General features: G+C 38.6%; 1 protein-coding gene and 1 long non-coding RNA gene across 5 annotated transcripts in view; one reads left to right on the top strand and one right to left on the bottom strand.

Moving 5' to 3' along the window:
• The window catches only part of STXBP5 (syntaxin binding protein 5), a 153,293-nt gene extending 111,538 nt beyond the window's left edge, over positions 1–41,755 (bottom strand). For 3 of the 4 annotated variants that reach the window (XM_043456790.1, XM_043456791.1, XM_043456792.1), the window contains exons 1-4: positions 41,461–41,755; positions 40,137–40,234; positions 21,379–21,460; positions 17,417–17,517 (exon numbers count right to left, since the gene is read on the bottom strand). In XM_043456790.1, coding sequence (XP_043312725.1) covers positions 17,417–17,517; positions 21,379–21,460; positions 40,137–40,234; positions 41,461–41,610 — 431 coding nt within the window. In that variant the 5' untranslated portion in view covers positions 41,611–41,755. Of the gene's footprint in view, positions 1–17,416; positions 17,518–21,378; positions 21,501–22,235; positions 22,285–40,136; positions 40,235–41,460 lie in introns of those variants that run through there. The other variant, XM_043456793.1, reaches the window with a different exon arrangement.
• Positions 41,756–98,311: 56,556 nt separating this feature from the next.
• On the top strand, positions 98,312–252,848 carry LOC122434123. Its single transcript, XR_006267254.1, has 3 exons — positions 98,312–98,420; positions 116,221–116,347; positions 252,745–252,848. It is a non-coding gene; the product is annotated as an uncharacterized LOC122434123 (long non-coding RNA).
• The last annotated feature ends 35,510 nt before the right edge of the window (positions 252,849–288,358 follow it).

The following is a 288,358-nucleotide window of genomic DNA, read 5'->3' as shown; positions in this document are numbered from 1 at the left end:
TAAATATGCAGGGTGACAATATACAGCCTTAACATACTCCTTTTCCTATTTGGAACCAGTCTGTTGTTCCATGTCCAGTTCTAACTGTTGCTTCCTGACCTGCATACAGGTTTCTCAAGAGGCAGGTCAGGTGGTCTGGTATTCCCATCTCTTTCAGAATTTTCCATAGTTTATTGTGATTCACACAATCAAATGCTTTGGCATAGTCAACATAACAGAAATAGATGTTTTTCTGTAACTCTCTTGTTTTTTCAACGATCCAGCAGATGTTGGCAATTTGATCTCTGGTTCCTCTGCCTTTTCTAAAACCAGCTTGAACATCTTGAAGTTACCAGTTCACATATTGCTGAAGCCTGGCTTGGGGCTAGTGTCCTTTAAATTTGTTATACAAACATGACCTTATTTCCTTGTTACAAAGTAAGAATCTTAGTCTTCTCTGCTGGAAATTAAGATATATAGCTAAGGAAGCTTTTTTTCAAATAATTAAATTGGTGAAAAATTATATTAATTGGTTACTTAAGAATAACATGTACTGGCATACTGAAAACTATACACACATATTATGTACTTGTCTGATATGTACATTTAGAGAGAGATTTTTGTTATTTAATGAATCTAAGAAAGCAATGAAAAAGGTCAGTTTTCATTCCAATCCCAAAGAAAGGCAATGCCAAAGAATGCTAACTACTGCACAATTATACTCATCTTGCACACTAGCAAAGTAAACCTCAAAATTCTCCAAGCCAGGCTTCAACATGAATTTCCAGATGTTCAAGCTGGATTTAGAAAAGGCAGGGGAACAAGAGATCAAACTGCCAACACCCACTGGATCATCGAAAAAGCAAGGAAATTTCAGAAAAACATCTGCTACTGCTTTATTGATTACGCCAAAGCCTTTGACTGTGTAGGTCACAACAAACTGGAAAATTCTTTAAGAGATGGGAATACCAGACCACCTTACCTGCCTCCTAGAAACCTGTATGCAGGTCAAGAAGCAACAGTTAGAACTGGACATGGAACAACAGACTGGTTCCAAATAGGAAAAGGAGTACATCAACACTGTTTGTTGTCACCCTGCTTATATAATATGCTGAGTACATCATGCAAAATGCTGGGCTGGATGAAGCACAAACTGGAATCAAGATTGCCAGGAGAAATATCAATAACCTCAGATATGCAGACGACACCACCCTTATGGCAGAAAGAGAAGAGGAACTAAAGAGCCTCTTGATGAAAGTGAAAGGAGAGTGAAAAAGTTGGCTTAAAGCTCAACATTCAGAAAACTAAGATCATGGCATCTGGTCCCATCACTTCATGGGAAATAATAGATGGGGAAACAGTGGAAACAGTGACAGACTTTATTTTCTTGGGCTCCAAAATCACTGCACATGGTTGACTGCAGTCATGAAATTAAAAGACGCTCACTCCTTGGAAGGAAAGCTATGACTAACCTAGATAGAGTATATTAAAAAGCAGAGACATTACTTTGCCAACAAAGGTCCATCTAGTCAAAGCTATGGTTTTTCCAGTAGTCATGTTTGGATGTGAGCACTGGACCATGAAGAAAGTTGAGTGCTAAAAAATTGATGCTTTTGAACTGTGGTGTTGGAGAAGACTCTTGAGAGTCCTGTGGACTGCAAGGAGATCCAAAAGGAATCCATTCTAAAGGAAATCAGCCCTGAATATTCACTGGAAGGACTGATGCTGAAGCTCCAATACTTTGGCCACCTGAAGTGAAGAAATGACTCACTGGAAAAGACCTTGATGCTGGGAAAGATTGAAGGGGGAGGAGAAGTGGATGACAGAGGATGAGATGACTGGATGGCATCACCGATTCGATGGACATGAGTTTGAGCAACTGCCAGGAGTTGGTGATGGATAGGGAAGCGTGGCGTGGTGCAGTCCATGGAGTTGCAAAGAGTTGGACACGACTGAGTGACTGGACTGAAGAAAGCAATCCATGATGGAAATCTAATTTTTTTCAGTAGAAGTAGTCATGAAACAAAGGGGACTGAACAATCATTTCAAAAGAGTTCAGATCAAAGATGTGAAAAATGCTGGAAATAAGGTTTCAACAATGAACCAAATATCACATATGGAAAATACGACAGAGATAGCTCCAGAAGATCTCATCTCCACCCACCATTCGCTCTCTTGCATAGTCTCCCCAACACTAACGCTAGGATTGGTAATGTGACTTGCAGTGCGCAATGGAACATTAGCTGTTGTGCCACAAACGGAGATGGAAAAGCACTTGCACATTAGGGCTTCCCTCTTCCTTACACTTTTGGAACCCAGATGCCATGTGATTAAATCCAGAAGAACCTTTTGGAGACAATGGCCCAGTCCATAGCAAGCATCAACCATCAGACATGTGAATAAGGCAAGCCTAGATCACCCACGTCAGTAGAGCAACCACATGAGTGTGGTACATCGACTGCAGGAGAAAACGACTCCTGCTAAGACCAACACAAGTGGCTGATGCAGAGAATGGTACGCAAACAAAATGAGCATTATTTTAGGCTCTTAAATTTTGGGATGTTTTGATACGCAGGAATAGATAATTGGTCTATTACATAATATAATCTATTCAACTAAAATTTTTAGTTGAAAATGAAGTCATAAAACATGGGCAAACCAATTCTTAAAGCTCTACAGTTATGTTAAAAAGGCCTCAGGAAAACTTTTTACGAATGTAAGTGTATTTATCATGAAGCTAAAACATTACCTGTGATTAAAATCAAATTCATAACTATTGCTTTTCATGTACTTTTATCATAAAGGTTTTTTATTTTCAGGTGATAAAGATTGTAATAAATGACAGTGACTTCAATTCTTACTAATACCAGGAGACCAAGTTAGGTTTATGTGCTGACATTATTAAGGGAAAAGGTTATACCAAAAACAATTTATAATAATACATATAGTTGAGACTACATGGAAAACATTAAAACTCAGTAAATACTAATAAGGTTATATAAGAATGGCATATTGACTTGAGGCTGAAAAGAAACTTTAAAACGAACAAGTTGAGCCAAAAAAATAAAAAGTGTGAATGAAACTAATACATTAGAAATACACAGATAATAAAGTTGAATTCCTGCAGTGTGTCACTAAATGGAGCTGTATTCTAACTCCCTATACTGAACTTACACATAAATATATTTAATGCACACAAAGCATTACTGGGAACACAACAATTTTTATATTTGCTTGAAGAACTTTAAAAAAATGTGCAATATGTTAACTGTTAGGGAGTGATACAAATATTCTAGTCACTATTCCTAGCAGCAATCTGTCAAATACTATGTAGTCAATAAGCACTGTAAGGAAGATTTACTATTACCAGTTTTCTTTAACAGGAGAACACACACAGCCTCCTATATTGAAATTAACCACCCATAAAGAAGGGCATAATACACAGATAATTACAACTTTACAATTTAATCCATAGAAAGAAATATGAGCCAATAAGCTCCTCTACATGCTTAGACCACCATTCCATCAGCCCAACATGACAAGAAATATGTCATCACTTTTACAGTCTTTGCAAATATTACACTGTCATGTACCTAATACTCAGCAAATATTCATTAAATGGACAAATGAACTATAAAAAGTTGTGAGAATTTATTAAGTTAGTTAACAAAACAATCAGATATTCTTGACTTACTCTTTCTCTAGCCTTGTGGCCTGGGCCTAATTTAAACCATTACCACTGACTGTTAAATCAATTCCAAGCTGCCCCAAGAGTTATCTTTTCAAAGCGAAGAGAGGTCACAGACACCATTATCTTGCTTGAAAGACTCTAATGGCTTCCTATCTCCTACCATTATGCTTCTTAGGCAATATTTACTGACACTTTGTGGTATAAATGTCCGAGAAAGGAGGTTATAGTCTGGATTTGGTCAACTGCTACTCAGCATTCTCTTCATATCCTCCTATAGGCCTTCTTGTCTTCGAAATGCTAGAAAGCTAAAACTTATATTTGCCAGACTGTCCTGCAGCTGGAATTCTAGATGATATTATGTTTCTACTAACTGAATGTGCTTAAGATTTGTGGGTAGAAGTGAGGCGAAGACCACTTTTCTGCTGCTGTTTCTGCTGACAAGAATGTTCACGGAAACCTGAGGTCTAAGAGGCACTAAGAGGGTTAAGAGTGGCGGAGACCAGGGGACTTCCCTGCTGGTCCAGTGGTTGACACTTTGCCTTCCAACGCGGAGGGTGCAGGTTTGATCCCTGATCGGGGAGCAAAGAGCCCATATGCCCCATGGCCAAGAAACCAGGACATAAACAACATACCTGAGATTTACATGGCAAGAGGCAGCTGTACGGCAGTAATAGTAAGTTCTAAAACTTAACAGTGTCAGCACACTTTCAAACATATTATGAACAGTTATATCCTTAAATTCCCTTATGCTAAAAATATCTACAGTGCTTTCTGTTCCTATGCTGAACCCTGGCTAATACAGCAAAGAGATGTACCTAATCAGCTACTTATCTATACGATAGTATAAAGTGACTAAAAGATACCTACTTAATAACATATCTTGTTCAGACAACATTATTCATTTAATGATTTAAAAGTTGGAAAAAGGTTGAAAATAACTTTCTTATAATTGCATACACGGCTTTTCAGGAAGTAGACTGTTCATCTTCCCAAAATTATCCTCTATGGACTATACACCTAACAATGTCTAACAAGATATAGTTCCTAAAACATGTGAAATTGCTTTATAAATCAGAACATCTGAACATAATGGAAATTCCCTTTCCCCTCTGTCATTGTAGAAAATTCCTAATAACCCTACAAATCTGTTCATATGGGCTCCTTTGTAATGCTTTATCTAAAATTCCCCAAACATGATGATACACCCCTTTTCTGGTTAATTTTAATCTTTATAATTTCATAAGAAAATTTCACTACATTTATATCACATTTTCCACTGCATTGTAATTAGGTATTCCATCTCCCTTAGACAATTATAACTTCCATGTCTCTCCAGAATTTATTATAGTATTTGCATGAGTCAGAATCTTAACCATTGTTTATCAAGTGAATTGATGCAAAAGAAAATAAAAAAGCAAATGTTATTTGATTCCTCTTAAATCAATTGTCCCTTATACTGTCCTGTTATTAGATGAAAATTTAAGTTTGCATTAATGAACATGGAAATGTTCAAATATTCTCAAAACAGCAGAGTCAGCTGAAAGCAATTTATAACTCTGTCCAAAGGACTTCTTTTCTATTTGTAGTCCCACATATCTTTTCTGATAAACTGTCACAGCTACTTTAAAAAAAATCTTCATCATATCTGTAACACAGAAGTAAAATGTAATAAAAGTTTTGAAAAATAAGCCTCAGAGATCTTTGAAGGTCACTTTACATTTGTATTGATTTACTATATTCTTTATCAATTACATCTCAATTTTTACAAAACATTTAAGAACTTGGAAATATGTCCAAATAAATCATGCTATTAATAACCCTTCCTGTGAAATGAGATCTTAACATCATCAATGGATGTCAAAAAACTGAGCATCAGTAAGTAAAACAGTGACTATCAAATAGAAAACAGTATATGTCAACTACAGAAATAACAAACAACATCTGAAAAAAACTGTTCCTTGTTGTATGGAGGGTTTCTGGGTTTCTTATAGTTCTGTTTTTAATAGTATTACTCACCTTTAGGAATGAAGGTGTCAAAGTATTATTATATAACGAACGGTATGATAAACAAAAGCTATCTGGTACTCATGAGAAGAACCGGCTCATTGGAGAAGACCCTGATGCTGGGAAAGATTGAGGGCAGGAGGAGAAGGAGGTGACAGAGGATGAGATGGTTGGACGGCATCACCAACTCAATGGACAAGACTTTTAGGAAACTCTGGGAGATAGTGAAGGACAGGAAAGCATGGCATGCTGTAGCCCTTGGGGAAGCAAAAAGTTGGACACAACTTAATGAATGAACAACTCATGTGCAACTGTTAACTATACTTTTCCATTTCCATATTAGATTACTTAAACAGTAAAGGGCATACTCTAAATATCTTCCAGTCTATGGCTTGATTACTGAAGAAGTTTCTTTCTCTATATATATATACACACACAAAAGTGCATAAATATTATATAAATATATATATCTGCATACACACGTGCATAAATACTACTCTATTTGTACATTTATGTACTTATCTCAAATCATTTAATAGTTTTTTATTATGTTCATCTTCTCTAAAATGTACTCTCTCCGTAAGTCATAGTAATAGCCTGGAACAGCATATTGTTCCATATTTTTGCTCCATGTTCATAAAATACACACAAGACAACATGAATTTGGAGTGGGGAGGGAGTCATTGTTTTAAAAAAGAGTACTGTACAAATTGTTCTGAATTTCCCGTTCTTATCCATCAGTACCTGGTGAATGAGGTTTGACTTTTAACTTTATGGTAAGTGTGTTGTACAGAACTTTTAATCCTTTCATTTTTAGCTTGTGTTTTTTATTTATGCTATTTAAGGACACCTTGCTCAGGTCTTACAGATATTTCCTGTCATTCTCTTTCACGTTTTACATTTTCTTTGTTCATTTTGCATTTAGGTTTTTAACTGGCATGCAATTTATTTTAGTCATGAAGTAGGGACCACTTTTCCCCATTCAGATAAAAGCCATCACAGCATCTTTTGCTTACTGCAGCACCCTTTTTTTTTTTTGCAATGACACCTTTGTCATATATCAAGCATGTGTGTATCTTTCTTTCTCTTCACATACAAATTTCTGGAGTCCATTTACTGTGTTTTGATTCATCTGTCTTCCCCTTGTAATTACTGAACCATTGTAATCTTTACTTTTATGATTTTTGATATTTAATAAATAAATCCCATTATCTCATTATTTCTTTTTCAAAACTGTCTTGGTTGCTCTGAGACTTTTTTTCCAAATGTACTGCAGATCACCCTAAGTCCAATGAGCAACACTGCTAAAATTCTGATTCAAACAGTACTGAATTTATAGACATGGAGATGAGTGGCATTTTAAAACTTGAGTATTCCTTAGTGTGAAGCTTTCCATTTGTTAAAACTTTTCTTTTATTCCTGGAATAAAGTTTTTATTTTTGCTAGTGGTATTTCTATAAACATTGTAACCTTTGTTGCATGATCTGTGCTTTTTTTTCCCTTTTTCCTTCCATTTACTTTCAAATTTTGTGTAATTATGTTTTAGGTTTATCTTTTATAAACAGTTTAACGGCTATATTTTGCTGTTTTTAAATCCAGTCTCAAAACCCCCGAATTTCAGTAGTTGACTTAGTTGAATACTAAATGATTCTGATTAGTGATTTAGTTGAACCAATTTTTTTTCTTAAACATCTTTTTTCCTAAACATTTTATCTCTTTTCCTGACCCCTATTTATTTTCTTCATTTCCTTCTCTAATGGTTTTAATACTATATATTTTCTATTTTAGCAGTAACTCTTACACATTTAAGACACATTTAACTTCACAGCTTTCCAACAGTCTTAAAGATTGAGACTGGTGCGGGCTTAGTGTCAGATAAGCATTAAATTTTTTGAGTGCATTCTGAGCTGACAGTGTTACAACACAGCTCATTAAGGTATTTCTAATTCTACTAGTTAGGCTGAACGGACTAACTCCTGACACAGATATTTTAACTCCACAAAATTTTTTTCACTTATGCCTCTGGATCACTACTTCTCTTCCCATTGTTCTGTTTTCTCCTGTCTTCTCCACCAAAAAACTCCAAAACTTAGTGTTAGGAAATTTATTAATGTCACAGATTAAATCCACAGGGAGAAGGTGAAAAGTCACAGTCATCTAAAAATGTTATAAAGGTATTAAATTAAAAGGCAACTTCCATAAAAGTGTTAGTTGCTCAGTCGTATCCAAAACTTTGGGATCCCGTGGACTGTAGTCCACCAGGCTCCTCTGTCCAAGGGATTTTCCAGGCAAGAATACTGGAGTGGGTTGCCATTCCCTTCTCCAGAGGATCTTCCCGACTCATGGACTAAACCCATGTCTCCTGCAATGCAGGTGGATTCTTTAACTTAACAATTCTTAAGGGGAAAAACTCTTATCTTAAATCAACATCCTCCCTTATGCTAACAATAAAACTCTAGAAGCAGTACTATTATAATTATTAACAAGAAAAAGCCACCTGCTGTCACCAATATCATTGAACACTGTCCTTAAATACAATAAGGCAGAAAAATGAAAAATAAAACCATCTTCATCTTGAAAATCACTGCCAGATTATTACAGATTGAAGTGTGCTTAAACTCCCACGCATGCTGGTTTAGGAAAAAGAAATATCCCATTTCACTCTTTTTACAAAAAAAGAAAAAAAATGTAAAAGCTTTGCTATGGACCTATGGACCAAATAGCATTTGAAAGATAATCAAACAACCTAGCAAGTTTTGGATTAGTGGGAGGAATAAAGATTATATCAAGTTAGCCTGGAGCAAACACTCCTGTTTTTTTTTTCATTTGAAGATTCTCCCTGTTGGAACCTATCTCCCACACAGTAACTGTATGGAAGGTCATGCCTTCAAGAGAAAAGAGATTCCCCTGTTTCTATCTGCCCCCAACACCTCAAGCATTCATGGTTTAACAGGCATAGCATAACAATTGTAGGAATTCCTGTCCAAAATGGGGGGAAGGGGAAGGTGAAAATGAGTCCATAACCTTTCTGAAGTCCAACTGGCCAAATGCTGGATTTTTCTTAGGCTTCAAGGCCTGGGAATAAGCCTCCATGTACCCCAGTTCTGCCCTCATAATCATCCTTTCTCATGAAAGGTAGCACTTGTTTACAGCCAAGTACTTTTGCTGTAGCCTCCTTTCATTCTGTACTTTCTTTAGGTTCAAGCTGGGAATATTTCTTTTATACAATTTTCTCAAGAAAGTTGTGGACTTGAATACCTTTCACTGGGTTTTCTGCATTAGAAAAAGTCATAACCACAAATCTTCTGGAGGCAATACCTTCTCTATCTAGGCTCCTGCTGAGAGGGCCCAAGAATGATACTCAAACTTCCCACAGGCTGTCTAGATTGGTTGAGAAGGTCTATTAAGGCATACTTTCAATCTCTTAAAAGAGCTCTTTATGTAATTAATACTGTGACCTTTTGTTCTACAGAAGATTTTTAGTGGAAAGTTGTTCAGCCGCATCCTCAGGTTTTTCCCTATGCCACACTTTCAGAAGCAGTCTTGTGCCAAATAGATCAGGGTTAAGAATTTCTCAAATCAAGTCCTAGTTCATTTAAAAACTCTTTCTCTCAATTTATTCCTTTCCTCTTGCATTTTACTATAAAGCAGCAAGAAAAAGTCAGATCACACTTCTAAGCCTTTCCTTGGAAATCTCTTCAGCTAAATATACAAGTTAATATTTAAACATTGTACAAAGAGATACTTCTGTTAAGCTTTCTGCTGCTATATAACAAGGAACTTCTTCCTTCAGTTTCCGAAATCATGTTCCTCTCTTCCTTCTGAGCTCTCTCTGGCAGCAGTCTCTGAGTCCAGAGTCCTACAAACAGCCGGTGAAAGCAGTTTAGGCTTTTCTATCATGTTTCCCCAAATACTTCCAACCTCTACCTACTGCTTGATTCCAAAGTGATTTCTACATTTTTAGGAATTTGTTACAGGGATCCTCTCCTTCTATATCTTTTTTGCAACTGCGTGCAAGCATGCTCAGTCGTGTCTGACTTTTTTGCAACCCTATGGACTGCAGCCTGCCAGGCATCTCTGTCCATGGCATTTCCCAGGCAAGAATACTAGAGAGGGTTGCTATTTCCTTCTCCAGGGAATCTTCCTGACCCAAGGATTGAACCTGAGTCTCTTGTGTCTCCTGCATTGGCAAGTGGATTCTTTACCATGTCACCTGAGTACATTATAAACCCCTGGTGCAAGTAGATCAGTCTCTTTGGCTGACTCAATTTCTTTGTCAGAATTCCTTAGTTATAAATTTACTCTAGGAAGTTATCCAACACTTCCTGACTTTTACAGTCTCAAGGTCAGCAGTCCACAACTGTTTTTTTCTCTGAACACTGAGAATGTCTGTTTCCTTTTTAAATTTTGTCTCAGTGTGTGGTTCTCTACATTGAGAATTCCCAAGGTGACTCATCATTTCCATATGAGCAAGCAATTCTCTCTGTGGACTAGAATTGGGTCCAGAGTGGTAGGTCTCTCTGCCTGCCTTCCTAACAGATCTGGCTTTCATTCCATTCCTTTGTTCTAGTTCTGAATTTCCTCTCACGAAATTGCTCTCAAATCTAATGCATGTATACTTTTCATTAAGCTGTTTTCAAAGGAAAATGTTTTGCTGATATTTTGCAATTACCACAAAAACTGTAATTCCAGGTATAGAATCAGTTCCGATATTATGATATTTTTCTCATTAAATATGTGCAAGGAATTAATTTAAAGTATTTGCAAGACTTCTACCAGAGACTTTGAGGGCTGATATCCAGCCAAATTTTCTTTTATAGCTATGCCTTGTTCTCGTGCAAACTAAGCAAAGTTTAAGCCTCGTAAATATGCAAGAACAGTATTTAGGTAATACTATAATAAGAATATAATGAGACAAGTTGTTGTCACTACATTATTTTATTGATGCTACTAAGAAAATCCGACGCTATGGCAGCAGTCAGCTCCTAAAGTATTACAGGCATCGACTCTCTCTACTGCTATGTTGGTATCTGAATGGGTTACTTTATTATTGGTTACTTTTTTCTTTTCTTTAGAGGACTTTGGTCACTGATGCTCCACTGATAACTGCTAAGATGAAATTTTGATTAATGGATTATCAATCCATATATTATTATATTTTCCTAACTATTAGTTTAGAATGCATGCTTATTTTATTCTCTAAAAATATATATCTATCATCAAATGGAAAAGCTTTAAGTCAGAGAGTAAACTGTAAATCAGAGTGTTAGGATAAAAGAAAACGTATCTTTAAGACAAATATTTTAGTTTCAATATAAAGACTTGGCTATTGAGGTGTCTAATATATTTATGGAGAAAAATTCTAGCCTTTGAAATTTCACTAAGAGAATAACCGATCCAACACAAGAAAGCATAGATATATAAATTTATTCTTTAATCTTGAAATGTTTCATATATTGCTACTTCAAAACCATTATGAAAAAATGTAATGTAGTTAAGAATATTGGTCACGCTCATACATACACTATCATGTGTAAAACAGACAGTGGGAACCTGCTCTATAGCAGAGGGAACTCAACTTGGTGCCCTGTGATGACCTAGAGGCATGGGGTAGGGGACAAATGGGAGGGAGGTTTTAGAAGGAGGGATGTAAGTAGACAGAGAAGCTGTTGTGCAGCAGAAACTAAGATAATGCTGCAAATCAATCACACTCCAATAAAAACTTTTTAAAAAAGGAATCCTGGTCATCATAGTTCAAGGTAATGAAAAAAGATTAGCAGATAGTTGTAGTTAATTATAAACGCACAACTTTCTCCCCATTAAACTTTAAGGGAAAAAAAAATAGAAGCTAAATTGAACATAGTCTGATAAGGCAACTGCCAGATAGAATTTTACTTGTCAAATTCAAAGTTTCTACCAAAACCAACAAACAAAGCAGTGATGTAATGTCTAAATTCATAAAGTTAAACCAAAATTTGAGACTTCAATTTCTACATTTTTTTCTTAATCATAAAAGGGAAATCTTATCAAAATATCCACATCATGTGATTGCTTAACACAAGTGAACTGTGCACCTCAAGATGGTTAAGATAGTAAGTTTTATGTTATGTATATTATAGCACAGTCCATGGGGTTGCAAAAGACCCAGACACAACTTAGCGGTCAAACATTATAGCATAATTTCAAAAAGTTAAAACCAGAAAAAATCCACATTATGAAAAATTATAACTAAACCATTGTAATTCCTATGAAATATTCTTATTTTAGTAGAAATTTAAATTATTTATTAAAATAAGACTATATTACAATAACACATTTGAAGCATTTAACAATTGTTCAGAATGTAATAAAATAGATCTACAAAATTTTCATACTTTTGCTGCCTTTCCTAGTTTCAGAATAAAAATACATAGCATAAAGATGAAATAGAGTAACTTAACTATTAAGTTAGCCCAAATCCATTGTGGAATAAGGGGAAAATTAACTAGGTTACTGCTTATTGTACTTCAATGTCAATAATAAAAATCAGCAGCATGATAGTTATAAGTATTCATAAATATTCCAGCTCTTCTTCTTCTAGTTTAGATGAGTAAAACTAGGGATGGCCATGTGCCTTGCTCTGGCCCAAGAAATGAGAATAGAAGAGATATATATATCACGTCCAGGCAGAAGTTTTAAGAGCCAAGTATGCTTCTCTATATTCTTCTTCCCTTCACTACACTGACTGGCAATGCTGTAAAGACTGGCTGTTCCTCAGCCAAGATTCTGGAATAAAAATGATAATGATAATAAAGAGTGTTCCAGCAAATCCACAAAGAACATATAGCCTAAGTAAAAATAAACTGTTGTTCCTTTAACTCTAAGATTTTGAGAGTATTTTATAACACCAGACTACTTCGATTGATATGGATATAAAAACAGAACATGAAGCAGTTATATAAGGAAAAGAACCAATATCTGCAAATGAGGGAGATGGAAGGATGGGCAGGAAATCATAGGATTCCATCCCTCCTCCTGCCTGGGGCAGCTGCTCCTACAGAAGGCTTCCACCAGAGCAGAGATTACAGGGGAAACAGTGTCAGACTTTATTTTTTGGGCTACAAAATCACTGCAGATGGTGATTGCAGCCATGAAATTAAAAGATGCTTACTCCTTGGGAGGAAAGTTATGACCAACCTAGATAGCATATTTAAAAGCAGAGACATTACTTTGCCAAAAAAGGTCCGTCTAGTCAAGGGTATGGTCTTTCCAGTGGTCATGTATGGATGTGAGCACTGGACTATAAAGAAAGCTGAGTGCCGAAGAATTGATGCTTTTGAACTGTGGTGTTGGAGAAGACTCTTGAGAGTCCCTTGGACTGCAAGGAGATCCAACCAGTCCATCCTAAAGAAGATCAGCCCTGGGTGTTCACTGGAAGGACTGATGCTGAAGCTCCAATACTTTGGCCACCTCATGTGAAGAGTTGACTCACTGGAAAAGACCCTGATGCTGGGAGGGATTGGAGGCAGGAGGAGAAGGGGACGACAGAGGATGAGATGGCTAGATGGCATCACCGACTCGATGGACATGAGTTTGAGTAAACTCCGGGAGTTGACAGGTGATAGAAAGGGAGGCATGGCGTGCTGCGATTCATGGGGTCGCAAAGAGTCGGACACGACTGACTGAACTGAACTGAACTGATGAAAAGTCAAAAGTCGTAAATGACAGAGTTCAGGGTGGGGGCAGAATAAGTCTTACCACCACGGGCAGGTTCCTATAGCTGTAGTAGGCATAGTAGTATGCTTTCCCCTCCCCACCTGGAACCAGATGCTGCAGAAGAGTAGACTCCCAAATGCCACCTCGCCCCTTCTTACCATTTGAGGAAATCTGAACTTTACTCTCAAGAAGGAGAATTGAAGTCACTCAGTCATGTCCGACTCTTTGCGACCCGGTGGACTGTAGCCCACGAGGCTCCTCTGTCCATGGGATTCTCTAGGCAAGAATATTGGAGTGGGTTGCCATTTCCTTCTCCAGGAGATCTTTCCAACCCAGGGATCGAACCTGGGTCTCCCGCATTGGAGGCAGACGCTTTAACCTCTGAGCCATCAGGGAAGCCTTACTCTCAAGAGAACACAACAAAGTTCTACCATGAGGCCTTGGGCCCATTTCTCAGCACTGAGGTACAACAGCTGCTATAGAAGCCTGTGGCCATCCTAGAGGATTTCATCCAAAGAGAATATTCAAGAACCAAGTTACCCATGCTACAGTGTCTTGCTTTTTGTTGTCCTAATAAAGGCCCTGGGTCAGGAAGATTCCCTGGAGAAGAGCATGGTGACCCACTCCAGTATTCTTGCCTGGAGAATCCCACAGACAGAGGAGCCTGGCCGGCTACCGTCCACGGGGTCGCAGAGTCAGACACGACTGAGCGACTAAGCACAGCACAATAAAGGCTGAGGGGAAGCTGAACTTTGATCAGAACCAACCAGTTTCTACTGGTGAGGTGGGCAGAGTGTATTACAGAACTGAAAATGTGAACTTCATCAGTTGGTTTGATTTGTAAATTTTAGTCTGCCTGCAATTTGGGAGACCTGGGTTCAATCTCTGAGTTGGGAAGATTCCCTGGAGAAAGAAATGGCAACCCACTCCAGTATTCTTGCCTGGAGAATTCCACAGACGGAGGAGCCTGGTGGGCTACAGTCCACGGGGTCGCAAAGAGTTGGACATGACTGAGCGATTATCACTTCACTATACAATTGTATCGGCTGCACCCTGCACAATGGCACCCACTGAAGAATTGATGCTTTTGAACTATGGTGTTGGAGAAGACTCTTGAGAGTCCCTTGGACTGCAAGGAGATCCAACCAGTCCATCCTAAAGGAGATCAGTCCTGGGTGTTCACTGGAAGGACTGATTTTGAAGCTGAAACTCCAATACTTTGGCCACCTGATGCGAAGAGCTGACTCATTGGAAAAGGCCCTGATGCTGGAAAAGACTAAGGGCAGGAGGAGAAGGGGACGACAGAGGATGAGATGGCTGGATGGCATCACTGACTCGATGGACATGAGTTTGAGTAAACTCCGGGAGTTGGCGATGGACAGGGAGGCCTGGCGTAGTGTGGTTCATGGGGTCGCAAAGGTCGGACACAACTGAGCCACTGAACTGAAGGAGAGGAATGGTGAACTCTGAAGTTGTAACCACCAAAAAGGGCTACTTTTTCAAATTTCACACAAAGGTGCCACCCGTTTGTCAATATATGTGCCTATAGGACCTCATCGACTAGCTTATGGTTCCTTATCCATATTTAAAAGAATTTTTTGGAGACCAACCTTAGGGGTACTACAGAGGAGACTTTACTACATACCAGACAATCACGGGACTCTGACCACTTTGGGACTCCTTGAGGCCTGATCCTTCCTGCATGAAGATTACCATGATAACCTGCAGTGTACGTTTGTGAACTTGGATGACATACTGCCACATTCCTGTGTCCCAGCGAGCAATATGGGCATGCCACTGGTAAATGAACTATCAGAGGTATTCTTCTACTAGAATTCTAATCCTGGAAGAATCCCTTCAGTGGGTAGTGGATTAACAGAACCTGTAGAGCACCCCACAGTGATCAAATGATATCACTTTTATGTGCTAGAGTGCAGGCTTTTGTGAACTTTGACACTACTGACGTTCTGGACCAGATAATTCTCTGTTGTGGGGGACTGTCTTGTGCATTTTAATATGTTTGACAGTAACCGTGGTTTTATCCACTAAGTAACAGTAGTGCTGCTCACCCAACACAATTCAGGTGTACAAAAAATGTCTCCAGACAGTGTCAAATGCCCTCTGGAGGGTACAAATGCACCAGGTTGACAACAACTCTGATATACCTACACTGCCATTGCCAGTAGGTGCTTTGAGACCGACACCAAGAAGATGAGTACTGAGATGCCCACCACTACTTTCACCAGCCCAATGGCATCTGAGGTTGTTGGAGAGCCTCTTCTGAGATCCCGCTGGCAAACAGACTAAGAAACTGCCCAGCAAGTTGACAGGCTGGCTCTACTCCCATTGGATGGAGAGAACTGAACTTGACTTTTGCCTTGCTCTTTCTCCCTTATCTCATCGCTCCCTCCTTCCATAAATGCGTCTACCGCGTTTGCCCCTGCCCTAGCAGTAGAACCACGACTCCAAGCCATTTGCGGATTTGTCTTCCCAGACAAGATGTAGCCAGGTAGCTGACTATGCTACTGACCACCTGACAGCTCTGGTCTGGCATACAGTGCAGACATGCTCTGGTGTTGGCTAGAAAAGTCTATGCTATATTCCCAGCAGCCTCTTTAGCTTGTCTACTTTGGAAGGCCACTGTGGGCAGAAGCCCAAATTCACAAACAGACTGATCAGTTTATATAACCTGAATGGATTGATATTTATCAAGGCAGAGGCATGGCCTGATTCTTGGACATGGATTGTGGAGTCTAATGCCTACCTTCTCACAGACATGGCCTGACACTAACTCCACTGCATTCAGACGCTAGCTCGATTCAGATTTCTTAACCTTAATACATAAGCACATATACACACATACACATATATACACACACACACATACGGGCTTCCCTGGTAGCTCAAATGGTAAAGAGTCCACCTGCAATGCAGGAGACCCTAGTTCAATTCCTGGGTCAGGAAGATCCCCTGGAAAAGGGACAGGCTACCCACTCCTGTATTCTTGGGCTTCCCTAGTGGCTCAGATGGTAAAGAATCCTCCTGCAATGTGGGAGACCTGGGTTCAATCCCTGGGTTGAGAGGGTCCCCTGGAGAAGGGAAAGGCTTACCCACTCCAGTATGCTTGCCTGGAGAATCCCCATGGACAGAGGAGCCTGGTGGGCTACAGTCCCTGGATCACAAAGAGTCTGACACAACTGAGTGACTAAGCACAGCATAGCAAATATACATATACACACCAAAATATACACCTCATAAACAATGGGGAAGGGAGACTGCACTCCTTATGCACAGTTCATGCCAAAGTAAGTTCCACATGAATCAAAGTTTAAGCACAAAAATGCAGCTTTAAGAGAACTTTAAAAAAATATGGGAGAATGTTTAACAAAATTGGAGTGAAAAGCCCTTTCAATCACCCACAAAATTCACAAGTCATGTGAGATTTCTATAACCAAGTCATTTCACTTCTACAAATTTATATTACAGATATACTTTGCCTAAGTGGACACAGAAATATGTAACATCACAGAGCATAATTAACAACAAACTGAAAATGATAGAAATGTCCATTCATATTAAACCCAGTCTTAGATATATCAAACTTCCAGCTAATTCATGAAGACAGTCTGAATAAATTATGGCGATTCCATACAATGAAGTATTATGCAGTTTTAAGAATGACTAAAGAAGATTTAAATATAGCAACATGAAAAAAAATCAATCAGCTTTGTTAAATGAACACAAGTTACACAGAGAATATGTAATGCCTTACCTTTATGCAAATAAAAAAGTTATATAGAGAGATTTTTGCTTATATAAGTATTTATATAGTTCTAGAGGGACACAAAAGAAATTTCTGTGGGTACCTCTGTAGAAGATGGGTATGAAAAGGAAGGAAACTTGCTTTTTACTGTATAGCAGCTTAAGTTTTTGAATTATTTTTTAGATTGTACACAAAATCCATCACAAAAAATTAAATAATAATATTCAAAAAATTTCAAGAAGTATAAAATAGCATATACATAAAATAACTGAGGAAATTCTTACCTTTCCCTGCAAAATTTAAGTGAATGTAGTATGGCAGGTCTCTTTTGACGTAAATTCCATAAATGTAAGGTGTCATCAGCCAAGGCACTCACAAGAGCTCCCTTAAAAATAAAGTGTAATATATTTTATGTAGAATATATTTACAAACATTAATGCTACTAAAAGAGCTGCCAAAAAATCTCCTTCTCAAATTTCAAAGCTTTTTGCCAATATTAGCTTTAGTTCTGAGAAACATTTGCCTCACCCAAATTCTAAGCAGCAGATGTAGAAGTGTATTATGTGTATACAGATGTATAAAAATTATGTTTAAACTTCAGCAATTTAATTAAAGTGCAATTTAATATCTTATAAACTAAAAGTATACTAGGATCTTTATTGACAAAGGTCCATCTAGTCAAAGCTACGGTTCTTCCAGTAGTCATGTATGGATGTGAGAGTTGGACTATAAAGAAAGCTGAGCACCAAAGAATTGATGCTTTTGAACTGTGGTGTTGGAGAAGACTCTTGAGAGTCCCTTGGACTGCAAGGAGATCAAACCAGTCAACCCTAAAGGAAATCAATCCTGAATACTCATTGGGATGGACTGATGCTGAAGTTGAAGCTCCAATACTTTGGCCACTTGATGCAAATGGCTGGCTCGTTAGAAAAGACCCTGATGCTGGAAAAGATTGAAGGCAGGAGGAGAAGGGGATGACAGAGGATGAGACAGTTGGATGGCATCACTGACTCGATGGACATGAGTTTGAGCAAATTCTGGAAGTTGGTGATGGACAGGAAGCCTGGCGTGCTAAAGTCTATGGGGTCACAAAGAATCAGACATGACTAAGAGACTGAACTGAACTGATACTAGGATCTAGTTGGATATAGTTATCAACAACTAGTTATGTAAAACTAGAAGTCAGACCATAAGTTACTTTGTCCTTATCGTACATACTCCCTTGACTAAAAGATAAATATATGGTATGAAGTAACTTTGATTTGGCTTAAGACAAATGAACGTACTCTGCTTATATCATAATTCTACTAGAATGATGTGGAAAACAAAAATAGCATTCAGCTCTCTATGATTTCAGAGTCCAAGGGTTGAAGAATCTGACTAATTTAGAAAGTTAAAATAGTCAAAACTATTAAACAATATCAGGTCTGAAAAAGAAAACCTTTGGCACCATGTGAGAATCATGCAGGGGACTCAGTCTCACCTCCGACCTGACAAATCAGAATTTTTAGAGCAAGAACCATTGCAGATTTATTTTTTTAAATAGCCAGCAGTGATTTTGATGTGTGAATTGGATTAAAAAATCTATAGACTAAGATTGATTTATTAAGACATATGAATGTTTTTCCTCAAAAGAGGAAGAAGATAGTCTTCATCTAACAGAGCATAAGATAATAGATGCAACATGAAGAACTTATTTTAATTTCAAAAAAGATTTGCAATTCCAATCCTTCAGGTTACGATGAGAAATCTTAAAATCTCTCTTTTAAAATAGGAAGTTTCTCATTTATCCAAGAGAACTAAAATAGCTCTGAAGACGATTTACATTCAATGATCTCACGAAGTTCTTTCCACCTCTGAAATTCGATGAGGGCTACTCTATTGGGTAACTACTCCTGTTGCCCCAATATTACTTAAAAGTCCACATACTCTCCTTTTCACTAGAAAGCATCTTCATCACTCTGAAGCAGAAAATCAAAGGATTCAGAGTTTTGAACATTTGTACTCTTCCTTCTTACTTCCACCATAGTTTCAGACCAGGCCATCTTCTTTCCCAAGATGTTTGTCCCATCTTAGTATCTCAAGGAAGAAAAGAAGATGTAGAGACAAAATACAGCTGCCTGCCTATGGTGGCTCATTTATCTACATAATGGTTTTCCAAAACTGAAAATAAACAGCTACTCCCAATTTTCACATTTCCATAGCCATTCCCATTTAAACAGTCATATTTTGCTAGGCATGGTTTAAAACTGTCATTTTGAAGTACTTAAAGTGTAACATTTAAACATGTAAAATATCAAAGAACTTTATGATAAATTCTACAGAAAGCAATCCTGCATTATGAATAATGACTATTTAAGATCAATTAAGATTTATAATCAACTAATAAGAGTATAAGATTTTTAATCGACTAGTTAAGATTTCCAAAATTTAGGCGTGCTGTGTTTAGTTGCTCACTCGTGTCTCTCTGCAATCCCAGGGACTGTAGCCCACCAGGCTCCTCTGTCCATGGGAATTTTCCTGCCAAGAATACTGGAGTGGGTTGCCATGCCCTCCTCCACGGGATCTTCCTCATCCAGGGATCAAACCCAGGTCTCCCGTATTGCAGGCAGATTCTTTACCAGCTGAGCCACAGGGGAAGCCGAGTACGGGAGTGGGTAGCCTGTCCCTTCTCCAGGGGATCTGCCTGATTTAGGACTTGAACCGGGGTCTCCTGCATTGCAGGTGGATTCTTTACCAACTGAGCTACCGGGGGAGAACAAATTTAGGTGCATAGTTAATCAATTTGCAATGTTGTTTATATTGCTTGGAAAAAAAAAAAGATCTTAACACAAATATAAAGATGGAGAATAGGTTAGCGGTTGCCAAGTATTAGGGACTGAGACCAGTAAGGGCTGCGAGTATAAAGAGGTAGCCTGAGAGCACTCCTTTATGTGCTGGTACTGATCTGTACCTTGTTCCTGTTGGCCATTTCATAAAATGTACGTATGCAATAAAACTGCTCGAAACTACACACATACACACAATCAGAGTGTAGAAACTGGTGGTGAAATTGAAATAAGGCTTGTAGTCTAGCTAATAGTATTGATATCATTCTCCTGGCTTAATATTTTACTACTGTTACGTAAAACATTACTACGGGGGAAAGGGGAGAGGGTACATAGGGTCTCTATCTTGAAGCTAGTGGCCATTCTAATTATTTCATAATAATTTTTTTTAAAAAAGGAAAAAAACTCACACGGATTCAACAACTTTTTACAGTGATTTTTTATGTGTATCTTAACATTTTATAAAGCCTATTATTCAACCTTACACAGAATACTGAATTGAATACTGAAGTTTTTCCCTCTGACCCTGAAACACCTACACAATTGTGTATCATTTGGATCACAGTTTTGCTAAGATATATTACCCTTTTTAGTTTTACTAAAATCTCTATATCACCCTCTTTAGCTCTGTATATCCCCTACTGCCTCACTTAAATCCTCTGATATGAAGAAAAGTATTTTCTTTCTCTTATTTACATCTAAACATTCATTCCATGGAACCCAAGGATCCAGGGGCAAAAAGAATGCCCACAAACTATCCTATATCCAAGTATAGCAGAATCTTTTCTGGAATAATCTGCTTTTCTCCTATGACCAACTTTTCCTGCTTGTCCCTACATCTGAAAACATCTATGTCAGAGCTGCTCAAACTTGTTTAAAACCTGCAGACACATTGTTTACTCTGCTAATAAAATGATGTATCTCTAATTCCCTCCCAACTTTACACTGTATTGCAAAGAAAGGCATCAATTACTTCACCCAATAAGTGATACAGCAAGAACTCTGGACAATAACCAGTGTCTAATGGATTTTGGTTTCCTGGTTGTATTTCAAAACAACTCACTGGCAAGAAGTACATTTTGTTATTTATAATAAGATCAATCTTTGAAAAAAATTAATGCAGATTTTTATATGTTATGTAACTTTCAATATCTGTGGAATAAAATTTAAATGCAGCACATTGTACCAAAAAGATCTTACCTTATGCCATTCTATTTTCAATACTGTTTTCAGAAACATCTTACATTATTTATGTAACTGTCCATGATGATGCCTTAAAATGAATAACTATTGGCGCTGGCCTACAAGAAATTTGGTGTTGCTCAAATATTAAAATGTAATTGCATGCAAGAACTCTGAAAGATGGGGTATGGCCCTATTTCACAGGTAAGCAGGAGAGATCAGAGCAGCTCACTAACCTCGTTTATCAGGAACTGGAGCTGGATCACCGCAGCCCCACTGTCGTGCTGGCAGTAGCATTCTACCCCGGGACGACCGAAGCTGTCACGGATTTCATTAAGGAGCTTATGGTACGTGTGGGCTGTTTATAGCAACTGATAAAGTTATACAACAGACAAGTATTTCGATGGCCTGATATTCAATACAGGCTATTTACTAAGGCTGAGATTTAGAGTTAGATTACACATCAATCTAATCAGCTACTTTCTGTTGACAGTCAGAAATCTCAGAGATTTAGGGTCTAAAAGAAATAAGACAGCTATCTCTTCTAGAAAAAAAAAAGTTAAAAACAGCAATGTACAGAACCAAACTACATGTATTTAATATACTTTATTCTGGCCCTAGTCTTTTTCTTTCATTTAAAGTAAAAGAAAAGGCAGTTAATCTATAGAGCACCCAATTTTTTCCAAGTCAGTAAACAAATCCGAGAAGTAGACACATGTCATCTGGAATACTGCTTTTAGAAACAACTATCTTTTCACTAGTATTTTTCATTCCTGTAGTGTCATTTTTAAATACCGTAGGCTAAAAATATAACGAAGAACCACATAAATATGTTTGTAACTGTGGCAAGTTATGTCACCAATGAATGTTACCAGTCTCTTACAATATACTAGAATACAGATTAAAATGTAAATATCTATTAATTTCCATATAATAACAGGAAACAGACAGCATTTTCTGTACTTTGGGCATTATATTAAACTTAGTATACATATTAATTCATTCAATCCTCACAACCATGAAGAATATAAAACATCCCTCATATAAACATATAAGGGGGCTTCCCAGGTGACGCTAGTGGTCAAGAACCCACCTGCCAATGCAAGAGACATGAGATGTGGGTTCGATCCCTGGACTGGAAGATCCCCTGGAGGAAGGCATGGCAACTTAATCCAGTATTCTTGCCTGGAGAATCCCACGGACAGAGGAGCCTGGCGGGCTAGAGTCCATAGGGTCTCACACAGTCAGACACAACGGAAGTGACAGCATGCACACACATAAATAGATAAGGAAACTGAAGCACAGAGAAAATGACTTCTCTCAAGTCACACAACTAGAAAGTACAGCCGAGATAAGGCTACATTGATATTTCTTTGTGTCAATTTATCTTACCTTCTAATTCTGAACTCCAATGTATTCTTTTTAAAATGTTGCAATCTTCCTACCTTAGATACCTTTAGTCTCAATTTTTCTACAGCTTACCTATCAAAGGCTTTAATATCTACCTAATCCTACCAGTCATCTTTGTTTCTGGATTAAACCAACAGTATACCTGACCCATGACATATGCCAGACACTTCCTGCACAGCAGCACTCGTGGTTCTTGTCCAGACAAGCACCAACCAGCACGACTCCTGAAGAGGAACTGCAGAAGATGAGGCTGTCTGATGGGGAGCAGGGTCTCTGAATACAGACACGATCTCTGAATTTAGACATGACCCTCAAGGTGAGTAGACACTGAGTCCTGTCTCAAATGACCATTAAGACACTGGGTCCACACCATAAGGTTCCTGAAATTGGGTCCTGTCCATAACCATTTTGCATAGATCAAGTATGCTCATGGACATTTTAGACAGGACCAAATGCAAGAAGCTTTTGGCATGGACCAAATATCTTATGAATGTTTTAGATAGGACCAGATGTCCTGCAGGGAATCCTCTAAGAAAGCAATTGGGGGGGGGGGGGGCGGGGAAGAAATATTTACAGGAGTAAGTAATATAATAAAACTAGCTATTAATGAAGAATAATCAGGAAGACATACGTAAGAACAGAGGACAGATAAGCAGAAACAATGACTAGATCTAGTAGAATCTTTTATACTACCGTACCAAATTTAAATTCAAAATAAGCATTCATTCAGTTGCCTAAACGGTTTTATACACACACACACACACACACACACACACACACACAGACATATATATTTGGTTGGAAATAGAGGGAGTAAAGAGGTAAGTACATCATAATTATCATCACAGTAGCTAACATTTGTTGAAAACAATGTGTCAAGCACTATATATGTATTACCTTACAAAGAGTACCCTCTATTATAAGCACCATTTTTACAAATGAGGAAACTTATACACAAGGTTAAATAAGTTACCAAAAGCCATATAGCTAGTTAGTAAGGAAGCTGGGGTTTGAACTTAGGCAGTCTATTAATAACTCCAGGACATACAGAGACACACAGACACAAACACACCATCATCAAACCTCACTTCCCAAAAAGAAAGGACCAATTTTCACATCTAAACATCACCTGACTTATTTCAAGTCATTTTAAAACTGAGAATATAGAGGAAACACTTACAGTTGAGACCAGGAAAGTCAGACTAGTCTGAAACAATAAAACCAGACCAAATGTAACTTTTAGTAGCAAGCAAATACCATAAAACCAATAAAGTCTTGAAAGCCTTCCTTACAGCCTACCTAGACTTTTAAGAGTTTCAGGTAATACGAATATGGTGATCTTATCTCTGCACTCCCAGAACCTGCAGTAGTGTTTGGCACACAGCAGGTGTTTAATAAATATCTATGAATGAATGACTTTATAAAATCTAAGAAACCTGTTTACATCCTGTCATATCTTCTTAGGTAAAATTAAGCTCATTTTTCAGAAAGTCAACCAAAAGTATAGGATACTAGAAACACGTTCAAAGTTCTTATTTCTATCAGGAGACTAGACTAGATTGTCTTTAGGGTCGATTATAGCTCTCAAAATTCCAGGAAATCTGTATTTCCAGCCTATTCATTTGACCTTCCAGTCATTTGTTAGGTCGGTATTACAATCATAGCAATAGCTCCTCTTATTGCTTCTTCTTTCTTCTGGGATTTTTCCACTGTACTGTCAGCAAAATAGAATAAAAAACAGTAAAAGAAGCAGGCAATGGGACCTCAGCCAGTCTACACGTTCTGAAAGAATAATTCCTCGGCAAACTTGACTGCCATCATTGCCACTGTGTGCTATACACACGCTTTGACAACCTCTACTTTTATGAAGAATGTGGTAATGATCAGTGCTACATACTGTACTTAGTAAACTATTAAGATCTTTTAAATTATTTATCTTCTTAGAGAATCTGTTCATCAATTCTTGTCAACAAAGAAAAAGTCAAAGAAAGTATCAGTATTGTTCCAACAGCAACAGAAGGGACATATTCAATTTTGCAATCAGAAACAGAAGACTGGCATATTAATACAGTGGAAAGCAACTGGAGGACTTTGATATCCCGTGCAGTATCTGAAAATACATTTATATGCTGCAAACATATGCTTAAAACAAGGATGTGGATAACCGTCTTTTCCATGAACTCATAAATCAGTCACTAATAAATTATCCCATGTTTAATTATGTAACATTCTGTGAGTGTAACTTTGAGCAGATATTCTGCCAACAAACCAAGAAAGACTTTTAAGAGTAAACGTTCTTCCCTGACGCTGTTAAAAACACGAAGCCCAGGAGCAGCATTTGAATCCTTCAGAATCCCAGAAGATTTCCACTGACTTCTGTTACCACTTCTTTTAGTACATCCTTAGACTTTCAGCAAACAGGGTAATTCATACCTCTTTAAGTATTCCAGTAAGCCTTCAAGGCGTCTACTCTGAACCAGCATACTATTCTGTGAATAAAAGGTCGGTGGATGATTTTTACTTTTAATGGCCTAAGTCTTAAACTGTAATGTGATTATTTTTCAATAACAAAGATAAATTCCAAATACCGCCATAGTGTGGTCAAAGAATATTGACAAAAGGATTCTGAAAATGAAAAGAGGATGAACTTTAGCCTACTATTTATTTACTCTGTGTGAACATAAATCACGCTGCACGTGAAAGCTTTCAATTCTTTGTTATTCTGTACTGTTATGAGGAATAAATGGGGGCAACAAATAAAAGGGCAAACAATAAATACAATCTGTTCTCAAAGAAAGTTCTAAAGGTAGCAGATGACCAGAAAAAAAATGGGAAATATGTAAACTGAGCCGTGATAACTAAGACAACCTGTGTGTGCTGCAGCATCCTCACCTGGGAACTGCGCCCCTGCCTCCCTCACTGATCGGTTTAAGGATCACCGGCAAGTCTAAGACCAGGCTTTTCAACCTCTTCATCAGACTCCACGGTCTTTAACTACTGCTTCTCATGTCCAGTGATCCACTGCTAGGAAGATGAGTAAGGCACACCCAGAATTCCAGTCCCTTTTCATCTTCATAAAGACGTCAGACATCAGTTTCACAGCACCGTTTCCAACGGCAATGACAGAACCAAAGTGTCAGCTTGTGTCCTCACGGTTATACCACAAATCTCAAGATGCTATGACGGCTTTAAAATGACATCCTCTCTACATACACTGTATTGAATGTGTTTCTTATCTACCATTTGCCTCACTAAGAATACTACTACCCTGTCTACCAAACATTTAACCAGTCCTTCTTAATTCTGGCTCTACATCATAAGCAGCCATGGACAACTGAAACAAAAAAGAAATTACAAATGTCAGACTCCATGCCAGACTCACTGAATCAGAATTTTCTATCTAGAGAGGAAATCTAAGCACATGTTTGGGCATTGTTTTATTTCATTTTTTTCCCCCAGTTCCACAAATCATTTCAATGTGTATCCATGGCTGAGAAAAACTGGAAAACCTTGTGGCAAAAGCATAATTAAGCATTATCTTCTATGAAATTCATATAGATATACACACACACATACACACAAGGTGCATATTTACAAATGAATAACTACTCTGGCCATCTGATGCGAAGAGCTGACTCATTGGAAAAGACCCTCATGCTGGGAAACATTTAAGCCAAAAGGAGAAGGGCATGGCAGAGAATGAGATGGTTAGCATCACCAATTCAATAGATAGGATCTGAGCAAACCCCAGGAAAGGGTGGAGGACAGAGGAGCCTGGCCTGCTGCAGTCCACAGGGTCACAAAGAGTGAGACACGACTTAGTGATTAAAGAACAACAAATTAAATTGGTCCATTTGAAGAAAGAAAATCTGAAAAATTATCATGAATCCCCTTAATCTCATCATAGGTCTTACTTTTCAAAACTTCTAAAAATTTGCTACCTCCATCTGAACTAGTTCTAATCCACGTGATAGGCATATGCTCAAAAGAAGAACTTAAGTCTTTACCAAGGTTTAAGATAGTGAAGAACATTTCATTTTATATTTAATGAACTTTGAATGTATTTACAATACTACAATTTTTGTCAAATAGCAATTATTTTCACTTTTATAGTACAGTACCCCTAACTTTATAGTTTCATCGACTTGACAAACATCAATTTAAACATCTTTTTAAAAATAAAGATCATGTATTTTTCACCTATAAAAATTAATACAGACTTGATTTCTGGTCCAGCACATAAGACACTTGCAAGCTGTCATTTCATGCTAACAACAAATAAAAAGCTGAACAAACTAAAGATCAACAACTTTGCTTAGACTTAAAAGAATTCATAGGGCAAATGACTGCTCCCAAAACTGCAGAGACAGGCCAATACAGAGAATGACAATATAGCAAAATGAACCAGCCGGCAGACGTGTTTGCAGGAAGGAGTGCTGGGGCACGAAAACCTAGACTGCACCTGATGATGAACTGCTGGAGGCTTACCGTAGACAAGTTTGTGAGAAACCCCAGGTGGACCCAGTCATGGGGAGGGGCGATTTCCCATGCTTCTGTGAGTTTTACCTCCAAGAGCTCTACCATGTTCTATCTGAGAAAAATGCCCTCTTGGAAAGGGAAAAGCAACCATTTTTAAATATACTGGAGTGTTCTGTTCATAACACGGTCTACCCTCAGGAGCAATAAACAGAGCCTAAACCGCTGGGGGTTTATCAGAGCCTAACTGGCCTGAAGGAAGGGAAATCAACTTCAACCCTCTTCAGCCACCCTAACTCCTCTGGCGGAGATGGAAGGAGCAGGGAATTGAGAACAGTTGAGAAGTTCACAGTCCCGAAGCACAAGCTCACAAAAAGACTACAACCTATATACACAGGCCTACAGAACTCTTCCCCTCCCCTTACCACCCAAAATTAATCTAGACATAGACCTTACATCCTTCATGAAAACGAACTCAAAATGGATGGCAGACCTAAATGTAAAATGCCAAACTATCAAATTCTTATAGGAGAAAAACCTATATGACTTTGTATCTGGCAATGACTTTTTAGATACATCAAAGGCACCATCCATGAAAGGAAAAAAAAATGATAAACTAGACTTAATTTAAAACTTCTGCTCTGTGAAACACAGTATCAGAGAATAATAAGACAAACACAGACTTAAAGAAAAGATTTGCAAAAGACAACTGATAAAGGACCATCACCCAAAATATATAAAGAACTCCTAAAACTTGACAGTAAGAAAACAAACAACCCAATTAAAAGCGAGCCAAAGACCTGAACAGACACTTCACCAAAGAAGATATACAGATGGCGTTTAAGCATATGAAAAGATGCCCCACATAGGTCATTGGAGGAAATGCAAATTAGAACAAGGAGGTATCACTACAAATGTATCAGAAGAGCCAAGATTCAGAACCAACAACACTGAATGATGATGATCACATGCAGCCAAATAGTGCTTGCGCGCTGCTGGGTGGGAACACAAAATGGTACAGCCGCTGCGGAAGGCAGTTCTGCAGTTTCTTACAAAACTAAACATACTCATACAGTCTGGTCGTCCGATTCCTTGGTATTTACCCAAAGGAGGCGAAAATTTATATCCACACATAAACCCATGCATGGATGTGTATACTTACTTTTTCCAAACTTGGAAGCAACTAAAGATGTCCTTCAGTAGGTGAATGGATAAACAAACCACAGTACATTCAGCCAATGGAATATTATTTCACACAAAAAAGAAACGAGTTATCAACTATTCAGAGATACTGCTGCTGCTACTGCTGCGTCACTTCAGTCGTGTCCGACTCTGTGTGACCCCACAGACGGCAGCCCACCAGGCTCTGCCGTCCCTGGGATTCTCCAGGCAAGAACACTAGAGTGGGTTGCCATTTCCTTCTCCATTAACAGATAAGGAAAACTCAAATGCATATTACTGAGTGAACGACGATCTAAAAAGGCTGCTGACTGTATGACTCCAACTATGTAACATTTTGAAAAAAAGGCAAAATTATGGAGAGAGTAAAAAGATCACTGTTTACCAAGAGGTAGGGGAAGGAGAGAGATGAATAGGTACAGCACAGAAAACGTTTAGGGCAGTGAACCTATTCTGTATGATACTAAAGGTGGATACGTGTCAATATCCGGTTGTCAAAACCCACTGTGTGTATAATACCAAGAACAAACCCTTACATAACTATGGGCTGTGAGTGACGATGCGTCAGTGTAGGTTCATCAACTGTAACAAATGTATTGCTCTGGGGGGGATGCTGATAATGGGGAAGTCTGTGCCAAGTGAAAACAGGGATATATAGGAAATCTCTGTACTGTCTGTTCAATTTTGCTGTGAAGCCAAAACTGCTCTGAAGAGTAAAGTCTACCAAAAAAATTAATACGTTAAGAAGGGAAACTAGCCACACTCTCATAAGGGTGGACCTAATTTTTGCTTCTTACTCACAATTCTAACATTCTGCTAGTCTGCTACCTAAGCAAAACTATACTGTGCACTATTTCTACAGTAAAACAAAGTGCTAAAATTAACCATGAAAGATGCACAGGTCAACATTTAACACTTTCTTGACACAGTTTTTAGTAACTTACAGTAAATGTCCAATGCTATCTGACTGCTTTTCCTGTGAGTGGCACATTCACACACAGGGACGGCAGCATTGAGACTGAAGTATAATCACAGTACGGGGCTTGTGCTCAGTCACATCTGACTGTGACCCCATGGACTGCAGTCCGCCAGGCTCCGCTAACCGTGGAATCTTCCAGGCAAGAATGCTGGAGTGGGTTTCCATTTCCTACTTCAGGGGATCTTCCTGACCCAGGGATTGAACCCGTGTCTCACGTCTCTTGCATTGGCAGGTGGATTCTTTCCCACTAGCGCCACCTGGGAAGCCCCAATTATAGCATTAACTGGTTGAAATAGGTCTCGAGCTACATCGTCCACTATTATTTTGAAAAAGAGTTTATTATTTTTGAATAGAGTGGTTGAAAATTATCCAATCTTCTTATTTACTGCTTTGGAGTTAGGACTATCTCTAAAGGGGTCAAAATGAATTATATTTACTATCACAGGCAGTTCTTTAGAATGGCTTTTGATACATAAATATACTTTCAAATGAACCACTTGCTCAGTCATCTGTGAAATACAGTCATAAATAATCGTGGTCTTGGTTAAAGAAACAAGAAGGAACATATATTTTCATGTATCAAGTAACAATCTTTTATCCCAGCATCCATTCTCAGATGCTTAACGGCTAAGTTCTTAAGTATGCATGGCCAAGTGAATTTTAGAAGAAAAATAAAACACATTATGAAAAATATAGTACAAAGACTGCAAGTATGGAAAATCTACTTCAATACTTTTTGTCCCTTTCAAAAGACAAAATATATATATATATATATCAATATATACATATTATACACACACATGCACAAAAAGAAAGCAATTTGGCACAGAGTACTGCAATAGTTGATGCCACTAGATTTAGTCACGTTTGGCAGAGTACTGCTGTGAAAAAGCCGAGGTACTGCGATTACAACAAAAGATTATGTACTTTCAAGAAAGGGTAGGATTAGTCACTCTTCAAAAGACAACCTCACCAGGAAAAGCTCAAAAGTTCTAGACAGTCCTTATTGAAAGGGAAACACAACCAAAATGTGTTATAAAAACATCCCCAATTAAAAAAATAAAACATTATTCAATAATAACTACTGTATAATTTCTAAGTCTACACCATTTTGCAAATAGTATCATGTGCTTAGCAAGCTCTAATTCCCCAATGAAGACTGTACTAAAGTCAAAAGCATTAGCTAATTTTTTTTCTTTGTATTCATGCCCAGATTAAGGGAATGTTATTCTAGATCAATGTTCATTTTTAAATCATTAGCACCAGTAAAAATACATATGTTCAGTATGTCATCATTTCATTTGTCTTTACATAATAACCTTTAGAAGGATTAACATCAGTTGGAAAAGTGAAACTAAGTAGAAATTAGCTTTATTTACTGAATAAAGTTTGTAGTTACTGCTAGTGAAAAGTTATATAGACAGTGAACAACGATAAAAATTTTTCCAAGTAAATTTAATTTTTCAATTTAAGTACCACATATATTCATTCCAAGAAAAGGCGAGCAACCTATCTGACTCTTAAAGAAGGTAACCACGCACATAAATTTACTTCTAAGAGCTTTGAGTTTTTGTTGTTGTTAGTACATTTTTTCAGGTTTTCTTCCACAAATGAAAATGATTTATTTTTCATCAAAATTTGCAGACATCTAAGAAATCACAATACTTTAACAAAATGTTTACATTCATTTTTACTTTTAAAAGTATCTAAATGCTTCTACTTATCTCAATGTAACATTAATGAAAATATTAAGAAAAAACTACAAATATCAATATGTTTTAAATTAAAATTAGGAAGAAAAAAGGTCTCAAACAAGCTGAATACTTCAATAATAGAACTGATGACTGAACTGTCCCCAAAGGATGCCTGATAAGTCATCTTCATTATCATAGTAATTATAATTCACCAGAAAAATAATGCATCTTTCACAGGGTCAAAAAAATACTTATGAAAATAAATTAACTTGGTATATAATGGTACCAAGTATCATTGGTTCTTTACAGTATTTTTCTATTTATGACTAAAAGATTAAATTTAAATTGAGTGTGCAAGTGTAATTTACAAAACTATAAAAATCTCTGTAGTCATTCCTTCCTGAACATTCCTCCATAATTTAAAAGCAAGGAAGCTGAATAAACTGGAGTGGATTTATTCCCTTCTCCAGGGGATCTTCCCAACCCAGGGACTGAACCTGGATCTCCTGCATCGCAGGCAGATTCTTTACTGTCTGAGCCATCCGGGAAGCCCAATAATTCCTTCCTGAGCATTCCTCCCTAATTTAAAAGCAGCGAAGCCTAATAAACTAGAGCAAGGATTGGCAAACTTCAGCTTGCGGGCTGAATCTAGCCCGCTGCCTGATTTTTAAAAGAAAGTTATATACTGAAGTATCTACATTCTTTCCTGCACATACTGTCTATGGCTGCTTTTGTGCTATACTAGGAGAGTTGAATTGCTGGGTCAGAGATGATAAAGGCAAAATATTTACTACCTAGCACTTCACAGAAAAAAATTTGCTGACTCCTGAATTAAAGATTTAGATCATTATTTCATTTGTATGCACACATACACTCATCTTTTATATGATCTTTAGTAGAGACCATACTAAGCTAATCATTTAAGAATCTGCATGTTCCTCCTGTTTTGATTTTATAATTGTATACTGACCACTGTCCAAATTTCTGAACTTTTTATAAGGCAGAGGATACTGGTTGATTCTAATCTGCACTGCTTTGAAGTCTACTGCATCTTCTCATAACATTTCTGACAGTTAATAAATTCCTAAAGGTCTATTTTTAGATACTTAATGACTACACGATACTACATATAAAAGGACAGTAATACAGAAATTTAGATTTTCAATGGTGAATTAAGAAAAAGATGGCTACATGAGTGGAAGTAGGGATGAAATTAAAACCAGAAACACATCACAAAAACAAAAAGCATTCAGCTTTAAAGAATTATTTTAACAGGAAAAAAAAGGATTCTAGATCAAAGCAATCATTAAACACATGGACAACTGTGGAGCGCTAGTAGTAAGGAGTCACTGTGTCAGTGATTCTTTCCCCTAACCCTCCTTCCACCCAAGCACTCCCCCTCACCAAAAAAAAAAAAAAACCCAAAAAACAAAAGTAACACATTGAACGGAGCAATTAACAGAATTCAAAATTTCTTTAAAATGAATGCAAAAGAGAGATTAAAGCAACTGGGATCACCAAATCCAGAAGTAGATGACTACTCTTTAAATTCTTCAAAAATGTTAAAAGTTGTAATAATGATATATGGAAAGATAACTAACTTGTCTTTCTTCTTTGATGTTACAAATAAAAATCAGAAATGGGTTCAAATTAAAAGTACAAGACATTATACAGAAGCCTGAACATCTTCATAGTAAGAAGTCTGAGTATTTAAATCTGAAGGTACTATTTTCTTCTTAAGAGTGATTTATCCCACAAGTGACTAAGGCAAGGGAGATATATCAAGTACCTTTTGGTAGTCTTTGACGATGACAGTTTTATGAATTCTTTGCTTATTTAATAGAAATCAAGTCAGTTACTCTGTTCTACTTCTTCCAAAGTTTTATAGTACTATATTATGTTTAACAAAAGGCATTCAAATATTAAAGGTATGCTTAGCTGCTCAGTCGTGTCCCTCTCTTTGGCACCCCATGGACTATAGCCCACCAGGCTCCTTTGTCCGTGGGGATTCTCCAGGCCAAGAATCTTCCTCCAGGAGATCTTCCCAACCCAGGGGTAGAACCCAGGTCTCCCACACTGCAGGCAGATTCTTTACCGTCTGAGCCACAGGGAAGCTCATGAATACTGGAGTGGGTAGCCAATCCCTTCTCCAGGGGACCTTCCTGACCCAGGAATCGAACCAGCGCTTCCCGCATTGTAGGTGGATTATTTACCAGCTGAATTACCAGGGAAGCCCCAAATTTAAAAGATAGTATATAGGCAAAGGTCCTTTTCTCGGTATAATTTTGCTATATCCTTAAACAGACATCTGTTTAGTTCAAACCAAAGACATTTCATTAATCTTCAATCTTAAAATACCGAATATACCTTCCAATGATGATAATGCACCAAATCAGGACAGGATATTCTCATTTAAACATTACAAATCAATGCTGACACTCTAATTATTAATTTCCGCCTTGTAAATAAGGTGTCACTTCCAGTGCATGAAGTTAAAGTCAAAGAAAGACAACCAAAGCTTATCTTTTTTTTAAGTATAATCACCCCTATAGTTCACTTATTTACATGTACATTGCTAGCTATTACTATTCCAATTACTACACAACTACCAGATTTGCTATTCAAATTACATGCTAGCAAGTCAATGAAATTAGTCTCTATTAAATTTCTTATATAAAATTTAATAAAATCATACAATTAGGAACCCAGTATTATTTTTAAGTAATCTCATTTTAATTTTACAACCTGACCACCAACACTCAAGAAAGGAAAGTAAACTTTGTTAACAATATTTAAAAATTCCCTAACTTTCCTATGTCATATTGAGGACTTACTGATTATACAAGGAAAAGCAACAATTCACCATCTTATTCAATGTGAGCTGCTGTTTCAACAACAACAAAAAAATGTTTTTCACATGTTATTCCCTGCTCCCTTTTGTAAACAAAAGATTACAACTCTGTATCTGCTGATTTATGAATGCAGTCAATGGGTAAAAAGTAAAGGAACCCACTATGGAAGTGAGTCCAACACTTCACCCTCTGTAACAGGTACTCAGAACAACCAATCAGAAGATACTCTAGACAGATATGGTCCACAGCATTCCCAAATCCTCCGCAGAAATTCAAGATGATAGAGCTGGAAGAACTCTTAGAAATCACAGATCCCTATTTTCTAGTTTTACAGAAAAGGAAACTAAAAGCCTAGAGATTTTAGTTGGTTTATCCAAAATTAGTCTGAAGACTAGAACATAAACTTTTAATAAGGTAATTCCTCCAACATTCCTTTACCTTTCTTTGCCAGAATGGCAAAGTCAGGTTATAATTTTAAAAGCAAGTTATACTAAAAAAACAAATGGAAAACAAAGAGAATACCTAACAAAAAAACAAACCTATCTTACTTAAAGACAAAAGTGTTCACCAACCACAAATTTGATTCACCAGTAACTAACATACTCCTTTTCAGTTCCATTCACATTCTATCATACTTTTTTCCCCTCCACAAGAAATTCATTGTTAAAAAAAAAAAAAAGAAAGAAATTCATTGTAAAATAACTGCTTTCAGGCAGACAGCTTTTCTGGTAGTTTCTAAAGTCAATGTGTCTTTTTTTCCTGCTGCCATAATCCATGCTGAGAATCACAACCTACAGCTGACACAGTACTCATTCTTCCTTTTACACAAAGTCCTCTTTAATGAGTTAAGAGGTGAGGAATAAAAGTGTTTCAAAGTCCTTGTTTCTCCTCCACAGCTAGAATTTCAAATGACTAGAATTCCTTTATGAACAAAAAGGATGGTGGGGAAGAAGAGTAATAAAAATGTGGTTTTTAAAAAACAGTTTCTAGCTAAACCGTTTCACTTTTAACTACTTTGAACAAACATCTATTTGCAAATTTTTCCAACATTGTGATTAAGTTTTGTAAAATAAAATTAATAAGCAGCAAGTCAAACATTGCAATGTTAACTTATAGTACAAAATCATTAAGCAGTCATTTATCAACTACTGTGTGTAACAAATCTTCACATATTATCTTATCACACCTAAATAACAATTTTGCAAACCTGTAGTGGAAAGAAACACAACCATTTTAAAAAAGACAAAAATAGTACTTTAAGATCTTTTCTTCGAAGACTGTGTCAGCTATCAAAGTAAATGAAATTAAGGCCTTCCTACACAGTGCCTGGCACTGAGCTGCCTCTCAGCAAGCATTTGCTGAAATAAATGAAAGAAGTGAAAATTAAAACCACAGGAAAAACCCATATTTGTAATAATATCGTACTGAACAATCACTGAAACAGTCCTGGCATGCTCTTAAAAACTATACATTTACACTATTGCATTTAATTCTGATTCTCACTTCATGAGCTAGGAGGGTTACTCCAACTTAACTAGTGGAAGACCTAAGACAGAGTGCAGTGGTTCTCAACCAGGAGCATCTGGAAGTTGCTCTGGAGCATCTGGAAGTGAGGGCATCTGGGTCGCCACACGGACAGCAGAGGTAACCTAGCATTTAGTAAGTGGGAACCATGGATACCAAACAGACCACAACATGCTGGACAAACCCAGAGAATCATCCAGCCCCAAGTGTTAGCATTACTGAGACACTGACAGAGAATAAAGGGACAAAGCCAAACAGCTCACAGTGATTTAACCCTGGCTCAAAGACAAAATCCAAGAAATCACTGGGGACCAACCTAAAGGCAACCAAATATAAAACTGTACCAACTTCTTAAGCTAAAATAGGTCTAGGCTACCTTCTCAAAATGGCAAGAGGAATAAACTAAAAGATGATATAACTTCAAACTCAATACTACTCTGCTACCTTCTTTTACCAAGTTTTCCATTTCTGTCTTGTAATTGCCTCAGGGCAGTATTTGAGACCTTTATCTGCAGCTACTCCCTCTAAGATCTGATAGAAAGAAGTTGTCAAGTCTTGCCCAGTTCCCATTCTACTTCCACTGCTTGGGTTCCACTTTGCTACCCATATGGATTAATAGTTACATACTAAGGTTGCCTTGGTTCTATTCTTTTCATCCATGACACACTGCCCTGTTAATCACCCGAAACGTCGAAGTCTACCTGACAGCCTATCTCTCACATAGTTACAGTGATTCCTTACTGAACAACACCCAGGTAACTCAGGTTGACACTCAAGTTTTTCCACCAACTGGTTCCTTATTTCTCCCAACTCAATTAGGATCACAATTTCAACCAGTCTCTTTAGTATCCCTCCAAACTACCATAACTCTCCTTTCTCTACTTTTGACCTCAGTTAGCCTAGAATAATTTTCCAACTTCTTCTTTCCTACCATTCTGAATCTCATCTACTGATGTGCAGAAATGTCAAATGCAATAAATTCAACTGTAGTTTCACTTTGTGTTATGTCAGTAGCTGCTGCTGCAGCTAAAACACTTGTCATGTCTTTGCAAACCTATGGACCACAGCCCACCAGGCTCCTCCGTCCATGGGATTCTCCAGGCAAGGATGCTGGAGTGGGTTGTCATGTCCTCCTCCAGGGGATATTCCCCACCCAGGGAACAACCTGCATCTCTTATGTCTTCTACACTGGCAAGGATGTTCTTTCACTAGCTCCACCTGGGAAGTAGACCCCTAAATAATTCTAATTTCAACTATGTGTAGTTCTACTTAGAATCAAAAAGTTATTTCTTGAAGAAACCATTTAATACAGCATCTTCATTTTAAAAGAAAGAACAAAAACCAAACTCAAGGACACATAATTCTTTAGTGGCAAGACATGAACAAGAGATAAGGGCACAATTCATAATCAAATGTTAACCCTTAATAAGTGCTTATTAAATGAACTCCAATGTACAGAAAGCCTTTTGTAACTCTGCATTCAATAACCTTACACTGAAAGACAGGACTATATCTTATCAAAGCAAAGACTGCCGACCATGTTTTCCACAAGTCAGGAAGACAAAAATGAGGTTCTTTGATAATTCTGATACTTAAAAAACTCATGAATTTTTATAAAACTTCAATAAATTTGAAATTCCATTTTTGGGCACAGTCCTTGAAAATGTCATATGTAAAATGACCTCATTGTGTTTAGAAAAAAATACCTTAAAAATAAGATCAGGGTAGACCATAGTTACAACAGACTATGATGTAATTCAAAATTATACTAGTAAACCAGGAGTCTAGATAAGGATAAGAGCAGCATTCCTAGCAACGCCTTCATTCTTCAGTTAGAACCATTTTTCTCCCTTTTACGTATTCCATTTGGGGACAAATGATTATTTTATCCCAACAGTTCTGATGCCTAGATTACTTGGAAGAATCAAACTGCATCCACTTCTACATGGCAAGAGAATTAAATCACTAGTACATGACTTGGCATATAAAATTATGCTCTCCTGCTTCCTACCAGCAAGTTCACTCCAACTTCATATTCACTCCAGAAACCAAGAAGGCTGAACAAAAAGCATGTTTATATAATTAGATCAGTCATTTGCTATACATTAATGCAGCAAATACATTCAATTTATCTTGCCTCATTATTGGTTAGATACTATTTAAGGATTCAGATTTCCACAGTTCTTATCTACAGACATTAGATATCAGATGTAAATTCCCTATTTTTTTCCTAATCTCAAAACAGAACTTAATATAGTCCTTTAACATTTAGGAAGATATTCTATTAGTTAAATTAGATATGTAATTCAAATTCTAATAGCCCAATCCCACTTTTAAAAATCTCCTACTCTGCTCCACAGTTAAATGAAATAAAAGACTTTGATTTACAAGTATATTTCTGTCCTAAAGACACCTTTTAGAACAAATGTATTATAGGCTACCAAGGACTGAAAGAAACTGAATAAAACAGTGAAAAACATAAAAGAGCTAGGGCAAAAGAACAAACTTAGAATAACTCTGCACATTAAATCAGGAAGGGGCTTGGAAATAAACTATAGCTGCCCAGCTTTCAGAACAAAGAATGGAGAAATGAACAAATTTTAAACGACATATGGTAGAAATTATATAAGAATAAAAAGATCTTAGTCATTTTCTACAAATCAAAGCCATAATAAAGCTCATGAGCTTATCTTCTACCTAAACTTAACAGGAAGAACGACTAGGTGGTATTACAGGTAGGCAAACCAATTTATCACTCTGGAATGTTCACATAAATCTCATAAAAGGGAAAGCAGAAATATATTTGGTAAACTCCTTTCTTAATTTCATTCTAAATATAGTAAGAAAGGTTTTAAAAAAATTAAGTATAAATGTAAATTATAGGTTTACTTTTCATATAGCATTTAACTATTAAACACGTACAAAAGCAAAAGACTGGTATAAGTGATGATTTTGTACACCTGATCCCTGCTGTCATGTGGCAATTAGCATTAGGCCTAACACTTTAACCTCTCCCTTTGTGTATTAATAATATGCTAATTACTCAAATGCATTAGGGATAAAAAGTCTTGTTTAAGAAAAATATTTGGTTTTATAAAGTCAGCCTTGCTTGCAGTACTTATTATATTAAGTTATAAAAGGAGCAGACTGGCTGTTAAAACAGTTATGTACATAAAAAAATTGAGACCACATTGAGTCTCAATTGGGAAAATAGTAAAAATTAAACCCACTGAAAAGAAAACCAAAATAATCTAAAAATAACTAATTTAGTTCCACATTTTTCCCCCTTTGAGTCCAGGTGATACTCTTTTTGGGAACAAAAAAATTTGCTTTTCATTCTAAACAGTCTATCTAGATCCAACCACACACCACTTTTGTCACTCCCCAGAGTTGTGCTCAACAACTAGTACTCACACTGCCCAAATTTAAATCCCATTTTCACAAGACTAAAATAGGAACCCTAGACTAGAAAGGTATTGATCACTGGATATAGGAATATCTAAACGAATGAAGCAAAAACTATTTCAGTATCAACTAGATATTTGGGCAAGAACCATTTAGACATACTGTCTTAGAAACTCACAAATTGAGATCTAGCCTGGTCAGATATTACCATTTTACTAGGTATGAGTGTACTATTGATATTTACTATGAATGAGAGTCTTTACTTAGTAACACAATTCAATGAAAACTTTTATCAGTATTTTGAACATGGCACTTCAATCACAAAGGAAACGAGGCATATCCTGATACCATATATAGCCCTACCTTGAAATGAGGGCTTTGAAAGGTAAGGAAATGCAAGATACTTGTTAAATCAAATGCAGGCTTCCCACCCCCTTCCCTTCTCAGGAGGCAGATAAATTGAAAATGTGGAGAGCACAGTTCCTTGCTTCTCTGTTTATTATCTGGTGTTTTCGTTTTTTCCTATTTATCACCAACATATTACTTCACTAATATATAGGAAGCAGATACCCTGCTGATGGTGAACAAAGCATTTTCTTTTTAAAATCTCAGGCTTAAGTTTAAAAATAAGGGCAATGTAGGTAAATGCCACAGTAAAAGTAAACACAATTTTACTTCAAGTTTAAATAGTTTGAGAGGAATTGTGAAATATTCTCCATTGTTCAGACTGAAAAAATGATCTTGAAGAATGAGTAGATATTTGGAAAAATATGCTATGATAAAATTATAGTTCATGCATAACCAGGAAAAATATTCTCTATACTAATACTTCAGAGTATAGTAAACCTCACAGTATTTACATATACATCACAAATGTAGACCATGATGGGAAAACATATCAAGACAGTATAATGCAAATAGAGAAGTATACTAAGAAAATGCTCTAAAACTTCTAGAAAACAGCAACACTTTGTAACTATATAAAATTTACATTTGTTTTCTAATTTTTCTAGATGATCAAGTCAGAAACAAATTCAATCTCTAATTCAATAGAATAATAAATAGGTCATAATTGGAACATCTACCATGAACAATATTTTTAAAAAGCAAATAAAATGTGCCTTGTGCAACTGTCTTTAAGCTTCATCCTCAACAGTCTGTCCAACAGATCACTACTATAAGCAGATATATTTCCCCTTAGGAACTTCTACCTCTCGCAAAGACAGTAATTATTATAGCAAACCTTTAGAACTCTTTTGTGGATACATGTTTTTAGCTATGTATAAATTGAGAGTCAAGAAACAACACGGCAACACACAACCTGAATGTATGTATCATCACCGGGAGAAACACGACCGCAGGATTTCACATTAATACCTCATCATACCATTTCCTTGGAATTACACAGGAAAAGCAACTAATCAGCAATAGAGAATGACTGGGGAAAAGTTCAATTAAATTAAATGAAAGGATACAGCCTTAAAGCACCAGTCTGAGTTCCCACTGCCAGGATCTTCTGCACGGGATCAAAGGCCAGGGCCGAGGGTTGATAGGGAAATCCATGGCGAACAGTCTAGGCATGAGCAAGTGACATCACAGCAGCCAGGGCAGGAAGCAAAGTTTTAAAACAGAAAAGCCAACAGAGACATTAGAACCTAGAACCAATTAAGACCCAATTATAACGGAAACAAAACACACATAAATGCACTGCTATTTTAAAAAAACTATGAAAACTATGAATTCTACATCACATAAAAACTTATGCAAGTAAAACCTGAAACAACAACAAAAAAATCGATCTCAGTGTTACATTTCTACTTTCTCATCACAGTGGTACTCTTTAGAAGAAAATTTAACATTCTTTTTACTATTATGTCTGAGAACAAATGATTATAGTTGGCAGTGGTCAAAATTCTATATTCATTCGAAACTGCAACTCATGCTTATTTCAAGTGTGATAACTTCATCCTTACTTTATTTCTATGCTAAATGCAAGTACGTTTAGGGAAACGCTTCATAATTAATTAAGGATTCAGCAAAGGAATTAGCAAAAATCTATCTCATCACGTTGCAACCATAACAGAATGAAAATAAATCCAGCATCTATTTTTGCATTTTGGTATTAAATCCTTACTTTTAGAACACTGAAGCAAAAAGTATATACACACTTAAACTCTGACTTACGAACGCCTGGTATTTATGAAGAAGGCAGGTATTAATACCGACACAAGTTTGTATTTCTCATTGAGCAGCTGGTGAATTAATTCGCTGCATCATTCTTTCTGAATTACACATCACTATGGCAATTGCCGTACCATTAACAGGCAAAAATTCCACTTCTAACTTTTTCACCAAACACAAGGCTAGCAAGACCCTGTGATTTCATATGTAGGTCTCCTACCACATTTTAAGGTAAAAATGAGCCAACATCTAGTTGAACACGTCTAGCTTTTTCATAAACAACATTCGTTAGACACTGTTCCCAAAGGAAACTTGGAAGTCGGTGAAAGATCTATCAAAATGCTTGAATATAAAAGTCGTTAAGATTAAGAATACGAATTAAAGGTCAGTATGTTGGAAGCAATCCTGAAATGATTGCCGCATGTGAAAATCAACGAAAAGAGGAGTAAGATGATGTCAATCTCCAAAATAGCCCACCAAGCAAATGTGTGCTGGGGGAGCGAGCCCTTGATTCGCGGTATTGAGTATTACTGGCGTTCTAGCCCTGTCACTCGGGCGCAAAGCCCGAGGTGCCCCTAGAACGACCCCAATTTTCGCGGGGCTGCGCGCTCCGTTCACCTTGCAGAGCTGAAAGTGCTCGGACTGGAGCGTTTCCTGGATCTCGGGCTCCCGGTTCCCAGGTGGGTGCTGCTGCTGCTGCTGCTGCGAGGCCGAGGACGAGCCGGCGGTCAGGCCGTCCAGCACCTTCCTGATGTTGAATTTCCTCATGGTCGCGGCGGGGCTCCCCCGCACACCGGGAGCCGAGGTAAGGGGCGTCCCCAGGCGGAGGGGAACCGGCCCGGGCCGAGAGCAGCTTCGACCGAGGACGCGGAGGAACAGGCGCGAGTGGGAGTGTGAGGGGAAGGAGGCAGCTGGGGAGAAGCGAGAGATAATCCGAACAGGAAATGCTGCGACGACGAGAGAGCAGCGGCGACCAGAAGCCCCGCCGGCGACCCCTCTCGCTCCGAGGCCGCCGCTTCAGCCGCCGCCGCCGCCGCCTCGCTCCGCGGCCCGGCGGCACAGCAGTGGCGGCGGCGCCCCGAGCCCGCGCCGCCCAGCCTCACCTGGCGGCGGGCTGACTCTGCGCCGTGCCGCCGCCCCGGCTCGCCCCCGCCGCCGCCGCCGCCGCGTCCATGGCCCGCGGCCCCGCCGCTCGTCGTCCGCCCGGGCCCCCGCAGTCCCTCAGCGCTTCCTCCCGCTCCGGATCCGCCTCCTCCTCTTCCTCCCGGGGGTCGCCGGCTCTCCGTCCGCGCTCGCCGCTCGGCCTCCTTGCCGCTCAGCGCCGCTGCCCGCCGGGCATCGCACGCAGGGCGCCCGGGGTGGGTCCCCGCGCTCTCCGCCTCGCTTCAACGCGGCTGGGTCGGCCCGCCCTCGTTCCTTCAGAGCCCCGGCTGCCCTCCTCAGGCACCGCCGTCGCCGCCGCCCGCGGTCCCGCCCGGCCGCTCCGTCTCGCCTCACAGGGCGCCTCGGCACAGGACACCAACGCCCGCTCCGAGCAGCAGCGGCGGCCGCAGTTACAGCGCTGGCCGCGGCGGTGGCGGCAGCTGGGCCTCGGCGGAGCCGAGCTGCTGAGCATGCGCACCGCGCGTACCCACCCCCTCCGCCGCCGGAGTGGAGCTGGGGCTTAAATTATCCTCTGCGAAAATCCCAGACCGTGGCTAAATTTCTCCCATCTCAATCGCCCTGCCAGAGGATGCAGCTGCTTCTCCTGCAGCTGGGGTAGTAAAAATGTTGATGACTACGAAGCAGCAGGAAACCTTTATTTCAAAATCGGTCATTAAAGCGAGGGTTTATATTCTCACCCTTTAACGAGGCACACACTCCCGGCTGCTGGCTGCAAAGTGATTGTTGCCGCTTTATTGATGGTCTTTGTTTTGAACTAATTTGGATTTGGATTTTGGAAAGAGAGCGTCTAGACAACGGTTATTTCTGATGCAAGAATATGAACAGACTTAGAAAGGTACTAGGAAAGAAGATGAACCTAGTGGGAGGGAAATGAATTCTTTCCTGAAGCTCTTACTGTTGGTAGGATGAAAGCGTGGACCTGGCAGGTAGCTGCTAGAAGGGGATAGGCTGCCAAAGGGAACCGGCTCCAGGGCTGGATGTCTGCCCCAACCAGTGACACACCAGCCCTGGATTCAGTCCGCACGCTAAGGTGGTGGAGATGAGGGCGGGAGCGAGGGTAGAAGTAAACAGCGCGGGCACTCATTTCAGAATCTTCAATCCGTCCTGTAATGCTGTTGTCCACTAAGCAATCTCCAGTAGCTTCTTCACTCTTGCATGGAGAAAAGGGGAAAGAAGGAAGTTTTCTCTCGAATCTTTCCATTGCTTCACTGTCACAATCTCACTTGGATGCTCACAGACAAATGCCTAGCTCAAGTTTGAAAAGATAGATTCACGCTGCGGTTATCTTTTCCGGAGAGTGAGTTTAACACGGAAAGGCGGATGGGAAGCAGAGGTACTTGATTAGGGAGGAGTGGGAACTAGGAAAAACGTAAAGAAAAGCTTGGAAACCATAAAGACGAATTCTAATTCGTGAGGTGGGAGTGGGAAGAAGCACACTTTCCCAAAGCTAGCAACTGCCAGCCCCTGACGCTTGTGAGTTACTGAGGGTTTTCTGAACCATCAGAAGTGCCCGCCCTCTTCCTTGTGATTGGTCGCCTCCCGCTCGGTGCAGGGAAATTCTCGTCAGGGTATTGGTTGATGTGACAGGCTGTCAAGAACAGTCAACAAACCAGTGGCTAGTGAGCCTCGGGAATTTCGGGAAATGTAGTACTCTGGAACTTCCGCATCCAAGAAGGATGTCTTACACTTGAAATCTATAAAAATTGTTTTAATATTTATTGAATTTAACATTTATTGAATATTTATTGAATTACCTAGTTAATTCACTAGGTGTAACCAGCGATAAAAACAAATTTTAAGATTTTTTCAGGCTATTTCTAAGTGGCTCTGAAATTTTTGTTTACTGATTTAGTTCTGTGAAACACATTTTTTGAGTGTCGAACACTTTGCTAGGTACTGGAGACTCAAAGCTTTCTACAAGCTCCGCAGTGAAATGGGAGCAAACCTGAACTAAATAAATAACTGTGAAAAAATGTGATGAGTTCATTGAGGGAATCATGCAAGAGAGGGACTGAAGAGGGTTAGCAGAAGGCAGGAGAAGACCTGCAGGTGGGGAACTCATCATAGTTGAGTCCAGGTGAGGAGGAGTTGGCTAGGTGAAGAGGAGGGAGAAAAGCATTAGAAGCCAGCTGAAAGATGGTCAGAATTACCTGGAGAGCTTTTAAAAAATAGGTATATCTCCATAGGAGTAAATTGCAAAACAGAGAGATCACCTCCCCACAGAATTTTATGATCCACCTTTTCACCTAGTTTGAAAATATATCTGTTGGATGATTTGTCATCACTGGATTATGAAACTCTTTGGAGAAGGGACAATTTCTTGCTGAGAGGCTTTGTGGAGTAGTGGAAAAATCCTAGACTCGGTTGTCTGCCAGACATGGATTTCAATCCAGACGTTGGTAATATGGGCAACCTTGGACAAATTCCTTACTTTTCCTAAGGGTCAGATTCCTCATGTGTAAAATGAGATTAATACTACCTTCTTCTTTGGGTTTTGGAGGATAAACTGGGGAAGAAAAATGTAAAGTTTGCACTAATTTAGGTACACATAGTAAAATGGAAAAACTACTATCAGGGTCCTTGGGGAGAAAGGGACTTCAGCAGATCACCAGTTTAGGCCAGTACCCCACCAATTTAAGGGGTGGGGACTTTTGGAATTTTGTTTTGATTTTTACACTTATTCCCTCTCATCAGATTATGAACTCATCCTGACATTCTCAAAACTTTGGTTCCTAGAGGACATGTAAACTTTAAACAATTTAAGATGAATATTGACATATCTGCTACTGTAGGTTAGCTTTGTACACTTGCAATCCATCTTCTCCTCTTTCAGAGACATATCTAGAATTCTGTTAGGTAAAAAGCAACAACACTCCCAAATATCTACTTTTGTGATGGCAAAGATAAAATAAGGGATCCTCAAACTCATGATACTTCTTATCAGTTTCAACTAATCAATTGGTTTTAAATTAGGATTTTATTTTAAAATTAAAATTAATTAGAAATTTAAAGTTTACAATAAAAATGACTAAAAAATTATTTATTTAATAATTTATATTATTTGTTAAAAAATTTAGCACATAGGTTAGTTTTACCCATAGTAATCTCACAACAAAATTTTATTTATTTATTCTTGTTTTGTTTGCTTGAATGAGTCAGTGTATCGATTCCAAACAATTGAATAGCTTTCTGCCTTTGGGAGAATTCAATGGCTTTCTGTGATATTCTCCCAAATGGAATTCTTTCTTACTTGCTTATTGAAGAATGGACCAGGAGATGATGACGTAATACTACATACCACTGACAAATTATAAATAGCTGTATTATTAATACATTTAGCTGAGTCAGGACAGCTCTAAGCAATATTCAGTTAATTCAATAGAAATTAAAAGGTAAAAAAAAAAATGATACATAGGAAGACAGGCAGCTTATTCAATTATTTGGCATGAAAGGTCAAAGACCAAGAATTCATAACATTGCTGAATCTGCCCATCTTCATTATCTTGTTTAAAGGCTACCAGGCTAACAAAGGCTCTGTTACTGGTCTCACAGGGGCAGCTGGATGCTGATTGGGAAGAATAAAGTAGAAACTGAAAATAAATATTTTAAAAAGAAATTATGTTACTGGCAAAAGCTTTCTGGAAGGTAGACAAAGTCTACCTCACCTGCTAAGCATTCATTTGTATTGACTTAATTTTCATTTATTGAGTCCCAAAGGATGTGTGCATGACAATAATTGATTCACTACACCATTTAACAGAATATTGAATTTAAATTATCCGTAAATTGCAGTAGAGATGTTAATTAGTTAGTTTGCCCGGTTCATGCCCCCTTTTCTGAATGGGTCCCCTAGGCCCTGCTGAAATGCTAGAACTGGACACCTCTGTTTTGATCCCATGACCATGTGTCTTGGTCTAAACTGATTGGTTCAAAGGCAGACACCTGAAGTAAGCCAAGCCAAGAGATCACCTTCTTCTGGGAATCTGGAATTGAGTCATAAAGATGCTGCTGCTAAGTCACTTCAGTCGTGTCCAACTCTGTGCGACCGCATAGATGGCAGCCCACCAGGCTCCTCTGTCCATTAGCCTCAAACTAAGAAGTCATGTAGAGCTGGGATTAAAGCTGAAAGTGCCCAGACATCTATGGAACCTAGGAGAACCGAGCAGACACACAAACTATACCAGAGAAGTAACTCTAGTGAGGTGGAAAGTCTCCATTCCTGACTTTCCAGTTCCCAATCCTTATTCCTTGGGAAATCTGGCAATATTTTCTTTCTTTGTGTTCATGAGTTATAATAGGTTTCTGGTTCTTGCAATCAAATATTCTGGTCAGAAATTTAGGTACAACCTGCCCCAAATAGGAATGTAGAGATATTGTAGCCATTTTTCACTGCCCTTTTTACTTTATACTCACAATTCTCCCTACAGTTAACAGGCTACTGCAGTAGCCCAGCAAGCAAATGGTGGCTTGGAACGGTTAAAAGTAGTGGTTACTGTGAGAAAGGGTCTGACTCTGAATTATGTGTTAATGGTAGAGCCAAGATTTGCTGACAGAAATGAGGGAGGGTATCAAAGAAAGAGAAGAGGGAAGGATAATGCCCCCATTTTCAGCCTGAGCACTTAGAAGAGTGGTGTTGCAATTTAATTTCCACATTTATGACTTCTGGAGAAATTCCAGTTACCATTTGTACCTGCGTGAACTGGACAAATATCATCAGCTAAATAAACAAGCCTTGTCTGGGAACAAGCAGAATCCACGATGTTGTGATCTTCTTTGTCAACCTCTGGCCTTTCTAGAAAAATAGATTAGGCAGATATTAAGGAGCCTTCATTATTCCATGGATTACCTCTATTACTATTTAATATTATTTGTAAGATTATCATTAAACTAAATACAAAAGTGCCTAGACAAAGATCAGTAAGTTCAAGGGAAAGAAAATTGATCAGTAATTAATCAGGATTTGATTTAGGTCATACCTGAATGGTCTAGTGGTTTTCCGTATGTTCTTCAATTTAAGTCTCAATTTTGCAGTAAGAGTTCATGATCTGAGCCACAGTCAACTGCTGGTCTTGTTTTTGCTGATGGTATGGAGCTTCTCCAGCTTCGGCTACAAAGAATATAATCAATCTGATTTCGGTGTTGACCATCTGGTGATGTCCATGTGTAGAGTCTTCTCTTGTGTTGTTGGGAAGAGGGTGTTTACTATGACCAGTGCATTCTCTTGGCAAAACTCTGTTAGCCTTTGCCTTGCTTCATTTTGTACTCCAAGGCCAAACTTACCTGTTACTCTAGGTATCTCTTGGCTTCCTACTTTTGCATTCCAGTCCCCTGTGATGAAAAGGACATCTTTTGGGGGTGTTAGTTCTAGAAGGCCTTGTAGGTCTTCATAGAACCGTTCAACTTTTTTGGCATTAGTGGTTGGGGCATAGACTTGGATTACTGTGATATTGAATGGTTTGCCTTGGAAATGAACAGAGATCATTCTGTTGTTTTTGAGATTGCATGCAAATACTGCATTTCAGACTTCCGTTGACTATGTGGGCTACTCCATTTATTTGAGGGGAGGCTTGCCCACAGTAGTGCTTTTGAACTGTGGTGTTGGAGAAGACTCTTGAGAGTCCCTTGGATCACAAGGAGATCCAACCAGTCAGTCCTAAAGAAAATCTGTCCTGACTATTCATTGAAAGGACTGATGCTGAAGCTGAAGTTCCAATACTTTGGCTAACTGATGCAAAGAACTGACTCACTGCAAAAGACCCTGATGCTGGGAAAGACTGAAGGCAGAAGGAGAAGGAGACAGAGGATGAGATGGTTGGATGGCATCACTGACTCAATGGACATGAGTTTGAGCAAGCTCCGAGAGTTGATGATGGACAGGGAAGCCTGGTGTGCTGCAGTTCATGGGGTCACAAAGAGCTGGACACAACTGAGCCACTGAACTGAACTGAAGTTCAAGGGAAAGTTCAAGGGAAGTGCAAAACAATACAAATTGAACCAAGTGAGCACTTAAACAGAAAATGTGAGGCATTCAGAACTATAAGAGAGAAATACTGTCAGATTCTTAAAAATTAGACACTGAGCAATCAGGTCCTCAATAAATTCTGATATATTTCAAATTATCTTTCTACAGTGGGAATGATAGTCCTTCAATGGGGCCATATTTGAGGTGAGAAATAATGCTTCTGGAATTTTTAATTACAGTATCTTATTTTAGGATTTAAATCTTATTGTAAATAACTTCTCATATTGTGATTTGTGGACTGAAGAGCTAACCATAAAGTTTGTACTTTATGCAATTAATCACATTTAATATGTTATAGAAACTGAGTAAGCTTTGAAAAGCAGTTAAAGTTAATATTTTTTTCCACCCCCAACCCCACTGCTTTGTTCTCTACCTTACCTGTCCCCTGTCTCCAACTATGTCCCCCCACCGCCAACATGCACACAAATGACCTCCCGGGAATCCCCATTAAATAACCTACTAACACGTCAGTACACCAAAATGTTACAAAATGTTACATATCCCTAGCTCTTGAAGCCTTGGAATTTGATCTTTCCTGAATGATTTCTTAAGACAAACTTTGATGGAGGGTAAAACACTCAGCACAAGACATTCTCTTCACCTATTTATACATGCCCCGCTGCTCTTCCCCACCTCATGGCAGTTTTTCCAATACCCCAGATCCCTCTCTCCTTAGAAATCCTAGCCTTTGCTCGATAGCTTACTTACTGTCTCCAAATCCCCCTTCCTCAATCCACTTAGACATGTTCTTGTATGCAGCATCTACTCCCTTCTCTCTGACACTCACCTAATCCTCTCAGTTAATCAGGAAAAAAAAAAAAAAAAGTGAACAGGCTGGAAGCACAAAGAATACTTTTCACAGGGAAGGAACAAGAAACATGATTATGTACACTGTAGTGGTTTAGTTCTGTTTGTTCCTGGCTCATAAATACATCCAGAGAGATAATAATCATGATGTTGAGGACAGAAAATGTCTAAAGTCTATAGAGCAAGGGAGAGACAGAAGAGTGCTGCCCTGGTGCGGTTTCCAGAAGACAGGATCAGGAGTCTGAATCCTGGTGCTTCTGTTTATCTGCCAGCAGGGTGATGACTGGTGTTCATTTCACAAAGATTTGCTCTGTACCCAGTTGGTGACAGGTACTTTGCTGAGCGTTATGGGAAATACGAACATGACAGACTTGCTTATGGCACTCAATAAGACGGCAGCTCAGTGATAAGCAAAATCCGTAAAAGGAATGACAGACATCAATGCCAAATGCATATTTTGACTCCTGAGGATTATTACTGTATATCATTTCAAACTCCTCCATACTAATAATGCCCTCCCATTGGGTATGCACTTATCGCTATGGTACCTTGTCCCAGAGGATAGGTTTCTGTGGAAGCAACACCTGGGGTTGGAAAACATGAAGGGTGGAGGAGGAAAGACACTGGAATCACTCAGTTCCCTATTATTCATCCAAAACCTCTGACTAGGTTTCATCCAGACCAGCATGACCTAAATATTTTTGCCAAGACAATCTTGTTCAGCAGGCCCCAAAACACAACATCCCTTCCTTGGTTTCCTCATAACCATAAAGAGGGTGTAACCTCAAGGTGTGGCTTCCTAACTAGGGTAAGTGGAAGCCCTTGCACACATAGGTTAGTTCCTGTTCACCCTTCAAAATGGAGAGGTGAACCTCTTTTGATTTCTGTAGGGGTAAAATAAGTGATTACTTTCAGCCCAGGCCTGTAGGAAGACAGAGGCATGATGCTCCATGTTAAGTTGAATGACTGCACTTCCGTGAGGCCAGTGGAAGCAAGATCAAGTTTGAGACTACCGGTCAACCAAGAAACTTTTTCTTTGTGAGGATTAAAACGATGCTATAAGGATTTCAGTAACATCATGGGTCAGATCTATTGTTGAGTAATAGCCTCTGTCTCTGTGCTGTTTTAAATGGTTCATATTCAGTTTTCAGTCATGAGGTTTCTTTCCTGTGACTTAATGAAGGATTTGTCCAGTGTTCTGCAAGAACATCTAACCTTAGTAACCCACAGCTTGCCTATGATGCAGTGCATGACATTGATGCATGCATTCCTCTGCAGTGTCAGCCTCTTAATCTGTCTTAAACGAGAAATTTTCTGCTTCTTCATGATGCGAGAGTTTGTTAAATTCAGGAAGTTGAGAAGGAAGTTCCATGATAGCGTTATCGTGGTTCACCAGCCTAGTGGTTTCCTTTAAGAAGGCTCTCACTGCAGTTGAAACTTAGAGCGGAGGTGCCCATCTGGTGATAATTTTGTGTTACTGGGTAGCCTACTTGGGAAACTCTATGCCTCCTTTAGTATTCAGATATGCAGAGCTGATGCTCACTCTTGTCTTCCTGTTCCTTATGTCCTGGCAGAGCAGAGAGGACTCTATCACAGAGACAGGCATACCTGGCTTGTGTCACTAACTAGGTCATGTCAGACTGCTCACTTAAGTGTTCATTTCCTCATATGTAAAAGAAAACCCAAGTAGAGGGTTGTAAGATGAGAGAAAAAATATACAAAGTTCTTAGCTCAAAACCTGTCACATATGTTGAAATTGTTGTTGTTCAGTCATTAAATCATGTCTGACTCTTTGCAACCCCATGGACTGCAGCATGCCAGGCTTCCCTGTCACTCACTATCTCCTGGAGTTTGCTCAAACTCACGTCCGTTGAGTCAGTGATATAATCCAAATATCTCATCCTCTGTCTCCCCCTTCTCCTCCTGCCCTCAATCTTTCCCAGAATCAGCCTTTTCCAATGAGTCAGCTCTTGGCATCAGTTGGCCAAAGTATTGGAGCTTCAGCTTCAGCATCAGTCCTTCCAATGAATATTCAGTACTGATTTCCTTTAGGATTGACTGGTATGATCTCCTTGCTGTCCAAGGGACTCTCAAGAGGCTTCTCTAGCACCACAATTCAAAAGCATTGACTCTTCGGTGCTCAGCCTTCTTTATGGTCCAACTCTCACATCCATACATGACTACTGGAAAAATCATAGCTTTGATTAGGTGGACCTTTGTCAGCAAACTGATGTCTCTGCTTCTTAATACACTACGTTCTTCATAACTTCTTCCAAGAAGCAAGTGGCTGCAGTCACAGTCTACAGTGATTTTGGAGCCCAAGAAAATAAAATCTGTCACTGTTTCCACTTTTTCCCCATCTCTTTGCCATGAAGTGATGGGACCAGATGCCATGATCTTAGTTTGTTGAATGTTGAGTTTTAAGTTAGTTTTTTTTTTTACTCTTCTCTTTTACCCTCATCAAGAGGCTCTTTAATTTCTCTTCACTTTCTGCCATTAGGGTGGTATCATCTGCATATCTGAGGTTACTGATATTTCTTCAGGCAATCTTGATTCCAGCTTGTGCTTCATCCAGTCTGGCATTTTGCATGATGTACTCTGCATATAAATTAAATATGCAGGGTAATACATAGCCTTGACATAGTACTTTCTCAATTTTGAGCCAATCCATTGTTTCATGTCCAGTTCTAACTATTGCTTCTTGACCTGCATACATATTTCTCAGGAGGCAGGTAAGGTGGTCTGGTATTCCCATCTCTTTAAGAAATCTCTACAGTTGTGATCCACATACTTAAAGGCTTTAACATAGTTAATGAAACAGGGGTAGGTGTTTTTATGGAATTCCCTTGCTTTTTCTATGATCCAGTGGATGTTGGCAATTTGATCTCTGGTTCCTCTGCCTTTTCTACATCCAAATTATATATCTGGAAGTTCTTGTTTCATATACTGTTGAAGTCTAGCTTGAAGGATTTTTAGTATTACCTTGCTAACATGTGAAATGAGTGCAATTGTGCAGTAGTTTGAACATTCTTTGGCATTGCCTTCTTTGGGATGGGAATGAAAACTAACCTTTTCCAATCCTGTAGCCATTGCTGTATTTTCCAGATTTGCCGCCATATAGAGTGCAGCACTTTAACAGCATCATCCTTTAGGATTTTATTCAAATAAATTTCTGTGGATGTCTGTAGGTACTGTCTAGGTGATCTTATTCTGTTCCTGTGACTTCACCTTTATTTAAACATTGATAACTCCCAGATTTGTATGTCTGTTTCAAACCTTTCTCCTGAACTCCAGATGTGATTCATATATGCCTCTTGACATTGCTACTTGAATATTCAAAAGACATCTAAAATGTTACTGTCCAAACTGAATTCTTCACTTCCAGCCACAATCTACAGTTTATATCCCTCATAATTGTCTCTTTGTAACGGGTGACTGTCCACCCAGATGTACAGGCCCACATAAGTTTTCTTGGATCATCTGCTTCCCTACCTACCCTCCTCCCCCGCCACACACCCATACAGACCACACACCTCTGTTTCAAGTTTACCAAAAAAAATCCCATCAAAACTTTCTTGACAGTATATTCATGTATTAGGAATTTGACCAGTTCTCACAATTTCCAACTTCATGCTTTAGTCCAGGCCAGAATAATTTTTCACCTGGATTTTTTCAGTATATACCAAATTCACCCCCTTTCATCTATTCTTTAAAAAGTGATCAATTTAAAATGTAAGTCGGAGTATGTCTGTGGGTACTCATCCTCCTCCCGTAGTTTCCCACCTCACTCTGAATAAAGGTCAGAGTTCCATGCAGTGGCCCAGAAAGGCCCTGCAGGGTCCAAGCTGGCTCTGTCCTTATCTCATCTCATGCTTCCCTGGTTCACTCACCTTCGCCCCACTTGGTTTCTTACTAATCCTTGAACCCAACAAACACACTTTGTGCCTTACGGGCTTTGCGCCTGTTATTCCTTCTGCTTGAACCAGGAGTTAGCAAATGTTTTCTTTAATGGGCCAGAGAGTAAATGTTTTCAGTTCTATGGGTCACATACAGCCTCAGTCACAATGACTCAACATTTCCAATATAGTGCAGAAACCCATAGACACTGAACGAATGAGTGTGGCTGTGTTCCAATAAAACTTTATTTACATGAGCAGGTGGTGAGCTGAATTTAGCCGACCTTTGGCCAATATTTCTCTTTCCTCAGATATTTATGTGATCCATTCCCATGTTTCACCCCTCCCTCCCTCCCAAACACACATGTGCTTGTGTGCATGCATACACGTGTGTGTGCACACGCGCGCACACACACACACACACACACACAACCATACACACTGGTACTTCCCATGTCTGCTCCAGACTCCTTATTTTTTTCCCTTTTTGGAAGCGACTTTTAGTTTCTTGGGAATTAATTCTAATTAATTGCTCTATTTAATTCTAATTAATTGTGAATTCTAATATTTGCTCTTATTAATTCTAAAATAATCAAGTTTGAAAGAAACAAAAAGCTCTGTCCCGCTGCCAACCATCATTTTCTCCCACAGAAAGCCTTGGCCTCTCCAGGTATTATGGAATGGGTGTTTCTTATACCTGCGTGGAGAACTGGGAATTCTGGAGGATTCACCAGAAAAGTAGCTCTAGGGGTCGGAGAATTTGGAATGAGGGAGTGGGACTAACTCAAAAATGGAAGCCAAAGTAATCCTGGCAAAGTCAAGCCTACTCATTACCTTACACACTATGCATTTATTTGTAAGGGACTTTGTTTTCATCTCTGCTGTGTCCCTGGGGCATTCAACAGTTGACTGAGACAGAATGAATCAATGGGCTCTGGGCCAGAAGGCAGGACTTCCTTCTTGTTTCTAGTACAAGCCAAATAACCCTTTAGCTTGTCACTTAACCCCTCATATTATAAATGTCCCTTTGTGAAGTGGGAAAAAGATGAGACATACTATAGAGATCAAATTAGATAGTAAATACTAACAAACAAAAACCAAAAAATAAAAAATAATAGAAATGTGAGTTTTGTTTGTCAGTATACTGCACACTAATCTCTTTTAGGAAAAATCTACTATTCTTAAAATCAAAGAACTTTGACTTATTTGGAGTTCTACAAGACTGAAGGTCTTTAGGTCACTTTCTCTGCTTCAAATTTTGTATACAGAGGAAAAAATTGAAATCTTCAAGAATCCTTTGAAGACTCAATCTGATTTTCTTTTTTCCCCCAATACTCTTTTATAACCTAAGCATCTACTACAGAGACCAGGCAGAGCTGATTATTTGGACCTCTGTTTTGTAACTGAAGAACTGAAAGTTTTCAAATTTTAATGAATTAAACCTTAAGTTATATCATTGACCTATTTGTTTCTCAGTAATTTGATCTACAAGCTATGATTTATGTTTATAGGATATTTAAAAGGAAAGATCATATGCCAGAATACTATTGTCATCTGTTTATAACCTCTAGTTCCTGGTGAATTAATTCTCATACTTGGTCTTATTAATTCCAAAGTGATCACGTTTCAGAGAAGCACAAAGATCTACCCAGCTACAAATCCTCATCTTCTCCCACAGAAAGTTCTGGTCTCTCCAGATATAGCAGAATGAGTGTTTCTTATACTTGGGTAGATAACTGGGTGCTACTTGCCAAGAAAGTAGCTTTAGGGATCAAAAAACTTGGAATGAGCTATTGATGCTAACCAAAAAATGGGAGCCGAAACAATTCTGGCAGAGTAAGTCTCATTTTGCCTGATGCCCCCGAGCATGAATTGTTATGTCCAATTAGCAAACATAGGATCTGAGATTTTCTTGGCCACCATGCAGCTCTGATTGTTGCTTTGGTGGCAGCCAGATAATTATCCAGGAGCAGATTTGGGAAAGGGACAGAGATCCGTGAAAGAGGATCTTTTGAAACGTGATTATTATAGCAGCAGACACAAAGTTCACGGTGTATGAGAGAGTGAAATGTTCTTCATCTTCAAATGATAAAATTATTTTCTGACTTGAAGCTCACCCACCATTTTTTTGAAGCTGATGTGGAAAATTAGTCTCAGGAGCTCAGGTAAACTAAGGGCTTTTTCAACCATAAGTTTGTAAACTCAGTCATTCCAAGGTGTTTGCTTTTTGTCCCCTTTCTCGATGCTGCCCTGGTGGAGAAAGAGAAATGTTGACTTGTCAGCCTTGGTTTGACTCACCAGGTCTTCAACACAGGAAATAAATCACAGTCTTTCAAAGGACAAAGAGATGGTCTTAGGAGCCTAACTCTACTCCCTGCATCTGCTGAGATGTAGCCATGTATCAACAGATTTCTAGGGAGCAGCGCCCATGCTATACCCATCTAATATGACATCCTTTGTCCAGTTGTGAGCCTCAAACCAGGGAACCTTTCTCAGCCTTCCCATGCCTACATCCTGATATGTTTGTTTTCCTGGCTTCACCAACTGGATGGGGGTGGATGCTTTCTTTTCTGGGAAGCTTGTAGTTTCTCTGGACCTCACCTGGAACGGAATGTTATTGAACTCAGTTTCGGCTGCTCACCACTCAAAAGCCAATACTTGAGAAGCAAGTGTTGGTTGGAAAAGGAAAATTTGCTTTATTCAGGAGGTCAGCAACCTGGGGAGAAGGCAGGCTTGTGTCCCAGAACCAACTCTGAAGATTCTGTACAGCCATGAAAGTTTTTAAAGGAAAAAGGGGAAAATAATCTCAGTGAATTGTTAAAATAGAGCATCAGATTCTCTGCCATCTGCCATTGCATGCAAGTGCTGACTCCTCGTGAGCCTTCTTTCGATGCTATCTTGTTCCCAGAGTCTGCTCTCCAGATTACTAAGAGGAAGCTGGGGAAAAGTTGTAGTCATCTGTTAAGCATTTATTCTTCATTTCTACCTCTTTGATCTAAGAAAAGAATTAGCAGGTTATGTGAGGCATTGTGTGTGCAAAATATTTGAAAGGTGTGCTTGGGCCAGAAGTTAGTTAAGCATGGGGACATCTCATATGAAAGTTAGTTAAAATATAGCTTTAGTGATGTGACAAGACAGCCTTCTGCAAAGAGCTGCTTACAAATCCCCAGAGTCAAACATGACTACATTTGTATGGGATTATGGGTGAAGGTCTATCTTCTATAACTTCATGCTGACATAGGACATCATATTCTTAGAGTGGAAGATGCTGACAGGGGTCTGCAGCATTTCTTTGCTGGCAGTTTTAGTGTTTGCTTACATATACAGGCAGTACAAGCCACAGTTATTTTGATGCCCGCAAAAATACAGATTACTGTTAATCCCATTCTCTTAAGGCCATTTCTTGGAATTGTGCTAGCCACAGATTCAGAAGGAGCAGCTATGTCATAGCTATAGTCTGGTCATCATGCAGTTAGTTCTTTCCTTCTGGTGGCAGTTATGGTATCTGTGAAACAACTCAAGAATGTGCATCAAACATGGAAGGATTCTGTGACTCTCTTGTTCTAATCATTAACTGCTTGAGTTCGCTCTTTGGTGACTCAGAGGAGACCTGGGAGACCTCAGCTTTTCTACATGTAAGAGGGGGAGGACATGGAGGGACCTTTGAACTTGGAGGGGCCCCACAGGGTTTTGCTCAATTTCAAGAAGCACAGGTTCTTCACTTGTGGATCATCAAACTTAAAGAGAGCCAAAGGACAAAGAAGATACTCAGAAAGATATTGAATAGTTACATTTGTGTGGTGCCTTTCACCAATTCTGCACTCCATCTGAGGGTGTGGGAGGAGTAGGGTTCCCCATGCTTATATATAACTCTTCAACCCTTCCTTTCTGATTAGAATTTAGGGATATACCTCATCAGTGAAAACTTTAAGATTCAAAATCAAAGTTTTAACCAGCATCATAGCAAATATTCTGTTAACTCACCTTGACTTTGACTTTCCTCCCAGGTTTAATTGACCATTCTCCAGCAGTCAGTTATCTTTTTTCTCAGATTTTCACTTCACTTGTCAAAGTTTTTAGTTGATTTTCTACCCAAGTACTGGAATAAACACCATTCCTCCTAATATTTTACTATCTCTGCCTTTGTGATTTTTTCCTTTGTTAGCACTGACTTTTTATTTACTTTTTGTGATTAATGAATTTTCTAAATCAGTAATTTGGAAAATGTTGCATGGACTCTTGATTGCTCACAATCCAAACAACTAGAAAACTCAAAAGACGGTAACAATCCTAAGGTTCAGCATCACAGTTGGTGGTCTGAGTGATGTTGCTGTGATGGTGCCTGATGCTGGTGTTATTTATGCATTATCAATAATCCATAATTAATTATTTACTGAAATGTTTTATGTATGGAGATATTGATTCAACACATTAGGAAAAAACCAAAAACCAAATGAAAGCAACACCAATAAATATGCACACATATATTATACTCTAGTTATATGCTTTCTTTTGAAAAACTTTTTATTTTCATTATTTTAACATTTTATTTATTTATTTATTTTGACCATACTTTGCAGGATGTGGGATCTTGGTTCCCCAACCAGGGATTGAACCAGTGTTCCTACATTGGAAGCTTGGAGTCTTAGCCACCGGACCACCATACTCTTTAGCTGTACCTTCTCTCAGTAAAGCTACACTGCGTGTCGGCACAACAAATCATAATTCTGTTAGGCTGGATTCCCACCTTGCAGACTCAGTTGCTCTGTCCTGTTTTATTCCAGATCTTGGCTCGGCCTTTTGTTCTGCCCCAGTGGACACATTACATGGTTTTCTGCCATTACCTCTGACTCTGGGGTAACGGCACTCCTTTGAGCACAACATATGATATTTTCCCACTGATTCCAGCCATCACCACTGTAACTCTGAGGCAGACTGTCTACCTCTGCTTCCCCTATGCACTGTTGTGCTATATCAAACCTCAGGATACTGTTATAGCTCAGTTCATCAGGACAGGGTAGTAAGGAAAAGGGTTAGAGCTTGCTGGTGGCTCAAACGGTAAAGAATCTGCCTGCAATGTAGCAGACCTAGGTTCAATCCCTGGGTCGGGAAGATCTCCTGGAGGAAGAGTTGGCAACCCACTCCAGTACTCTTGCCTGGAAAATTCCAGAGAAGCCTGGCAGGCTACAGTTCATGAGATAGCAAAGAGTCAGACACCACTGAGTGAGTAACTTTCACTTTTCACTTTTTAAAGTATATACAGTAAGCTTCTATTAACCTAAACTGCTCCAAGAGGTATATACTATGATCAGAAAATAAACTATATCTTACCACAACATAGACTTGTTCAGCTGGTCATTTGTACTACCTATTGTTTAATTATGTCTGATTCCAAATTCAGGCTTATCCCTTGCCTGGAGCCATCCACCAAGAATAGATTCCCTGATGGGTGATGGACTGGGTTGGCCGAAGAATTCTATTGACTTGAGACTTGTTGACCTGAGTCAAGGGGTTGTTGAAGTGTGGGCTCAGGAATTTAGTCCTGTTCCAGCTCAGAAATGCTTTTGCGTTCTGTCATCTAACTGCCTTTCTACTTAAGAATTTCAAAAGCTTAGCATAACGGAATACTAAGCTGATGCCAAGATACTTTGTTACGCCAACAAGAAAAGAAGGATCAAGAAAAGAAAGAATTATGTTCAGTAACTGAACCTGAAAATAATGTAAAGAATATCCTTCATTTGTATAGCATTTTACACTTTTAAAAGCATATTATCTGTTTAATATTCACAATACCTACACAACATTGCCCCTAATTTAGGAGTTAGGAAATAAAGCTCAGAGAAGAGTGACTTGTAAAGTGTCACACAGTCAATAAATGACAGAGTAAAGATGAAAACCCAGTTTCTTGGATGCTCTGTCTAGAACCCTTTCTTCTACCCACACTGTGCCTAGCCCAAGTTATAGAATGACAAAAAAAAAACCAAACGAAACAAACGAGAAGCCAGGATTATGGGGTAACATGTGTTGCTTCAGCTTTATTTGCAAGATTAGTCCCTATCTTTTACCAGATTTTCCCCATTTCTTTCAATATCCTTTTCCTTGTGAATTCTTCTTCAAGGTCAAATCTGACTCAGCTGTAAAATTTCTTCACTCTTCATCTGCTAAATTTTCTTCTCTCCATTAAAAATCTTTAAAGTACAATTACCATGGCTTTCCTGTAGTACATTCTTTTAAAAAGCCTTGATTAATGTGTTTAGCTTCTCTGGGTCTTAGTTGCAGCATGCGGGATCTTTTAGTTGTGGCATGTGGAATCCAGATTCCTGAACAGAGACTGAACTCAGGCCCCGTGCATTGGGAGTGCAGATTCTTTGCCCACTGGGCCACCAGGGAAATCCCTTCAGAAACATTCTTATGTTTCTGAGTTTCTTAACTTAATACTCCAAACACGTAGCTCAAATGGTAAAGAACCAGCCTGCAATGCAGGAGACCTGGGTTCTATCCCTGGGTTGGGAAGATCCCCTGAAGGAGGGCATGACAACCCACTCCAGTATTCTTGCCTGGAGAATTCCATGGATAGAGGAACCTGATGGGCTACAGTCCATGCAGTGGCAAAGAGTCAGACAAGACTGAGTGACTAACAGTTTCACTTTCAAACATATTAATTAGCCTTTATAAAGGGGCCTCCTAGGTGGCCCAGTGGTAAAGAATTCGCCTGCTAATGCAGGAGGTGTAGACTAGGGCTCCATTTCTGGGTGGGAAAATCCCCTGGAGAAGGAAATGGCAACCCACTTCAGTAGTCTAGCCCTGGAAATCCCATGGACAGAGGAACCTGGTGGGCTACAGTCCATGGGGTTGTAAAAGAGCGGGACATGACTGAGCGACTGAGCAACCTTTATAAAAATGTTTCAGGGCCTAAAGCCTTAGATAGTCCATACTTTTACCATCATGTAAGGTACCTCCTCACTGGGACTTTGACGCTTAGATTACTCCACTCATGAAACACATTTAGAACAATGCCTTGTACACAGTACATGCTCAATAAAAACAATTTTGTTACTGCTAGTATTTTTATTTAGCATATGGTTATAGTACGAGAAGTGAATCCCTCTCAGGTCAGATTGAGGAAGATTTAAAAATGTATTCAATTCTAAAGGTCAAGCGTATGTTGTTCTTCTGACTTGTAAGTTTACAAAGTTAAGTCGCTTTTAAGTCCTTCTTAAAATAAATATTATCACTAACGTCTGCAAGGAATAAAAGAATTCTAGCCTGGTAAATTTCTGATTACAAGCTATGCTTTGCAAAACCTGTTCTGCATTGATAGTTCAGTTCAGTGACTCAGTCGTGTCCGACTCTTTGCAACACCGTGGAATGCAGCACGGCAGGCCTTCCTGTCCATTGCCAACTCCTGGAGTCTACTCAAACTCACGTTCTTTGACTCGGTGATGCCATCCAACCATCTCATCCTCTGTCATCCTCTTCTCTGTCTGCCTTCAATCTTTCCCAGTATCAGGATCTTTTCAAATGAGTCAGTTCTTCGCATGACGTAGCCAAAGGATTGGAATTTCAGCTTCAGCATCAGTCCTTCCAATGAATATTCAGGACTGATTTCCTTTAGGATGGAGTGGTTGGATCGTCTTGCTGTCCAAGGGACTCTCAAGAGGCTTCTCCGACACCATTGTTCAAAAGCACCAATTCTTCAGTGCTCAGCTTTCTTTATAGTCCAACTGTCACATCCATACATGACTACTGGCAAAACCATAGCTTTGACTAGATGGACCTTTGTTGGCAAAGTAATATCTCTGCTCTTTAATATGCTGTCTAGGTTGGTCATAACTTTTCTTCCAAGGAGCAAGCGTCTTTTAATTTCATGGCTGCAGTCACCATCTGCAGTGATTTTGGAGCCCAAAAATAGTCAGCCACTGTTTCCACTGTTTCCCCATCTATTTGCCATGAAGTAATGGAACCAGATACCATGATCTTAGTTTTCTGAATATTGAGTTTTAAGCCAATTTTTTCACTCTCCTCTTTCACTTTCATCAGGAGGCTTTTTAGTTCCTCTTCGCTTTCTGCCATAAAGGTGGTGTCATCTGCCTATCTGAGGTTATTGATATTTCTGCCAGCAATCTTGATTCCAGCTTGTGCTTCATCCAGTTCAGCATTTCTCATGATGTACTCTGCATATAAGTTAAATAAGCAGGGTGACAAATACAGCCTTGGTGTACTACTTTCCTTATTTGGAAAGTTGTTGTTCCATGTCCAGTTCTAACAGTTGTTTTTTGACCTGCATACAGATTTCTCAGGAGGCAGGTAAGGTGGTCTGGTATCCTCATCTCTTTCAGAATTTTCCACAGTTTATTGTGATCCACACAGTCAAAGGCTTTGGCATAGTCAATAAAGCAGAAGTATATGTTTTTCTGGAACTCTCTTGCTTTTTCAATGATCCAACGGATGTTGGCAATTTAGTCTCTGGTTCCTCTGGCTTTTCTAAATCCAGCTTGAACATCTGGAAGTTCACAGTTCATGTACTGTAGAAGCCTGACTTGGAGAATTTTGAGCATTACTTTGCTAGTGTGTGAGATGAGTGCAATTGTGCAGTAGTTTGAGAATTCTTTGGCATTGCCTTTCTTTGGGATTGGAATGAAAACTGACCTTTTCCAGTCTTGGGGCCACTGCTGAGTTTTCCAAATTTGCTGGCATATTGAGTGCAGCACTTTCACAGTATCATTTTTAGAATTTGAAATAGCTCAACTGGAATTCCATCACCTCCACTAGCTTTGTTCATAGTGATGCTTCCTAAGGCCAACTTGACTTTGCATTCCAGGATGTGTGGCTCTAGGTGAGTGATCACACCATCATGGTTATCTGGGTTGTGAAGATCTTTTTTGTATAGTTCTTCTATGTATTCTTGCCACCTCTTCTTAATATCTTCTGCTTCTGTTATGTCCATACCATTTCTGTCCTTTATTGTGCCCATCTTGGCATGAAAATTTCCCTTGTTATCTCTAATTTTCTTGAAGAGATCTCTAGTCTTTCCCATTCTGTTGTTTTCCTCTATTTCTTTGCATTGATCACTGAGGAAGGCTTTCTTATCTCTCCTTGCTATTCTTTGGAACTCTGCATTCAAATGGGTATCTTTCCTTTTCTCCTTTGCCTTTTTGCTTTCTCTTTTGCTTCTCTTCTTTTCATAGCTGTTTTTCAGGCCTTCTCAGACAACAATTTTGCCTTTTTGCATTTCTTTTTCTTGGGGATGGTCTTGATCACTGCCTCCTGTACAGTGTCTTGAACCTCCATCCATAGTTCTTCAAGCACTCTATCAGATCTAATCCCTTGAATCTATTTGTTACTTCCACTGTATATTTGTAAAGGGTTTGATTTAGGTCATACCTGAATGGTCTAGTGGTTTTCCCCACTTTCTTCAATTTAAGTCTGAATTTGGCAATAAGGAGTTCATGATCTGAGCCACAGTTAGCTCCTGGTCTTGTTTTTGCTGACTGTATAGAGCTTCTCTGTCTTTGGCTGCAAAGAATATAGGCAGGGGCTCTGGGATATGGCATATCCCTTGTTGGAGGAGGTCACCATTAACCCACCATACTTCTGCCAGAACGTATACAGGACTGGGAAACAGACCCTGGGAGGGCTAAAACAGAACCTGTGTGCCCCAGGATCCAGGAGAAAGGAGTAGTGGCCCCACAAGAGACTGACCCAGACTTGCCGTGAGTGTCCAGGAGTCTCTGGCTGAAGTGTGGGTTGGCGGTGGCCTGCTACAGGGTTGGGGGCACTGAATGTAGCATTGCATGCATGGGACCTTTTGAAGGAGGCTGCCATTATCTTCATTACCTCCACCATGGTTTGGCCTCAGGTCAACTAACAGGGAGGGAACACAGCCCCGCCCTTCAACAGAAAATTGCATTAAAGATTTACTGAGCACGGCCCCACCCATCAGAACAAGACCCAGTTTCTCCCTCAGTCAGTCTCTCCCATCAGGAAGCTTCCATAAGCCTCTTATCCTTCAACATCAGAGGGCAGACAGACTGAACACAAAAATCACAGAAAACTAACCAATCTGATGACACGGACCACAGCCTTGTCTAACTCAATGAAACTGTGAGCCATGCCTTGTAGAGCCACCCAAGACGGACAGGTCATGGTGGAAAGTTCTGACTAAATGTGGCCCACCGGAGAAGGGAATGGCAAACCACTTCAGTATTCTTGTGTTTGAGAACCCCATGAACAGTATGAAAAGGCAAAAAGATAGGACAATGAAAGATGAACTCCCCAGGTCGGTAGGTGCCCAGTATGCTATTGGAGATCAGTGGAGAAATAACTCTAGAAAGAATGAAGAGACGGAGTCAAAGCAAAAACAACACCCAGTTGTGGATGTGACTGGTGGTGGAAGCAAAGTCCGGTGCTGTAAACAGCAATATTGCATAGGAACCTGGAATGTTAGGTCCAGGCAATGTGAATCAAGGCTAATTGGAAGTGGTCAAAGAGGAGATGGCAAGAGTGAATGTCAACATTTTAGGAATCAGCAAACTAAAATGGACTGGAATGGGTGAATTTAACTCAGATGACCATTATATCCACTACTGTGGGCAAGAATCCCTTAGAAGAAATGGAGTAGCCATCATAGTCAACAGGAGTCCAAAATGCAGTACTTGGATGCAATCTCAAAAATGACAGAATGATCTCTGTTCGTTTCTAAGGCAAACCATTCGATATCACAGTCATCCAAGGCTATGCCCCGACCAGTAATGCTGAAGAAGCTGAAGTTGAACCGTTCTATGAAGATGTACAAGACCTTCTAAAAATAACACCCCCAAAAAATGTCCTTTTCATCATAGGGGACTGGAATGCAAAAGTAGGAAGTCAAGAAATATCCAGAGTAACAGGTGAATTTGGCCTTGGAGTACAAAATGAAGCAGGGCAAAGGCTAATAAAGTTTTGCCAAGAGAAAGCACTGGTCATAACAAACAACACAAGAGAAGACCCCAATAGTTCCCAGTGGTGAAAGTTCTTTGGTTGCAGTTATAAAAATGCTCATTGTACCAATATTTTGTGGCAGAAATATAGTACAGAACATGTTATGAATTCTTTTAGTCTCTTTTTACTTTTTAATTACTAAGGATATTTGAATGAAAATAATTTCCTTGTTGTTCAAGAGTCCCTCTTGTCAGCTTATTTTTCTCACCTAAAATAGAAGTGTATTTTTAATTGCTAAAATATGCACTTTTAAGCACATTGTCATTATACTTGAAAACTGGAAACTTGCAACAATAGAGGTAACAACACTCAAATTAACCCTGGGAAAAAATGCATAAGAAAACTGATGTAATTTGAATTTTACTTCTATCAAATAAGCCACAATATAGGGTAACTTTTATACACTCTCATAACTTATATAGATCAATTTAACAAATACTATTAAGTGCAGGCATTATGTCAGTAACAGTAATCAAAATGGTTTACCATTGAAAGTTTAAACTTGGATCCCCACTCTCTGCCTCTGAAATCCAACATATTATCTCTCCCCAAGAAAACTGACATGATTCTCCTTTTATCAGATTATCCCACCCCTTCCTATAAACCCTTCCAGGAGATTTCTTTTATATTGCTAGTTCTCCTAGTCCCAGAAATCCAAACTCATCATTCTACGTAAAAGTTTTGTGTCCTTACTGAAGTTTTTCTTAGTAGTTTGGAAGGGAGGTGGCTGTTTCTCTCTGTTTAATTTTGCCTACAACTCCGAGGTCCCCATTCTTCAAACTGCATACTTACACATTTATGTATTTGTTCATGTTTAACTCTAAGGTTAACTTTAAAAACTGAGGGTTGCGTTTCTGTTTGCCATTTTTATATTTGAAGTGCTATTCTCTGGAATCTCTGGGATGATGGACAGTGTTTAATAATTTTATGGAATGCCTACCAGAGGGCTTCATTCAGTAGTATTATTGATAATAAATGTGTGTCTTGATGCTCATATAGCAAGATAGATGAACAAGTGGTTTATTTGTTTTTCTTCATTGGATGTTTTAAAATCTCACTGTGTGTGTACTCAGCTTCATTAGGATCATTTGCACGAATGAAGACACTAGCTAATCACCCCTCTGAGCTGAGAGGTGACGCGTGCTCTATCCTGCCAGCATGCTCCAGAACAGCAGCCCCGCAGCAAAGGAAGGATGCCTTATAAGAGGGGAAGTTGTTGACCTTGGTTCAGGGCCAGCATCAGTCTTTCCCTGCTCCCGGGGTGAACGTCGTCTCGGAGCTGACAGGACCACCTCCCTCTGCACGTTGCGTGGTCCTCTCGTGTGTGTCCACGTAGCAAATAGAGAGGGTCCTGAAGGCAATGGTTTTTCCATGTCAGCGCAATGGAAATTATCCAAATACCCAGTTGTCAGCAGAACATTTCTATGTGGATACCACACAGGCATTCTTTTTTTAAAATTAATTAATTATTTTAATTGTAGGCTAATTACTTTACAATATTGTAGTGGTTTTTGCCATACATTGACATGAATCAGCCATGGGTGTACCTGTGTCCCCATCTTGAACCCCTTCCCACCTCCCTCCCCATCCAGTCCCTTGGGGTTGTCCTAGTGCACCGGCTTTGAGTGCCCTGTTTCATGCATTGAACTTAGACTGGTCATCTATTTCACATATGGTATTATTCATATTTTAAGGTTATTCTCTCAAATCATCCCACCCTCGCCTTCTCCCACAGAGTCCAAAAGTCTGTTCTTTATATCTGTGTCTCTTTTGCTGCCTCGCATATAGGGTCATCATTAACATCTTTCTAAATTCCATATGTATGCATTAATATACTGTATTGGTGTTTTCCTTTCTGACTTACTTCACTCTGTATAACAGGCTCCAGTTTCATCCACCTCATTAGAACTGATTCAAATGTGTTCTTTATGTTAGCTGAGTAACATTCCATAGTGTATATGTACCACCGCTTTCTTATCCATTTGTCTGCCAATGGACATCTAGGTTGCTTCTATGTTCTAGTTATTGTAAACAGTTGCGATGACCATTGGGGTACAAGTGTCTCTTTCAGTTCTGGTTTCCTCGGTGTGTATGCCCAGCAGTGGGATTGCTGGGTCATATGGCAGTTCTATTTCCGGTTTTTTAAGGAATCTCCACACTGTTCTCCATAGTGGCTGTACTAGTTTGCATTCTCACCAACGGTGTAAGGGGGTTCCCTTTTCTCCACACCCTCTCCAGCATTTATTGTTTATAGACTTTTTGATAGCAGCCATTCTGACTGGCGTGTAATGGTACCTCACTGAGGTTGTGATTTGCATTTCTCTGATAATGAGTGATGTTGAGCATCTTTTCATGTGTTTCTTAGCCATCTGTATGTCTTCTTTGGAGAAATGCCTGTTTAGTTCTTTGTCCCATTTTTTGACTGGGTCGTTTATTTTTCTGGTATTGAGCTGCATGAGCTGCTTGTATATTTTTGAGATTAATTCTTTGCCAGTTGTTGTGTTTGCTGTTATTTTTTCCTACTCTGGAGGCTATCTTTTCACCTTGCTTATCGTTTCCTTCATTGTGCAAAAGCTTTTAAGTTTAATTAGGTCCCATTTGTTTATTTTTTATTTCCATTACTCTGGAAGGTGGGTCATAGAATTAACATTCTCATTTCTTCCCTCGATCATGATTCCTTCCTTATGTTCTTCTCCTCAGAAAAGACTATCATTGCCCATCCAGTGACCAAGCCAGGTGGCCAGGGCAGTCATTTGAGAGTTTGTCTTCATTTTTTTTTTTTTTTGCTATTTATTGTTTTAATTAACTTTTAGTGGAGTATAGTTGCTTTATAGGGCTTGCCTGGTGGCTCAGCAGTAAAGAATTTGCCTGCAATGTGGGAGACCCCGGTTCGATCCCTGGGTTGGGAAGATCCCTTGGAGAAGGTAATGGCAACCCACTCCAGTATTCTTGTCTGGGGAATCCCCTGGACAGAGGATCCTGGTGGGCTACAGTCCATGGGGTCTTAAAAGAGTTGGACACAACTTTGAGACTAAACAATAGCTTCTTTACAATGTGGAGTTAGTTTCCACTGTACAGCAAAGTGAATCAGATATGTTTACATATATCCCCTCTTTTTAAAATTTCCTTCCCATTTAGGTCACTGCAGAGCATTGTATAGAGTTGCCTATGCAATACAGTAGGTTCTCGTTAGTTATCTATTTTATAGGTAATAGTGTATATATGTCAATCCCAATCTCCCAGTTCATCTCACCGCTCCCCTCTTCCACTTGGTATCCATGCATCTGTTTTCCACATCTGTGTCTTTACTGCTTTTCAAATAAAACCATCTATACCATTTTCTAGATTTCACATATGTGCATTAATATATGAAATTTGTTTTTCTCTTTCTGACTTACTTCACTCTGTATAATGATCTCTAGGTCTATCCATATCTCTGCAAACAGCACAATTCTGTTCCTTTTTATGACTGAGTAATATTCCATTGTACATACATATACCACACCTTGTTTATCCATTCCTCTGTTAACAGACATTTAGATCGCTTCCACGTCCTGACTGTTGTAGATAGTGCTTCGGTGAATGTTGGGGTGTCGGTATCTTTTTGAATTATGGTCCTCTCCGGACACATGGCCAGGAGAGTGTATCTTCTCTTTCACCACCACCTTCAGTTAGATACCCAGGATTCTGCCTTCTCAGTAGCCCTTTGTCTGTTTCCTCCTCTCCTCCCTGTCACACCACTCACCCTACTTTGGATCTTCATTATTTGCCCTTATTTTATTGTAGTGTTGAGTTCACTGGCTTCCTGCTTTTAGTATGGAACCCTTTCTTGCCAGGAAAGATTATTTTCTAAAATAAAAACCTAATCTTATCATGTCCTTATTCAAAGCTCTTCATATCTCTTCACTCCCTGCCTCCAGTGTAAAATTTTCACTCTTCGCCATGTTGTCCCTTACTAATTCTCCAATATATCTTGTTTCTACTCATCTTTCATTTTACTTTCCAGAAACATGGAACACTGTATTCTCTTGCCCCATTTTGCTTTGGCTTATGCTTGGAAGGTTCCCTCCATCTTTCATCATATTAGTCTCAAGTCCTACGTCACTTGGCCTGTAAAGCCTCCACCACTGCCTCCAAGAAATGGGTGCCTAGTCACAGAGGCCCCCATGGCCCATCTTTCTTTTTGTTTTGTAACTTTATGTGGGACAAACAAGCAATTCCAAGTTATAATAGTCATTTCCCTGTCAGCTCTGTGGATAGCCCCTGGAGTTAATGCAATACACAGCATGTTTATCAGTAGAGGTGGCCCTGACTACATGTCTGCCTCTCTGCTAGACTCCACACCTTCTTAAAGGGCAAACATTTGCCTTGAAACTTTGTTATCTCTAGTAGCTAGTTCTATCATTTATGTATCCACATGTGAGCCCACACACTTGCACATGCACACATGTACACACTCACCCAAAAAATAATTTTCCTACTTCCTAAGGAATGTAGATATAAAATATAGAGGCACATATTATAATTAAATTCAATTCAATGCAACAAGATTAAATCAATTCAAATTAAATCAATCTAATTAAATCTCCTTCAGTGGTTTCATAGAAAGGTGGATTTTATAAGAAAATTCCATTTTTTAAATTTTATTTTTTACTTAGTAAACTTTATTTCTTAGACTAGCTTTGGGTTCACAGTAAAATTAAGTGGAAAATACAGAGAGTTCCCGTATATGCTGTCTCCACACATACATCTTCCTTATCGACGTTAGAGTGACTCATTTGTCATGATTGATAAACTTAAGTTAACACATCATTATGCCCCAGAGTCCACAATTTACATTAAGGGTTATTGTGATGTTGTACATTCTATGGGTTTTGGCAAATGCAAAATGCCATGTATCCACCATTACAGTATTGTACAGAATAACCTCAGGGCTCTATTTTCATTTCTTTTTAATTTCTGAATTCAAAGACTTATTAGTTTTGATTTTTTTTCTCTGAATGTTTTTATAAACAGTGGATACACTACACTTTTCTTGACTTTTTTTGCTATCCCTTACTTAGAAGATGGTACCAGTGTCATTGGAAGCCTACGTGAGGGTGGTTGTGAGACTGAAATTCTCTCATACTCTTTGCTCTCTCTTTTGGTCAGTGACTCACCAAATCTCTTCTTTAAAGAGCCCACAATTGGTTAGGACTCAACTGGTTAGGTTTCACTTCCTGGCCTATTTGATGAACGTAGACTCAGTCTCCCAGAAATCTTAGGTTTTCTTGTCTATTATTGATTGTCCTTCTTATCTTCTCAAAAACTACATTGAAAATTTTTAGTGTTGGTTATTGGCTTTTTAAAAATTATAAAATAATAGAAACAACTATTAGAAAGCTTTGAAAAAATGATAAGGTACACAAATATATACAAATGTTTCCCTGGTGGCTCAGAGGATAAAGAATCTGCCTGCAATGGGGAGACCCAGGTTCAATCCCTAGGTTGGGAAGATCCCTGGAGAAGGGAATGGCTACCCACTCCAGTATTCTTGTCTGGAGGATTCCATGGACAGAGGATCCTGGTGGGCCACAGTTCATGGGTTTGCAGTCAGACATAACTGAGCGACTAACACTTTCTTACACAAATGTAAACCTCTGAAACCTGCAATAATCATGATAAACATTTATTTCCTTCTAGCCTTTTTCCTATGTATGTGTACACACACACACACACACACACACACACACATATACAAAATATTAGGTCTGTATATGTGAATCATACTATTCAAATAATTCTGTATACTTCTCTTTTTTAATGATCACTCTATGGCATTCATTTTCTTATGATCATTAGCATTCTCTGAAAATGTTATATTTCATTGTAACTACTGTGATTCATTTAAGCAATTTCTATTGTTGGACATTTAGCTTGCTTCGAATGTATTTTTGCCAGTATGAATAACGTTTTTGGACACTCTTGGGTGAGAGGATAGCTGTGCTGACTCTATATAGCTTTTCTTCTACTTACCATGCCTGAACAAAATCTCTCTTAGAACATGTGTGTCTTTAGAGCCTTTTTTTCTCTTAAAGGTGAAGTTTAACAATCTTTTTCATCTCTCATGGCATTTTTTATTTTCTCTCTTCTTGCATCAGTTTTGCTCATTTATATTTTGACAGACAGTCATTCATATTGGTTTTAAATTTTGGCTGTACCTTGAGGGATGTGGGATCTTAGAGCTCTGACCAGGTGTGGAACCCACTCCTCCTGCTTTCAAAGGTGGAGTCTTAACCACTGGACCAATAGGAAGTCCCTTTGGAGTCTTTCTATGTCAGTTACGTAGAGGTAGAGAGGAGAAAGAAGAAATGGTAACATCTTTTGTGGTGCTACAGTGTTTGAGTCCCAGGTCAAGTTCTTGCAGACCAGGTGAACTTTGGAAAGCTAGTCAACATCTCTTTGCTTAAGTTTCTTTATTTGTAAAAGTGGGATAATAGTATTTTATTCATAGCATCCTCGTTAGGAATACAAATATACTAAAATATGTAAGTGGTATCTTTTAAAATTCATCCAGTAACTAGTGACATTGAATTATAACAGAGAAAAGCACTCTGTTGAGAATTCTCTTTTGAGCATTCAGTGTTGTTTCTAGCAGACACATGCTGAAGGTGAAAATGCCCAAATGTGACACCTTTGGCATATTTTTACATTGAGATCTCTTAGTCCTAAAACAGTCTTTTACATCTAGTTTTATACTTTTCTTAGTTTTTGAAATTCCATTATTGAAAGCTGACTATTCCGATGATTGCTGGATAATGATATGATTTCCCTGGTACAGGGTATGTTTTAATAGGCATATTGAACAACAGGGTTAATGTAAACCAAAGGCTTTATATACTTTTCCATTTTTTTTTCTTTGTACATAGCAGATGGAATCTCCCTCCTAGATTGCATTGGAAATATTTATCACAGTTAGAAAACAATCTATTGCTAATAACTTGGGTCAGATTCAGAAGTTTACGTTTTTAGTTTCTAATTTTGAGACAGTTCCTTACTCACTGAAAGTTGGAAAGCATATTACAAAGAACTCTTATTATATCCTCTACCCAGATTCAACAATTCTTAATATTTTGCCACATTTACTTCAGTTTTGTTCTTTTCATCTATCTTCTTTTTATGCACAAATACTTTAATATGTGTTTCCTAAGGACTTTCTCTTACATAACCAAAGTACCTCTATCAGAATCAGGAAATGTAACATTTGTCCAATGTTCTATCTAATTCTTACTTTTTTGTTCAAAGTTCACAACTTATTCAAATAATGTAGCTTTTTTTTCTCACCCAGGATACAATCCAGGATCACTTGTTGTATTAATTGTCATGTTTCTTTCCTTTTCTTTAATCCTAAACAGTTCCTCAACCTTTCTTTTTCTTTCATGGTCTTAATGTGTTTTGAGTTTTGTTTTGTTTTTTTTTTTTCATTTTTTTGGCCACACGTGGCTTGTAGGCTTTTAGTTCCTCCTCTGCAGTTTCAATCCTGCACCCTTGGTAGTGAAAGCGCCCAGTCCTAACCACTGGACCACCAAGGAATTCCCATAGTCTTAATGGTTTCAAAAAGTAAAGCCAATAACTTTGCAGAATATTCTAAGTTTGGGTTTTTTTGATATTTCCTGATATCAGCTTCAGATTTCATATTTTTTATTGTAATAGCATAGCAGTTATGTTGTGTCTTTCTCAGGGTATCACATCAGGAAGCACATAATATCATTTTTGCCTTTGTTATGAGTGACATTAATCTTGATAACTTTAATAAATTTGTGTTTTTAGGTTAATTTACTATAAAGTTACTGTTTTTTTCTCTTTGTCATTAATAAGTAACTTGTGGCAATTACTCTCAAACTGTGTATTTTCATGCTTGTCAAACTTTCATCCCTTCTTTTTAATATTCATTAGGCTGGATCCTCTGTCTTTTTTGACATGTCCCTATTTTAATAGTTTCGTACTTTCTGGTACAATGAAAAGTTCTAGACTTATTTTATGGTTTTCCTGCCCTAGCCTGTTTATTTATACCTCTTCCTGTAAAATTATATACTATGCATTATGTGTATACATGTCTGTATTTATAGAAATGAGTTCAGACTCATTATCGCCAATTCCAATTCAATATCCTAATGGTCAAAAAATATTTAAAATGTTGAATAGGTGGGACCTGATATTAATTGACCCTGATGCTGGGAAAGATTGAAGGTGGGAGGAGAAGGGGATGACAGAAGATGAGATGGTTGGATGGCATCACTGACTCTATGGGCATGAGTTTGAGTAACCTCCAGGAGTTGGTGATGGACAGGGAAGCCTGGCGTGCTGCAGTCCATGGGGTCACAAAGAGTTGGACACGACTGAGCGACTGAACTAAACTGAACTGATGTTAATTGAATATAAGTGGAAGGGAGAGGAGGAATTCAAGGTGAATATACATTGTAATTGCTAGCATGGCACTCCCAGTTGTGCAGTGTAAAATGTTTTATGTACCAACATTTTTTGTTGTGTGTGCCAAACCAGCTACTAAAGCCTAAGATTGCTTTACTTTTTTAGCGTCTGTAGCCCAGTGTTCCTGCATATTGATCTTGTAGTCAAATAAAGCTTGAGGTCTTTATGTTAACTGTTGCCAAGCAAGATCCGATACCTCTTTTCTTATAAACTTAGTTTTTTGAAACTGTGTTGTATGTTTGCCTGTGAAATTTCATCTGATCATCAGATAAATTTCATTTGACCATCATTCATTCCCTTTATGCCCCTTTAACCCTGGCGTAGGTAATATATTAATTGTCCTACAAATTATCTGTTATACAAATGTTTTATAATATGCTTTCTATATGCTTTGGTTGATCTCCACAGATAAAGCAGATGGTTGAGATTACAGCATACTGTTGGTGGTGAGGGTGATAAACCTGAAATTGTAACAGAATATGGGGTCATTTCTTGCCATAGTATTTTATGTTATGAAATAAATAAGAGTCAGGTAATCAAGTGCTCAAAAAGCAGGGGGCCAAGATATAAGAAATGTGACTCAAGATCTACAAAAAGACAAGGAAATCTCTCTGATGGCTCTTGAATAGACTGAAAAGGATTATTAATCTGTCCATCCCATTCTTGGCCTTCTTTTCCTCTCACTGTAAACATTCTTCCTAAGTAATCTAACTCACTTCCATGGTGCTAAACTCTCCAACCACTTCTATAGCTGTTCTTTCTTCCACAATTGTAGAATTTTAACTGCTTTGTGTCCACTAAACTAAAGATTGCATTTCCTAGCCCTATTGCAATAGGTATGGGCATGTCATGGTTCTAGCATTGGGGAAGATGATTAAAAGTTACATATTCAACTTCTTCCTTGCTTAAGAGGAAATATCTGGCCTCAAACTTCCACTATTTTCTCTAAGCAGAGCGACTAGAGAAACCACAAGTTGAACACGGAACAGCTACCATCAGCCAGGGCCCCTGTATAGCTGCATGAGGAAGAGCCAGCCACCAGCCCGAAATACTTGTCCTAGAATTTCATGTGAGTGAGAAATATTTTCCAATTGCTTGAGCAATTACCTTTTTTTGGGTGCCTCTCCTGAGCACCCTTCTTGTGTATTCAAGTGCTCACTAGATATTTCTACCTTAGTATCTCACAGGTGTCTCAAGCCTAACGTGTTTCTTTGCAAATTTGCTTCTTTCTGGCGTCATTGCCATCCCAGATGACTTATCCATTACGCGTGGAGTTCTTATCCACTACTTTCTTTTCCTTTTGCCCACATGGAATCTGAATGACTTCTTGGTTCTGACTCTCTTATCACTCTCCCCTCCAGCCCTTCTTCTCCTTAACTTCTCTGTTGCTTTGGATTAAGTCCCAGTCATCTAAGGTTAGGATTCATGCAGCAACCCTATACCTTCTTTATCTATCTCTAATCTTGCTCCCCTCAAATTCATTCTAGGCTATGATTTTATTGAGCTAGTAAGTACTATCTCAACGGTTTCATCTGAAAAATGCAGATACTCATAATATCCTTATGGAATTCTTATGATAATTAGTTGATATGGTACATCCCAAGCATTTAGCATGGTTCCTGAAATATATCAGTACTCAAAAAAGTTAGCCATTGTTAACATTATTATTAGCATTTCCATATCATAACTCTTCTTAAAATTCCTTAAAGGATTATTATTCCTTTAATAATCCTGTAATTCCTTAAAGGATCCCTTAAAAGAGTATTACTGCTTCTTGGATAAAATCACTCCCCTTAATGAGCCTGACTAATATTCTCTAATCTGGTCCCTATTAAACCCTCCAGATTTATTTCTTGTTATTGTCCCCTTCCAACCCTCTGCTTTATTCATATTGCAATACCTACAGTTCCTTAAGATGTCAAAGTCTATGATACATCTTATTTTTGTACGTGTTGATTCTATTGCTTTAAACACACAATTTCCTTATCTTTTCTGAACTCTTATTGACCATTCATCCTTCAAATCTCAGCTCATATATTACCCCTCTAGGAACTTTCCGTTATGCTTTCTGGTCTAGTTTAAGTGTTGTTTCATGTACATCCATAATGCTGTATGTTTTCCTTTATTGTAGCAACAAGGATAATGTTCTATAAACGTTTATTAACATATAGTAGACGTGTTTTGCATGTTTGCCTGGCCCGTCCGCTATCCTGACTTGGTGGGCTTCGGTGGTATTACATATATATATATTTATTATTTTATATATTATATTATATATATGTAATACATATTAACATATTAATATATATTACATATATATATATGTATGTATGTATGTATTTATATATTTTTACTTATATATTAACCCTATTTATCATTATCTGATTGAAACATGCCCAAAGACAGGACTGAGTATATTTGTCATACCTACTGAGAATTTGGATTAAAAGACAAAACTATGGGTGGTTAATATCAATGCTAGAATTGTAAAATATGAAAATTTAGGACCTTAGAAAGGAAAAAAGAAATAGATACAAAACCACAGACAGAACACAGAAAAACAAGGATTTTAATAAGCAAAAAAAAAAAAAACTACATCTTCAGAGAGTAGAATAAATTTTTTGACAGCTCAAATCCAATATTCCAGAAAATATTTTTATAACTGTTTATGATAGGTTTGGAATTTATTACATCTTTGTTTTGTACTGCCATGCCTTTTTTTTTGTTCAGCTTAATTTTGTATTCTTTATAAAGTTGTTTATTTCTGGAAAAATTATCAAATCCCTAAAGGTTGTGAGCTATAAAGGCTGAATAGTCAGAGAGTTAAATGTTATTTGAGGGACATTCTACTGGAAAAACATTGAATGAGTCATGAAGGCCAAGGTTCTAGAAAAAACTCTGCCATTATTTAACTATATAATCTTGAGTAAATCAGTTGACTAGAGAGCCCCTCCTTTCAGTTATCTCCTCTCTAAAGTAAAGATCATAATCTCTTTGCTGCTTACCTTGGAATTGGAATTATCAAATGTCCACTTGGAGAACGTTAAGGATTTATAGACAACAAGCTGTTACTAATGTTCTGCAGTAGAGGAATACTCGCTAGGATTGACTGGAATGCTTTCTCAGTCCAAAGGTATCACACTCCTAGTCACTAGTGTTGTTTACATAAGAAAAGATGCTGGGAAAGGGTGAGGGCAGGAGGAGAAGGGGGTGACAGAGGATGAGTTGGTTGGATGGCATCATTGACTCAGTAGGCATGAGTCTGACCAAACTCCGGGAGATAGTGAAGGACAGGGAAGTCTGGCATGCTGCAGTCCATGGTGTTGCAAAGAGTCAGACTCAATTTAGCAACTGAACAACAACGACAAGAAAGCATACTTTCCATTCCTAGAGAGATACAGATGTTTACATTTGGAACCTAAGAGAGATATATCACATTATTTATCTGCAATATGGTAGCATATATTTATGTCCATTCACCTAGGTAATATTTTTAGCAAAAGAAAAGGAATTGTAACCAAATATAAATGGATAAAAAATAAAACATTTACAAAAATAGATGCTTCCAATTATGTGCTACAGTTATTAAGGGCACAGACTCTTAGTTTTCTCAACTGTAAAATGGGATTTATAATTAAACAAGCTAATAGGATTGTAAAGACTTTAGTACAACTCCTGAAACAAAATAAGGGCCCACAGAATGGTATGTGTAGAAGTAAATGTTAGCTTTGATCTCTAATCTGGAATGAACTTTGGAGAGATTACTGATTAGAAGTGTGAGGCTGACCAGGTGCAGAAATGTGGTCCCAGGTGTAGAATTTCACAGCAAGTCATCTCTTTGCATTAATGTAACAATTCAGATATGGAAGGGTTTGGATCCTTGCATTTTGATTTATTATTGGTCTTAATTCTTCTAAATGTCAGCCAATCAGATAGAATTCCTCTGCCCCTCATTTCCCAATAAAATTTTAGATATGCATGTGTGCACACTCAGTCACGTCTGACTCTGTGCAACTCCATGGACAATAGCTTGCCAGGCTTCTCTGTCCTTCACTATCTCCTGGAGTTTGCTCAAATTCATGCCCATTGAGTCAGTAATATCATCCAACCATCTCATCCTTGTCGCCCCCTTCTCCTCTTGCCCTCAGTCCTTCCCAGTATATCAGGGTCTTTTCCAATGAGTCAGCTCTTCATATTAGGTGGCCAAAGTATTGGAGCTTCAGCATCAGTCTTTCCAATGAATAGTCAGGGTTGATTTCCTCTAAGGTTGACTGGCTTTATCTCCTTGTTGTCCAAGGGACTTTCAAGAGTCTTCTCCAGCACCACAATTGGAAGGCATTAATTCTTTGGCACCCAACCCTCTTTATGGTCCAACTCTCACATCCATACATGACTACTAGAAAATCCATAACTTTGACTAGATGGCCTTTGGTTGGCAAAGTGATGTCTCTGCTTTTTAATACACCATTTAGGTTTGCCACAGCTTTCCTTTCAAGGAGCAATCCCCTTTTAATTTTGTGGCTGCAGTCACCATCTGCAGTGATTTTGGAGCCCAAGAAAATAAACTGTCACTGTTCCTACTTTTTCCCTATCTCTTTGCCATGAAGTGATGAGACTGGATGCCATGACCTTAGTTTTTTGAACGTTGAGCTGTAAGCCAACTTTTTCACTGTCCTCTTTACCCCTCAATCAAGAGGCTCTTTAGTTCCTCTTTGGTTTCTGCCATTAAAGTGGTATCATCTGCATATCTGAGGTTTTTGATGTTTCTCCAGGCAATCTTGATTCCAGCTTGTGAGTTTTCTAGCCTGGCATTTTGCATGATGTACTCTGCATAGAAGTTAAATAAACAATGTGACAATATACAGCCTTGACATACTCCTTTCCCAATTTGGAACCAGTCTGTTGTTCCATGTCCGGTTCTAACTGTCACAGTATTACAGATGGCTGTAGCTTTATATGACAACATAAAGCAATGCATGGAAAAAGTGATGAAAATTGCACACAATGAACCCTACTTTATAGATATTCATCATCTTAAATGGACTGGTGATAGTAGTTCAGAAAGATACTTTTCACTTCCTTCATTTTTCTAGATGGTTGTTAAATTAGTTTTGACTATTGTTTTGAATATCTTTGTTTCCTAAAAGATATAAATATCAGGGGTATAAGAGTGCCGAGTATCTAGTTGTCTAAATGGAATAGCTGTCATCAAGAAAACAGCTCTAGTTTAATGTGGAAATAATAAAAATGAACTATGCATCCTGGAAATGTAACAAATAGAGAGATTTTACCATAATATGAATAGCAAAACAATGTAATATTATATTCATTTTCAGAAAACAAGGAAAAATAGCTCCTTTATAATGAAACACTGAGCGTACATCCTTGGGATTTACCAGTCATTATTGTTTTAAATTAAAACAAAATTTGTTTATTTTTGGTCTTAAATTAGAATGTCAAAAAACCCCCCACCCTAATTCACCCATAGAGTGCCAAATCTCTTCTGAATGATATTGATGGGAAATAGTGGCTGAGGGACAAAGAAGAGAGCCAAATTTAAGTTCGAATTCTAAAAGTTGGTCTGTGGATCTTCTGTATTTGAAATGCCACTTGCTGGTTTAATGTGTTTTAAAAGTTGTCATGTTTCTAAATTTGATATACAATTTAAACTCTAACCTGTGTAAATGTTCAATTTTAATTACGGTGTTTCTTTTTACATGAAGGACTGAATTAAAAGGAAACGTGGGCTTTCCTGGTGGCTCATTCAGTAAAGAATCTGAGTGCAATGCAGGAGACCCAGGTTCAATCCCTGGTTCGGGAAGATCCCCTGGAGAAGGGAATGGCTACCCACTGCAGTATTCTCACCTGGGGAATTCCATGGACACAGGAGCCTGGCGGGCTACAGTCTATGGAGTTGCAAAGCGTTGGACACGACTGAGCAACTAACACTTCTACTTACAAAGAAAAGCAGTGTGTTACAGAAGCATTATCTTTAGATTATAGTTCCTATGCCATTCTTTGGGTTTGAAATGCCCTGGCCTGTATGTACGCTCTACTTTCAGAAACAGTATTAAATTTGAGCTGTAGGTCTGTTTTAAGTGCAGGAAAATACAACTCCTTAACCTAATATAGGGCTTCCCAGATGGCGCAACAGTAAAGAACCTGCCGCAGGAGTTTGATCCCTGAGTCAGGAAGATTTCCCTGGAAGAGGAAATGGCAACCCACTCCAGTATGCTGGCCTGGAAAATCCCATGGACAGAGGAGCCGGGCTGGCTATAGTCCATGGGGTCTCAAAGAGTTGGACACAGCTGAGCACCCCGGCATGCAACCTAATATGAGCCAACTGCTTTCATTGACTTTTGAGTAAGAAGACTCATTTTGGGTCCCTCCCCAGAATTCAAAGCCAGGTGAGCAAGTGACTATGAAAAATCACTAAGTACACATAGGCGAGAACACATTTAGAATTTATAAAACAGCTCTTCCTTAAATAAGTTTAACCACTCAAGTTTGAGATTTTAAAGTGTATCAATTTTTGAATAAATTAAGTAGGAATGTTTTTCCTTATTCTGACCATCCCACCTGGATTATGTACATTGCAGATCACAGACATCAATGATTCTCAAACTTTATTTTTTATAACAGTTCCCTGAGTTGTGTACTGAAAGTGCACGTAGCCAATCTCCTCCTCACCCAGTAGATCTGGAGTGAGCTGGGGGATCTGGCATTTCTATAGACATCAGGTGATTTGCATACAGGTGATCCAGCCATCATATTTGAGAAAAACTGATAATTTTCAAATAGTTTTGAGAGGAAAAACAGTTAATGTTGTTATACATTATACATCTCTAATTTTAATACACTTCTAGAAACATGTAGACACAGTATAGGATAGAAAAAATATTTTAATCAATTGGCAATATTAGGTTTGTCTGCCAGCCCCCAGATGTCTAGCTGCACATTTGTAAATTGCATCTCTCTTTGGGCATTGGAACTTCATTGTTAAGTGCAGGGTTAGGTGGTGTGTGGAGTCTATTATTTCTAATGTGCCTTCCCATCTTATAATGTGGCTCTGTGCTTCAGCACATCTGCTTTTCTTGGCTCCTGGGTTGGGTTTCACATGAGCATCAGGCCACTGCCTAGCAGCACTTGAGAAGATCAGAGTGGAAATAGATGTTCTCAGTCTTGATAAATTTGGCCAGCATCGTTTCTGAGAGTTCACACTTCTCTCTCCTGCCTTTGGAAGAAAGAATTTGATAGCATGAAAAACATGGTGGACCTGGCAATTTTAATTTCTTTGCAGGAATATAGGAAATAAAAAGCAAAGTTATGCAATCTTTAAAGGGTAGTGTACCTTCAATTTCTTTGGTGAGCAAATGTGCTTGTGCCACAGAAAATGAGTTTTGTGTCATCATTCGCTATTCAAAAACATATGATTAGGACTTCCCTGGTGGTCCAGTGGCTGAGACTCCATGCTCCCAATGCAGAGGCTTGGGGTTCAATCCCTGGTCAGGAAACTAGATTCCACATGCCACAGCTGAGAGCTCACATACGCAACTGAAGATCCAGCATGCTGCAACTAAGACCTGGTGCAGCCAAATAAATGAAAGAAATTAAAAAAAATATGCTTGATTCAGTAACATGGATAAGATATCATGTGACCTTCTGTTTTCTCTATTTCTAGGCATTCCAAAAAATTGGGAGGGGGGTGCACTTTAAAAAGACAAAAACCTTCAGAATGTGAAAACAGTCTTGAATGAATTAGCATGGTAACTTCTATCCAACTCAAGCATCTGTCATAAGTTTCATGCTTCAATCACCTGAAAAAGGAAAATAAAGTCCTTTGATTTTTCTGCCTTTCAACTCTGGAACAGAATAGAATGCCTCTGACTTTAAAATGGGTGATCTCCAAAAAAAAAAAAAGGGAAAAGTGAAAAGATAACATATTATTAACTGCTAGTGTTTTTGGTGTTTCAAAAGTTTTCTTCCTCTCATTGAAATATGCAGTTATGACATTTCCAAGAAGTGGTGGCATCTGGTGTTAAGGACAAAATAGTGGGAATTTACCACAAGCAGCCTGATTCTCACACCTGTTCTGTCTGAGGAAGAAACTTTCCTGAGGCCACTTGTGGAGTAAGCAGTTGTCTAATGCGACATAGACCTGTAAACATTTGTTACTTTTCAACAGTGCTATGATTTGTGATTCATAAATAATAGCAAATAAGTAGATAGCACTGACTTAGATTTTGGGCTTCCAGGTGGAGCTGGTGGTAAAGAACCCACCCGCCAATGCAGGAGATCCCTGGGTAGGAAGGCCCCCTGGAGGAGGTCATGGCAACCCGTTCCAGCGTTCTTGCCTGGAGATTCCCATGGACAGAGGAGCCTGCTGGGCTACAGTCCAGAGGGTCACAAAGAATTGGACACAACTGAAGTGACTGAGCACGCATTCTCGCAACTTAGATTTTGAGTACTGTGTGTGTGTATTCATGTAACTGTCATGATAACTGTCATTATGTCCATCTTAGAGATGAGAAACTGAGCCATGCAGAAATTACATCTCTTGCCCAAGGTTTCATGGCTGGTAAGTCAAAGATCCCAGAGAGCTGGATCCAGAGCTAATCTACTTAACTAGCACACAACACTACCTCTCAACTTCAAATGTGTTTTCCTGCTGTGTATTCATCCTGGGAGACTGTACAAGTCCATCTATGTTGGCATTACTGAATACATTCCTGTGCTTTCCTTAATTTAATTTATTGCCAATAAATTAGAAGCCAATCTAAACCAAAAGCAAAATACCCCCAGCAGCTCAATCTGGCAATATAAAAAGGAAGCGAGCTGTCCCTCTAGCTAGATGCAGCCCACAGACATGCTTAGTTTGGTCTGCGGTTTTGGCCTGGACAGTGTTTTACATTTTAATTAGTTCCCCAAATAAACACAATGAAACTGAAAAGCCTTGTACACAAATCTGAATTTCTGCCCTCTCTTAGAAAATTGGATCCTCAACGTTGGGTTTGAATCTCCAGCTTCTCAGAGTTCTCATCATCTTCATCTCCCAGAAACCAGGGCTTAGGGTCGCTTACCACTGGTCACATCACTTCATTTATGTGTTTTACCTGCCTGGCCCCTGTATACATTTGATTTTGTCATGCTTGAAACAGCGTTATTTTCCAGGAGTGGAAATAAAATAATTAATGAAGCTTATAAAAGGATATTTCAGAAAGGTGGCTTTTAGATTAGATGGGTATTTATTCCTCAGAATTAAAGGATTTAGTGCTGAGCATTATTCTGAGCAAAAGAATTTAGGGTCAGATTAAAATCTTGGGACACATAATTTTGTCCTGTCTGTACTCTTCTGTGTATCTTCAAGCAAGTTCCTCAACTTTCACGTAGAATAGCATATTTTCCAAATTCTAGGTACCATTCACACCATAAAATGATGAAAAATATTTCCATGCTATGTTTGGAGTTGGTGATGGACAGGGAAGCCTGGTGTGCTACAGTTTATGGGATCTCAGAGTCAGACATGACTGAGCGACTGAACTGAACTGATGCTTGATGTGTGTTATTCCAAAGAAGATCAAAATGTTACCCAAATGAAGAGAAGAAAGATTCCATAGCAATATCCAAATCCCTTTCTTTCCAAGGAGAAATCATTGATTTTTTTTTAATACACAGGATCTATCAAACAGTAATGATTAGAACAGACACTAATTTGGTAAAGTCTACTGGATGAGAAATAAATGAATGTTTCTCTCTAATGTGCTGCTGATATTTTTATCACAATTAGAAATGTGTTCACCGAGAACTCTCCCATATAGAATACTACAAGCAAATCTGCTTGGACCTCATCTTTAAAATATTTACCTTTATCTGTGATAACTCTTTTAGGCTTTGTTTTATCTGCACTGACAGGATTTATGCAGCCATATACTGAGACCTCCAGTTATTTAGCTAGTAGTTCATCCATACATTTGTTGGAAAGATATTTACCAAGTGCCTAGCACATGCCAAGTTCTCAGCTTCATTATTGTAATTTATAGCCTAGACATGGTTCAAATAATGAGGGATATTCAGTTGTTATGAAGATGGAGGATGCTCAATGTATCCATTGTTATAATCTGTGTTTTGAGTGGGATTACTGAGCCAACTGAAGAAGTATTTCCTTACATCTGAGTTCCAAAATTAGTAGCAAAGTGCCAAACATCTTGGATCTATGTCATCCTCTGTTTGTGAGTCAAGCTAGGAGAACTGTCTCCAAAGCAGTTTGGCATCTCTGCATCGTCAGTCGGCTGGCATTATGGGGGAAGAGATGATGAGAGTTTAATCTTTATTATAATTTCTGAAAAATTGCCAGTTTGTTTTTCTGGCCTATCACTCCTTAAAGTCTGTCTCAGAGCCTTAGGCGTTCTGTTGTGTTCCGTTTGTCAAATCCTTCAGCCCATGTAGCACATTTTGTTTCCATTTCTTCCAACTTTACTCTTACTTGGTCACATTAGAGAAATATATTAGCATCAAATATACCAGGCCTTCCTATATACAGTATATAGCTGATGTCTTTGAGGAAAGTTTGAGAAGGTCTTCAGTGATCTTGTCTTAGACTAGAAAGGTGTGTAACCTATGATTCTGTTTTGATCCCTTAAGGTTCCAGAATTTCCATTCAGACAGACACTTTCAGCAATCATTTATAAGCCTGCATCTCTTCCTTCCCAATGTTAAACTACAGTTAACAGCATCCTGACCACTTGTGTACTGAACTCCTACAACAGGTTCCATTTGAGACTACAGCCAGAAGCCTGTTAATGCCCTAATGAAAGCAATTTGTATCAACTAAGTCACAATGAAGACACAAAAGGGAAAAGGTTAACCCTGCCAAATGGGTGTCTTATTGAATTAAATGAAAACTGCAGCTCACTCTTTCCTCAGAATCCTGGGTGAAATTCAGAGACACAAGCCTGAAATATTTTTGGATTTTGTTTTCTTTTCACTCCACATCTTAGTGCATGCTCATTTTAAAGCTCCTCTACTTTCATTTCACTGTCAAAAAGTTTTCTCTCTGACTTCGAATACAGTAGGATGGAATGATTGAAGAGTGTGTGTGTGCGTCTTAGGGGGCGGCTGGAGTCCCAAAGAAAGGAAATCAACACAGAGCTTCAAGGTCTCTTTTCATCAACTCTTCAGCCAAAGAACACATGTTCTATTGGATACTTTCCAAATTCCCAGACTGTGCTATTCATCTGAAAGTTTCAGCTCCATCAAAGTCTGTCTTGTTGGAATTCTTATAATTGGAAATATATTTTTTGTAGGATTTATTTTCTTTCCTATGAGAAAAAAGTACAAGTAACGTCCAGGAGATCATTATCACCTTCAACATTCATGAGCATGGTAAATAAGAACCTCATTCCAGGTCTTAGAAATATAAGAAAATGAAAGAGGGTAGAGCAGTTTCCCTTAAAAAAAACAAAAAACACCAGAAGCTTTACAGTTAGTTCGAAAAACTGGTCCTTTGCATGTAAATATGCAACAGTTAGAACTGGACCTGGAACAAGATTGGTTCCAAATAGGGAAAGGAATACGTCAAGGCTGTATATTGTCACCCTGCTTATTTAACTTATATGCAGAGTACATCATGGGAAACGCTGGGCTGGATGAAGCACAAGCTGGAATCAGGATTGCCGGGAGAAATATCAATAACCTCAGATATGCAGATGGCGTCACACTTATGGCAGAAAGCGAAGAAGAGCTAAAGAACCTCTTGATGACAGTGAAAGAGGAGAGTGAAAAAATTGGCATAAAACTCAGCATTCAGAAAACTAAGATCATGGCATCTGGTCCCATCACTTCATGGCAAATAGATGGGGAAACAGTGACAGACTTTTTTTGGGGGGGCTCCAAAATCACTGTGGATGGTGACTGCAGTCATGAAATTAAAAGACGCTTACTCCTTGGAAGGAAAGTTATGACCAACCTAGACAGCATATTGAAAAGCAGAGATATTACTTTGCCAACAAAGTCCATCTAGTTAAAGCTGTGGTTTTTCCAGTAGTCATGTGTGGATATGAGAGTTGGACTATAAAGAAAGCTGAGCACCGAAAATTGCTTTTGAACCGTGGTGTTGGAGAAGACTCTTGAGTCTCTTGGACTGCAAGGAGATCCAACCAGTCCATCCTAAAGGAAATCAGCCCTGAATATTCATTTGAAGGACTGATGCTGGAGCTGAAACTCCAATCTTTTGGCCACCTGATGCAAAGAGCTGACTCATTTGAAAAGACCCTGATGCTGGGAAAGATAGACGGCGGGAGGAGAAGGGGATGGCAGAGGATGAGATGGTTGGATGGCATCCCTGACTCGATGCCCTTGGACATGAGTTTGAGCAAGTGCTGGGAGTTGGTGATGGACAGGGAAGGATGGCATGCTGCAGTCTATGGGGTCGCAGAGTTGGCCATGACTGAGTGACTGAGCTGAACTGATGCAGATAATTAAAGATATATTGGTAAGTAGTATAGACAGTAATGATATGGGGAGCTCAAATGGAGAGTTCCATGGAGAAATATTAATGATTTAAATTTGCTCAGGGTTAATGCTGTGTGGTGCTGGAGAAGACTCCTGAGAGTCCCTTGGATAGTTAAGGAGATCAAACCAGGCAATCCTAAGGGAAATCAACCCTGAGTACTCATTGGAAGGACTGATGCTGAAGCTGAAGCTCCAGCGTTTTGGTCAACTGATGCGAACAGCCAACTTACTGGAAAAGTCCCTGATGCTGGGAAAGATTGAGGGCAGAAGGAGAAAAGGGCATCAGAGGATGATGTGACTGGATGGCATCACTGATGCAATGGACATGAACTTGGGCAAACTTCAGGAGATGGTGAGGGGCAGGGAGGCCTGGCCTGCTGCAGTCTATGGGGTCACAAAGAGTCGGACATGACTGGGCGACTGAACAACAACAATGCTCTGTGACTTAACATTAACCAGAAGAATGATGACTACTAGAAATCATTGAAGAAAAAACTTGAGGCAGAAAACAAGTTTAATTTATTTCCTCCCAGTTTCTCTACTACTGATCTATTTTCTTTATCCAGATAACCTGCGCTTAATCCTCATACCTGAGGCTCTTTACATTGCTCCAACTAATTGTTCAAGGAAAAGGGTCAGTAAATATTTTTTTCTGTAAAGAGAGTCAGGTAGGACATAGCTGAGGCTTTGTAAGCCATGCAGTTTTTGTCACAACTACTCAGATACACAGTTGTAACATAACAGGCGCCACAGATAATATGTAAAAATTGAACACTGCAATATTTCGATAAAACTTGGCAAACGATAAAATTACGTTAAAGAATGCTAACGTTCATATAATTTTTCTGCATCATGAAATAGTATTCCCTGATGGCTCAGAGGGTGAAGTGTCTGCTTGCAATGTGGGAGACCTGGGTTTGATCCCTGGGTGGGGAAGATCTCCTGGAGAAGTAAATGGCAACCTACTCTAGTATTCTTGCCTGGAGAATCCCATGGACAGAGGAGCCTGGTAGGCTACAGTCCACAGGGTCTCAAAGAATCAGATGTGACTGAGCGACTTCACTTTTTTCTTTCTTTCTTTGAATTTTTTTGAACAACTTACAAAATATAAGCCATTCTTAGCTTGTGAACTGTAGAAAAGTGAGTGCTGAAGCAGATTTGGCCTATGGACCATAGATTACTGACATCTGCATTAGAAGACTTCAGCATTTCCCAATCTGCACTCTTACTGCAGTTCTATTCAGTTTCCTCATCTGTCTCATAGAAACTAGGTACAGTTGCTATATATAATTTAGGTAACTTATAATCTTCAAAGTATAAAGCTAAAACTAATGTAATAATTTATTTGATAGCAAGTAATTGGCATAACTTAAGATTAAAGGAAGTCTTCTGGTCATGTTAAGCATCAGAAACTGCTGTCCAGAGAAAAGTCAAGTATGTAGAACATAAGATGAATGAGTCAGAGCCTGTGTAACTAACAGTCAAGCGTGGTTCCCCTTCCTCCTTTGGGCAGGCGACCAGAAAAACCTCTCCTTGCAGAAGAGATCAGCTGAAAAAAATAGACTCAGTGATACTGATATTTGTAATTTCACAGATATTTGTTATTTCACAGTGAAATTTCTTCAATGCTCCATCTTACATTGAAATATGGTTGCAAATTCTAGGAGTAGCACCTTTAAATAAGAAAGGTAGGACATGTGGATGGAGAGGGATGGAATAGAGAACATACTGATTTTATTTTAAGCCTTGTGATAATATATGACTTTTAAACTCCTACATATATATTTTTCATAAATATAATAAGTTGATTACAAAGAAAATGGAGTTCTCTGGTGACTTTCAATGCCTACAGAACAAATCCAAACTGTTGGGCATGTCAAATAAGACACTATAACTTGGGCAAGGCTCACCTTTATGGCTATACCACAATCACTCCCTAGCATGTACTAGAAAAAAGAACTATTCTATATAAACTTTTATGTCACTTTTTTATATCACTGTGTTCTTGCTCCCGTTTTTCTCTCTTGAATGGGCTTTTCTCACTCTCTGCCTACTTATCTTTCATAAAAGAAACGTTTCCCCCTTTTTAGACCTTTCACAGACCCCAAAGGGATCGTTTTGGCATGTTTACACCATAGCACTTAGCATAGGGAGCTTTCCAGGTGGAGCTAGCAGTAAAGAACCCATCCACCAATGCAGGAGACATAAGAGATGCAGGTTCGATCCCTGGGTCAGGAAGATCCCCTGGAGGGCATGGCAACCCATTCCAGTATTCTTGCCTAGAGAGTCCTGTGGACAGAGGAGCCCGGTAGGCTACAGTCCATGGGGTCGCAAAGAGTCAGACACAACTGAACCAACTTAGCATACACACACGCACTCAGCACAGAGAATTATTTATTTGTTGGATTCTCATGCTAGTTCAATTGTAAGCATATCAAGGCAAGGATCAGGTTTTATTTTGTTTTGTTTTTGTTGCTAAGTCATGTCCAGCTCTATGTAGTCGTGTTGACTGTAGCCCACCAGGTTCCTCTGTCCATGGGATTTCCTAGCCAAGAATATTGGAGTGGGTTGCCATTTCCTCCTCAAGGATCAGGTCTGATCCTTTATATCACCACTTCCTAGCATATAGTAGGGGCTCAGGTAATAGCAATTGACTTAAAGATAAAATCTGGCTATAATCAGATGTTTAATGAAAGAAGAAGATACATGATTGGTGACAAATTTGATTTATAGTGTGAGGACAAAGGCCAAAGATGATTTTTTTTTTAAAATACTTTTTGGGCCATACTGAATGACAGGTGGGACCTCAGATCCTCAACCAGGAATTGAACTCATGCCCCTTGGATTGGAAGTACAGAATCTTAATCACTGGACTGTCGGGGGTGTCCTAAGGTGACTCTTATTTTTAAGTGTTTAAATAGTTGGTAACTAGGAGACTGATAAAAAGAAGCTGAGGAGATTCTTTTGTGGAAAATACGACAAATTTGGTTTCATTTTTCTTTAGCTGAAATATTGCTTATCAGAAGTTAGAGAAACAAACAATTTCAAAAATGAGTCTAAGGTTTATATATATATATGTATATTATATATATATTATGTTAATATATATTTAATGAGATTTGATGAGACTTCTGAGGTAGACATTGCTTTAAACAGTAACCCCTACTCCAGATGTGCAATGGGATAACCTGGTGAACGTGCAAGTTGCCCAGCCATGTCCGAGTCTTTGTCACCTCATGGACTATACTGTCTGCGGAATTCTCCAGGCCAGAATACTGGAGTGGGGAGCCTTATCCGTTCTCCAGGGGATCTTCCCAACGCACCTGGAGAGCTGGTGAAAATGCACGTTTTTCAGCCCCTACTCCCTCGGACTCTGATTCGGTTGGTCTGGGGTGGAGCCCAGGAATCTTTATTTTGACAGGCCCCTTCTGATGATTCTGATGGAAAATCTCACATCCTCACCTTGAGAAATTACTGGATACTGGGAGAAGGAAAAGTTTGAAGAAATTACTTTGGGAGTGTTTTGGGAGACTGGAGAAAGATGTGTACTCAGTGAAGGGGAGAAGAATAGATGGTTGCAATTTGGAAATGCTTTGCTACTATCTGCAGAAAACAGAAAAACTGGAATTAGAGTTTACCAGTTCCTTTTCTGTCTTCAAAATGACTACTTCTGATTTATGGTCTGAATTTTAAAATAGCTTCATGTCACAGACCTCATAAACAGCTTACTATAAGAAGATATCTGGGAACTTTAATTTTCAACCTGTGATGAGTTGGAATTCTACCACTCTAAATATCACACTGTTTTCTTCCATTTACCAAATGCTTTTGCAATAACAAAATCAATTATATATTCAGATTTAACATCCTTTTTTAAAGCAAATTATGTAAAAAGTCTTTATAGATATAAGCATTGTTTTTCACTATATGATACATCCTTTGGTGATGACTCATCCGTATGTGCAGAACTCAAAGAATCTGTCATTCACTGGGTAAATTACTGTTGAGAAGTTTGCTTTTATTGCTAACTCTGGAAATGAATAAAACCTTGTGAATATTTTCCTTAAGCCATCTAAATTCCATTTTTACTAGAGCCACAGCTAGCTCTATAAAGGAAACAAATCCAACTGAAATTTTAGTGGTAAAACATGAAATAATTATTTGTTAAATTCTTTACTTAATTCAGTAAATTAAAAATAAATAAATATTAACTAACATGTGTTAGAGTTAAATTTGCCAACTGCTTCATTACAATAAATAATATTAAGCATGAAAGCTATCATTGCCTGCTATGTGTGGGAATAAAGACTAACCAAATGAGAACAAGCAAAGATTATTTATTCAGAGCTTGTTATAGCAAAGGAGTTGGCTACCAGTACTTGTGTTTGGCAGAGAATCAAAGACAAGCAGAGGAGCCAGAAAGATTTATACTGAATAAGAGGGAAGACTTCAGGTGTGCTCTGATGGAAGACTGTTGGTATAGGAAAGCTGTAGATGGGTTGAGAAGATTGGGGAATCCTATGCCATTGGCTGTGCTGTGCTTAGTCGTTCAGTCGTGTCTGACTCTTTGCAACCCCATGGACTGTACCCCACCAGGCTCCTCTGTCCATGCGGATTCTCCAGGCAAGAATACTAAACGGGGTTGCCATACCCTCCTCCAGAGGATCTTCCCAACCCAGGGACCGAACCCAGGTCTCCCACACTGCAGGCAGATTCTTTACCATCTGAGCCCACCAGTAAGGCCCAAGAATACTGGAGTGGATAGCCTATCCCTTCTCCAGGGAGACTTGCTGAACCAGGAATACAACTGAGGTCCCCTGCATTGCAGTAGATTCTTTCCTCTCTGAGCTACCGGGGAAGCCCAGAGTAGCTGGGAAGCACCCAGATTGTTTAAGAGTGCCTATTTGCTTCCTCTAGTCAGCCCTAAGTTGGAAACCAGGATAACAGGGAAGCTGTCAGTTATGAATCAAGTTCTTGCCATTTGGGGCTGTTTTAGAGATTGTTTTTTGACTCCCTGGGTCAGCTGATTGCTGGTTCCTACAAGTCTGACTTCCTTGGAGAAGGGAATGGCTACCCACTCCAGTATTCTTACCTGGGAAATCCCGTGGACTGAAGAGTCTGATGGGTTACTGTCCATGGAATGGCAAAATAGTCAGACACGACTTAGCAGCTCAACAACAAGTAACAACAAACAAGGTTGACTTACAGATAGCAGGCTGGCTTTCTGGACTGGTTACTCTAGCTAAGGGGTTGGTTTCCTGAGCTGGGTGCTTCAGATTGTGCGTCAGAGTTCCATTTATATGGTCTGTTGTACATTCAATCTGACATAAACAATAATATCTATGGTTTTTTAGGACAAAATCACAGTAAAGTTGGATAGATCTCCAAAACTTATTCTAGAGCAACGAAACAAATTCAAGATCGACATATGTTATTATTTATGTTACATAAAAAGAAAGGAAATAAAATCCTACATAACCAAAGCTATCGGTGCGTGAGTGCTCAGTCATGTCCGACTCTTTGCAGCCCATGCATGGTAGCCTGCCAGGCTCCTCTGTCCATGAAATTTTCCAGGCAACAACAGTGGAGTGGGTTGCCATTTCCTACTCCAGGGGATCTTCCCGACCCAGGGATTGAACCCGTGTCTCCTGTGTCTCCTGCGTTGGCAGGTGGAGTCTTTACCACGGGCACCACCTGAGAAGCTAAAACAAAACCAAAGATGTTTAGTAAACAATGTTTAGCAAATATTAGATGTGAAGGTATATGTTCATCAAAAAATCCTGGAATGTTATAAGACATCAGGTGATGGAAATCTGAAGAAAATTGCTGAGAGACTGAGGAATTCTGCAGTTTATTCCTAGACCTCAGGGTTGGCAGCCGAGGGAGGAGCTGTTTGTGGAAATGCCCACGTATGTGCGAGGAGCAGCCTGTGCATGTGTGTGGGACCCTGAGGTGGGAAGAGAATGGGTGTGTGTCATTCTGCCTTGAACTAGGTATTCTAGTGAGGAATTCTAAGAAGTTGCAATTCTGAATTTTTATTTATAAATTCTAAACATACCTTCTTGATGTCTATGAAAGTATACTGAGAAGAACAAAAATGTCTTTTTTAAAAAATGGATTGTGAGTCTTAAACTTTCTAGTGACATTTCACTGAACTCCATACATTTAACTGAGAAACTGCAAATACTAACTCACAGCAAATAGGAAGAGAATTTGATTTATTCAACTCTTGAGAATATAGAAGGGCTAATTTCATTCTTACAGTGTTTGTGGTCATTGGGTGTATAATAAGAGGCTCTTCTCTGGTATAAAGATATATCTAGATGGATGTAGAATTTGTACTTAAAGTATCTAATAATCCTTTGAAGAAGACTAAATTATAGAACCTGTGAGAATGCATCTATTGATGAGTTTTGTAAATAAAGTACTTGTTTTCAATCTTATAAAACAAGTTGCAAGTTGCCAAGTTGGAAAAGAGCTTTTCCACTCTACCCCCAAAGATGAAAGAGGTGAGCCACTAGTTTCCACTGTGTTATACAGTCATCACAATATAGTCACAAAGACTCTCAGTGCTCATACACAATTCTTTTTTAGCTAAATCTTGTGTACTTCTTCACTTTGGCTGACACTCCTAATTGACTACTAAAATTGAAGCATAAGTGTTAAGTATGTTTTATACAAATATGCCTTGAAAAGTGGTCTTCTCTATTTTTTCCTCCACAGAAATAAACTGAGTCCATTTAGTGCAATGAACATGTACTAGTGTATAATGTGAGCCATATATAATTTTTTAAAATTTAACCAGCCTAATTAAAGTAAGTTTAAGAAGGTGAAATTAATTTTAATAATGTATTTTATTCATTCTACTATATTTCAGATGTTATCATTTCAACATGTAATGAATGAAAAAAATCATTGAGATAGTTTACATTCTTTTTTTCTGGAGGAAGGAGGAGGAAGTTGGGTATGGTTCCTTCAAAGCAGTAACAATATTTTTTCAGAGGTAAAAAGTAGGCATTATTATAATTAAAGGCTCAAAGCAAAAAGGAACTGTATAAACTTTGGTTTCCTACCAGCATCTTGGGTGTCTCCAAAAGAACATGAAGTGCTTAAGGACAGGAACTTTTCTTATTCATCTCATTATCATTATCAGCAACTTTTTAAAAAGTTGGCCCTCAGGTAGAATTCCATCATTTCACTTAACCTCAGAGGATCATAGCCAACTCTTCAAACTAAAACACTTGGTTAAATCCTTCATAACGAAAATTTTTATTGAAAGGAATACTTTAAAAATTATATGTAACTGTATCTCTAGTTCATATATTATTTTTACAATTTCTTTTTCTCCTTCCCTTTCTTTTCAGTTAGTGTATCACTTAAATTCTGGAAAGGATTGAATTCCCCAAAGTGGGAAAGTGTTAGGTGCTCAGTCGTGTCCAGCTTTTTGCAACCCCATAAACTATGGCTTGCCAGGCTGTTCTGTCCTTGGGATTTTCCAGTTGAGAATACAGGAGTGGGTAGCTATTCCCTTCCGGGGATCTTCCCAACCCAGGGATCAAACCCAGGGCTCCTGCATTGCAGGCAAATTACTGTCTGAGCCAGCAGGGAAGCCACAAGGAGAAGTCAAATCCGTAGCGTCTCAAAGAATCAAATGGCTTAAGTTTCAAGGACAAGTGAAGTATGTATTAATATTTCACATTTAAAGGAAAACTTGCTTTCTGTAACTCTAACTAATCAGATATTACTTTAATATAAAAACAATTTTACTGAGTATGACCCTGAGTCATCTTTAAATATGTTATATTTTTTCCTGATATGAAAAATATTCTTCTTCATATGATAAAATATCTTCTGAAGACTCTAAAAGGGAAAGTAATAATCACATACAATTTCACTGTCCAAATACTTTACATATTTTATTGTATTTTTCTGTTTTTTTAAGGCTATAAATGTATCTAACTTTTATATAAATTATCATATCACATATATATCCTTATGCCTCATTTATCATATCATAAGCATTTTGTATTCATAAATGTTATTTGAAAATAAGATCTTATTGACTGCATAAGATCCCTAAGAAGTTATTTGCAATGACATGAAAATATGATATTCAAATTTTAATTTAAGTAGAAGAAAACATTGACAATTATTGGTAGAAAGTCAGTCTCCACAACTCTCCCCTCAATCTATATATATCCAGATGCTTAATTATTGCTGGTGCAGAGGTTTCAGAGGCATTGCTAAGATCAAACAGGAAGACAGGAAAATAGATTTTATGTTTAAGTCCTGAAAAGAAAGAGCAGATAAGATGGAATGAGGCCAGTAAAATGCAGAAATAATGTGAAGTGGATTTCTATCTCTTCATTTGTTCTCCTGTCAGTCATCCCTGTTGGTTTAGATCATCACTAGATTTCTACTCAACTCAGAAATATTCAAAGTGAGTGTCATTTTTTATGAAAATTGATGATAATGCTTGATCCTGAGGGCTCCAGATTAAGTTGACATGGGGTAAATAGTTTGAGTAGATGCAGGGGCTGGGGACAAAGAATCATGAGAAGGTCAACTCCTGGGAATCTGAAGATATGCTAAGAAGTGTTTGGCCGTGTAGTAGATGGGACCATTGTCTTTGGTCCCAGGAATTTCTCTTTGGAATGGACATATTTACCTCTTTTTTTCCCACTATTTAAAAATATTTACTTCAAACTTTATTTCTGTTCTATTTTTGAGAAAAATAAAATATTTTAATATCAAAGTTGATATTATATTCTATTTATAATTTTATTCTTTCTTTTTAATGTTATGCCACAATAATTCCTGAGGTCATTGAAATACTCTATGCAGACATTAAACATCTTAAATATTCCATCTTGTTAGTGTTTCATAATTGACTTGATATTTCCCTTCTTTGTATAAGATTGTTTTCTGTTTTTTTATTAAAGTAACTTATGAATTAATTCAAAGTTAACAGTATTCCTTTATTATATACTCTTAGAAACACAATTACCATGTCAAAGTATCTATTCTTAAAACTCTTGAAGTACGTTAAAATGAACATATTTCTCTGATTTTCTTCTATCTTCTTATTCTCTCTCACACCCTCTTTGTATTACTGTCTCTTATACCCATCATCTTTGAATTTTCTAGTTTAGTTGTTTCTTGTACTCTTTTCTTCTTGCACCAGTACTTTCAAAACTCGGAAAAAAAACCTTCCTCTGGATGTTTTTGGTCCATACCTGTCTGGTCAAAAGCTTTTAACTTGCCCAGTTTCTGACTGTAACATGATAACTTGTTTCCTCCCTGGCCTTATAGCATATAGCACATCCACTTAAACAAATTAAAAATAGACAAACAATGCTTTCCAGACCTTGTGTCTATATTATCATTTTAATTCAGATTTGTCATTTGTATCTACTATGTCCCCTAAAGTTATAATGATGTTCAAGTTGAAAATTCTTCTTGGGTTATAGCACTTTGTAGGGAGATGGGAAGAAAATGACAGAATTTCAGTGTCATTGGACGAATCAGTTCCACAATCAGTATAGATTCTTAGTCTCTACGTTTTGTTTAGAAAATGAAATACAAGGGTTTATTGTTCAGTGCTTATGTTGAAGAGTTGGAGAGCAATTAGAAAGTGTCTCTTATACAAACACTAACAGAATATAAAATAACTTGCTTTGAGAAATGGTTGCATGTTCACTTTATTCTTCCTTGGTGACTGTTGACTCCTGCAAACCATGTTGTAAGAAGCAGTTGTATACAGAGTGGTCTGGGGTAAGAGACTATTGTGCAGGCTCAGGTTACTTCATATCCTTTTCAGAAGCTGTGGTCTGTCTTATCAACATGCTTTCTAACCACCGTGAACAGGGACTTTTTCTATGCATCCTTTTAAAGACACTTATAGTTACTTGGAAATTTGCTGTAAGGGAGTTGCTGGTGTGACTTACCTATAAAGAATTCACTTTTGGCTTCTAGAAAGGAAGGAAAAGCATAGCAAAGAGGAAAACTTACCATAATCTTTATTTCCAGCTATTTTCTCTGGCTATTTCTATTTTACCAGACTATGTTAAACAGATATTTTATTGAATGGTTACTAGGATCAGACTCTGTGCTAGAAGCTAGAAATAAATAAGACAAATAGCCTCCTTATGGTAAAAATCACAGTAGTTGTGTTTATAATATTTGCCTGGTGACTGGGTGCGACAAGCTCAGCATTTAATTTTTTTTAAACTGCATTTTCATTGCTGTACATGCCAGCTCAGTTCAGTTTAGTCACTCAGCTGTGTCCGACTCTTTGTGACCCCATGAACCGCAGCACGCCAGGCCTCCCTGTCCATCACCAACTCCCGGAGTCCATCCAAACCCATGTCCATCGAGTTGGTGATGCCATCCAGCCATCTCATCCTCTGTCATCCCCTTCTCCTCCTGCCCTCAATCTTTCCCAGCATCAAGGGTCTTTTCCAATGAGTCAGCTCTTTGCATCAGGTGGCCAAAGTATTGCAGTTTCAGCTTCAACATCAGTCCTTCCAATGAACACCCAGGACTGATCTTTAGAATGGACTGGTTGGATCTCCTTGCAGTCCAAGGAACTCTCAAGAGTCTTCTCCAACACCACAGTTCAAAAGCATCAATTCTTCTGCACTCAGCTTTCTTTATAGTCCAATTCTCACATCCATACATGACCACTGGAAAAACCATAGCCTTGACTAGACGAATCTACCAGTGATCAAATCACTCATAATATGATGTGACTTGGTGGAGTATTTATCTGTTTTCTTGGGCAGTCTGCAAAGAACATATGAAAGAAATTTTTAGAAAACGCGTCCACTCTATACTACCTTATTGAACTTGTCTTCAATATATAGACCAAAAAAAAGTTTTCAATCTTTTTTACTTTTGTAAAAATATGCTACAAAATAAGTAGTTCTGTCTGAGAATATAAGCATCACATTTAAAAAATAGCAACATAGAATAAAGGGTGTTATATGGTGGTTTTTTGATAATAAATGTAAGGGTTTGCTGTATGAGATTAAAGGATATATTGATGAGAGGTAAGACTTACATGGTTATGCTGTGATGCAGGAACAAAGTCCTAAGCACTTGAGTAAGAATCTTATTCTCTTGTGAGTGACTTCAGTGCTGTGAAATTCTGAGGTATGAACTAAGCTCTGTGCACAGAAAAAAATGAATAGAGTCTACCTTCTCATATCCACTCTGAGCCCAAGTTATTCAATCAATTATGTTTCCTACATTGATGTAGGATGTAAGTCTGTTAGTCATAGCCAGTTGGTCTTTTGGTTATGTCATACCTTACTTCTAAATAGTTCTAAGAAATAATTGATCAAATTGTCTGGAGAGAAGAGTTTCACTTCAATTTTTGATTTGGACATTTATGCCAAGTAATGAAAACCACGGGCTTCCCAGGTGGCTGAGTCGCTAAAGAATCTGCCTACAATGCAAGAGACCCCAGTTCTATCTCTGGGTTGGGAAGATCCTCTGCAGAAGGAAATGGCAACCCACTCCAGTCTTCTTGCCAGGAAATCCCATGGACAGAAGAGCCTGGCGGGCTATAGTCTATGGGGTCACAAAGTGTCGGACACAGCTGAGTGATTAAACCACCACCACCACCAAAGAACATAGTCTAGCACCTACTGGGTTAAATTTGCTTATAAATGCAATCCAAATGCCACACGGTAGCAGAGGACTTTTATCTCTTTTTGCTGTGCTTAGGCTCTCAGTCACATCCGACTCTTTGCAACCCCATGGATTGTAGCCTGTCAGGCTCCTCTGTGCATGGGGATTCTCCAGGCAAGAATACCAGGGTGGGTTGCCAGGCTCTCCTCCAGGGGTTCCTACCAACCCGGGAATCGAACCCAGGTCTCTCACATTGCAGGCAGATTCTTTATTGTGTGAGCCCCAGGGAAGCCCTTTAGATCTCTTAAAGAAGCACTTAATATTCAGAAACTCTCCCCTACTCCAAAAGTCTTTTAAAGTATTTAGCGAAAATAGGCAATTCTAAGCAAAAAGAAGTCTCATGTGTTTTTTTTTTTTTCATATAGGCTTTGCATTTATCTTCTTGTTTTAGTAACTTCTTTAAATATGACACCTTATTTTTACACCACATATTATATTTTGTCAACCTACTTTTACATATCATCTAATAGGCTCCTCAGGACAACCTCATGAGAGAGACAGGTCACTGTTTCCCAAAATTTGCACAGCAAGTAGTTTATTAATAGAGTAAGGATTGGAGCCTTGGCTCTAAATTTGAGGTTCCTGAAATAGTTATACAGGCTGGTCCTTTAGTTTGTTTTAATTCTATACATTTCTCCTAGAAAAGCAAGGTAAATAAAGGAATAACTGATAAGCTGTGGGGAATGTACCACTAAAATACAGTAGGTGAGATTTTCTTTCCCAACTTAACAAACCAAACACTTTAAGTCTCTCAAAATAGCCCAAAATAACAGAATCAAGTGTTTAAAACAGCTGAGGAAAGATTCTAATGGACCATAGAAAAACCCTGGCTCAGAAACTATATAAAGGCTTTTCTCAGGAGTGCCTGAGGTGATGCCCAGAAACTTCTGAAGAAGGCAAATGTAAGTCCTTGATCAACTCCTTCTCCATCTGATTCATTGAAAATGATTTCTCGGAAGTTTATTAACTATTTCCTGGTGTTGTCCTTCTGGGGGTGGGACATTCCTCCAGAATGGAGAACTAGTCTGTGGTTACGTGGGGATCTGGGGTTGATGTTAGTAGAAGTCAAGGGGGAAGGAGAGGTACACTTCTGATGAATCAAAATTTGATGTTGCGTGAATATTCCCAGTTTTCACCTTCTTCCTGGTTTCATCTCTGTGTCTCTCTCCTTTTCTTTTATGCCTTTCTCTAAGGAGGGTTCATTTAGCTTTTGTGAGGTAAGAAGAGTGAGAAGCGCTCAGGCAGTTCAGTCAGTTGGGAAAGTCATACAAGTAACTCTCATGTGTGGTGAAAGTGGGTAAAGAGAAAGGAAGATTCAAGAACTGAGAATCAAAAAAAAAAAAAAAAGAACTGAGAATCACTGAGAGTTTGCAGATGAATTTGGAAAGATGAGACATAGTTGTATCATCATTTTTTCCACCTAGTCCCAATATCCAGCCCATCCATCCATCCTGCTCAGAGCTATAGTTGGCACTGGGACAAGCAGGTGGCCATGTACTGGGGGACTCCAGGCTCTTGAGGTGGCTTGACAGGAAGTACAGAGGAGTCTTTCTTCTTGCACCTGACCATGGCTTGGGGTCCAGCACTGGAGGGTGCTGAGATAAGGAATATGGAGGGTTCTGAGAAGATATCAATTCAGAGATCCGTAGGTCCCCAGGAAGAAGATCAACATCAACTTGAGTGAGCCTGCTCTCCTGCGCTATGATACTGAAAAGGACCTGAGCAGGTGGCCTGATACTTCTGTTGCATAGGACAGAAGACTAGGCATTCGAGAGGCTCTTATCTATTCTCCAAGAGTGGAAGTTGAAGAAATGAACTCGGGTTAGGAGCGCAAAAAGCTGTGGTGGAAGAGAGGAGTCTTTAACCTTCCCTTCTTTGTCTGTTTTTGTCATCACCAGTTTCTTTTTACTTGTCCCCTGCATTCCTAGGCCCAGACTTATTCATCCTGAGAGAAGCAAAGAGAGCCGGGAGGAATCCTTCTAATGCAGGTGTGTCCATGTGCGTGATCACACTTCATCCTGTCTCCAGACTCGGCGGTGAGTGTGCATGTCCTGGACTTATACATGTGGAAATACACTCAGGGAAGTAAGGAAAACTGCTGTCTCCACAAAGTACATCTCCCTGGCCCCTGAAAAATGAACTTTCCCAAACAAGGGAAGTGAAATTTGCCTGTTTGTGGAGTGGGGTTGCTGGGAGAGAGTGGCATTCTGTTACAAGTCAGTGGAGAGAGAAGGTGAGATGAAAAATTCCGAATCTTGTAGTGTGAGGGAGAGAAAGGGACTTTGTACATGTTTTGTCTGTATTAAAGAGTTCAGTCATGTTGATCATCTCCCTATTCTAAACTACAAGCATCTTGAGGAACTGTATTCCTCTCACCACCTAGCACACTCCACAATTTTGCAGTAAACTTGAGTTGTCCATGAATCTATTATCACAGTGTTATTGGTAGATATGCAAAGAGCTATTGAGAAAGTGGCAGGTGTTAAGATTCCCAAATTGTTATACTAGGTAAGGTTTGTGGTTGCTGCTCTTAGAGTGGGCAGGAAATACTTCTTAATGGTGGGGGGACAGTGGGAAGGGTGGGATTTGTACTTGTGGTCTCATTTAAAAATTGTGTGTGTGCTCAATCATGTCTAACTCTTTGTTATCCTGTGGACTGCAGCCTGGCAGGCTCCTCTGTCCATAGCACTTTCCTGGAGAGAATATTGGAATGAGTTGTCATTTCCGCCTCCAGGGAATCTTCCCAACTCAGGGACTGAACCTAGCCCTCTTGAGTCTCCTGCATTGGCAGGTGGATTCTTGACTACTGAGCCCCCTGAGAAGCACATTTAACAATTAGCCATACTCAAAAAAAAAATTAGTTTGCGTTAATCTGAGAGATAATAATGAACTGTTTTGGAGATGAATTAGTTAGAGATGATGTCCTCAAGATGGTGAATCATTTACCTTTTATTTTATTTAAGAATATTTATTTATTTATTTGGCTGCACTGGGTCTTAGTTGCAGCCCGTGGAATCTTTAGTTGCAGCATGAGAACTCTTAGTTGTGGTATGTGGGATGTAGTTCCCTGACAAGGGATTGAACCCAGACCCCCTGCATTGGGAGAGTGGAGTCTTAGCCACTCGACTGCCTGAGAAGTCCCTCATTTACTTTTTAAAATTAAATTAGAATAAATTAAAAACCAGTATTAGAATAATGTGAAGCCACCAAGAAAGCCCCCTGCTCCTTTAATGGAGGAGAATGGAGTGGAATTGGATCCAGCTCACAGTGACTTGGGTCTCAACCTCCATAAAGTTTGAAGAAGGAGTATTAGGATCAATGTTATTGGTGGAGAAAAGAGCAAGAACCATTGTTCTTGTGTGATATTTGGTCCTTGTGGAATTGTGTTTTGTATTTTCCGTCATCTTACATGCATCTGATATCTGTCCTGTTAGGCTGTAAGCAACCTGGGACAATTTTTGTCCTTTTTATTCTGCACCTCACCATTTTTTTGCATATGGTAGATGCACAAGATAACCATAATACAACCATCAAAATCAGGACATTAACAATGATACATTACCTCCCTCTAATCTTCATACTGCACTCAAAATTTTGCCAAATGTCCTGCTAATGTCCTTTTTGGTAAAAATGAAGGCTCTAGAAGGACACTCATGATCTTGCATCTGTCAGTCTCATTTAACTACCTCTTTCTCGATTGCTATTCTATGTGAAAACTAAACACTCTCCACAAAATAAACAGCAGCTTCTAACCAGGTGTTAGTCTTTATAAAGAGGGTGTCTACAATATGTTTAACCAGGCACACCCTAAAAAATCAGCCCTGTTTACGTTTGCAATGAACAAAGAAGGTTGAGTCACTACCCATTAAGGCGAATTTCAGTAATGTAGGGCAAACAACCTTCAGGATATTCTTTTCTCAGGAACTTTAATTTTGAGGCTCTGAGTCTGCTCATTATAGTGCTGACTAGAAAAAAATTCATCAGTGTCAAGAATAGATTGTTCCAGTAGGCTGCCAGGCATCTGCGCGCTATTTCTCCGGGGCAGCCGCTGCCTGGCTAAGGAACCAGGAGTGTTGGCAGGCCGGCCCTGGGGTCTGTCCTTCACCTTGCCCTTCCTGCTGCTCTATCGTATGTGGCCTTGTCACCAGAGAATGTTGAATGGGGTCAAGATGCCTGCCTGTGCAGAAAATGAGAGGCTGCATGCAGGCTGCCCCAGGGCGAAGAAAGTGGATTGAGGCATAAGAGAGGGCTACTGCAGGGTCAGAGGGGCCACGCGTGGTAGCAAAATGAAGTTTGGCTGGACTATGGGCAGGGTGACAGTTATGTAAATCTCTCTGCCTCAAGAGAATTGGAGGTGACAGAATCGAGGACAACTTAACTTTTCATTTCAATTCTGAAATACTAGCACTAACATCTGGTCAGACAGATTAAAACTCAAGTTCAAAATTATGCAACCAAATTTCTCTTTAAAACTATCTTGCTGAGACGGAAGAGACCTTTGATGAAAACATTGGATTATATGCACAACAGCTTTCTCATTTTTTTTTTTTTTGAGTACCATTATGTCAGTAACTGTTCTCAGTGATGGGCATCCAGGGATGAAAAACAGTCCTTGCACTCAAGAGTTCACAGAATTTGTCATAAGCCATAGAGCCAGACAGATTAGCCACTGAAGTGTGTGCTATTGTTAGGAGTGGCCTGGAGATGGGCTTTATGAAGAGCTGGATTTTTCATTTTTGTATTTCAGAATATTTTTTTGTTTTTCCATTAGCATTATTAATTTATTAAGCCTAAAAAGTCTGTCAACACTTATTTTTCCTCTTAGAACCTAGAGTTTTCAGAGTTTGGATTGGGCATACGACTTAAATACTTGAAAGGATGGCCCTTTCTCTCCAATATATGCCCAGTCTTACCTGTGTAGTGAAAAGGATCACTGGCCAGTCATTCCCCAGAAAGTGGTGAAGAGCTACCTGGGTGAACTGGGAATGGGACCAGTGACAGGTTTTGCACCCATCTGGCAAACTGCAATTAAGCCTCTTCTCACAGGCCACTGGACATGTGGTGTGGGTATGCTGCTGGGGGTGGGGAGATGGTTGACAATAGAAGAATTGAAATCTCTGGTAAGGGAGGTGGGGAAGAGGTGGAGAAGGGGTGATTTTCTAGAAGAAAATCAGGCATCGTCATACCGTTACCAGAAGAAGGAGGAATGGAGGGGGAATTCTAGGATTAGATTCCTTTTGGGTCCAAATTGTGCTTTTTCATTGCTCACTGCCTCCTGGAGTGAATTGCTTTGTGTCTTTGAACCTAATTTTCCTTATGGGAAAATATGGCAGGTAGAACATTAAATATGTAAGGCCCTTAGCTTACTTTCTGTTTGCCAGATGAGGAGAAGGAAAATGACATGATGAAGATGATGAAGAAGATGAGAATGAGGATAATGACAATGTGGTCCTAAGCATTATGTGAGGGATTATGAGGCAGATGAGATAGACATGGTCCCTGATCTCTAAAAATGTGCTGATGAGATAGGTCACCACAAGGCAATAAAAAAACATGCTGTCGGAGGGGAAGCAAAGAGTGTTGTGTGAGCTTGCGGGAGGTGTCTCAGACCCACACTTGGGAGATCATGGGAAAATTTTTTGAGAAAGACATATCTGAACACAACCTTTAATTCAAAATAAATAAGTGCAATGCAAATAGAGAAGGGCCCAGGGTGGAGGAGAATAGAAGCGCCTATGAAAGGTACAGAGGAATCAAGAGCACAGTGAACTCAAGACTCTGTGGAACTAGAGACATTCTGGAAAGCTGTTGTGGGCAAGTGTAAGAAGCAGAGTGACCAGGAGTGAGACTGTGGAATGTGGGGCCAGGACTGGAAGGCCTGGGAAGCCTCTGTGAAGCTTTCAGCAAATGAGACATGACAAAATTTGCATTTTTGAAAACTTCCCCTGATGGTGGTGAACTGTAAAAGGGGACAGAGTGGTGGGACTAGAGGCTAGTTGAAGTACTGCCCTAATCCAAAAGAGGGATGATAATGGCTTGAACTAGAAAACAATGTTCACCATGGTGGGAAGCCTGCAAATATGGGAAATATTTAGAAAGTAAAATGAATAACATTTTGGGATAGATTGTTTGTGTGGAGAAAAGAGAGCTTAGAATGAGACACAGGGTTCTGATTTTGACAGTGAAGTGCATAGCTTTATCCATTAAACTGTGTTTGGCTGCATATGGTCGGAAACGTGGGTCAGTGATTTTAACTCAGTGGTTCTTAAAGTGCATTTCTTGAACAAACAGCACTAGCATCAGCTGGGAGCATGTTAGAGATGTGAATTCCTGAGTCCCACTTGTATACCTACTTAATGAAAATCTCTGGAATTGGAATTGAGCAGTATCTATTTCAGAAGTTTTTGCAGGTTAAGTTTGAGAACCACTGATTTGAATCACCAAAACCACTGATTTGAATCACCATTCGAGAGAAAAGCAACCTTAATGGTATGTGGCAGCCTGGATGGGAAGAGAGTTTGGGGGAGAATGGATACGTGTACATGGCCGAGTCACTTTGCTGTGTACCTTAAACTGTCACAACATTATCCATCAGCTATACTCTAATATAAAAGAAAAAGTTTAAAAAAAGAGAGAGAAGAACAGTCTGAGGAATGGGACTCTAGTTCTGCTTCTTTGCCATTCTTTTGATTCTGTCTTCTGTTGTATCATGTGTTTGTCCTCAGGCAAATTCTTAGGCAAATTCTGGCTGGGAACACAGGATGCCTAACAGTTTCAGGTAACAATCCATGGCAACACAGTTTAAACGCAACCAAGGGGGGAGTTTCTTCCTGTGTCTTGTATTAAATGAGAACCCTTTTCCAGAAACAACTCAGTGCATTTCAGTTCTTGTCTCATTGGCCAGAATTTTATCACATGCTCACGCAAACCTACTTATTGGCGAGGGAAATTCTATCATTATTGATTTGAAGTCATTTTAACCAATCAAGACACACCAGGGCTAGAGCCCAGGGGTCTAGTGGAGGAGGGTGAAAATCTGGAACAAACTTGTGGTTTTATTGAGAAGGAGGGAAAGGGCAAGGATGGACTCGGGGAGGCATCCAGTTACATTTGCTGTCCAGTGGCAGCATTCACTGGGATACAGACAGCGAGAGGGGAAGTAGAAATGATGGGACTAAAAGTGAGTTCAGTTTTCAGTGGGTTACATTTTGGATCTTATCAAACATAGAAATGGAGACATTCGGAAGGCAGTTGATTATGGAGATGTGAAGCCGTAGAGACAATTCCTGGCTAAAGATTACTTGGGAATCATGAATTTGAAGCTAGAAATTTTTGCCAAGGGAGAGATGAAATCACCCATTAAGAGTATATACAATAAAAACAGAAGAGACTTTAGGAGATCAGAGACGAAAACAAGCACTGAGCATATGAGGTGGGTCTGAGGAGGAGGCTGAGAAAAATTAAGACAATTTAGTATCATGGAAGCCAAAGGGGGAAAAAAATGTTTAATAAAGCGAGTGTGGTCAGTTTCAAGTGCTACAGCAATTTCCCGTTAGATGAAGTCTTTAAAGTGTGAATTGTTGCAGTGGCATAGTTGAGATAGAACCTGTATTTCAGTGAGGGATGGGGACGGTAAAACAGGCAACCCTCTCTTGACACACGGCTGGACAATGAGTTTTTGAAAATGAGGAATAAAATAGGAGGCAGTCTCAAAATCATATTTAGACAGGATAGAAACATTGTAAAACTGAAATGTTTCTTTCAGTTAATTAGGTAAGATTGTAGGGTTTCAAAACTGTTTGAATGAATTGCTCTATTTGAGAGAAACATCGAGGCACTTTTTGCCCAGCAAAGAGCTGGCATGGAATGGAATAAGGAGACCTCATGAGTGAAAGAAGAGAGAAGAGGAGGAAAGAGAAGGTGACATAGAAATGTAAGAACTCCTGGAACATATTATCTAAATATGAAGACAATGTTGAAACACAGAAAACTATTAATAATGGACAATAAATTGTTCATGTTGTAGAAGTGACTGTAATTGCCATGGGAGGTCAGACAAGTGAGATTAAAATTAATCCACTCTCATGAGACAAGTCAAACTCTCAGAGGGACGTTCACTCTTTAAAGCCAAGTGATACAATTTGAAGGATGATCGCAGTCCTCTTGGTTAAGCTAGGTGTTTGGGATGACTTTATAGGTAAGATTTAGCTCTGTATACACTTCTAAATTGTCTTCTATAATGATGCACAGTCATTAACTAAGTGTCTTTGTTGTCTGTACCCCCAAAGGTATCAAATTAAAGTGGCCTCTTAAATACTGATCCAACTGAAAGAGCACTTAGTCCGTGTCATTTTAAGACCTATTTTATCATTTAATTTAGAATTCTGTGTCTCCCAGAATAGTTCTATTTATCTCATCTACTTCATCAATTGCTGTGAGGACAAATGTGAAATATATGATTTTTAAAAAACCTCATTTCAATCAGGGGAGATTAAATTTAAAAATAAACCTCTAGCTGAAATAAAATGCAAAATTGCCAATATGATGATTAGCAAACAACTTTGTTTTCATGTAGAGCATTTTCTGAGTTGGTTTTTGACTTAGTACAGTAGACAGTCAAATTTAGATGCTTCAGTGTTTTTCCATTCTGAACTCATTCTTTGTGTAGTAAAGATTTGGTTTTTCTGTAGTGTCAGCAAATAGAAGTACAGTCACCAAAATATGTTTCTTCTTGGTTTTTTCTTCTATCATCAATCATCCTTGATGAGAGTTTAAGTACAATGTGAGTTTAATGTTCTTATGCATGCAGTTTCTAATAAAGAGCCTTTATTTTCATCTTGTTAACTCTACAAGTAGAATTTACTCTGAATTTATTAACTGCTCCTTATAATTTGTTGTCCTAATTTTAAAAATTCTGACTTATTCTTAAAGGTCCTGGAGCTGCCCTTGGATAGTGATTTTTCTTAAGTAGTCACCCAAGTAGCTTATATTTAATTGTTCTTCATGTTTGCAGAAGATATTCCTATGTCACTATCTGCAGTCATGTTTCACAGTTTAGACCCTGGTTCCTCCATAAATGCAACAATAGCAACAACAACAGACTGATGAAATAGAATCAATTTTTTTTTTTTAAGAACTCTGGAAATTAACCAAAGGCTTGTAGCAAGCTATGAAGCATTTATTCAAGAAAAATTGCCGAATATTGGTAAGGATAGCAACTCTAACCTCCCACTCCCCAACTCAGCAGTAGCCTTGAAGAAGAAGAGCTTGCATGCTCGATAGTTGAGGAAGCAGGACAGAGCTGGGGCTCTTTCAAAGCTGCATTTCCAAAGAGTTGATCTTATTTGATGTGTTGAATGGTTTTCTGACTGGAAAAGCTTGTTCGTATTTGATCTGACTCAAGCTTGCCCAGTGCTAAAAGCCTCTCCTCAAGGGGCATTTATGGAAAATATTTACAGGCAAATGTTTCAAAACCGTAGTGCCTGAGGGGACAGTTAACAGTTGACACAAACAACAGATTAACCAGAAAAGCTTGAAAAGAAAATGAGGTGTCCACAGGGGCTTTGGAAAGTTTGGATGTATTCCTGGGAATCTAAAAGTTCATGCACTTGTGTAGAGCTGTGTGCATTCTCAGAAAGAACCTGAGAAAGTCCTAAGCTCTCACCTCTGGCTGACCTTGAAGCAGCCAACCAGGAAGTAGAAGCTAAGACATCTCTAAACTGAATGTTGGAGGTTATTTTAACGTGTGTACAAAGTTCCTCAGTAAAGAATAGTAGATTTATTGGTTCCAGGAATTTAAAAAATTGCTCAATCATAACTGATTCCTAAAATAAATGAACAGAGACTTCAGTAGCCATACATGACAAAGAACAGAGCCTTTACAAAATTAGCTCAGTAATATCAAGCAAACTGGTGAATTCTACCAAACATCTAAAATATTGCTTACACCAATTATTTACATAATCCCCCCTCAAAAAAAGCAAAAGAAGAAGAGAGATACTTTCCAGCTCATTCTATGAGACCAGTATTACACAGATACCAAAACCAGACAAAATATCACAGAAAAGCAAGCTACAGACCAATGACCTTTATGAATAAATATACCATCATCTTCAACAGAAACCTACAAATTAGTCCAAAATATATAAAAAGTGAACACCATGGCCATGTGAAATTTATCCCAAGAATGCAAGTTTGTTTCAGCATATGAAAATCAGTGTAATATGCCATATTAAGAGAATAAAGAAAAAAATGATCATCACAGTAGATAAAAATTCAAGACGAACATCTGACAAAACAGACATTTGACAAAATCCTACACTATTTCAGGGTCAAGCTTTCAGCAAACTAGAAATTGAAGGGAACTTCCTCAGTCTTATTAAGGGCATCTACAAAACCCTACCACTAGTACCATGGTTAAGGGGAAAGAGAAAGAATAGGGCAAGGATGTCTACTCTTATCCATTCTATCCAACGTTGTACTAGATGTGTGAACCTGGGCAGCTAGCCAGGCAACAGAAACAAAAAGCCTCCTGATTGGAAGGAAAGAAGTGAAAGATACAGCTAGTATCATAGTTAAGGTGAAAGATAAAAAACAGGACAAGGATGTCTACTCTTATCCATTCTATCCAACATTGTACTAGATGTATGAACCTGGGCAGCTAGCCAGGAAAAAACAACAAAAAGCCTCCTGATTGGAAAGAAAGAAGTGTCATCTCCATTTGCAGATGACATTATCATAAATATATAAGATAATATATATCATATAAAATACTAAGTATACACATACACACACACAAATACACAAAGTATTAGAACAAATAAGAGTTTAGTGAAGTTGAAACTTACAATAAAAGATGAATATACAAAATTTAATTGTATTTTTGTACACTAGCAATAAAAAAACTAAATGAAATTAAGAAAATTATTCTATTTACAATTGCATCAGGAAGAATAAAATACTTATGAATAAATTTGTCAAAGAAGTGCAGGACTTACACACTGAAAACCACAAATTATTGTTGAAAGAAATTAAAGAAGCCCTAATAAATAGAAAGACATCCCACGCTCATGTTGGGAAGACTTACTATTGTTAAACGGGCAGTATTCCTTAGAGTGATCTGCTGCTGCTGCTGCTGCTAAGTCGCTTCAGTCGTGTCCAACTCTCTGTGACCCCATAGATGGCAGCCCACCAGGCTCCCCCGCCCCTGGGATTCTCCAGGCAAGAACCCTGGAGTGGGTTGCCAGTTGCCCTCTCCATAGAGTGATCTACATAATCCCTATTAAATTCAAACTCCCTTTTCTACAGTAATGCACAAGCAAATCCTAAAATTTGCATAGGAATGTGAAGGACCTAGAATAGCCCAAACAATCTTGAAAGAATAAAACAATGTTGGAAGACTCACACTTCCTGATTTCAGAATTTACTATAATCCTACAGTAAAAAACACAGTTGTGGTATTTGCATAAGGATAGACACATAGATCATGTAGCATTTAACCTGAGAGTCCAGAGGTAAACCCACACATCTGTGGTCAATTGACTTTTGACAAGAAAATTAATGAGGGAAAGCATAGTGTTCTCAACATATGAAGCTGGTACATCTTCATATTCACATGCAAAAGAATGAGATTGGACTGTGCTTCACACTATCTCCAAACATTAACTCAAAATGAATAAAACCTTTAAGAGCTAAAGTAATAGAATTCTTAGAAGAAAACATCAGAGTAAATGTTCATGATCTTAGTTTAAGCAATAGTTTAAAAAATGTAACACAAAAAGCATGAACAACATGAAAAATAGATTGGAATTCCTCAACATTAAAAATATTTGTGCTTCAAAAAAATCAGGAAAATGAAAAAATGATTCATAGTATGGAATAAAGCATAGGATGTCCCTGTTGCTCAGATGGTAAAGAATCTGCCTGCAATGCGGGAGACCAGGGTTCGATCCCTGGGTTAGGAAGATCCTCTGGAGAAGGGAATGGCAATCCACTCCAGTATTCTTGCCTGGAGAATTCCATGGACAGAGGAGCCTGGTGGGCTACAGTCCGTGAGGTCACAAAGAGTTGGACATGACTGACTGACTAACACACACACACACATGGCATAAAACATTCACACACTGTGTATCTGATAAGAATGCTGCATCTAGTATATATAAGAAACTCTTGCAACTCTAGAATAAAAACAAAAATATCCTAATTAAAATATGAGCAAATAATTTGAATAGCTATTTCTCTAATGAGGACATGCAGATGGAAGATTAGCATATAAATGATGTTTAACATCATTAGTTATCAGGGGATAGGAACTCAAAATCAAAATGAGATATAATTTCACATCAACTAGGATGGTTATAATAAAAATATAGAAAGGAAAATAACAAATGTTAAGGATGAAGAAACACAAGAACCCTCATACATTCTTGACCAGAATAAAAAATAGTGCAAACACTGTGGAAAGCAGTTTGGAAGTTCTTCAATATATTGAAAATACAGTTGACATATGATCCAGCATTTTCACCTCTAGGTTTATATTCAAGAGACTTGACAATATATATATTTATATTAAAAGTTGTGTACAAATGTTTATAGCAATATCATTCATAATACTAAAAAATGGAAATGACCTAATGCCCATAAACTGATGAATGGATAAGCAAAATATGGCATATCCGTATAGTAGAATAGTATTTGGCAATAAAAAGAAATAAAGTACTGATAAAGGCTACAGTATGGATGAACTTAAACACAAGGCTAAGTGAAAGAAGCTAGATATAAAAGGCCACATAATAGTAGGATTCCATTTATGTAAAATGTCCAAAATATGCAAATCTGTAGAGAAAGAAAGTAGATTAGTAGTTGCCAGGGACTCGGGGAGAAGAGGACAATGTCTACTAACCGGTACAGGGTTTCTCTTTGGGGTGACATATTATGGTGTTTAGGAGTAGCAATGGTTGCACAACTTTAATATTTTAGAATCCACTGAATGGTACATTCTAGTGAATTTTATAGAATATGAGTTATATCACAAAATCTTTTACTATTTGATATTGAATGTGCCTAAAGTTAATGTTTATGTCATTATTTTAGAACTGAAATGGTATTTCCAGTATTTTTAATACTCACATGAAATTTAACTTGCTTCTTGCCATTTTTTGTAACTTAATCTTGGCATTCATTTTATATGTCTACTCAACTATGATTTTTTAAAACTTTGATCTTTTATTTTAAAAAACTGTATAAATCTTTTGATGCTAATAACAAACAATGGAAGTAGCTTTACATATTTCAAATGTTCTGTGTCCAAGCAGTAAGTATAGATTAGAATTTTCTTAGACTGAAATTTATTAAGCATAGATTAAAATATGGCCTTGGTTTTAAGTGTGACATCAGCTTTTATTAATAAAATTGTGTCCACTTAGCAAATTGATTTGCTTTTGTTGTATAAAAAGCTATCTCAAGACCTAATAGTTTAAATTTCAAGCAATTATTGTTTGTCATGTTTGTGCGGGCCAGTCTGCTTTGGTTTAGTTGAGGGGGATCTCATTCATGTACCTGGGATGTCAGCTGAGACAGGTAGCCTTGCAGTCCCTTCGTGTGGTCCCTCAGCCTCCGGCAGGCTTACCTGGGTTTGTTTACCTGATGGAGAAAGAGTCCAGCAGCAAAAGAGGGTGAGCTCTCTGATGAACACTGATGGTTAGCTTTATGTGTCAACATAATGGGGTCACGGGTGCCCAGATATTTGGTTAAACATTATTGTAGGTGTGTCTGTGAGGGTATTTGAGATGAGACTGACCTTTGAATTGTTAATCTGAGTAAAGAAGATTACCCTCGCCAGTGTGGATGGGCCTCATCCAATTCCTTGGAGGCCTGACTAGAACAAAAGGTAGCATAAGAACGCATTTGCTCTCTTTGCCTGACTGGTTTCAAGTCAGGATATCAGTCTTCTGTACTCAAACTGGGACTTGCACCACCAGCCCTTCTGGGTATTTAGTTTTCATGTGGCAGATCATGAAATATCTCAGCCTCCATAATCACATGAGCCAATTCCTTAGAATAAATAAATCTCTCTCTCTTTCCTTCTCTCTCTATATTTATCTGTACAGAGATAGAGTGTGAGAGAAATGTGATGCAGTCAGAGGAGTGAAAGATTCTTGTATTAGTTAGGGTTCCCCCAATTAACAGAACTAATAGATTTTATATATACAAATAATATATATTTGTATTATATATATTACAAATATTGGGCTCTATATTATATATATTACAAACATTGGGCTTCCCACGTGGTGTTAGCAGTAAAGAACTGCCTGCTAATGAGGAGACGTAAGACACATGGGTTTCATCTCTGGATTGGGAAGATCCCCTGGAGGAGGGCACAGCAATGCACTCCAGCATTCTTGAGACTCCCATGGACAGAGGAGCCTGGCGGGCTACAGTCCTTTGGGTTTCAAAGAGCTGGACATGACTGAAGTGACTTAGCACACACATATTATAAACATTATCATTATGGTATATATAATGATATATATATATTATTGAATTATATAAACCTATATATTATTGGATATTATGCTTTAATATGATAATGTATTTTAGTATAATAATATAATATTAATATTGTCTATAAAATGAAAGTTTGTTAATTCTTTTTTTTCTTGAGTTCAGTTCAGTTCAGTCACTCACTTGTGTCCGACTCTTTGTGACCCCATGAACCACAGCACTCCAGGCCTCCCTGTCCATCACCAACTCCCGGAGTCCACCCAAACCCATGTCCATTGAGTCGGTGATACCATCTAGCCATCTCATCCTCTGTCATCCCCTTCTCCTCCTGCCCTCAATCTTTCCCAGCATCAGGGTCTTTTCAAATGAGTCAGCTCTTTGCATCAGGTGGCCAAAGTATTGCAGTTTCAGCTTCAACATCAGTCCCTCCAATGAACACCAGGACCAATCTCCTTTAGGATGGACTGGTTGGATCTCCTTGCAGTCCAAGGGACTCTCAAGAGTCTTCTCCAACACCACAGTTCAAAAGCATCAATTCTTCAGTGCTCAGCTTTCTTTGTAGTCCAACTCTCACATCCATACATGACCACTGGAAAAACCATAGCCTTGACTAGACAGACCTTTGTTGACAAAGTAATGTCTCTGCTTTTTAATATGCTGTCTAGGTTGGTCATAACTTTCCTTCCAAGGAGCAAGCGTCTTTTAATTTCATGTCTGCAATCACCATCCGCAGTGGTTTTGGAGCCCCCAAAATAAAGTCAGCTACTGTTTCCACTGTTTCCCCATCTATTTGCCATGAAGTGATGGGACCGGATGCCATGATCTTAGTTTTCTGAATGTTGAGTTTAAGCCAACTTTTTCACTCTCTTCTTTCACTTTCATCAAGAGGCTCTTTAGTTCTTTGAGAGCCTTGATTAATACAAGCACCTTTCACTCTGTGGCTTGTACCACATTTGCTGTTATTCTGTTGGCCAAAGCAGGTCTCATAACCAGACCCAAAGTCATCATAGGAGGGGACTCTCCATGGTACAGAGAGTGATATTAACTCAGCCATTTTTGCAAACACTTTACCAAAATGTGCAAAGTAAGTCCTCCTTAATCTGTTCTATGTGATCAAGTCCATAGTTTCCAAATGACTCTCCTACAGATGATAATGGTCTCTTATGTTGGTTGTTTCCCTGAAAACTAGGAGCAAAATTTGAATTTGATTTCTCTATTCCTTAAAACATTTTCAAGCATAGTTTCCTAAAATATAAATAAAGTTAGATTTATAAGACTTTCTAGGTAATTAGAAAGATGAGTTTAATTATGAAAGATGTCTGACAAGGATCTTAGAAAAAGACAGTAAACTTGGATGTTTCTAGCATCTAGGCTGCATATATATTTCTGATTTACAAATTCTTTTAAGTCCCACAACTACACAAGTACTACTATATCTGCATTTCATACTATTAACTACCACAATAACAGCAACAGTGGCAGCAAGGATAATAGTTACCATTAATTGAATGATAAATATGTTTCAGGTAAGATTCTAAGTGTTTTAACTGAATTAACTAACTCAATCCCCATAACAACACTATGGGATTTATCCTATTCTCATTTTCAAACTGAGAAAAAGGAAGCAAAGAGCAATTATGTCAGAAGAGTGAAGTGGAAAAGACTTAATAGGTATTTTGCTTGAGAACATGATGAAAAACTCTTTTGTTTGACACTTCAGTCTGTCCTAGATGATTGATGTTCGGTGCAGATTGACGCAAACCCCGAGTAGAAGATGCTCCACGTCTCTGCCTCATCCCTGGGCTCCAAAGGTGCTCATGTCTCACTATGGCCCTCACACTATAGTTTCCTCTTTGGAATATTTTGCTTTCTGGAAGATGGGTCTGCCTTTCTTTAAAAGCAGAAGACAAAAATATAATCCCATTTTGTAAATTTGAGTAAAAAATTCCTGTTTAAGCTGTGAGGCCAGACTATAACCTCCCCAGGCCAAAGCTGGCAGCAAGATGGGTCACTGTGTGAGCATTGGCCTGGGAACAATGTCAGCGATAATAGAATCTTCTAAATATGGACGAGTTTCATCAGTTCGAGGATTTGTCTTATTACTGGATATTTTACCAGATAAACATACAGTTTTTACCAGATTTCCTTAACATTAAAAAAATATTTTTAATTTAATTAAAAAAAATTTTTGGCTCTGCCACACAGCTTACAAGATCTTAGTTCCCTGACCAAGGATTGAACTAGGGTCCTGGCAGTGAGTTGAGTCCCAACCACTGGACCACCAAGGAATCCCCAGTGTTTAGCATATTTCTGAAATGAGAATGTAATGGGGATGAACTATCTTTAGAGTGTGTCCTATTCAACATTGTTTAAATGATTATGTCTTTGTGCTGTCTTATCTTTACCTAGTCTTATTCAAGTCTTTTTTTTTTTTTTGGCTTTGTGGATAGCTTAAAATTTATAGTTTCATTCAAACAAATTACAACAAAAATTAGAAATAACCTACCAGAATGTGTTACTTTAATGTATGTATTAATTTGTAAAACATACTTCAATTTTATTAGAGTTAAATTAACACAAAACAATTCCATGCAGAGTTCCTTTCTAAGAGAAAGTACATTTTTTATGAGGCTGTAGCTGAAAATAAATATTTGCAGTGTGTCTTATTATGGATACATTAAGCCTTCCCAGTTTTAATAAAAGTTCTGTTAAGATGACTTTTATAATAAGTATAGATAATTGCATACTTTTATTGTGGAGAAAATCATTGAAACACATCGATGGGATTGCAGTTAAAAGCATAAAACTGGAGCACATACTTCCTCCAAATATAAAATATAGCGCTGTGTTTTGAAATTTACATGTATTCAGGAGAATTAAAATGATCAAAAAATTTCAAATATTTACATGTTGTTGACCTGGGATAACACTTCATATCTAATTTTACTTTTTTCCTAGTAGAGGGCACAGAAGGAGAACTCAAGAGTCAAAAGAAGTTAAAAAAGACATAACTACTTTAGAGAAACCACTGTAAGACATGTTTGTTAAATTCCACAAGAAATACAAAGAGTTTGGCTTGTGTCTGTTTTAACAGTAAGTAGAGTAAGAAGGAAGATGTTAGAACAGAAATTCAGGTGGCCCCAGTGGGCCAGATGGACACGTTTTTTAAGAAGCAAGGAAAACCTTTCAGAGAGAGCACAATGAGCTTGATGGGAAGAGGTAGGAAGAAGGCAAAAGAGGAGATATAGGGAAAAAGCGGAAGAGGAGAGGGGAAAAAAAAGGAGCATGATCCATAGGTATAAAGGTAGAAAGAGAGGAAGGTTAGATTGGGAAACAGGGAAAAAGACAAAACAAAAAAAAGAAGAAGAATGATGCCTTGATAGAAATATGAATGTAAGGCCCATATCCAGAAAACTCCATTTCAAATTTACCCTGTAGGAAAGTCAGTTTCAGAACTACATTTATAAAGACATGATCACAGATGTATATGACTTTAACAGGTCTCAGTTCAAATGCCATCTCATAAGTGACTTTTTCCAGACCACCTAGCTCAAGCAACACCCCCAGTTAATACTTCTTTATTTTCTTCCTAGCACTTATTATCTCCTCAATAATCTTGTGTTTTTACAAGTTTATCCTCTATCTTTCTTCTTCTGAATGTAAGAGCTGCTGTTGAGAACAGGGACATTGCCTTGTTTCCACTACATCCTTAGTGCCTAGAAATTTCCTGGCATGTAGTAGATACTCAATAAACATATTTTAACAGTTGACTAAGAGAAAATCTATTATGTAATTTTTTGTGAGCTCAAGACTACATGTAAAATTTATATATATAATGTTTGGAAGATTTCTCCTTCTTAGAGAGGCCTTCAAAATTCACTCCTTCTTAAAATATTTCTTCTGAGGCTAAGAACTGCCACTTGCTAAAATTTTGTCACTAAATATCAAGGTAATGCCCTGCTTCTGTTCAGTAACAGAGCAGGAGATTTGACTCTGTCATTTTGTAGTAGACATGACTCTGTCATTTATTAGTTTACTGAATTTCTACTAGTCTAAAATTTTATAAAGACACCGATGAGTAGGGAAATGATTCTCTAAAACCAAGTCTTCTCCTGAGCATATTTATAAAAAGTAAAAGTTACAATAACTAGGATTTATATAGGGGAGTGGGACATAAATGGGAAAAGCGACAAGAGGTCATTTTTGGGGAAAGACTAAATAAGACCTTATTCATGACTAGATATTAGGAAGTGTTGTTTATTCCTACTACTCCCAGAGCCTGACACCCCTGGTCCATTGTCATCATGCTGCCTTCTAGCCAATGAATGAAGCCACAGCTGTTCAGAAACTGACAGTCTGCAGATTTCTTCCTGTGATAAAGCAAAGACTCTCAAGCTCTATAAAAGCAGAGGCTGTTTCCTTATAAATTTAGTACACATGATACAATCTTGAATAAAAAAGCAGAAACCCAATTTGACTTAGTAGCCCTTCACAGTGGGATGAGCCGTTTTCAGTTTGTTTTAGCTTGGGCTTTAAAAATGAGATTCTACGTCTCAATGTCACCTTTATTTTTTATGTTTCCTCTTTTTGGAGACGCTTGCTCATTTCTATAATCACTTATTCATTCCTAATACCACTTTGCTGAGCAATAGCATGACAGGAAAAACAGTGTGTTAGATGAATAATAATTTTTAAAGTTTAAAGGGTTTAGACTGAACGACACTGACAATGTTGCAGGTCCTGGACTGTCCAAATGGTTAGTACAAGAATCGAATCTGTGGTGGGGAAAGGGTAAAGCATCACTTACCAAAACTATATCTATTTGTAGGGTGAAAACTAGCAGACATATAGTTTTTTGGCTATTCTATTTAATAATGAAAAAAAAGGAGTTCAATTGAAACTGCAAAGGCCTACTTTGGTGAACTAAATAAAATTACTCTGGCTGGGAACTGAACAAAATACAACAATTAATCGTGTGATTGTGACCTAAAGTTGCAATACATTTTTATGAACACATTTCTGAGCCTCTGTTTTGAATTGTGCATTCAGTAGACCAATCTAGAATGACCACAGAAGTGGGCTCTAGTAGAGAAAAGAAGGGTTGTGAGTGCCCAGAATAGTTCAGTCTTACACCTTCTCTTAGACAAGTCTTTTAAAAGTCCTATATTCGGCCACCAGATTTGAGTCACTTTTATGGAAGGGTTAATTTTAGGTTAGCTCTGGTCTGGTTGGGAAAGTTAAGTTGTTAAATGGATTGCTTGGTTTGCCCCAAGGCAGACATGTTTCTGAGGTTTGACTCTAACGTAATCTGGCTTCCTTTCGGCATTATAGAATGAAGAGGACCAGGGACAAGTCAGATTCCCAGGGAGGGCCTCTGTGGAGCAGAACAAGATCGCTTTGGCCAGACACAATCAGGATTGGTTATGGAATTAAGCCAGCTCCCAGAACTGGAGGTGAGGTAAGGTGTAAATAGCTATATTGTCTTCTGTATCATGTTGTCTCATGGTTCCATGGGAATCTACCATGTCCAATATATATAACCTTGTCTGTACATTTAATTTGAAAGAGACCCTACAGTTTAAAAATGTGTTAACTCATTTTAAGTCTATATGACATTTGATAAAACATGCAGTAGCAGTTATCACAAGTACTATGGCTGAAAGAATTTGTGTATCACAAGATAGCTTAGCTTTCTTTTGTAATTGACTTTCATGCACATAAAAAAGCAACATAACTCAACACTTAGACACACAAACAACCATAGACACCAAGCTTTCAGTTGCATAAGGTTTTGTAAGATTTGTGAATTACCAAATATATTAAAGAAGTATAGAGCATAGAAATTGGTTCCACTTGCTTTTTCCATTTCACTCAGAAGCCATATAGGAATTTGGGCAGGCTGGAATTTTGGTGGGGAGGGATTTTCAAGTTAGAGTTTCAATCTGGGTACCAGGTTGGTTCCCTTTACCAGTCAACAGAGGAAGTTTCTTCTTTCCAGTGAACAAAACAGGCTCACTGAGCTGATCACCAAATTACCGCATGACTTTATACTTCACCAAGAAGCAAAAAGGAGATACTCGCACTGAATAGAATAATGGCTCACATCTTCCAAATGTAGATTAAAGTTTGTTCAGTGTGGTATGTTCATGGAGATATGTAATGTTGGGGGAAGGTCCACTGGACTGGGGAATAAATAAGATGGTTTGTGGTACTTGAGAAGTGGTAAAAATTTTCAGTCTCTCTGCTTTAATCTGCATTTCTGCTTGCCTCATCTAAGTCAAGGGCCATTGTTTCTAGGTGTTTTAGGACCTTGTGAAGAATCAGAAAGTTCTAACTTATGCTTATCTTATACTCCTATCAGATTCTACAGGTGCAAGACCTAAGAACACTGATAGGGAAATTATAGGGTGTAACCTTGAGTGTGCAGATGAGAGATAAATGGAATGAATAAACATAGGCAAACAGCTCCTTCAAAAACTGTATGGTGGGGGAGCTCAGTTCTCTGTCTCTACTGTTTCTTCTCATCTCTCTCTTCATAGTTACCTTCAAGATCCCAAAGCACAGGCTTCACAAAAGTCTTCAATTCAGAGAGGTACATTTCTATCAACAGTAGCGAGGGAGCGAACGACTTTCTGGGAGTATATAGAAAACTGTTAGTGATTGTTTTGCACTTCCACATTTTTAAAGGAAAATAGTACAACAGAAAGTCTATTGTGGATGGGGAAGTTTGTTAGATGAGGAGTTACTTGAGAAAAAGCTGAATATGTAAATTCTGACTTCAGAAGCCAAGAACTAAACCCAGGAGGCATAAGTGATATGAAACCTAATTAATATTGGGAAAAATCACCATGTTTGCATTTGTGTTACTAGTTAGCTAATGTAATTTGTGACTGATCTATTACTTTTTAAATAATTTTTCACTGGATTATAAAGGGCAAATTGTGCTTTGAGCTATAAATCAAGGAGTGCTAAGTAATGGCATATTTAGAGTGTTAGGAACTGCAGATTGAATGTAAAAGTCACTGACATCTGTAAGATTTCCTTGTAGGCAAATTAAAATGGGTGATAAAGGTTTTAAATATAACAGGTCAACTTCAAGGGGAGGTCTAATTTTTAGAAGAGATTCAACCTGAATTGAATTGAGTATAAGAATTAGACCAGGATTAGTTGGAGTGATGATTAAAACATTCAAGTTCATAAGACCTTGTAATTGCTAGTTATTTCTTGTACTAATAGTCAACCAAATTAAAAAAATAATACTTGTAATGCTGGTTAATGTTTTTGTTTTTAGGTTGAATATAATAATCTGTCTTTAAGTTTTTTCTTCTTAAAAGCAAATTTTAAATTTTAAAACAGTTTAAGACAGTACAGAGTTTCTGTATAGCCCATACCATTTTTTCCTTGTTAATAACATCATATATTTGTACGGGCTATTTGTTGCACTTTTGAATCAGTCTTGATGTATTATTTTAACTGTAGTCTATAATTTATTCTAATTTCCTTAGTTTTCACCTAATGTCCTTTTCCTCTTTGGGGATCTCATCCAGGTTACCACATTGTATTTAGTCCTCATGAGTCCCGAGGCACCTCTTGGCTGTGATTGTCTGTCAAATTTACCGTGTTTTCAGTGACTTTGAGAGTTTTGAGGACTCAACTATTTTGTACAGTGTTCCTCCATTGGGAGTTGTCTGATGTTTTTTCTCAATGATTAGACTGGGGTTGTGGGTTTTATGGAGGAAACCACAGAGGTAAAGGGGCATTGTCATCACATCATGTCGAGGGTACGTACTTCAACATGACTTATCATTGTCTCCATTTACCTTGGTCAACTGCGTGAGTTAGTGTTTGCCAGGTTTCTCTACTGTAACATTACTATAAAGTTATCTGCTTTTCTATACTGTACTTTTGCGAAGAAAGTCACTATGAACAGCTCACATCCAGTGTGTGAGAATTTATGCTTCACACCTTGAGGACAAAGTACTGACACTAACTATTTGTAAATTTTCTGTCTAGGAGATTTGTCTGTTCTCCCTTATTTATTTTTAAATCATTTATCTATATCTGTATGGACTCACTGATTTATTTTTTGTTTTGGATTATAAGCTAATACCACTTATTTTGTTGATAAAAATTTCCAGCTTGACCACTGGGGACTTTTTCAGTTCTCTGCTTGGTCCCTTTGCATGTTCCATTATTTCTTTAAAAAGCATTTCTTTTACTTTCTGGTACTAAAAGATGCTCTAGGATCATCTTGTGTATTTTTTGTCTCAGTCCTAGAATCTGTCTATCTCCAAGGGGCCCTGTTTTTATTTTTATTTTTAGTTGGAAAATGGTATTAGAAAGCAAGATCTGAGTAGTAGGTGTTCTTGTTGCTACTGAGGTGTCATTACTTCTACTGACTGAGCAAGGAGTTATATGTGTGTGTAGTAACCTATCAGTTCAGTTCAGTTCAGTTGCTCAGTTGTGTCCTACTCTTTACGACCCCGTGAACCACACCACCAGGCCTCCCTGTCCATCACCAACTCCGGGAGTCCACCCAAACCCATGTCCATTGAGTCGGTGATACCATCTAACCATCTCATCCTCTGTCATCCCCTTCTCCTCCTGCCCTCAATCTTCCCCAGCAGCAGGGACTTTTCAAATGAGTCAGCTCTTCGCATCAGGTGGCCAAAGTATTGCAGTTTCAGCTTCAGCATCTGTCCTTCCAATGAACACCCAGGACTGATCCCCTTTAGAATGGACTGGTTGGATCTCCTTGCAGTCCAAGGGACTCTCAAGAGTCTTCTCCAACACCACAGTTCAAAAGCATCAATTCTTTGGTGCTCAGCTTTCTTTATAGTCCAACTCTCACATCCATACATGAGCACTGGAAAAACCATAGCCTTGACTAGACAGACCTTTGTTGACAAAGTAATGTCTCTGCTTTTTAATATGCTGTCTAGGTTGGTCATGCTTTCCTTCCAAGGAGCAAGCATCTTTTAATTTCATGTCTGCAATCACCATCCGCAGTGGTTTTGGAGCCCCAAAAATAAAGTCAGCTACTGTTTCCACTGTTTCCCCATCTATTTGCCATGAAGTGATGGGACCAGATGCCATGATCTTAGTTTTCTGAATGTTGAGCTTTAAGCTAACTTTTTCAGTCTCCTCTTTCACTTTCATCAAGAGGCACTTTAGTTCTTCTTCACTTTCTGCCATAAGGGTGGTGTCATCTGCATACCTGAGGTTATTGATATTTCTCCCGGCAATCTGGATTCCAGTTTGTACTTCCTCCAGCCCAGTGTTTCTCATGATGTACTCTGCATATAAGTTAAATAAGCAGGGTGACAATATACAGCTTTGAGGTATTCCTTTTCCTATTTGGAACCAGTCTGTTCTTCCATGTCCAGTTCTAACTGTTGCTTCCTGACCTGCATATAGGTTTCTCAAGAGGCAGGTCAGGTGGTCTGGCATTCCCATCTCTTTCAGAATTTTCCACAGTTTATTGTGACCCACATAGTCAATGGCTTTGGCATAGTCAATAAAGCAGAAATAGATGTTTTTTCTGGAACTCTCTTGCTTTTTCGATGATCCAGCGGATGTTGGCAATTTGATCTCTGGTTCCTCTGACTTTTCTAAAACCAGCTTGAACATCTGGAAGTTCATGGTTCACATATTGCTGAAGCCTGGCTTGGAGAATTTTAAGCATTACTTACTAGTGTGTGAGATGAGTGCAATTGTGCGGTAGTTTGAACTTTCTTTGGCATTGCCTTTCTTTGGGATTGGAATGAAAACTGACCTTTTCCAGTCCTGTGGGCACTGCTGAGTTTTCCAAATTTGCTGGCATATTGAGCGCAGCACTTTCACAGCATCATCTTTCAGGATTTGAAATAACTCAATTGGAATTCCATCATGTCCACTAGCTTTGTTTGTAGTGATGCTTCCTAAGGCCAACTTGACTTTGCATTCCAGGATGTCTGGCTCTAGGTGAGTGATCACACCATCGTGATTATCTGGGTTGTGAAGATCTTTTCTGTACAGTTCTTCTGTGTATTCTTGACGCCTCTTCTTAATATCTTCTGCTTCTGTTAGGTCCCTATCATTTCAGTAAGGACAGAAATGAGCCCATCTTTGCATGAAATGTTCCCTTGGTATCTCTAATTTTCTTGAAGAGATCTCTAGTCTTTCCCATTCTATTGTTTTCCTCTATTTCTTTCCATTGATCGCTGAGGAAGGCTTTCTTATCTCTCCTTGCTATTCTTTGGAACTCCGCATTCAGATAGGAATATCTTTCCCATCTTTCTCCTTTGCTTTTCACTTCCCTTCTTTTCACAGCTACTTGTAAGGCCTCCTCAGACAGCCATTTTGCTTTTTTGCATTTCTTTTTCTTGGGGATGGTCTTGATCCCTGTCTCCTATACAATATTACAAACTTGCATCCATAGTTGATCAGTCACTCTGTCTATCAGATCTAGTCTCTTAAACCTATTTTTCACTTCCACTGTATAGTCATAAGGGATTTGATCTAGGTCATACCTGAATGGTCTAGTGGTTTTCTCCACTTTCTTCAATTTCAGTCTGAATTTGGCAATAAGTAGTTCATGATCTGAGCCACAGTCAGCTACCAGTCTCTTTTTTGCTGACTGTATAGAGCTTCTCCATCTTTGGCTGCAAAGAATATAATCAATCTGATTTCGGTGTTGACCATCTGGTGATGTCCATGTGTAGAGTCTTCTCTTGCGTTGTTGGAAGAGGGTGTTTGCCATGATCAGTGTGTTCTCTTGGCAGAACTCAGCCTTTGCCCTGCTTCATTCTTGCTCCAAGGCCAAGTTTGCCTGTTACTCCAGGTGTTTCTTGACTTCCTACTTTCTACATGCCACCCAGGGATACTCAGACATCTGATACAGGTTTGTTTTTTTTTAATGTGCATACAGTGAGGTTCACTGTTTATGTTACAAAGTTTGATATATTTTGACAAATGTGTACTATCATATATCTGCCATTATAGTAACATACAGAATAGGTGTATCACCTTAAAACGGTGCTTCATGTGTTTGTCTTCAGCTAACATTCTCCCTGCCTCAAATGCCTGGAAACCATTAACCATTTTACCACTGCTATAGTTTTGACTTCTCCAGACTGTCATATAACTGGTGTTTTTTGTAAGCATAACTATTAGCTTACATGTATTAAGTATTCACCAGGTGTTTGTCCCTATGTTATGTGCTCTTCAGGTAGAATCTTCTTTTGGTTCACAGACCACATGATGGAGGGACAACAGTTTTCATTCTTTATTACAAATGAGGAAGCACAGAACGGCTAAGTACTAGTCCCTAAGTAAATAAGAAAACTTGTTAACTGAAGGCAAGGGCTATTTGGCTCTGAAACATGTACTCAACCAATACGTTATGCTTCTAAATTCATACTCAGATTTGAGAAAATAAGAAACAGGATGCCTGCTTCAAAATGCTCTTCATTTGGGTAATTCTGTGCATAAAACAATGGGGCTTCTTTAAAACTTCAAACATGCATTACTTTAATAGAAAATGTGTTTATATTAAAAAGGAAAGAAAGACAGTAGATGGAAGGGAGGAAGAAAGGAAAGAAAGCGTATCAAATCCAGCAACAGGATCAGTGACTCTGTTAAATTCTACTAAAAGCCAGACATTTCCCCCTGAGGGCGCATAGGAGTGACTGTTCTTCTGGCTCAGAACATCCCTCAAGCCCCACCAGTCTGGAAAATGTAAGTTTTGAGGAGCGTATTTATTCATGCCTTTTCCCCTAAAGGGAACTGCAGTGTTCAACATTAATACATTTTATTCACATTCTCAGTTTTCTCAAGAATATAGCAAATGTTTAACTTTTCAGTTCTGTATATTCCTTGCTAATGTGGTAATTAATCTAGAGCCCAACTATGACTCACGTCATGTTTTTGTCTTCTTCCAGAACCTTGGTAAGAATCTTCCACTGTGCTTCCCATCAGACTCCTTAAAGTTAGACATTAGATAAATTATTAATTGTTGTTAAAATAAAACACTTTCTTGGTATTTGAGAATGTTTTCATGTGAACCTAACTATGTGGTATGGGTAAACAATCCATTCTGAGTATTTAGATGTGTCTTAGAATCCCAGAATAATAATAAAAAAAAAATGTAATGATCTTTTAGGAATCAGGTGTCAGTCCTCTGGCAGAAAGGGACACATTCTTTCCAGAAAAAAAGATTCACCTTCTTTTAGCAACATGTTAGGAAACACCAGATATATCTGTGCAAAATTATTTGTAAATTTCCCCTGTGAGGCTATAAAATCACAGGTAGAGGTTTGATCTAGCTATTTTTATTGTGAACTGGCTCTATCAATATGGATCCCAATGGAAGAAAGTGTTGGGAATTGCTTTACTCATTAAGCAAGAAGTTCAGATTTGTTCTCGGATTTCTTGAAGATACTCATACTATTTTTTAGGGCTGTAACAAAGTACCACAAACTGGGAGGGCTTTGCTGAAACAAGAGAAATTTATTGTCTCACAGTTCTGGAGGGTAAACATTAAGATCAAGGTGTCAGTATAGTCGGTTCCTTCTGAGGGTTCTTGAATAGAATATTCCAGGCCTCTCCCTTAGGATCTGGTGATCTGCTGACAATTTTTGACATTCCTTGCATTGTAGATGCATTACCCTAATCTCTGCCTTTATCTTCACATGGCATTTTTCCTTCATTTAGTCTTTGCTCTGTGAAATGTCTCTCTCTCCAGGTTTCCTCTTGGTAAAAAGGATGGCAATTGTTAATATGTTGATTTAGAGTCCATCCAGTGACCTTATTTTAACTTGATTACCTCTGTAAAGACCCTACTTCCAAATAAGGTTGCAATTCAGAGGTACTGGAGGTAAAAACTTTACCATATCTATTTTGTTGTTGTTTAGTAACTAAGTCATGCCTGATACTTTTGTGACCCCATGGACTGTAGCCCGCCAGACTCCTCTGTCCATGGGGTTTTCCAGGCAAGAATACTGAAGTGGGTTGCCATTTCCTTTTCCAATATCTATTTTGAGGTGACACAATTCAACCCTTAATAGTGCCGCTGAGTTTATTTTGCTATTACAAAGCCAAAAGCCTCTACTGTGCTAGAACCATGCTTTTTCTCTAGTCCTTTCCATTCGCTTTCCTCTCAAACAGACTTCCTGGATGACTTTTGCCTCTGGATACATTCATGGAGGGAAAGAGGTTAGACTTCCATCATGTAAGAAGCTGAGATTGTGTGAGGTTAACTAAAAACTCAACACAAATTTCCAGGTAATTTATACTGAATCTATTGCTTGACCCACAGAAGAAAATATAACCTCTGAAATTGTTAACTGCAACATAGTGATTAAGAGGTGACACTCTGCCTCAACAAAATATTATCAAATCAAATCGAGCAATACTTCAAAAAGATCATACACCAGGGTCAGTGGGACTTATTCTAGGTATGCAAGAAATGATTAAGCTTGCTTAAATCACTCACCATGATACACCAATTACCAAAATGAAGGATAAAAATCATATGATCATCTTATTTTTATATACAAAAATGAAAGAAAATGTAAGAAGTGGATTTTACAAATATAGGTGATGCTGAAGAACCAAATAAAGATCATTCAGTTAGTTCATAAGGCTGATTATGTGGTCAAAACACAGACTTCATGCAGTTGATTTAGAAGATTTAGTTTCATTCCAGGTACATGTCAATAGCCAAGGGTTAGAAGATGAAAACCACATAATCTGTAACCATATGGTTCTTTGTGGGAAAGACATCCATTAAAACACTTTGTACTATCTGGTAAATCATAAGAAAAAGTTCAGGCCAGAAGGAGAAAAAGATGAGGTGATTTTTGGAAGATAAGAATTATCTAGTTAAATGAGAAATGGATGTCAAGGTAGAAGTATTATCAGGAAAGGCCCAGAGGTGAGAAATGTAAGGTATGTCCATGGAAATGCCACAGTTCAATATTATTACTAAAATGTAAAATAAGAAGTAGAGAATAATAGATCCAAAAGGCCAATTAATGGTTGAGTTTGGAAGAAGAAGAGGGATATAGGCTTTTATTACATTTGCTAGATTTTGTACTTTATTTAGAACTTTTGCATTTATGTTCATGGGAGATATTCTTTATTTTTCTTTTCTTATACTGCTCTTGTTGAGTTTTTTAGTTTAATCAAGTTATATTAATACTAAATTCATAAAATAATTCATTTGAATACTTCCCTCTTTTAAAAATTATTTAGAAGACTTTGTAAGATTGGAATTATCTATTCTTAAATTTTGATAACATTACCTGTAACACCATCCATGCTTTTGATCTGGAAAGTCTTTATATTTCTAATTCAGTTTCTTTGGTGTTTCTCAGTCTATTAAAGTTTCTTCTTGATCATTTTGTTTGTCCCCCTTATCTATGCTTGCAAATGTATTGACATAAGGTTCATGGTATCTTGTTTCCTTCTTAATCTCTGTTGTATCTCTAATTGTGTTCCCTTTGTCATTTCAAATGTTGTTTACTTTTGCCTTGCCTCTCTTTTCTTGATCAACCTTGCCAGAGGTTTGTCAATTTTATTTATCTTTTCAAAGAACCAAGTTGGCTGTTTGACGTTCCTGTCATATGTTGCATTACATTTCCCTAGGTTCTCTTTTTCTTTTTATAGTTTTCTTCCTTCTTCTTTGTGTTTCCTCTGTTCTCTTTACACTACTCAAGGTTGAATGCTTAAATTATCTATTTCAGCCTTTCTTATTTTCTACTGTCTGGACACAATCCTTATTTTACATTTCTTATGTTGTTCTTTGATCAATGACTCTCTCATTTTATATCATGTGCTTCTTTAATTTGCAGACCACTTCATTTTTCTGTTGTAGTTTCATATCTAATATTTCGCACAGTGCCTGACTCATAATAGTGGTTCAATGAATATGTGCTGAATGGGTGAATGTTTAGTATGATTTGTAAACAGCTTCACACTCTACACATTATTAATATATTTATCTGAGCTGAAAAAAGTCCAGTAGCTTGGAGTATATGAGAATATCAATGCAGCTGTCTAAGAAAACTTATAGACCAATCTTTTTGAGAGATATTTTCATTTATAACCTAAGGGAATAAAAATGTCTTCAGACAAACACTTTCTGAACTGCTGAGTGTTACAAAAACAGAAAAGTCAGTCATCAAAAGTATTTATGAAGCCAATCTGAAGACTATCATTGCCTTTCTTCTTCAGTGAAGTATATGTGTAGGAATTCTTTCTCAGTAGGATTATGATGCAATTTTTAATTTTACCACAGTAACAAGAAATTTCCTTAATTTCTGTCAAAAGATCGTTAACACTTGGACTCAGATCTAAGTCCAAATGCCAGCGTTGTTCCCTGACTATGTCTGTGACTTCAGGCAGGGGACTATTTCCCTGAGCTTCAATTCTCGAATGCGTAAAAATGGGGATAGTAGTAACTCCTCCTCTTCCTGATTGTTGTAAAGATTAAATGAGCAGATGGATATAAAGTGCTTAGGACGGTGTCTGGCACATGGCAGGTACCCAGTAAATATTATTAGAGTTGTTGCTGTTACTATAAGTATGAACTTTTCATGGAAGGAACTGTCTCATGCTTTTTATACCTCATGCCTGACACGTTGCAACCCCTCTGCTGTGCTTGAGCGTAATTGCAGACTTGAAGGAAAATCCTCATGTTGATGATGATAGGTGATCAAGAAAAGGAGCTATGGAAGAAAGGAGTGCTGGCTTTGCAACCATCAGCCATGTGCTTCAAATTCAGGTAAAAAGAATGTAATGGAGAAAGAATATTTTCCAATGTCTCCTACACAGGGAGATGGATTTAACCATTAAAACTGAGGCGTTAGCAAAGATATTCTGGGGGAAATAAGGATGAACATGTGCAATAAAAAGGTGATTTTTTTTCTATTGTTTGGTTAAAAATAGGCACATTCATTGGGAAAACTTATCTAAAATTGCTTTCATACAAACAGCTCTGTGGGACCTTCTTATAATGTCTGTAATGAGAAAACTGGATTGGAACCATGCAGTTATGAGTGTATTCATAACAGATAGTGTATAACATTACTTGACTTCTGGAATGACACAATGCATGGAATAATTAGCCATGTTCCTGTAGTACTCTCTTCTGCCTGGATCATGTGGATTTCTTCTATCAGAAGGTCAGTGGCAATGTTATTTCTTTTGAAGAATTTTCATTGCTTTAAAAAAAATTAGAAAATGACTTTCAATAATGACATAAAACAAGTATAAAAACCTGCATTTACTATAGCTAGTGTAAGACATTTTTTTTGCATCAATTACTATTGTAATTTAGGCTGAATAATACTGGCTATTTTGCTACTCTGCTGAAGTCCTCTTTTTTGAGCCTACAATGAACCTGTAATACTTATGGAAAGAGTTACCATAGCAACCTACATTGATGTCACAAGCTCAGGCTTCTGACTTCATTGCATAATGCAGTAGTAACTGGATTTGCAGCAGAAACACCCTGCTAAAGAACAAGTATCTTGGTTTACAGCAAAGAGGACAAAGGAAAACAGCAAGTTCTAGGGGGTTGAATGCTGGATTGTGAGTTAGAATGTCTGAGTTCTTATTTTAATCCTGCTTCTCACTTGTTGCCTTGTTTTGAGTAATTGTGTTTACATGTGTGCACTGAGGTTTGAAACAAGAAATGTCCTATATATGGAGTAGGCATAGAAGAGAAAGCTCATTATTTAATGTTTTAGCATTTGGTAGACATCTTAATAAAGCTAAAGCAGTCTAAAAATAACCTGGCAAGAAAGGAATTATTAATGCCTTGTAGTTGATACCTAGCTAGCTCACAAAGATAAAGAAGACACTTTGAAATAAAAAAGCATGTAGCTAGGATTTTTTTACTTTTTTGAAATAGTAATGGATAAAGGTCAAGATTGATGCCCTAATCTTAATAAGAATGTAAAGAACTCTTATATAAATATATCATATTATTTAGCTATCTATTTAAAGATGTTTTAAATAGTCTATATTCAGAGTAAGAGGAATCTGTATCTATTAGTGAGTATGATGTTTCTCATGTTTATATTGTATACATTAAATCATAGATGTTTCTTAATTTTATCATGCAAATATTTATCCTCATTAGAAAACTACTGAATATGTGAAATAGTTTTGCTGATTTAAAATGAGATTTCAAAAAATCCTAATGATATCTTTTTTTACAATGGCCTAATGTTTTCATTGAAGCCTGTAACCTGTTCATTATGTCAACTGGTCTAACTTTCCTTTTTGTACACTATATTTCAGAATTGAGATAAAAATAGTTGGGGATTTGAAAAGGCATTTAAACTAATAAACTTTGTTGCCAGAAACTAAGCTGAAAGTATGGTATAGCTTTTTATTTGCTCTAAGGTGATGAGCTAGAACATTTTGATAGAACTAAGGCCCTTTCCACCCCCTCTATCCATATGCTTCAAAATCATTCCAAAATATCAGGAGAAATTTAACTTGCTATAAAACTTCATCATCTAAATTCCATGTTAAAAACCAACTATGTTGGTTGTTAAAAACCACGTTAAAAAAAAACAATAATTTTCCCTTGTGGCTCAGATGGTAAAGCTTCTGCCTGCAATGCGGGAGACCTGGGTTCGATCCCTGGGTCAGAAAGATCCCCTGGAGAAGGAAATGGCAACCCACTCCAGTACTCTTGCCTGGAAAATTCCATGGACGGAGGAGCCAGTAGGCTATAGTTCATGGGGTCGCAAAGAGTTGGACATGACTGAGCAACTTCACTTTCCTTCACTTTTTACACAACTTTTAAGTTAATGTTGAAAATGAAGTGCCAAGTATAATAAAAGTTGTGGCCATATTTTCATTAAGCACTTAAATGCACCTGAGTTCCATGTCATATTGTAGCATTAGTCATTTGTAGCAGTCTCAAAGTCTTGCAAAATCTTTAAAAAAGCCAGAATTTAGTATACAATGTTTGTACAGAATATATAAGGATAAAAACTAGTTCTTTCTTCATAAGCTATGCCTATCAAACTAGCTAACGTGATACTTCTTTTATTTTAGGGAATAAACTTCTGTGTGTTCATGTGAATTTAATATAACATGTTTATTGACTTATTAACACAAAAAGAACTTGCATAGACATAGTGAAATTCTGTAAAAAGAAAAAAAAAGAAAAGGCAGGTTAGTCTCCAAAATTTTTCCCCTGTTTAAGCAAAGAGGACAAGTAGTATTGGTTACCTCCAGAACTGAACTTACTTACTCCTTACTCTAAATTCATCATTTCTTAAGTACAGCCCCTATAAAGAGCAGAGAATAAATTTATTAGGAAAAAATCACAATGTCAAAGAATTAAAATTATGGAAAGAACTTTTTAGTCTGTTTTTACCAAACTGAGGTCTGAAAGTGAAAGTGAAAGTCACTTAGTCATGTCCCACTCTTTGTGACCCCATGGACTATACAGTCCATGGAATTCTCCAGGCCAGAATACTAGAGTGGGTAGCCTTTCCCTTCTCCAGGGGATCTTCCCAATCCAGAGATCAAACCCAGGTCTCCTGCACTGCAGGCGGATTCTTTACCAACTGAGCTATTAGGGAAGCCCAAACTGAGGTCTAATAGATTTAAATAACTTTCCCAAAGTTATTTAGTGGAAGAATCCAAACCTCAAACAACTATTTGTTCTACCATATCACATTATCTTAATCCTGCCTCAAGGCTTTAATCCAGAGTCACCTCCTTGGAATATAATCTGATATATAGTCTTTTTATCAATTGGTATAATTGATATATTAGTTTCTTGTGTACAACATGATGATTCGATATTTGTATATGTTGCAAAATGAACCCCATGATATGTCTAGTTAGCAACCAAGCCCTTTGTATCTTGTTTTTTTTTTAAATGTTTTATTCTTTTTTCCCTTTGACAAATATCATTAGAGATTAGAGACAAATTTTTTTAGTCTTTTCAAGGAACCAACTTATGACTTTGTTTATTACTCTCATCGTCTTTTGCTATATAACAACCTTCGAAACTTATTGCGGGTCAGGGATTCAGGAAGAGTCTTCCTGGCTCATTCTCTTGCATCATGTGGTACTGACTGGGTTTACTTGGTAGTATTCAGTTGGCTCTTCATCTGGTCTGGAGAGTCCAAGATAGCTTCACTCACATGCCTGATGCCTCGGCAAGGAAAACTAGAGGGATGAACTCAGTTGGATTTCTCCCTCTATTTACATAGCACAGGACTCCTCCACAAGGCCTCTCCAATCTGCACTCCTTACACTGTAGCTTGGAACACTAAGAATGTTCTATAGGAAGTGGAAATTACATATTCTCTTGAAGGCTAGACCTAGAGCTGGCAAAGCATCACTTCTACCCTACTCTTGGTCAAAGCAGTTGCAGAACAAAGATTTAAGGGGAAGAGAAATAGACCTCTCCTATCAATGGGATGAGTGTCAAAGAACTGGGGCTATCTTTATTCCATCAAGGGCTTCCCTGGTGGCTCAGATGGTAAAGCGTCTGCCTGCAATGCAGCAGGGATCTCTGGGAAGGTTGGGAAGATCCCCTGGAGAAGGAAATGGCAATCCACTCCAGTACTCTTGCCTGGAAAATTCCATGGACGGAGGAGCTGGTAGGCTACAGTCCATGGGGTTGCAAAGAGTCAGACACGACTGAGCGACTTCACTTTCACTTTATTCCATCACCTTGATCTTGTGTTGTATTTTAGTTTCCTATTTCAGTGTCCATTCTTTCTTTAAATTCTTTTCTGTTTTCTTTGCTTATAGTCTGTCATTCTGCCTTCGCACCGAAATTCTTAAGTTGGATATTTAAATAATTAATTTCCACCATTTATTCTTCTAATAAAAGCACTAAAGTGTAAAGTTTTCCTCAAATGATTGCTTTCATTGCATATCAAAGTAAAACTATGCTAGCATTTTGCTCTTTGTTCAGTTACAAGTATTTTCAGTGTTCCAATTTTATTTCTTTTATGATCTATGAGTTATTTGGAAGTGTGTTTTTAGAATTTCAGTCATATGGATTCTTAATAATAAGTATCTACTTGAGACTTAACATATATATAAAATGCAATGTATGATCCTTATTTGGATCCTGATTTGAATAAACTAAGAAAAAATGTAACATAAGGAAATATGAACACTGGACATTTTAGGAATTTTATGTATTTTAAAAAATATATAATTGTATTATGGTTATGTTAAAGAAAAAAGTCCTTCCTTTATAGAGTTACAAGTATTTATGGATGAATTTGCTTTAGAAAAATTCAGATGGGAGTGGATATATAGATGATAAAAGATTGACTATGAGTTGAATAACCACTGAAGCTTGATTCATGGTACATGAGCATTCTGTGTTATTTCATTTGCTCTTGTGTGTGTTGGAAATTTTTCATTTCATTTTTCATGAGATGATATTAGAAACTCATCTCCTTAAATATGATTTCTGATTTAATTTCATTGTGGCTAGAGACTGTAACACATATATAAGCACACAAAAACATACACCACATAGACCAAATTCTCTCTGTATAATGTGAAGCATATGTATGTTCACACAAGGATATGTATTATGTATGTAAGATAAGTTTTGCTTTATAGATTAATGTATTCAATTTTGAAAAGTGTATCATGTGTGCTAAGAAATCTATCACCTATCAACATTAAATCAAGATTGGTAGTCCAAAATATTCATATTTTATAAACTTTTTTTCTGCTTGAACTATCAGTAATTGAAAAAGATATGTTTCATTTTCATTTTTATATTATTATGATGATTGTCATTTTTTTCTGGAGTTCTTGACTGTTTTGCTTTGTGTAATTTGAGATAGGGCCATTACCCCATATCTAGTTGCTCAATCTTACTGATAATTTGAAACCAGATAGTATCACTTTTCTTCCTAATTTATGTTTTTTATCTTAAAGACTATTATTATTATATTAATATAATTCTTCCCAGCTTTCTTTGAGCTATTTGTTGGACATATCTTTCAACCCTTTCCTCTTTATATTTTTAGGTGTGTCTGATATAGAATTATGTTTATCTGGCCTTAAAATTCTGTTTTTAAGTGGCAGGTTTGGAGTATAATATAAATATTGTGATTAGTCATATATTTACATATTTCTATAATCATAATTTCTACTATATTTCTTTTTCTTCCTCTATTTTTTTCTTTTTCTTTCAAATTTGCTTGTTTTATTATTCGATTTTCTCACTTTACTGACTAGAAATGATATATTCGAACTTATTTTAAAATTTTGACATTTTAAGGGGTGTCCACTAACTTAACAATAACTAAGTTTAATTAACCATTTATACTCTCCCCTTTCGGAACAATACCAGGGTTTTGAACCAATTTTTCTAATCATCTATTCTGACATCGCTGCTATTACTCTTTAAGTTCTATCATTTAATTTCCTTAGACATTTTATTTATCATTTTGTAAGACAAAGTTTATATAGAGTTATCTATATGTTTACCAATTTCTTCTCACTCTCTTAGGTCTTCCTTCTGGGATCATTTTTTTTTTTTTCCAGCAGTATATCTTCTAAAAATTTCTTATGAAAGTGCACTGTTTTTCCTCTCAGATTTTGCTCATATAAACTGCTTGAAATATATTTAATCAACTATTTAATTCACTCAATCTTGAAGAAATTTTGATGGAATCAAAATAGGTTGACAGTTATTTTCTTGAAATAACTTCTTGAAAATAATTCTATTGCTACTGGCTTTCACTGTGGCTATTCAAAGTCTGCTTCTAGACTAATTATCATTTCTTTGCAGAAGAAATTACAATTTTTTAGATCTCTTAAGCTGTGATGTTCTGAACTTTTACTATAATATGTGTAGGAATGGATATCTTTCACATATATCTCCAGAATCTTTTATCAGTTCTGGGAAATTCTCAAACATTATTTCTTTGACTATTTCCTCTCCTACAATCTTTCTATTATTACTTTATGAGACATTTTCATTCATTTCTTTAAGTCTGATTATCTACCTCCCTCCCCCCCCCACCCCCACCTCCGATATATTGCATTGTCTTTTCTCTGTCTGCTTCATTCCTTGTAATTCCTTTAGGGTAATCTTTTAATTACCTAATTCTATCTTCAGCTTTATCTAAGCTGTTGATTTACTGACTGAGGAACTTTATGATGTCAATGATTATGTTTTTATTCTAAAAACTGTATTTTTGAAAGTTACTTGATCTTTTGAAAATAATCCCATCTTTGCTGCTTCCTTTTTTTTTCAATTCTCTCTTTCTTTTAATATTTTTTTTGAAATTATTTCATATTTTATAGTTGATAATTCTACAATTTGAAGTTATGAGGGATTAAATATGTTGTTTTTCTTTTTCTGCTGATTCATTCCTGAGGCAGGCTATCTCCTTTCTTATGATTTCATGATCTATGGAAATTCTTGGGGTTATAATTGAAATGCTTTCCTCTAGACAAGACTGGCTTCCCAAGTGGCTCAGTGGTAAAGAATCCGCCTGCCAATGCAGAAGACAGAGGAGACGTGGGTTTGATCCCTGGGTCAGGAAGATTCTGTGGAGGAGGAAGTGGCAACCCACTTCAGTATTCTTGCCTGGGAAATCCCACGGATGGAGGAGCCTGGTGAGCTACAGTTCACAGGGTTGCAAAGAGTTGGACACGACTTAATGACTGAGCACGTACACAAAAGAAGACTGAGTTTAGTACACCTGGATTCTCTGGTTGCTACTAACCTAGGTCCGTCTTGTTCACCATCAGGGATCTCATTCTAATGTTGGAGTTTAAGATTCTGTTCACCCAATCCTGAGGCAGGCTTAGTATCTCAGTATCAGGTTTCCTTTATAATAACTCTAGATTTTAATTTTTCTTACTCCTCTCCAGCTTCAACTCATGGTGTGCTTTCTCTGTCTGGTAATGTAAACCTGAGGTTTTTTCTTTACTTTCTTGTGGGTCCAGAAGAATATTTTCCAGATAAGGGGCTGTAGTTTATCAAATAACCAGATATATTTTAGTTTTAGTATCTTATCAACCAGATTATCTTGACATACTACTTTCTCCAGTCCCTTTGTTGGCTGATTTGAATTGTAGTCATTTCTTCCCTTTATCTGATCAGGCATGCACCGTGGTTTATAAAAGCTGTCAAATTTTTCTACTTTTAAGGGAAATGTTCCATATTTTCTAACATAGATACATATTTTACCCTTAAAACTTTTTTCTTGGGTCATTTCAATAGTTTTAGGAATATAGAGTTGTTGAACGAATAAGACAGACTAGTGTTCTTTGAATTGGAAGTCCATAAATTGTGTTTTAAGAATAAGGCTTGAGGGTGAAATCCTAGTGAAAAGAGCATAAAAGATGAAACTGAGTTTAATATTGATGGATTGATGGAGGAGGGGAGTCACTTAATGTTACATTTATCAAAAAAGGAAAAGTTATTAACTTTTCTCATAGAAGAGAAAATGATATGATGAAACTGTTCAAGAAGGATAGCAATTATGAATAATATGAATTGAGTTAGGAAGATACTGAGATCAGGGAATACAGATTAGAAGCCCTTTTCTTTCAATTAATCAGACATGATGGCAAAGGGCTGAATTAAAATAATGACTAGGAGCTGGAAAGGAAAGCTATTCTCTGAGAGACTTCATAAATGTTGGTAGCATTTAAGGAGTTGGAGAGAGAAGGAAGCAACATGCCAGTAATACTAATACTAATACTATGGGTTATCCAAGGATGTAATCCTGAAAGCTTAATATTATTTTGATACCATTGAGAATAAAAAAAAAAATGCTAAGCATCTTTATATTATAGTAGTCCTGAAAGAACATCCTTTGGGATAAGAAAGCTTGGGTTTCATAGTAACTCCGCCACTGATTAACTGTGTGACCTACGGAAATTTACTTAACCTTCTTTGGACCTTAGTTTCCTCATATGGAAACTGTGATGAGAACCTTATGGAGTTATTTTTAAGGTTAAACACATATGAAAAGTTTGTAACACAGTGAGTAGGGAAGGTCACTGACTTACTTGACAAGGAGTCTTGGTTGGGTCATAGCCGAGGCTTGGATATGCTAGTGGATGGAGTTAGATGGATGCCTAGCATCTAGCCACATCCCCTGATTTTCAGGGTATCCGTGAGTCCATTGGGAAAGAACATGAAAAAGCTCTCTGTTTATGAACTCATAGAGAATCGTGAAAAAGACTTGAGGTCTTGTTGTTTACCAGGTATGGACTACAGAAGGCGAAATTATTGAAGTAGTATGAACACGATCATGGGATACAAGGGAAAACACTTGTAATTTCATTTGTGTGGAAGGTGTAACTGAAGTTACCTGTGATGTTTTCTAGTTGTGCTTATTATATCAGGAACAGGGGAAAACAGACAGTGTAGTCTGTTAATGTTGGAACTGTTATTTTTATGCCTGTATGTGTATTATAAAAGGATTAGTTAAACACAGAAATAGAAGTATTTATTATAATAATTAACCACAGGGGTACTGACTGGATGGAGAGGCATGAAGTAAGGAAGGCCAGGAAAGCAAAGAAGGACTGTGATGAAGGAGGATTGATGAGGTTTTCCTCATCATGCCCAGAAGTGAGGGGACCGGTGAGATGACAGAGACTACAACATGTGATAATCAGGGAGAGGCATTTCAGGAGGCTTCTGAAGGGGATGCAGTTAAGAGACCTGGTGAGGTTTAAGGTGTGGTTTACTGTTTGCTATGTGGAATGGAAGTAAAGTAGTGGAGTGTTGATGGGATTGAGGAAATGCTAGGCGATTCTTGTCTCTTCAGGGAAGGACTGGGTGCAGAGTGTTAAACTCAAGGAGAAAAGTGGGAGAAAAATGTCATTTTTCATTTACCAAAAAAAAATATATTCAACTCCTATGTATGGAAGGCCCTATGCCAGGTACTGGCTTACAATGATGAATGAATACAGTTCCTCCTCTTTCCCCACTGAAATGGAGCCCTTAGACCCTCGTGGCTGCTCTGTACCTTCTCTCTTTACAATCTGCTAACTAGCTTCACCTATCATTTTGTATCTCCCAGTTCCCTAGTGAAAGTGAAAGTGAAGTCACTCAGTTGTGTCCGACTCTTTGTGACCCCATGGACTGTAGCCTATCAGGTTCCTCCATCCATGGGATTTTCCAGGCAAGAATACTGGAGGGGGTTGCCATTTCCTTCTCCAGGAGATCTTCCCAACCCAGGGATCGGACCCGGGTCTCCTGCATTGCAGGCAGACGCCTTACCATCTGAGCCACCAGCTTCCCTAGAGAAGAATTCAATTTGTTTACTTCATCTTTTCATATGACGTCTAGAGCCTTGCTTATTAGCTTAGGGCGTGGATTGACAGCCTTTGTGTTAGATGTTTACCCCTGTTCAGTCTTCTCCTGAAAAGTGGGAGCGTTACATGGTTCAGGCATGGTTGTGTCCCCTTAATAAGGGCCCATGATGCAGGCAAGTGGTTTAGCTTGAGTACCCCAGAAAGCAGAGTCTGATATAAGAATTTAGGCTACTGTTTTTCTGAAGGGAGACCAGAGTGAGTGAAAAGGAATCAACATAGGGAAGGAGGAAAAGCTGATCGGAAGGTGTGTTGCTGAACTAGTAGCACTAATGTAGACTGCTTCATGCTGTTGGACTGTCCTATGAAAGGATGTCTCAGGACCACATATAGTTGAGAAAGGGGATATATTTATCTATTTTTCTTATCAGCCATTGGTTTAAGCTTTGCTCTACTGGGATGGGACATCCCTGAAATTCCAGACTGTATTTGTGGGTACTAAGTAAGACCATCCACACATCAGTGTCAACAAGAAAGCCTGGGGTTGATGAGAGGCATAAGGACATGGCCTTAAAATAAGTTCTGCCAAGTCTTACCTGGATCAAATCATTCCACACTCATGCAGAATTGGTTGCTGCAGCAGTAGGTGAGACAAAGACATGTGAGGCCAAGAGATGATGGCTGGTCTATAAGAAAGCAATGAGGAATATGGTTAGTTAAGGACATGAGGAATTAGCCAATGATGGAGACAGCAGAGTCTGGAGTTTTGAGACATGAGAAGGTTTACACTCAAAGGAGTAAATGTTGGAATGGCTTAAGAAGAAAGGGATGTGTCATATTGAGTCAATGTTCCCAGGGATCCCTCAGCCTTACTTTCCCAGCAGTAGGAGAGGTGGGCAGATCTACTAATATGGGAAGGCACCATAGATGTTTGAGGACCCAAAACATTTAAGTGGAGGAATTCCTCATTTCTGTAGCCTAGATCTTTTCAGATCTCATCTTTTGGTCCAGGTGAGAGCATTTGGCACCAGTCATGTTCTAGGTATTGGGTGAAGGGCTTTACATAGATTACCTCATTAAAAATGTATAACATTGTAAAGAATTATTATCCCTAACGTACAGATGAGGAAACTGAGACCCTGGCATCTAGGTGATTTACTCAGCTAATAAATGAAGGAGCAAAGATTGGATTGAGAAGTCTAACTATAAACAAAACTTTTCCTCTTTCCAGCCTGTAATCGTTGTTCAGTCACTAGGTCGTGCCTGACTGTTTGCGACCCCATGGACTCCAGAACACCAGGCTTCTCTGTCCTTCACTAACTCCCGGAGTTTGCTCAAACTCGTGTCCATTAAGTTAGTGATGCTATCCAACCATCTCATCCTCTGTCGTCCCCTTCTCCTGCCCTCAACCCAGCCTACAATATCTGTCCTTTAATTTTCAGATGACCTGGTTTTATCAGTGTTTCTTGAAGTTGACTTAGGTGTCCTTTGAAGGACTAAGGGAGGTCATTTCTTTCTACTTTTATATGAGAAGTCTTTCCTGAGAGCCCATGAATTCTAAGGCTGAACTCATCCTCACAGCATGAAATGAAGTGGTTGTATGAGAAAAGAGGCTATGCGCTGCAGTAGTGGCTGAGCCACACTTTCACTGGTATCTATTTGGACTTCATAAAAGTCTCGTCATATAATTTTGGTGGCATTTAGGTAAAGACTATATGTGAAAGAGAGTGGTTTTGTTTTCCTGATGGAAAGTTTAATTTAGCTCTCCAGCATGTTGCTTTTAGCTTGTTTGTAGATATAATCGTTTACTTAATGAGGATGCATCCTCCTTTACAGAGTACAGACTTGAAAATGAATTTCCATAGATTTACATAAATTCCCCAGGGATCACTATAATGTGAGCAAGGAAAGAATTGCCCAGCTGTGCACTGATTTAATGGAATTATGAAGCTTTAGGGTGTGGGCTCTGAAAAAGATATCTAGGGGAAATAGTCACTCAAACTGTTGGAGAAATAAACTGTTAAATGAATTTGTTCTCAGTCTGATAGAAGATCACTTTAGAAACAAGCATCAGCCAAGGTTTTGAAAAATCCATCATAGGGAGAGCTTGTGAAAATGCTGTACTTTTCAGAAACCACCTGTTATTTCTGAGAATGGATGTTAATATTTTATTATAGCATTTTTAGGAGGGAAAGAATTTTATTTTAAAATAGTTTTGTTTGAAATAGATAGAATTAGCAAATGCCCTGTATCTCCTGGGTTTCCCAGGTGGCACTAGTGGTAAAAAACCCACCTGCCAATGCAGAAGATAGGAGACGCAGGTTTGATCCCTGGGTCGGGAAATCCTCTAAAGGAGGGCATGTATTCTTGCCACTCCGGTGTCTTCCTTGGAAAATCCCATGGACAGAGGAGCCTGGTGGGCTGCAGGCCATAGGGTCACAAAGAGCTGGACATGACTGAAGAGACTTAGTATGCATGCCTTTATCACCTGCTATCAACTTGAAACCAATACTATCCTCAGATACACTTGCCTTTAAATGTAATAGAGGTCTTTAACCTCAGCTGGGCCAGAGTTTACTAACAGTGGTCTGAATGTCCTTCATACCTCAAATCACTGTCAGTGATGTGGAAAGATTTAAGATATCAGCTTCTGGGGCTCAGGGATGTTACCATCTATTTAACTTACTTTGACTCTTTAAGTGATGGTGTCCCAACCAATTATGTGGTTTTGTATTCTGTGGCTAGTTCTATAGGTTGTTCAGAATAACATAGCAGCAAGGGGAAGACCTCATGTTTCCCCTGGCCTTGCAACATAGCTGTGTGAATTATGTCCTTTTCAAGATAATACCTCCACTTAAGCCAGCTGTCTAAATGAATATCTTTGGTTCAAAGAGGCTTATTCAAGAATTTGAATGGATCAATATTAATTTATATTCTCTGTTGGAGAAACAACCACTGATAGTCAATAGGTTCATCTTTGTGTATAAATGTATACATCAGTCAATAAGTATTTAGAAGTATATACACTATGCTCTATGGGGGATGCAGAAAAGGAAGAAATATTTGTCCGTGGCATCAAAGAGTTTTTATCATATATATCAAAGAAATAATTACAACAGCTAACATGTTTTATGCACTCAATATGTGTCAGAATTTTCTTTTTTATCATCTCTTAGATACTTCATAATGACTTAGGCACTCTGATTATCCCATTTGGCAAATGAGAAAAATGGGAGTCACAGAAAGGCTAAATTGTTTGCCCCACAGCTAGTGTGAGGGTAACTAGGGTATCAGTCATGGCACTTTGATTCCAGTCTTTATGCCCTTTCTTTTCTTAATTTTTATATTTTTATTGGAAAATGTACATCTTACAAAATTCACATTTTAGCCATTTAAAAATGTACAGTTCAATGTCATTGTGTCCACATTGTTATGCAACCATCACCAACATTTGTCTACAAAACATTTTCATGTTTCTAAACTGAAACTCCACACCCATTAAGTCATAGCTCTCCATTCCTCCCTCCTCCCAGACTCTGATAATCGCTATTCTTTTTTCCTGTCTGAGTTTGGCCACTCTAGGCACCTCATGTAAGTGAAATCATAAACACGTTTCTGTGTCTGGATTATTTCACTTAGCAAAAGATCTTCAGGTTTCATTCATGTGGTAGCACGTGTCTCAACGTTCTTCCTTTTTAAGGTTGAATAATATCCCATTGTTTATAGTACATTTTGCTTATCCATTCAACCATTGGTGGATCCTTGGCTAATGTGAGTAATGGTGCTGTGAACATAAGGGTTCAAATATATGTTTGAGTTACTGCTTTCATTTTTTGGGGGTATATATCAGTGGAATTGTAATTCTATATTTAATTTTTAAAATTTCCATATTATTTTCCATAGTGGATACGCTATTTTACGTTTCGACAGCAATGCACCAGGGTTCCAGGTTATTCAAGTTTTTGTCAATATTTTTTCCTAACAGCCATCCTATGGCATCTTATTATGGTTTTGATTTGCAATTCTCTAATGGCTCAGCTGGTAAAGAATCTGCCTGCAATGTGGGAGACCTGGGTTCTATCCCTGGGTTGGGAAGATCCCCTGGAAAAGGAAAAGACTACCCACTCCAGTATTCTGGCCTGGAGAATTCCATGGACTATATAGTACATGGGGTTGCAAAGAGTCGGACAGGACTGAGTGACTTTCACTTTCACTGATTAGTAACGTTGAGGATATTTCATGGGCTTATTGGCCATTCATAAATCTTTGGAGAAATTTCTATTCAAGTCTTTTGCCCATTTTTAAAGAAGGTTGTTTTGTTGTTATGAAGTTGCAGGAATTCTTTATAGATCCTGGATGTTAATCCTTTATCAGATATATAGTTTGCAAATATTTTCTGTCATCCTGAGGGGTGCCTTTCACTGTGTTGAATATGTCCTTTGGTGCACAAATGTTTTTAATTTTAGTGAAGTCCAATTCACCTCTTTTTCATTTTGTTGCATGTGCTCAGACCCATTCTCTCAACAACTCCCCTGAAGCACAGAGCCAAGACTGCAATGTGCTAAACTGTTTGGTACTAACCGTGTCTCCTGGTGATGAGAATCTGTGTTGTCAGGGAATGCATGAATGAAGCGGTGAGATGTAGCTCATTATAGATGTGTTTAGTGCATAGTCCTCTTTTTTTAAATGGTTTTTTTATTGTGGTAAAAGTCACATAAGACATACTGTTTTAACCATATTTAACTGTACAGTTCAATGGCACTAAATACACTCACATTGTTGTACAACTCTCACCATTATCCAGCTCCTGGATTTTTCACCTTCCTAAATTGAAACCCTGTTCCTATTAAACACCAACTCCCTGACTGTCAAACCGAGTGAAGTAAGTTAGAAAGAGGAAAACAAATATTGTGTATTAATGCATATATATGGAATCTAGAAAAACAGTACAGATAAACCTATTTGCAAAGCAGAAATAGAGACACAGACCTAGAGAACAAATGTGTGGACACCAAGGGGAAAAGGGGGAATGGGATTGACATATATAGTGCATATTTCTTGATGAGATTGTTTTTACAGCCAGTTGATTGAAAAAAAAATAATTTTGAGTCAACATGGTGGCATCTCTCTGTTCTTTCCCACATATTCTGGGCATTCAACAGGAGAGGGGAGGGATGGGAAAGGCTTGTAGCTGCTTGACTGTGAATGTAGATAGATCTTCCAATCTCTTAGCTGTAGATACATTGTGAGGAGGTTTTCTGGGAGGAGTTTTATTCAACCTAGTTTAAAGAGGTGAAATAAAACCTGTCTGCAGCCTTATTCATTGTCAGCCACTGGGAGCTCACTTTGCCTTGGAGATTAACCAAGAGAGAAAGTAAAAGAGAAAAACAATCCTCTCTCTTGGCTTTTCTTCTCTGCCCAAGGCCTGCTAAACTCTGTCCTCCTGGGTATTCCTGGGGCAAAGGGATGAGCAGAGAACTGAGCCGTGTTGTGCTTCTTCGTGGAAGAGTGTGTTGTGAGTGACTCATGTTTCAGTGAGAGTTCTTTGCTTCTAACTGCATACCCTTCGTTTCTCTTTTAGCTCTTGAACTTGAGAGGCATGTGAAACAGTTCTTTGTCTCTCTGTTTGTGAATGATGAATGTGATGCTTCAGTCTCAGAGGGTGGGCACAGCTACTGTAATAACAATCTGGAAAGGAAATGAGAACAAGTCCTTCTCTTTCCATCCAAGTTTGTGAATAAGCCTTAGGTGCGCATGCTGGAGGCACATGCTTGCTCCAGGCTTGTAAGTTTCTGTATGTTTAAAGGAATCATCAAAAGGACTGCAAGCAGAATGGTGATTGCTAGAGAGCTGTCAGGAAGCTTGCAGTAAGAAGAGCCTATTTGTAAGCCTCTCCGGAAGCCTCCACAGCCATAGCATTGGTGCAATCATTTCCTTTTGCAATGTTTATACAAGTGAGAGCATATTGTAATGAAGAGAGGAGAGTACAAATTTAAAAAATAAAAATAAAGACAGGAGAGCCTAAGAAGGGACTTCTGGGCCCTTGTGACTGCCTCACATGTGACAATCTCATTCCCATTCAAGCGGCTGTTGTCCAGGTCTCAAACCTCCCGTAAGGGTCACGGTGTCCGGGTCATCTCCAGACTCCAGATGATTTCATTTCATCTTCCAAGGGCTACTCCAGTTTGACGTCAATCCTTTTACACAAAGGAGCCCTGAGGTCTCTGCTACATGTGGAAGGCCAAGGAAAAAAGAGTCATTTTGCCAGATAATTTTGATAATAGTATCTATTATTCATTGTGTTTATACTGTGTGCCAAGTGCTTACCAGGGTTTCCCTGGTAGCTCAACTGGTGAAAAATCCGCCTACAATGCAGGAGACCCCGGTTGGATTCCTGGGTTGAAAAGATCTCCTGGAGAAGGGATAGGCTACCCATTCCAGTATTCATGGGCTTCCCTGGTGGCTCAGACGGTTAAGCATCTGCTTGCAATCCAGGAGACCCAGGTTCCATTCCTGGGTTGGGAACATCCCCTGGAGGAGGGCATGGCAACCCACTCCAGTATTCTTGCCTGGAGAATTCCACAGACAGAGGAGCCTGGTGGGCTACAATCCATGGGATCACGAAGAGTTGGACATGACTGAGCACCTAAGCACAAGTGCTTACATATTTTGTTAAATTGTGATAACCCCCCCCAGACAGATTGTACTTTTGCTGAGGAAATTGAGGCCCCGGAGGGGCAGTGAATTTTCTCCTATAACTCAAATGTGTGGAAATCAAAGCCCGCCGTCTGAATAGGGCTCCCTGGCTAGATCGCGCAGCCTCCTTCCTTTCTTCCCTGGCAGGGGCCTCTTGGGACTCTTCCCCTGACCTGGGATGCTCTTATTATAGATTCCCGGAAACAAAAAGGGGGGTGGGGGGAAAGGATGCTTTATCTGAAATGTGTTAACTGAAATTAGCAACAATTAACACCTTTCAGAGGAGAGAGCTGCTGTTCCTTCAGCATTTTAGAATGACTATGAGGCCAGATAGAACCCAAACGTGAGTCATTGGTCCGGTCCGCACGATAAAGGCATCTAGCGCCGACTCCGTTTGATGCAAATGTGACCTCGTCCACTCCCGCTGTTTACTAAGGAGATGGTGGATGCAGTTTTCACATTGCTTCTGGAAACCGTTGGCGGAAAGAATTGCTGCACAGGTGGAGATAATATCATTCGGCTGCAATGAGGGCAATTTGCAAAAGACAACTGCTCCTGCTCACGCCGAGGCCATTGGCAGAAGCTGCGCTTCTCATCTTGTGGCGGAAACTACTTCCTGGCATATTTTTTCTTTCTGCAGCTCAGTTGTTGGCTTCTTCTTACTTGCTTTTATTGGCATAATGATTTTTTTTTTTTTTTGAGTGTCAGTTTCATGACACAATTATTCTCCTGCCAAAACCAGTCATCAAGCGAATTAAAAGCATTATTTATTGATTTTTAGAGAGAATAGGTTTATTGTGCCTTCTTTACTTCTGAATACTCTAATTTGATACCAAAACCCCATTAGTGCCACTAGTAAATATAATTTACCCAGTAATTTAGAAAACGTTGTTATTTTCTTAAATAAAGCACACATGCCACAGTTTTGATCATGTTTGGATGTTGCTCACAAAACAGCAAGAAAAGACTTGATTTTGCCCATTGAAACCATAGCAGAGGCATTTGGCAGTTTCTTTTTCTGTGGGGCAGAAACTGCAGTGAGGTAAGGTATTCTACTTGGTAGCTTAGTCCTCACAATCTATTAGGACTTTAAAAGGGCAACCATCTTAGTTTCTTAGAGGATCAGTAGACACCAGATGTGGCAGAGAACGTGTTCTGATGCTATGAGGTATTTCTAAAGTTAGTGTGGGGGCGGGGGGCAGCATAATTATCAAAATCATCATAACTATAGTAACAGCAAACATAGAGCATCCTGAGGTGTTAGGCACTATTCTGAGAAATGTACCTATAATTTATTTAAAATCCTCATGGTAAACCTAGGAAGCACAGAAAGTTTGAGTAATTTGCTCAATGTGACACAGCTAATAAGTGGGAGAACCAGAATACTTACCCTAACAGACTGGTTCCAGAGTTTGTGTTGTTAACCACTACCCCCTATATGGCAACATTATTGAGGTCATATTATATGTTTTGCACTGCGTTAGTCATTGAGACCAGAGAGAGAAAGATTCCTCAAGGAGTTTACAGTCTAGCGCACAGAGATACAAATCAGGATTATTGCCATTTGTTAGATGTGGTGTTACTTGCTCAGTCGTCTGACTCTTTGCGACCCTATAGACTGTAGCCTCCAGGCTCCTCTGTCCATAGGATTCTCCAGGCAAGAACACTGGAGTGGGCTGCCATTTGTTAGGTGGGAAGACTCTTAAAAAGTGAGCAACCTTTGGAAGCTTATCTAAAATAGGAATTAAATATTGAAACTGAACCCCCAAAAGCTTTAAAAGTTTGCCTATTGTTGCCCCTTCTGGTTCTAGCAGCTAGAACTGTGAGATGTTGAATGGAACAGCACAGGGCTATGAATATCCATGATTCCAATTTGAACAGTTTCAAGATTTCATAAGACAGTTGGTTCAGTTAGAGCCTATGTGAGATGAGGGTGAAAAATATCCTAGTTCAGAAGGCTCCCACATCTGTAAAGATCCATCTTTAGCTGTCATAAAATTTCCATCTTAGAATTTGATAACATGGGCAATAAAGTATGAAGAATGTTTTTTTTCCCTCTCTGTGTCGTTTCTCTGTACATAAACATGTACACAAATAGATACGGATGTAAAGAATATATGAAGGACAGAATTAAAAGAGAGTAGATAATGTGATATATTCATATTTTAATTATACTTTTGTATATTGAAATTAAAAAATAAATACATATTTCTTTTTGAATTTTATCAATACTTTTGCAATAAAGAAGTACATAGTTCTAGAGTACTCAAGATAAAGAACTTACACTTCCTTTATTGAGAATAAAGAATATTCGCAAGGGATATTAGCCATTACCTCTCAGAGGCTTAACCTTCTCTTGAACAAATGCCTACATTTGCATAATGGGGTACTAAAATAATTCTCACATTAAAACAACCATTATTTACCTGCCTTACTACATGACAAAATAGTTTTTGAGTGATTTTATAATTATACTTTTTTGGTACTGTGTCTTTGGCTGCCAAAAGACAGACCTGCCAGTCTCATGCACATTTTTACATTATTTTATGTGTAAGCAAGAACTAAAAATAGGTGATTTCTTTTTAAAAGCTTTCCATTTCATTGGGTCATCCTTAGTAAAATTATAACTCCACAATGGATATTATAAAAGCATCTTTGATAAGACAGTTTTCTGTCAAAGTAGCATGTTCTTTTATGCAAATTATCACAAGGATCTGGATCATTGACAGAATGTAAAAGAGAAAAAGGAGCCTAAATCCTTTGGAATTTTTTAATCAGATTTTTTTTTCACAATTACCCAGATGTAAGGACATATATGATTTTGTTTTTAAATAAAAGCAGTTTTTTAATCTAGAAAAAGTTCCTAGTTTCCCCCCTTCCAGTCCCGTGCTTAGTCGCTCAGTCGTGTCCAATTCTTTGCAGCCCCATGGACTGCAGCCCTCCAGGCGCCTCTGTCCGTGGGGATTCTCCAGGCAAGAGCATTGGAGTGGGTTGCCATGCCCTCCTCCAGGGGATCTTCCCAACCCTGGGATGGAATCCAGGTCTCCTGGACTGCAGGAGGATTCTTTACCAGCTGAGCCACCAGGATTGCCAGTGCTGGAGACAGTGTTAGCTGGGAAGAAAGTGAACTTTGTCTTTATAGCATCTGTTTACCTTTGTTTTCCCTTTGGATTGTTACTCTTTATGGTTTTTAATATTTATGAATCCATGCTTTTTTTTGGAATGCCTCTGATAACCTCATTTACACTTAGATGTTCATTCTGATAGCACATTGTCTTCCTTCTAGGGAATATGTTTTTCAGTCAAAGGACTAACTCTCTTGTGGCTGAATATCGAAACCAAGAAACAGGAGACAGTTTGGGAAATAGTATCCCAGTGACACAGAAATAGTAAAATGAATATGTATTAGAATGTGCCTTTACCTATAATCCTCCCGTAAAAACGCATCTTGCTAGTACTGTTAGAGAAAGAAAATATGAGTTGGATGTATCCTCTACGTATTGCATTCTGGTAGTAAAATATTTTGATGTTCTTTTTTGGTTATGTTTTATTTTTACTAATATCATACCCCTTTTAAAGTTCAGATTTTAGCCTGTGATAATTTAGAATTAATTTGAATTAAAAACAAAGTAGCTCAAATATTTTACTTCAGTATCCTAGTATTTAAAACCTACAAAAACTTAGAATCACTAAGGCATCTCTCTGAAACATTAACTAGTTATTAACAAAAGTTCTTATTGAGTACTTACAATGGGCTAGACACAGTGTGTTAGCACTGCAATGTGTTAAGTTCTGCTTATGGATTATATTTCTTTTTTTTTGGATTATATTTCTTAATGTTTGTAAGAATAGGCTTCCCTGGTAGCTCAGACGGTAAAGCTGTCTGCCTATAATGTGGGAGACCGGGGTTCAATCCCTGGGTCGGGAAGATCCCCTGGAGAAGTAAATGGCAACCCACTCCAGTGTTCATGCCTGGAAAATCCCATGGACGGAGGAGCCTGGGGGGCTACAGTCCATGGGGTCGCAAAGAGTCGGACACGACTGAGCGACTTCACTTTCACTTTGTGGGGTGGGAACTGATGTTTCTCCTTTAGAGGAGGAGGAAACTGAGGCTGAGAGGGTCCCCTGGATGGGTTCAGTCAAAGCTGGTGAGTGGCAGAATTAGATTTGGAGCCTGGTTCTCTTTCATGTCTCAACACTTCACTCCTAATTGTTAAATGCTTTAGATCTAATGATATGCCATGTCTGTTCCTGTTAAGTGCCAACTGAATACCAGGCACTGCCCTTACATAGCTTTCCTCTCTCATTTAATCCTGTTTAAGTGGCATGTCCAATTTTGCACAGCTTAGAAGTAGCAGAGCCAGGGCTCAAATCTAGGTCTTATGATTTCAAGTTGAGTAGGGTTTCTAAAAAATGCAGCTGATCTCTCAGTCCAGCCAAATATGATATCATGTAGGGAGAATTCTAGCGGTGGGACCTTCGGTGACAATTCACTTTAGAAAATCCTTAATCTGAAAACTCTTTAGGAAAAAGAAGTATGTATATATAGATAATTCACTATTTTGCATTTATTGAGTGAGGTATTAATTTAAAATCACAGTGAAAATTTATAGTTGTCATGAAAAGTTTCTAGATTAAATGGCATTTTGCCTATATTTTATAGCACTTTTGGAAAGGTTATTTTGGTTTATTTGCCTGTTAGAACTCGTAAACGAAATCATTCATTGATTAAAGTGATTTACTCAACATTAAAGTTTAGCTGTTTAGGGTGTTCTGAATAATGAATGAGGAGCAGGACTGTTCTTGTGTAATGACAGTGAGTGAGAAGTTGTGGTGCAATGAAAGAGGAAGGATTTAAGAGAGGGAATATAATTTTCTTGACTAGAAAATTAGGTGAGTATAGCTGTAGAGAGAGTTGACATATAACAAGAGCATATTGGTCTCACTAAAAAGACACTCTTTTTCAAACTGGAAGACTGATGGCAATGCCAGGTCACCAGGGTTTCACATAATGCTGTTTTAAAGTTCCATATTTTCTTTACATTTGCCTTTTTTGTCTGTAACTCTTCACTATCACTTCCCTAGTGGGTTTAGAAACAGCCCTCCCATTCACCCCAATCTTTTCCAAGTAAGAATCTCCATACTATGCACCCCTACAAACACTCTACCCAAAATCTGAAACTGAATTAAATCATGCTTCTAGATCTACCTACAATTTATAGGAACATGTCAAATGATGTGATATAAAGGCAATCAGCAAATCTTAGGAATAAATTACCTGGTTTCTTTAGCTAATGAATTGCCAGTAGAAAATTGAGGGAGGAGGGACTCATCAATTAAAAGAGATAAAGAACCTATCAAACAAATATAAGAACTGTGCATCTTGTTTGGATTCATTTCCAAACCAACTCAGTGGTAAAAATAAACACAGAGTAAGAGAAATGCAAACAGTCTGGATACGTGATGACATCAGAGAATATTCCTTTCTTTGGCGGGGCTGGGGCAAGAGAATAATGACATTTTGATTATGTTTTAAAAAGAGTTCTTATCACTTTGAGATGTGTACTGAAATATTTATGGATGAAATAACATCATAGCAAATATTTGCCTTGAAAGATTCCCATTGTCGTGAGGAAGGGAAGAAGCAGATGGTGAATAGATGAAAGAAGCAGAATCCCGAGTTGAAGGGTTTGTAGCTGGGTGACAGGTACACGGGAAAATCATATTCCACTTTTTTTTTTTTTTGGTGTTCTTTAGTTTTGTCAATGAAACAGAAAAGGAGGGGGGAAAATGGGAAATAGAGCACTCTTTTTTGAATTCCAGCTTCTCTTCTGTGTCATCCTAAGTGTTTCTGTGCTCTGCTCTGGGCAGGGCTCACCTCCTCTGCAGTGGTTGGTGACCATTCTGTTGTGTCTCCAGGCAGGGAACGTGGTACAGTGATGAGGGCAGGATCCCTTGAAGTCTTTTAAGTGCTGAATCACCAAGTACCACAGGAAGCTGTGAAAGAAGATGGACACCACAGGAAACTGTGAAAAAAGCTGTGTACCCATTTCCATTTTTTTAAAAAAACCTACTTACATGCTTTCTAAAGGAAGGATAAACCCAGAAAAGGATGTTCCCTGACATACTTAATTAACAGTGGAGAACATATTTCTTTTTTCGGTGAATATAGCAAAGCTAAGCTAAAAACTAACTCAACAATTTGAACAATGACTACTTGATTTTAAAGATGCATATTATGTACACACCACCTTTGAATGAACAATGGATGTTTTCTTTAGAATATAGCTTATATCATTTTTTTGTTGTTGGTAGTGGTGCTGAACAAAACCTGGCCATGAATGCTTATATCATTTTGAGTGATCATTTTTCTTCCTGAACTTATTTTCTATTTGAAACTTTAGTCAAGTTAGAGTTGATTTATTTGTACTTAAATCACTCAAGTTCCTTTCACATTGTATGATGACTCTATAAGAAGTTAGATTTGTTGGCATTTTAGAGTCTATCAGAAATATCTTTTTGGTTAAAAATATTTTCTCATGGTTTATATACCTTCTAAAGGCAAAAAAGACAGTGAAAATATCAATATCTCCTCAATTAGTGTGTTGTATTAAGCACATTTGGCAATTGTAAATAAAATCATAACCTTTTTACTCAAAATATACTATCAATAAGTATGCCTTAATAAAATACAACTCATGAAAGGAAATCAGTCAGGAAACTAAAAAATGCTGACAACACTCAAATTTATTTCCAGCTTTAACCTTTCTCTCCAGCTCTAAAATGACAAATTGACTTCTGGACATTTCCACCTGGATGACCTTCCCACAAACAACTAAAAATCTATAAGCTTAATTGAGTTCAATTCAACATTTATTTATTGAATCCCTTTCAGGAGGTGTGTTAGAGGCTGGGGACACAAAGATAACTAAAATCCAGCCTGTCATCCAAAGAGGTCACCAAAAGCCCCACAATTATTTTTTCCCCCAAATTTTCAGTTTCTTCTGAGTTCCATATCTTAGTTGATGGCAACATACTGTCCCCAAATCTTGAAACATTTGAATCATCTTTGACACATTTTCCCTCACAACTGGCCTTCAACCCAATTCCAAGTCTTTACTTCTAAAAATTCTCCAAGTCTGTGCCCTCCCCTGCTGTCTTGCTGTTGCTGATTGGGTTTGCACTTTGTCATCTTCTGAACTGTTATGGCAAGAGCCTCCTAATTGTTTTCTCTGCTTTGAAATCATCCCCTCTTTTCCCTACCCACCCAGGGCCTTTCGTTTCCAGAGTTGCTTCATGAAAACAAAGATTGTATCATATCACTTTCCTATTTTCAAACCTTTTCTAAATGTATTGTGTACCTTTGAAGTTGCCAAGACTTCTGCAGGGGCCACCCACAAGCAGGTCATACAAGGAAGAGAAGAGCAGCAGGTGGAGGAGGATGGGGACCTCTGTTAAAAACTTGCGGAACTACTCAGCTTCAGTCCTGTGGGAGCAAACTTTTATGTTTTGCCAAAACTTTTACTTGTTTTTCTCCCATCAGAAGCTGGAAATCCTCGTTTTTATTGAAGTCTCTTGTTTTTAAAATATTGGCTCATGTTCTGAAACCATTTTGCGAGACAAATTGTCCCTGTGGGGCAGTTTGACCCCTGCTGTTTTGTTTTAAACCTCCCATCCTTTGTTAGTATGACAAACTCCTATTCATCTACTAGGACACAGATCGAATGTCCTTTAATCTGTAAAACCTTCTCTAATCCTAGTCAGAATTAATAGCTCACTGTCTAAACGTCCATAAACCTTGACTTAATAAAAAGGGATAACAAGCTTGATACACACAATAGGTTCTTAATGAACATAATCATGTTAATTAATTATTAACATAATGAGAGTTTACTAGGGGAAAAAATCAGTGTCAATGCCAGAAGAGAAATTTTTTATCATCCTATTCAGAATTTATAATCTAACAAACAGAAACTCCAGGATATGTAACTTTTCATGGAAAGCAAGAGTTTGAAAATGGGGGAAAGAGTGAATCCATTTCCATCAGCCCCTTTCCACCAAACGCACTGCAGTGAAAGATAATACATAAAAGCAGAAAGCAAAGACACATAGCTGGATTTATAAACAAGATGGATATCTCCATCAAGCAGAATTGGATGGAGCATAAAGTACAGGCAGGGTGGAAGGACAAGCAGCCCGGTCTCCTGTTCCCAGTGGGGATTAACTCTCTTGTGGAGTATAGGCAGCCAAATGCATTCAATTCAATGTGGAGAAACACAACCAGGCTCTCTCCTCTGGTGGGTGAAGGAAGAGCAGATACAAATATTTCAGACATACAAAGATTAAGACCGTTTATTCTGCCAATGACAACAAAAATTAGCAAACCCTTTGTATGTTAAATAGAAGTCAATCCAGAAGTTATGCATGGGCAATAGAAAACAATGAACACGCAGCTGATGAAAATATGTTCATTGACTTAACATTTAATATAAACATAAGTATTTTTTAAATGGATAAAACTAATACCCTTAAAGAAAGATGGTGGTGAATGCTTTGGTTTCCTTTGGATAACTAAGGATTTGTCAGAATGAAAACACTAAATAATTGTTGATTTTGTTTAAAAAATGTATAACTTTGAATGATAAAACTTAAAGGTTAGCAATTAAAATAAAGATGGTTCATAGCTTCTATGATAATGGAAGAAAAATGAGGAAATAAAAATGTTACACATGCAATGGAAGGCAGGAAAGAAGAGAAAGTTAAGGAAAAAGATGATAAATAGAAAACAAAATAAAATGATATATGTAAGTTCAGATACATTAGTATTTATAAAACATACAAATAGACCATATTCTCCTGTTAAAATGCAGTTCCCCAGAATGAATTTTTTAAAGGTTAACTATTTGCTATTTATGAGATGTTGTGTTTTTGTTTAGTTGCTAAGCCATGCCTAACTCTTTTATGACCCCATAAACTGTGGCCTGCCAGGCTTTTCTGCCCATGGGATTTCCCAGGCAAAGATACTGGAGTGGGTGGCCATTTTCTTCTCCGGGGGGGCTTCAGACCCAGGGATTGAACCTGCGTCTCCTGCATTGGCAGGTAAATTCTTTGCCACTGAGCCACCTGGGAAACCCTATTTATGAGATATACCTAAAACAAAACTATATAAAAAGAGATATATCATGAAATGCCAACATAAAGAAAACTGATATAACAATAATACCAGACAAAACAGAATTTAAGGTAAATCAATGAAAAGTTAAAGAGAATGACTCAAAGTGATTTTTTAACAAATGAACATTACGCCAAGGAAGGTAGAATAATGAACCTATATACATCTAACATAAGAGCCTCGGGCCACACAAAGTGCAAATTGATTTAAAAGGAGATATTGAGTTTGGACCAATATAGAGACTCCCATAATCAACATGGCAATCAAGATACAGAACATGTCCACTACTCCTCAGAGTTCCTGTGTTCCAGTTCCAAAGTTCCTCTTCCCGTCAGTCCCTACCCTCTGCTTCCTATAGACAACAACTATTTTGATTTCTGTCACCACAGATTTTTTTCTTAATCTTTAATTTTATATAAGTGGAATTATACTGTATTTATTATTTTGCTTATGGCTTTTTTTGCTGAACATGTTTCTGAGAGTCATTCATTTTTTTTTATATCAACAGTTATTGTTTATTGCTGATTGGTGTACCATTGATGGCTATACCACAGTATATTTAGCTGTTTGTCTGTTGATGAGCATTTGAGTTGTTTCCAGATTTGGGCTATTATAAATAAAGCTGCTATAAACATTTCATATGAAAAATAAATTAATAATAGAGGATATTGACAAATCTACATTATGCTGGATTATTTATGTATATATTCCTCAGATGGAAACAAAGCATGCCAAAAATTAATGAGGGTTAAAAAATCTGTATAACACAATTGACAAGGCTGATTCATATACTCAATTTTAAAGAACATACAGTCATTTCATTGACTGTGCATTAAACATTTACAAAAACTGACCATGAATCAAGACATTCTGTAAAGGAATCTCTACAAAGTTTAAAAAATTGATATCACAGAGGGTAGAATCTCTTAGATTAGAACTAAGGAAAGATAGCTTTAAAATTTTATCTGGAAACTTTAAAAATTCACTTTAAAATTACCCAAAGATTAGAAAGGAAATTATAATACAAATTTCATATATGTAGGAAAAACACAGCTACATTTTATGATTTTTTTTCTGGCTGTTAAATTTTTTAAAGTTTTGAACAACCTGGAAGTAATAGAACATAAAGGTTGGGGGTCCAGCTTTTAATTATTTTTCAAATGATAAATTCTCAAATTGTACCAACATGATTTATTGATTATAAATGTAACCTTTTAAATGTACTACTCCCACCTGTACTTAGATCTTTTACCAAACTCTGTATTATTACTCTGTTGGTAAAACAGTACCCAATTACTTTAGCTTTAAAGCTCTGTAATATGTTTTAATGAGCTAGTTTTACCTTTGTATTCTTCATAAGAATTTTCTGGAATTCTTATTTTTCCTGTTTAACTTTAATATTATTTTATAAAGCTTCAAAGAAAAGTTTAATTGAATTTAAATTTTCTTGGAATTTTTAGATCAGTGTGGGGATAATTGATATTTTTATAATAATACAGTTTCCAAACTAGAACAAGAGCTTTATTTTGATGACTTTGAGTCTTTTTTTATGTTCCTCAGTAGCATTTTATTGTTTTCCTTATATAGACTTATATAGTTCTTGTTAACTGATTCCTAGACATTTTCTTCTTTTGGTTGCTGTTATTACTATCATCCTTCCTCTTATTATATATTCTCCCTTTTTCTTTGCCTTGATACAAACTATAGATCTATTGTATATTGATTTTGAAACTAGGCACATTATTGAATTCTCTATTTGTTGCTAATCTTTTTCAGTTGATTCTCTTGGATTTTCCAGAATTATTATATTGCTATGTGAAAATATTGAAAAAGTTTCCTCCTTCTGTCATATATTTAGCTTTTATTTCTTGCTCTTCCTTTACTACATTGACTGGTTATTTCCAGGAAATAATGTTACATAAAATTAAATAGAAGTGGTGGTGTTGGACTCCTTCTCTTTCTCCTGATTTTAGTGAGAATGTTTCTATTTTTTCACCATTAAACATCTATCACAGAGAATAACCACAGAGAGTAAAGAAATTAGAAAATAGAAAACACATAGTGAAACAGATCACCAGCCCAGGTTGGATGCATGAGACAAGTGCTCAGGCCTGGTGTACTGGGAAGACCCAGAGGAATCAGGTGGAGAGGGAGGTGGGAGGGGGGATCGGGATGGGGCATACATGTAAATCCATGGCTGATTCATGTCAATGTATGGCAAAAACCACTACAATATTGTAAAGTAATTAGCCTCCAACTAATAAAAATAAATGGAAAAAAAAACCACAATGAAAAGATTGGCTAAATTTATCTATTACCTAAATACATGTAAATAATAAAAGTAACATAAACTTACTGGTCATAAATTGGTTTTCAGGTTGGATGTAAGATCAAACTAAGTGCTCAATGCCAAGGATATATTTTTTAAAAAGTAATTCTGAAAGATATAAAAGGCAGACAAGGAAATAGAAGGTAAATGATAAGCAAAAAACGATGTAGTTTTGACATTAACATCAGCCCATGCAGTGTTAAATGAGACAAGGAAGTGTGATTTAAGAATAATATGAAGAGTAAAAATCACAAATGGATGTGACTATTTTAAACTTTATGCAGTAAATATGAAAATGAGGAACCAGAATTGATGCTGGGCCAGGCCATCACAGTGAGATGTGTATATTCCATACCACCATCCAAGGCAAAAACCTTTCTGAGATAAAGGACACACACACATACACAATCAAAAAACAAAGCAAGAATTCTTGAGCCTCCTCTGGAAACAAAGCCTCAAAGCCCTTTTCTGTAAAAGCTGCTGATTCCAGGAGAGAGCAGTGCTATCTCTGACATCTGAAGATCTGCAGCAGTTCTTGCAGACAGGATAATCATGGGAGGGAAATGGCCTTTTACCACCAATGGGAATAATGAATAAGTAAACTACAACTTTATATTTAATCCTTTCAATATTGGCTACATCCTTTACTTAAGAAAACTGGTCCTCTGGAAAGCTTTGCAGATAGAATACTTTTCTTAATGCTCATGTTTTCTGTGAATTTTCCTTTACTCCGACATCAAGACTATCTCTTGCATAAAAATCAGGAAATATAGCAGAAACACATTTGGACAGAAATGGACAAATATGTTCAAAAATGGACAGAAACCCAGTGATGGTAACATTAAGTCATCTTCTTTTAACCCATGAACAAATTAGGAAAACAAAAATTTTAAAATAAGATGTATAAGCATTTGAAAAAAAAATTGAAAAATATGACTAATAAAAGTACAGAAATTACAGAAAAATTTTATTTCTTACATCAACTTTATCACTGTTGACTGCTCACAAAAAAAGATGAAAATGTTCATGTCCTTAAACAACCTTTTGCCACTAACTCCACATTTTCTTTGTACTACTGTTGTTAAATTGATCATATCATAGCATTTTCCTCCATAACCATTTCCCATACATTTATTTGTTACTCATCACCAATCTTTTTGTCGTGGATTCTCTTGTTATCTCATTTTTCTAACTCTTTTTCAAGAAGCTGGTGAGCTCTCGTTCCTAAATGCTTCAGTGTTTGGTAGCGTCTGCCTGAGGATGTTTAGTGCAGTTGCTGAGAGTTTAAGCTCTGTGTGAAGGTCTTCCTAGGATTGAATTCTAGCTTTGCCACTCACCATGTGACCTTGAACAAGAAACTGTGCTCACGTTTCCTTATCCTTAAAAGAAAGTGTTAGTCACTCAGTTGTGTCCAACTCTTTGTGACCCCATGGACTGTAGCCCACCAGGCTTCTCTGTCCATGGAATTCTCCAGGCAAGAATACTGGAGTGGGTTGCCATTTCCTTCTCCAGGGGATCTTCCCAACCCAGGGATCGAACCCAGGTCTCCTGCATTGCAGGCAGATTCTTTACCATCTGAGCCACCAGGGAAGCTGAGAGGGGACCCTTATCTTCCAGTTTATTCCATTTGTTGGCCCCACCATGCACCTGCCCCGGATTTACTCTAGGCTCTGCTCTGCCTCTTTCGGTACCCCAGGAGGCTGACCTCTGCTCTCTGCATCATCTGGGCTCCGTGGCTGGCTGGCTTCCAGCTGGATTAGGCCAATGGAAAGTTAGGCTTGCAGGAAATCAGGTGGGAGTGGGAGTGGGAGAAATGGTTTTTTTTTTTTTTTCTTGCTTGCTCCCTCTGCACTCCTTATGAGGACAGTCCCTGTCTGTGGCCACTCCTCTCCAGCTCCAGTTCTCACCAGACGGTCTCCTCTCCTTCCTCGTCCAGCAGGCACTAAAGATATGCCACTGCACTTGTCTTCAAATTGTTCCTTTAACCCTGACTACCTTTCGAAGTAGTTCCTTTATTCAAGTCTCTTCATTTGAAATATCTGGGGTGAACCATGTTCCCTGCCAGGATCCTGAAAGATACAGTCTATAGCAGTGGCACCCAACCTCCAGGGTCTAATTCCTGCTGATCTGAGGTGGAGCTGATGTAATAATAATAGACATGAAGTACACAATAAATGTAATGTGCTTGAATCATCCCCAAACCATTTCCCACCTCCAATCTGTGGAAAAAATGTCTTCCACAAAACCAGTCTCTGGGGCCAAAAAGGTCAGGGACCACTGGTCTATAGGACCAGAGATAGCCCTAGTGATAGAATTCTCAGACTGGGTTGCTAATATAGCAAGCAGGTTCATGGATGACCTCCATGCCTGGGAACATAGGACACAAGCAATAGGTGACATGCCGTGACATTAAAGATCACTTCAGTTGCTCTCATGGTGATGTAGAAAGGAGAGCCAGTGAGGGTGAGGCTTTGGAAGATCATCAGGTGGTTGTACTCTCTAATGTTATGATGATAACAAACATTATAGGGAAGGTTACCTGCTTCTGTCTGTGCCAGGGAAGCTTGTGTAACAACAAATATATTGCTTTACCTTCAATTCAAGACAAAAGCAGAGAATCAGAAAGCTCCTGTGGAGGCCTTAAGAAAATCCCTAATTGCCTATAGCCGCAGAGCAGACATAAATAAGGATCAGACCTAACATCGAATTGCTCAGTTGCAGAATTACGACTCTAGTTAAGTATGCAACCTTTGAAGGTCTCTTGTGCTAAGGTTAGACCATTGATTGAGAAGGAAGGATCTTCTGAGACTTCAGAAAAGGACATTTGTGCAGACACGATTGGAATCTCCAAATCACCTAGCCTCCTCTGCAGCAGCAAACAGTCCCTCCTCCCCTGTCTCAGGAGATCACCCTCCTCTTTCACTGAGATCTTTCAATGATACTCCCCGAGGCAGTTGCCTTTCGGGGGGAATGCCTGTTTTTCTAGCACCCACAAGACTTCTATGCTCATAAGTAGAGTTAAATCACATCACGGCACAGGGGACAACTGTAAATTCATTTCCAGGGGGAGACAGTAAATAAATCAAAGTGCTTTTCAGTTCTTTTAGACATGCTTAGACTCTAGGGAGTCCATAAGAGAATGAATTCTAAGGGTTTAGAACCATATTTTATGTCACATAAAAATTACATAAAATTCAAGTATCAGTGTCCATAAATAAAGCTTTGTTAAAACACAGCCATGCTTATTTGCTTATGGTTACTTCTGTGCTACCAGATGAGCAGTCGTGAGAGATGGGCTCTCGACGCTGTAATTGTTTACAATTTGTCCCTTTACAGAAACAGTTTGCTGACCTCCGCTCCAGAACCTGGAGATGATGGTTGGAAGTGCCGCCATTGAATTGGGATCCCACCTTTTTTTTTTTTAATTCTTTTTTGGCTGTACTGAGTCTTTGTTGTTGTGCACAGTGTTCCTCTAGCTGCAGCGCGTGGGGGCTACCACCTTTTGCGGTGATGTCCAGGCTCCTCTTTGCAGTGGCTTTTCTTGTTGCAGAGCAGGGGCTTTAGGGCACATGGGCATCAGTAGCCGCGATTACCGAGCTCTAGCGTGCGGGCTCAGTAGTTGTGGCACACAGCCTTAGCTGCCCCATGGCATGTGGGATCTTCCTGGATAAGGGATGAACTCAAGTCCCTTGCATTGCATGCAGATTCTTAACCTCTGGACTGCCAGGGAAGACCTGGGATCCCAATTTTAACCAGGATAATGAAATCCCGGTTAGGCAGAGGACAGGTGGGGGTGCTTAGAGAGACAAAGTGCACACAGCTTCTGTAACAACACGAAGGATCAAAGGGACCAGCTGTTTTGACACATTGGGATCTGTGGTGGTGGTCAGTTTCTCACAGAGCTATTGCAATGAAATGGATGTGTAATCTACTAAGATATTGATTGGACTGTTTAATCTCATGTTTACAGTAAAAGTCTTCCTCTAAGCATTCCCCACAGGGCATTTATAGGGTAACTGTGCATTGGGCAGAGGAAAATCATCAGACCTTTCATATGTTATAAAATACTGACCCTGGATTGAGGTTGATCACTAAATACCTAATACACCATTGTGACTTACCAGTCAATGCAGGAACTTATGGAGGATAGATAGATAGACAGACAGATAGATAGATGGAATCATTTTTAAACAAGTTACTATTTTGAAAAAATTTCAAACACATATAGAAATGGAGCGGTGATAATGAGCCCCATGCACTCATTCTCCAGCTTCAACAAATATCAGTATTTCGCTTATATTTTTTGCCTAACCACATTAACTCTTGTCCCCCACCCCCATCCCTTGGAGGTTTCTAAAAGATCCCAGGCATCACATTATCTTGACATGTCCAATAGTTGAAGACTTTTTCCTTTTAATGTAGCCAGCATATCTTTATCACATCTAAACAATTACCCGTGAATCCAAAATCCAAAATGCTCTGAAAACCCTATGTTTTTGTAGGTTTGACACAAACTCATTTTAGTGGCAAAACTTGGTCTGATTTGAATTGATATGAGTTATTTACACAATTTTTTTTTCTGACTTAGTGGGACTATTCATAGATTTCACTGCAAAATATTTACATTTTGAATACAAAGTGCTTCTTTGAGACCTGTGAGTTTTATATCTTATAGGCACATACACTTTATTCCATTTCTAAAATCTAAGGGAAAATAAACAGAACAAAAAACAAATTTCAAGACATGTTTGACTCCAGAATTTTCGAATATGAATGGTGTACCAATAACAGTAGCTATCTTATTGGGCTGTTGTTGGGTTCAATGCATAAACATATATACAGTGCCTAGTGCCTGCCTCACAGTAAACAAGAAATGTTAGCTGTCATTGGTATTACAAGACCTTCAGCCGTCTCTGATAGCTTATTTCCCATCATATGTGAAACCCGTTCATATGTTTTAGAGGGGGTCATGGAGCCTGTGAAGTGTATTTTGTGCCTGTTTTCTGTTGTGGGAGGGACAGAGTGAAGGAGGACAGCTCGTTTGGATTGTGGAAAGCTATGTTTCATGAATCTGGTCTCTGCACGCGCTACTCCAGTTTGACTCAAAGTCCTGCCTAGACTTTACTAAAACCTTGTGATGACATGTCCAAGGCCTGGGGATACCCGACTTAGGGGGGATCCTCAACGCTGATCTTTGCATAAAGACAAGCTTCACCTTCTTCAATACCTCCTCCATCCCAACTGTTCGTTCTTTCTACACCTGTTACCTTCTACAAGAAGAAGAGTTGGGATTATTCTTTTTATTTTTTAAATTTAAATTGAAGTACAGTTGATTTGGGAGTATTTATATACATACATACACATGTATGTGTGTGTGTATATGTATACATATTATTCTACTGATTTTACCTTCTTTCTTTCTCTCTCTTTTTCATTCACTATTAGTAGCAGTACTAGTTCCTGGAATAATCTCTCACTCTCCTTTTCAGCTTAGCTTTTTCACAACATAAGGATAAATCTGTGTCTCTTCTTATGTTTGGTTGCTACTGGTTTATTTTTATGTCTGTTTTACTTAAAGTGTATACAGTTCCTTAGTTGTGGTGGGAGAGAATCTGATAGTTTCACTCTGCCAACTTTCTCTGAAAACTTCATCTACTATGTTATCATGTAGTGTATAAAGGTAGGTGCTCCATAGGGCAATTCATAGGGACTAATGGGCAAGGGTAACTAGACATAGAGTGGTTAGACTTTTGTTGCAGAAGGGAGTCAGAAAAAGCCCATAGAATTGAGCCCACAGTGACAGACCTCTATCAATTAAGGGGCACCCATCATTCGATCCATATGCTTATTTATTCTTTTTTGAGCACGTCCAGTGATCTGGGGACCTGTAGATAGAGCAGAACAAAGAAGAGACTGAAAATCCTGCCTTTCTGGAACTTACACTTTTTTGGAGAGAAACAGATAACAAACAAAATAAATAAGTACATTACACAGCCTATTCCCTGGAGGAGGAAATGGCAGCCCACTCCAATATTCTTGCCTGAGAAATCCCATGGACAGAGGAGCCTGGGGGGCTACAGTCCATGGGGCTGCAAAGAGTCAGACACGACTGAGCGATTGAGTGTGTATACAGCTTATTAGAAGACATAAGAGTTATGGAGAGAAATAAATCAAGGAAGGCTCAAAGAGCTGGAGGTAGGGGGAGGTTTACAGTTCCCCTTATGGAGGAAGGCCTCACTGAGAAGGTGACATTTGAGAAAAGATTTGAGGAAGCAAGTCATGCTTATTTATGGGAGGAAGAACTTTCCAGGCAGAGGAATGGCAAAATAACATTTTTACTCCATTTTTTTTCCTTCTCTTTTCTGCTGAATATAGCTGATAAAATTCCCTTATGATCTAGGCTGCTCAGAAAATTGTTTTGATTCTTCACTTGAGTATTCATGTATAATAAAGCCCAAGGGGCTGCATACTTTAAAACAATTATTAATATTTGTAATAAAAAGTGAGTATTCCTTTTGGCTATGTGATAATGACTATGCATAAATTGTGTGTGTGTGTGTGTGAGTTGCTCAGTTGTGTCCAACTCTTTACGACCCCATAGACTCAAGCTTGCCAGGCTCCTCCGTCCATGGAATTCTCTAGGCAAGAATACTGGAGTGGGTTGCCATTCCCTTCTCCAGGGGATCTTCCTCATGCAGGGATTGAACTCATGTCTCCTGCATTGCAGGCAGATTCTTTACTGTCTGAGCCGCCAGGGAAGCATAAATTAGCAACTGTCAGTAAATATATGTTCTAAGAAATTTCACTTGGTGCTTGTTCTTCTTTAGCACATATAGGTATCTGGTTAGAAACCCAAGCAGAGGGCCTGAGTTGTCATTCAGATAAGCATCCTTGAGTTACAAAAGATTCACCAGATTCAGAGAAAAATTTCTTCCTCTTTTCTGTTTGTATCTTGTTTCCTCTTTTAACGGTCAAAAGGTGGTCTGGATTTGAATTGTGATTACCTCCCTCGTCTCTGCATTGATCTTCATGATCTAAAAGGGAACAAACTTCTGCTTCACTTGAGCTGGATGGTTTTATCAGGTGATTTCAATCTGAAAGCAAATTGTTCTCTGGAGGATATATGCTTATTGCTAGTTTTTTTTTTTTTTTTGAGAAAGGATTTAACAAATAGCTTTCAACAGACGCCTAGTTCTATTTGAAAGAAACATAATAAAACAGTATTTGGGATTTAGAACAATGATCTAAAAATATCTAAGACTGTACTCCCATTTGGAAAAAAAGTAGCTATAAAATGATTTTTTTTCTTACTTCTCGTTCTGAGTGTGGCATAAAGCAAACCTAGTTCTCAGCCAATAAAGGATATTCTCAAAGAGAAATCTCAAGTCATTTTCAGCTCAGGGCCCTGGAGACCTCATTATACTGCCATTACAAACAGACCTGCAGCAAGTTGTTTATGCCTTGCTGCTAGTGAGTTAAGCAAATGGCACAGGGATTGTTATGCAGATACATTAACCAGTTGCTTGCACTTAGACAAATATGCCCAGTGTACCTCATTTTATGGAATTAATGCATTTTTGAAAAATTGAGTTCTAATTTAATTGTATCTTTAAAGTTTTACACCAGTGATTCTCAAAGGGTACATTCCCCAAGCAGGTTTATCAGAATCACTGATGTTTACAAGTCTTTTTGAAAATCGCCATGTTCCTCCCTGCTTCTATTCTGCTCCATCTTTTAAGGGGAAAGGGAAATTCTCCCTGATTTGCTCCCATGGAGGGCAAGAATCTCTGCTATGGAGAGTTCTTGATCTTATTTGGAGACTAGAAAGGATTCAGAAACGCTGGCGCAGAGACAAGGTTGAAACTATGAGAAGACGTCCCTTTCTGGGGTTCCACAGAATAAAGTCTGCACGTTAGTCTTGTATAACTTTCCAAAGTGCATTGTTATCCTTTGTTCTTATGTGTAAACCACCTCCTAGGAGCATCTTGAGGGTAAGAGCAGTGATTGTTTATTTTAAAACACCTGTTACATAACAACTCCTCAATAAATATTTATTGAATGGATGAAGGAATGGTTTTGAAGATGCTATATTTTGAGGAATCAAAGCATATAGGTTATCTTAGTCCTTAGGGACTTAAAAATCTAATTAGCAGAATAAAACATATGTATATAAAGAGGAAAAACAAATCTTGGGTTAAAACGTAACAGTGTTTTAAGGAGAATAAATTCCATTAATATTAGAAACCATTTTATTTGGTGGTATATCTCGCTGAATTTGCATATGCAAATATAGGCCTGATGCTGATTTTGAGAGTAAGGACTAAAGGGAATTGAATTGTTCTGTCTAACAGAATGAAAAAAATTACAGAAAAAAATTTCTTGAAGGTGTTCCAGAATGGATAGGGGAGGAACTGAAGGTGACAGAGTGGGTAGGTGAAAGGAGAAAGAGAGAAACCAATGAAGTGAAGTAAATCTGAGATGCTACATGAGTCAAATGGCCACGGAAACCCTCAGTGTGATTCCCTAGGTTTTAATTAATTATGTTGCCTTTTTTTAAAGGAATGTAGACCCCTGCTCCATCTCCTCAGTGATTCAGTAATGACTGTACACACACACACACACACACACACACACACACACACATACATTTCTGAATGAGTATGGTGCCAGACACCAACTAGATATTTCTTTAATTGTGATATAAATTTGAAACTTGTGGTTTAGTCTGTCACTTATATGAAATCTTGTATGACTCAGGTTTATCTGCTTATCATTGGTTGATTTTGTTTTATCACATCAGGGAAATGGGCTGACTTTAACTTCCACATTGACCAAGGACAGAATAGGAAAGCAAGTTCAGGAGAGGAAGATGAGCTGCTCGCTGAACTAAGTGCACGCAGGGAAGGGTTCAGAGCTAGAGATAACTGTCAACACCAGAGACCTCCCTCCCCAGGAATTCACCAGAATCTTGTGGTGTGTCAAGGACTGGCAGGGGTGGGGTTTGAAACACACTTAGATAGATCTTAGTGGGTAGAGGGGCTCAAGCTGACATCTGAGTTACAGATACTTAAAAAAGAAATAGAAGTCTCAATGCAATGTATTATACATGTCAGATTAATGACAGATTAAAAAAACAGTAGAGAAGTTCAGAGTGAGGGAAGTCATTTGCGCTGAGAAAGATGGAAGGAATTTTTTGAAGGAATTAGAATTCAGGTTGAATCTTGTGAAAAAGAAAAGTGAAGTTTCTGATAAGTGACTATTATTCACTCAACAAATGCCTACTCACTTATTTTGCACCTAGAGTTTACCAGGCACTAGATTAGACTATCCAGAAATAAAGACCATTAGGGCATGATCCTTGTCTTCAAGGGACAGAAACCTAAGGGTGAAAATATTTTCTTAAGCAAGTAATGATAATAGAATATGTTGAGTCCTACACTGATGAAGAAAATTCCATGGAAGAGGTCACATGGGAATGGTTCTTTCTGCTTGGGTTGTTTCAGGGAAGATTTCATGAAGAACTTGTCATTTGATCTGGGTCTTGAAGGGAACATAGACTAGAACTAAGTAAAGAATAAGATAGAATAGTTTAATCAGAGCAAATAATGCGAGTAAAGATAGAAGACCAGAAATATATGGATTTATAAAGTATCACAAATCCTGCTGTGGCCGAAGCACAGGAAGTGTGTTGGAATAAGGCTGGAACATTACCTTCAGGCAATGAGGTGAAAGGCTTGAATGGTGCTATTTATAGACAGAAGGAGACTTCACAGCTTTCCAAGCTGAGAAGTGTGATCATACTTCTTTTGGAAAGATAATTGAATTTGGGAGGAGGATGACAACAAAAGAGAGTCCAATGGCTTTGTTCTTGGGTACATTCTAAGGGTTTGACATACATTAACTACATAAAATAATGCTAAGAGGTAGGTCCTATTATTAACCACATTTTATAGATGAGAGAGTTATACAGGCTCTGTAGAAAACAGGTAGTGGAACCCGTTGGTCTGATGGCAGAGTCCAGGCTCTTAAGTGCTACAAAACCAAAGCAAAGTCTAAGATAGAGATCATGAGATCTTAAAATAGGGCAATGTGTACAGAATGGTAAAATGGAATATACAACTACTACAGAATGTGTGGGAAAAAGAGGTGGCAACAGTGAATGTTTCTTGTTTGGATGGCCTGATAAATGGTGAAGATATGAACCAAAAGAGACATACCCATTTATTCAGAAAATAAGAAAACTGCAGCTTTTCAGTAGATCATGATCTTTATGCCCTCAACAAGTGTCTAACCAAATGGTGACACTGACATATACTACTATCTCTGTATATATGGACAAGCTACAATTCATGGGAATGCTGATATTGCAATTGTTAGATTAAGTTTAAATTAGTGATACACAATGCCAAAAATTTAAATACAATGGGGAGGTTCAGTTAATCACTCAATCACTCCATTGTTTGGTGTCATGTAACGAGAACATCTGGATGACTGAATAAGTTTCACTTTTTATACAGATTCTTTGCCATTCGGTAACTGCCATGTTTAAGAAATGAGGCCAACCTGAGAGATATGTATGCAAAAAAGCAGGCAGTTATAGCATCTATGGCTGTTTCTGGATTGTAAAAAGTCTCAGCCCCTGGCATGTGCATATAGATTGCTGAATTTCATGAAATAATAAAAATAATAGGGCTTTGTATTGGCATAATGCTTTACATCATTTTCAACATTTTCCCAGAAAAAAAAAAAAAGATATGAAAACCAACACGCATTCCCAAATGATCAGTGATAGAGCAATATGCCCAACTCTTTAAAATTTCTTTGTGTTTCTTGAATGCCCATGATGTATTCAGAGCTGAAATATAAGGATTAAAGGGAGTTCAGTAGAGTCAAACCACACATGTTTTGTTCCTTGTATATTTTCTTGAGCAGCGAAGGGGATGTTGAGTTGTTTTGTTTCCTACAAGGTGACCTGTGGAGAAGATCGTGTCCCTGTGCTGAGTGTTGCTAACACGTGGCTAACGTGCTTTCTCCTTATTTAGCTTTTACATTTGTTCCTTCACTCAGGGTTTGTTCCGCTGTTTCTGTGTGTGGTAGTGTGGTGTTGGGCAGTTTTCGTTTGAAGCCCCTGGAGGACAGAGATCCATCTGTTTGCATGGCACTGAGAGACAGACTGAGGTGTGCCGGTTGAATGACTTTGCTTAATGACAATATGATGAATAATGATTTCTGAACACCTTTGGGGATACTGAGATAATTATTTGGAATATGAGCCCATCCCTTTTAGCTGTAGTATATGGTATGTGTGCGTGCTCAGTCGCTAGTCGTGACTGACTCTTCCACGACCCCATGGACTGTAGCCCACCAGGCTCCTCTGTCCATGGGATTTCCCAGGGAAGAATACTGGAGTCGGTTGCCATTTCCTTTTCCAGGGGATCTTCCTGACCCAGGGATCGAACCCACATCTCCTGTATTGGTAGGCAGGTTCTTTACCACAGAGCCACTGGGGAAGCCTCAGAATATGTGTAGATGTATATAAAATAAGATATATAATGGAGGAAAACTTGCCTTTGTTTCACATCAAATACTCAAGAAAAGACCAGTAAAACCTTCATCCCTGAGACATTAAAAAATGGCACCTGATCATTGTATTCTGATGTAATAATGTCATGAAAAGCTATCAGCTACTGAATGTCTTTCCTCCTGTGCACATTACAGATGAAACAAAGCACTAAGCATTAAATTTTTTTAATCTAGTTTGATATCTACAGCAACCTGAGATGGTAATATTATTTCTGTTTTATAAATAATGACCCCAAAGCTCAAGAGATTGAGGGACTTTCTGAAGGTCATCCTATAGGGAAGTAAGCCTTGAATACAGGGACTCTGAAGGTTGTGTTCATTTTGCCTCATATAACAACCATGCCTGAAGGTTAACATCTCAGGATGCTCAGCAAGAATTGAGAGGATCAAGGACTAAAAGGAATTCAAGGAATTCCTCCAGTTAGAAAACAGAAGCCATTTATAGACTATTAGGAGTCAAGCAAAGCCCCCTGCAACACTGAGGTTATGATCCATGTTTATTCAAGCTTACCCCCCCCCCCCCCCACATTTCTGGACTTGGCCATTTACTTATCTGATGAGCTTGTGGTGTGGTTAGTCACCTAGTTGTGTCTGATTCTTTGTGACCCCATGGACAGTATCCCACCAAGCTCCTCTGTCCATGGAATCCTCCAGGCAAGAATACTGGAGTGGGTTTGCCATTCCCTTCTCCAGGGGACTTTCCCAACCCAGAGATCGAAGCCTGGTCTCCTGCATTGCAGGTGGATTCTTTACCCTCTTAGCCACTAGGGAAGCCCCATTTGATGAGTTTGGGAAAAGTAAATTACCTGCAAGTACAATTTATATCTGTATGACAAAATACAGGAAACTGTGAAAACAAGCCATATTTGCACAAATTTATTTAAATTTTCTTTCAATCCAGTTCTACAGATAGCTATTAATTGCACATCTATAATGTACAATTTTATTGTGCTAAGCACTACAGCAAGGTTTAAAAAACAACAGGAAAAGAAACATGGTTAGTCCTCTCCTCCAGCTTGCCTGGGGAGGACTAGGCCAGCTGTTCCCTACCCTCTTTTTTTGCTTATCCACAAAGCATATTTGTTCAGATATCTTGTAGCATCTTTACTCAGAAAATTCCAACCCCCGATTGCAAAGTATTGGATAACTCTTTTAATTTGGCGGGCTACAGTCCATGGGGTCACAAAGAGTTGGACACGACCGAGCAACTGACACTTTGACTTTTAGTATCATAAAACTTAATGACTGAAATCACCACATGGTGCTTATGTTTAGGGGAATATTCGGGGAAGTAAACCAAGAGACTGCAAGTATGATTACGAGTGTGGGAATACACAAAATGCTGAACAAAATAATCTGAGAATAAGCTCGGGACTGAAATTTAATTGGGACTGGAAATCACATGTTGTTGGTGGAAACTTCACAGGAAAAAAACTTGGATTTGTGAAATTCAAGTTCCAATTTGTTACTTAATTTTTCCATAAAATCAGAGTGTTTTTTTTTCCCCTTATTCCATTAGATAGCAGAACATGAAATTTGTTCCTATTGGACAAACTTGGTCAAATAATGACTATTCTGATCATATACTCAATCAAGTCAGGGTTTTTCTTGCTTTTCTTTATTGGATTGTGTTTAAGTTCCAGGAGGTTTACGCTAGGACCACAGCATTGCAGAAGAGAGGGGATCCACTCTGTGAGCATTCTCTGTCTACTTGGCCAGGTCATAATGGTCTTTGTTGAGTTTTGGCATCTACTCCTGCTATTTATTCACTGCTATTCACGGACTTCCCTGATAGCTCAGGTGGTAAAGAATCCACCTGCATGCAGGAAACCCCGGTTAGATTCCTAAGTTGGGAAGATCTGCTGGAGAAAGGATAGGCTACCAACTCCAGTATTCTTGGTCTTCCCTTGTGGCTCAGCTGGTAAAGAATCCACCTGCAATGCAGGAGACCTGGGTTCAATCCCTGGGTTGGGAAGATCCCCTGGAGAAGGGAAAGGCTACCGACTCCAGTATTCTGGCCTGGAGAATTCCCTGAACTGTACAGTCCATGGGATTGAAAAGATTTGGACATGACTGAGAGACTTTTACTTTCTTTTCACTTCATGCTATGCACAGTTACTGAATTCTAGGTCCAAGTGCTCTGAAGCTGACTCTCTCAAACTGCAAGACCCACTCTCAACCTTACCTACTTCCTCCTTGGGGTCTTGGGAACCACTTTCCTAAGCCCTTAGCGTTAGTCACTCAGTCGTGTCTGACTCTTTGTGACCCCATGGACTGTAGCCCGCCAGGCTCTTCCAAAAGAATACTGGAGTGGGTTACCATTCCCTTCTCCAGGGGACCTTTCTGACCCAGGGACTGATCCAGTCTCCTGCATTGCAGGTGGATTCTTTACCATCTGAGCCACTAGGGAAGCTCTTAAACACTGTGGGTGTCCAAGATTTTGCCAGGTGTCCACGATTTTGTCTTGTGGGTTCATCTGTCTAGATGGCTTAGTCAGCAGAGGCCATTTGACTATTCTGGTGCCATTGTCCTTCACCAAGTCTGAAGCTTCTCTAGAGTACATTCTTGGGAAGGGAGGCATGTATCTTCTCTATTCTGGGATACCAACATATTTAACCGGTTTTTCTGTTATTTCCACAACCTAGGCTCAGCTCTTATATGGGGACTGCAGGGAATGGTCCTCTCTCTCAGAGACCATGCCAGAGTTCAGTTCAGTTCAGTTCAGTCGCTCAGTCCTGTCTGACTCTTTGCAACCCCATGAATCGCAGCATGCCAGGCCTCCTTGTCCATCACCAACTCCCAGAGTTTACTCAAACTCATGCCCATCGAGTTGGTGATGCCATCCAGCCATCTCATCCTCTGTTGTCCCCTTCTCCTCTTGCCCCCAATCCCTCCCAGCATCAGGGTCTTTTCCAGTGAGTCAACTCTTTGCATGAGGTGGCCAAAGTATTGGAGTTTCAGCTTCAGTATCAGTCCTTGCAATGAACACCCATTTCTGAACATTCTCCTCCACGAGTCCAGAAATCTTATCCCTTGGAAGTTGGAAAAACTGAAGAGGCAACTGTTCTTTCAGTCTCTGTTTATGTTCAGTCTTCAGTATTGGGGCTCTTTATGTTTGAAGCCAAGCTTTTGGCACTTAAAAACCTTATTCTTTAACAATAAAAGCTTGATTCTTGCAATCAAGAACACCTTGGCTTTCAAAACTATTTTTTTTTTTTTTTTGCTAAGAGTTCCAAAATCTGTAAATTCAGTTGACTCATGTTCACAGCTCTGTCTACCTGTCCACTGAGGAAACACATCCCAAGAGATTCAGTGGATAAGAGGTTGCAGGGCAGTCAGCAAAATGCTGAGAAGAAAATGTTTGATTTTCACAGAATTTTATTTCTCCACATTTAACTCCATGGTGATTATTTCTCACCCTGCAGAGAGCACTCCCCTTCGACCTATTCTAGTCATTACTTTCCCGAGAAAATGGCATCAGGGTGCCTGTGCAGAATGTTTCTCCAGATGTGTCCTCTCATACATGAGGCAGTGCATGGCCGTGGAATCATCTTCTGCCCTCAGCTTTAGTGTCATGTGAGAAACCTATCGAGTGAAGTTCTTACCTCCCTCAGCTAGGAATACTATTTCATGAAGGATTTCCTATGATGCTGTGTTTTTCCTGGGTGGCTCAGACATGAAAGTAGGAAGAGCTTCTCTGAGTGGAAGAAAAAAGAGAGGAACAGCATCCTCTTTAGAAAGGTAGCCCATCCTTCTCGTGGTCCTCTCACCTAGCGCCTTCCTCTCTGCAGAGTCAGGGCCCCAGATTTGAGCCCCAGTTGTCAAGGGTCAAGTTGGAAATGAGTTCCAGTTGAGCTCTGGATCCCTTCCCCCAGTTCCTAAAAACCACAGTCTACTTTCTGTCCCTGTGAATTTGCCTATTTTTTATGTTTTTTTTTTTAACTTTTTATTTTATATTGCAGTATAGCTGATTAACAGTGTTATAATTTCAGGTGAACTATTCTTGATTTTTCATTTCAGTGGAATCAAACAATATTTGTCCCTCTGTATCTGGTTAATTTCACTAAGCACAATGTTTTCAAGTTCATCCATGTTGTAGTGTGTAACAGAACTTCATCCATTTTTATTCCTGACTAAAGTTCCCTCGTCCATATATACTATATTTTGTTTATCTGTTCTTCTGTTGATGCACATTTGCATTGTTTCCACCTTTTGGCTATTGTGAATAATGCTATAGTGAATCTTGGCATACAAGTATCTGTTCAAGTCTCTATTTTCAATTCTTGGGTTATATACTTGTGATTGGAATTGGTGGGTTTTATGGTAACTACAACTCTACCTTTAGCTTCCTGAAGAACTACCAAGCTGCTTTTCACTGAGCGTTCCCAGTGTATGGAGGGTTTCAGTATCTCTGCATCCTCACTGGAACTTGTTTTGTAATTTTAAAAATATTTTGGCCATACCGCATGGCTTCTAGAATCTCAATTCCCAGATTGGGGATTGAACCCATGCCACAGTAGTGAAAGCACCGAATCCTAACTACCAGCCCACCAGAGAACTCCCGTTTTATTTTTTTATTATAGCCATCTTAGTACATAGAAAGAGGTATCTGGAGCTTTGATTTCATTTCCTTAGCATCTAAAGATGTTGAATATACTTTCATGTACTTATTGGCCACTTAAGTATCTTATTCAGAGAAATATTGATTTTAGTCTTTTGCCCACTTTTTAATTGGATTGTTTATCTTTTTTTGTTGTTGAGTTTAAAAAATATATTCAGGATATTAAATCTTTATCAGATATGTGATTTAAAATATATCCTTTCATTCTGCTGGTTGTTTTCTTCACTTTCCTGATAATGTCATTTGATACACAAATGTTCTTTTAATTTTCATGAAGTTCAGTTTATCTATTTTTGTTGTTATTGTTGCTTGTGCTTTTGGTATCATATCTAAGAATATTTTGCCAAATCTAAGGTAATCAGATTTATATTTATGCTTTCTTCTTCTATGTTGGTATTATTTTAGCTCTTATATTTAATCATTGATCCAACTGAGTTAATTTTTGTATACAGTATGAAGTCGAGACCCAGCTTTATTCTTTTACAAGTGAAAATGTAGTTGTTTTTACACTATTTCTTGAAGAGACTGGTTTTTTTTTTTTTTCTAATGTAACTGGCACACCTGTCAAACATCAATTGGCCATGGATATATGAGTTTATTTCTGGACCCTTCATCATATTCCATTGGTCTCCATATCTATCCTTATGCCATGTCCTCCTGATTTTATCTTATTTTGGACGGGGAAATTGCTGTTAAATATACCTGTTTTGTTTTCAACTCTATTGTATAGCTTTAACACTGGTGACTTAGATTTTTGTTCCTGGATTTTCAACAAATGCTCCTTTCTCACTCCCAAAAAAAAAGCGGGGGGGATGGAAAAAAAGTCTCTTTCAAATTGTATATACGTGACTTTCAAGACTATGCTCTCCATTGGGATTGTTTAAAAGCCTATCTAGAATCTAACCGGTTATAAAACATTAGTAGATTTTAGAATCTCTGTATTTGTTTGTGTCCTTTCTTTGTGGCAAAAGGATACCCTGTGAGAGACTAGGAAAGGAGGGCCTCTTCAAAGGGTAGAAGAAGCCTCAAGAAACTTTTGGGGGGTCAGGGAGAAATCTTAGTAATTATTGTGAATTTTGGCCTGTCACCATATCATTTGTGTTGCTTTGGAGAAAGACCATGTGAAAAAAAAAGAGAGAATCTTCTAAGAACAGAGGATTTTCAGAAGAAGAATGGGAATGAGGAAGGAGAAAGAAAAATAGCAACAACAAAGGAAAATAGAATATATAATTGAAGGCTGAATATTTTCTAGAGCACCTCATAAACAACAGCGTCGAGGTTTTTAATATAAACCTCAAAGCTTAGTATTGCATGTCATGTGAAATTTAATAGAGGTGAAACACAACACAGTCAAGACTTTAGTAATGAGCACTCATATTTGAGCCACTTGGGCAAAGTTTACATTCTAATAATATAATACTAATACAAACTACTTATCTATAGAATCTCGGCTTGCATGTTAGCCTATAAATTACCAATGTATTAATTAGCACCTCTGTATCGAGGACAAGGTCTGAGGTCTTATGAAAGTCTCAAGACGGAAACAGTTGAGTTTTCTTACAGCCCTTGTGATACTTTTAAATGGTAAATCTGTATCTAGGATAACACTCACTTTGCATTTTTAAAGAAACAAAGTTGAATAGCATTTTAAACAACAACAATGAAAACTAAGGTCTTTGATATCCCTGAGAGGTATTTACCTGGTCATTTACAATTGTCAGCCTAATACCACAAACATGCTATGTTGTCCACCCACAGAGTTTCCTCCACCCCGATGAGATTCCGTAGGAGATGCTTCAGAGAATATCAAGGCTAAGATACGCCTACCTACTTTTGGAGAATTTGACTCATTCTTTGGCTAGTCACCACTTAGAAAGAAACTGGTGTAATCTTAAATGTTGAGACAAATATGTTTATTTAGGAGGGAAAGAGGAAGGGAGAAGGGGAAGAGGAACTTGAGGACAAAAGTGAGAAATCAAGTACTATTGTCCTGACACAGACTTTCTATTATTTCCTGAATTTCCTTAGAAAATACTGGTCTAGGGTAGAAGTTATTCCCATGAGTCAGTGGATCTGAAGAAGATTAACAGATAAACTTTGGGAGTGCCAAAAAAAACCTGAAGTAGTATGAAAATAGTTTTTTGTCTATGTAAATTTTTCTGGGTAGAGGATTCATGGTTTTCTTGAATTTTCACAAATATTTCTGATTCATAAAAGGCTGTGAACTGGTCTAGATTGAAGGTGGCAAATGGGTTTTATCTTAAATACCAAGATAAACTTTTAAATAGTGGTTTCATGGAGTAAATTGATGAGAAGGATGCTAAGAGAACCAGTCTTCAGAAAAGGCTGGTATGCAATAGCTGTCAAATGTGTGTGTGGTGGAAGTGCTTGCTCTTGTTAATCTAGAGTGAGTTTCTCTAGAAGACTCAGCAGGTCCTGTGTTCTTAACAGGATTATTTAAGAAACATTATCCAGGACCTAAGGAGAATAAAAAACAAAATGGATATTCAGCTTAGTCTGTGACTGACTTGTCAATTTGTTTAAAAAATACTTGACCATGGGCTTAGGTTTTTAGTTTCCCTTTCATTATATATTTTTTTATATTAGAAGCATTTATACTCCTTGAATAAAGCTTAAAACATGTAGAAATGTAGCCCTAAGTCAAGAATATTCCATGGTAGCAAATGCAGTTGCCAAATGCATGAACACAGCTCCTGATTAATTTAATAGCAACTGTGAGTGTGCATTAAAGCCCAGAATTTGGCCCTCAGTGTCTATGATTATGAGGAAACAGAATGGATAAAATATGAAATTCTATTTTCAGTAGATTCATAATAGAAATGAAATGAGCTCTGTACTTAATATTGTCTAAGCCACTGTCTGCTAATCATTTAGGTCTTCTGGGAAATGTATAAACATCCTCCTTTGTTCACTCAGTGTTCCTGGCTGTCCTGATGTCAGGGTAACACAGATCTTGAGGAGAAGAGAACTTCTTATCCTCACTCTCTCTTCACAAGAGAAAGGAGAAGTTGAGAGTGGACGAACACAGTCACAACTTGCCTTTATCTAATGATCATACGTGCATGCTCAGATGATAAGTTGTGTCCGATTCTTTGCAACACCATGGCCTATAGCTCACCAGGATCCTCTGTCCATGGAATTTCCCAGGCAAGGATATTGGAGCGGGTTGCCATTTCCTTCTCCAGGGGATCTTCCCGACCCAGGGATTGAACCCATGTCTCCTTCATTGGCAAGCGGATTCTTCACCACTTAGCCACCAGGGAAACCTGTAATGATAGTGCATCTTTCATTAATAAGGGTTCTTGCAAATGATATAGCACCCCAGAGACATTCATTCTTCCCACTTTCCATGGATGAGGTGAGCAGCCAGGAGAGGCCCTGCAAGAGAAAATCCAAGACCTTGGATCTTGGATATGAGGCTTGAAGCTTGGATATGAGGCATCAGTTGGCTAACAAATGCCTATTGATCACACACTGGGCAAGGCTTTGGGTTTGGTGTGCGGACACAGATTTGAGTCACTCATGGTCCTGCTGTGAATGCTCCTAATATCTAGTAGGAGACCAAAATGTGTTTACCAATCACTCCAATAAAAGGTGGAAAGCCAATGTGCCGTAGGAGGGTGAAAGTAAGGAACTACACGAGTTCAGATGGAGGATGATCTCAAGTACACTCAGGTCCAGCCAGTCCTCCCAGTTTGCTAATGACTTCACTCCATCAAGCCTATGCTTGTGCGGTTATGGGGCAACTCCTCTTCTGGTCAGTAATCTGCTGAAGTGCTCAGCTTCCTGAGTAGCCAGACTGTATCAGCCCTGTCCTCCTTGAGTCTAACATGTTTTCAGGTATTACAGGTATTTTATACAATTTGGCCCTTTCTCTAAGCACTCGTGTTTGTCTTCATGGCAGGACATTTGAAGGCTTCATTGTCTTAGTAAAGTGCCATGTTAATTTTATTTCCAGTGGAGCCAGGACTTGTCTTGCTGCTTCAGCAATAAATAAGCCTACCCTAAATGTATTAATAAGTCAAAAGATAAAAAGCACCAAAGAATATTGTGATATTGTAAGCCCTGGCAGGTAAAATATATTTGATGCTGTTGAAAATATTACATATGTGATACAGTCAAACTGTACTATTTGGAGGATGGTAAGGTCGAATCAGAGAAGTGTCAAATACTTGCTACATACCTTAAAATTAAAATGTATGTGGAGGTCATCTGTTACTTTAATTTAAAAAAACTGGAGATAAAAAAACATAAAAAATACATGCAGACATTATTAACATTGAAAAGTAACCTCTAGCAAGAAAAATCAGATGAATATAATTTTCAATGAAAGTCAAATAATATTAAAAAATAGTTCTGAAACCTATCACAATTTATTGCTGGACTCAAAAATTGAAACCCAAAGCCTACTGAAGGAATTCTGCATTTCTTGGGCTGTTGAGAGGCTCACTCCAGGAAGGAATTGCGTATACTGTGTTCCCAGGAGTGAACCAACAACCATTATCTTTTAGTTCTGGGACAGGAAAAGAAAACTGGAAATTGGGGAGTTAACACCCACTCCAGTCTCACGTATTCCATCATGTCACCCTCCTCCTTGTCCCTCTTCCGGATGCTGACTCCACCACAGACTCCGTGTTCATGGGAGCTGTCATTTTTGAGGAATACAAACAAACCAGTTTGTTGAGTGAGCTGGATTGCTGAGTGTGATTCCCGCTTGGCATGACCTTTATTTATGCTGGAAAATTACTAAAATTAACAGAGTCACCAGTCTGCAAACAATGCAGTCTAATTTGGTTCGGTTATCTTTGACCTTCTGTGTATGCCATGTTTCATTATTCAGCTGCTTTTGTACACAGACTCCAGTCAACCATTCATGCATGTTTATGGCAAGAGATAGGTTTGCAGGATGTTTGACAGCTCAGGGAAAGTGATGAAGCAATGTTGTCAAACAGCTGCACGGAAGGCCCGAGATGTACTAAGTGAACCGTCAATAAGTGATAACGTTGCTGTAGAACAACAGATCAAAACATTTTTGATATGAAAACACTAAGACCTTAAATTCCTAGACTTCTTAGAAATCAGTCACCTGGAATCCTACGGATTTATTTAAAAATCAAAGGTCCAGAGATAAAGTGGGAAATATTCCCATGACGGATTTGAATTCTCATTCTGTTGCTTACAGGTTCCGTGGTGTTGGATTGGATCTCTTTTCATTTCCCTTCCCTGTAAAAGTTCACCCATAATACCTGCCCTACCTTTCAGGGTTGCCCTGCAGGTCAAAAGGGAAAATGTGTGGGGAAGGATTTTGCAAACTCTAAACTGCTGTGCAAATAATAACTCTTCTCTCAAGCCTTCCATACCGGGAATAGGGGCTCAAGAAATGCTTAAAGAGAAAATGAACTGTGATCTTAACACACTTGAAGCATTGAAACTGTTACAAATCAGGTTGATCTCAATAACCACCATGATAAATTAGAAAACTAGTTTACTGTATTTTAGGAAAAATGAGCAAGAGTGGCAAAAGCACTCATAGCATACTTTGGTTTCTCCAAAAGATCAGAATGCCATTCTGACATGCAGATTTGGCATAAAAAATATCATCTTGATTTAGGAATGTTTTAACCTAAATCCAAAAGCTTTTGCTTCCTTTATAATCTGAATTTCATTTTCTTACAGTTTAGACAAACCAAAAAGGCAATTAGACCTCTACTAGTCAACCCACTTTTCTAACAAAGGCTACATATAAATTATTTTACTAGATCCTTTGGAAAGCATGACTCCTGCTCTTAGATACCAAGAGTGTTCTAATCAAGGCAGGGCATATATATCATTTTAAAAAATAATTAATTCAAACAATTAGATATGTTACAGGAGGTCATGAAGGGAACATAAGTGGGATTCCAGCGAAGTATAAAGAAGCTGGGCCTACAGATGGTTAAGTGGAGTTTTGACTGCTTCACTTATGTAGTAGTTATTTTCTGATGAAAAAATTTCAAAATTATTAGGAAAATTGCATTTTAAGAAAATGATGATGTTTCTATTAGTAACTATGATTTTTTTTGTATTTTTCATTTCTGTTGCCATAGCTTATTTGGTTTTTATTATTTGAACAATTGATAGACTTGTCAGTTCTTGACTTAAGTGTTGCACTGTGATTTTAAAATCTTATTGATAACACCATTTAACCTCTAATTGGTGATTATATTGAGACACATATATTCAACCTTAAAACAAGTCCTAAATTCATCTATCCATGGTTAACTTTTGCCACATTTTTCTGTGAGCATGAATTGATTGTTTAACATTCAGCATGACCTCAGGCAGAATTCTCTACGTTCTTACTAAAAATTAATCATAGCAGCCCCTGTCCCTGCCCTGCCCCAGATGTTCTTCTGAGGTTCAGTAGGTTCTGCTACATTTTCAAAGTATTGATGGAATTTGAAGCCATAAATGTCCAGTTGTGTATTCGTTAGCTCTCTCTGGAAAAGTTAGTACAATATGATCTGATTCTATTTCATGGGTGTAATTTTGAATTTGGAGAAGGCAATGGCAACCCACTCCAGTACTCTTGCCTGGAAAATCCCATGGACGGAGAAGCCTGGTAGGCTGCAGTCCATGGAGTCTCTAGGAGTTGGACATGACTGAGCGACTTCACTTTCACTTTTCACTTTCATGCATTGGAGAAGGAAATGGCAACGCACTCCAGTATTCTTGCCTGGAGAATCCCAGGGATGGGGGAGCCTGGTGGGCTACCGTCTGTGGGGTCTCGCAGAGTTGGACACGACTGAAGCGACTTAGCAGCAGCAGCAGCAGCAACTTTGAATTTGTGCAGATTTATTCCAATTTTGAGTTGTTTTACTGTGATAAAAATGGCTCTCCTGATTTTTCACTGACAACTCAAAGCAAGTGCTATTTTTCTCAAGAGGTTCATGGTAATCCGCCCTCTTCCCACCTCACTGTGCTCCACTGGCCTGGGCGGTTGCAAATGGCAACTCTCTACAGGGACTCCTTGCCTTACTACTCCAGCAATCAGGACTCACTTCTCTAGTAATTCTAATAATCGACTGTTCCTTATATTCTCAATGACATAGCACATAAACACCTTTTATTGCCAGTTTTAGGTAAACCACTAAAATCAAGCACCAGGGATTCAGATAGTTGAGTAGTAAGCAGGCACTAAAATGGAAAAATACAGAGACGTTAAAGAGATTGAATCTGAAAGGGCCAGAGGCCCCCTGCCAAATCAACTTCACGTTGAGAAGGTTTCTTCCTGTGTTTCTTAGCTTCTAGTTTGTCTCTTTTTCTCCCCGGTGTTTTTGTATGTTTCTCAAGTTTTATCTCCAGTCTTTCTTTACTCTCTTCATATTTTGCTTCTCGGAGGTTCCTATACAGCCGTGTTTAACCTGTGAAGAGAACTCTTTAATAAGCTGACTTCCTTTATTGACAAAAAAACTGGCTCAAAATTTTAAACTGTGACAATTTTTACTCGACCAAGAGGTATAAGGTTATCTGTGATAAAATGAGGGCTTCCCTGATAGCTCAGGTGGTAAAGAAGCCACCTGCAATGCAGGAGACCCTGGTTCAATTCCTGGGTCAGGAAGCTCCCCTGGAGAAGAGATAGGCTACCCACTCCAGTATTTCTGGGCTTCCCTTGTGGCTCAGCTGGTAAAGAATCCACCTGCAGTGCGGGAGACCTGGGTTTGATCCCTGGGTTGGGAAGATCCCCAAGAGAAAGGAAAGGCTACCAACTTCAGTATTCTGGCCTGGAGAATTTCATGGACTGAATAGTGCATGGGGTTGAAAAAGTTGGACATGACTGAGCGACTTTCACTTTCACAAGATGAAGCTTTGGTCTGAGTTCTGGCCCAAGGTAGATGAATTAGGACCTCTCTAGTTTTAATCTGGAAAGTGGAACTAGAAACAACTGGCATTAGAGGATTAAGCATCCTAATATTTGTGAAAGTGGTTCGTATGCTATAAAGTGCTAAGTAATTAATTAAGTAAAACATAATTCTATTTAACAGTTAAAAGGAGACAGGCTTAGCAGTTACATGTGGTCTTTGCTTGAAAAGAGGAAGAGAGCAGGAGGTTCTCCTGGGTTTTATTATTTGCACGAGATGTAAGGTTAAGGACTTGCTGGAAACATATTTTAAATAGGACAGAACATACTGGTTCAAATGGAACATTTCTCTGAGATATCTCCCTGGGGCAAGCTGTTTCTCTTGCTAAGAAAACATTGCCTACACAGGTTTCTCCTGTCACAGCTGGTCAAAATACAGAAAGAATTTACAGTAGTTTATCTCTCATTGATCTGGTTTCCTGAGTACACTTGTTCAGTTCCCATTTACAAGCATTCTCTGTAAAAGCTTTGGGCAACTGCAGTCTGTGCAGCATATGTGCCCTATTTCCTTATTCTTGGATTTATCCCTGGCTGTTCCTGCCACAGTGTTCCATTACCAAGTGTGTGCTGGGCACATTGGTGGCTCCAACAATGGAGGCACGAGGCCAGCCCTTCTGAGCACCTGACCTGCTTTGACTTGGCTTCTGTGCCAGCATTTACCTGTCTGCTAGTGGCATCTCAAGTAATAATGTCTTTGAATCTGCTGCTTTCCCCTTAAAGAAGTCATACAATTTGAAAACAAACAAAAAAATCAAACAACCTGATTAAAAAATGAGCAGAGGATCAGAATAGACATTTTTCCAAAGAAGACAGACAGGTGGCCAACAGGCACATGAGAAAATGTTCAACAACACTGATTGTTGTTGTTTTTGGTTGCTAAGTTGTGTCTGTCTCTTTTGCAACCCCATAGACTCTAGCCTGCCAGGCTTCTCTGTCCATGGGATTTCCCAGGCAAGCATACTGGCGTGGGTTGCCATTTCCTACTCCTTCAATAATTATTAGGGAAATGCAAATCAAAAGCACAATGAGATACCACCTCATGACCCTTAGAATGGCCGTTATCAGAAAAGCAAGAATAACAAGTGCTGGAGAGGACTTGGAGAAAAGGGAACTCTCATACGTGGTTAGTGTGAATGTGAATTGATTCAGCCACTAAGAAAACCAGCAAGAAGATTCCCTGTTCAGTATTTCTTTTTTTTAATGAATTTTTATTGGAGTTTAGTTGCTTTATGCTTTTGTGTTACTTTCTATTGTATAGCAAAGTGAATCAGCCATACATACATACATATGCCCTCTTTTTCGGATTTCCTTCCCATTTGAGTCACCACAGAGAGTGGAGTAGAGTTCCCTGTACTATATAGTAGGTTCTCCTAAGTTACCCATTTTATAGTTTGGGTCATTTGTACAGACATGGATGGAGCAATAGATTGTCATACAGAGGGAAATAAGTCAGAAAGAAAAAAACAGCTATTGTATATTACTACACATATGTAGAATTTAGAAAAATGGTATAGATGATCTTATTTGCAAAACTTCTGTATTTCTTAATAGGTTTATCAATTAAGACATTTGCCTTTTTAGCTAATCAATGTCTTTCTAATGTCTACACAGTATCACTTAGTCTAAGATGTACAGAGGATTTTACTGCTAATACTCTCACCTGTATTCCACTTACTGACACAATCCATTGATTTGGGGGGCAGAGCTTTTTGAGGAGTTAATTGATTGACTTGGGCTGTAAGTTTTTGCACTAGGCTCCCTCAGATGCCTTGTTTCCTATGCTTCCTTGACTAAGCTTGTTTTCAAGTTGTGCTTTGAGTAGTATTCCTGGAACCTGACTCCCTGGGTTGGAATTGCAGTTCCATTTGTTTTGAACCCATCTAAATTATGTCCTGGGCTTTGCAGGTGGCTCAGTGGTAAAGAATCCACTTGCCAATGCAGGAGATGCGGCTTCGATGTCCTATTTCAATATTATCTGTAAAATGTGTGTAAGAGTAATATCAAACACATATTTTGGTTAGTGAGGTTCAATGAAAACAATCCATAAAACATGCATGTCAGAGTGCATGTCTGTGTGTGCATGCTCAGTCGCTCAGTCGTGTCTGACTCTTTGCAACCCCATAGACTATAGCCCACCAGGCTCCTCTGTCCATGGGATTCTCCAGGCAAGAATACTGGAGTGGGTTGCCATGCCCTTCACCAGGGAATCTTCCCAACCCAGGGATCGAACCGAAGTCTCCTGCATTGCAGGCAGATTCTTTACCATCTGAGCCACATTTGGGATGCCTCAAAGGTGTCTCCGCTGTCGTTAATTAAAATTGTATTCCAAAAATTTTAGTGTTTGGTGGGCCAGGAGATCCTGAGGAAGTTTATGATTTGAATTGGGTTTATGAAATTAATAAATCCAATCATCCAGTAAACATGGATTGAAGGCTGCTATGTACCTGGGCAAGCCACTTTGGCTCTGATATGACTAACACTGGATCTCGCCTTAAAAAACTTCTTGCTCAACCTTTACCTCTGAGATTTGTCTTATTCAAGGAAAGAGCATTGGGCCTGTGTACTCATTTGTCAACCTGTCATTGGATAAGTTCTGTCCCAGAGAGAGGCTGTATAACCTAAAAAAAGATAGCGATTTTTGGCCAAGAGCCACTCAGATGTGAGTTCTGAGGAACCAACACTCTTGGCAACTGAAGGGATAAATATCTCACTCCCCAAAAACGAACTTCAGTGGCATATATAGCATCCTTTACATCTACGGGGTTACATGGGTGTGATAAATTTGCCACAATTCGTTGACTGTATTCTTAATGCTTTTAAAATTTTATACATGTACATTTTTATTAAAAGTTGTTTATATCAGAAAAAAAAAACTTTCCTGCTCACCTTTGAGAGGCATACTTTTCTGATCTCCATTCCTCTTATGGGAACACTCATTCTGCTGTGTCTTTATGAACCTACCAGGTGGTTTTGGCTCTGTACACTGGTGACTGAGGAGTCACTGATGATTGCCACATTTACAGCTCCCCTTAACCTTTTTTAAAGACAGTTTTTAAAGCCACTTAATGCTCAAAGCAAAATTAAGAGGAAAGTACAGAGATGTGCTATAAACTCCTAAGCTCACTCATATCTCACCTCCCCCATTAACAACACTCCCCACCAGACTGGTACATTTGTTACAGTTGATGAACCTCCATGCACATCATAACCACCCCAAATCTAGACTTCACAACACTCACTGTTGGTGTTGCACAGTCTATGGGTTTGGACAAATGTATGATGTATCCATCATTAGAGCATTTCACTACTCTGAAAAATCCTCTGTACTCCACCTATTTATTTCTTCTCTCCCTCCAACCCCTGGAAATCACTGATATTTTTTACTGTCTCCATAGTTTTGCCTTTTCTAGAATGTCATGCAGTTGGAATCATATAGTATGTTGCTTTCTCAAACTATCATCTTTCACTTAGTAATGTGCATTTAAGTTTCCTCCCTATTTTTTCATGGCTTGAGAGCTTATTTCTTTTTAGTGCTGGATAATATTCCATTATTTGGATGTACTAAAGTTTATTTATTCATTTGCCTACTAAACAACATCTTGATTGCCTACAAATTTCTTCAATTATGAATAAAGGTTCTATAAACATCCATGTGCTGGGTTTTGTGTGGCTATAGGTTTGCAACTCCTTTGGGTAAATATCAAGGAACATGACTTCTGAATTGTTTGATAAGGGTATGTTTAATTTTGTAAGAAACCACCAGACTGTCTTCTAAAGTGGCTGTACTATTTTTTCATTTCCCCTTAATCTTCAGACTTTTCCTCATCGATATGATATACGATAATTCACTTATTTGCCATGGGATTGTATCTTCTCTTATCTAGAACGTAGGTGCCATGAAGGCAGAGGTGTTTGTCTACTACTGCTTGCTACCTAGATAAACTGTGTTCTGTATGATAAACCCTCAGTAAATATTTTCTTAATGAAAGAATTTCTTCATTCAGTGCTTTGCAGTGTGAAGTCAGATGCTATGCCATCACCATTTCTATATGTGCTCTCCATTCCCTGGCTACATTCTTTTTCTTAACCTGAAACTATCTTCTCAGATGTTTCTCTGGTGTATTCTGCGAATAAGACCAGACATGTAGTGGGTGCACCGAGGCAGTTGGTTTTCTTTTATCTTGTGGGTCGGAGCCCCGGGTTTGCTTAATCCTGTTAGGAAATCACGTTCACTCAGAAGGTTTCCTCTTCTGATTTACGAAATCATTTGCAATCAGGAATGAAGTCTCCATGCTGGGCCATCTGGTCTCGGCGCTGGGTTGTGAAGTGCACACTTCCAGACGGAAGCTGTGTATGTGGATGCTGGCCCAAGAGCACACGGGGAGGGTTCAATGGAAGAAAAACGGACTTTGGTGGATTTCTCTTTTTATGAGGAACCTTCCTGTCCCTTGGGCAGCTCTTCCATTTTGATTTTTTGTTTTGTTTTGGTTTTGATTTCCCATATTTTTTCCTCTTTCTGAATGCTTGTAAATAATTTTTTGGTTGGAATTTCATTAGATAAAATCTTCTATTCCGCTTCTCATCCTCTCAAGTTTTCCTGGCGCATAGAAGAGACAGCCTTTAGGGGACAGGAAGTGAGAAATGAACATTTGGGGAAAAGTAACAGTGAACCTCCTACATTAAAAATCTTCATTTCCTCTGAATTTAATCCTCTATTTGATACCAAAATAGTTTTTAGATATCATCCCTACAATTATATTAATTACTAACATATACATGCATTTATTCCGTGCTAGTCACTGGTAGGTGTCTTACATGTAGTATCTCAGTTGATTGCCACAATAATTCTATGAGGCAGGTTTTATTTCTGTCTCCACCTTAGAGATGGGGAAGCTACAGTGGCACCAGGAGGTTGTGACTTCCCATGGTTATCCAGCCAGTAAGCGGGTTTGCTGGGTCCTGAACTCAGATGCTCTGGCTCCAGGTCTCTGTTCCCAGCAATGATGCTGTACAATGATTTCTGTGGAACCAACTGGTATTCTTAGGGATTTTAGGTGAGATGTTGTCATATGAACTTTTCTGGCTTTCTTGAATATAAGCACATATTTTATGCGAAAGTTTGTTTAAAAGCCTTTTTAAAAAGCTCCCTCACTTCCTGTTAAATTAAGACACAGTGCCTTAACCTGACATCTGTTGTCCACTAAAGGTCATTCTTGTCTTCCTTATTATTTTCTCATTACTTCATCTGTCACTTCTATCTCCTTTATCTAAAAAAAAGCAACTGAAGAATTTTAGAAAGTACAATGTATTGGAAATACAATTTAAAAATTACATATCATAATTTTTAAAATGCTCTTCATTTATTTTTAAAAATTTTTAATTGGAAGATAATTGCTTTACAATGTTGTGTTGGTTTCTGCTGTGTAACAGTGCAAATTAGCCATGTTAGCCAATTATAATTAGCCATATTATATTTATGTGTAAAGCCTCCTCCTCTAAAGCCTCTCCTCATCCCTTTCCACCCATCTTGGTCATCACAGAGCAGCAGGCTGGGCTCCCTGTGTTATGTAGCAGCTTCCCACTAGCTATCTATCTTACACATAGTAGTTTCATGCTACTTTCTCAATTTGTCCTACCCCTCTCCTTCAAGTCAGTTGTTGTGAGGTGGATGAACCTAGTCTGTCATATAGAGCTAAGAAAGTCAGAAAGAGTGAAACAAATATCGTATATTAATGCACATATATGGGATCTAAGGGCTTCCCAGGTGGTGCTAGTGGTATAGAACCCGCCTACCAATGCAGGAGACATTAGAGACCTGGGTTTGATCCCTGGGTTGGAAAGATCCCCTGAAGGAGGGCAAGGCAACCCACTCCAGTGTTCCTGCCTGGAGAATCCCATGGACAGAGAAGCCTGGAGGGCTACAGTCCATGGGATCGCAGAGTTGGACACAACTGAAGCAACCTAGCACACACACGTGGAATCTAGAAAAATAATACTCATGAAACTATTAGTAGGGCGGGAATGGCGACATATCCATATTGTAATTAACTTACTGTAATTTCTAGATGTGGTATGAGTTGTGAGATGATCAAAATAAGTATTATTTGAGAGTGTATTAGAAGCAGATACTCTTTACATGGGAAGCAATTCAATACACCATTTATAAAAAGAAGAATTTATATTTATTTCAGTTTAATGCTGCTATTAATGAATTTATGAAGCACTTGTTCTGTGATGATCATCGTGCTTAGAATGCTGGGAATATCCAATAATCTGTGATGTGGTCTAAGATATAAAGAACCTTAAAATTTTATTAGATAAAAACGTTTATAGATCATTATAAATTACAAATTTGTAGTTACAAAATACAAAGCAATTAAACTATAAAAATAGAAAGCAAAGATGTTTTATGTGTTTATTCGTTTACTTTTTTTGATATTATTTTTTTTCATTTATTTTTATTAGTTGGAGGCTAATTACTTTATGCCTTTACTTTTTTTGAAGAGTTTTGAAGCGCCTAAGACCCAATATACTAATTTTCACATAACCTATATATTTCATTCATTCATTCATTTGTTCAGTCACTCATTTATTCAGTATTTACTTAGCAAGTACAGGTAAAAGACCATAAATTCTTCCAAGGAATCCTGAAGACTCTGAGTGGAATAGAATTTGACAGACATTTTGACAGGTTATAAAGATAATTAAATATTTGGAATATCAAAAGACATTATGGCTTTTTCTTCCATTAAGATGCTTTTAGGCTGGTATTATAGATAAAATTGTTTAAAATCAAACAGTAGTCACTTTTAAACACCTCTTATTTGAGAAACGAATCAGTCATCGAGAATTGCAAAACTAAGCTTCTTCCCCTGAACTCAACGAAGGGGAGAAACAGACAGTACACAGTTCATGGCAACGTAATGATGAGTGCTAAAATGAGAAATTAGGAGAGAGACCAGGGGAGGTACAAGAATGCATGTAAAACAGCCTGGGAGAGGTCAGGAGAGATTCCAGGAGATGCAACCTTAAAGGAGGGGAGGGATGTGGATAGAAAGGATTCCAAGTCATGGGGTTGAGAGAAAGTGTGGCTTATTTGGGCTTCCCAGTGGCTCAGTGGTAAAGATTCCACCTGCCAATGCAGGAGATGCAGAAGACAGGGGTTCAGTCCCTGGGTCAGGAAGATCCTCTGGAGGAGGAAATGGCAACCCACTCCAGTATTCTTGCTGGAAAAACCCCATGGACAGAGGAGTCTGGCTGGCTACAGTCCATGGGGTCACAAAGAGTAGCTTATTTAGGTTTAGGTTGATTGTAATAAAGCAGGGGCAGGGGGTGGAGAGAGGGAGAGGGATTGTATGTTTGGGGACCACTATTACAGAAAATTATTTTTTTAGGTTGAATTCTTCATTGGAATCACAGAAACAGAAAACTACTTGAATCATCATTTTCTTGGTTCTCCCAAGGATGTATGTGACTAGTGTTCCAGATGCTGGAGAAAAATTAATCCTCTCGTTATATACTCTAAGATGCCCTAAGGTACTAAGCCTTAAATCTTCCTGGAGCTTCAAGTGAGAAAGGTCTGGGGATGACTAAGATGAATAAGGGCAGCTGTTGAATGTGATTCTTTGGTAGAAAGCTTTTAAATTAAAATTACCTTTACTTTAAATTTTGTTCTTATTTCTTCTAGATTTGGAGATATTGCTCTTTTGATTGGCTGTCCCATCCTTTCTTCCCATCCTTTTGGCCTTTCTTCTTATTACTTTGAAGGAGTCCCCAAATAATTAGCTGATTAGGGTTTTCTCTTCCTGCAGGGGACCAGAGTTTTTGTTCAAAGCTTTAAGTGTGAGTGAGTGATAGTCACTTAGTTGTGTCTGACTCTTTGCAACCCAATGGCCTGTATAGCCTGCCAGGCTCCTCTGTCCATGGAACTCTCCAGGCGAGAATATTGGAGTGAGTTGCCATTTCCTTCTCCAGTCAAAGCTTTAAACCTTAGTATAAATCCTATACTGTTGTGCCCATTCATATCCTCTGCATTAGTTTTTAAGCAAACTTTTCACAGCCAGCATCAAAGTCATGGTTTCAGTCACGGTAAAGATGAAGTATAAATTGGCCCCAGAGAAGGTGGTATTTAGGCCAATTTGAAAAAGAACTGTCTTTTCAAAGTGACTGATTTGCTAAGGGTAAATTTCTGTGACAATTTTCCAGGCCCTTAACAGTGAAGAAATCTTTTCTTTCTTTCTTCTTTTTTCTTTTTTTTTCCTTTTTGTAAAGGTTAATGTCTTCAAATGTCCTCCAAACAATGTGTCTCTTTATACATTTTTGCAGTTCTGGTTCACTTACATTGCTGGGTAGGGAGTTAATCGGTGTCTCGCATAAATAAGTCACTCCTTTTGAGAGCAGACGAAGATGCAGTATCTGCCCTTTGACTCTGCCAGCAAGCTTTCTGCCAGTCGAGGCACAGTCTCCATTTAGAAGGCTTCCATCTCTTTGTTTCAGGGGCTCCCTGTCATGAATTAGGAATAAGCAGGACTTAAGTTCACGAAGGTTGGCCCACAAGTCGGCATCTTCTCATAATGTTGCATGTGGGACAGGAAAAGCAACTTTTGTGACCTCTTTTCAATTTGTGCTGCATTGGCATAGAGAGGAAGGATGCACTTCTTTCATCTTCGACCAGAAGAAATGCCTGTTTCCTCATCTAAGTCTGGAATCTAAATTCTGTACAATGCACAACATTATCTAGGGAACTGAGAGCTTAATGAATTTTTTTTTTTTTTTGAAAAGCAGGCTAAAGGTACTAAATTTCATGCCCTAGATAGTGGGTATTGTGTTCCAAGGAGGATGGTCAACTCAATTGAATAGGGTCCAAATCCAGAACAGTTGTGGCTTATTTTCATGACTGTTGTGTGGACCAGACCACTTGTTCCTTTCATATCATTACTCTGGTTATTTGTCATTGTTCTTCAGTCGCTAAGTCATGTCTGACTATTTGCGACCCCATGGACTACAGCACACCAGGCTTCCCTGTCTTCCACTATCTTTCAGCATTTGCTCAAGTTCATGTCCACCGAGTCGGTTATGCTATGATTAAAAAACAACAACAACAACAAAAACCGTATGCCAATTGAATAAAGCCACTGTTGGAGTAGTGAATACAAAATCTTTTCCTCTTAATGATGGAGAAGCAAGCTGTCTTCTCACATAGATTATCAATTGACATATGATTTGATGGAAAAGGCTGAGTTTGATGGACCCTGGCTGACCCATCATGAAAAGTCACATGTTCCTAAATATAACTGGTCTGTTCTCATGGGCCTCTTGCAGTGTGGTGATGGCATGCCTTGATGTGAAATGCATCCCACATCGCTTTGTTTTGATCTTGACAGTTTCTGGTGCCACCATTGCTTTTTTGGTAAATCTTAGGTGATCTAAGCATCTAAATGAAAGTTTCCCTTCTGCCGGCATGCCACATAAATGGTGTTACTGCTTCTGGAATCCTTATGAGCACCTCTGTACATCCAACAACTGCATCAACTTTATTGGAAGTGAGCTGGTTCCTGGGCTGGTGTTTCTCAGGGAAGGGCATGTTGCATACGGCAAGGCTAACTATGAAATCACTTTGATGAGCAATACAGAAAACTTCATGGCAGCACATTTTTCCTAAGGTTTCCCTTCTTTCTAAAGCAAGTTAGTACAGATCCCAATTTTCTAGATATTTATGGTAGTAAATTATGTTTTTCACTTTTTGAAATGTCATGCTGCACAATTCTCCTGCCATTACTGGGACCAAGCCTCATTTTCCTATTTCAATTAAACTTTCAAGTTATCAGGAGTTTCATGTAGAAATTGAAATGGGAATCAAGGCTTTTGTTGTTCAGTAATTCTTTTGTGACCCTACCTGATATTTAGATATGGAGGGCATTCTAAATGAAACGTGATATTCAAACATTTTAGTGAGTGTGGCACTGTTACTTTCTGTTATGTTATTGGCACAAAAAATATTTTATAGCATGTTTTCCTTCAACATACTGGCTTAAAAATGTTAAAATGATAACCTAAGGGAGAATTATTATGATTGAATTTATTATGATTGTATAATAAAGAGCTGTATGTTTTTGTTTCTAGGGCTAAGAAAATGTACAACTCCATGGTCTCATCAGAAGCCTATTACTTTCACATTTTCATGTTCATAATTTCCTCCCTTTGTGTGAGTCTAGCTAATATTTATAAGCAGCAAGAATCTTGTACTTAAAAGCACTGAATCATCTTTATGTACAAAAGAACCCTATTAAAGGGTGTAATAAGATTTTGAAAATTAAGAAAAGAAACGCTCAGACCATTGACTTCTGATCCTTCATATAACAGATCACATTCAATGAGGCATGTTTGATCTTACTTTTCAGTTGCTAGGCTGTTATTTCTTCTACCTGATTTTAGAGAGGCGAAGTAAGATGACATGAAAGGGAGAGGGGAGGGACCTGGGGAGGGCCTGTAGAGATTACAGCGTTCCAATTTCAAAGGGCACTGTTACTCCCAAGACGGCGTTCCCCATGGGGCCATGGCTGCCTCTGGGGGAACCATCGGTGGAAGCTCTGCCTTAATCCAGCACAGAGGCACCCAGCCAGCTGGGTCCCTTGCTGCCTTCCCACTGGGTTTGCAGCCTCAATCCCTGGCCCAGGTATTTTAATTCTTTGGTCTGCATGTAGCCATTGGTGTCTGAAAAAACATCAGAACCCTGACCTGACCTCATGATTTCTCTTACCCTTCACTCACCACTTTCAGTAGCCACATCTTTTTGTTGTTGATGGTGTTACTTTTTATTGAAGTATAATTGATTTACAATGTGGGGTTAGTTTCAGGTATATAGCAAAGTGAATCATATATATATATATACATATATACACCCTATTTTAGATTCTTCTTTGGATTCTATTTTAGATTCTTTTCCCATCTAGGTCATTACAGAGTATTGAGTAGAGGTCCCTGTGCTATATGATAGGGCCTCCGTGGTGGTGGTGGTTGTCACTGTCGTGTCTGACCCTTGCAACCCCACAGACTGTAGCCCACCAGGCTCCTCTGTCCATGAGATGTTCCAGGCAATCATACTGGAGTGGATTGTCATTTCCTTCTCCGGGGATGGTCAGTCCATATTAGCTCTCTAGTTTATATATAGTTGTGTGTATATGTCAATCTCTCAATGTCAGTGGCCACATTTGGTGGCTTCTGATGAAGGAGAAAAGAGCAGTTGTTTTGTACATCCTCGCTCTGTTTTCTTTGGTCTTGCAGTGCATTTTAGTATGCAGGTGGAACTGGGAGTTCAGAGAGTTCTGCTGGCCTGCTTTTCTGGGTGGCTCTGGGTGCCTTGTGGACCTCTGCGGAAGTGAAATGGGCACAAGGTCATGTGAGAGTGCTGACTGAGCATTGTACTGCAGTTTGAGAGTAGACTAAGTCAAGACTTGGTTTCTCTTAGCTTTTCCTGTTAGGTGGGGCAATAATATTCTTAGCTACTTATATGCCATGTGGTTTGGATAACAACATGGGATAATACATAAAAGAAGTTTTTAAAGGTCATAATCAAATGGAATGCTATCATTTTTAGTATCATTATTATAATAGAAGCCATATTTCCTTCCTCAGGGGAATCTTCCTGACCCGAGGATCCAACCCACATCTGCATTGCAGGCAGGTTCTTTACCACTGAGCCAGCAGGGAAGCCCTACTATTTATCATACGTTGTCCTGTATGCTTTTTCTGCTTCATCTTTTAATTCTTAAGAGATTCCTATGATAGCAGCTGCTATTATTATCCTCATTTTAGAAATAAGGAGATGAAGTAGGAAAGAGATTAATTAACATCTTTAGTATCCCAGAGCTAGCAGATAGTTACCTTAGAAAGAAAGTCTGCATTGTGTTGGAGGTCACATTTTATATTCTCCTTCCATTTGTTCCTGAAATTGTGTGAAAGTAAACTAGAGCATGACTTAGTGCTGGTATAGAAGGAGCCGAAATGAGACCACAGCATTTGGTTAGCGGATAACTGAACACAGCTGTTGGAGGTGTGATGTCACAAAACACAGACACATCCAGGAAAGATGGACGAATTAATCAATAATGACTGAGACATTGGACAGTTCCTCGGGAGTATTAACCAGCTGGGAGGAGCTGATGGACCAAGGTCATTAACTACAGGTCATTAACTACAACAGTCATTATTCCTAGGAAATGTCTTATTTTGAAGTTAATACTCTGGCTTGAATATGCATATTTAAAGCCATCTGCTTGAATTCTTTTGTACTGGATGGACTGAATGAGCTGTGATAAAGTTTACAAAGGGCGCTGACTGTAGTTCTCTAGAGCAAAATAGAAGAGAAAACTTGTGTACATGTGGAAAGGGAAGCATATCTAAATCCTTGGACTCCGTTTTTTGGTCATAGACATTGGGACTTATATACATCCCTTTTCCCCCCACCATAATGAAAAGTGTAACATCCTGCCAATAAGATCAAATACGCCATCGTTTACCTACAGAGCTAGCAAAGCAATGCTCTCGGGAATATTGAGCTAAGATAAAGGCTAAAGGTGATGCAGAGTGGGGAAGATAGGAAGGAAGAGGCAAGGAAGAAGGGCAGAATTTCAAAGTCAGCATAAAGAATTGGCAAAATGGGAGACATTAAAGAAAAGGAAGAGAAACATACATGGCCTTCTAGAGAATTCTAGTCACTTGGTCTTTCCCTTTTCTCTCATTCTATCAGCCCCTTGCACAGTTTCTATCTTCCCTGCCTGTTGGTTTCACATTTCTCACAGACTCTATCATCACTTCCACCATTCTTCAAATTCCCTAACCTCCTCCTCATCACCCGGATTCTCACTAGATTATTTCCATTCCTAACCAAGGCCGAGATGTGAGTGCCTCATGGAGACTGATGACATGGAGGCTTTCAAACCAGTGTTGTTTAGACTGGTGAAGGAGGAGGGAAGGACTGATGTGGAGCTCAGGTCCTCTCTGTTATTCCTTGCAATTCCTGATGGCCTCAGCCTTGCACACCCCCCTAGGCCGAGCAACCCCTCTGCATGTCATCAGAAACTCCCCTTTATAGAAAGTAGTTTAGTCACCTTTTGTTGTGAGCACTTCTGCATGAGCCTTGCTAGCTGCGAAAACTTGCTGTCTCACTTTTCCCCACCTCAAGGAGCGATCAAAGTTGCCTCCTTGTCATGTAGAATACTGCAGTCTCTTTTTGCGAGAAGGTCAGGTAAAAATAATGTTCTCCAGTGACGTTTTCATTCCTCCTATAGATTGGTCCCTTGGGAAGTGTTAACCCAACTTTCTCCATAATTTTACTAACTGGATGGAACGCCCTCATCTTCCGTTATCTTTTTCCTCTTTTTGATTCTTCTCCCACACCATGGCTCTCTCATACATACACACTTGTAGACAGTTCTTTAAAAGTCGACTCTAATTTGTCATTTGTATTTTTGATTTCGTTCTTTTATATCCTCCAGGACTGTACTTGATCAATTACAAGCTCTATTTCTACAAACATCAAGTTGATAGTCTATAAACATGCTTAATTTTCAAAGTTGAAAACATTGTTTTTCTCTTGATCTTGCCCATTAGTAGTTATAATCATGTCTTATAAGCCTGCAAGTTTGATGTACTAGTACTAGTAATTTATATTGATTATTAAATATTTGCTATCTATTAAGCACCTTACTATCATTTTATGAATGCTTCATAATAGTTACATATAATTGGTATCATTTCCATTTTACAGATGGGAAACTGCCATCTAGAAAAATTAATTAAGTCACATCAAAAATAAAGGACTGAGCCAGGATTCAAAGCCAGAGCCATCTAAATATACAGCCTTTTTAATGATTATAATATAATTCTCTGACAAGCCTCTACTTTCTCTCTGCACTTCCCTACTTTCTAGACTCTGGGAGGCAGGTGGCAATATTCTGTTGATACCATCTAGTAACCAATGCAATATACACTTCTCAGTTTTTATTGGTTGTGATTATTCTGCTGCACCTTTTTCTCGTGTCTATCATGAGACATCATTTTATTCTGGTTATTTCTTATTGCAATCACTCCTTAGTCTTTTTCAATGGCAACTTAATTCTCTTGCCCCATGAGTGTTCCTTAGGTTCCCACCTTGAGCACAAAGATCTTACCTACCCTTACAGTGCCAACTCAGTCATTCAAAACTCTGTCTCTGATGTAGTTCTGTCATCTGAATTTCATAATATTATTTCTAACTGTCTTCAAGATATTAACATATGAAAGTTATGTAAGAATGCAATAACTAAAAGGCTGAACTTTTAATCTTCCCACACCACTTTTCTGTGAGTGTGAACAGTGTCGTTCATGATCTTACTACATTCCCAAGCTTCCTTGGCTTCCTAGACTCCTTGGTCCCACAACTAATAAATATCTTTCGTATATGCTGTGGACTGAATGTCTGTATCCCTCCAAATGAAGATGTTGAAGCCTTAATCCCCAGGGTGATGCTATTTGGAGGTGGGGGCTTTGGGAGGTCATTGAAAAGTGAAAGTTGCTCAGTTGTTTCCGACTTTCTGCTACCCCATGGTCTATACAGTCCATGAAATTCTCCATGCCAGAATACTGGAGTGGGTAGCCTTTCCCTTCTCCAGGGGATCTTCCCAACCCAGGGATCGAACCCAGGTCTCCCACATTGCAGGCGAATTCTTCTACCAGCTGAGCCACAACGGAAGCCATTAGGTTAAGATGATTTCATAAGCATAGTGATCCCAGGATGGTATTAGTGCCCTTATATGTCAATTAAGGGACCAGAGCTTTCTCTTTCCATCATATAGGGTAACAGTGAGAAGGCAGTTGTCTATGAAGCAAGAGGAGGGCCCTCACCCAGAAAGGTAGTTGAAATGGTATTTGAAAAGACAGAGGTGCTAATGATCATGACATATTACTTATGACTTGCTTATTTTTACCCACTTGAGACACCCAAGGACACATGCAGTAGAATGTACCATGTTGAGATATTTTCCTCTTGGCTCTGAGAAAAGATCATTGAAGACTCTTTGCTAGATAGTGTTGGGTGAATACATTATTATTCACTTGATTGTTTTTTCCTAGAGTGTGGAAGTCTCAATCATAGTACATTAAGAGGCAAAGTAATTTCCCTGAGCCAGAACAAGTATCCTGTCCTTTTTGCATGCTGTTTCTGAAGTGTCTCACATTCTGCTGCGCACCTAGTGTTGTGCTGAGGTTAATTGCTCAGTTGTGTCTGACTCTTTGCGACCCCATGGACTGTAGCCCGCCAGGATCCTCTGTTCATGGGATTCTACAGGCAAGAATACTGGAGTGGGTTGCCCTGTCCCCCTCCAGGGGACCTTCCCAACCCAGGGATCAAACCAGGCTCTCCTGCATTGCAGTAGGATTCTTTACCAGCTGAGTTACCAGTAAAATACCCAGTAAGGTCTCAATAGATGATTGGTGAGTAAAGAGCATGTTCAGATACTGGAGTGGATGCTGGTGGTGGAGCTTGGTGTTCAGAATGCCTTCAGAATGTAGGTTGTTCCTGGACTGTATGAGTCTCTTTTTCTCCATATTGATTCTAGAGTGAATTTAAAGCCTCTTGTAAAGCCCTTGTACCAAATATCCATTGAGGAATAATGTTTTTCTGAATCCATGTCCAATGTAGACCTCTACCAATTGATGGTTGTCATAATTAATTTTTCTAGTATACAGCTGTTACTTATAAAAACTTTAAAACACACCCTATCACTCTCATTTATGTACTTACTATCCTAGACAGATAAACTTTAAACTCTAGATTGAGCATTTCTCTGAATTTCCCATGTATTCTCTTAGGACTTGTGATTCTGTGGGGACTCCTCTTTGCTCTATCATTCCAGCCCTGGCCTTATGTGCCTTTGGAAATCACTCTGATGCTCTGTCCCCAGACTGTGAAGGGCCTCTGGAATGCACTTGGTAGAGATCTGAAGTGCCTTGAAGAGATTACTCTTAGTTCTCCTGACTCCCTTGCTGCCCACGATTGGCTTCTTTCTGGCTGAACTAGGAGCAGGCAGGACTGGAGCACCCTAGAGGAGTTTCTTCCAACTCTCATTTTCCATCCCAGGCTTTGATATGCCAGCCCATGCATCAGTGGAGCTCCTGGGAAAGTGCTAGCAAGTGGGTGCAGATTCAGACCCTGTGATGAGTTCCTAAGATTCCAGTCCATTGTGTTAGTTCGTGTGTGGCTGTTTGTAGTTTGTTAGAGTTTGGCAGGTGTCTCCTTGCCCCATCGATGTGGATTCCTCCTCTTCACAGAATTAAATTGAATTCCTCCTCTTCCAGAATGAAAGCAACCAATGGTCTCTCTTGAGAAAGGTTTGTCACTTTTTGGAATTTAAGTCATTTTGATTTTTTACTTTCTCAGCTCTGGGATGGATTTTAAAGAATACTATTACTGGTAGCTCTTCTCATCTTAAGGGTGGGAGAAAGACATGGTCTTCTGATATTCCCTAGATCCCCTGAATTGCCCCTGTGCATTTATTCTTTCCTCATCCTCATATACTGTGCTTCCCTGGTGGCGTAGTCAGTAAAGAATTCTCCTGCAATGCAGCAGACCTGAGTTTGATCCCTGGGTCGGAAAGATCCCCTGCAGAAGGAAATGGTAACCCATTCCAGTATTCTTGCCTGGAAATTTCCATGGACAGAGGGGTCTGGCCGGCTGCAGTTCATTGGGTTGCAAGAGTTGGACACGACTTAGTGACTGAACCACCACCATCCTCGTATGCCTCCTTATGTTCAGATGCTGGAAAACTAAAAACTCCATTTAAGCTTCCTTGCAGCCAAGGTTCTAGGTGTAACTTAAGTTTCCCTAGTTAAATGTACTCCATGAGATACAAGGGGAAAATGTAAATCTGAGGTTGTCTTTCTCTTGCTTCTCCCATTTCTTGCTGTCAAACATGGTCACAGAAGCAGTGGGTGTTTCTGTGACTGTGTTAACACGGGTCTCTATTACCTGTCATTAGTTTTGTGTTTGTGAAGAAGCAGGTCATGTGGTATGAGGCATCTTTTTATCTGATTTATGGCTGACTCTGCAGTGAACAATAGTCTCCTAATCTCTAGATTGTACTTAAGATAGAATGTTTTGGGACTTAACACTTGCAGAGATGATTTCTTGATGTCCCAACATTCTGTCACAGAGATTGCAAATGTCTTGATAGCCCAGTATTACATTGGCATCCTGAGAGTCATTCTTGAAGGCAATGTCTAGAGCCTCATCTTCGATTTTCCCAGTGATTTTGTAGGAACTTTGACAAATTCCTTTCAGCTTAAAAGACATAGAGTCATTATCATATTTTTCATTTATATTGGCCTCTGTCATTTACAAAGCACTTCACCTTCTTTTTCTCACCTAACCCTGCTGTTGGTGCTATTTCATTGACTCTAACATACCATAGATTATAAAAGCTCTGTTAATATGTACCACTATTAAAGCAAAAAATTCTTTTACTTAACTGTGACAAAATGTTTTCTAATCACCTAGAAATTTTATTTTGCTCTTACCGTGAATGTACTTTGAGTCTTTCCCTTAGCCCCAAATGAGTTCACCAGGTACTCTCTTTGACTGTTGGCTTGAAGTGTGTGTAATAGGTGCATTATCATAACAGACAGGTAATAGAACTAGGGAATAGATCAAGGACATCTGCCTTGCTCTGTGCCATGTTTGTGCCACATTAAATCCCTGAGTTTTCAGTCTAGAGGCTTCCAAACTTGGGTTCAGCAGAGAGAGAGGTTGGAACAAAAGGACTATGTGAATCCAGCCAGGGAGATGCGTTGAGGAGGTGGTGACAGGATCATGACCGTGTCTTCAGCTTAGCAGTGGCTCAGCTCTAGTCTTTCTGGAGTCCACAGTGGCCCTAAGCAGTAGATTGGTCCAAAACACTGATGTGGATTATTGAAAGCAGCCATACATTGTAATATGCATCTGAATTTCAGTTCCTAAAATGGAAAAATATGCATATTATAGTCAAAGAATAGTCTTTTAATAACCATTATACAAATAAGGAGATCTAGGCTCAGGGATTTTGATGACTAGTAGTAGCTGGTAAGAGGCAAAACAGGAATTGGACTTGAGTATTTTGAAGCTAAATTCCATGCTTTTTAGACCCTAGCTGTCTATTCAAAGCTATGGTTTTTTCAAATGTGAGAGTTGGACCATAATGAAAGCTGAGCACTGAAGAATTGATGCTTTTGAACTGTGGTGTTGGAGAAGACTCTTGAGAGTCCCTTGGATTGCAAGGAGATCCAACCAGTCAGTCCTAAAGGAAATCAGCCCTGAATATTCATTGGAAGGACTGATGCTGAAGCTGAAGCTCCAATCCTTTGTCCACCTGATGCGAAGAACTGACTCCTTGGAAAAGACCCTGATGCTGGGAGAGATTGAAGGCGGGAGGAGAAGGGGATGACAGAGGATGAGCTGGTTGGACGGCATCACTGACTCAATGGACATGAGTTTGAGGAAACTTTGGGAGTTGGTGATGGACAGGGAAGCCTGGTGTGCTACAGTGCATGGGGTCACAAAGAGTCAGACACGACTGAGCTACTGAACTGAACTGAGCTGATAGCTGCCTCATATATGCAAGCTTATGGATATGAAGTAGTAAACTAAATTTTCAAAGAGAAAGACCAATAAAATTTGCCTGGATCTTGTGACAATTTCTTATCATTTTAGAAAAATCACTTAGACAAGAAATTCTCAACCTTCAGGGCTCAGCTCAAAACACTCAAATGGATGAGAATTTGGAAAGTCATTTCCTTGAGCCTTTTCATATCTTTCAAAGCCTACTTCATCCAGCGCTGTGCGCATGTGACGGTATCATCCCACAGCTAAAAACAGAGTCTATTTCTGTGATGCCTTAAACTCACAGAAAATGAAACAAAATCCCAGATAATGACACCCATTTTAGAGTCTGTGTCCTCCAGGGATCAAATAAAAGGCTCAACAGTATGTCACTGAGAAGGAATGAATCAAGAATGAGGCAGATTTAGTGATACCTCCTTAGAGTAATGATGAAGTACTGATTTGTCTAACCCGCCTCCTTTCACCAGCTAGACTAGGTCACTTCTAATTACCTTTCCTTTCCCAAGCTATATATAGATAAAGGCTTGGGATATTAAAATGCCTTGTAGGCTGGTTATTTAATTGCTACAGAATTGATTTCATGAAGGAAAGAAAAACAGATTAGAGTCTAAGATGTAAATGTGAAGCATGACAGACTGCAGTGTGTGGCTCAGGTCTATCAATAGAACCATCAGCCCACAGTTTCTAGCTGGCCATCATGGAGCCTCATAATACGAGAAGAACATATTTGACAACTGTAAGAGCAAATGTAACTGCTCGTCCCTCCAAAATAGCAAGAAGGAGTGTATTTTTATCTTCTCCTTTCTCATGTTATCGAGCATAGTATACATGATCAACATATTTTTAGATTGGAATGACTTCCCTGTTTGGTTCTGAAATGTTCATGCTTTTCTTTTGCTCTTTCCCCCCTTGTTTCTTCCTCATTTTGAGATCACAGGAGGTGATGGCATGTTCTATTTTGGACACTAGAGAACTAGGCTTCATATTTTTGCTATGTCTCATTACTACAAGCCAGAAAAGACACAGAATGCATTTTTTGGGGGGTTTGTTTTTGAAAGATCTTGCCATTTCAGACACACTAGAGAAAGGGATAATAAAATCATAGACAATAGATTTAATATTACTTTAAAATTCACTACTTAACATTCACTTGTCCAATGAATATCTGTGCCATTGTCGATTTGGTGAGGAAAGAGACAACGGCCTTGTTCTCCCAGTCCTTCCTTTCTAGAGAGGAGATGCACCAAAGGCAGAAAAACAAAGACAGGTCATGATAAGTGTAATGAAGATATATTTTATTAGCATATTTGAAGACATCTTTTTCTTCATTGCTTTCATTTACCTTCATAAGATGGTATATTTGTCTGTTCAGGCTGTCATAATACAATGCCACAGATTGGTGGCTTAAACAACAGAAATTTATTTTGCACAGTTCTGAAGGCAAAGAAGTCCAAGACCAAAGTGCTAAGCAGGGAAGGTTTCATTCCTCTTTTGGCTTGTAGGCAGTCACCAGCCCGCTGTGTTTACATGGCCTTTTCTCTGTGACTGCACAGAGCCGGGGGTGAACTCTTGTGTCCCTTCTTATAAGAACACTATTCCTGTCTTATCAAGTCCCCAGACTTATGACCTCATTTTACTATCCTTCCTTCTTTAGAGGCCTCATCTCCAAATACAGCTTCTCTGGGGGATTAGTCCTCCAGCACATGAATTTGGGGGAACTCAAACATTCAGTTCATAGCAGGTAGACTAAAGGGATATGGTTTGAGGGTTGTCAGTGTGTGTGAGTTGACAGAGCTGTTTTATGATCATGATCATTGATAGCTTCCTGATAAAGTAACCTTTGTGCAGAGACCCAGCTGCAGGAGGTGAACCAGATGGATAACTCTGGGGGAAGTGGTGCAGGCAACGGACTAGCTCGTGTCAGCGTCACTTGGTAAACAAGCATGACGTGTCTGAGAGGCAGCAAGGAAAACAGAAGGTCTGGGCTGAGCCAGGAGGCTGGGAGGTCTTGGGGGTAACCCTGTAGGGAAGTGGGCCTCAGCTTGATCAATCCTCTGGCCCCATTTTATAGCAAATATTTTGTAATGACTACCTTTTTATTCTGAAATAAAATTCATAGAAAATATAATCTAACCACACAAATATATTTAGGATGACCATGTAGTAAGGCATTATATAACACATGGATCACAATGACTTAAAACATGCAGCAAATAAAAGCAGATGAGCTTTGTAGTCTCTTCATGAAACTTAAAGCATCTGTTTTCCTCAATGACTTTGAAGTAAATATTCTTATTGAACTTATCAATATAAAGTGTATATGTAAATAGCATAAAGGGAAATTTAGAATATAAACTCACCAAAATTTCTGACAAAATCAGATCTGAATTAATGGCTTTTTCTTTAATCAATTTCTTTGCAATGTGTTCAGATATATGTAACCCTTTATTGTGTTCATTATGAACATGATGTACCTTGTAACTGTACATAGTTCCAAAATATGGGAGAAATATTGTGTTTCATTCCTTTTGGCTAATATGAAACTGCACATTTTTTGCATAAATGGGGGAAAGGCTGTTAAAACAAAAATATAATGGAATATTACTCAGTCATATAAAAGAACAAAATTGGATCATTTGTAGTGATGTGGACGGGCCTCTTGAGTCTGTCATACAGAGTGAAGTCAGAAAGAGAAAAACAAACATCGTGTATTAATGCATAATGCAGAAGTGAGAAAAATGGTACAGATGAACTTATTTATGGGGTAGAAATAGAGACACAGACATGGAGGATGGACATGTGGACACAGGATGGGGGAAGAGGAGGGTGCGTTGAATTGGGAGAGTAAGATTGACATCTATCACTACCTTGTATAAAACGGGTAACTAGTGGGGACCTGCTGTATAGTGCGGGGAGCTCAGCCTGATGCTCTGTGATGACCTAGAAGGGCTGGACCGGAGTATGGGAGAGAGACACAAGAGGGAGGGGGTATGTGTAAAGCTTATAGTTCATCCACTGTGCTGTACAGCAGAAATTACTAGAACATTGTAAATCCACTTTACTCCAATAATAAAATTTAAAAATAAAAAAAAATAGAGCTTTGAATTAGAATTCTGAAGAGACACTGAGGAAAGGTAAATAAAGTGTTGCAAATGGCCTAAAAGATCCTGAAAGGTTAGGGAAAGTGAGGCTGGAAGGACATGGTACACAAGTCGGGAGCTTACTGGATTTGGAGACGAGCAGGCTGGACAGAGCCAGTGGCCTGAGGTTTTGCAGACCACCTGGATTTAGGATGGCATTCCAGGGCCAGGGAGGGGAAGAGCCACCTGCCACCAATGAAAACATCAAGTGCCTGAATACACGAGAGCATCTCTGGCTTATTCTTTCATAACCTAATTTGCTGGGCTTAAAGTAATGTACCTCATGATACCCATGTGTCTGGGATATTTGGGGGAGTTTTTAGGCATATGGAGGATGGAACAGTTTCTCTAGTGGCTCAATTCCTTTGTTTTATAAATATTTATTTGGAAGTGTATCCTACTGTGTTCAAAAATATCTCAGGGTATATGCCCAGTAGTGGGATTTCTGGGTCGTGTGGTAGTTTTATTCCTATCTTTTAAAGAAATCTCCATACTGTTCTCCCTAATGGCTGGATCAGTTTACATTCCCACATGGCTTGGTGGGTAAAGAATCCATCTGCAATGCAGGAGGCACAGGAGACACGGGTTCAATCCCTGGGTCAGGAAGATCCCCTGGAGGAGGAAATGGCAACTGGGTCCAGTTATTCTTGCCTGGAGAATTCCATGGACAGAGGAGCCTGGCGGGCTACAGTCCGTGGGATCACAAAGAGTTGGCCACGACTGGAGACGGAGTTTACCATACTGTTCTCCATAATGGCCATATCAGTTTATATTCCTGCTAACGGTGCAGGTGGGTTCCCTTTTCTTCACACCCTCTCCAGCATTCATTGCTTCTAGGTTTTTTGATGATGCCATTCTGACTGGTGTAAGGTGACACCTCATTGCATTTTTGATTTGCATTTCTCTAACAATGAGAGATGTTGAGCATCTTTTCATGTGTTTATTGGCCTGGAGTTCTGTGATGACCTAAAGGGGTAGGATGGGGGAGGGAAGGGAGGCTGAGGAGGGAAGGGATACACATACACACACACACACATATATATAATGATTAATTTGTGTTGTTGTATGGCAGAAACCAACCCAAAATTGTAAAGCAATTTTCTACTAATTAAAAAATAAATAAAAATTTAAAATAAATAGAAAAAACAAGCAAAATTTTCACTTGATTTTTAAATTCTCTCATCCCATACTAAACATCAACTGGGAAGGTAGAATAGAATAAAATGTCGTACTTCATGATTTATGTATATTCAAATTTAATAGACAACATTTTCATCTCTTTCTCTTCATGAATATGTATACTTCTGTATATATCATGTCAAATCTAGTTATATAATATATATTATATAAATGTACATATTTATAGAAAATATACATACTATAAATTGTAATATATATAATTAGATTTGATGATATGAGCAACTGGGTTAGATTGTGAATATGCTTTAAAAATTAATAATGGTTTAATTAGGGTTTCCTTTCTGTAATTTTGGAGTTGGAGTAGTAGGCTTTATTCAATTAAGTAAATGTATAAAAAGATATATTAAATACTGAGTGTTTTTATCCCTTCAAAAGTAGGTATTAAACTGATAAGAACAGATACTACACTTGATAATCAGGTGGAGAGGGAGGTGGGAGGGGGGATCGGGATGGGCAATACATGTAAATCCATGGCTGATTCATGTCAATGTATGACAAAAACCACTGCAATATTGTAAAGTAATTAGCCTCCAACTAATAAAAATAAATGAAAAAAAAAGCAGTCAAGCACAGAAAAAAAAAGTAGATATTAATCCTATTATAGCCATAAAGATCATTGCAAACCTTAGCACACAGTTGGGGAGGCAGTGGGGAGATTGGGGTTGACATACATATGCTACCAGGGTGTCAAACAGACAACTAGTGAGACCCTGCTCTATGGCACAGTGAGTTCAGCTTGTTCCGTAATGACCCAGATGGGTGAGGTGGGGGTCGGGTGGGAGGGAGCCCCACAAAGGAGAGGATATATGTGTACATACAACTGATTCACTTCATTGTACAGCGGAAACTATGGCAGCATTGTAAAGCAACCTCAATTTTATACCCCAATTTAAAAAAACGTTGTAATCACTTGGTAAATTGCCAGGTTTTGGTAATTCTATCTAGATGCATCACATGTTTTTGGAGCTATGAAACAACATCCTATGTCCCTGGTGTCAGGTGTTGCCAGATTACAGGCTACTGGAAAAGTCATTTCTTGAAGAGAAAGTGGGAGGAGTAAGCCTGGACTGTACTTTCCAGATTTTCCCTTTAAGAATAATGCATTGCATTATTCCTACTTCCTTGGGAAGAAGGAGTGAAGGGAAGAAGAGAGCCTAGAAGAGTCACAATAACGTAGCACTCTCTGCATGGAAGGAAACAGGATAAGTGGCAATAACGTAGCCCTCTCTGCATGGAAGGAAACAGGATAAGTGGCAGCAGCATCCCTTTCTAGTGGGGAGGAAATCTCTTCTGCCTGCAGTTTGCGAGTAGAACTTATGGTCTGCTAAAAAAATAATGAAATTGTGTGGTCATCCACCCTAGGTTGTATTCAAAGAAACACACAGTATAACAAATGGATTTCTATTAGTAAGGATGCAGTGCTTTCTCCTTGACTGGAGAATTAACTATTAAAGGCATCAGATTTTAATTCACAGACGTTGAATCCTGATGAACCAAAAGGATACTCCCAAGTACTGAGGATTTTGCCTTGAGGCTCTCATTCGAGCTTGAACAGACTTTGAATGAATCAGCTGCAGCAGTTGCCTTTTTTTTTGGCTTCGTCATTAGATTTCATATTACTGCAGCAACAAATAAGATAAAAATCATTATAGAAGAAGCTTATTAGACTTCAGCAGTTTGGTTATGAGTAGCCTACTTTTACTAAATATGAATTTAAATCACTGTAAAACAGAAAAAAGAAACATTACCTTCTGGTTATTTATGGTTATAGACTAAAAGCCCTTTAAAAAATAAAAGGAAAATGACCACATTAAGTTTGGGAGATAGAGGCTTTAATACACTAAAAATTTATGTCTGATTCCAACTTTGTTCCATTAATAATAGTGTTGATTGGGTTGGTTAGCTCAAGTTTGGAGCATATTTTTTTTCTCTGTTATTCCTCAGGGCTGAGTTCCAGAGTTAAAGGTTTTATTCTTATAATCTCATACAAATATCTCAGAAAGTGTCTCACTGATCATAAAGATGTCAGAAAAAAAAAAAAAAAAGAGGAAAGGGAAGTTAACATTGTAATAGAAAAACATGAGACCTGAAGTTAGTTTAAAAAAGGAAAAGGCATAAACAGGTGCCTCCACATCAAGGATCTTCCTCATGCTCATGCTCAGTCACTAAGTCGTGTCTGACCCTCTGAGACCACATGGACTGTAGCCCTCCAGACTCCTCTGTCCATGGGATTCTCCAGGCAAGAATACTGGAGTGGGTTGCCATTTTCTCCTCCAGGGGATCATCCTGACCCAGGGACTGAGCCCCTGTCTCCTGCACTGGCAGGCCAATTCTTTGCCACTGAGCCACCTGGGAAGCCAAGGATCTTCCTATTATTACCTTATTTGGACGCACTTGAGTCTTAGAGGCAGAAATTGCTGCCATTGAAATGTGGAGATGTTCATTCATCTGGGTCATCATTTGTCTTGGGTTACAAGAGGTTTTGAGATCCAAGTCTGCTTGCATGTGATTCCAGTATGTGTTCTTGATCCACATGCCACAATGCTTCTCAGGCATTGAGTTCTATTTGGTAAGCTTTTTCGTATTTCTATAAAATAGGAATAATTGCCAACATCAGATTATTGGGGTCAAAATTAAAATGGCATCACATATGTGAATGTGCTTTGCAAACTAAAATGCCCAACAATGGAGATGATGTTTTGTGGATATATGATTGAAAATTCAATATAATTCTTAAAGCAGGGAAGACACTTTAAAACACCCATGCCCTCAATGTCATGTAGTTCACTCAAGCTATCTTCTTAATTAATACGGGCAATAATAATTAAGTCCACATTACTTGAACACTATTGCCCAAACCAGTATGTACATAGGAAGTCAGGATCGCTAAGAGGAAAACCTCTGCAGCCACTTTGATGCTGCTAATTGACCACTGAAAACCATTATGTACATCAGGGTGGTTTTCACAGGTGGGAAACATAGCTGAAACATAGGAAAATGTTAATACGATTAAAATTTATGAAGAAGAGAGAAATGGTGGTGGACTGTTGTTGTTTAGTCGTTTAGTTTTGTCCGACTCTTGTGACCCCATGGACTGTAGCCCACCAGGCTCCTCTGTCCATGGGATTTCGCAGGCAAGAATACTAGAGTGGGTTGCCATTTCTTTCTCCAGGGGATCTTCTCAGTGAGGAAGAGCCCACATCTCCTGCATTGCAGGTTGGCTCTTTACCACAGAGCCACCAGGGAAGCCCGTGTTAAAAAAAAAAAAAAAGATTTTTTTCTAGGTACTGTCAGAGAAATTCTCATGCTTACTAAAAAGGAAGAGGGGGGTATAAGAGGGGAAAGCACTGATACTGTTTTACCCTTCAAAAATGTGTCCTTTCATTTGTACAGGGTAATCAGATACCACTGACAATTTCTGGCTCACAAATCATTTGCAAACTGCCTCGCTACCCCTCACCTTGATTCATCCTTGCCTACACATTTGTCAGCCATCAGAACCACCTACAACAGCTTCCTCTCAAGCAGCGTGGTTACTAACAAATCCCCTCGAAATGAAAATAAATGTGTGCAGTCGGGTGACACCCTTCCTTTCTCCTCCTTCCCCATGGCTGGGGCCCATTTGGCATCAAGCAACACACTGTCCAGATGGTGGCCATTTCTCTGCTCCTGCTTTTAGCAATTCTCTGCCAAGGCACCGAGCGCCAGTTTTCCGGTGAGAATCTGCTTGCAGGAAGAGGGTTGCTTGGGTTTGTCACCTCCTTTGAGGTCTGCCGCTGGGGCTATAGTGAAACAAGGGCCATGGCCAGAGAAGAGAGGGGAGGCAGGCTGAGATGGAGTTGTGTGAAAATAGGGAATGAACAAGATGGAAAAACAGGATGCACTTACCTGCGTGACTTTTGGTAAATTATTTGAACTTGTGGACTTCAGTTTTTTCGTTTCTGAAATGAAAGAGTTGAACTGAATGATTGTCTGTCACTCCTAACATTCCACAATCTTGTGACCATTTGGTGAATATGCTTCAGGAGGAAGTCTTTGCGCAAGATCCATTCTGTGTTACAGTGATGACTCTATTATGGCCAGCCAGCAATTTGGGGGAGGAATAAATAAGTTTCAGATACATGTGGGAGGTAGCTTATTTATAGCAAAACTAGGTCTGCCTGATGAAACATTTTAGTGAGATCCTAATTTCAGACCGTCGTGTTCTTCAATACTAAGCAGAGTTTTCTAGGCAAGTACAGATTTCTTGTCTGCATTTGTCTAATTAGTATTGTGTTATTGATGCAGAGAAGTTGGATTTACTGAGTTTCCACTGTAAATAAGGCCTTGGGGACCTTGTGGTGAATAATCTGGAGCCTAATATCCATGGAACAAACTGCAATGGTTCGCACCAGTAGACCACAAGCAATCTTTCCACAGTAGTGCCAGATTATTATATATGACCTTCAGCTATTTTTACCAAAGTGGAGGCCATTCTGAAAGGTTCCCAGAGGAATTTGACCTCATCTTGCTTTCCTAGTCTGGGCGCTAGAGTAGCTATGTGTACTGCTCAGGAGTCCTGGACAGCTTCTGGAGCTGTCCAAAGTTCCTAAATTCCAGAGAGGGGGCCTGTAAGATTTTCACAGTGCTCTGTGAAAATCTCTTTTCAACTCCACACTCTTCTGTATGCGTTTAAATATTTCTTTGTAGATTCTGTTGTCTGCTATGTAAAAAAAGTAGAAGTTAAAAAGAATGCTTGGGGTAAAACAGTTTTGCTGCTTTGATATTTAGCTTACTGTTATCCAAATCATGAATCATTCCTCCATCAATATGTTTTTAATATCTATTTTGAATGTATAATAACACTGAATATTTTGTCACAATCTACCCGCCTCTCCTTCCCATTTAAAGTTTCAGTTGGAGCAGGGGGTGAGAAGTGGTATGAGTAGAGCCTGCCAGGAAAAAACAAACAAACAAACACAGTTTTCTTTTCTTTGACTATGTTGGGGTTATGCATACAATTCTGGGACTTGCCTGGTGGCTCAGTGGTAAACAATCCACCTGTAATGCAGGAGGTGCCGGAGACATGGATTCAATTCCTGGGTTGTGAAGCTCCCCTGGAGAAGGAAATGGCAACCAGTACTCTTGCTTGGGAAAATCCCATGAACAGAGGAGCCTAGTGGGCTACAGTCCATGGGGTCTTAAAGAGTTGGACACAACTGAGCGACTGAACACACTGTGAGGTGGTATAGTTTACTAGCTAAGGAATATGTTCTTTGGAGTCAATGTCATCTTAGTTTGACTTACTGTGGGACCTTGGACAAGTTCATTTAGAAGTCATTTGCTAAGTATTTTTTGAGCATCTATTGGGTCCTATGGCAGCATATCGGCACAGGATTGTTCATAGAACAGAAGTAAACAATATTGTCCACGTTAGATTCCCTGGAAAAATAGATGGAATGTGAAAAGTATTTGGTAAATGCTAGCTAGTTTCTAAAATTTCCTTGTAGGTCTGAGCATAGATGAGGCAGGCTTTGTTTTGTTTCTATCTTTCAGAATTCCCAAGAAATGAATCCGTCTCCCAGTGAGACTCTGCTCTAACAACCATTATACAGTTTCTACAGGCAGATATCCTGGAGGTTTCCAAGTATGTGCATGTATGTGTGTGTGTGTGTGTGTGTGTGTGTGTGTATGAGGAGGCACGGGTGTAGGTGGGGAGAAGGAGGACTGGCCCAAGATGATACGTATGATACAGGTGGATATAGACAGCAGACTCCCACCGTGTACTGCCTGGTGGGATGTAACCATTAGAGATTGTGCCATAGGAGATATGGCACCCTGATGGCCTCTTGAAGTCACCCACTGTGTCTGAAATCCTTCTGTGTAAGAGGTGAGCTACAGGGGATTCCTCTAATTGACATTCTGCCTGAATTTACCCAGTTTTCATTGTGGAGCCTTGTCAGTTCTGGGGTTATCAAGAGTTAGGATGTCAGTGTAGAAACCAAGTCAACAGGTGATGTAGATTTCTCTTCCCCACTCAACAAGCAAAGGTTTATGATTGTGTGCACACACTTTTGTTGGTGTTTTAGAGCATGAACACACATACACACATACTTTTAAAAACTTATGATGATATTTTGGAGGTATAAGAGCATTGAGAGGGTAAATATTAAAATCCATTTTGTTTTATTCTAAGGGAGAAGAATTGTGTCCTCTAATTTTTTAAAAATATAGATAACATCTTTTAATTCTTTATCAATTTTTAAAATGTTTTTAAAATGATCTAAAGCCATCTTAAAAGCCATTCTCTAGAGTTTTTCATGATACTCCAAGTACAACCTCTGATGTAAAACTTTTGTAAATCGACTGAAGGTTTCTAAACTTTCAAATTAATCCTAGTGGCATTGGAAAGTTGCAAAAAGAGCAATGGGCTTTGAGTCAGGAGTTTGGGTCATTGGTCAGCCCCCAGCCAATAAGTTCCTTGAGAAAGTCACTAGCTGGTTTTCCTAGAAGAAGAATCTAGTCTTTCAGTTTAATTAATTTCTCTGAAACTTAATATTCTTATTTGTGAAGTGGATGTGTTGAAAGTATATTGCCTCAAATGCGGTTTTTACTTGATCATTAAAAATTGTCTGGCTAAAATGCCAAATGTAAAATGCAGTCCCAAATATTCATTGGAAGGACCGATGCTGAAGCTGAAACTCTAATACTCTGGCCACCTGATGCGAAGAACTGACTCATTAGAAAAGACCCTGATGCTGGGAAGGATTGACGGCCAGAGGAGAAGGGGACGAGAGAGGATAAGATGGTTGGATGGCATCACCGACTTGATGGATATGAATTTTAGCAAGCTCTGAGAGCTGGTGATGGACAGGGAAGCCTGGTGTGCTGCAATCCATAGGGTTCCAAAGAATCGGACATGACTGAGTGACTGAACTGAACTGAAAATGCCGAAGACATTATGCTCAAGTGCTTTATATGTCTCATATCACTTAATCTTCATGGTGACCCAGTTACTCACATTTACAAACAAAACCCTGAAGAAACTTTAAAAGTTGCTTGACATCTCACACTGAGTAAGTGGTGGCCATCCCCAGCCTAAGTTCTTAGCTGCCATCTGGTTCAATAAACCCAAGTAGCTTCTATATATCCAGACTTACTTAGCCTTAGCTCTGTGATTGGACACAATGACACATAAAATAGAATCTTCTCTATTCCTATGAGTTCAAGTCAAGTTTAGGAAACAAACATACAAGCAAACAAATAAAAATATTTGAAGCAGTTGTATTCTTACCCACGTGTCACTGTCTGAACAGTTGTATGATGAAGTGGGGGAGAAGCTTAAGTTTGAAATCTGTAAGATGGGGATGGAATTGGGAGTGGGATCTTCAAACAGGGGTAAGATTTGAATAAACAAAAGAGATACAGGGAACTGCCATAGAATGTGAATTATCAAGAACAAAGGCAAGACGGTATGGGCAGTGGTGATGCTTTGTGTGAGTTGTGAGGCCTGTGTTAGGAAATTAACTTGGAAAAACACAGAGCTGGTCTAAGTATAAGAGGCCTCTTAAACTTTGGGTGGAAAGTTAAGAATTGCCAGCACATTTTAAACTTTTAAGTAAGGAGTATGAGCAAATATAGCTTCATGTGTTTGGTCAGGTAGTAGTCAAAGCTATGGATTTTCCAGTGGTCATGTATCGATGTGAGAGTTGGACCATAAAGAAAGCTGAGTGCCGAAGAATTGATGCTTTTGAACTATGGTGTTGGAGAAAGCTCTTGAGAGTTCCTTGGACTGCAAGGAGATCAAACCAGTCATATTAGGAAATCAGTCCTAATATTCATTGGAAGGACTGATGTTGAAGCTGAAGCTCCAATCCTTTGTCCACCTGATGCAAAGAACTGACTCATTGGAAAAGATCCTGATTCTGGGAAAGATTGAAGGCAGGAGAAGGGAATGACAGAGGATGAGTTGGTTGGGTGGCATCACTGACTCAATGGACATGAGTTCAAGCAAGATCCAGGAGTTGGTGATGGACAGGGAAGCCTGGCATGCTACAGTCCATGGGGTCACAAAGAGTCAGACAAAGAGTGAGTGACTGAACTGACTGACACTGCAGGGAGACACAGAGAACGGTGTGATAGATTAGTGGATTTGGACTATAGAACAGGTAGAAGGAAAGAAAAGTTCACTCTGAATGATGTCTGAAGAACAAAAATAGATTTGGGGACAGTTTAGTTATAGGGAATACAGGAAAGGAAATATCAAAGATGACTTTTTTTTTCTGGATTATTAATAAATGTTAACATTGCCATACTGCTCTGTTTAAAAATAAGAAGGAGTTTCTGAGTGAAGGAAAACAAAGAGGGGAGACCTATAGAACTTTTTAGAAGCTGGGACCCACTTAGTGGAAAGGAACGTTTGAAGAAAGATGTCTAATATTCCATTTTGAGGGGTGTGTGTGTATGTGTGTTGTGTGCATCTGTGTTTTCTTATAATATAAATTCCCCGTCATTCCAAAACTTCTATGAAGTCTGCTTTACTAAAAGAATATGTGAACACTCCTTTTTAAAAATTTTTAATGGGATAATTGCTTTACAGTGTTGCGTTGGTTTCTGCTGGACAACAACATGAATCAGCCACAGGTATACATAAGTCCTCTCCCTCCTGAAGCTCCCTTCTACCCCCGACCCTATCCCACCCCACTAGGTTGTTACAGAGCACCAGGTTGAGCTCCCTGTGTTATACGGCAGCTTTCCACTGGCTATCTCTTTTACATATGGTAGAGCATTAATGTTACCTGACTTCCCTGATGGCTCAGACCGTCAAGAATCTGCCTGCAATGCAGGAGACCTGGGTTTGATCCCTGGTTTGGGAAGATCCCCTGAAGAAGGGAATGGCAACCCACTCTCGTATTCTTGCCAGAAGAATTCCATGGACAGAGGAGCTTGGTGGGCTACAGTCATGGGATGGCAAAGAGTGAACTGAACGACTAATACTTTCACTTTCACTAATATATTAATATATGTATGAACATTCCTTTTTGTTTCTTTGTTGCCTTCTTGTTTTCTGGTGGAAATAAAGGAAAGGAGCTGATTCATTCATGTGGTAGATATGGAGTAGAACTTGGCAGTTTGTGGAGACTATAAGTGGATCACATGCTGACATGATCTAGCAGAAGTAAGAATTTGGTGGCAACAAAAGAACCTACCCTCCTCATCCCAAACACACATCCCCACCTTACCTTCTTCTTAAGGCTCACATTAGACTTTCAGTAGGATGTGGAATGGGAATTGGTTCAATCTTACCTAGATCTGAAGGGAAAAAGATGATCATAGGTGATGTGTTACATATGAAACTGTAATCGAGAAAATTAGATTGATACAAGCCCCTGACTACAGTCCATAGAGTTGCAAAGATTTGGACATGACTGAGTGACTGACACCAGACTAGCATACTACTCTTTTTCAAATCTGCATTTTTTTTTTTTTGTATACCAAGAAGAGATGTTCCATCAGCAACTCTTAGCCTTTGTTTTTCAGTTAAATCTGGGAAAGAACTGAGGGAATTATAGAAATATGAGTCAGTAATCTTTACAGTGATTACAATTTACATGTGTATGTGTGTTGAGAAAAAAGGAAAGAGGGGCACAGAAGATTAGCATCAAAAAATTGAGCGAGAAATTGGGAATGCTTTTTCATATAATGGAGCACTTAACTGGTCTTAAAAGTTTTCCTACTTAGAAAGCTGGAAAAATTACTAAGGTTCATATTTACAAGCTATTGAGTTTAGTTTTTCTGCTTCATTTGTAAATATATGCTCTGTACCCATTTGTCCAAATGATACATTCAGTACAAGGAAGCTGTATGATTTTATTCACAGAATAAATGTATCATAGTCTGGCGCAGTATTAAGATTATCTAGTCTGACCATCATCCTCATGGATTTTTCATTCATTTCAAACCTTCAAGAAGGAGAAATGTGCCTCCTCAGTGGCACCTAGGACATCACTAGAAAGCCTGGACTATGTAAAATAGAGTTGAAACCTACCTGTAGAGTCCATTTATTTATACCAGTTGATCATTTAGAAATAGAAACAATAGGATAATCCCTTTTCATAATAGAGTCCTGAGATGTTGGAAGATTTCTACCATGTCAAACAACTTACATCATCCTCTTCCTGCTCCCTCATGTCACCTCTCCCCTAGGCTAAAAATGCTCTTTTTTTTCTTCCGTTCTTTGTGGAACATATTTTGAGGTTCCACAAGTGACTCCCCCCCCCAAAAAAAATTCAATGGGCCTATCCTTCTTCATTGTTACACTTATGACTCAATATTTCAAGGATCATTCATTTATTCATTCAGTTAAGAAAATATTCACTGAGTACTCAGAATATAATACTCAATATTGAGGATAAAGCAGTGAACACAATGGGTTAAAATGCTTATCCTCGGGGAATTTGCATTTACTTGGAGAAGATAGAAAATATATGAGATAAATAATATAGAGTACCTTAGAGAGTGATGAGTGTTTGGGAGAGAAAAATAAACTAAGATGAAAATAATAGATGTAGGTGGGGGAAATGGGTCAGGAAGATCCCTTGGAGAATGGTATTGAGACCCACTCCAGTATTCTTGCCTGGAAAATCCCATGGACTGAAGACCCTGGTGGGCTACAGTCCACAGGGTCTCAAGAGTCAGACACAACTGAAGTGACTTAACATGGGGGGAAAGCTGTTATAGTCGTTAGCTAAGGTGATCAGGGAAGTCACCTTACTGCGAGGATATAAGGGTATATCAATGGAGCCAATGGCTAATTTATCAAGTTCAACTAGTTTCCAAATCTTAGTATTTCAGACTGTCTCACAGGCATTTACACATGAATGATGTAAAGCCTCTTGTGTAAGCCCACATGATCTACCAGATTAGTAGTGACCTATCTGGTTAATGATGATATCAAAGGAGGAAATATGAGTGTATTGGCTCTTTTGACCAGTCACTCACAATGCACCAGGAATCAACCATGGCTCACCTCATTTCAGATTTTGGGAATTAACTGTTTTGGCTTTTTCATCTAGTCCTAATCTTCTAATACTCTTCTTAACACCCAGACTCTTCAATTGAAAATTATTTTCATAATGTCGTTTGAAATGCATTATCATCAGAAGCTATGCCTTCATTTAGGTGCTGACCAAGAAAGTCTTGCCAGGCTTCAGTTTCTTCCTAATAGTGTTTTTTCTGAGTTTTGGAGGTTGAAAAATATTGTATCAGTATTATATCATTAGCTCAAACTTATGGCCTTCTCTTGCACCAAATAAAACCATAAGACACTTAGCTATTTTAATTTTTTTCTCAAATCTCAGCTCATCTGAGACCTTAATCTTTCTGATATGAGTGTGTCTAGCCCTACTACTCTCATATTCCATGTTCATTTGTTTATTAATTTATTCATTCATTTGATAATACCTTTTGACTCTTTGCTAGGTTCTTGGCACTGCATTTACCAAGATGATGAGTAAGATGGAGATGGATACTTTGCAATTGTATTTTTTTCTTTTAAAAATATCTGCAGCTACATTTTTTTTTAGTTATCTTTCTACTCTTCTCCTTATTTTATCATTTGCAATTGCACTCAAAATTGCATTTTTGAGAACATCATAACACTTTTGAGTCATAATCTCTTTAGGATTCTCATGCCATGAATAATGCATATCTTTTCTCTAAACATTTTGAAGACATTCGCATAGAGTGTACAATTCTTGCTGTCCTCGGAAAAAATAAAATTCAGGATAACATGGTCACTTTCTTTTAAGATTCACATTTCTTTGACTTTACCAGTCTATTCTTGTCCTCAGAAGTAGGTCAAAGGGGTCATTTCCTCCATAGTTTCCTTGTTGCTTTAGAGATTAAATTTCATTAATGATATATGAGCATCTGTTGTATCGTTGGCTTTTAGCCAAATAAAATGTGTGGGCTATTCATGGATAGTTGAAGACTCGTTCACTGGCTAAAGACAGGCACCTCACCTGTCTTGCTCACGTCTAATTCCTGCACCATGATGAATGCTCCATAATGGCCACCATTGTTGTTATTAATACTCCGTGTTCTCTCTTCAGGAAATGAAGATTTCTATGCAGAGGTTAATGTTCTTGACCTTTTTTCACTGCTCCTCTTTTTCTCTTAAAAATGTGTTTCTTTTGAGTGAGACAGGTCCTCCTATCATGTTCCAATATAGAGGGTGATTTCATCACCTCTTTGAGATTCAGTTTTTTATATTCTCATTCATTCAATGGATATCTATTAGGTGCCTAAGAATAGCAATAACAATAACTAAGCTGTTGAGCATTAACAGTGTGGTAATGCTTTTTAAAGCACTTGCCATGAATTAATAAATTTGATCTTTAAAAAAAAAAATTTGATCTTTATACTCCAACTGAGACACAGAGATATTAAAAAATTCTCTAAAGTCACAGATTTTAAGAGGAAGAGTGAGACAGTATTCTGTGTGCTAGAGATTTGGAAAGTGTGGAAAGTGTTAGTCATTTAGTTGTGTCCAACTCTTTGCATCCCCATCGACTGTAGCCCGCCAGGCCTCTCTGTCCATGAGATTATCTAGGCAAGAATACTGGAGTGGGTTGCCATTTTCTTCTCTAGGGTATCTTCCAGACCCAGGGATCAAACCTGGGTCTCTCGAATTAAGGTGGATTCTTTACCATCTGACCACCAGGAAGTACTAGAGATTTAGCAATGGACAAGAGTGGAGGAAGTTTTTTTCCCCCTTGGGGAATGTACAGTCCAGAGAAGAAAGCAAATGGTAAATAAATACACAGGATAATTTCAGATGTTAGGTACTATGAAGAAAAACACATGGCAGTGTGATAGTGACTGGAGGAGAATAATTTTGTAAGATGGTCTAGGAAGGTCTCTCTGGAGAGGTGGCTAACTGTGGATCAGCCAGAATGCCTTCAGCTGAGAGTGACAAAAAACTGAACACTAAATAGTTTAAACAATAGAAGAAATTGTTGTCTTACAAAAAAATATGTCTTCAGATAGAAGGGCTTTAGATTAATTATCAGAGGCTAAATCCCATGGACGGAGGAGCCTGGTAGGCTGCAGTCCATGGCGTCGCTAAGAGTTGGACACAACTTAGTGACTTCACTTTCAGTTTTCCTTTCATGCATTGGAGAAGGAAATGGCAACCCACTCCAGTGTTCTTGCCTGGAGAATCCCAGGGACGGGGGAGCCTGGTGGGCTGCCGTCTATGGGGTCGCACAGAGTCGGACACAACTGAAGTGACTTAGCAGCAGCAGCAGCAGCGGTGGGTGTAAGAGAACATCAGTTCTTATATGCCTGTCTCAGCATGTGGCCTCTACCTACTGCCTTGCTTACGAGATGGCCACATCACTTCTAGGAGTTCCATCCTCACACTTTTAGGCAAAGTCTTGTAGTGAAAAGGGACAATTTCTTCCTGTAAATCTTGTTTTCTTTTTTTTTTTTTATCAGCAAGAAACTCTTTGTTCCCAGCAGACTTCATATTGCATCTTATTGGCCAAAATTGTGTCACCTCCATGGGAAATGAAATTCCTATGACTGGCCTAAAGCCTAAGACTTAGATTTTTAAATTAAGATTCCACTCCTGGAGCTTGAGTCATTTTTCTTAAGAATGACCAAAGAAGGTGAAAAAACAAATAAATTAGGGACAAAAGAGGAGCTAGATTTGGACAGGCAACTATCAGTGCCTATAATAAGCTGAGTCCTGAGTAATGAGGAGTCAACCATATGGAGATCTGAAGGAAGAATATTCCAGAGAAGGGAAACTAGCATATGCAAACCCTTGAGTGTAGGATCTAGCTCAGTATATTCAAAGAAGAGAAAGATGAGGGATTGGCGCACAATGTTAGCAAAGGCAGGGGAATGGAAGGAGGTGAGAAGTGAAATGGTGTAGTGTGTAAGAATCCAGACTCAAGACTTTTTTTTTTTTTATCCTAGCCTCTTGTGCCTTAGGTTTAAATAAAAAACTTGACACATATTATTTATTTGGTTTTGCACAAATTACCTAACCTATCTGTATCTCAAGTTCCTAATTATTTACAGTTCATGGAATTATTGAAAGATGTCAAACAAGACATGAAAAAGCAATTTGACCAGGGTCTGAGATGTGTAGGTGCTCAATAAAGATTAGCCATTGCTATCTTATCATTGGTTCACAATTCAGATCATGTAGGGTCTCATAGACCATAGTAAGGTATTTTTATTTTTTTTTTCAAATTAAATTGTGAAGTCATTGGGGGTATTTTATGCAAGGAGTGAGCTAACATGATCAGAATTTTTATATTTTTTTTCTGCCATGTATAGATTGGAGTATGGGGAAGGGATTGGGTAGATGCTGAATGGTTAGCAGGACTTTGTAGTAATGTAGATCTGGTGGGTTTGACTATGGTGAAGGCATTGGAGGACAGGGAAAGGCAGAGCTAACAGAATTTGTTGACAGCTTATTTTTGAGTTTGTGGTTAAGGGAAATAAGGGTTTCTGAATATTTGACTTAAATTGGGGAAGTGTTATTACTCTTTATTGAGATAGAGAAGGGGCCCAGAGGATTCACAAAATTGCCAAAGGGCCCTATGGAACAGAAAGATTAAGAATCTTGCTTTACAGTTCTTTGTGCATGTATCTGTGTTTCCACATTTCTTAAGATAATTTGTCTTTTATCTTTCCTATCTTCTTGGGAACTCATTTTCCCCCAATTTACATACTTGATCTGATAATAAATCAATTTGTGAAGATGATCTTTGTCAAACTGGTTTACCACAAAGCAGAAGTGAGAACATAATGAATTTAACACTCGTTTGTTGAATATGTCCCAAGCCTTTCAAGGCCCAGCTGTTCAAGTTTAGCAAGTGACTCTCATGAAAAGTGATTTGTAGTTATTTTGGTTTCCCCTATCTTTTTTTTTTCCAGCTGTTTGAGCCAAGTTTTTCCTGAAGGTGGAAAATGATTTTAATTTCTTTTGTTCCCAGAATCAATTTGAGTGGTGGACAGACCAGTCATTTCAGTGTAGCTCTATTGTATTCCCTTGGCATGGTCCAGATGGCCTTCACTGATGGGTAGATACATGCCCTCTGCCACATTGTCCCTAATGTTGTCCTGTGAGGTTATAATCTACATATGCACCCAGCTTTACACATCACATGGATTTTTCTTTCTACATATTTTACTGAAGATCAACAGCATCTAAAAAGAAAATTCATAAACTTCTTGCAATTGACTTAATGCAAATGAGTTTTTGCATTTTGACGACAGTAGTAATAACTAAACCAGAGCCTTATTTATTGTTTATTTGCAAGGACTCTTGTGTTTGTTTGGCTCGGCAAGTACTGTACTTCAGATATATATGTATGTATGTAATTATATATATGTAAAATATATATATATATAGTTGTTCAATATACTTAAAGATGATATCATTAACATGTCACTTGTAATTGAGCACTTAAATTTTTTCTAGTCATGATGATGATGACATGGGACTTCCCTGGTAGCTCAGATGGTAAAGAATCTGCCTGCAATGCCAGAGACCCAGGTTCAATCTCTGATCTAAATCACTCCTTTCCATATTTCTTCTTGTGGTGAAAATTACTACATCAGTCAGGACCTCTCTGATTGCAAAATATAGAAACCCACTTGAAGTAGTTTTGGCAAGCTTAAGACTCAAAGAAGACATTTTGAAAAAGCAGGGAGCAATTCCAGGGGCGTCTTAAGGACTGACATTTGAACACTTTTCCTTTCCTTCTCTCATTCCCCCCCACCTTTTTTTTTTCCCCTCAGCAGAACATCTCCCACTGACAGCTTGAAGGCTGTATCTTTTCAGTTTTAACATCAGGAAAAAAAGGATTCTATTTTTCACTTCCACAGGGAAAGTCTTAAAGAAGTACAGTGGTCAGGTTAGGTCAGAAACCCAAAGAATGGTCAAATTGTTGTAAGAAAGGAGTCAAGGCTATGGAGTAAGATAGCCACTCTCGACAAGAGTCTGAGTGGGTGATGAGGCTGGTCCGTAAAAGAATGGAATGATGCTGTTTTCAGAGAAAGAGAAGACTACTAGATTAAAAAAAAGGAAAAATGAACAGCATGCTTCACTAAAAAAAAAAAAGAGAGAGAGAATTTATGAGATGACCAGTGAGAATTAGAAGTAACTGAGCAACCAGGGAACAGGGATTTCCTGGTTCAGAAGTGGCACACTCCTCTCCTTAGATTTAGTGCCAGCCAGTTAAACTCACTGGGTTGTTTTCTTTAGTTAAGATATTAGATAGATATTTAATTCACAACCGGAACAAGCAATCAAACCCCATTGAATTGTTTTGCTTTCTTGATGTTTTTGTTTTAATTCAAAGTCTATGTTTTTTTCTCTGTCTTTTGTGCTTCAGGGACTTTCTTTTTTAAGAAGTCACTTAGTATATAACCTATCTGAACTGCTTTGGGAGTTAATCAGTATTTTCTTTGGGTACTAATAACTGGTGGATAAACTAGAACAGAATTACTTGGGATGAATGACAGATGTGTCTAGAAAGGCTTTTATTTATAGCTGAGGTTCAGTCAGTTCAGTTGCTCAGCTGAGTCTGACTCTTTGCAAACCCATGGACTACAGCACACCAGGCCTCCCTGTCCATCACCAATTCCCGGAGCTTGCTCAAACTCATGTCAATTGAGTCAGTGATGCCATCCAACCATCTCATCCTCTGTCATCCCCTTCTCCTCCTGCCTTCAATCTTTCCCAGCATCAGGGTTTTTTTCAAATGAGTCAGTTCTTCACATCAGGTGGCCAAAGGATTGGAGCTTCTCTTTCAGCATCAGTCCTTCCAATGAATATTCAGGACTGATTGATTTCCTTGAGGACTGACTGGTTTGATCTCCTTGCAGTATAAGAGACTTGCAAGAGTCTTCTCCAACACCACAGTTCAAAAATGTCAATTCTTTGGCACTCAGCTTTCTCTATGGTCCAACTCTCCATCCATCCATACATGACTATTACTGGGAAAACCATAGCTTTGACTAGACAGACGGCAAAGGTAACCCCGAATTATAAACAAAATGAATTCAGAGAAGGTAAGTAATTTGCCCAAGGTCACACACATCTCATTATCATCTAAGCCGATATTGAAATCCCAAGACCATGAAACTTCCCCAGTTTTGTTGTTTCCATTGCATCAGGGTTAGTGAAGAAAAAATGAGAGTAAATTCACTTGTAGCAGATGTGAAGATCAGACTGGGTCATCCTAGCTCACACCGGCTGCCATTAGGACTTAGAATACAGGGGCCAGCCTAATAAGGAGGTGGCGAAGGGGCGGGGCCTTGGGCAGAGAGTTGCTCGCCTCTGGAGTGCAGGGCCCTCAGGACCGGTAATGCGGTTGGCTGTGTGAAAGAACTCTCAGAGGAGATGGATTCCTCTCTCCTTTCCAGCCAGATCCAATCAGATTCTATTAATACTTCTCATCTGTCTCTCCCAGCAACCCCGTTTTGTTTGGCCACTGCTGTGCCTGCAATTCTTCCCTCTCATTCTCCCTGCTCCCAAATGGCCTGCCTCCAGCCCATCATCACCATAGTGATCAGTCTAAAATGCAGATTGGATCCCATCACGCCCCAGCTTAAAATAGTTCAGTGTCTCCCCCTTCCTCCAAGCACACAGGATAAAGTTCACTTTCTTGACCCCGACCTTCCTCTCTGTTGCTTCAATTCCTCCCAGCCATTATCCCTGATTTGTTAAGATTTTGATCTGACCTCATCATTAATTTGTCCCTGTATGGGCCATAGTTCCCTTTGAGCTTTCCTGGTGGCTCAATTGGTAAAGAGTCTGCCTGCAATGTGGGAGATCCCGGTTCAATCCCTGGGTCGGGAAGATCCCCTGGAAGAAGAAATGGCAACCCACTCCAGTATTCTTGCCTGGAGAATTCCATGGACAGAGGAGCCTGATGGGCTACAGTCCATGGGGGTCACAAAGAGTTGGACACGACTGAGTGACTAACACTTTCATAATTAATAGAACTCCTGGAGGTTAGGGCTATTGAGCCTTATTCATATTTGCATATCTAATTATGCATTAATATTTCGTGAGGGCTTCCCAGATAGTGCTAGTGATAAAGAACCTGCTGACCAATATAGCAGATATAAGAGACCCGGAACTAAATCTCTTTTGAATTCAGACTAGGTCTAAAAATCAGAAGAAAGAAACCCACTTAGTGAATATATCAATGATTTGTAGACAACATTGTCACTCGAAGTCATTGCCCTTATATTTTACTTCCTTGGTTGTTGGAAACTAGACTCATTGCTATTGAAATAGTATAAACTGCTGATTAAGTAAATGAAATTTGAATTTTGCAATCTGATTTGCAGCTTGAGGCAATATTTTGACTCTTAATGCAAGGGTAAATCCTAACTACATCTAGACAAAGAATTGTTCTTATTTGGTTTTTGATGTTTTGGAACTACTTAAGTTTTTTTTTTTCTTTTGTCATTTTGGATGTCTTCTTACACATTTCTTTTCCAGTTTCAGTTTTGAAAAAGAGTGCATGGGACCAAAAAAGAGCAATTGCTACTCAGGGGCAGAAGACCGAAAGCCCTGATAAACAGAACAAACCACTGCTGGAGGAGAGATGTAATTCTATTAGAACTATATTGATGGAAGTTCACTGACTCTGATGTCTTGGGACCTCCCTGGAGCTGGAGAATCCTTTTACTTTGCTCAGTTTTCAGTTAGAAAGTTAAACCTGAGGCTACCCTTTGCATTGAAAGAATGAAGATTCTTTTGAGATTGTTAGTGAATATTTTACTTGAGATATATGTGAAATTGGAGACATTTTAGTATAATTTTACTACTCTCAAATCCCTCTTAAAATAGTATCCATTAAAAATTCCTCTGAGTGACTATATGTAGGGAAGTTAAGAAATCTGGAAAAGCCTAATTTAGTGGGAAAGATTGAGGGCAAGAGAAGAAGGGGGTGGCAGAGGATGAGATGGTAGGATAGCATCACTGACTCAATGGACATGAGTTTGAGCAAACTCCGGGAGATAGTGAAAGACAGGGAAGCCTGGCATGCTGCAGTTCATGGGGTCACAAAGAGTCAGACATGACTTAAAGACTGAACAACAATAATTTAGTGGTGATAATTCTTCTCTAGGGAGATTGAATGCAGAGAAATTTAGCAGTAATCCAAGCTGCACTGTCTTTAGACGGAACAGTTTCTGGTTATAATCAAAGTATTAATATAAAATAAGGATAAACTTTGGAGATGGGGGAAAGTTCTGAGTGTGGATACATCTAAGTATCAACTTCAAAACACCAGGTATCAGCTTCCCTGTAGCAAGATTGGTTCTGGGTCTTGCCTTCCTGATCCTAACTGCATTGGTCTGGATTCTCACTGGAACTGGGTGAGGCTGGGTGGTCCTTGTCAAGAATCCATGACTCTGAATGGATAGGAGGCAGAGACTGAGGCCCTCATTTCCAATTCATTGGCTTTCTCTTTCCCCATTGCCTGCACTGTGTCTGCACACACATTATAAAAATATATTGCTTAAATCCAAACTTGCAGTTTCCATCATATATGTAATTCAGAAGACATATAAAGCTTGTTTCATAGAGATGATTTCTGGGAAATTCTTAAAGACACTTCTCCTTCTGGAAGTCCTTCACCATTGGCTCCTATGATTCATTGTCTTCTAGTTATGAGCATCTTCAAGAACAAGTTCTTGTCCTCAGACTCTCTGGATGTCTTCTGCTCTGACAGGTCCCCCATACTTCAAGGCTGGTAGTACCCAAATCCATCCCTAAATGTTTTCCCCTGACACAGTCTTATCTCAACCTGTCTGGTGTAATTTTTACCTGGCTCCCCTCTTCTTGGCCTAGTCTCTATAGTCCTGGACTCTATTTCTGTTGAATCTCATGTTATTTATTTATTTTTTTTAAGTATCCAGGCTTAACCTTGGACTCATTTTTTTTTAACCCAGTAGACACATATCCCCACATCCAGTCAGTTAATACATCCTGTCCATCTTCGCTTAGACTCTTTCTCATACTGCTTCTTTCCTATTATTCCTCTGTAATCACTCTGCCCAAACCCTCTTGCCTCATTTTTACAGACTGTGGATTATTGCAACCTCCTACAAATTTTTCCTGTCTGCAGTCTTCACCGTCCACAAATCATGTGGCATTCTGATGTAGACTCATTTTCCCTAAACAGATTTTCTCAAGTTACCACTTGCTGATTTATATACAGTTTTAGGTCCCACTATTTGGCAAAATGCTTTGCAAACCAGTGGCCTCCATTATTCCTGCAAACATTTAAAGCTCAATCTTTTTTCCATGACTTGGTTTATGATAAACTTCTTGCTGCAAACTCTTTCCTTTGCTCTCTGCTACCCGTCAGGGCTCAGTTCAAGCATCTCTGACCACTTTCATGTAGTTTTATGTGACTGTTTCACTCTTCAGTGATCACATCTTTCTGCAGCCTTTAGAAGATGAAATGTTTCAGATGGTTTACTCTTGCTTTTTCTATAATAATAAGTTCTTTGACTTTAGACATCTTACCTTACCTTACTGGTGGTCTCTTTGGTACAAGCCTAAGGATCTACAACATCCTGTGGACTTCATAAATATACTCTATGCTTTGAAAACTACCACTGGCATGTTATTTTGTTTTGTGGAGTGGGTTGCCATTTCCTTCTCCAGGGGATCTTCCCAACCCAGGGATCGAACCTGGGTCTCCTGCACTGCAGGGAGATTCTTTACCGACTGAGCTACAAGGGAAGCCCAATTGGCAATCACTAGCTATTTAAAATCTTAAAAGGATACCCATTACTATTTGAAGCTGTTTTGTAGTTCTTGTATCTTAGCGTATTTTTGGATAGGCTTTCCAAAGGATAAAATGGCTAAAGAGAGAGGATTCCCTCTGTGTTTTAGTTAAACAAGCTAATGTTAATTCCATTATCCTGACCATAGAGAAAAATTTATTAGAGATGATTTGATATTCAGGGATTTTATACTCATTTTTTTATTCTTGGATTTCTATAGTTGAAAATAAATGAACTCTACTTATTGCTCTCATATCCACAGTTTTCATCCTTGGTCCCTGTAGTTTTGTTGTTTAGTCGCAGATTCCCGTCCTACTCTTTTGCGAACCCCTGGACTGTAGCCCGCCAGGCTCCTCTGTCCATGGGATTTCCCAGCAAGAATACTGGAGTGGGTTGCCATTCCCTTCTCCAGGGGATCTTCCTGACCCAGGGACTGAACCATGTCTCCTTCATTGACAGGCGGGTTCTTTACCACTGAGCCACCCGAGAAGCCCCTCTTAGTAGTAATAATGGCATTAAGTAATAGTGACAGTAAAAGTAGTGGATACAAAAGCATCAGTCACAGTTACAGTAATGTCTACCATTTACATGTGTATTGTATACCAGGTACCATGCTAGATATGATACACAGAGTATTGCCTTTATCTTTATAAAACTCTATGGAGTATTAGTAGTCATCACTACATTGTCAGTCAACTTGCTCAAGGACGCTGGTAACTTTTCTAAGGGCTACAGTTAGTAATTGGTAGGTCTGGAAACCAAGCTCAAATCTGTCTAATTTTAAAGCCAATTCTGGTAATGTTACTTAACTTACTGAAGTCAATAGGAAAAGGTTAAAAAAAAAGCAAACTACAGACTTTTACAAGCATTTGTTGGAGCCTTCTTTCATACTGTGTCTGCCTGAGATTATCTGAATTCCAACTTTTCTGAAGTTACTAGTCTATGGTCTACACAAGCTTAGCAAATTTGAGCAACTAGAGATCCAATATAGGAATATCAGCTCTTTAACTCCATTATCAGGTATTTAGGCTTGAATTTTCTAGATACTTCTCTATTTCTGTAAACCAAATATATAATAATCTGGAGCTCATTTTAATCTTGACTTCTGTAATCTGGAATAATAAGTTCACTAAAAAAGTTATATGAAAGTCTTGGGCATTCATGATTTCAAGAATGTACTAGTGGTTTTGGACTATGTTGAAGACAGACCGTGGAACTCAAGTTATCTTATTGAGTTGATCCCAGTTGTAATTGTACTATTTTTCACATATTTAAGATTTCATTCAGAACGTGCTCTTGGCAGTACAGCTGCTGTGTATGTTGGAGAGGTGATGTGTGAAGCTGGTCCATAGTTGAACCACTTGCTGTCTGACAAGTTTGCAGTTGTTTGTGGTTCATTTGATAGCTCTATGTGATGTGTGCATGATTTGCTCTTGGCACTGACTCAGAAACCAGAAACATTTAACATAGAAATAAGAATATTTTTGCATTGGCCTTTTGGAAGCTTTAAAATTGTTTAGTTGTTTCAAGATTTTATGCATTTTGTTTTTCACCAGATCACACTGGTTAAGAGTTGAGAGATGTACAGTTATAGAATTAGTGTTTCTCTGATCTCATTTCTCCTTACTATCGTGAAACCTATAATTCCCCTCTAAAGAATCCTCTAGGTACCAACTAGAGGGGGGTGAGTTTTATTTCAGTTCCCCTCTATGAGTGTCTCAGAATATTCAAGAGCAGTCTCTTGCTCTAGTGTTGGTACCATGATGGTGGAGATGGTTCTAGAAAACTTCTGCAAATGTGCCTCTTGCTGTTGCCAAGATTATAGCTTGCATTTCTTTGTGGATGCCAAAGTGGCAGCTATAAGGAAGTCCGAAGCTGTTCTAATCTTTCAGAGCTAAGCACTGATGCCCTTACATTGTGCCATGTGTCCTACTAAATGGAGAGACTTCTACCTGGTGTACGTACCCCCTAGTCTCAGGTCAGAGCCATTTGTATTCCTGATGGCTCACAGACAATTTAGTTTAGTCACAGTAATTTATAATAGACTTGGGCCAAGTTCATGGGCTCTGGAGGGCTGAGGGCATATCTGAATATCAGTTAGATGCTGTGTTGGAAATTGCTGCTCTTCTTTAGCCTGAAGGTAGGTTCCTTCCCAAGAGCCATTTAAGTCTTTCATGCTAATTAACTGCTGGGCAGCAGTTCCAGAATCCCTCAGATTTGCCCTTTGGATATAGCTGAATCTTACTGCATTTACAAGATAGGTCCAAGCTAATTCAACATGTTATTGTCAGCTAAGCATTTGTGTTGGCAAAAAGTGCATTCCTTTGTGAAATACATTAGTTGTTATGTTCCAGTTAGTGCAAGAAGAATCTAAGGTAAATTTGTTTTAAGCGGCACCCTTCCCTTCTTATCTTCCTCCCTCTTTTCCTTTATTTCTCCCTCCCTTCCTCCTTTTCTCTTTTTCTCCTTTCCTTTTACTGCCCTTCTTTCTTGCATTAACTCAGTTTCCCTGTTGGGAGATGGGTGTGAGCTTTCAGTACAAGTAGAGTTTATCTGCCTCAGTTGCACTAACAGTGTTGATATATTAGAGCTTTTGTGTCCTCCGATTTTTGGTTGGCATCTAGTGATGACATATTATTATTGTTTCAACTTTATCACAACTCTACATCAGAAAAAAATACTGCCCATACCCTGCTAGGTAAGTACTGTATTTTTTGTAGGTTAGTGCTACTTTTCAGTTAGGGGCAGGGGGGCGGTCCATCCTCATTTTCCATCATGGTTAGATCACAAGACACATTATGCATTCAGACTTTTCTCAAGTCATGAGTGATGCTTGGTGGTGTGATATGTTGCATGGTACTTCATCTTCATACAGTCAGGAAAACAACATTGGAAATCTGAATAGTCTTAAGTTGTGGGATTTTTGTGAATATTTATCTACACATTTAGAATGTTTCTGACAGGATTGACAACTGTACATTTACTATTGAGTAGTGAGCAAACTTCTTGTGGGAAAAGAAACTGTTATTTGTCAAGATACCATTCTGGATGCCGATATGCAGTGGGAAGCCCTGCATATCAGCCCTGGGTCATATCAGCCCTGACACTCTTGGAGCTTACAGTGCAGAAGGGGAGGCATTCCCTGAAGACGTAAATAGCAGAGAGCTAGAGGATCTAATAGGGGGCTTCCCTGGTGGCTCAGTGGTAAAGAATCTTTGAGAGACATGAGTTTGATCCCTGATCTGGTAAGATCCCACATGCTCTGGAGCAACTAAGGTCATGCACCGCAACTACTGAGCCTGTGCTCCAGAGCTTGGGAGCTGCAACTACTGAAGCTGGGTGCTCGAGAGCCTGTGCTCCGCAACAAGTGAAGCCACTGCAACGAGAAGCCCAAGCACCGCAACAAAGAGTAGCCCCTGCTTGCCACAACTGGAGAAGAGTACACCAGAAATGGGGACCCAGCACAGCCAAAAATAAGTAAATAAAATTATATTAAAAAGAATCTAACAGAAAGTTTCTCTCTTCACTGTAAAATCTTGAAGAGAGATGCAATGTGAACAGATTAATTTCAATATCTAGAGACAAATATAAATAGTTGTTTACATGGTAGTTAGGTGGAGTATGGAAACATTTAGAAATAAAACACTTTGAAGGGGCATCATTCTTGAGCACATTCAAGTATAGCCATCATGGCTCGATTTCAGTTTCCTTTACTAAGAAGGAATACTTAAATTTAAAAAAAAAATCCATGTAAGAGAATATAAAATCTTTGTCTCCTTTTGGACAAATGCCTTACTAAACAGATGGACTTTGTCTAATGCCCTAGACTGCTAGTTTATTTGTGTGCTTTGGACCAGAAGAGAAAGATTTCAGAGTTCCATTACTTTTATAGAAGAAACACTGTTTTATCATCCACTATATTCAATTCTAGAAGTTTTCACCAGCATACAGGGAGAAAAGCATCTGTAAGGTCATTGGATTCTGGAATTCTTAGACCACACAGATTAATCATCAACACCTTGGTTCACACCTGGAGGGTAATCATTTGGCAGATTGCAGGCCACAGGTGTGAGGCCAATACAGTACACTAATTAAAATTTTTCTAAGTGATTTTCAAACAAGCTGCAAATATTGTATTTCTTATCAACTTAGTCTACTGCCACTTACATTAATTAAGTAAGATAATATAAAGATTTTGCAAAGCAAACAATACTACACAAATACAAGTTATTAGAATTGGATCCTTGTGCAGGTAATTCATATGGTAATTGTGAGTCTGTTTCAGCCCAGGAAGAACCAACCAGGAGAATAATGATTCCATAGTACAAGTATTCATTTGCTTGATTAATTTAATTTTATGAATTAAATTGGAGCTTCCCAGGTGGCTCAGGGGTAAACAATCCTCCTGCCAATGCAGGTGACACATGTTGGATCCCTGGGTCAGGAAGATCCCCTAGAAAGGAAAATGACAACCTACTCTGACATTCTTGCCTGGAATCCTATGGACAGAGGAACCTGGTGGGCTATGGTCCCTGGAGTTGCAAAGAGTCAGACACGACTTACTGACTAAACAAAAAACAAATGAATTAAATTAATCCACCCCCTCCTCAGCTCTTTCTTTCTGAAGCTGTGGACTACAGCAGTTGCTAGTGACCATAATTGTAAAGTTTTTGTGTCCCAGGATGGACCACATACTATTATTAATTTGGTGATCTAAGAAATATCATGCAATGCATGAGTACACCAAATGAGATTTAGATGAGGCAACTATGTCTAAGAAGCAATCTTTCTCTAATCTCTGTGTTTTCCCTTCTCTAGGGCATAGTCAAGTGGGAAATGTCTTTCTGGGACCTTCTCTATCCAATAGCCTATAAAAGTATTTAACATTACTATAATAGGCACTGGCTTGGAAATAAGAGAGAATGGAGTTTGGTGTCCAGGTATGCCAATTTTTAATTATGGCCTTTTGATAAGTTATTGGGGCTTTCCAGGTGGTGCTGCTGGTGAAGAACCTGCCTGCCAATCAAGAGACATAAGAGATGTGGGTTTGATCCCTGGGTTGGGAAGATTCCCTGGAGGAGAGCAGGGCAACTCACTCCAGTATTCTTGCCTGGAAAATCCCATGGACAGAGGAGCCTGGTGGCTACAGTCCATAGGGTCACAAAGAGTTGGACAGGGCTGAAGCAACTTAGCACATGCATGATAAGTTATTGACCTCTCTGGATGAGTTGACTGCTGTTTATAATGGAAACTGAGAAGGAACTGCTGGACAGATAGGAGGAAAAGCTAGATAGGATGGAGTCCCAGAAGCCCTGTAGATTGTGTCTCCTTGAGAATTATTGAATCCTGAATCCTGGCTTTCTTAAGGATACTAATATCTGCTCTAAGCAGTTGTGTCAAATATTGCCCATCAGCTGATGAAACATCAATCAGATGCTTCATCATTGAGAAATGAAAGAGATAAATGAGGTGAGATGAGATGGGCATTGCTGGGGAAAAGGAACCCAAAGGAAGTGCTTTTTCCCCTCTTTTGGATGTGAGAAATAATAGCTTCATTATCTACTGGGAAGTCATCAATAAACAGATACCAAATAATTGATGATAATGGAGAGAAAGAGACAAGATACTGAACAATATCCTTGAGAAGAATATTAGGAGTAGATTAGATGGGATACAATCTTCAAGAGAAAGTACAAGTCTTAGTGCAAGTCTTAGTCTATACTTTCCACAATTTGTCCTCAAGTAAATTAATTTTTTCAGTAAGGGACAATTTCACTTCCATACTTCTATGGTCCTTATTTCTCATGTCTCAAATATTTCTAACATTCATTGTGAAAGGGTCACTATTCCTTTAAAACCAGCACTAAGTTTTCTTTCCTTAATGAGGTCTCCTCCAACTGCAGAGACCAAAGATGGTGTCTTTCTAGAGACCATCAAGTAGATCTAAAGACCAGTAAGTAGATGCTACCAAACACCTAAGATGATAACTGAAGTTGGAAATTAATTCAATTTCAGTTCAGTCAGTTCAGTTCAGTCACTCAGTCGTGTCCGACTCTTTGTGACCCCATGAATCGCAGCATGCCAGGCCTCCCTGTCCATCACCAACTCCTGGAGTTTACTCAAACTAATGCCCATCAGGTGGGTGATGCCATCCAACCATCTCATCCTCTGTTGTCCCCTTCTCCTCCTGCCCTCAATCTTTCCCAGCATCAGGGTCTTTTCCAATGAGTCAACTCTTCGCATGAGGTGGCCAGAGTATTGGAGTTTCAGCTTCAGCATCAGTCCTTCCAATGAACACCCAGGACTGATCTCCTTTAGGATGGACTGGTTGGATCTCCTTGCACTCCAAGGGACTCTCAAGAGTCTTCTCCAACACCATAGTTCAAAAGCATAAATTTTTCGGTGCTCAGCTTTCTTCACAGTCCAACTCTCACATGCATACATGACCACTGGAAAAACCATAGCCTTGACCAGACGGACCTTTGTTGGCAAAAAGTAATGTCTCTGCTTTTTAATATGCTATCTAGGTTGGTCATAACTTTCTTTCCAAGGAGTAAGCGTCTTTTAATTTCATGGCTGCAATCACCATCTGCAGTGATTTTGGAGCCCCCAAAAATAAAGTCTGACACTGTTTCCACTGTCTCCCCATCTATTTCCCATGAAGTGATGGGACCAGATGCCATGATCTTGGTTTTCTGAATCAGTTATTTGCCAGCTAAGTCAAATAGCATGTCATATTAGTTTATGTGACTTTCATTTTCTATCACAAGAAAGCTTTTCAAACTCCACTGTTTACATTTAAATTTATTAAATTGGAATAAAATTTAAAACTCACTTCCTTAGTCATACCAGTTACATTTTAGGTGCTTATTAGCCATATACAGATAGTGACTATAGTTTTGGAGAATTCTGATATGTAACTTTTCTGTTTATTGGAGAAAATGCTGTTAGACAACACTAGGATCAATTTTGTAATACTGTGGTCCATGGATATTGTTAGGGTACTTCCCTATTCAATGCTTGATGTCACAGTGATGCATAAACAGACACAGACAGAAACATGGACATGTATAAACACAAGGATGATGCTAACTGGGATGTGTCTGGAAGCTTCATAGAGAACACTTTGGAGCAGAATTTTTATGAAGAATAAATTTTTGATTGGGGAAGAGAGAATTCATTCCTAGTTGAGGAAATGAACATCATGAGCAAAATTATTGGAACTTGAGAATGCACAAAAGGAAGTTAGTGTGCATAAGCATTCAAGGTGATCGTTTGATCCTCTACAACTATGTTAATTAAGCAGAAACAAACAGAAGACAATCTCTACATCACCCTCACCACCCACCCCTCCAAAAAAAAGAATGCCTAAATTTTGGACATTCCCAAAGGACTAAATGGGAAACAAGATGTCCTTTATTAGTTGGGTTACTGTCAATGCTTATTGTGTTGAGTTCTGATGAGGCTCATTTGGAATATGCAGTTTATAGTTAAGGCCAGTGATAATCTCTCCTGTTGTCTCTGTACAAATGCAAATTTGGGGATATTTCACACTCAGGCCAGCTTTTTGGCAAAGGGAGCTGAAGTGATGCCAGCTTACTTAGTCACACAGGTGAGGAAGGGAGATGAGCTAGGTGATCGGTCTCAGCAAATGGAAGAAACAGGAAGCAGATAAGTGGATGTCCATTGATGATGCTCTTTTCCCTGTCACAGTGACATCATCCACTTGTGATCATGACCCTGACAGTGTTCAAGGAATTTATATATTTTTTATGTATTTGGTAAGTTTGTTGAATACTTTTATAAATCTCGTCTAATCTACTTAGGTTTTCTATGTGGGTGGTCATGCAATCTGAAAAAGGGGGGATTTATTTCTCCTACTTCATTATTTCTAGTTTATTTCTCTTTTGCTATATTATTATGTTGACTTGAACATCAATACAATACTGCATAGCAGAAGTGATAATGCAGAGTTTTTGTTGTTTTTATAGTTGACTTTAAAAGGAATGTTTTCAAAGTTTCATCTTTAAACATAATGCTTGCTATAAAGATCTTTGTAAATACATTTTCTCAGGTTAAGACAGTATTCTTCTAATTATAATTTAACAGTTTTTTAAAAACCAGAAATAAATATTGAGGTTTACCACATGCTTGTGAGCTTTAAAAATGTATTTAGGTAGTAAAATGACTTTTCTCCTTTAATCTGTTGATAGGGTAAATTTTGTTGATTGAGTTTTCTTACTTCTTAGTCACTCGTTTTCTAAGAAAGGATAAAAAAATACATGTTTGTGAGCACATTTTTCAAATAACCTATTGGATTTGATCTGCAAATGTTTTATTTGGCTACTAATGTATATTTTGTAGGTAAAATTGGCCAATGTGCTTATTTTCTTATACTCTGACAGTTTTGATATCTGGACTTGTTGGCCTAATAAAACAAGGTAAATGATTTTTATTATTTTTTTTATTTCTCTAGAACAACTAGTATAAGATTGGGGTTGTCTGTCTCTTGAAGGCTTGTCCATTATGCTTTTCCAAGTCCCTCTTTTTTCTATGGAGCTCAAGTAGCTACTTTTATTTAAAAAAAGAAAAAACAAAACAAAACAAAACTATTTCTGTAACTTTAAATATTTTGAGGAGAGAGGATGTTGTGTCGATGTATGTTTAATCAGCCATACTTAAATTACTCTTTAAAGAAGATATGCAATTAAAAATATAAAGGAAAAACATTGAGAAGAAAAACTAGTAAATGAGAAAATATCTAGAATAGAGGAAACTTAGATGTGTTTGTGGGAAGATAGAGAAAATAGAAAGAACAATTTCACACAAAAAAAGAGAGAATCTTAGAAGAAACTAAAGAGGCTTGATATCCCAAGACTAGGGGGAATTTCACTGAACATGAAAGATTAGGACATGGATTTGGCATGAATGACACTGGTCAGATACTTTGGTATTGTTTCAGTAAGGTTAAGTTTAGGGTAAGATTATCATCCATTTAAAGGGAGAACTTTATGTCTGTATTAGGGTTTTGTTTTTGTTGATTTTTTCCCACTCTGATCACTGACACCACATAGGTGACTTAAAATTCAATTCAATTCTGACGTTTCTACCTGGAGTTAGTGTCAGATCCCACAAGTTAAGGGCTCAGTCCCACAAGACTGCCTCTGCCTCCCCAACCCCTTCAGATGCCAATCGCAAGCCCAGGCTGTCACCTGTATTCTTAAATGACTGGATATATATTGGAGGTTCCCACACTCTTCCTTGGTTCAATAATTTGCTAGAATGACTCACAAAACTCAGGAAAACAGTTTTTCCAGGCAAGAGTACTGGAGTGGGTTGCCATTTAAGAGATGCATAGGACAAGGAACGAGGAAGGGGTCCAGATCTTCCATGCCCTCTTTAAGAGCACCATCCTCCCAGCATCTCTGTGTGTTCACCAGTGGAAAAGTTCTCTAAATCCATTAGTTAGGATTTTTACAGAGTCTTGATTACCTAGACATATTTGATTAAATTATTGGCTCTTGGTGACTGAATTCAGTCTCCAGCCTCTCTCTCTCCCAGGGGGTCAGTAGATGGACTTGGAAGTTTTAACCTTCTAATCACTTGGTTGCTTTCCCTGGCAACCATCTCTCCATCTCTAGGAGCTATCCAGGGGCCCCCAGCCACTAGTCATCTCATTAACATACAAAAAGACACACCGTTTCAGAGATTCCTGGGGGTTTTGGAGCTGTATGCCAGGAAACAGAAAGGGGAGGGCAAAGACCAAATGCAAGAATACCTGTTTTCTGGCACTTTGCTTTGTCACACTTCACAGATACTGTGTTTTTAAAAAATTGAAGGTTTGTGGTAACCCTATATCAAACAAATATATCAGTGCCATTTTTCCAACAGCACTTACTCAGTTCATTTCTCAGTGTCACATTTTGGTAATTCTTGCAATATTTCAAGCTTTTTCATTATTATTATATGCTCTCAGATATAGTTAAATTTCTAGCACTGAAGTATTTTTAAATTAAGGTATACATATGTTTTTAAGGCATCGTGCTATAGCATACTTAATAGATGATAGTGCAAAGACATAACTTTTCTATGCATTAGGTAAGCAAAAAACATTCATGTAACTTGCTTTATTCTGATGCTTACTTTATTGTTGTGGTCTGGAACAAAACCTGCAATATCTCCAAGGGATACCTGTGTATATTTCTTATGTCACAGTGTCAATTTGTACACAGATAACCAGTCTCTCAAGGATGAACTCTACCAAATCAATTCACAATAAATTGATGCCTAATCCAGAATGCCAGTGTTTTATAATAGAATGTATACAGGTCACAAAGACTGGATGGCGGGATATTCAGCATATTTTCTCTAGATAAAAAGGTTCCCTAGAAGTCAAATTACACATAGTACATTGGTTGATGATCACAGAATCAGAATAAAAAGAGTTAATTGGATGATTTTCATGGTTGCTGAGCTATGGTAACCCAAAGAAGAATGTAGGAATCTATATATCAAGACAACTGGCTCATGGAAAGAACCTAAATGTCCATTGATGGATGAACAGATAAAGAAGTTGTGGTATATCTATACAATGGAATACTATTCAACCATACAAAAGAATGGATTCTTGTCACTTGTGACAATATAGGGGACATTGAGGGCATTACGCTAAGTGAAATAAGTCAGACAGAGGAAAATAAACACTGTATGATCTCACTTATATGTGGAATAAAAGAAAAATAAAGAAAACCAAACTCACAGATACAGAGAACAGATTCGTAGTTACTAGAGATAGAGGGTGGGCAAAATGAGTTAAGAAGGTGAAAGGTATGAACTTCCATTTATAAAACAAATAAGTCATTGGTATGTAATTTAAAAAGGAAAAAAAGGAGAGAAAGAGAACTATCTCATTTAGACCTACACATGTTGGGGGCAGTTTTATAGTATAAATAGGTCATCCTGCCCTTAGACATCATTTTTTATGCTTCATGCCAATTCTTATATGCACATTAAAACAATCAATGACAAAGAATTTCTACCTCATTTAGTACTATTTCTCCAGCTATAATTCTAGCCTCCATAATGCTTAATTGATACTTTCTGTGTGTGTGTGTTAGTCGCTCAGTCGTGTCTGACTCTTTGCGACCCCATGGACTGTAGCCCACCAGGTTTCTCTGTCCATGGAATTCTCTAGGCAAGAACACTGGAGTGGATTGCCATTCCCTTCTCCAGACATTCTGTGTACAGGTTAGGTATAAATTCACTCACCTAATCTTTGTAATTATGTGAAGTAAGTACCACTAACCTTATTTTACATATGAGAAAACTGAGGCATAGAAAAATTAGATAGGTTGAACAAAATTACAGAAGTAGATTAGCTTGAATTTAAACTATCTGTCTGTCTCCAAATCTCATGTCTTTATGATTCGGTTGATTAACTATAAGCTTAGATAAGCTAATGATTTTCTGAGGACACTGAGATTGCTGAGCCTGGATGTTCCTGAATCACTTTAGCCAGTCATTACTGAGGGACATATCTTGTCCAGATGGCTAATCTCATTAATTACACTTCTCCCAATTTCATCCTCAGCATGCAGACTTGAAGTTATGAAGAGTATCTTGCTGACACCCCCATCTGCCTTACTAGAATGTCTCTGTAAGCAAAAGAGGCTCTTCTGCAACAGGAGTCAGGAGGGAATGGAAGCCAGTGGGTGTAATAGTGGGAAATTGGGAGAGGACAAGAGGGAAGGCTAGGAAGTTTAATGTGTATTGGGTCTGGCCAAAAAGTTCATCTGGGTTTTTCCATAAGTTGTACAGGAAACCCTGAATGAACTTTTTGGCCAACCAAAGAGTAACTTTTATGTTCCAGTGAACAGGTAGCTAAGTTCATCCTTTTGCTCTGATGGTGATGAGTCCATTTTTAAGGTCGCTGCCTTTACTGGTGTTGATGAAATTTAGACAAGGCAATATTGGGGAAGGAATAGGAGATGAGAATTAATTTGTAGAGATCCAAGAAACAGAAACACAAAACCTACTTTAGTAACCCTCAGCTGATGAGTAAGTTGAGAGAATAACTAGAATTTTTATAGGTAGGAGTATAAGGAAAGTTATGACCAACCTAGATAGCATATTAAAAAGCAGAGACATTACTATGCCAACAAAGGTCTGTCTAGTCAAGGCTATGGTTTTTCCAGTGGTCATGAATGGATGTGAGAGTTGGACTGTGAAGAAAGCTGAGCACCAAAGGATTGATGCTTTTGAACTGTGGTGTTGGAGAAGACTCTTGAGAGTCCCTTGGAGTGCAAGGAGGTCCAACCAGTCCATCCTAAAGGAGATCAGTCCTGGGTGTTCATTGGAAGGACTGATGCTGAAGCTGAAACTCCAATACTCTGGCCACCTCATGCGAAGAGTTGACTCATTGGAAAAGACCCTGATGCTGGGAGGGATTGGAGGGCAGGAGGAGAAGGGGACGACAGAGGATGCAGTGGCTGGATGGCATCACCGACTCGATGGACATGAGTTTGAGTAAACTCCGGGAGTTGGTGATGGACAGGGAGGCTTGGCGTGCTGCGATTCATGGGGTCGCAAAGAGTCAGACACGACTGAGTGACTGAACTGACGGACCGAACTGATCCAATATGAAATGGATATTTGTCCCTGGGTTCAAAACGGAGATCTAGACTGGAGTTACCAGTTTGAGAGTCATCAGATTAACCAATGCTTGATACTTGAGGGAAATGTAATAATGAGATGGCTCAATCAGAGTATGTAGAAGACCAGGAATGCAACAGGACAGAGTGAAATAGTGGAGAGGAGTTAAGAGTTGAGCAGGAAGAGAGTAGCCCAAAATGGAGACCAAGATGGAGCAATGAGAAAGATGGAGGAAACCCACAAATGCAAAGATTAGAAATCAATGTTTAGGTAATGTGCATGGTCTACGTATATCTGATTCACTATAGGCATTTTTTCGACAGTATACACACCAATAAATTCTGGATGAAATAAATGGATCAGTGGTTATATTTTCTAATGAATCCTTTAAGATGCTTGTGAGGCAGTTTGGTAACATGTAAAGAACCCCAATTTTTACAATTAAGAGCTCTATGCTTATTCTTAGTTATTAATATACTATGTGTTTGTGACCTACTTTCTCTGAGCATCAATGCTTGTGAAAGTTTTTTATACACAGAAAAGCACTATATCAAAAAGGATTATTGTTTTTTAAAAAGTTGTTTGACATAAGAAGCTTAACTATGTATATTTAAACTTCATTATTTAAAAATGTATAATCTGTGACAGAGCAAGAGTTTTTAAAACTGTGATTTCATAAGCTTATGTGTAGTATAACTAAGATGACAGTGGAGATACTTGGTCTTTAATTAGGTTTCACTTTTATAAATCTTTATTCTTAAATAAATTGTATTTGAGAGTATTTTATTCACTGTTATCAGGGATATTTGTTTATGAATTTCTGTCCATTTTGTTCTATATTTACAAGCGATGTTATATGGTATATCAGGATCATTTTCACAGAGAACTGTCCCTGTATTATTAAAATTAATGATTTTCTTTAACCTAAATTTTGCCTAAAATCCTATTGCTTGATGTTGCCACCATAGGTTTTATTCCTTTGGTAGTGTCTTGGTTTATCTTTTCCCCTGTTTATTAAACATAATTCTTCTATATTTGAGTATTAAGTATGTTTTGTGTAACTGGCATTGAGATTAATATTTTCTATTTCTTGTAATCACTGATTTGGATTCATTTTGACCCTCTGAGTTTATCTCTTCCATTTATCATGTTTTATCATGTTTTGTTTTATTTTGTGCTTAGCTTCTCTATTTTTGTTTGAAAACTTCTTCTGAATAATTACTTAGCTTGCATAGAATTATAGACTGACTTTTTTCATTGTCTTCTGGCCTCTATTTTTGCTGATGTGAATCTACAATCATTTTAATTGTTATTCTTTTATAGGTAATCTCTGTTTCTCCAAGTTGCTTTTAAGATTTTTCTCTTTGATATTGTATTCTGAAGTTTCATTCTGATGTGACTTGGTAGAAATTTATTTTTATATTCCTGCACAGAATTCACTTTATTTGTTTAAATTGTGGATTGATTTTCTGTTCTGGAAAATTCTCCACTATTAACCTTAAATTTCTGTGTTGCCACCATTCTCTCTTAATCTTTCTGAAGCTCCTATTGGAAGTATGCTAGATTTTCTGTTTATTCTCTTTATGTTTTAACTTTGTATTCATATTTTCTATTATTTTATGGCTCTGGGAAATTTTTCCAAGCCATTTTCCAATTCATTTGTCTTCCTTTTGACTATGTTTATGTATTGTTTTACTCATTCCTTGAATTTTAGATTTTATTGACAGTGTCTTTTTAATTTCTAGAAAGATATTTGATTATTTTACTAATCTGGCTTTTAGAATAGTGTCATTAATTTTCCTAGTGCTTTATTTCATATTCTTGTTTCTTTCTAGCTATGTAACTTATTTTGGACTTTCTTATAGTGAGTCATTTCCTTTAATGGTTCAAAATTCCTTAGGGTTACCTCATACTCACACTTATTTATCTGAGAAAGTCACATGTGATCTGGATTTTACTTGTATCTTTTTGTTTTTCGTCCAATTATTACTGTGACAAACATTAGTTTCTGTGTGCTTTTCTTTTTAAAATTGATTTCCCAGCTTGAGAGTCTTGTGCCAATTGTGTAGTGCACATTTAGGTCTCATGCCTAATTATGTACACAATTTTAATTTCTCTTGGGAAATTTAACTTTTCCCTATTCAGTGTTTTGAACAGACTATAGGCTTCCTTGTTACCTCTAGACACTTTTTCATGGAAAACATGACTGTATTAGGGTCTTGGCTTTATTTAAGTGCTTTATTTCCATGTCTCATGTCCCTGAATGAAACTAGGTATTAAAGACCTAACCTTTTGCTGTCAAGATCTATACTGGGATCCAATGGTTTCTTTTCCTCCCAGTGGCAGAGGTGTCAACTCTTATATTTACTCTCTCATTTATGAACTTAGTATTTCCTTTCAGATTAGTTTTATATTTAACAAATGTTATACTTCAGCAATACGTGAACCATGAACTTCCAGATGTTCAAGCCGGTTTTAGAAAAGGCAGAGGAACCAGAGATCAAATTGCTAACATCTGCTGGATCATCGAAAAAGCAAGAGAGTTCCAGAAAAACATCTATTTCTGCTTTATTGGCTGTGCCAAAGCCTTTGACTGTGTGGATCACAATAAACTGTGGAAAATTCTGAAAGAGTTGAGAATACCAGACCACCTGACCTGCCTCTTGAGAAACCTGTATGCAGGTCAGGAAGCAACAGTTAGAACTGGACATGGAACAACAGACTGGTTCCAATAGCGAAAAAAGAGTATGTCAAGGCTGTATATGTCACCCTGCTTACTTAACTTTATATGCAGAGTACATCATGAGAAACGCTGGGCTGGAAGAAGCACAAGCTGCAATCAAGATTGCCAGGAGAAATATCAATAACCTCAGATATGCAGATGACACCACCCTTATGGCAGAAAGTGAAGAGGAACTAAAAAAACCTCTTGATGAAAGTGAAAGAGGAGAGTGAAAAAGTTGGCTTAAAGCTCAACATTCAGAAAACTAGATCATGGCATCCAGTCCCATCATTTCATTTTGGCAAATAAATGGCGGAAACAAGTGGAAATAGTGAGAGGAACTATCTTTTTTGGGTTCAAAATACACATGCAGATGGGAGTGTATCCATTGAAATTAAAAGGACACTAGCCATGAGATTAAAAGATGCTTACTCCTTGGAGGAAACGTTATGACCAGCCTAGTCAGCTATTAAAAAGTAGAGACATTACCTTTGCCAACAAAGGTCTGGTCTAGTTCAAGGCTATGATTTTTTCCAGAGTCCATGTATGATGTGAGAGTTTGGACTATAAAGAAAGCTGAGCACCAAAGAATTGATGCTTTGAACTGTGGTGTTGGAGAAGACTCTTGAGAGTCCCTTGGACTGCAAGGAGATCCAACCAGTCCATCCTAAAGGAGATTAGTCCTGAGTGTTCATTGGAAGGACTGATGTTGAAGCTGAAACTCCAATACTTTGGCCACCTGATGCGAAGAGCTGACTGATTTGAAAAGACCCTGATGCTGGGAAAGATTGAAGGCAGAAGGTGAAGGGGATGACAGAGGATGAGATGGTTGGATGGCATCACTGACTCAATGGACATGAGTTTGCGTAAACTCCGGGAGCTGGTGATGCACAGGGAGGCCTGGTGTACTGCGGTCCATGGGTCACAAAGAGTCGGACATGACTGAGTGACTGAACTGAACTGAACTGAACTGATATTTACCAAGCATTTCTATATATATTTGATGTGTATGTAGTATCTGTACCAACTGAGCCAGTCATTCTTCTAAGAGACAATATGTATTAAGCTAGTTTTAATTAACATATGAATTTTGGGGAAAAAAGATCTATTTTCAAATAGTTCAGTAGCTTTATTTAGGTAATTTATCATTCCTCACCCAATTATTCTGAAATACAGTATTTAAAATTTGTGGACTAGGTTTCATAAGAATATATACACAGCTTAATTATAATAGAAGAATTTCAATCTGGATAGAATATGTTGTACACTTTCCTTAAAACTATGTACTTTGGCACTGAATATAAGAGAAAGTGATCATTGTGCTGTGATTTACAGACCTTCTTTCACTGGCCCTTTCTGGGAACCTGACACTGCTACTGGTTCCTTTTTCTTTTTTGTACTCTGGCAAAGTGTTACCCAAAATTGATAATATTTCTTGGTCTCAATCTGCTGCTTCTGACACACCTGAGTCTTGCCCCCACCCCCCCAAACTGCCCGCACTGGAATTTTGTCCAGCATTTCTGGCCTGAATGCTGCCTCTACCTACTTCCCACCCCACCTCCACCCTGTTATGTGGAGCTGCTGCTCTGGGAATCAGCAAACACCACAGATGTTTTATTCTTGAATGAATGAAGAGGTGGACTTGAGCTGCTGAGGCTCCCCTAAAATATGTTGAAGTCTTAGCCTGCAGTGAATGTGACTTGATTTGGAAGTAAGTTCTTTGTAGATGTAATCAAGTTAAGATGAGGTCATTAGTGTTAGCCTCTCAGTCATGTCCAACTCTTTGCAACCCCATGGACTGTAGCCCGCCAGGCTCATCTGTCCATGGAGTTCTGCAGGCAAGTACTGTCTGACTGACTGACTTGGTATGATAATCTCTAGGTCCGTCCATGTTGCTGAATTCATTCTTTTTTATGGAGTTCTCCAGGCAAGAATACTGGAGTGAGTAGCCATTCCCTTCTCCAGGGGATCTTCCTGACCCAAGGATTGAACCTGGGTCTCCTATGTTGCAGGCAGGCTCTTGACCATCTGAGTAGCCAGGGAAGCCCCAGCTGCCAGGCCTTAGGGTGAGCCCCAATTCGAAATGATTGCTGTCTTTATAAAAAGAGAAAAATGCCAAGTGATGGCAGAAACATACAGGGAGAATACCATGTGAGGACAGAGGTAGAGACTGGATTGAGGCAACTATAGGAGAGTGATGCTAAAGATTAATGGCTTCTCCTAGAATTTGGAAGAAGCCAAAAAGCATTTTCGCCTTTATGCTCCAGACCGAGCAAGTCCTGCTGACAACTCAGTTCAGACTTCTGGCCTCCAGACTGTGAGTCAATACATTTCTATTGTTTTAAGCCACCCACTGTGTGTTACTTTGTTTTAGCAGCCCAAGGAAAGTAATGCAGGTTTGTTTAGGGCAAGCCTTACTGTTCTGCATTAATGAGCTGGAATCTCCTAAACCTTTGACCCTGCTGAAGATCACAAATCCTATTATCAGACTTGAAAACCTTTTAAGATGAATAATTACCTGCTTCCATTTTGTTCTGTATTTCCCTCATAAGTGGACATTTTTTCTTATGCTGCAGAAGAGACTCTCTTCATTCTGGGAGACAAGATTTCCCAGCCGGTATTTGCTCAGTCTGGGTCACTACTAAGGAGTCACTTTGGACTACTGCCCCATCTTGCCCACTGTGGCACCTCTGGACTCTATCTCTGGAGTTCATCCAGAAATGAAATGTTGACATGGTTAAAAAAGATAAAGCAGGTTATTCTTTTGTTCCTATCAGATTTTGCCTTACAATGTTTTCACCTGGCCTCTCTGTTTATGCCATATCCAAGAAAAGTCAAACAAGAGTAACCATTTACTTTTTCTTTGGAGTCTATCACCTCTATGCTTTAAAGAAAGTGGGAAAATGTGAGCTGACCCATCTGAAACTGTTTCTGTAGATAACAGCTATGCAACAGCATCTCACTGCCTTCTGATGGAAGTGAACCCTTATGGATTGCTTTAAAATGACTTGGAGTGGGGGAAAAGAAGAATCCATCCTGCTCTTTCTATAAAGGTCAGACTGACTGACTACCTCAAATGATCACACTTATTTTACTTAGTCATTTTTTCCAAGCGAGGATGAATATATTTCTGGTTTCTTTTTTTCCTTCAGTGACCTTCATCCACCCACTTACCACCTATTCTTCTTAGTGTGTTTTCTCCTTGCTGCCTCACCCACCTACTTACTTCCCATCAATTTCCAAAAGAAAGCTTTGCACAGAGGATGTGCTGATTAATAATGGTATTAAGTTGGAAAGGTATGGAAGGAAATAAAAGCTGTTTGTCAGATATGAGTGTTTTGGGAGTTGGAGTGCAGGAGAGAATAGGTACCCCTGTATCTCAATGCATGTACCCTCTTTGTCTTTCCTTCAGTCTTTTCCACTAGGTGTCTTGGCATGGGTTCATGGCGTCAGGATGAAGAAGCTATAGCTTCTCACATCTTCTTTTGGAACAACCTGTACCCATTATCATTTTTGAGAAGTCTGTGCTCCCTTTTATTCTGTGTGCAAGGTCCTAAAGGATGAATGAATGTATAGGGTCCCCTTCCTTCACATTGGTTCAAATCCTGACTCTAATAGCTATAATCAAATTGTTTAACTTCTTTAAGTTCTAATAAATTTCTCTCTTTTAACTAAAGTATATTTCATTTGCAACGTTGTGTTAGTTTCAGATGTATAGCACAGTGATTCAGATTTTATATGTATGTGTATTTACGTACTGGGAGCTTCCCAGGTGGCTCAGGGGTAAAGAATCACCTGCCAATGCAGGAGACGCAAGAGATGTGGGTTCGATCCCTGGGTCAGAAGATCTCCTGGAGGGGAAAATGGCAACCCACTCCAGTATTCTTGCCTGGAGAATCCCCTGGACAGAGGAGCCTGATGGGCTACAGTCCATAGGGTCACAAAGAGTTGGACATGACAGAGCAACTGAGCACATGCATACACATTCGTATTACATATATACATTCTTTTTCAGATTCTCATCCATTATAGGCTATTACAAGATATTGAAAATAGTTTTCTGTGCTATATAGCTGTAGAGAAGGTCCTTGTTTTTATTTATATTATACATAGTAGTGCTCCTGTTCAGTTGCCCAGTTGTGTCTGACTCTGCAATCCCAGAGACTGTAGCCCACCAGGCTCCTCTGTCCATGGGATTTTTCAGGCAAGAATACTAGAGTGGGTTGCCATTTCCTCCTCCAGGGGATCTTCCCAACCAAGGATTGAACCTACATCTCCTGTGTCTCCTGCATTGCAGGTGAGTTCTTTACCACTGAGCCACTGGGATATATCTGTTAATTCCAAATTCCTAATTTATCCCTCCCTCCCCCACTTTCTCCTTTGGTAAGCACAAATTTGTTTTCTAAGTCTGTGAGTCTACTTCTGCTTTGTAAATAGGTCTATTTGTATTATTTTTTAGATTCCACATATTAGTGATATTATATGATATTTCTCTTTCTCTGACTTAGTATGATCTCTAGGTCTGCATACATTGTTTTTTATGGCTGAATAATATTCCATTGTGTATATGCACCACATCTTTGTTATCCATTGATCTGTCATTGAACCTTTAGGTTTCTTCCATATCTTAGCTATTGTAAATGGTGCTGCAATGAACATTGGGTTGCTTGTATCTTTTCAAATTAGACTTTTCATCTTTCCTGGATATATGCTCAGGAGTGATGTCTCTGAATTGTATGGTAAATCATTTGTTATCTGTAAAGTAGTACTAAAAATACCTTCCTTGGTGAATTGGTATAGGATTAAATGACAGTGTTCATGGCCTTGGACAACACTCACTAAAACAGACAATAGTTTGTCACTGATATTGTTGATAATATTTGACTCCGTGGATCATTTCCAGTTGGCTGTCAATATTATGCTTTTTAACAGATTCTTGTGTAATTCCACCAGGAGAGAGAAAGTTTGTCTACATATGAACCATTGTGCTAATGCTTTCTGAGATTTCTTGGATACCGCTCACCTTGAATAGATGGTGTTGAAGGAGTAGAAGGCACCTGCGTTCTTTTATCTCTTACTTGGAAGCCCCAGTTGAAGTGGGAATGAGAAGACCTCCTACGCAGACAAAAAAGAAAATAGGCTAGATTTTGGCCTGGGATGAAGGGCAATGGTGCTGTGCCATGAGAAGGCCTTGCTGAGGGGCATTGGGAAGGCACAGCACAGGAGAATGGGTAGTAATGCTTTGATGTAGCTGCCCAATTGCTTAGATGCTTATTTATGCATCTTTCCCCTAACACTTCTGAGAAGTAGATATTATACTACTTTTGCAGCTGGTTACCTATGGTGCTAAACTTGCTCTCTCCATGGTCAGGTAGTGGAAGGGCAAAGATAATGCCTAAGGGATTTCTTCCATCTTTCTCCATAAGGGCTCAATAAACGACTCTTTGTATGTAGCTCCAAAATGAATTTAAAATTACATAGAAGTGAATGAGCTTTTCATTTATACTGAAGTGGAAGAAATTTCTGTCCCTTTAAATTGAAAATATAAAAAATGACAGAGTTGTTGAATAAGTTTTTTATATGTTATTTATTAAACATGCATTTATATGTTGTTTCTGCATTTTGCTGAGGAAAATGCCAATTAAATAAATGAGTTTAGATGACCCATGTTTTATCATCTTACAGTCTTTTTTTCTTTTCTTACATTTCCTTTTCTACATCTGTTAGCAGGTTTTTATAGTCCATGACTTTCTCCCACCCCTTTAATAATACTGTTTTGGAATAAATAGCAAGAGAAAGCAAGTAGGAATTTCATCTTCAGATGTTATTTTCTTTCTGCCTCTATTTAATCAGTGGTTTGTTGCTTTGTTAACTTCATCTTGTCATGGGATAAAAGTGAAATAAGTCTTTATAAAATATATCATCGATTTTACTAACTCTAAAAATGAACATGAAAAATTATGTAACCCTTAAATGTCTTGGGCTTGAATAAATGCCAGGGGAAATTCATAAGGAACAAAGGATGTATTTAATCCCTTCTTCTTGCTGTCTTTCTCTAGGGCACTGTGGTCAAAGGAGCATGCAGCTGGAGACAGGATAATTGCCCTGAATTCCAGAGTCAGGCTTTGCCAGCAGTGGGAAATGAGGAGTCATTTAGCTCATTGAAAAAATTTATCTTACTGAAATTTCAGTTTCTTTCTCAATATATGGTAGAGGTTGTAACTTCTATCTAATTGGTTTATAATGAGGAACAAATGAGATAATTGGTATAATGCATGCATGCTAAGTCACTTCAGTCGTATCTTTGTGATTCTGTGGCCTGCCAGGCTCCTCTGTCTATGGGATTCTCCAGGCAAAAATACTGGAGTGGGTTTCCATGCCCTCCTCCAGGGGCTCTTCTCCACCCAGGGATCGAACTCACGTCTCTTGTTTCTCCTGCATTGGCAGGCAAATTCTTTACTTCTGTACTGCCTGGGAAGCTGGAGTAAAGCATACGGACTTTCATAATGAGGGTGGGCCTCCTCCAATCACTTGAATGCTTTAGAGGAAAAAGACTAACTTCATAGAAGAAGAGGCAATTCCACCAGCCGATTCCCTTCAGATTGGAACTGCTACTCTTCTGTGGGTTCCAGGCTGCTGGCCGACCCTGCAGATTTTGGACTTGCTAGCCTTCAAAATATCATAAACCAATTCCTATTTTTTTTTTCCTCTATGTTGTTGTTGTTGTTCGGTCACCCAGTCATGTCTGACTCTTTGCAAGCCCATGGACTGCAGCACCCCAGGCCTCCCTGTCCCTCACCATCTCCCAGAGTTTGCCCAAGTTCGTGTTCATTGCATCGTTGATGCCATCCAGCCGTCTCAGCCTCTGACACCCTCTTCTCCTTCTTCCCTCAATCTTTCCCAGCATCAGGAACTTCTCCAATGAGTCATCTGTGTGTATCAGATGACCAAAATACTGGAGCTGCAGCTTCGGCATCTTTCCTTCCAGGGAATATTCAGAGTTGATCTCCCTTAAGATTGACTGGTTTGATCTCCTTGTTGTCCAAGGGACTTTCAGGAGTCTTCTCCAGCACCACAGTTTGAAGGCTTCAATTCTTTAGCGTTCTGCATTCTTTATGGTCCAGCTCTCACAACGGTATGTGACCACTGGGAAGACCATAGCCTTGACTGTACAGACTTTTGTCAGCAGAGCAATGTCTCTGCTTTTCAACACACTGTCTATGTTTTTCATTGCTTTCCTGCCAAGAAACAATCATCTTCTGATTTCATGGCTGTAGTCACCTTCCATGGTGATTTTGGAGTTCAAGAAGAGGAAATCTGTCACTACTTCCACCTTTTCCCCTTCTATTTACCATGTAGTAATGGGGCCAGATGCCATGATCTTAGTTTTTTTAATATCCACTATTCATTCTGTTTTTCTGGAACCCTAATACACACACTATTATAGAAAACAAAATATCTTTGAAAGCATCTTTTTTTTCTTTAAGGGCATCTAATTTTTCTCCATTTCTTACTTTCTTTTTCTGGAAAATGTATAACTCCTTAATAGAGAGGTCAACTTCTTTTTGAAGGGGGGTCAGCTTTATTGACTTGCATACAATAAAATTTACCAATTGTGTCTAATCTGATGAGTTTTGACAGTTTTATACAGTTGTGCAATCCACCAACATCATTTATATAGAATATTTCTATCACACCAAAATTTCCAGCTGTTTTTTTTTTGCAGGAAGCTGTCCCTTCCTCAACCTTCTGGCCCCAGGCAACCACTGATTTTCTTAGCATCATTACAATTTTGCTTTTTCTAGAATCTATTAAAAAATGAATTTATAGAGTGTACAACCTCTGTATTTCTTAATGTCATACTTTTGAGAATCATCCACATTGTTGAGTGCATCTATATCTTGTTCCTTTCTTATTGATGAGTGGTATTCTACTTTAGGAGAAAAATCACATTTTGTTTACCCTTGTATCAGTTGATAGACATTTAGATTATTTCCATTTTGAGCTATTATAAGAGAAGTTGCTATAAACATTTGCATATACATCTTTGTGTGGACATATGCTTTCTTTCCTTTGGGTAAATATATAAAAAAGAAATTGCTGGGTTGTACAGTAGTGTATATTTATCTTCATAAGAATTTAAGAGGTGGCCAAACTGTTTTCTAGAGGATGTTCCCATGTATCATGTGTGAGGGCTCAAATTGCCTCACATTCTTTCAAACACTTGGTTATGTTAGCAGTTCTGGAGAGTGTGTAGTATCTCATAGTGGTTTTAATTTGCATTTGCTAATGGTTAATCATGTTGAATATCTTTTTTGTGTGTTTATTTACCATCAGTATATCTTGGTTAAGCTCTCTATTCAAATCTTTTATTCATTTAAAAAATAGCTTTGTTTTCTTTATTAAGTTGTAAGAATTCTTTATATACTATGGAGACAAGTCTTTTAATAGATCTATGTTTTATAAGGGCACTCCCCAGGTGGCTCAGATGGTAAAGAATCTTCCTGCAATGCAGGAGGCCCAGGTTTGATCTCTGGGTCTGGAAGATCCCCTGGAGAAGGGAATGGCAACCTGCTCCAATATTCTTGCCTGGAGAATTTCATGGACAGAGGAGCCTGGCAGGTTACAGCCTGTGGGAATGTTTTACGTATATTCTAGACTGTGGATTGTGTTTTAATTTTCTTAAAAATATCTTTGAAAGGCAATTTTTTGCAAATGAAGTTCAATTTATCATTTTGAGTTTTTTTTTAAAATCCTATTTAAGAAATTTGGATTTATTCAAGGTCACAAAGATTTTCTTCTCTGTTTGTCCCAGAAGTTTTTAGCGTTACCTCACAATTTGTAAGTCTATAATGTATTTTTAGTTATATTTTATATATGGTATGATGTAAAAATAGAGCACATTTATTTTGTCCTCTGATATTCAAAGGTTCAAGTACCATTTGTTGAAAAGCGTATTGCTTCCCAACTGAATTACCTTGGAGCCATTGTTGAAATCAATTGACCATATAAGTGTGAGTTTGTATCTAAATTCTTTATTTGCTTCCATTGACCTGTGTGTTTATTTTTACACCATATCATGCTATTTTGGTTGCTAAGGCAGTAAAGCAAATCTTGAAACCAGTGGAGGATGTCCTTCAACTTTGTTATCTTTTCCCAAATTGTTTTGTCCAGTCTACATCAGTTTTATAATCAGATTATCAGTTCCCAAAAATGACTGATGAGCATTTGATTGGATTGCTCAGCTAATATAGATTGAATCTATATTAGTTGGGGGAAATTATATTTAAAATGTTGTCTTCTCTCTACCAAAAAAATCTTAAAACCAATAAATGATTTTAGTAAAGTTCATGGATTGGAAGAATTAATATTGTTAAGATGTTCATACTATCCAAAGTGATCTACAAATTCAATGTTATCACTATCAAAATTCCAATGGCATTTATCACAGAATTAGGGAAAAAATCCTAAAATGTGTATGGAACTACAAAATATCCCAAATAACCAATGCAATCTTGAGAAAAAAGAACAAAGCTGGAGATGTCACATTTCCTGATTCCAAACTATATCACAAAGCTATAGTAATCAAAAAAGTAAGGTATTGGCATAAAAACATGTACATAGATCAATTGGACAGAATAAAGAGCCAAGAAATAAACTGATGCATATATGATCAATTAATTTTCAGAAAAGGAGCCAAGAATATGGGGGAAAGGTACTCTCTTTAATATACAGTGCTGGGAAAACTGAATAGCCATGTTCAAAAGAGTGTCATTGAACCTTTACCTTACAGTACTCAAAAAAATTCAACTCAACATGGCTTAAATACTTGAACATAGGATTTGAAACTATAAAACTCCTAGAGGAAAACAGCGATGCTTTAATGATATTGGCAAAGGCCAAACTCCTAGGGTCACCAGTTTTCACAATTCAAATTTAGAAGATGGTATTCAGTTAAATTCTATATGTGTCATTTTCCTGAGTTGAGCAGCACAATTCTTGCTGTAGTCCATGGAAGACCTGAAAACACCTGGCCTCAACCGAGTGAAATCCTTATTGAACTGGTTAGATTGCATGCAAAACTAGGAGATAAGTCCCATATCAATAAGCACATAGTTTCCTGGAAATTCATCCTTCTTGTTTTCTTTGGGATAGTCAGCCAAACTCAAGAGAATCCCAGAGGTTAGAGAGTTAAAGTTTAGAAGGCCACCCTTTAGAGATGCCAGGGTGAATTGAAATAATTTTCCACCTCTGGAAGATGAACAATTGTGTGAGTTTATCACAGTCCCTAGAGTCAGATTGTTCAGATTTGAATCTTGACTTGAAAGGCTTGGCTTGAATCTTGCCTCTTATTAGGTGCATGATCTTAACTCTTCTGTGCCTCAGTTTCCTTACCTGTAATACTGAGTATAAAAATTGTATTTTCATCATGTAGTTTTTGTAAGGAATACAGATATGAGTTAATTACATAAAAGAGTCAAGAAATACATAAAATGAGCTACAACATAGATTGAGACTTGCAAGAATATCTGATATTCAAGATATATTCAGATGTTACCATTTTATAATTTTCTTTGTTTAAAGCCTATTGATAGCCTGCTAGGTGGGTCCTGTACTACTTCAGGAAGTAAAGACATTTTTCCTTGGTTACATCTGTTTCAATTCCTTTATCTGTGCCCAGTCCTACAGGGCTTTGCTGTCAGCTAAGTTTCCAAGCTGCAAATTGAATTGATAAAATAATACTCCATGATTGCTTAAGATGTTTCTCTTCCCAGGAACATTTGCATTTTTATAGAAGACTCTGGGAGATACAAAGCCATCCTAATTCTAATAAATTAATTTCTGTTTCAGGCCTTTTGGGCAAGGCTGCTATGCTGTACAGGGTTGCCACACTTAGCAGCCAGTGATGGAAATAATTTGGTATTGTGGTTTTCAAGCCTTGCTCACTGGCATCTCAGGGATTATGTAGGGACTATAAAGAGAAAACTCAAAGAGCCCTGTTTCCCCCAGCCCCTGTAGGATCTTCTATATGATTTCCATATTGGACATCTGTTTTCTTTAAAAAGGAGGTTTGAAGTCCTTAGGTATAGGGTAAGATCCTTTTTTAAAACTGAATAATTTATTGATCTATTTATATTTGGCTGGGTCTTTGTTCCTGTGTGCCAGCTTTCTCTTGCTGTGATGAGTGGGGGCTACTTTCTAGTTGCAGTGTGTGGGCTTTTCATTACGGTGGTTTTTCTGGTTGTGGAACATGGGCTATAGAGCATGCCATGCAGGCTTCAGTAGTTGCGGCACACTGACTTGGAAGTTGTGGTTCTCAGGCCCTAGATCATGGGCTCAGTAGTTGTTTCACATGGACTTTGTTGTATGTGGAATCTTCCTGGAGCAGAAATCAAACCTGTGTGCCTCATTGGCAGGCAGATTCTTAACCACTGGACCATTAGGGAAGTCCAGATCCATTTTTAAAAAAATGAATTAATTTATAGAATGGATGAGACAAGTGCTTGGGCCTGGTGCACTGGGAAGACCCAGAGGGATCGGGTAGAGAGGGAGGTGGGAGGGGGGATTGGGATGGGGAATACATGTAAATCCATGGCTGATTCATGTCAATGTTTGGCAAAAACCACTACAATATTGTAAAGTAATTAGCCTCCAACTAATAAAAATAAATGGAAAAAAAATGAATGAATTCGTAGAATGGAAAGATCTTCTCACTAGGAAGAACAAAGTTCTCTACTTTGGACCTTTAATTTCTCACCTTTCAGTCTTTTTCTTTTCTTTTTTTTACCTTCACAGAACATGTACACCTGCTAAATATGTTCATTCACTATTAGAACTGGAAGAGGGCTTGTAAAGGCATCTTGAACAACCTCCCACTAGGGAAGAGATTTCTCTTTATTACATGTCATAGAAGCCTACATCTTAAAATGCTATAAATGGAAATATATTGTAAAATTCCTTTAAAATACAGAGCACATCCTATAGAGACTGGCATCTGAAAATTGCCTGAATTAAGTTACATAAAATGCCTGAGGTGATGTAAGGTAAAGGTTGGATGCTCAGGTAAAAATGACAGGAAACATCAGCAGTGGAAAGATTTCAGGGGTGGAAAGAATGCCTACACCACCAGGTACTGTCTTTTCTCATCAAAAGCCTTATTTTCCCTTCCTGTGAGTAGACCTAAGACCCACCCACATTTCCAAACAATTATGTTCACTGCCTCTGATACTTTCTCTGCTTCACTGGCCTATGGTAACGAATCATCAACAGAGAATACAATAAATCCCCATTAATTTATACCTGGGAATGACTGGCCAAAGTAATTGAGTAGGACATTGGTTGTGCTTTTCAAGGGGGAAATAGGTCAAGAACTGTCCATGATCCCCAATCCTGATCAATCCTTTAAACAGATTCAAAAGGGAGCTCGTAGTTGTGTTTATACTATGAATTGTGTGATGTCCTTATGTGAGTGGCTTTCTACCTTGCAATGGAGTAATGGTGGTGATGGAGCATAGAAGGGAACACATTCACAGAGATGTTCAGACCAGCATCATCCAAGTATGCTGACTTTCTAGATGGAATTGAGAACCTTTCTAACCAGCAGTCTGTAAAATCCCAGATCAGGCTCTTCCTTGCCTGACTTGGACCGTAGTCTAAATCTGGGCCAATCACCATGACCAATATTACCTGGGTATAGTGATTTGTCAAGATTTGGTTCCCAGGCCACTTCTAGTGGTCAGGAAGTCAACTTCTTAGGAGTTGGCAACTCCACCAGGATTGAGCAGAAATGATAAGGGGAAGTTCATAATAAAGATAGAGGTTATTATTGACAGAAGTGAGAGAATGGATGCTGGCATGTAAAAACATTGGCTATCTCTAAGTTCCTTGGCACGTTGGACTCACCTGGGAAGGTTTATAAATTACTGTTGCCTGAGTCTCACCTCCAGTGATTCTGATTTAGTTCTTCTCGGGTATGGCCTGGGCACTGGGATTTTAAAAAGCCCCTCAGGTGATTCTAATGTGCAGCCAGGGTTGAATCCTTGCCCAGTTCTTTCTCCAGGTCATCATTCTACACATTACCAAAAATCAGTCCTCTGAGTCGCAGTCCTCTGCCTTGAACAAACCCTTGATTCCACCTGAATGTGTTCAAGACTCAACTGGACTTGACTTCAACTTCTCTTTTCAGTTTTATCTACCATTACTGTTTTATTCTCACCCTATATGCCAGCCAATGGGGAGTGTTTGCTAGTTTCTAAATATCTGTAAAATGCCTGTAGTCTCTCTGGGTTATTATCCCATTTCTTTGACTTAGAACAGAGATGTCTGATGAATTTTTTTGCAGTGTGGAAAGGAAATCAATCCTGGGTGTTCATTGGAAGGACTGATGCTGAAGCTGAAACTCCAATATTTTGGCCAGCTGATGGGAAGAGCTGACTCATTTGAAAAGACCTTGATGTTGGGAAGGGTTGAGGGCAGGAGGAGAAGGGGATGACAGAGGATGAGATGGTTAGATGGCATCACCGACTCAATGGACATGAGTTTGGGTAAACTCCGGGAGTTGGTGATAGGCAGGGAGGCCTGGCGTGCTGCAGTTCATGGGGTCATAAGGAGTTGGACACGACTGAGCAAGTGAACTGAACTGAACTGAACTGAATGTTCTTCTCCAGTATCCAATATGGTCACCGCTGGTCACTTGTGTGGCTAGTGAGCACTTGAAGTGGAGTTAGTGTGACTGGAGTTTAAATTGTATTTCAGTGTGTGTGTGGCTGTGCTCAGTCATGTCCAACTCTTTGCAACCCCATGGACTTAGCCCTTCAGTCTCCTCTATTCATAGAATTTTCCAGGCAAAAACACTGGAGTGGGTAGCCATTCCCTTCTCCAGGGTAGCTTCCTGACCCAGAGATTGAACCTGGGTTTCCTGCATTGCAGGTGAATTCTTCACCACCTGAGCCACCAGGAAAGACCTTTATTTCAGTTTACTTAACTTTAAAGAGTCACACATGGCCGTAGGCTACTCTGTTCAGACAGGGCTTATAGATTGTTTCAGCCAGTGCGTCTCAGTCAACATTCTGTCAAAGTTTACAAGGTTCATTTTATATAACCCACTGACCCTGAGGTCTTCCCTGAAGTCTCCAGCTAAAAGACTTCTCATCATATGTTAATTACTGAGGACTGTGAAAATGAAGTCACTCAGTCGTGTCCAACTCTTTGCAACCCCATGGACTGTAGCCTACCAGGCTCCTCCATCCATGGGATTTTCCAGGCAAGAGTACTTGAGTGGGTTGCCTCTACCTTCTCCAGGGGATCTTCCTGACTCAGGGATCGAACCCTTGCCTCCCGCATTGCAGGCAGATGCTTTACCCTCTGAGCCACCAGGGAAGCCCGCTGAGGGCTGTGATTGGCCCTAGGAAAGGCATTGATCTGTCCTGCCACACCGTGTTGTTCTTTCTCTCACCCCTGACCCCACTCCTGATGTTAGAAGCTTACTGAGAGGAAAGACTGATTAGAAACTTGTGCTTACTAAAAACTCAATGAGCGTTTGTTGAATAAAGGCAGACAAAATTGCACCAACCATAAATGTCTGAAGCTATTTCCTTCTCCAGGGAATCTTCCCGACCCAGAGATCGAACCCCAGTCTCCTGCATTGCAGGCAGATTCTTCATCACCTGAGCCACAAGGAAAGCCCACTTTTGTACTGCAGAGGCATAGATATTACTGGGCAACGTACATACCCATCGAGGTTCCTATGTTCAAAAGTGTCGCCAGTTGGATGGAAAGGCACATGTACTGGCTGTGTGAGAGAAACTGGGTCAGTAGATTAGGTGGGAGAGAATGACTAATCTATGAAGTGACCACAGGGTGTTAGCCTATTTTATTTGGCTTGGAGGCAAAAATAGTCGTGGAGCTCGGAAGTACTAATGATTTTTATTAAAGTAAATGAGGGGGCGTGGCCCCTCAGAGTACACTAACACTTCATGAAGAATTCTGGGATCAGTCCTGATGAAACAGTTATAAATTCATCCTGACCCACGCTTTTGCTCCAGAATTAGTTTGTAAAATGATGAACTCTCACTTCCTAAATTTTCTGCAGATGCTACTGTTGCTGGGGAAATGTCATTGTTAGAGAATAGAAAACTATTATTCCAAAGAGGACCGAAGACTGACTGAATCAGGTCTGGAACATTATTGAAATGGTAAGATAAACTCAAGCACTTTCTGATAAAAGAAAAATTCTTTTTAAAATATGTGGTCCCTTCTGAATTATGGCCAAATGTCACCATATCATTTTCGGTGAAATTTTATCTATTAATGGCGAGGAGATGGAATGAGGCTCTGAGCTCCTCCTGGGAGCCCCAGAGCTGAGGTTGCTGTCCCTTGAGATTGCTGGTAATGGAAGCTGCTGAAGCTGGAGGTCATTAACATTTTGAGAACACCGCAAACTGACACTGTGTAATATTATGACATTTCATCCCAAGACATTTAATCTCTTTTAATCAGTGTTTATGTTGGGGATACTTCACAGTTATTTGCTTTTGCATAAAAATGGAGCACTTTGGCATGTCATTAACATCAGACTGACTGACTTTTATTACTCATTGAAATTGTTTCTGGATCTCTCTTTCTCTCTCTCTCCCTTCCCCTAATTCTTCTCTCCTCTTCCTTCCTCCTTCTCTTTTCGCATTTCCCCCTTCTCTTCATTGTTTTTGGCTTTTGCTTTCACTGTGCTATTTTGGAAAGCCCTTCCAGTTTTTCCCTTTGCTGATATTTTCCTGGGATGTTGATGGGATGTTGATGTTGACCTGAAGTTCTGTGGCCACCTTCTTAGTAAACTTTGACTGTAGATTCTGGACAAAAACCCATCTCATCTCTCTGAAAAATGCTCATGGTCCCCATATCATCCTTCTCTTCTGAATGTTACTCCGTGGAAGACTTACCTGCTTATTTTTCCTCTTTCCCACTCTCCTTCTCTCATTTGCTTCAGATGTTGTTGTAAGTTTCTAGCATCTGTCTTCATGTCTCTAATTCTCTTTCCTCCTTGTAAGTGAGGTGCTTTATCTTGCTTTATAGCTACTTAAGCCTTTCTTCCCAACTCAAAACCATTTCATTAAATGCAAAACTGATCATTGTTGATTATTTTATATGAGAGAACGGATATATTCCTGACCATGTGGTTCCACATTTTAGTCCATGAACTTGGTGTAATTTTCTTTATTTAAAACAAATGAACAATTATATTGTACATGATAAATCTTTTCTTGTGCCAAGTGGTCAAGGTCTAATCTCAGCTTGGAGAAGAGTTTCTAATCCTTGATATTGCTGACGTTTGGGGCTGGGTGGTTCTTTGTTGGGGGGTGCTCTTTGCACCGTGGAGTGTTCAGCGGCATCTCTGACCTCTGCCTATCAGATTCCAGTTAGCACTTACCAGCTGTGACTACAAAACAGATCTCCAGATATTGCCAGATGTCTGCTATGGGGTGAGCTAGTCCCACATGGAGAGCCCATGGGTTTACTGGAGTGCCCTGTCCTTTCTGCAGAGTGATGTCTAAGAGATAGGTCAGAACTTAAGGCAGGCTGGAGGAAGCCTTTCCTTGAAATCCCTCTTCGTCCACCTAGACTCATAGGAGGGGTCCCTATTCCCATCCTGACTCTGGACCGCTGTGCATCTACCGTGAACTTCCAAACGGCCCTCAGAGCAGCCCTCTCGGCTCTGCTCCCCGGCACACAGCTCTTGCTGCATGATTGGAAAGTGCTCTGTGAGGCGGCCTCAGGCCTGTTCTGGTGCCACGCTGGGGAGCCAGGCTGAGGGATCGGACACAGGGATCTTGCTGGCTCCAGGTGCTCCCCTGGGGCTGGGGGCCCGCTTCTGTTGGATCTGTGATTCCCAGTTCCCTCTGGGGAGACCGTTCGAGAGGACGCAGGGCTCAGGAATGCACTGTCATCTAAACTCAGCTTCTGCTGTGACTCTGCTTGATCCCCACAGTCCTGGTCACCTTTTTGTAGTCTGAGGACAGGCTGGCCTGGCTCTCTCTCTGGCTTCCCAAAGATAATGTTTCATGGCTTAGAAGTTATAGACTTCATAGTTATGCTTTTAACACCAAAAAAGTTTCTCTGCTTCTCTGCTGTATGATCCCTTCCCCGAGGCAATGAATTCTACTGAGTGAATGGATGGGGAGAAGGGGTGGGGAGCGATGAGAGAAAAAAGTTTTGGTTAAAATTTCAGTTATTTAAAAAAAAAAATTGTCACTTGTTTATTCTGGTCTATATTTCCATAAGAATATAGATATTTGTAAAACTAGATAGAGTCATTTTACTCTCAGCCTCTAGAAGGATGATTACGACTGTGAGGAACCAAGAGATTCCCAGGGAAACGAAGAGCTCAGGTGATGGTGAGCTCCTGAGCTGGGTGTCCGGTGGGTAGGACTCTTATGATGTAATCGGGAATTTAAGATGACTCAGTAGGATTTCATCTGGGTGTTGTGGTCTTGCTTTGTTTTAATGAGCCGAAGGCTCCTTAGTAATCAATCCTCTGCAGTTCTGGGCATCTGGAATCATTGCTCTTTGCAAGGCCTCTGCTCCACAACTCATTCCTAACTCCCCACAGCATATTTGATGTATATTCCTCTTTTCTAAAGTATTAGTGTAAGCTATGAATTATTTCATGAGTTGTGATTTGTGTAGATAGCATTGGATTTCTTTTTTTTTTAAACTCAATACTCTGTATTTGGAATATGATGGCTTTTCACTCAATACTCTGTTTTTAGAATATGATGGATCTAAAGCAATATCTCTCTCTTTTTTTTTTAGTTTAAATTGCATTCCTCTGATTGGTAATGATTTTCATCACTGATTATATATTTGGGCTTCTTTGACTCTGAATTGACTCAAATATCTTTTACTCATATTTGAAATTTGAAATTCTTATGCTTTTTTCATTCATGAGTTTCTTGTATATTCTAGATAATAATTTCCTTGTGTTTTAGACATGGCCAAAGTCATCTCTCTGCAACAGCTTTTATGTTAGCTTGATTCACAGAAATTCTTAATTTGATGTGATTAAAGCTATTAACGATGATTTTGGAATTTTGTTTAAGAAGTTCTTCCCTAACCCTAGGGAATGTACCCTTGGGTACATTATCTTCTGCCTTTATGATTTATTTTGATTTATTTATTTGATAAATCTAGACGTCATTCTTGTAGGTGATATGTACGAATTTTTCTCCAAATGAACAGTATTCCTATCATCATTTACTAAACAGTCTGACTTGTGGCACCATCTTTATTACATAATCAACTCTGAAATGTGAGTCCATCTCACAGTCATCTTGATCTGTTGGTCAATTTTTCTATTTTTATGTTAATATAATTTAGTTTATATTATAAATGATGTTCTATTAATAGTAAGTCTTAGTAGCTGTCAGGCCAAGTGTCCATCTTATTTTCTTATCATGGTGATATCTCAAGTTATAATTCAGGACTACTTGTAAGCATCCCTTTGGAGTCTAGGATTTCAACATACAAATTTGGCGAGAGATACAAACATTTAATCCATAGCATCTAATGATAGAGAGTCCAGGAATCAAGGGAAGCTTTTTTTTTTTTTTTTTTAAGGGAAGCTTTTAAATGTTGCTGGTGAGAGCATACACAGATACAGCCAGTAAGAAAAACAAGTTGGTACTATTTTTTGAAGTTTAACATGCACAGTCTACATAATATACCAATTTTATTCTTGCATGCATTATATATCACAAATAAATACCTGCTTGTGTATCCAAAAGAGAGATAGATGAATATTTGCACCAGTATCATAATAGCAACAAATTGGCAATAACACAATGTCCTTAGGAAAATGGATAAACAAATTATACAGTATTCATAAAATGAAGCATTTTTTAACAGTGAAGTTGAACTACAACAATGTGTGTCGCCATGGGTAAATATTAAAAAGTATTATTGAGTGTAAAAAGCAAGACTGAAAAGAATGAATATAAGATCTCTATTTTATGAATTTCAAAAGCTATGCAGAACTGACAGGTATTAAAAGATAAGAGTGTGTCTAAACTGGAGAGGGTATGGAGAAAAGGGATCTTCCTACACTGTTGGTAGGAATGTAAATTGGTGCAGCCACTATGGAAAACATTATGGAGGTTCCTCAAAAAACTAAAAGTAGAGTTTCTGGAGGATCCAGCAATCCTATTCCTGGGCAAATATCCAGAAAAAACTATAATTCAAAAAGATACATGCACCCCTATGTTCATAGAGCACTATTTACAGTAGCCAAGACATGGAAACAACCTAATTATCCATTGGAAGAGGAATGAATAAAGAAGACATGGTGTGTGTGTGTGTGTGTGTGTGTGTGTATACACACACCATGGAATATTACTCAGTCATAAAAAATGAAATAATGTCATTTGTAGCTGCATGGATGAACCTGAGATTATCACACTAAATGAAGTAAGTCAGAAAGAGAAAGGCAAATGCCATATGATATCTGGCAAATGCCATATGATATCTGGCAAATACCACATGATACTATACCATATGGTATCACAAATACCATAGTAGATACCATATTCCACTTATTCGTGAAATCTAAAATATGACACAAATGAACTTATCTATGAAACAGAAACAGACTCATAGACACAGAGAACAGACTTGTGGTTGCAAGTAGGGTGGGGAGGAGGGTTGGATTGGCATTTTGGGGTTAGCAAGTGCAAACTATTGCATATAGAATGGATAAACATAAAGATCCTATTGTATAGCACAGGAAACTATATTCAGTGTCTTCTAGTAAGCCATAAGGGAAAAGAATAATAAACTAAAAGTTAGTTCATTGTTTTCTTTTGTATTTATTTTAGTTTAATTTTGTTATCTGTTGACACCACTGGACAGTAAGATCCATGCACCGATTATTTTCCATTTGGTTCCCCCTCCCCCAACCATTTTCCATTTTCTTGGCTCTGCATTGTTCTCTCTGAGGCTAAAGACTATATCACTTTGAATCGTTTTCTCTCATATTTTCAGTTGTATTCGGTGAGTGGGAAACTGTGGTAAACTACAGTGTGAGGAGAGGTATTGAAAAACTTTTTCTGGCAGTTTCCTTATCTTTGGGCAATATCTGTATCTCCTGTGACTATTGTTTCTTCCAGGCATCTCTTCCTCTAAGTTTCAAAGTCTCATTGATCTAGTGTCGTGTCCCCTTTGCCCACTCAACATTAGATGTGGTAGTGGCTTCTCACACTTGCTGCTCAACTTTCCTCATCTATTCCCTAAACATTTCCTAACATAATCTCAGCAGCTCTTTCATGAAAACAGTTTAATTGGTATCATATAGGGTAGGCTTCCCTGATGGTTCAGACAGTAAAGAAACTGCCTATGAGGCAGGAGACCTGGGTTCGATTCCTGGGTTGGGAAGGTCTCCTGGAGAAGGAAATAGCAATCCACTCCAGTATTCTTGCCTGAAAAATCCCATGGACTGAGGAGCCTGGCAAGCTACAGCCCATGGGGTCACAACGAGTTGGATATGATTGAGCCACTTTCACTCATATATGGTTGTTTTTCTTTTTTTTCCCTGCTGGAATCTTGTTTTACACTTGGTGCCTCAGTTACTGCAGTTTCCCCAACATTGAGACTAATACCTAATCTCACAGTAGTAACTAAAAAAATTTTTCTAAAGAGCACAAATACAAAATATATACTCATAGTACCTTAGAATTTTAAAGGACTTTAAAGGACATATGATCCAATGTTTCCTGTTATAGATGTGGAAATGAGGCCTCGAGGAAGCCAAGTTCACTGAGGAGGAAGTCTGGGCTCTCGGCACAGCTCTAGGTACTGATAGATGGACATAAATAACACAGCATAGGCAGTTATCCCATGATTGTGTACCACCAGCAGCAGCGGATTAGGTCAGGGTTGGAAAACAGACTGTTGTATTATGGATCCATCTATTGGCTGATAGCAGCCCATGAGAAATCTGGCATGAGAACTCTGCCTAAACAAAATGATGACTGATTCTCTCTGTTGGAGAATTTGAGTGCAAAATACAAAGAGAGTGTTCCAATTGGTGATGAAAGCTGATGCTGGAAAAGACCCGAAAGTCAGGTAACAGAGATGGTAGTGACTGAAAGAGAGACTGAATGTGCAGAGGTTGTGAATGCATTCAAGTTCAGAGTGCAGATGTCATGACTAAGCAGAAACTAAAAGATACCCAGCAGTAGAACTAGAGAGAGGAGCTGAGTCATAATATTGGCAAGAGATTGTCTAACTAAAGAATGACAAGTTAATGTTGGTGGTAAAATGACTTTGGATCCTAAATCATCTAATTCTCAAACTCTATTCCTCTCCTTTGAGGTGCAGAACATATCTGTTACTAGGTTAGCAAAAATTCCCTTAGTTCTTTTTTCCATATATATTTTTACAACAAACCCTCATTATCTGAAGTTCTAGCAAATACAAAAACGTGGAAAAACCAGAAGTCAGCTCCGACCTTGTCATTTTCCCCACCACATCAATCACATCAAGTTAACAATCAAATTTTAATCTTATTTATGATTCCTTTCTATTCCAGCCTAGTTTAGAGAAAGTTTAAAGACCTATTCTCTGATGACTTAGAGGATGGGGGAGGATGGGAGGGAGGCTCAAGAGGAGGGAACATATGTATACATATGGCTCATTCATGTTGTTGTACAGCGGAAATTAACACAACATTGTAAAGCAATTATATTCCAATAAAAAAACATATTCTTTGATAGTTTTACCGTACCATTATTTCATTCTAATATTTCCTTTCTTTCATATTATCTGTGTGGATTTTGGAAAATATTGACAGCAAACAGAATTTGGGTAACCTCAAATTCCTCCAAATCCATGATATATATATATATATATCATCTGTGGTAAAGTTTTCTTTTCCTGCCAGAATCTTGTTATACACTCAGTCACTGCTGTTTCCCCAACATCAAGAATAATACCTAACCTTACAGTAGGAATTAAAAAAATGTTTTTAAGGAGAACAAATATAAAAGATATGCTCATAGTGCCAGAGAATTTGAAAGGACTTTGGCGGACATGTGATCCAACTCTTCTGCTTATAGTTGTGAAAACTGGCTTTGAAGAAGCCAATTTCACTGGAGAGGATATATATATATCCATACAGATGATCTAAGTTTTAAGTGAAGAAATAGACAAATATCAATGTCTACAAGATGACAGTGAGGAAGATTGCATGAAAAATCAGTTATGTCATTCTTTCAAAATTTTAATCTCTAGTATCTAAAATCCCAAGCAGAATTGTTCTGAGAATAGAATTTCAGGTGGAAAGGAAGCAGCAGGATAGAGCATGAAGTGATAATGCATGAAGCAGAGAGGACTCAGAAGATAGCACCATTAGGACTGTATACAGAGCCACCTAGCACAGAGAAATGCATTCTTTTGGGCGGATTCACAAAAGGGTGATTAGTATGAGTGAAATGTAGAAGTGTCATTTATCTTGATTGTCCCAAAGCCCTTGACAGAGTATTTTCCTGAAGACTCTTTCACAAAAAGTGAACTCAAATTGCTTATGAGTTAAAAAAAAAAAAAGATAAATAGCAAATGTATCTAGTTTTAGGGAAGTAGCTGAAAATGACAAAGAATTTATATCATTTTTTTTTGTCTTTTCACTTTTTCAAAAGTTACCTGAATGTAGTTTTAAAAATAGGTAATGAGTTAAATTTATGGTGTGTTAGATTTCCTGAGTCAGTGGCCGTATATTCTGAACTAGAATGAGGAAGGGTTTACATTGCTTTTGGGTGCAAGATGTGGCGAGATGCCATTTGAAGTGAAGAGAAATGAAAGTTGTGTGTTAAATTTTATTCAGGGTCTTACTGAGGTTCACTGAAGCCCAGATGAAGCCACTTAGTTGAGGAAGCTGTTCTGAAAAGTAGAGAGAGAAGCCAATTAATACATGATTTTTTGGTTAGGAAATGCACACCCTCAAGTGCTTGTATTTGCTGTTTAGTCCTTCAGTCATGTCTGATTCTTGTGACTCCATGGACTGTAGCTCCCCAGACTCCTCTGTCTGTGGGATTATCCAGGTAAGAATACTGGAGTAGGTTGCCACTTCCTGCTCCAGGGGATCTTCCCGACCACTGGATCGAACCCACATCTCCTGCAAGTCTGCATTGCAGGCGGATTCTTTACCATTGAGCCACTGGGGAAGCCTGCCCTCAAGTGTACATCTTGGTAAAAGATCACTGCTAGTCAAGAAGCAATATCTCAATTTAATGATCTTAGAGCTTTTTGGTGTAGGAGAAGATGCAATAATCAGGGTTCATTAAAATCCTTCCTGAGATAAACATCCATCTAAGGGAGCTGCTGGTCCAAAGCACAGAGTGCTTCATCCTGTTATCTTCAGTTTTTTTTTTTTTTTCACAGCTCACTGCTGGTCAGGACTGCAGCAGGTTGCAACTTTCATCCTTATAGAACTGAGTAGTAAACAAAAATGCTCTCTTCTTTGTTTATACTTCTGAGTGCATGTAACTCACTTCAGTCATGTCCAAACCTTTGTAACCCTATGGACCATAATCCGCCAGGCTCTTCTATCCATGGTAATCTCCAGGCAAGAATACTGAAATGGGTTTCCATGCCCCGCTCCGGGGGATCTTCCCCACCCAGGGACTGAACCTGTGTCTCTTATGTCTCCTGCACTGGCAGGCAGATTCTTTACCACTAGCGCCAGCTGGAAAGGCCTGTGTTTACAGTTCTACAGTGGGTACAAAGGGATCTGAGAACTTTCCCATATTGTAAGAGGTCTGTGAGTTTTCGGGGCCTTGAAAGTGGTTACTTAACTTTACTCATGTTTCTATTCCCCAAAGTGTCTATTATTTTACCTGAGGCTGAATTGGGAATAAATTAATATTTATTTATTTAGTGGAATTTTAAAATAATTGTATGTGTTCTTATATTTGTTCTCATTTTGAATTACTTTCAGTTTACAAACTATTATTTTAATACTGCATAATTGTTCAGTTTATTTAAAAAAAGTCAAAACAGAATCATAAAAACGATCCCTACATACATTAAAAAATGTTAAATTTTAAGACATGAAGAGTATATTCATTCAACAATTTTTGAGATAGTACTCAGGCCTATTCTTTGGCCATTTAGACTCTATTCTTCCTCTATTCATGTCCATGGATAAAAGTTCTGATTTACTTTATTGCATTAGTCATAAGGTATGATCCTAAATTTCCAAATTCCTTTTTTAGAGAATTTTTTAACTTTCAAAAGTATTTATTTATTTATTTGGCTATACCAGATCTTAGTTGTGGCACATAGGATCTTTAGTTGCAGCATGAGAACTCTTAGTTAAAGCATGTTAGGTCTAGTTCCCTGACCAGGGATGGAACCTGGGCACCTTTCATTGGTAACGCAGAGTCTTAGCCACTGGACTACCAGGGAAGTCCTCCATATTCTTGAAAATAGATTAAGTGAGATACTTCTGATACAATACTGGCTCAGAATCCTTTAGGATTTATTATCTTCTTCCCTCTTAACTTTATATATATTATTATCTTGTCCACAACTCATTTCATAGTGAATTTTTAAATTGATTGCCTATTTTTGAATCTTTCTAAGACATTCAACCTCAAGTTCGTGGAAACAATTCTATTTCTCCCACTTACATTTTCAGTTTATTCAAATATTAATAAATTTAAGTACATAGCAATAATTATAATTATCAGTAAAACCCACCTAAAGAGTTTGGGAATAGACATCGACTCTTAGCATATCACTCAAATATGGGAAAAGAATGTCAGCATTCAAAAGGTGTATTCATGAGCATTCCTCTTGTAGCAGAAATCTGTGGATAAACAGAATCTGTTAACCTGAGGTCAGTTTGAAGAACTTCTATTGTTATGTAATCACATTACAATTACATGATTAACATGAATGTCTAAATAATGGAGTCTAAAAGAGTAAGCACAACATATCCTAAAGAGCCTCAATATTTATGTTACAAAGAACTTGACTCTCTGGACAATACACTGGACTAATTTGAGGTATGACTATGGTTTTACGATGAAGGATTGCAGCTGTTAAATTTGGAATCAAGATCCTTTGTACACTATTCATTTAAGAAAGTGTTGACTTAAAAAATGGTGACTAAAGATGGTTTTCAAGAGCCAGGGGAGTGTGAACTTCAAATATACTTGTGAAATTCACAATCATTTACACTTTGATGTTAATGGTGTTAATGAAAATAACTTTTGCACATAGCACATTTAAAAGGGTTTTCAGGAACATTATCTCATTGAACCTCTTGCCTTGTGAGCTCAGTACTGTGAGTATAGTCATTCTCCTAGTTTCTGAGATGAGGGAGCTGAGGCACAAGAAAACTGAGTGATTTGTCATAGGTTTTACAATATTAATACACAATTCTAATTCAAATCGTGTCACTTCAGTTTTTGTTTTTCCTGGCTAAAGCTTGTTTAGTAAATTGTCTAAATAGGAATACAATTGCAATAGGAAAACAATAAATTATTATTATTGTTTCCTTAACTCTGTTATCTAATGCCGACTACCCTAAAACTGCATTTCTCTGTATAGCTCTCTCTTCCTTATTAGACTGAACAGTGACCTTCTCCTGTTTGAATGCCAGTCCTTCTTACCTAGTATGAGTCTGGTGACATTAATTTGGCTGAGCTGAATTCTAAGAGCAGTCTACCCATTTTAGAAATAAGAATACATTTTAGGAACATGTATTATTTCTAAGCAAAATTTTATGTTTTGTATCAATGGGAGAAAGGAAAATCTTGGAGATTTGAGGAGGAAGAATATTTCAGAGATTTTTGAAGAGAATCTCAGGATGTGATTAAGTAATGTTATCCTCCTCACACTCTTCATCCTTGTGTTTACTAGTTAAATCTATGGTTTTTCCGGTTTTAATTCACCATTTTATTGTTTATTTTTTTATTAATTTCTTCCTGCTTTCTTTGTGCATGCTTTTTAATTGACATGTAATTGATTTACAATATCATGTGAGTTTCAGATGTAGGACATAGTGATTCGATAATTTAAACTTTACAAAATGGTCTCCACAATAGGTCAAGTTACCATCTGTTGCCATACAAATTATTGCAATATTATTGGCTGTATTTCCTATGCTGTACATTACATGCTGTGACATTTATTTTGTAAGTGGAAGTTTGTACCCCATAATTCCCCTCATCTATTTCTCCCATCTTCCCCATTCTCTTCCTGTCTGACACTACCAGTTGTTCCCTGGGTCTATTCAGGCAACCTCTGTTTTGTTATGTTTCTTCATTAACTGTTTTTGCTTCTTTGTTTCATATTCTACATATAAGTGATCACATAGAGTATTTGCCTTCTGTCTGATTTATTTCACTCAGCATAATCCTGTCTATGTCCACCCATGTTATCACAAACAGCAGGACTTCATTCTTTTCTATGGGTATTATTCCATTGTATGAATACACCATATTTTCTTTATCCACTCATCTATTGATGGATGCTTAAGTTGTTTCCACATCTTGGCTCTTTTACATAATGCTGCTATGAATGTTGGACAGTATAATTATTTTTGAATTAATGTTTTTACTTCTTTGAAAAAATACCCAAAGTGGAATTACTGGATCATGTAGTCATTTTATTTTTAACTTTTTGAGGAAACTCAGTACTGATTCTATAGAGGCTGTATCAATTTACATTCCCACCAACAGTGCACTAAGGTTTATTTTTCTCTACATACTTGCCAACATTTGTTATTTCTTGTCTTTTTGATAGTAGCCACCCTAAGAGGTGTGAGATGATATCTTTGTGGTTTTGATTTGCATTTCCTTGATGATTTCTGTATATTAATTTTATATCCTGCAAATTTACTGAATTAATTTATTACTTCTAACAGTCTTTTGGTGGCATCTTTAGAGTTTTCCGTACATATTATCATGTATTCTTCTATCATGTATTCCGACAGTTTTATTAATTCCTTTCCAGTTTGGATTACTAATTCTTTGTCTTACAAGTTTCCTGTGTTTCTAACACTCCCAATACTGTGTTGAATAAAAACAGTGGAAGTGGGCATCCTTGTCTTGTTCTTGATATTAGAGGAAAAGCTTTTAGCTTTGCATTCTTAAGTATGATGTTAGCTGTGGGCTTGTCTTGTATGACTTTTAATATGTTGAGGTATGTCTTAGCTATACTCATTTGTTGAGAGGTTTTATCATAAATAGACATTGAATCTTGTCAAGTGCTTTTTCTGCATCTTTTGAGATGATCATATAATTTTTACCCTTCATTTTGTTAATATGGTGTATCATATAGACTTATTTGTGGATATTGAGCCATCCTTGTACCACCAGAATAAATTTCTCTTGGCTATGGTATATAATCTTTTAATGTATTGTTGGAATCTGTTTGCCAATATTTCATTGAGGATATTCTGCATCTATGTTCTTCAGGAATCAGTTCAGTTCTGTTAAGTTCAGTCGCTCAGTCATATCCAACTCTTTGCGATCCCCTGGACTGCAGCATGCCAGGCCTCCCTGTCCATAACCAACTCCCGGAGTTTACTCAAACTCATGTCCATTGAGTCAGTGATGCCATCCAACCATCTCATCCTCTGTCGTACCCTTTTCCTCCCACCTTCAATCTTTCCCAGCATTAGGGTCTTTTTAAATGAGTCAGCTCTTTGCATCAGGTGGCCAAAGTACTGGAGTTTCTGCTTCAGCATCAGTTCTTCCAGTGAATATTCAGGACTCATTTCCTTTAGGATGAACTGGCTGGATCTCCTTGCAGTCCAAGGGACTCTCTCAAGAGTCTTCTCCAACACCATAGTTCAAAAGCATCAATTCTTCAGTGCTTAGCCGTCTTTGTAGTTCAACTCTCACATCCATACATGACTACTGGAAAAACCATAGCACTGACTAGATGGACCTTTGTTCTTCCTTCATCAGGAATATTGGTCTGTAATTTTTTTTTTTTTTTTTTTGTGATGTCTTTGGTCAAAGCCTTTGATATGTGTGGATCACAATAAACTGTGGAAAATTCTGAAAGAGACCAGACCACCTGACCTGCCTCTTGAGAAACCTGTATGCAGGTCAGGAAGCAACAGTTAGAACTGGACATGGAACAACAGACTGGTTCCAAATAGGAAAAGGAGTACATAAAGGCTGTATATTGTCACCCTGCTTATTTAACTTATATGCAGAGTACATCATGAGAAACACTGAGCTGGAAGAAGCACAAGCTGGAATCAAGATTGCTGGGAGAAATATCAATAACCTCAGATATGTAGACGACACCACCCTTATGGCAGAAAGTGAAGAGGAACTAAAAATCCTCTTGATGAAAGTGAAGGAGAGCAAAAAAGTTGGCTTAAAGCTCAACATTCAGAAAACTAAGATCATGGCATCTGGTCCCATTACTTCATGGGAAATAGATGAGGAGACAGTGGAAACAGTGTCAGACTTTATTTTTGGGGGGCTCCAAAATCACTACAGATGGTGATTGCATCCATGAAATTAAAAGACGCTTACTCCTTGGAAGGAAAGTTATGACCAACCTAGATAGCATATTAAAAAGCAGAGACATTACTTTGTCAACAAAGGTCCGCCTAGTCAAGGTTATGGTTTTTCCAGTGGTCATGTATGGATGTGAGAGTTGGACTGTGAAGAAAGCTGAGCACAGAAAAATTGATGGTTTTGAACTGTGGTGTTGGATAAGACTCTTGAGAGTCCCTTGGAATGCAAGGAGATCCAACCAGTCCATCCTAAAGGAGATCAGTCCTGGGTGTTCATTGGAAGGACTGATGCTGAAGCTGAAACTCCAATACTGTGGCCACCTCATGCGAAGAGTTGACTCATTTGAAAAGACCGTGATGCTGGGAGGGATCGGGGGCAGGAGAAGACGGGGACCACAGAGGATGAGATAGCTGGATGGCATCACCAACTTGATGGACATGAGTTTGAGTAAACTCCGGGAGTTGGTGATGGACAGGGAGGCCTGGTGTGCTGCAATTCATGGGATCACAAAGAGTCAGACACGAGTTGAGTGACTGAACTGAACTGAACTGAACTGGTTAGTACCAGGGTAATGCTGATCACATAAAATGAGTTTGGAAGTGCTCCTTCCTTTTCTATTATCTTGAAAAGTTTAAGAAGGATTGTTATTAATTTTTCTTTCAATGTTTAGTAGAATTCACCAGTAAAGCCATTTAGTCCTGGACTTTTGTTTGTTGAAAGTTTTTTAATTACTGATTCTATCTCCTTACTAGTAATTGATCTGTTAGTTTCTAGGTATTTGTATATTTCTTTTAGGTTGTCCTATTTATTTTGATATAATCGTTAGTAGTAGTCTCATGATTCTTTGTATTTCTATTATATCAGTAATTCTTTTTCATTTCTGCTTATATTTATTTGGGCCAAAACACATTCTTGATGAGTGTTATTAAAAGTTTATTAGTTTTCTTTGTTCAATGAACCAGCTCTTAAGTCCATTGATCATTTTTATTGTTTTGGTCTCTATTTCATCTCTGATCCTTATTATTTTCTTCCTTCTACTTACTAACTTTGGGCTTTGCCTGTCCTTTTTCTATTTCTTTAGGTGTAAAATTAGATTGTTAACCTTTTTCTTTTTTATTAGCTAGGCTTATATTGCTGTGAGCTTTCCTCTTGAACTGCTTTTGCTGCTTCCCATAGGTTTTGGAAAGTTATATTTTCATTTTCATTCATTTCAAAGTATTTTTTAATTTCCTCTTTGAAGACACTGTTGACCCATTTGTTATTTATTTCCTGCCAAGGAGCATACAACAATTATTGATAAACTTTCTTTATGGTGAACTAATCACATTAATGAAAGGGTGCTTGGGAAGAATGTCACATGGTCTGTGAACTTTCTGTTTGGGAAAGTGTATATATTTTCTCCACCATAAATAGCTGCCCTTGTTACTGTTGGTTGGGAGCTGTGAATATGGCAGAATTTAATTAGTCTCTCTCCCTTGGCTCATTCTCATTTCCATACTTTACCCCTTCAATCGGTACTTTGAGAACAATACAATCTATCACAATGCTATTTTTCAGATAAGGAAATGAAGGCATAAAGTGGTCTAGCAAGTCAGTCATTCAACTTGAACTTTAGCGATGGGATGTGAACAGAGGTAACCCAACTCTATGCCTTGGGCTTTCTATCACTATACTATACTTTCTTCATAGTAATACTTATCGAATGCTGGTAATACAAAGCCTTGAGCTGGCAGGACATCATAATATGACTTCAGGAAAAGCATGGAATTTTTAGATCTACAGTTAATACATAAGCCTCATTTAGCAGATCTCTCAGTTTATATGTTGCTGACATCTCTCCCTGCCCCCTCACATGAAAGTGCAAATGGACACTGTAATAGCCAAAAGGCATTCAGCCAGAGACAGCAGAAGGAGAATAGAGATAGGAACCATCCACAAATAGGATTATCAACTTTTAGATAATTGAAAACTGATTAAATAGTGTCATGATTTCTTTGTTCATTTTCTAGGAGATGTATCCAAGACCTTCTAGGAATAATCTAATACAGGTTAGCTGTTATGTGGGTTTTGTCAATGGCCTACTCTTTTAGGCTTATCCTGCTAAAGATATGGTTAAAAGGAAGCCATTCATTGTTCAAACATTCTCTTCAGTTATTCTTTTTTTCCTAGCTGAAGTTGATATTTTTCCAGGATACAAAGAGCATTGTGATTCAATTGGCTCAGGGGAGCAAACAGAGCATTTTCCTATAACTACTCAGTCAAAGGTCAGTTGCTAGGATTTTGCTTTTCATCCTCATGGAGCAAGGTATCAACATTTTTATTTTTCTTTTCTTTAAGCTTGACACCAACATGAGGCAGTTTAAGTTCCCTCTGCTGTTTGCAGTGATTGATTTCTGAAGCAGGGGAAACATCTTTTCACTGCATGAAGATTTGAGTCTACTAAGACTCTCAGGGGGCAGAAAGCATTTATATTCAGGTTTGTTTCAGAGAGACTTGGGGGAAAAAAAACCCCTACCCATACAGTTATGCAAATGCAATCGAGTACCCACCGACTACCACGGATGGCAGATACAGAGCACCGGACCCCTACCTTCCTGCATCTAAACCTGATAAGCTTCACTGGTCAGGTTCTCATAACTATCCTGTGCTCATATCCAGGCTTTAAATTCTTTTCAATATTTCATAGGCTAATAGCACACTCCATAAAGCTAAGATCAAATAATCCAGTGGTGCAAGTAAGCAAGTATACAAAAACCTATTTGACAACCTTGCATAGAGCAACAAACCACCCAGGCAGCCTTTAAATTCTTAACTTTTCTTGTCGCATGTATGAGAGCTTTTAACCATTCTGGATTTTGCCATATTGTTTAGCTCGTTTCCTTATTACACAGATGTGTGCTCAGTTGCTCAGTCATGACTGACTCTGTGTGACCCCATGGAGTGTGGCCCACCAGGCTCCTCTGTCCATGGGATTCTCCAGGCAAGAATACTGGAGTGGGTTGCTATTTCCTTCTGCAGGGGATCTTCCTGACTCAGGGTTCGGACCTGCATCTCTTGCTTCTCCTGCATTGGCAGGGGGGTTCCTTACCACTGCGCCACCTGGGAAGCCCATTACACAAGTAAGAAAACTTACACAATAGTTGTAATTATACTTGTCATCAATACTGAATAGGAGTACAGTACAGGATATCTTGATCTGTTTTGAACTTGGCTTCCTGATTTCAGTTAAATCACAGTCTGATTTCTTTTATATCATTTAGATTTATTTTAGTCTCCTGGTCCTCCTCTTCTACTATGGAGACACTATTATAAGATTAACTAATGTTTATAAGAATTAAAATGTTCTAAGCATTTTACATCATTTCATTTAGTACCCCCGAGAACCTTAACAGGCATTTATAATAATTCTGTTTCAGAATTAAGGAAACTGAGGTTGAACTAGAAAGTTGTGGGGGACCCATCTTCCTTTCAGTACTCTCTCGCTCAAAATTACCATGGATGTTTCAATTTATATATTTAAAAAATCTTTATTCAAGTAAAGGTTTGGGAAGTATATCCATAAAAACACCATAAACAGTTCCATTTTAACATTTTTCATATGAGTTCATATTTAGTTTTTGTAAGTTTTTCTTGCTTAAGTCTTGTCTGGGCATTGGCCTACTTCTATGGAGCATGACATGGAAGAAATGAGTCAATATTCAAAACCCCATAACTCTAATATTAATGTAGATATCAAATCCAGGTAATAAAAGTCCCTATGTTTTCAGAATGAGGAAAAAGAGGCAAAGTTTATGTAAAGAGGATTTAAGAAACTTGCCCAAACTCCAAAAGCAGAAGGGAGTCACTATTAGCTTTAACAAAGAATAAAAATTTGAACAGTTCATAAATTCTAAGTCTAATCTATACCTTTCCCAGGAAACACATAGATTCTCTTTCCAGTGAGTGACTAGCAGTGTGTGGATTACTCACTGCCTATGTATCTTTTTCTGATTGTTTTATTTCTTTGGGTTAGGAAATTTATAATTATTTGGAGGCCTTCCATATAACTATATTTGAGCTAGAAACTAGATGTGACATCTGAAATAGATGGTAAATAGAGAGAAAAGGAAAAACAATTAACATTAGTAGCAAGTGAAGAAAAAACATACAAAAAAACTCAGGACTTCGAGAAGGATGAAAAAAATGCAATAGCTTTATATTCCCAAACTCAAAGAAGGAGACCATTTTTAAGAAGATTACCAGAGTCATATGCTATGCAGAGTTCAAAAATAGTAAGAACTGAAGAAGGGCCATTGTTTGGATGGTTAGGAGGTCAATAATCTCTTTTAATAATGCTATTTTGGTATTCATTGATAGGGACAAAAACTGGGTTTGAAAAGTTAAGAAGAGAGAGGTGAAAGTGTTATACATTTGAGCTGTGGTTATGTTTGTTCTATTATTTCATCATCCTGATATTCCTTCCCAATGATCCACCCTAAGGTCTGATCCAAAATTGATTCAGGCACATATATGGTAGTGCTGTGTGCTCAGTTGCTCAGTCATGTCTGACTCTTTGTGACCCCATGGACTGTAGCCCACCAGGCTCCTCTGTCCATGGGGATTCTCCAGGCAAGAATACTGGAGTAGGTTGCCATGCTCTCCTCCAAGGGATCTTCCTAGCCCAGGAATCAAACCGAGGTCTCCTGCATTGCAGGCAAATTCTTTACCAGCTGAGCTACCAGGGAAGCCCACATATGTGGTTACTGACAGTCAAATGATTGAAAGCGAATTATAGAAATGCCTATTCTAACAAAAGGCTAATTTTCCTCCCCCGAAGTTGAAAAGATTGCATTATTAGGATCATTCTGAACAGAGGATTTATTATATGAGGCACAAATATCACTGGGTATGCTGGCTAAATAGCCTCATTTAGAAAGAGATAGATTGTTGGTTCAGCTACAAGAGATGAACTGGGAGTAAAGAAAGCAGAAAATTGCAAATAAGATATACTGCCTAATCTGTGGGTTTTTTTCTCATTTATTTTCTCCCCCCATCACTCCCCCACATCTATAAAACACAGTGAGCCTAATAGGATCAGGTGTTCATAGCCCACCTTGTGGACTGTCAAACAGACCAGACCTAGAAGTTCTCTAACTGTAGCCGGATGCCCCAGAGTAAGATAGGCTGCATTTCTAGAACTTACAACACTAATGACGCCACCTGGAAATGCCACGTGATCAGTTTTAAGGAATGGGGCAGTCAGACCTCCAGAGCATCCACTATGTGTTTATCTAGTTAGAGCTAGGAACTAATGACAGAGAAATGACAGTGACTAAAATGGAGACTTTCTGATGGCTAGGGCAAATTATTGCAGATAACCTCAGCATATTGACTCTAAATCAGAGACCTGAGTTCAAGTCATGCTGTCACTTGCACAATTATGAACAAGTTTCTTAACCTTTTGATATACTTTCTCCTTGCACAGAAGAGGAATGACATAATGGTGTCTGGACCACCATCCTAAAGAATTATAGAGAGGAGCAAATGGCCTTTACATGAAAAACCTACATAAACTACATTAAACCTACATGTGTGTGTGCTAAGTTGCTTCAGTCATGTCTGACTCTTTGAGATCCTATGGACTGTATAGCCCACCAGGCTCCTCTGTCCATGGGGATTCTCCAGGCAAGAATACTGGAGTGGGTTGCCATGCCCTCCTACAGAGGATCTTCTGGACCCAGGGATCAAACCCACATGTCTCCTGCCTTGGCAGGCAGGTTCTTTACCGCCAGCGCCTCCCAGGAAGCCCTAAAATCTTCTGGAATGGGTTGCCATTCCCTTCTCTAAAACCTACATAAAACTATGTAAAACCTCAGGCCACTGCTTGAAAATTGTTAGTATTTATGTTCTGATCTCTCTAATGTTTGGATTTACACTTGAAATTACAAATATTGTCTGGGCAGATCTGCCAAGAGCTCTTTAAAGATAATCATTAAACACAATCAACCAGCAAACAAACAAAACTGAACTAATATAGAAGTCATTTGTCCAAGTACTACTTGGATAGAAACCCTAAATAAAATTACCATCTTGGACTTCCAGATTTTTGTATATTCATAAAGCATGACCAAAGCAGGTACTTAATAGTTAAGAATTTCAATGAGAAAATAGAAGTAAGGGCCATCCTTTTCAAATCCAGTTGGGACCATCTTTCTGTAAAAGAGACTCACCGTCTAATGTTTTGTTCAAAGTAGCAGTACTTTCCCATTTTTTCTTGCCTGAGGACTGCTAGCCAGTGGCAGCAGGAACAGCCATATTATGCCCTTATCTGCTCCCCTAAATGGGTCCACAGTGAAATGGTCGGAGATGGATAACGGCCCCTAAGCAGTGTCCTAATCATTTGCTATCTGGATTCGTAGGGTGTAAGTTGGTGAAACTGAGTAACTGTCACTGGGATTCAAGGATTCTTCAATATTTGCAAATCAATCAATGTGATATACCATATTAACACATTGAAAGATAAATACCAGGTTCTTTTAAGATGAATTTCAGGCAGACTCTTTCCAGCGATTTATTCACCATGCTGGTTTTCCCTCTTTCAGATTCCCTGATAGACATGCTGGTTTGCATATGGGCTTTGGGGACCAGCTGATCGGAGCTTGAATCCTGGAGATGCACCTGCCGGCTGTGTGACTTCACTCTACAGCCTCAGTTCCTTACTCTGTTTCAGGGGATAAATCATCCTTACCTTGCAAAGTCTTTCTTCTTGTTGCTCAGTGGCTCAGTTGTGTCCGACTCTGCTACTCCATGGATTGCAGCACGCCAGGCTTCCCTGTCCTTCACGGTCTCCCAGAGTTTGCTAAATTCATATCCACTGAGTTGGTGACGCCATCCAACCATATTGATATTTCTCCCTGCAAAAGGTCTATCTAAAGCTCAATTAAGATACTGCGTATTAATGCTTACTACAGGCCTTAAACATTAGACATGTAGTAAATGGTAACTATTAGAGTCTCATAGGTTTGTGAATTTAGAGAGTGCTAGAGCAAAAAGGATTCTTTTTTAGGAACCATCTAGCCCATTGATTCTCATAAGACCTTTTGGAACCTTATACTAAGAGGAGGCGGACACTCTAGGGATAAGAAGGGTCACTTGTACCTCAACTTCCACTTCAAACAGAAAGCCTCTATTTTTATGTTATGTTTGGGCTTCCCAATTAAAAGTAATGCAAGGAAAGAGTTCTGCAAAAAGAAAATAAATTGAAAATATCTTTTAGTTCAAATTCCTAATTTTATAAATAAAGCTGAGGGACAGTAAGTCAAGTGATGTGCTCCATTGTTCATCTTGTCAGATGACTCTGTTAAGAAAACAAACTCCTCTTAACATCAGCAGCAAATCTGAGGGGGTGTTTGTATCCATGCATTGAGTCATCTTCACAAGTAATTCTCCTGCCTGATACAAGGCTACCATTGAGAGTCACTCTAATCTGTGTTGCCCATTCTGAGCACTATAATTCTGATTGAAGTTGCAGATGGGGCCCTCAATCAGATTAATCATCAAAATTATGAAGACAATGGATAGGCAAAAAAAAAAAAAAATGAGAGTGACTAAACTCATCCTGTGAAATAAAAACTCTATACTGTTCTTACCAGTTAATTTAAGCATAATTAAAAATAAGTAATTCTGAAGAATATACAGCAGGCTTTGAAATTAATTTCTAATTCTTATTGGAAATTGATAAAATCCTTAGTCATTTAACATTAAAGGAATTGTCTCTGTTATAGTCCAGTCTAGATGTCTCTTCATCATTCATGGTCTGCTGATATAGTTCCCATCCCTCCCCAGGCTGGGATGACGTTTTCACTTTCTTCAATCAAGCTTTTAGTCATAATTACAGTGAAATTTTAGTCTCTGCATCTGCAATTGCTCAAAGATTATACAGTAAATCAACTGATTTCTAAGAAAGCTTCAATTTTGAAAAATGCCTGTTGCCAGTTAGGAAACAATCATGATTAAGATGACATTAATAAGTCATGTTTATTGAGCACTGCAGTGCTTCAGCCAGGTTACAATGGATAGGAAGAGACCCACTCCCAAGGCACATACTGCAGTACTGCGCAGTTAGATGAAGTTCCTAATTTAATTAGCCAAAGATGCAAACCTGATCAGAAGGGAGGGAGCCACCCAGGATAGGAGCAGACACAGCATACGCCAGCATGGCTTCCTTGGCTTCCCCCCAAAATCTAACAAGAGCCTATAGCTGCCTGGGGCCCTGGCCACACAAAGAGGACACATCTTCATTCTTGCCATGTCACTGCCCTTTAATAGTCAGGGTTTACGTCATTTTCTGGAAGGATTTTTATAACTTTTTTGCCTCTAGAACCCAACTCAGTGTCTGCAAGTTCTCATCTGCCAGCAAGCTGTGTCTGGGCCTAAAATGGAATCTCTGCTTCTGAGTTTCCAGGGTTCTGGGAAAGTTCGTTTTCCAGCACGTGTCAGCAGGAGGTCCACTCTGATGTCCTCTCATGTGGCATCTCATTGAATCCTCACAGAGAGCTATGACAGGTTCACAGTCATTATCCGAAACACTTGGCCTCATCTAAGTGTTTGAATTCAGAAATTTCAGATTTCAGACAGGCTAAATGGTGAGTCTAACATTAGCTTTTATCACCCCCAGTGAGATCTGAGGCAGTACCCCATAGGTAATTTGCTTTATGTATAGGATAAATACAGACTATGAATTGCCTTACTTCAATTCAGTCAGAATTTGCTGCAAATTAGTTTGTGCCAAAGGTATGAACGATCATTTGGTTCTAAGAACTCCTTACATGTTGTAATATAGATTAGGGTTTGTTGACCTATATTATTATCTTCAACTTATAATGAGGAAATTGAGGCTGGGAGAGTTTAAGAAATTTGTCCAAGGTCATAACTAGTAAGTGGTAGGGGAAAAATTCACGTGTGTCTGAATTCCAAATTTGCATCTTTAATAACTACTACAGTCTAACCTTGGCTGTCCTTCAATTTGCAACAACTTTCCATTTTCATGCAATTTCTAAAAAGGTTTGGACTAGGGGGAGGTGAGTGAGGCACTCACTTTGGGTATAAAATACAAGGGGGTACCAAAAAACTCAGTAACCAAGATGAATAACTTTAAAATGCAGTATTTTAACAATTTAATGCAAAAAATTTCTGATGAAAATGTAAAAAATTTTCAGTCAAGACCTGATCAGTGTTACTGAGTTTTTGTCTCAGATTCCAAGGTATTACCTCTCTGGCACTGCTCTCTAACCTTTGAGTATTGCTCTTTCCTTCTCTGTTCTCTCTACAGTAAAAGGGCAGATGATGTCCCATTCAGATTAGCAAGAAGGGTGACCCCAAAGTGGGAGCAAGGAGATGCAGTTCTCCAGTGTACAACATTCACGACCATCAGTATGCTTCCTGATTACCAATATTAAGGATCCCTTCTGGCTACATTACTGTTGACCTGTTTCATTTCAGCCTCAATTACACAAAAAGAAGGGGTGTTATTTTCATAGCTATTTCAACAGAGTTAAGCGATTGGAATGGGAAAAGTTTAAGTTGATCTACTTTCAAGTTCACAATTTGATCAGTCAAGACCTGGTTGGAAACAGATTAAACTCCAATAAAAGAGAATTTAATGCAGGATGTAACTTACTTGGGTAGAAAGGGGAAGGGTATTAGACACAGAGAGTGGCAACAGCGGGAAGTTGATACCACACCCTGGTTTAAAGGAAAATGGGGAGAAAATGATGTATCTGGAATCAGAGAGAGAGCTTGATAAATGAGAAGGAGCTGTAGTTGTTGGGCTGGGGGTGCCACTCAGAGCAGAGAGGGAGAGGGAAACATTTTCCCAACCTTCTTACTCCCCTCTCCTTTAATCTGCTATGAGGAGTGCTTCCCATTGACTGCCCCTCTAGGGACTAACCGGAGCCTAACTGATGCAAGGGCAAAGATCTGTCTCCTGGGCCACAGAGAAAGGCAGCAAAGGGAGGAGAGATCTAGGGCAGGGAGAAACTGGAAAAAACCACAATGAGTTTTGCTCATTGATTTTTTACAAGCTCAGATACCTATCAATACTTCTGTCTGTTTAGTGACACAGCTAAAAGAGCAATTTAATGAAAGCAGGAGAAATACAAAGATAGTACCACTTGATGTTATCACAATCACTTAAAATTAAATACTTTTATGCAAAGTTATTATGGATTACACAATATTATTCCCATTGTGCCAAAGACTGATTTCATTTTTTTTTCTTCATCATAAGATGGCACCTTTAAATTGCATCGAAAAAAAAAATTATGCAAATGTGAGTCCCTGGCAGTACGACTTAGACTTTTCTATTCTCCCATGCAAAACAATAATAAAAAAAAAAAAAGACTAGAAAAGAAGGCATTGAAGATTTTAAACACCAAACAGTCCTTCTGAATCATCAAAGACAACAGAAGGTCTCAGCAGGGATTTAACTGAAGTAGCTATTTTTGTACACAATTTTAAGAGCATGGTTAAGGAGCAATGGTCATTTTATTTATGAATCATGGCCACTGACGTGGACATGCTCTCTAAATATATGAGAAATGTAACCTGGGATAACTGTAGATTTATTTTCCATATATGTTTACTTTACTGGGATATTATTTACTCTAGGATACTGATGAGGAAGGGGAGTGGGGAAGAGAGCAAGACAGTCTACCTGCCCCCAAGATGATCAAAGATAAGGATCCTACCATGACAGCAGAACTCTTATTTCTGATCTCATTTCACACCTTTAAGTCTTCACACCATAATTTAAGAATTAATGGGTTCATTGGTATTTTCTCAGGCCAAGCTCACTCAGCTGCTAATGGGCTCAGTTCCCATCAGTCATCGGGATCTTAACAATGGCGGCCTACTTTTCAAAATTTCTTTTGGTAGAGTTGGATAAATTACTCGAAGTCATTATAAGTCATCTCATAGAAAACACTATTAAAATTTTTCCTATAAATTATATCAAATAAGGAACATATGCATTAAAAAAAAGTTTTCAGGTTACCTCACTTTCAGTAAGGTTTATTTTCAGGCTGATAGCACTGTTTCCTCTGCATGGAAGCTCAACCTTATTTTAAATATTCAGTTTCTTTTTCTGCCTTAGCTACTTTCTCTTTTCTATGCAAGTGGAATTAAACATTTTCTTTTTTTTACTTTTTTGTTTGTTTTTTGAGAGACACACGAAGGAAGAGATACCAAGGTGAATTTTCAGGATAAATTGGTTTGGGGAAAATGCTTTTTCATTAAATTATGTATACAGCCAATGTTTATTGTTTATTCTATATATAACTTGGATTACCTACTGGGAATTTAAAGATAAATAAGTCTTGGGCCCTCATTTTCAGAAATATTAAGTCTAGTGAGGTAAACACACAGGTAAAGATGATTTCATCTAGTGTGTTGAGGGTATTAAAGGAAGGATAGACATGCTTTCCCAGACATAGGCATTTTGAGTCAACAGTCATAAACAAATGATAAAATAAATTCAAGCACTTATTATTTCTTTCTTAGAATGTTTCCCAAAGCCTTTATTTCCAAGGCTACCTTTTCCCCCCTTGTTCTAGCAATTGTGTAGTGTAGTAGAACAAATTATATGATGGACATTCAATTCGATGACAAAATGGTGTGTCAATTGTGTGGCATGGTGATAGGCATTTGTGATTGCAATGTACCCTTGAAAAATGAAACTTTATAAATGTAGCTGCTGTGGAATTTAACTCAGAGGAGATGTAGGTAAATGCTTGGGCTTGGAAGACAGAGTTCTGGATTCGACTTTTGGTTCTAGCTATATGACTGGGCATGCTACATAAAACCTTTGAGGCTAGATTTTTGAATTTTTTAAATAAGGTTGAAATACCCATAGAACCATATGATTTGTTGTTGTTGTTTAGTTGCTCAGTTGTGTCTGACTCTTTGAGACCCCATGGACTGCAACACGCCAGGCTTCCCTGTCCTTCACCATCTCCCACAATTTGCTCAAACTCATGTCCATTGAGTCGGTGATGCTACCCAGTCTGATACTGGTGATTAAGTAATATAACACGAATAAAAAGCATAATGTCTGTCACACAAGCATTCAATAAATGGTTATTATAATTTATTGACTTAGAAAATTTATTTGCACCATACATTTCTCCTTTTTAATGTTTTCTGTTAGGTTATCACAAGGGTCGTTGTTGCTCAATTAAATAGTGTTTATACCATTATAAACTCAATGTATGCAAGTATACAGTTATAGAATCATAGATTTTTTTATAGCATAACTGACTCATACCCATTTTGCAGATGAAATGACTGAGGTTTAGCTGGTTTCATTGACTTGCATACGTCAGCTGTTTTGAGTACCCATGTCTACTCTCCCTACAGAGTGCCTTGCACTTCCCACCTCACCTCACCCTCCCTGTGGTTTCCATCTGCAGGATAAACATCTCTCCTCTCATGAACTGTTTCTGATTCATGCTCCTTTGACAGTGGAGCTGAGCTGTTCTATCACTGATGAAGTGTGAATGAGATGCTCTTATTAATACAAACAGAGGCACCCTCTGGGTATTATACATTTATCAGATTCAGCATCAAAATATGAAACTACAAAAACAACTAATGAAAACAAAATGAATGTTGTTAGCTAAATTAATGCTGTCATCTTCCCCAAGTGTGTCTCCAAAATGAAATGGTCCAACGGCAAAAATAGAACAAGCTGGGAACACTAAGTTCCACAGCGTAGAGGATTTGAAATACAGACTTATTTTCCAATGCGTTAAATTGTTCAACTGTCAGTGGTGAACAATTATTAGCATGTGAAGACTCCTGAAAAATCCAGTATCCCCCTTCTCAGTGTTTCTAATAGAATCACAACATATCAGTCACACTAACAAAATGAACCTGTGTTTTGGAGCCTGACCCAAAGACACCCTCTTTGTCTCCTCCTCACCAGCTTGATCTAGGATTTTTAAAGCCACTACTACCGCGCCCTCCCAGGGCCAAAGTATTTGCTGGCCTTTGCAAAGTGCTTCAGATGGAGCAGGAATACCAAGTCAAGAAAGCATCTTGGTGCACATATTTACTTGTTGAGATGAAATAATGTTCTTGAGAGTAGTGAAATTAGTATCTGTACCAGTTAAACTCATTGTCTCTGATTTTCAAGTCAGTGCCATCCTTTTACTGGTTTGTGCCTTTGGGGTCAATGCTTATGTAAAGCCACAGTCTAGAGTTTCTGTGCGCCGGGAGCATGTGGTGGGTCAAGGCTTCGGTCACCTTGTTGCTTTGGTTTGAGGTCAGCAGCGATTTAAAGATAATTGGTTTAAGGTAATTTTCTTACAAAAGAAATGGGTGGGAAATGGTTACTGATGACCCCTTCTGTTCTCCACTGTCCGGCAAGTCTCAGTGAGGATGGGATTTTGCTAGAAATAATCTACATGAGAACAGATAGTGTGATCCCACTTTTAAGAAAGATCAATACTCTTTGCTCCTGAAGTTGATAGGGCAGCTTCTCCTATAAAGGCCATCCTCGATCTATATGAAGTCAATTCTGGCCAGGAACATCAGCCCAGATGCCAGAAAATGCACAGTGAGCGTGACTTGCTCATCAGCAGAGCCATTCTGACTGTGGCTCAGATCACAGTGGTATGTCACTACATATTCAAGATTGCAGAGCATAGATTCTATAGAAGGGAAGGTTTGTTTGCTTGTTAGACAAACATTGTTTAACGCTTTGTCTGTTTTGCACTGAGAATTTGGAGGTTAAAAGAAATGGTCTCTGGCATCCAGATGATCACAGTCTAGTAAGAAAGATTCTCTGCTCAGTCATGTCTGACTCTTTGCGACTCCATGGACTGTAGCCCACCAGGCCCCTCTGTCCGTGGGATTTCCCAGGCAAGAATACTGGAGTGGATTGCCATTTCCTTCTCCAGGGGATCTTCCTGATCCAGGTTTCAAACCCACATCTCTTGCAGCTCCTGCATTGGCAAGTGGATTTTTACCACCAGCACCACCTGGGAAGTTTGGATGGAATAAATATGATAAACACTGTTAAGGCCAGAAGGGAAAGTGAAAATGATTCCCTAGTGAAGGCTGCAGTGGTGAGTGGGAAGTTCCTCAGAGGAGGTAGAACAGGGATTGACACCTGAAGGAATCCTTGAAGAAGGAGTAGGAATTCTCTTAACAAGGTAGAAAAGTATTAGAAATAGAGGGGATAATGCATACAATGGATACTGCAGATAACACTATGAAAAAACTGGCTACTTTGAGGACTTTTTGAAAAGTTAAAGATTCAGCTCAGTTCAGTTGCTCAGTCATGTCCAACTCTTTGCGAACCCATGGACTGCAGCATGCCAGGCCTCCCTGTCCATCACCAATGCCCAGAGCTTACTCAAACTCATGTCCATTGAGTCAGTGATGCCATCCAACCGTCTCATCCTCTGTGGTCCCCTTCTCCTCCTGCCCTCAATCTTTCCCATCATCAGGGTCTTTTCAAATAAGTCAGCTCTTCACACCAGGTGGCCAAAGTATTGGAGTTTCAGCTTCAACATCAGTCCTTCCAATGAACACCCAGGACTGATCCCCTTTAGGATGGACTGGTTGGATCTCCTTGCAGTCCAAGGGACTCTCAAGAGTCTTCTCCAATACCACAGTTCAAAAGCATCAGTTCTTCGGTGCTCAGCTTTTTTTATAGTCCAACTCTCACATGCATACATGACCACTGAAAAAACCATAGCCTTGACTAGATGGACCTTTGTTGACAAAGTAATGTTTCTGCTTTTTAATATGCTGTCTGGGTTGGTCATAACTTTCTTGTAAGGAGTAAGCGTCTTTTAATTTCATGAGTGCAGTCACCATCTGCAGTGATTTTGGAACCCAAAAACATAAAGTCAGCCACTGTTTCCCCATCTATTTGCCATGAAGTAATGGGACCAGATGCCATGATCTTAGTTTCCTGAATGTTGAGCTTTAAGCCAACTTTTTCACTCTCTCTCACTTTCATCAAGAGGCTCTTTAGTTCTTCTTCACTTTCTGCCATAAGGCTGGTGTCATCTGCATATCTGAGGTTATTGATATTTCTCCTGGCAATGTTTGATTCCAGTTTGTGCTTCCTCCAGCCCAGCGTTTCTCGTGATGTACTCTGCATATAAGTTAAATAAGCAAGGTGACAATATACAGCCTTGACGAACTCCTTTTCCTATTTGGAACCAGTCTGTTGTTCCATGTCCTAACTGTTCTAAGTTCTAACTGTTGCTTCCTGACCTGCATACAGGTTTCTCAAGAGGCAGGTCAGGTCTGGTGTTCCCATCTCTTTCAGAATTTTCCACAGTTTATTGTGATCCACACAAAGTCTTTGGCATAGTCAATAAAGCAGAAATAGATGTTTTTTCTGGAACTCTCTTGCTTTTTCGATGATTGCTGTTGGCAATTTGATCTCTGGTTACTCTACCTTTTCTAAACCCAGCTTGAACCTCTGGAAGTTCACGGTTCACGTATTGCTGAAACCTGGCTTGGAGAATTTTGAGCATTACTTTACTAGCGTGTGAGATGAGTGCAATTGTGCGGTAGTTTGAGCATTCTTTGGCATTGCCTTTCTTTGGGATTGGAATGAAAACTGACCTTTTCCAGTCCTGTGGCCACTGCTGAGTTTTCCAAATTTGCTGACATATTGAGTGCAGCACTTTCACAACATAATCTTTTAGGATTGAAATAGCTCCACTGGAATTCCATCACCTCCACTAGCTTTGTTTGTAGTGATGCTTCCTAAGGCCCACTTGACTTCGCATTCCAGGATGCGTGGCTCTAGGTGAGTGATCACACCATCATGATTATCTGGGTCATGAAGATCTTTTTTGTACAATTCTTTTGTGTATTCTTGCCACCTCTTCTTAATGTCTTCTGCTTCTGTTAGGTCCGTACCATTTAAGATTAGTTATTTTGATTTCTGATGTTCTTTTATTTCACCTGGGGTAAAATAAATTAGTGATGTGAAAAATGAGAAATATAAAACATACATTCCTTCAGTTGGTAGGACCTAAATATATGTCATCATAAAATCTTTACATTCAGGCCACGCTTAAACTGGGACTTTTTGTAACTGCTGAAATATTACAGATATTGCACTGTTGATTACCATCCAGTCGTGATTGAAGGTTAACATTTATAAAGAGATTTTTATATTCTGAAAAAGAATAGATGCTTATGCTATTTCATAGCTGCATCACCTTTCCAAACACTGTTTCACTACTATTATTTCTTAGGTGACTTGATACTGGGTCATATTGGATATGAAATTTCATGCTGAAACTCCCTAATGTGTTTCTCAATTTGATGTTTGAAATGTCTCAGGAGAAGTTTCTAGTCAGTAAGCCTGCATGATTTCTTGTCACATAAATGAAAGGAACAGCTCTTCATGCAAATTATCTTTTTAGCATGTAGAAAAAGAGTTCTCTTTGGGGTCAGTGGCATACAGGAAACAAATTCTGGGAAATTTCACTGAGAATATACAGATATTCTGGCTTAGAAACTTTTACCAAGAAACTGCTTGAAAACTCGAAGACATGGAGAACACGTTCTTCACAAATAAGGGCTGTGTTGGGAAGGTTTCTCATTCAGAAATCCTAAAAACGAAGCTTAGACATGAGGTCTCTCAACTACTTACATAACTTAGCATTAAATTAAATGTCCTGATTATTAACAAGGGAACCTAGGAACTACCATGCTAACAGTGTTAGGGATGTTGTGGTGTTGGTGAGCCCATCCCTAACTAGCATGAAAGTAATGGATACTGGGTATGGCATACCACTGACATGATTTTTTCCAAAAGGCTATTTGCCAAAATTATTGAAAGAATTGTGTGTTCTCTAGCAATTTAGCGTACGTCGCATCTGTTTTAGTTTCTTGCTATATGTTAGGTGCTGCATTAGTATACACAATGCCAAACATGAGAGACACAATCTTCGTCCTGGGAGGAGGCAGTGAGTGCACAGTTGCTATGGCCAGGAGTTGTGCTGCTTCTCTTTGTAACCAAGCTTCTCCCTGTCATCATAAATCAGCCATGCAGAAAACTCATTGGGGAAAAAAAGCCCTCCATAGAATCTAAACACTTTGCCTATGATCATGGTTCATTCCTCAATCCTCTCCTTCTTCACAACCCAGATACCTGGATCCCTGCCGGAGTGAGAGTAGCAGGGCATAGCTCAGAACGGTTGAGGGCAGGGGTTGGGGAGAGATCACGTAGAACCCTGGAGGTTGTATTGGGTTTTTGTCCACTACTTTGAATGCCATGGAAAACCATTACAGCTTTGGAGACAGAGAAGAGCATAGAATGACTTAACTTATAGAAGGATCCATCTGGCTATTGTATGGTAAGAATAAACTGTAAGACATAAGGATTAAAGAAAGAACCATGCAGGAGGCTATCCCAATAATCCACGCAAGAGCTAATGGAAACTTGAACTAGCTCAGCAGCAGTATACTTGGTGAACAGTTCCCAGATTCTGAAACTATTTTGAAGGTAGAATGAATATTCATTGGAAGGACTGATGCTGAAGCTGAAACTCCAATACTTTGGCCACCTGATGCAAAGAGCCGACACACTGGAAAAGATCCTGATGCTGGGAAAGATTGAAGGCAGGAGGATAAGGGGATGACAGAGGATGAGATGGTTGGAAGGCATCACCGACTCAATGGACATGAGTTTGAGCAAACTCCTGGAGACAGTGAAGGACAGGGAAGCCTGGAGTGCTGCAGTCCATGAGGTTGCAAAGAGTTGGACATGACTTAGTGACTGGACAACAGCAATGAATAGAATTTACTTATGGTTTGAATGTGGGTCGTGAGGGAAAGAGAATTTAAAGAGGAAGCCACTGATTTGGGGCAAAGACTTTGGAAGAGTGGAGTTGCAATGAACTGAGGGGGAGAAGATATTCGGTAGGACGGTGAAGATCAGTCATTAGTTTTAGTCATATTAAGTTTGTAATGCCTAATGTATATCTAGATGGAGATGTGAAGTGGGCAATTGCATATAGACCTGTGTTTCAAGGGAAAGGGTGGAGTGGACATGAAGTCTGCCAGTCACCAGTACAGTGCTGTGCTTAGTCGCTCAGTCGTGTCCGACTCTTTGCAACCCTAAGGACTGTAGCCCGTCAGTCTCCTCTGTCCATAGGGGTTCTCCAGGCAAGAATACTGAAGGGGGTTGCCATGTCCTGTCCTCCTCCAGGGGATCTTCCAAACCCAGGGATCGAAGCCCAGTGCAGAGCAGGTGTTTGAGGCCATACGATCAAAGAATGGCAACCCACTCCAGTACTCTTGCCTGGAAAATCCCATGGACGGAGAAGCCTGGTAGGCTACAGTCCATGGGGTTGCAAAGAGTCAGACACGACTGAGCGACTTCAATTTCACTTTCCAGTATTTAGAATTTGTCGAGTTGAGATCCCAACAGACAAAATTCATATACGCAATTGAAGGCAATGTTCATAATTATGTCAACTGACATCAAGTCAAAGAAACCAAAGATAGTAGAAAAGAAATATGATGAGCTGAATTGTAAAGTAAAACAAGTTTCAATTACATGGCTGGATGATCTAACCTAGAGAATCCGTTTAACATCTGGATCAAATGATGACTTTGCAAGAAACATGTTGCTTTTCAAAATGCTTAAAAGCAGGCACAGTGAGTCATAAATAGAAAATTCTTCAGTTCAATCAATGCTTATTATTTTGGTAAGAAAACTGATTAGCCTGACTTATTACTACTGTTCCAAATTAGAGACTATTGTACAAAGGAAAATGAGAAAAGTACGTGCTTAACCATGTCTCTGGTTTTGTCTTTATAATTTGCATGATCACAGAATTTTACTGATGACTTTTGCCTAATAATAAACATATATATAAGTATCTTATATATATATTTATGTATAGATATAATTTGTGGCTATAGGTTAAGTCAAATCTTTTTTTTTCACTTATAAATTTTTCACTGCATACCCAAGAATTTATTATGCTAACTCTACTGAAAGTTTTGATCTTCGAAGTAACCCCTGAGCTACCTCTTCAAAAGACATAAAACCCTTTACAGACTTCATAGGCTCCTAAACTGTCCTGTGTCTCACATTAATAAAGAAGGGAGTAGTGAGTAGTGGGAAAGTCAGTTAAATTTAAACCATTAATAAGGTAACATATTTTCTATAAATACAAGGTGTATTTTGACAGGTCAATTGTACTGTTATCTTAGAAGACAGTTGACACATTATCTTGGTAACAGAAAACTTTTCCAGGAGTAATTGGCCTGAGAGCTTGGGTATAAATTATATTTAGTGGCCTAAAACTAATTTTTAAAAAAAGCATAGCAGTGTATCCTCTGCCAGGAGATTTGGAATAAATCTTAGAAGGCAACTGATGTTCTTGAGAAGTGACTAAGCAGGAACTTATGGATTCTGATCATCTTTTGAGAGTAGGCTGAGTCCATCACGAATCTCTCAGGTCTGAAAAACTAAGTTCTATAGTCATTTATGAAAATCAGTAGCCAAATAGTATTGATTCTTTTAATGTGATTGAGTGGAATTCATAGGCAAGAAGCACAGGTACATTGACACCACTGCACCGAGGAAGATCCGTTGGAGGATGGGATACAGACATATTGCTTCGTGACGGCTCATACAGGAAAGAATCCACCTGCAATGCAGGAGACCTGGATTTGATCCCTGGGTCAGGAAGATCCCCTGGAGAAGAGGATGGCAACCCACTCCAGTATTCTTGCTTGGGAAATCCCATGGACAGAGGAGCCTGGTGGGCTACAATCCATGGGGTTGCAAAGAATCAGACACAATTTAGTGTTGTGTCTGAGACTGCGATGAGATGAGATGATGAAATTGTGATGAGAAATTAGGATTATCTAATGTGAGGTTTGATTTGTCTGCTCAGCCTGTTGGGCTACAGACACACACACACACAGAAGAGTGGTCCACAGTTACTGCTGGATTCCTTTCCAAGCTCAGTGGTAGGAAACAGTCAGTCGAGCTGACTTTCGTATGGAACCATGTCTTCGTAAGTGCCACAGAGTATTTAGGTCAAGCTTAGCTTTGGTAAAAGAAACAAGACCTAACTTTGGTGCTTCTCCTCTTCACTCATTTTAACTACAGACAGGCTGAAGCTCAATGTTGAAATACTGTTATTTAACGCTTGTATTGATTTAAGGGGAATGTTAGTCTGTGTAGTTTATATAAATAATAATGATAAAAATATTTTTCCCAAACCTAGATTTTTCTCATGGTTTGTTTATTCTTTTCTTGTTTTACTGCTACCCAATCAATAAATTGTAATGAGAAATTAGGATCATCTAATGTGAGGCTTAATTAATACTTGATTTGTCTGCCAAGCCTGGTAAGCTACAGTCTGTGGGGTTGCAAAGAGTTGGACATGCCTGAATGACTAACACTTTGATACACGTGAGATATTAAATGTAGCATTACTGTTTTGGCAGTACTATTGGGTTTCACATTTTCTCAATAATAACAGACACTTATGGATGGAAATGTGACAAAGTTCATCAAATGTCTCATAGTTTCAAGGAAGGCTTGATTTAATCATTTCCTGGGATACCTCCAGAGGAGTTCCTATGACCTCAGTGAGTAACCCAATTTCCCTTAAAATGAAGACCCCAGATATTAAGAAAATCTTCCCCATTGTTGGCTTCTCAAAGAAGCTCTATTTCCTCCACTCCAGCCCTTTTCACTTCTAAGGAGGTGGCTGGGATGGTGCAATGAAGATCAAGGACAAATTCTAGGCCGCATTTCCGAGAGCGTGGCACATCATGGGATTTGTTTATTTTCACTTACAGGAAATTATATATTACTGAATTGCCATGCTGATTCTATTTTTCAAAGTATATATGGGAGAGGTAAATACACAACTAGTAAAATATGTGTCTGCCTTTGTACCACCTGAAATCACCTGCATAATAGAAAACAGATTTATAAAGTGTTAGTTTGACCATGCCCTCAGTACATCAATCTCCTTTGTGGGATAGATGTGGATTGTCAAGTTCAGCTTTTTAGCCTCTAAGGGTTATGTCTCTACCATAAATGTCTTGGCTTTAAAGTAAGGATGCTGAGCCAGATAAATTCCAAAGTTCCTTCAATTGGTGAAACGACAGGCTTCAGTTTAGTTCAATCTTTACTGAAAACATAGGTCAGCAGATACTTGCAGGCACCTCGCACCTGTCTGAATACTATTACCTGGCTTTTCTTTGGCCTTCCCTCCCCTAGGCTAGATGTCCCACTTAGTGCTTTCCTTTTTGACTTTCACATGCAGTATTTTAGTTTTTCCAGTGACACCTTTCTAGCTGTACTGGGAAGGGAAATGTGGAACCAGAGCTGACAGTGCAACCAGCATAGTGTAAATCACCCTGGCTGTGAGCTACGCAGCACCCATGAATAGATGGAAGAGTTAGCAAGTAAAAACAGCTGAAGGATGGAAAAAACCCCGAAGTGTGAACTTCTGACTTCTGTTTTTCCACCGTAGTTTTCTCTTTTATGATTATCTTTCTTCCCCCCACCCCATATACCTATCTTTACGTTCCAAGATGTCATGGGATTCTTTAGCAGTTCTGAAATATAATTTTTTGAGTCCACAAGCAGACATCTTCCGGTTTAGTTAAAAAATCTGAAAGTGGTCCCTATCCACCTAGAATTTCTTTTTAGCACAATAAAAACCCCAGCGACACCCTTGCCGCAGATCTGAGAAAAGGGCCTGGACTGTAGATTAAAGAGTTAGCCTGGACCACAAGGGTCAACCTCACTGAGACTTTTGGAATCAGACCAGGCTGAGGGTGAGCAGAATAAACAGGAAAATCAAGTTCCTTGTTTTATGTCATGAATTACTTAGCTAGGAAGCTTTGTTAGAACAAATGTGTCACATGTTTCCATTATTCTGTTTTCATACTCATCGCACACAAAAGGGAAAGTTGTAGACCTCAGACATGTTCAGCCTAAGAGAGAAAATGAGAGTGTTACCGTAACAGTGGATCCAGTGCAGAGCTGGCCAAGAGTTAACAAATTGTGAAAAACTGTGTTTTTCCATGAACCAGACACACTGCACGCTCTTCTTCACAAACTGATGTGTGCCAGTTTGTGCTCAGTCGTGTCTGACTCTTTGTGTCCCCATAGACTGT

The sequence above is a fragment of the Cervus canadensis genome, chromosome 33 (genome assembly GCF_019320065.1).
Source record: "Cervus canadensis isolate Bull #8, Minnesota chromosome 33, ASM1932006v1, whole genome shotgun sequence".
NCBI classification, from domain to species: Eukaryota; Metazoa; Chordata; class Mammalia; order Artiodactyla; family Cervidae; genus Cervus; species Cervus canadensis.
This window is presented reverse-complemented; position numbering and strand designations above follow the sequence as displayed.